General features: G+C 52.9%; 1 protein-coding gene across 6 annotated transcripts; it reads right to left on the reverse strand.

The window, feature by feature from the left end:
* Positions 1–7,288: 7,288 nt before the first annotated feature.
* On the reverse strand, positions 7,289–153,029 carry Tns1 (tensin 1). 6 transcript variants are annotated; one of them, XM_013037525.1, is made up of 31 exons: positions 152,974–153,029; positions 110,961–111,002; positions 99,937–100,065; positions 99,284–99,334; positions 93,500–93,549; positions 91,362–91,533; positions 88,407–88,457; positions 87,532–87,654; positions 87,357–87,421; positions 86,588–86,671; positions 83,460–83,572; positions 82,692–82,752; positions 82,406–82,481; positions 81,173–81,302; positions 80,166–80,231; positions 78,966–79,082; positions 51,292–52,812; positions 41,266–41,462; positions 40,013–40,088; positions 36,376–36,468; positions 27,544–27,742; positions 24,376–25,355; positions 21,524–21,610; positions 19,881–20,012; positions 19,541–19,633; positions 17,981–18,058; positions 15,577–15,648; positions 15,163–15,331; positions 14,552–14,620; positions 14,243–14,275; positions 7,289–11,712 (listed from the first exon to the last, which is right to left on the reverse strand). In XM_013037525.1, exons 3-31 carry the CDS (start codon positions 100,054–100,056, stop codon positions 11,568–11,570), a joined length of 5,223 nt encoding a protein of 1,740 aa, XP_012892979.1. In that variant the 5' UTR covers positions 100,057–100,065; positions 110,961–111,002; positions 152,974–153,029; the 3' UTR covers positions 7,289–11,567. The 6 variants fall into 6 exon arrangements, with proteins under 6 accessions (XP_012892979.1, XP_012893190.1, XP_012893145.1 ...); XM_013037736.1 differs by lacking the exon at positions 152,974–153,029 and adding an exon at positions 132,512–132,702 and having other exon boundaries at positions 100,024–100,065; XM_013037691.1 differs by lacking the exon at positions 152,974–153,029 and adding an exon at positions 132,512–132,702.
* Between the last annotated feature and the right edge of the window lie 66,088 nt (positions 153,030–219,117).

Consider the following 219,117-nt stretch of genomic DNA (forward strand, 5'->3'; position numbering starts at 1 on the left):
TTGGTAAGAAATGTACGCATTATCCTGCCCATGTAATTGTAACCCCTCTGTACAGTATGTTCACAAATAAAATAAAATAAATTAAAAAAAAAAGACTGCTTCCTCTGGAACCCGTGAAGGGTTCGATATCCTTCCCCCAAGCGCCCCAGAGACTCCCCAGCCTGTCAGCCTCTTGGAGGCCCTTCTCCAATCCAGCCAAGGCACCATCACGTCCTCTGAAGAGGTGAAGAAGCCAGTGGTCACCAGGATTACACAAGCCTCAGTCTCTTGTCTCAGGCCGGCCTGGCTGGCCGCCCCTGCCTCCTGCTCGTTCTGATCCCTGTTCCCAGCCCTCAGCATGCTCTGGCCTGCACCCTATGGGCAGCTTTCTGGATAAAGCCTGAAGTCTTTGAACGAAGGTAGATGTGAGCTCACATATGCCCGCACGTACCTACAGAATGGCTGCTCTCTCTCCCTGGGAATAGTCACTCTCACTCCAGGGCCTCATTTTTCTCATCTGTGCATTGGGTAGAATGGCCTCCTTCCGGAGTTGCTGTGAAATTCTGTGCTGAGGTGGAAGCGTGGCTCAAGTGCTAGAACACACGCCTAGCAAGCATGGAGGTCCTGAGCTCAAACTCCAGTACCAACAGCACAGCGAAAGAGCGAGAAAGAAGCAGGGAGTGACCCTGAGCCTCTCGCACAGGGCTGGCAGGGAGGTCAATGTTACTGCCTTCTCTGTATTCCATGCACGTGCTAGCATGCTAGCATGTGCATATGAATGAATCCTGTATGTGCACAGAATTTGGTCAGCTAGTTATGACTCTCCTACTTGGCAGTCAAGGAAACTGAGGCACAGAGTGGTCAAATAACTTGCCTGAGAAAGCACAGCACTGGTGAGGATATGGCAGCGTTGACCCACAGGCCCAGATCACACTACCTGAAAGGCCAATCCTCCTAGCCACACACTAAGCCTCCACATGCTGTATTCGGGCTGAGCTGAGTGTGGATGCTTGGGTTCTCCAATTGGCTCCACGTCTTTCCCTGCAGTCTTTTCCCTGCCTTATCAGAGAAAAGAGGCCTGTCCGTTTTTGTTGCTATTTTCTTTGTTTGGAGGCATTGGAGTTGGAATCCAGGTTCCTATACCTCACTAGGCAGGTGCAGTGATGCTTGAGCCATACCTCCTGCCCTTTTTGCTCTGATTATTTTTTACATTGGATGTCAATTCTTGCTTGGGCCGGCCTGGGCTGTGATTCACCTCTTTATGCGTCCGGCAAGAGACCGGCAAGAACTGCCGTGCCCGGCTTTTTATATTGTTTGAGATGGGATTTTGTGAACTTTTACTCCAGGCTGGCCTTGCAGCTCGATCCTCCTGATCTCTGCCTCCCAAGTCGGTGGGATTACAAACGTGTGCCACTGTGTTCAGCTCCACTTTTCATAAGTTATTCTTTCCCATGCAGAGAGGCAGGCAGGTTGGTGAGAACCGAGGCCTGAGAGTATGGAGCAAAGGAGTGGGAGAAGCTCATTGCCATTTCCAAAATACAAGATGATTGGCTAGAAGAGACATTCACCTTGTCCTGCCGGTTTGATGTAGAGGGCAAAGGGTGGGCCAGCTGCAGGGGGACACAGGGAGTGGTGCACACGGGGAGCAAGCTCACGAGGTCAAGCATGGCGGGGCTGGGTGGAGGCACCTTGGGAGTCCACCTTAGACCAGCAATGGTTGATCTGGGAGAGGAATGATCTTACCCATCCCCAGGGTATCCAGAATCGCTCATCCAGTGCTTCTTCCACACAGTCCTGCCCAGGGGTTCTTCCTCAGCTCCTGTCACCTCTGGCCAGCCCTGCCCTGTGCAGGTCTAGCTAGAACTGGACCAGTCTTCCAGATCCAGACACTAAAGATGGGATGAGAGGCCACCAGGTCTCCATCCTCTCCACTTATCAGGTGCTTTTAATAAACAGAACACCTCTCCAGGTGTCCAATTACTCCCAGCTTACAGCTCTCCATTAATCCACTCTCAGGCCTTTACAAAGTTCCATTCGGACCTCTTTCTTCTAAGTGGGGCAGGAAGGGACTGTAATTCCCAGATTGGCCACGGGAGGGCGTGCTAGGCCCGCAACAGTACCAGGAAGCTAGGAATGCCGTTGGTTTGTGGTTTGGAGGAGTAAACCAAAGGATTCTGGGTTCACCCAGCACTCACCCCCAAGAACTTCTGCCCCTGCTGTTGCTGGAGCTCCTGGGGATGGAGACTTGCTTGGTCTCAGCAGCTGTAGCCAAGCCTGATCTACGGTTGTCTCATCGGGAGAGGGTGACAGACAGATGATTAGAAACAAGGGACAGAAAACCCAGAGCACAAGGGGTGGGGGAGGGGGCAGGGAACATAGACAGGATGCAAAATGTGAAGGTGAAAAACAGGGGACCCAGAGAATGGTGAAAAAGGAACGGGAACCCCGTTCTGTGGCTCCTGGGGTCTCCCAGTGTGTGGGGTTAGGAGAGGCTGGGACAGGGCTGGGAGAGAGCAAACGCGGTCAGGTGGCCGTAAGGGAGCCCCTGGCTCACACTCAGCCTGTGACCCTTGAAATGCCACCTCCCTCCCTGCCACCCTCCCCCCCCCCACCTGATCTCCACCTCCCTCATGGGGCAGGGATAGAATTCAGATGTGCTGAGCCCAGCAGCTGGGGGGGGGGGGGGTACGGACACCACAGCCCAGGAGAGAGCCAGTCTAGGCACAAGTGCTTTCAGAACCCGGGACCTTCCTTCGGGACTGACCTCTGAGGCACGGTGCCCAGGCTGCTCACGGCGTGGCACACTGCCTGCTTCCTGGGTCCGCTGCAAACACCGCGGCTTGCACCTCTGCGCCCTGGGCCCTGCACTCCGCTCACCCTTGGCCCCAAGGAAGGACAACGCTGCATTTCTGAAGGTCAGGTTCTAGCACCTTCTCCCAGGGTCGGCTCGAGGCCATCCTGAGGTGGTATTGGACTGTGGACCAGTCCTGCACCTCCCTTCTACAAATGCTCACTCCACCACGCCCCTCACACAGCTTGCCCATCCTGATGACGTCAGAACAACAAAGCTGACTGATCGGGGCCCCTGAACAGGCTCATGAGGGAGAGCCTTGGTTTGAGAGAAATTAATGGCTACTTGAAGTGATTGGAGACCAATATTCTGACTCTACAGAGCTCAAGTTAAAGAAATCTTCAGCCAGGTGCTGGTGGCTCACGCCTGTAATCCTAGCTACTCAGGAGGCTGATCCGAGGATCTCGGTTCAAAGCCAGCCTGAGCAGGAAAATCCGTGAGACTCTTATTTCCAATAATCCACTTGAAAACCGGAAGTGGTGCTGTGGCTCAAGAGGTAGAGCACTCACCTTAAGCTGAAGAGCTGAGGAACAGAGCCCAAGCCCAGAGTTTGAGCCCCACAACTGACCCCCCCAAAAAAAAATCTTTAGCCATGTACTGGTGGCTCACGCCTGCCTGTAATCCTAGCTATCAGGAGGCTGACACCTGAGATCACGGCTGAAAGCCAGGCTGGGCAGGAAAGTCCGTGAGACTCTTATCTCCAATTAACCACCAGAAAACTGGAAGTGGTGCTGAGGCTCAAGTGGTAGAGCACTAGCATTGAGGTTAAGAGCTGAGGGATAGAGCCTAGGCCAAGTTCAAGCCCCACAACTGACAAGAAAGAAAAAGAAAGAAAGAAAGAAAGAAAGAAAGAAAGAAAGAAAGAAAAGAAAGAAAGAAAGAAAGAAAGAAAGAAAGAAAGAAAGGAAAAAAGAAAGAAGAAATTTTCAGTTTGTTCCAATATGACAGCACTTTCTAGTAATGGGATCTTTAAAAAAAAAGTATCTTTCATGTGTGTATATGTATGTATGTATGTATGTATGTGTACATTAATGCTAGGGCTTCAACTCAGAGCCTAGGCACTGTCCCTGAGCTTTTTTGCTCAATGTTGGTGCTCTACTATTTGAGCCACAGCTCCCCTTCCAGCTTTTTGGTGATTAATTATAGGTAAGAGTCTCATGGACTTCCCTGTCCTAGATGGCTTGGAACCTCAACCCTCAGATCTCAGCCTCCTGAGTAGCTAGGATTACAGGCATGTGTCACAGCACCCAGCCCCACGTAATCTTTCAAAGCTCTAGGTTCCTTAACAGGATACCCAGGCTTGTTTTATCAGATGAGTGAGATAACATTTAATAGAACTCCTAATACAATCCCTGAAGTGCTGTGCAGACTGGGCAGATGCTGAAATGGACAGCCTTATCCACTTTGTAAGATGCCACCCCCTTCCGCCTCCACCTCCCCACCCCACCCCCTACCCCGACACAGGACCTTCAGACAAGTCCTCTGTCTGCTCCTGTTGTCAGCTCCTACCCTCCACAAGGGACAGAGCCCTGCCGAGGGGACCACGCCCCCTGCCCAACCCTCATCCCCAGCTCCCACCGACCACACAGGCCTCACAGCTCAAGCCCACCCACCACGGCTGCGTACCCTGTCATTCCCCTTGGGGACTTGCAGTCCAGTGATGGAGAAAGGGAAAAATAAAGTCAAAGGAATAATAAGCCAACGTTTATTGAGCACATACTATCTGTCAGGTGCAAGTCTGAGCGTTTTGTTTTTGCACGTGTAAGCACTCAATTCCAGCAGCTGTTTTCAATTGGGTACCAACCATTGCTGCCCCCCATGTACAGAGCTGGAAACAGCCACTGCAAGGTCAAGCGATTTGCCTAAGGACCCACAGCTGGTAGGGAGTGGGCTCATTTAACCACTTCTTTGGCTTCATAGCTCTGGAAGATACACGGGGTCAGACATCCCAAGACCCTCTGCCCCTGGCCCTTGGCATCTGTGTTCTCTGGGACGGAAATGCCCTCCCTCTCATCTCTTCCCAGTTTACCCTTTGACCTTGAGCACTGAGGTCAAAGGGACTCCTCTACCCTCCCCAGTCCAGCCCCTCCCATCTTTAGCTTGCTCTTTCCCCTACCAGTCTCCCAGCATGCTTATCCCAATCAGATTTATTCCCTGACCCTGTGTCTCTCCTCTCTCCTTGGACTCAGAGTGTCACAATACAGACAAGTACGCTGATAAGATAGTGTCTGCATCTAGTAGATGTTCAATAAACATCATCCGCTGAATTAATTGGTTGAGTGACTTACCTGGAGGTAGCCCTGAGGTCCATGGCCCCAGGCTCCCCTCAGCTTTCTCTGGTGGTCTCCTGACTCTCCTGGTGTCCCCTGCCCCACCCTGCTTCTCAGGACCCCAGCAGCTCGTGTCCCCTGAGGGAAGCGATGGCGCTGCCAGATGAGGTTTGTACAGGATGTGGGGTGCGGAGTGCTCCTGGGGTTCCAGGGACTAAGCTGGGAGTCAGGAAGTGCTGCTGAGGCTGAGGGGAGGCCCGGATCCCAGAGATGATCTCCCTGGAGCCATAACACAGAACCTCCAGTACTGTGGTCTGGAGGCCAGAGCCACACAGATCAGTATCACACCGGAGGGCGTCTGCAGCTCCAGTCTATGGCCCAGTCTCCCAGGAGACAGAGGGAGCCGTGTGGAGGAGGCTGAGGCCCACAAGAGGAGAGGAGGCGCTGATCTCCCAGGACCATGGTCACAAAGTGGACCCAGTCCTGAGGTCAGCCCTCAGAGGTGGGAACTGCCCACTGTACAGATGAGGAGACTGAGGAACAGAGAGGCAAATATCCATGTGAGGGCCCAGCAAAGCCAGACCCAAGCAGCCTTGTCTGCTCTAGGGCTATGCCCTGCACAGAGGTCAGACTTCAAGAGCAATTCTAGGGTCCCCAGTCCTAGCTAGCCAGCTGCTTCCAGAGACGGGGTCCCTACGGAGCACCCCTTCCTTTCTGAGCTGCTCCTCACCTTGGACCTCCCAGCAACCCTCACGGACTCCCAGAGACACCGACTCCCTGGGCCTCCAGAGGCCACTGAACATGATAGCCAGTGTCCCTCCTCACCCCGGTCCCTCCATGCGCAGCTCTGGAGGTGTCGCTGGGGCTCTGCACCCCCAGCTTGCCTCCCCCATGTCCAGATGCACCCAGGACCCTGGTCAGGCCAGCCCTCAGAGTCCACAGTGCCCTGTACCCTTCTTTGATGGCGCTACTCTGTAACTCATGCATCTGAGACTCCCTTGCTTGCCCCCAAACCGTGCAGACCGGCTCATCAGCTAGCTGGATCCCAGGGTGCTGCTGAGAAGGGGCCAGAATGGAGACATCCACAGGGAGACACAGCCCCTCTCAGGGGGTTATGCTGTGTATGTGCATGGGGGAGGGCGGCTGTCACCCTGTGTCTGTGTGTGCATGAATGTGTCTGTGTCTTCGGGTATGCCTGTGTCTATGTATGCATTCATGTCTGTGTGTCCATACATCTGTGCATGCATCTGGGTTTCTGTGTGTATGTGTATCCCTGTGTCTTTATGTATACGTACTCATGCCTGTGTGTTGCATGTGCCTTGTGTACATGCATGTGTATGCATTTGCCTGTGTGTGTATCCTGTGTGTATGAAGGGGGGTATTGATGCCCACGTGTGAATCAGTGTATGGAGGTTTGAGCGTGTGCTTTTGTGTGTGTGCCACTGTATGCAAGTGTCTGTGTATGTGTGTGTATCAGTGTATGCTTGTGTTCACATGTGCATGTCTGTGTGTCAGGGTGAGTATGTGTGTGTGCACATGCACAGCACCTGCATGCTTGGTCCTGGTTAAGAATGGGCCACAACTTTTCCAAGTTCTGAATTTTTCAGAAACTGCTAAGTGGGGAGCAGCCTGGCTCCCCTTTCTTGGGTGTCCTCAGGTCCCAGGTCTTCAGATGTCTTCAGATTTCAGATTTACTGTGTGGCCCAGATCAGGACGGAGATCTGTACCACCCAGAATACCTCAGGGCCACCACACATCTGTCCCAGGTTCCTGCTGGGAACAGGGAAAGGGGCCTCCCTCTGCAGGAGCCGCAGGGGCAGAGGGTGACACCCCTCCCCCACTTGGACACAGCCTGCCTGAGACACGAGCCAGCCCAGAACCAAGGAATTCCTGCTCCTACCATGAGGGCTCCCAGACCCAGCTCTGCCCAGTTCGCAGCCACTGGGGCCAATGAACTTCTCTCCTCTCTCTCTCTCTTTCCTTAAATGACATTGGGTTTCCTTCCAGCTGAAAGTGTGCAGAAGAATAACCCTCAGTGCTCAGGACCGAGATGTAAGTGGTGGAGGACTGGGGTGCATTGACCTCCGGACCCATCACCCAAGGACCCCCAGATCCTGAGCCCAGGAGAGCCCCCTTTGCCTGCCGCCGACCTGGCAGAGCCGTCCAAACAGCAGGCGTGAGCACAGCATGGATTTGTCTTTAGCTTTATCTTTGTAAGGCCGTACAATAGGTGGCAGGAGACCAGGCGCTGTACAGGAGCGGGCAGAGCGTTAGTGTACATACATTCATGTCTGGGACGAGGCGCACACGGCAGGGTTTATACAAGGTGGCAGAGGTTATAGTCACCACGATACAAAATATAAAGTACATTTCCATCTATATAAATACACAGCCGGGAGGGGGGGGGAGACAGGGACTGCTTTTCCAAGGGTGGACTGTGACATTAGGAATCGCTTACATTTGTTTTGAATGAGTCAGAGAGGAGGGAAGGAAGTGGGGGAACACAGCATGCGCACCCCAACGTGCTGGTCACACACATGCACAAACCAAACGTGGACGCACAGAAGAGCATTGCCTGGGGTGAACGTGGACTGGAAGACAAACTGAAGACATCACTCTAAACAGCTTCACCGCTAGGAAGAGCCGGCTTGTACCAACAGCCCCAGACCCTCCTACCTGGATCCCTCTTGCTGCTGTGTCCTACTGAATGTGACATTCCACCATCTACCACGTCCGGCCCCCACCCCTAAGTTCTCGAAAGAGATAAGCAAAATACACGCACACACAGTCACACTTGCACACACATGCGCACGCACATCCCAGGTTACCACTGACCCAAGTCTCAGGATCCCCAAGCCTGGGGCTAGGTAAAGCACAGCTCTAGTACTCTGCCCTCCCCCATGTTTTTCAAGGACCCCCAACATAGGGGGAGGGGGAGGGGATGGTTGCTTCCCCTACCCAACTTCCCCTCAAGACCTAAAGCTGGGGGGAAAAAATTAGGGGGAAGGAGTCTCAGGAGGTAAGGATGGAGGGCCATGTATCACATTTGGGGGTCCCTCTGTACCCCACTGGCCAGTGCAGGGAGCTGGTTCTACCTCTGCTCAGGCCCACAGAACAAGGTGGAAGAATTGCTACTCTTCTCCTGTTAATGTTTACAGAGAGATCACAGCCCCCTCCCCCCGCCCCATCACTTCTGGCTAGTTTCCGCACACCCTCAAAACCCAGGGGAAGCGGGCGGGAATCCTGGCCATCGATGTCCACAGCCATCAGAAGTGCAGGGAAGGTTGGGTGAAGAGAGGGCAAAGGCCTTTCCCACACCCAGGGCTGAGCTAGCAGGTGAGGGTCTCGGCCACCCCTGGAGAAGGAGCCAAGAGCTCCTCTCCCGATTTTCCCTCTGAGGTTACCTCGCCATTACTCTCAGGCCCAGTTCTTCCCTCTGGATCCCCTGGAAAGAGCCACAAGGACCTCACAGGGCCCCAATCCTTACCAAATCAGAGCTGTCCCTCCCTGACCTCTTGTCTCCAGGTTGCAGCTAGGACAAAGCTCCCAGGCTTTCTTCGGAGACCTGACGGACAGACAGCCTGGCCTTGCTGCCACCTGCTCACGGCCTCTCCAGTTGGCTGTTTCTCCTGCTCTTTCTCACCATTTCTTCCAGACCCTGTTCAATCCCTGACCCACACTCATGCTCAGACAACACTCTTCCTGCTGACACACAGACTCCACAAGGAAGGACAGCAAAACACATCAAGGGAGGGGATGCTGAAACATCTACAAAATAATAACGACGAGTAAAAGTGCTTTCTTTTAAAGAAAATCTTTGGCAAGAATAGACTGCAGGTGTGGAGTGGTGTGTGTGCATGTGTGTGTGCACGTATGCATCTGTGCGTATGTGTGTGCACATGCGCAGGCCCACCTGTGAGACAGAGAGAGGAGAAGGGCCGCAGGCGATAGTGTAGTCCCCCAAGTGGAGCTTCCATGGGCCTGTGGTCCCTTCCCTCACCATTCTTCTGGAAAGGCTAAAGCTCTTAGGCTCCCATGGCCCCCAGAGGCATGCTGGGAATAAGTGATCAGCACTGTCCCTGGTTTATTCCCACAGCTCACCAGGGGTGAAGGCCTGAAGTACAGGGCTGATCACACCGGGGAGGGGGCTGCTGGTGGGCTCTGGTGTGGAAGCAAGTGTAAAATCTGACCCCAGACTCAGATCCAGAGGGCCTGACACCTCACCCAGCTTCAAGCACGTACAGGACACCCTGACTGGAAGAGCCCCTGGGCTGTGCAACATCGGATACAATATTTACAAAGAAAGGGGACAGGACCTATTTCCCATCTCAGAAGAAGGAATCTGGGGTACAGCGGGGAAATGAAGAGAGGGGCCATCAGGCATTGGTTTGAATTATCTCAGAAGGAAGGACACTTGAGGAGGAGGTTGGCCATTAAGCCCAAGGTTTTATCCTTTGAGGAGTCTTCCACTGCTCCCCATCTGAGATGCTCCCCAGCTCCCTGAAATAGTATACCCACACAGACATAGCTCCCTGGAGGAGAAACACACACACACACACACACACACAAGATAGACACGACCCCCCCAAGCCACACACATCTGGGTCTCATCCCACTCACTCACTCTGGTCTTCGATCACAGGGTGTGTGCCCTACTCATCCAGAGAGCTGGGCCCCTGGATTGCCAGAAAACAGAGAGGGGCAAAAGGGTTAGGCACGTGTACCTCTTCACCACTGAGCCCTACAGCCCTAGACACAGTCTAGGGAAATCAAGGAGAAGGTTCCTGGCTGTTCCAGGGAGTAAGGTGTCTATTAAAGGCTCTACTTCTACTGAAACTGGTTTATGGCCAGGGAGGCAAATAAAGTAATATGGGAAAACAATAAATACTTCTTGTCAATTTACCTATTTCCTTTTTTTTGTCACCTTTTCTTATAGTTTATTAGCTTACAGATTCTGTCAGTATGTCTCACATATATATTATATATATATATATTTATATATCAATACAATGCCTCTCTCTGGAGGACCCCTCCCCCATAGGCTTAAGAATGGACTCCTAGTGAATGTTCCCTCTGGCTAAGAGTCCTCAAGATGGTGGTCAGGGGGCTCCTAACTGCCTAGATGGATCCTAGGCCCTTTGGTCTAAGCATACCTTCTGCCCACACTCAGTGGACAACAGGGCTTTGCATGGGGAAACCAAGGCAAAAGGAGATTCAGCAAGGCTTTGGCATTGCGGGTAGGCCACATGGTGCTCTGGCGGCAGCCTCCAGGGCCCTCTGATGCCACCCCAGGTACCTGGGTGGGTGTCCCAGGGTGGAGACTGGGGACTTGGGGGATCTCCCTGCGTTCTCACTGAGTGGGGCTTTGAGAAACAGGATGAACCCCAACATGAGGACCCTGTAAGGGGAGGACAGAAAGGCTTGGTCCCCAAACTCCCAAAAGGCATCATGCAAATGAGTAAGTCTGAACTAAGGCTGGTGTTGGGGCTCCTAGCAGAGAAAGGAGGCTGAGAGGTGAGGGTAAGGCAAAGTCCTGGGCACTGAAGAGAGAGCTTAGCCCCCACTGGCTGCAAGCCACGTACCCAGAGAAGATGGAGGGGTTTAGCAGCCATCCTTCCTGACAGATCTCTTGCCCAAATCTCTGAGTATCCACTTCCTCAAACCCAACTCCAGCTCTCCCAGTAGAGACAGAGGTGATCCTGGAGGGGTAACTACCAGAGGGGAGGGGCAGGGACCAGCAGAGGGAGGGGGAGGAGGGAGGGAGCTCTGCTACCCACAATGCTGCACGTTCTGTCACCTGTCACTCCCTTTGGACAGAATGCACATGGGTGTGGACACATGGGACCCAGGCATGCAGAGCCGTTTGGAATATTCTAGCAGAGAGAGGCAGATATAAATCAGTGTCTGCGGCTGTGAGGGTAGATTATACACACCCCACAACGATACAGGGGAACACAGTGCAGACCTGGGTGGCTCTGGTCTAAGAGACTTGAAAAAGTTCCACCACGGATGGTCCGTGTTGGCCGACTGCTTTAGCAACCTGCCCTATAGGTGGCCAGAAAAAGGACTCTCAGTTTGATTTCTCCTTGCAAAGCAGGTGTGTTGAGGAGCCTGAGCTTTTTCATTACCCCTTAAAATATGGATTCCCAAGGAGGCCTGTGGGTCCTCTGTTGAGGGACTCTGTTCTCTTGCGGGGGCAGGGGGCTTGGGGGGAGCCAGCAGGGGCATAGGGTTTTTGCAGTTTCCAACTACCCAGGGGAATCTTGAGTTCTCCATCATATTCTTTCTCTGTCTCCCTCTCCCCTTCCCCTCTGCAATTCACTTCCCTCTCCCCAACCACACACTTTCTTCTCTCCTCAAAATTGGCCCCCAAGTCCTCCCTCTGGATCCAAGGTGGCTAGGATTCCTGAGTCCCCTCCCACGTGCCCCACCCCAACCGTCTGGCGCTAGGCAAGGACTCCAGAGGCTCATCTCTTCTGGCCAGCGTTCAGCATGACCTTGGAGACGAAGTTGACAATGGCGGAGGCAGGCTGGTTGGAGTCAAGCTCGGCGAAGAGGTGGCAGGCGTTGTCGGTGGTGCTGCCCTGCTTCCGGGCCACGAAGCCAAACAGCCTGCAGGGGCGGCACAGGGGCAACTGTGTGAGGGGGGAGCAGGAAGACCCCAGGCCCAGACAGCAGCCCCAGAGGCAAGTCTGACTCAGACCAGAATGTCCCCCACACCCCCCAATCCTCCTGAGCATCGGGAAATGGTGTTTCACCCTGGGAAGAATCCAGCAAAGTCAAGTCCTGGAGACAATGTCTGGCTGTGTTTCTAGGCGGGCCATGGCTTCCCCTTTCCGGGGATGAATGGGGAGCTGGGTGTGAAAGACAAGACTCGAGAGTAAGGGTGGGGAGGAGAGCAGAAGCAGGGACATTGGAAGAACATACACAACCATGTCTGTCTAGATGTTGTACGCATCTCTCTGTAGTTGGGGTCCACAGAAGCCTACTGCATTCTGGCAGGTTTTGTGAAGCATAGCCATCTACTTCCTGCTCCGCGTTTCTACTTGATTTTTTTTTTTTTTTTGGTCAATTATGGGGCTTGAACTCAGGGCCAGGGCACTGCAGTTCAAAACTAGCACTCTACCACTTTGAGCCACAATGTCACTTCTGGGTTTCTGGTGGTTAATTGGAGGGAAGAGTCTCATTTTTCATGCCTGGGCTGGCTGTGTACAACAATCATGGAATCTCCTGCCTAGGCTGGCAGCCCTCAGATCTCAGCCTCCTGAGTAGCGAGGATTACAGGCATGAGTCACCATCTCATTTGTACTTTCAATGAGATGACAGTATCACTATTTTACACAGTTTACATAATTGTGAAACTGTCCATCCTGGTGATATTTACATGTCAACAGTACTGACAGGATACAAGGAAACCTGGCATTATACATTAATTCACCTCTTATTTTCTGAGCAATGAGTTGTGATTACTTTATTTCATTTTGCTAGTGTTTGCTTCCTGTATCCCAAAACTGTATTACAGTGTTCAAGTGATACAAGGAATTTGTGTTCATGGTTAAAGCAGAGAATAAACATGTTAATTTTGAACACAGATTTTTAAAATAATGACTATATTACTTACTATACTGCTGTACTTACTATTTAAATATATGGAATTTTCTTTTATTATTTTTTTGTCGGTTGTGGGGCTTAAATTCTGGGCTTAAGCACTCAAGGCGAGCACTCTACGACCTGAACTACAATGCCACTACCAGTTTTCTGAGCGGTTTATTGGAGATAAAGAGTCTCACGGTTTTTTCGGGCTGGCTTTGAACCACAATCTTCAGATCTCAGTCTCCTCAGTAGCTAGGATTACAGGTGTGAGCCACCATGCCCAGTTGGAATTTTAATTTTTATAAGATAAATTTTCTCATAAAGAAAACGGAATGTAGATAAACATGAATATGGCAAATGAAAAAAAAAGTTTGGAGACATTCCCTGATGGGTACCCCTGGCCCTTCCCAGAGGCTCCCTAAGACCCCAAAAGGCAAGCGGACCCCACCCCAACCCCTGGGCTGGGAAGCCCAGCGAACAGGGCTGCCTCTCACTCCTTCCCACCTGTCCACTCACACCCTCCCTGCTCTGAGACTGCAGAGACCTCGCCGTTCTCTTTTTGCAAAACAGAGTTAAAAATATGAGGGCAGAGAACAGAATGTGAGTTCAGGGCCTCTCCCAGCCTGCATGTTGCTAATTAGAGCGGGATGGGGACATCAGGACAGCTGGAGATTCCAATGGAAACCCCTCTGCCTGGAATGGCACTGCGTGGCTAAAATTAGCCAAGTTGGGCTCTGCCTGTTGCAGGGTGTGTGTGTGTGTGTGTGTGTGTGATTGTGATGCATGTGGTATTTATAGATATATGTATGAAAACACACACACACATCACACACCCTGTGCTTGGAACTGCTAGGCTCTCTCAGGGAACCACAGGGCCAAAGTGTGGTGGGGTGGGGAGGGGGGGGCAATCTCTCAGCCTCCTGTGTGGAGCCCTAGCTGCCCTTTTCTGCCAGGATGAAGATCTGGCCAACTAACACCCACCCTAAATACCGCCACCTGCTGTGCCTACAAGCTCCAGCCTGCCCAGCTAGCCGGCAGGGACACCAGGGGGAGGCCCAGAGATGGAGGCTGAAGAGCCCTCCGCCCCACACAGCCCTCAAGGTTGATGGTTCCCAGACTGCTGACCAGTCTACTCCCATCCCGACCAAGATGGCCTCCCTGCAGCCCTCTTCAGCCTGTGCTCTCTCCTTTCTCCAATCAGTCAGGCACCAGCCAATCAGGCTGGCACCAGCAGTAGCCTGCAGCTGAAGGTCATGCCATGCCCTCCCCCAAATCAGTCTTTCTCCACACCCACTTTTATCTGTCCACATCGTACCTTTTTAAATCATACCCACTTTAAAACACTTGTTCTTTCCCCAAACCTCTCCTCCCTCCACCCCCCAGACTCGATGTGGCTGAACTGTCCTCTAAAACTATGAGTTTGGGGCACAGACAGCCAGGCTGCCCTTTCCCAACCAACCCCTGTCCTGGATTCTAAACCTGCCCCTGCTGCACTGGTAGAGGAACACAAGGCCAGCTGGACCTGTGAGGGCAAAGAAGTCAGACTTACTTAGCTGGGGCTCCTCCCTCTGTCTTCATCCACCTGTGGAGAGAAAAGAAACTCAAGGTGAATCACTATCCCTCTTCCTAGGAGCCCCAGGCCTGAAACAGACCTTCCTGGAGAAGACAGAGGAACCCCCATTTCTGAGAGACAGAGCTTCTCTAGGTCTATGATAGAAAAGACTCACAATGGCCCTGCCGTGGATGCAGGAAGATCTTCCACTTGAGCCAAGACTACACAAGGATGCACATGTGCACACTGCAGAGTTATACAGCAGGCAGGAAGGAAATGTGTTTGGTTTTTGTCCAAGAGACTTACTTTCTTTCTTGTGGATCCAGGTCACAGAAGGTGACAGTGTTGAGAGGATAGTGTCGTCGGAAGAAGAGCCTGTGGCACAGATAAAACAACAATGAGTGCTTCGGGGACTGCTTTTCCCATATTCCACCCACTGGGCAGGTAGCCTTCCCATCATCTGCCTGTCATGGGTCCTCTTGCTTGGGAGCAAGATGGCCTATGGCCTGAGAAATGCACAGCGGCAAACAGATGTGCCACAGAAACATGGAGGAATGGGAAGACCCTGGAGGAGGAAGGAAATGGGCTGGGGACATGTTTAAAAAAGAGCCTAAGGGCAAGGGCTCTCTGCTTCTAGGAAGCAAGGACTTTTGTAAAGGTTGTAGTTACAGCTGTACTCAAGGCAGGCATATCCTTGTAAGATGGGTAAATGGATAGATTTATGGATGAACAGATTGATGATGGATAGATAGAAGGATGGATGGATGAATGGATGGATGATAGATGGATGGATGAGGGATAGAAGGATGGATGGATGGATGATGGATGGATAATGGATAGAAGGATGGATGGATGGATCAGATGGTTGGGGTGCAGGAAGGAAAAGTCCAGCACAGAATCAGGTAGAAGATGCTTACTTTCTCTGGTTGTCAGTCAGTGTGATTCCCTGGGCAGAGACCTTGAAGTGAACGATGGTGGCAGTTGGCGTGGGGTCAGCAGCCAATGTCTCAGATGTGGCTTTGGAGATGGCCTGGGGCCCAGTGAGTGACTCCATGTCCACAGAGTTGATGAAGAGCACATTGCAGGCTACAAAAAAATCAAGCCAAGGAGAAGTCAGGGGATGGGGGAGTGGGATGACAATGGTCCAGGCCTGTGGCTCAAGGAGACATCAGTGTATTAATCTCAGGCCAGCCTCGGGCCAAAGCTTCTACATGTAGAAATGTGATCAGTGCAGGGACATCTGAGCTTAGTAGAGGCTTCCAACCCACACGTGAAGGACGGGGCAGAGAAGAAAGGCCTGGGCATGGGCCCAGTCTCAGGTGACCACTCACCTGCTCCTTGCTTCAGCAGGTCAGCGGTTGAGTTAGCAGGGCCGGAGCTATCTTTCGATTCATCTGTGGGGTCTGAGACAAAAATTCAGGTAGTAATTAAAACCTTAGAGCTGGGGACCGGGGTTGGGGGAAAACATGAATTTGGCTGGGCCTGAAGTGAACTCTGCAAACACACTGTGCAATGGATATCGCTTTCCATAGCAAGTCCTTGGAGTTAGGCTGGCATTGGACACAGCAACTCTTGAGTACTCAGCATGTTGCTTGAGAGCACTGGAATCTAGCAAAGCTGGACCACTAGCCACATCACTAGCCAAGTAGCTATAAGGCCACAACCAAGTGTGATGGTGGTGGTGGTGGTGGGATGGTGGTGGTGGTGGTGGGGTGGTGGTGGTGGTGGGATGGTGGTGGTGGTGGTGGTGGTGACCGTATCACTGAGTCTTTGAGATGTTCTATAAAGGGATTTTTTTGGGGTTGTTCGTTTTGTGTTTTTGTGTGCTAGTCCTGGGGCTTGAACTCAGAACCTGGGCACTGTCCCTGAGCTTTTTTGCTCAAGGCTGGTGCTCTACAACTTGATCCACAGCTCTACCTCCTGGGTTTGTGTGTGTGTGTGTGTGTGTGTGGTTAATTGGAGATAATTCTCATGGGCTTTTCCTGCATGGGCTGGCTTTGAAGCATGATCCTCAGATCTCAGCCTCCTGAGTAGTTAGGATTACAGGCATAAGCCACCAGTACCTAGCAGGTATTTTATTTATTTTTTTCCAGTGCTAGTCCTGAGGTTTGAACTCAGGGCCTGGGCCCTGTCCCTACGCTTTTTGTTGCTCAAGGCTAATGCTGTACTACTTGAGCCACAACTCCACTTCTGACTTTTCTGATACTTAACTGATAAAAATAAAGAGTCTCACAGACTTTCCTACCTGGATTGGCTTTGAACCACAATCCTCATATCTCAGCCTTCTAAGTAGCTACACAAAAAGCTTTTAGTCTAGTACTTAACAAAAGGCAAGGCTTCAGGCCCACCCACTGGCATTTGCTGTTGTAGTTTTGCATTGATGTTTCTTTGTGGAGAACAACAAATGACCTCATTCATTAAAACCAATGCAGCACAGTGTTGAGTGACAGTACACAGCAATTGTTGAGTGACAGTGATTACACCTGTAATCCCTGTACTCAAGAAGCTGAGCCTGGGTTAACCCAGGCTTTAATCGTCTGTTGTAAAGTAGCTTGGCTTTACATTTCAAAACATGTCAACATGTCTGTAAACCAAAACATCACAGTAGGGAACGGAGGTGTGGCTCAAGTGGTAGAGCACTGTCTCTGAGTGGAAAAGGCCAAATGAGAGAGCAAGTTCTTAAATTCAAGCACCAATACTAGTACCAAACAAATAATAAATAAATAATGAATCAGAAAATACTCTGTGCCTAGCACAATTTTTATTTTAATTATACCTTAACAAAATTTTAAAACAGAAAAAACAGAATTTAGTTTGTTTCTAGAAGTGTTTTTTCATGTTTTAGCGTGTTTAGTGTTTTAGACTTTATTTAGTGCCAGTGGTGGGGCTTGAACTCAGGGCCTAGACACTCCTTGAGCATCTTTTTCTCAATACTAGCGCTCTACCACTTGAACCACAGCTATACTTCTGACTGTTTGGTAATTCATTAAAGACTCTCATGGACTTTCCTGCCTAGGCTGGCTTCAAACCATGATCCTCAAATCTCAGCCTCTTCAGTAGCTAGGATTACAGGCATGAGCCTGTAATCCTAGCACCTGGTGGTGTGAAGATTTATTAAAACACAGGTTGCTGGGCCCAACCTAAAATATCTCTCTAATGCATTGGGTCTTGAGAACATTTTCATTTTAACCAGTTTCCAGATCACATGGTGCATCTGGTTGGGGGAACCACACTTCGAGAACCATTCCTCTATACAATTTAAACCTCAAATGGTTGTATAATTGCTGAACAACCACAGTCAAGTCTGTATAAAATGTAATGTAATCAGTGTCTCAATTGTGTGGTTACTAATGCTACTGAAGTTATATTTGAACTTTTAAGCTAATCATGTTGGTCAATTATTATTAATAAGTCAATGAGTTTAATTGGATAAATATCACTGGATAAATAGATTTCATCTTTTCCACCATGACATCGATCTCTGGTGACTTGTTTCAGGCTGCTTAGGGCTTCTCCCAGGAAGAAGCTCTGAATTCCCAGATTTCAGAACCATCTGGCATGTATGTATGTTCCGAGGGTAAGCCTCTTTAATGAAGAGAGACTGTGTGTGGTTTTGAGTTTGCCCCTATAGGCAAAATGATTGGGTCTGGTCCCCCTGGCCCTGCTCTGAAGTGGCTGGGGAGGTGGGACAGGCGGTGGCCGGCTGGGCTTGGTGAGCAAGGCGTCTTGTCTTACCTCGGTTTGGGATGACCAGCTTGCAGGGCAGAGCCAGTGGGATGATGGAGTGCTGGTAGACCAGGGCCGACAGGGATCCTGCAGCGGGAAGGTGACAGCGCATGTCAGGGGGGTATGCCTGGACACACCACTCCCACGTCAGGGGGGCTAGCCCTGGACATGCCCCCCATAGCCACCCTTTCACACAACAGCTGCAGCTTCCTCTTTTTTTCAGCACCTTGAGCAAACTAGGCCAGTCCTCTACCACGGAGCTACACTCCAGCTCTCAGCTACTTTACAACCTCTTCCTCATGCCATCAACAGAGCTGAACACTCTCCTCCCCCATCTCCCTCTCCTCCCCCCCCTCTACAAAATCCAAGAAAGATCTGATCACTCTAATGGTCAGAAGGGGAACCTAACAACTTTCACAACTTTCTTTGACAGAAAGTCCCCTCTTCCCCCACCCTCCCCGGAGAGAATGTGGCTTAGCATGCGTGAGGCCCTGTGTTCAATTCCTCAGTATCACATCAACAAAAAATAAATAAAATGGATAAACATTCTTTTTTTTTGCCAGTCCTGGGCTTGAACTCTGGGCCTGGGCACTGTCCCTCAGCTCTTCAGCTCAAGGCAAGCACTCTACCACTTGTGCCACAGCACCACTTCTGGCTTTTTCTGCTTATGTGGTGCTGAGGCATCGAACCCAGGGCCTCATGCATGCGAGGCAAGCACTCTACCACTGAGCCACCTTCCCAGCCCTAAACATTTTTAAAAGGTAAAAGATTTTTTTAAAGTTCCCCTGACATCTCTCCTAAGTCCCTCTAGTTATAGGGACCCTCTCAGATTGGGACAGGAGTATTAGAAAATTGTGGGGTCAAATCCCATATCGGTCGCTTAGAATCTGTGTGCTCTTGGATAAGTCTAACTTACAAGTTTTCTCATGGGGACAATAATATCTATCACACGGGACTGTCATACAATCAGAAATACAGCAGGAGCCAGGCACCAGTAGCGCCCACCTGTAATCCTAGCTACTCAAGGGACTGAGATCTGAGGATCTCAGCTCAAAGCCAACCAGTGGAAGAAGAGTCTGTGAGACTCTTATCTCTAAATAACCAGCAAAAAAAGTCAGAAGTGGAGCTGTGGTTCTAGTGGTAGAGTACCAACCTTGAGCAAAATAAACCAGGCAAGAGCCCAAAACTCTTGAGTTCAAGACTCAACCAGCACAAAAGAGAGAGAGAAAAGAAAAAGATAAAGAACAAGAGAGAAAGGAAAAAAGAAAGAAAATAGGAAACACCTAGACAGCAACACATGTACAGTAGGTAGGTGGCCAAGAACAGAAGATGTTGTTAGAATTCTAATGGCAATTGTCATGACAGAACAGTCTGAACTGGGCCCCAGGACAAATACAGGCAGGAATGTGGTATGTGAAGAAGCCTCAGGAAAAAGGAGGAAAACAAATCACTTTCTCCAGTTAAGTCAGTGATAAGCAGAGCCTGGGTGGAGAGGGTTTGGGTCAGACGCCAGGACCTGAGGCCAAGCCTCTGCGGCCATACCAGAGGAACAGAGGCTGGGACACTCACCAAAGTTGGGCTCATTGGGACAGCCCTTGAGCTTGACTCCTCTGGGGCCCGTCTCGATCAGGAAGTGCCGCACCAGCTCATGGGTCATGTCTCCTGGGAGGAAGAGGAAGAAAGAATTGGTCAACTGACTGTCCTGTGTTCAAGTATATACCCTCAACACCACTGCTTCCTGTCCCTCCAGGAAGCACCACGTGAGACCCGGATGCTGCTGTCTCCCTGGGCACTGACCCCGCCATCACAGGCCCAGGACGTAGTCTTCTTGTGTTTATGAGGGACCAGTTCTGCTAAGAATTAGGGTTCCCGCTCAGGACCCCGAGGCCCACCTGGGAGAGGACATTACCTTTTTTATTCTGCTGCATGATGGTAGGAGGGGGTGAGGACACCTTCATGGCCAGCCCATAGGCCCCTCGGAAGGAGTGGCTGTCGCGGATGATGAAGGCCCCTGGCTCCTGATCCTTAAGGAGTGCAATGGCTGAAGTGGAGGGACATAAGAGGTGAGCAAGATATTGGTGGCCCTGCTTGAGCCTCTGTGTGTGTGTGTGTGTGTGTGCACATGCACGCGTGCACGGACGTTCGCCAGGCCTAAGACTTGAATTCAGGACCTGGGTGCTGTCCCTGAGCGTTTTTGCTCAAGGCTAGTACTCAACCACTTGAGTCATAGCTCCATTTCTGGCTTAAGGAGAAAAGAATCTAATGGACTTTCCTGCCTGGGCTGGCTTTGAGCCAAGATCCTCAGATCTCAGACTTCTGTGTAGCTACGATTATAGGCATGAGTCACTAGTAACCAGCTGAGATTTATTCTTTAAAGTCATACTTGATCTATGCCAAGGTAGGCAAACTTTCCACAAGTAGCCAGAGAACAACTATTTTAAGCTTTACAGGACATACTGTCTGTTTCAATTGCTCACTTCTGATGCCACTGTGGGAAGGAGCCAGATAGGGTAGCCATGTTCTAATAAAACTTTATATATATATATATATATATATATATATATATATATATATATAAAAGCAAAGCCTGCTGGGTGTCAGCGGCTCACACCTGTAATCCTAGCTACTCAGAAGGCTCAGATCTGAGGATTATGGTTTAAAGCCAGACTGGGCAGGAAAGTCCATGAGACTCTTATCTCCAATTAACCACCAGAAAACTAGAAATGGCACCATGGCTCAAAATGGCAGAGTGCCAGCCTTGAGCAAAAGATTTGCTCAGGGAGGTGCCCAGGCCCTGAGCTCAAGTCCCATCTCTCTCTCTCTCTCTGTCTCTGTCTCTCTCTCTCTCTCTCACACACACACACACACACCATAGCCTTTCTGCCAGGCCCAGTGGTTCATGCCCATAATTCTAGCTACTCAGGAGGCTAAGATCTGAGGGTCATGGTTTGAAGCCAGCCTACACAGGAAAGTCCTTGAAGCTCTTTATCTCCGATTAAGCACCAAAAAAAAAAGCCAGAAGTAGAACTGTAGATCCAGTGGTAGAGTGCTAGCCCTGAGCCAAAAAACAAACAAACAACAACAACAAAACCCAAAAACCTCAGGGACGGTGCTCAGGTCCCGAGTTCAAGCCCCAGGCCCAGCAAAAACAAAAAACAAATAACAAAACCCACGGTGTTTCTCTGTGAGTCTGAGGTAGGCTTCACCTCCAGTACCACATTCCCAACTTAGGTTTCTTTCTTTTCTATAAAATGTAAAGACATCGGCTATCCTCCAGCTAAGGTTTCCTTTTACATCAGCTGGACTTTTGCTTTGCTCATGGAAAACAAGCCACTGGCTCTGCCATGCTCGCTTTCATTGGTGAGTACATCTGCGTGGCTTCTAGCTCAGCCCTGGCTCTGTGAGCAGAGGAAGAAGGCTGTTTGGATCCTTCCCAGGGCAGACATGATGGGCAACAGCATGCTGTGTCCTCTGCTGAGCCCCAGAGCCCCCACCCCACACTCACCCTGTCCCCAGCCCTCTGCTGAGCCCCAGAGCCCCCACCCCACTCACCCTGCTCCCTGGAGATCTCAGGCTTGTACCAATACTTGGAAGTGTCCTGGACAAACTTCACTTTAGCCCGAGTCTCAGGGCTGTTATCTAAAGGAGAAGAAAGGGATAAAAGAAAAAAGATATGTTGAAGTCCTAGCCCTGAAACTTATGCATGTGTGTCCTTATTTCTTTATTGGGAGATAGGATTTTTGCTGCTGGAATCAAATTAAGGCCTTCTGGATTTGGGTGAGCCCTAATCCAGTCTGACTATTGTCCTTAACAGAAAAGAGAGAAGAGACAGAGACAAAGAGATGATGGATAGCATCGGTAAAGGGGAGACAAACATCAGAGATACCAAGGATCCCAACCACTGAAAGAAGCTGGGAGACAGGCCTGGAAGATTCTCTCCAGAGCCTCCAGAAGAAATTGCCCTGTTGACAGCTTGGTTCTGGACTCCAGGCCTGTGAACCTATGACAGAATCCTTTCCGACTGTCTTAAGCCACCAAGTATGTGGTGCTTTGTTATACAGGCTCAGGATTCAAACACTGATAACTAGTGTCCCCAAACCTAACACAGCAGAGTAGAAGGGACCAGTGTGGTCCTCTCCCCGTCCCCAACTCCTGCCTCCATCTTGGGTTGCCATGCTGATCACCACTGATGAGCCTGGCACAGCATTCTCCCTTCACCTCTACCTCTTCCTCTAAGGAAATCTTCCCAGCATCTTCCCTCCATAGGCTGACGCCCCTCTGCCTCTTTCTCCACAGGCCCAGTTCGAGTCATTTCTTCCAGATGCCACTTTCCCACGTGGAAAATGGGATTCACTAACACATAAGGGAAAACCACTCTCTCTCAGGACAAGGAGGCAGTGGGCTGGCCTAGAATCTAAAGGCCATCTACGGCGTCACCCCCCCTTCTGTGGCAGAGGACCCCCCGCCCACACTCTACCCACCCTGGAATCTTTCAGAGACCATTACATTCTAGAGGGAGTTCGGGCAACACAGAGGACAACTGTGTCATGTTACAAAAATGTCTGTCCACTCTGCCGGCAGACAGACCAAATGGCGTTCCCAGGAGGCTCAATTTGGGTGCCGACACATCACATCCTGTCTTCCTGGAGCGGATCAAGATGGATAACCTCCATCCCCCAAGCCTTTATTTTTTCCTTTTTAATTAACCCATCATCGTTGCACATCTGTATTGCATAGTGTGTGATACTTCAACTTGCGTTGATCCAAGTAGGCTCATTAGCATTTCTCTCCCCTCCCCTGTTTGTATGGTTCGTTGATTTTGAGACAGCAATCACTGTGTGACCTAGGCCATCCTCAAACTCTCAGTCCCTCTGCCTCTGCTTCTTAAGTGCTGCCACTACACCCTCCTCCTTATCATTTCTGTGTCTGGAGTCTTGTTCTTCATAATCACCCCCACTGTTCTATAGGACTCCTGTCTACCTATGTTCTTTCATCTTTTGGCACCAAACTGGAAAAGAAAAGAGGATGGGGGAAGAAGAGGAGGAAGAGAGAAAAAGGAAAATTGCAACTCTTCAGGTGTCATCTTCAGGAAGAGAGGGAGTAGAGCCAGTCTGCACCCAGGATGCTGTGGAGTTGAGGGAGATGGGAGGGAGTGGCGGGCTTGCACGGCTCCATCCACCCACAGTAGTCTGCACTCCATGGGGCCCCTGGGCTCTGTCTCTGGAGGCCAGAGAGGGGCCCGCTCCTTCGCCAGCAGCTGGGTGCTGGGGAAGGCGTTGGGGCTGCGCAGCTGGGCCATGCGACTATTGCTGACACCTGTCCCTGCTCGGAAGCCCAGGCCCCGAGGTGGCCTGCGCCTGTTTTAAGGAGCTGTCAGAGGCGGCTGCGATCCCCTGTGCCTTCCTTCCTGTGTTGACTCCCAAGGCTATTTTAGGCAGGAACGGTGATGGGAAACAGGAAACATCCCAACTACTACAGGAGTTGCATCCTTCGAGGGCGAGGGGCTGGGAACCAGATGTCCCCAGAGGGCAGCAGGAAGTGGAGCGGAGCGGGGAGGGGAAGGGTGCTCTAGCGCCCCAGCTTGGCGGGTTCAGGGAGAATCTAAAACACTCCACACCTGCCTTGTCTACGCAGGGCCCGGAAGCCGCTGCACACAGTCAAGGCCACGCTTGCTGGAGAAGCCTTGGATACAAAGATGCCAACACCTGGGGATGGATGAGGCCTTCCCTGGGCAGACCCGTACAGGCTTCCTCGAAGCCGGCCCCATCGAAACTTGCCTCTGTAGGAAGGCCCAGTACTCAGCCTCCGCCCATGTCCTACCTGGCCACCACATCTACTATCAGTGACAGGTGTGCACTGGGGCTGGCCACAAGCTTAGAGGTCCAGGCTTGGAAGTCACGTTCTCCAATTTCTAATCAGTCACAAGATATAGATTTGTGATACAGAACACTCTGATGATACTTACAGAATGTGAGTTTGGGGAGCGTTTGGACCTGGGTTTGGAAGCCTAGCCCTGCCACTGTTAACTGTGTAAGCTTGGACAAATGACAGACCCTCATAAGGCTTGGTTTGCTCCTATGTAAAATAGGACTTACCAGGAGGCCACGGGGATTAAATGAGATAGTACTTAGTTCAGAGGCTGGCCTGGGGCATGCGTTCAGCCGGTGGCTATGAGGCCTGATCCTCACAGAGATCCAGGCAATAATGCCAGCCACTGGTAGCACTTTGTCACCCCACACCACAGCACTGACAGTCACAATTCCTGTGTAACAGGAGGAAATGGAGGCCCAGAAGCCAGTGACTCATCTAAGGTCATCTGCCCAGGGAGATGAGCTCCCTACGTAGGTCCTAGCTCCTGGACTCGGCTCACCGACAGGGAGGTGGAGACATGAGAGAAGACACACCTGGCATGGAGTATTTGGAGAAGTCAGGCAGGGTGTGGGAGAAGGAGACGGTGCTGCCCGCACTGGGACTGGACATGCCGCTGGTGACAGGCGAGGAGGACACCTTGCCGTTGACGGTGGCGTAGTTGGGCAGGCTGCCCGCCCGGTCTCCCATGGACATCCTCCGCTTCTCTGGTAAGGCCGGTGTTGGGCTCCCTTGCCGGAAGGCAGCGGAATCCGGTGAGGGTGACGTGGCTGGGCTGCTCAGGCCCGGGTAGTAGGCCGGGGAGACGGGGAAGGAGGGCGTCGAAGGAGCCTGGTAGCCTGAGGCACTGCTTTGCCGGGACAGCGTGGGTCTCCGGTCCTCTGGGGTGGAGTAGCCGCCATGGGCCGTGTGCCGGTCCAAGCTGGGGCTGCTGGAAACTGCAGATCCAGACCCTCCCAGGTGCCGGCCCAGGCTGGGGCTCCCAGGGCTAGCTAGTGTGTTGCTATGGAGACCCTGGTGTGTGCCAGGGTGCCGGCCCAGACTGGGGCTCCCGGGAGTGGTTGCTGTACTGCTTGGGTGACTGGAAACCACGTTACCATGGAAACCAGAGCCCACTGGCCCCATCACTTGGCGGTGGCTCAGGCCAGGGCTGCCAGGGGCAGCCATGCTAGGGTTGATGGCCCGCCTGCCGAAGCCAGGGCTTGGGGGAGTGTTGGTGCCCACCGTCCTGTGGCGGGTCTGAGGGCTCCCGGATCCTGGGTGCACACCGGCCACGCTGAACTGAGCCCGGGCCTGGCTTTCTGGAGAGGAGTTGAACTGCTGAAGGGAGTAGTCAGGGCTGCTGTAGCTGCTGCCCATGCCCGGAAGAGGAGAGGAGCTCTGGTAGCTTCTCTGTACCACAGGGCTGGGCTGCCCCAGGCTGCCAGAGCGGAAGCCGGAATCCAACAAGGGCTGGGTGGGAGTCCGGGGGCCCTGCTCGCTGCTCTCCCCAGATGGGAAACTTCCCACCGAAGTGCTGGAGAGAAAGAGATGGCGGGTTAAGGGGTCAGCAGGGGCCATTAGTAAAGGGCAGATGTTCAGTGATGCCCAACCTTCCCTCCTACCACTAATAGCAGCTGTACGAGCTGCACCGGCACTGGGAGGGACTGGCAGGACTTGTATACATCGCCTTATAGGACCATCAGAAGCTGAGGGTCAGGACCACACAGTTCCTAAAAGCCGTGTCCACACCGCTGTGTATGACGGAAAAGCCCACCTCTTCCCCATTGTACCTCATAACTCTTAAAATGTTTTATTATTGTTTTAAGGGGATGTGCAGAAGGTTACACTTACATAAGTCAGGTAATGAGTCCATTTCCTTTTGGACAATGTCACCCTTTCCCTTGCTCTCTCCCTGTTTTTTCCCCTCCTGGCCCTACCTCCAAGTTGTATAGTTCATTTCCATGCTAACTCTTGAGCCATAAATCAAGGCAAAGCCACCTCCACCATCAAAACTGAACGTGGATGACCTGGTGGGGGCCTCCAGCAGCACAGAGATTCATACCGGAAAGGAAGTCAAAACATCTGGAGTGCTTCCACAGAGGCCCACCTTGACTCAGTTTCCCCAAGTGTGCCATCATTCCCCTGAAGGGGCAGGGAAGAGGACTAGCCAAGCATGCTTGTTAAACTCCAGAGAAAGCAGCCTCTTGCTCACCTGCTTAACAAGGTCCCACCTTGATCTGGGTGGGACTCAGTATGCTGAGCCCAAAGTGGGTAACGTGGCTAAGGCAGCCTACAGGGTCTTCAAGGGACATGGGAAAGGCGGGTAATGGGGATTCTGTAGGACCCATGAGATCTGTCAGAAGGGGCAGGGCAGGCTTCCCTCCAGGCCTTATCCGAGCAGATCTCCACTTTCCTTTCCTGCCTCATTCCTAAAACCCAGCTAAGCAGCTTCTCACTACACCTCAAATCTGAGACCTCCTTCTGCTGAGCCTGTCTGCACAGGCTGTCCACTTCCCCTGCCCAACCCTGGCCTTTCCCCTCGGTCTCACTCACTCAGATGGATGCATGCTGTCTATCCATCAGGACGCCCCCCGCCCCCCTGCAAAGACTATATGCCCCGAGTGCTCTCTCTCTCTCTCTCTCTCTCACACACACACACACACACACACACACCACACCATACCTCAGTCCTCCGCTCCTCTGTACTAGCCTTCTAAATTGTCCCCCTTCTTCACTGAGTAGCATCCTGCTTTCCTGTGGGACTTCCCACCAAATACTTCCAGCCCTCAGAATCCCTTCTGCTTCCTCTCAGAGAAATAACAACCTTTTCTCAGAGTCACAAGCACCTTTCTTCTCTACTAGCTCTGGGCACATGTGGCTGTCATCCTGTGAAGAGAGGCACACCACACAGGTCTCGGGGACAGATAGAGATGTGGGCTGGAGAACCACAGAGCTGCCTGCTGAGGCCTGTTTCAGCTACTGCTCAGCCAAGGAATCTATCTTAAACAAGCGACTTCTCCTTCGTGCTTCAGATTCCCTTCTCAGATGTAGGGATAGAAATAGTAATTCGTTAGATGCTGGTGGCTCACACTTTTAATCCTAGCTACTCAGGAGGCTGAGATCTGAGGATGGAGGTTCAAAGCCTGTGAAAGTCTGTGAGACTCTTATCTCCAGTTAACCAGCAGAAAACCAGAAGTGGTGCTGTGACCCCAAGGGGTAGAGTGCAGCTGTGAGCAAAAAGAGCTCAGGGACAGTGCCCAGACCCTGAGTTCGAGCTCCATGAAAAACAAACACAAAAACTAAGTATCGCCCAGGATCGGGGTGAAGAGTAAATAATCATGCACCGCACTATACAGAGCCCCTGGCATCAGAACAGCAATCACTGCATATGGGCTCTTACTGGTGGGTTGGGTTGGGAGGGGTTTAACTCTGGGGCCAGGGCACACTGGTCATGGCTGCAGGTGGATCTTAACCTCAGGGGAAAGACTGCATCTTGCATGTGTACATAGATGGCGCCTTTCACTCCTTCTGACACCATGGCAGGTGAGGAATTGAGCACTGCCTGGGAATTACAGCCCAACCACCCTGGCTTTTCTAAGGTGCTTAAGTGGTTTTCCAGATGCAATTTCTGCCCCATCTCACCTGGGCAGATCCCAGAAACCCCCCTGGCCCGTCTCAGGCCAGGAACATCTTCCACGAAGCTCCTGGCACACCTGGCTTACCTATCAGCGCTGAGGATGGGGCTGCTGGTGGAGAGAGGGCTGGGGGAGACAAAAGAGCCACCCAGGGTCCCGTTCCTCAGGGGCATCTCATGGCTGTAGGCCTGGGCAGCTGGGGCGCTAAAGTTCTTGGGATCAGCATCCTGAGCTCGAGGCCCAGCCACTGCTGTCCGCGCCACTGACTCCACATAGCTCCGGGGCTCTGGAAGGGATAAGAGGACAAATATTGAGCACAGGATGTTGTGGGTGCAGAAAACACAGCATCCCCCAGAGTCCAGCCTGGGGGGAAAGGAGCATAGGGACAGCCCCTACAAGACACTACGGTACCGTGCCAGGATTCCCATCTTCCCACATCCATTGTGCCCCAAGTCTACCTTTAACCAGAGTCTGGTACTGACAAGCTTTCAAGAATCACGATTTCCAGAGCCAAGGCTCTGCCTCAGCACACGGCCATCAGAGCCTCTTCCCCAAGAGTGAGGACACCTGTCCACGCTGGCCCTTTTCTTCCATGGCCCTGCTGCCCAAACCCCACGCTCCCCTAGGTAGCACAGGAGCCTGGGCCTCTAGCGCACAGTGAGACCTCTTGCCTGACCTTGCCTGTACCTCGGGACCTCACCAAAGTCATCCACATGCTCACTTGCTCGCCTAGCAACAGGTCTGTGTTACTGAGTCATGGCCAGTGCTGGCTATTACACACTTTCCAGCTCCGTCTCTGCCAAGACACTTCCACCCACCTCCACCTGACACACTCAGCATTCCTCAGTAGACTGATGCCAGAGACACCGCCAGGCCCTACCCAAGCCAGGCATTCGGCACCACCTCTGGAATTCCCATTGCACGAGGCTCTGGACAGAGGACATGGACACACCTCAGCCCCACCGGGTATGGCACTCAGCGTAGGAGGGGGGAGCGGGAAGGCCACTGGAGAGAAGAGACGAAGGTCTGGAGAGTGAAATCCCTGGAGGTACAGCTAGGACCCGGGCCATCCGACTCACAGTCCAGCACTTGCCTATCACAGCCAGTGCCTCAAATCAAACAGAACAGAGGGAGCCGGGCATTGGGTTTCTCCACGAGCATGATCGAGGATGGACACTGTTCTACCTACCAACGTGGCACCATCCCTGCCAGCTTGGAGGGACAAGGCTGGAGCACAGAGCCTGCTCTGTCACACCTAGGACATTCACTGAAGCCAGCCCAGGATACCCCATGACCCTGAGGAGGCCGAGTCCTGTAGGCTTGTGGACCAGGGTTGTAATGGCCAGGTTAGAATAACCCAGGTCTTCCCTCCTAGCCTGGAAGAAACCTCTCAAGGGGGGGGGGTCCGAAGGAGGGTCACGAGACCTCCTGTGTAGCATCTCTGTCTCTTTCCGGAGCAGTTCCATTCCTGACATCCTACAGCCAGGCCCCTTGTGGAGGTCAATGGTGGGGTAGGCTGGGACAGGGTCTCTGTACCAGACACCCCATCCATGGTGCCACACACCTGTAAACTCAAAGCTGGACTCTCCTGTGCAGCCTAAGCCAGTTCAGAGCCAACAGTCACCTCATAGAAGCTTTGGGCCAACTTTGCATAGAAGGCCTGCTCTCTGTGTGTCCAGGCCAGCAGGCCCTACAACAGCTAAAGATGCTCAGAAAGTCTCTGCTCCAGGGCTGGGATGCTTGAGCATCTCCAGGGTAGGTCAGATCTCTCCATTGTATGGCACAGCCCTGCTTTGCAATGTGATAGCACTGTAGACCGTAGCTAAGTGAATCTCAGCCCACAGAGGGGGAGTGATTTACCCAGGACACACAGCCACTTGGTAGCCATGGGGACCAGCACCCTAAGTCTCCAAATTCACAGTGCAGGCTCTGGATGGCCTAGGCCAGGCCCACAGTCTCAGAGGGACACCCACTGCTACCCAGCACACCAGCCCGAAGAGCCGGAGATGTGCTATCAGCACAGGGGCAGTCCACAATAGCCAGTGGGAGGCAGGATTTGAACCTTGTCTCGGTCACAGCTACCAATGGACAGGACTGACCTAGGAACCCAGGAAGGCTGGTCAGAGCCTTCTCATACCCACAGCACATGGCCTCTTGCCCTAGGTAATAACCTGGCATGGCAGAAAAGACCCATCAGAGGAAGCCCGACTCACAGAAACCCACACAAGATATGAGCCTGAGTCACCATGCCTTCCTGACCCTCGCCATCCAAGCTACTCCCTCTAAGGCCTTTTCAGGTCCTCTGTATGGCTCTGCCCAGCTCCTCATGGCACACTACAGCCCATCCCTCCTAGCCAGAGAATGCAAGGGGCATCTGTGTGCCATGGGCTGCTCACAGGCTCCCTCAGGGCCCAACACCTGCCTAGCAAATGGGTGCCTGGCATGGAGCAGATCTCCAATCATTCAAGACACACGCTCCTCTGGTCTCTGCTGGCTCCTTCGAGATGGGGTGAGTCTCACTCCTTCCACTGCTGGGGTGCAGCATGAAGAGCTTTCCAGCCCTCAGGTTTTTCAGTAGTCCATTCAGCTCTTCTGGGTTATTCCGCTTGGCATCTGCCAAGACCCCTACATCATGACTCCTACCCACATATCTCTTTGCAAACATGTGAGTATCCCTCCTCTAACTGGAAGCTGAGAGGGGGTCCCTCAGTGAGGACACAGCCCTACTGGCCCCACGTGTCCTCCTGGTCTGCTGGCCACCGTGGGGGCTGAGCACCTTTGACCCGAGCCTGAGCTTTAGGGCAGGAGAAGGGGGTAAGCAGAATGGGCTGAAGGACAGACCCCTGGAAGTCCTGAGAGACCAGAAACTCTGAGCTGGCCACATGTTCAAGGCCTCAGTCTCCTGGGATCTGCCCCAGCCCCTTCAGCTTCCAAACCACTGAACACCAGTCCCCTACACAGGGCAAGAGACTGGATTCAGGGCACTGGATGATTTACCAGGAGAGCAGCAGGTATCTGGAGACAGTCCTGTGGGTAAAGCAGCCAATCAAGCCAAGGCCCCTCAGAGGCCAGCCCCACTCCTGCAGCCCCTACCTTGCTCTACACCTCCCTTCTCTTCCACCTCTGGTTTGTTTTGCCAGTTATGAGGCTTGAACTCAGGGCCTGGGCACCATCCCTGAGCCACTTGAGACAGCTCCACTCCCAGCTTTTTGGTGATTAATTGAAGATAAGAGTCTTACAGACTTTCCTGCCCAGACTGACTTCAAACCATGATCATTAGATCTCAGTCACCTGAGTAGCTAGAATTACAGGCATGAGCCAACACCACCAGGTTCTCTTGCACCTCTTATCCTTCTCAGCCTCCTCTTCCTGTCCCTCCACTCCCAAGAGACACAGTCTTCCCTCCCCCATTCCCATATCCTCTGCTCACTGTCCTCAGGACCTTCGCCATGTCACCTGCTTTCACGAGGTCACCTCTACAATGCTTAAAATCAACCTCAGTTACTAGCTCCTGCTTCTGCCTTGGAAAGGTTTTCATACATTCCTTCCTACCTCTCTCTCCTTCCCATCCACCCCCCTCTCTCCCTTCACTTACTAGAACTTTCTGGGACTCAGTGTTCCCCCACTGCGAAGTAGGAACGGGAGGACCCACCTGCACAGCTGGGATGGAATGATGGAGAAGGGACGGATCCTGCTGATTCAAGCTGGCTCAGAGTAGGTAGGGCTGACCTAGTCCCTCCTCAGCCTTGCTCCCTGCCTCTCCCACCCTACCTTCGGGGGTGCTCCCTCCTCCTCCTCCAGTCCCCAAGCAGCTGACCCACAGGCAACAGAGCTGGGAAGGGCAGGAGAGGTGGGGTCGGGGAGGGTGCTGCATGGAGAACATTCCAGAAGCCCGAAGCCATTCCAAGTGGCTGTTGGCGGCTGAGAACAGCTGGAGGCCCAGGGGACTTGGCTCCTCAGCCCAGGGACTGGCAGCTCTTCACCCACACCCTCAAATGCATTTCTGACTCCCTAAAAAAAAAAAAAACATTGGCTGGGGCTAAGGGAGCTACGCTGCCTACCCTGAGGAAAATAAAGATATGCAAGAGCTGACGGGGTAGCACCCTTGCCTAGCGGGTGCAAGGTCCTGGGTTCAAGCCCAGTCTGTAAACAAACACACAAAATCCCGTCTCTACTAGGTGCTAGCTCACACCTGTAAGACTAGCTACTCAGAAAAATCATGGTTCAAAGCCAGCCTGAGCAGATAATTCTGAGAGCCTTACCTCCAATTCACCAGCAAGAAGCCACAAGTAGAGGTATGGCTCAACTGATGGAGCAGCCGCTTTGAGCAAAACAAAGCCAAGCAAGAGGTAAAGGCCCTGAGTTCCAGTACCAACACAAACAACCACCCATCCGTGTCGTAGGGTTATTTTTTTTTTTTGTCAGTTGTGGTCCTTGAACTCTGGGCTTGGGCGCTGTCCCTCAGCTCTTCAGCTCAAGGCTGGCGCTCTACCACTTGAGTCACAGCACCACTTCCAATTTTCTGATGATTAACTGGAGATAAGAGACTTTCCTGCCCAGGCTGGTTTTGCACCTTGATCCTCAGATCTCAGCCTCCTGAGTAGCTGGGATTACAGGGGTGAGCCAGCAGTACCTGGCTGCTGCAGGGATTTATGGCACTCCTTCCCACCCCAGATCAGCACCAAGTTGGGGCGCCAAGTTCATGTTCCTGTTGGATTGCTCTCCTCCTCGTCCCTTTGCTGCCTCACTCAGGGCCTGTCCTAGAGTCGCTCTGAGCCTCCCCTGGGGCCACGGGGTTCCACAGAGCCCCCATCCACCAAGCCTCTCTGAGAAGGAAGAGGATATTTCTGGTCCATGATCTCTCCCTGTGCCAAATGCAGCCACACCCCATCTCTGGGGCAAACAGAATCGGGCCTGAATGTTCACGGCCAAGGAAGCCACTGCCCACGTCCTCCGTATGTCCTCCCAGTAGCAGGACTGCTTCCTCACCTTCCCATGGAGGAGGAAGAACTCCGGGTCCCCACACCCAACAGAGTCACTGTTGGGATGTTGAGGTGTCTCTTCCGTCCAGTGGAGGCACTGGAAAGGGAAAGCTTCTGTATGGTGATTTAGCTCAGGCTCCTAGCTGTGTCCCTGACCGAAGGAATCATCAAACTGCCCTAAAATGGGATTCCTAGCCCCCTTCCCCCCAGGCGGCCTGGCTCCTGCCTGCCTTAGCCTTACTTGATAACACACACACACACCTTACTAAATGCTCCAGCCTCACTGATTTCTCAGTTCCTAGAAAATCACGTACTACCCCTTCCCACCCCCCAGGGCCTTTGCACCTGGCATGTTCATCTGGGATTTTACCAAGTTGATCCCACTCAGCCTCACATTATTCCTTTAGCCTAGGGTTCAGTTCTTTGTCATCAGGGCTCATGAACGGTGTCCCTCCCCTCCAAAGCACTGCATGCATAATTCTGGTTCTTGTTCACACCAACTCTCTATGAAATTAGCAACCATAGCTCACACTTCACTTTATTATGTCTCCAGAGCCCGGCTTGTAAGAGGAACTCAAGATAATGATCGAATCCATGAAAAAAAAATGCACAGATGTAGTTAACACAGTGACTTGCATGGAGCTGAATAATTCTGCCCTGAATTGGGTATGCCTCACAGGCTCCTTCTTCTTTATTTCCCATCAAAGTATCAGCAGGGAAAATCAAATAACACTTCTGAGGGTCGGCAAAGAATGTGCTCCAGCCTGACCCAGGAGGTGGGGCCTGAGTCAGGAAAGCTGGCACTGGCTGCCCCAGCCCTGCTCTCTGCCCTCACCGCCCAACTCCCCAGGCAGCAATTCCAACGCCCACACTGGAATCCCAGGGCCTGGCGCCTGGAGGCAGGAGAAGGGCTCTGAAATGGCCTCTGATTAGGAGACAGGAGAGCCAGCACCACAGTCACTTCTGCTGTTGCCTACCTGTGTGTGACCTTGGACAGATTCCCCTCTGCTGCCTGGAACACAGGCCTGAGCTCCAGATCCCCGACAGCCCTGGTGTGGCTGAGTGGATCCCCAGGAACCTCTCCCTGCACTCGTGCGGCTCCGGGTCAGGTGTCTGGGTCAGGTGTTGGATGGTGGGGACTCATGGTCTTATAACAGAGTCCTCTGTGAGTTCTACTTGGCATGTCTCATTTCCTCCAAACAGAGAAAAGCCGCAGATCCAATGGCTTCTGTGTGTCTGTGTGTGTGTGAGTGTGTGTCTGTCTGTCTGTGGGTTGACCCAGCCCTGGGACCTCATCAGAGTGGACCTGAAGTCCAGGCAGGTGGACTTTAGCCTACCTCTTCCAGCCATGACCTCCCAGCCTCACCGCACTGTGGCTGTCTCGGTCTAGCCTGGGAAAAGGCCTTCCCTGGGCAGGAGGCTGGAGCAGCTCAGCCCTGGCCTCGCCTTCTAAGTTCCATGGTCAAGCTGCTGTGTTCTGCAGCCCCCAGGCAGCCTGTGCTCAGGCAGGCCAAACAACAGGCAAAGGCTTCTGGGAAGCTCCTGGAGGCAGCAGGGTCAGAGGCCATGCTGCTTTGGGGTTGGGAAGTCAAGGCAATGATTGCAAAGGGGAGTAGGGTTCAGAAACCCAGACAGAATCCAAGGCAGCCAGCCACTGGGAGACAGGGCCCAGGTGGGGTCAGCACCCACCTCATCCACCCATGCCTGGTGGAGATGGGAACACCAATGCCCAGAGCCACACAGGGGCCAAGGAGGCTGACACACTTCCTTTACCATCGCCCTGAGTCCGAGTGAGTGAGATAAGGCCTCACACCAGACTTGTCCCCCTCTGCTTGCCCAGAGCACAGCGTAGCGGTTCTACCCACCCCAGTCATGCTGGGGTACACAGCCATGCCATCTCCTTGAAATTCTGCTCAGACATCGTATGTACACGGCCCCAAGTCACTTTCCTGAAAGCTCCAATGGGATCTTCTGAGGTCCCAGGAAGACAGACTTCTGCTCTCTGTGTGGACAGAAGGGCAGGCAGGCGCTTCCAGAGGACAGATGCTGGCTATGTGACTGACTGGCTCTGAACTGGGGCAAATTATCCCCCAAAGGGACACCAGCCATAATGGAAGCATCTTTGATCATTACGACTGGCCGAGTGCTGGCATCTAGCAAGAAGCCAGAGACAATGCCAAAGACCCCACAGTCTACAGAGCAGCCTACCACCAGGGCTACGGGGGACAATCTCTGCTCTGTCTGCCATGATATGTGACCTGAGCCCCATCTGCCTGTGTATGTGCCACGTTCCGGGACGTGGCACTGCCCCTGGGACAGGAAGCAGTAGGAGAGGTATCTTAGTCAACAAGGTGACACCTTGCTGGCGCCTGGGCACTGGGTGTGCCTGAACTGGTGCCCATTGGCCACGATCTCCCCAGGCAGCATTCAGCTCAGGGTGACATGTCCTTGCCAAGGGGTGGGGACAAGAAGGCTGTGTGCCTGTCATTTGAGATCAGGTAAGAAGATAGATACCAGGCTCCAAGCTGGTCAAGCTCTGTGTGGAAAGCCATTCCCAGTCTCAGAGTGCAGGAAGCGGCCAACCAGCAAGCTGTGCTTACCTTCTGGAAGCTTAGGAGCCTCCTGGCCCTCATCTTCCTCTGAGGGAGGAGGCGTGGGGGGGAGGAGAGGCAGGAAAGAAGACCAGGTGATCAAGATGAGAGAAAGAGCCAGGAGGAAAAAGAGAGACACACACAGAGAGATATTGGTTAATGAGAATGCATTCTAGAGAACGAATTTGCTGAGAAAAGGGAAGCAGGAAGGCCGAGGAAGAGGAGCCCATGGGGAAGGCTGAAGTCCATCCTGCAGAGCATCCCAGAGTCCAGGATGCTTGGATTTAGGCTCTCCGTGGTCTCTGCCTTCCACAGCCAGGCCTGTGGCTGTGTCAGGAGCAGTAAGCGCTGGACTGGTGACAGGCAGCCCCACCCCCTTCTCTCTGGTGGCTCAGTGTCCCTGGCCATGCTCTCCCGTGTTGGAGGCTGTGCCCAGCCAGTGTCTGTGTGGCTCACCAATGCATGCCATTGCCCTCCTACCTGTCTGGATGAGTCTTCTGGCAACTAAGGAGAAAAGGCAGAGTTGACCCCCAGAGTCCCAGCTCAGCCCTAAAGCCAGATTCATTTTCTAGAAGCCATACTTCAGGCTTTCCAAATCACGGTTAAAACCCCAGACTACTGTCCCCAGTGTCTCTAGGTCTGGCTGGGAAATGGCCAGGGGAAGCGGGAGCCCAGAAGTGACCACCCTGCTGGGCAACATCTTCTGCACAGGCCCAGGACTCTGTCCTCTGCTCCGTAACCAGGACAGGCTACTTGACCTCAGGGAGGTCGGGGTCAGCCTAGCAGTCCCTGGGGTCCAGCTCCCATCCTCAGCAGTAGGCTCAAATGCTGCCAGCAACTGGGATATGGGCAAAGCGATGGAGGAGAGGCCACCTTCGGACGGCAGAGCCTAAGGCAGGGGGGACCCAGGGCTGGATAGGTGGCAGACGGTGGTAGCTGCTGCTGAGTGACAGGTTTTTCCCAGAGAGGCACATGAGGAAAGCAGTCCGAATGCCAGGGATCTGGCTCAGAGCAGAGGCTGCTGGGCCACAGACGGGGGCCCTGGTACAGGCTGGTAATGGCTGCACATTGGATGGGGGTGGGACAGACTTCCAGCAGAGAGCTGGATGATTGCAAGGAAGCCTTGAGTTCCCAAGGCCATCCAGGCAACACTAAGGCAAAAAGGCTATAAAAGGATGCCAGCCATCCCCGGACCTAGCATCCGGGTGTCACCTAGCCACTGCCACCTCACCCCCAGCAACCCTGAGAAGCTCCACTCTGGGGGGGGGGGATCCTCCCATCATACCCCCTGCCCAGGACACAAGGGCCTCCTCCCTTTCACCTCCCTCTACCAGCCAGCCACTCACCGCCTGTGGGGTGCAACAGGATGTCAGCTGGGTTGTGGGGCTTCAGGCCCAGAGCAGACAGGGGTGTCTTAGCCAGGCCAGGAGGGGAGCGTACTGTTTGGAAAGAAAAGGAGGAGACACAGGAATGAGGGTGTAGCTAGAGTGGGCTAGACAAGCTACAGGGAGGGGAGCATGCTGGTGGGGCTGGGAACAAGGGAGACAGCCCGAGTCCCAGCTGCTCCCACTCCTTCCCCAGTCTCCGTGTTTCTCCACATGTCAGCAGTTTCAAGGACAAGAAGAGAGTCAGAGGGCAAGGTCTCAGTCCCAGCCCAGGCCCCACCCAACCTTGAGGGAGTCATTTCTACCCCAGGCCCTTGGTCTCTTCTGACAGCCCCTTTATGTCTTAGGAGCTTACAGCACACATGTAGGCTCCTTCAAATATCTCTACCTTTCTCTAAAATACTCTATTTTCCCTCCTACCCCAACTCATGCCCCAGCACCTTTACTCCAAACACACACACACACACACACACACACACACACACACACACACACACACACACACACCCCACATGCACGCATGGATGTACACATCTGCACATACATGCACACACATAGTGTTTGTAAGCCATGTACATGAATAGACTCAGAAGAGGACAGGCAGAAATGGAGTCTTAAGAGGACACATGCTAAAAAAATGTAAGAAAGGAAAAAGAGATCACAGGCCGGAATTTTCCAGCCCTGAGATCAGAACAGCCATCAGTCCTACATGTCCCTTACAAATCCCAGCAGGCAAGATCTCAGTGCCGGGCTCTGTATCCCAAGCCTGGGGGCTCAGGGTGAAGGAGAAGCCCAGGCAGTGCTCCACCAGGAACACCAGCTCCCTGCACAAAGCCTGGACTTGTCCTGAGCTGCCCATCTGGGTTACAAGTGTCACCTAACACACAAGGTCAGAGCGGGCTGCTGGCCTTCCCAGCTGAGGACACAGCCTAGTGGCCTGGTCACGAGACGTCTCAGTGGCAGCTGCCTCCTCACTCGGGAGAAAGGAAAGAAAGGAACTCTGGATCTCTGAGAGCTCAAGACCTTGCAGAGGCCGTAGCCCGAGGACCCTGCTGCTGCCCAGCGTCCTGGATGGACTGGGTGGGGCCTCCCCCTGTGCTCTACCCAGATGCCCAGTGGACAAATGATGAACAAATATACCACTCCAAAATGCCAGGAAGTCTAGGCTTAACTCCTCTGCCCACACCACCTCCCCACCCCATTGCCTCCTGCTCACCCCTCATGTTTGCCAAGTGAACCCCTAGTGATGTCTGCCAAGTGAACCCCTCGCTGTGCAGCCTGATGATGAAACAAATGCCCACCCAGCCTGAGACCAGCGGGCTGCTCCAGTTCATTCTGTAAATGCCCACCGAGCAGGTCCGTAGAGGGCAGGGGACCCCATCAGGAAAGAAGAGTCAGGTAGCCCTTCCTGACAAAACAAGGAGGCGATGGCGCCGAAGCCAGGCAGCTTTCTGCTTCCTGAGAAAAATTCCTTGTGTTTCTCCACCTTTCAGTCTCTCTCCCCAGCCCCATGTGTTTATGAAACCTCTGACTTATTCTGATCCCCAGTGTACTGAGAGGAAAGGGCAGAACCGAATTCTTGTACAGCCCGAGTGGTTTACACCCTCCACATACTCTCAAGTATGCCAGGCCCCAGGGTTAGTCAGTCTGGATGTTTCAACTGGGGTGGCTTTATCCTGTAGATTGCTCAGGCCTGCAATCATGAGTCCAAGATGGCAGCTATCAGCCCAACACTTGAGGTGAGTTAATCTACTCCAAGATACACAGCCACATTCAAGAAGAGTAGAAAGTAGCTCTCTTTCGGGTTAATTTCTTTGTTTATGTGCCCTTACTAAGGCTTGAACTCAAGGCCTGGATATTGACCCTTACTTTTTTCACTCAAGGCCGGTGCTCTACTGCTTGAGCTCTACTTCCAGCTTTTTGGTGGTTACTTGGAGATAAGCATCTCATGGACTCTGCTTCTCAGGCTGGCCTCACACCACAATCTTCAGCTCTTAGCCTGCTATAGTTAGGAGTACCAGCATAAGACACTAATGCTGATGTTTTTGTTTTTGTTTTGGGGTTTGACAGACGTTCACTATGTAACTTGATCGGACCTCAAAGTCCCAATCCTACTGCCTCAGCCTCCCAAGTGCTGGGATTACCAATGCTTACTATCATGCATGGATCATTTTTATATCAATAAAATAGCTCAACATTTTCCACTGAAGTTAAAACATTCTTAAAATGTTTCTTTTTATACAATATTACTTTCATATTTTCCAAATGACTGTAAAAATATCCTAATATTTTATATTGATTTACTTATTGAAATGACAATATTTAGGTTATTTGGTTTGGGGTTTTTGTTTGTTTGTTTGTGTGTTTTGGTGATATTAGGTACTGAACTCATGGCCATGAGCTTAAAGTATTGGAAGTCATGTCCCCAGTGCTGGCTAAGTTAGTTTTCAGATGGGAGACTCCCTATTTTAACCAGACTGGCCTCGAGATGCTCCTGCTTTTGTACCTTGGCTGGGTAGCTGGAATTAGAGTCATCTACCATCTTTCCTAGCCTAATATACATTTCAAATTAATTTCACCAGTAAATTTCCTGTCACATTTTTGAATGTGACTATTGGAGAATGCTCCATTACTCTGTCTCCACTGGGCAGCAGGAGCCACAGCTCCCAGGGCCTGCTGATCAGTCACAATCTCAACCTCATGTGTCTTCAAGATGGCAGCCCACCCACATTCTGTTGGCATGCAGGCCATGGGTTGCTACCACCTCCCACCACGGGGCAGAAAAGCCAGTCCCCAGGAGATAGATGCAGCCAGCTCCAGTTCAACTGTCCTCACCCATTTCCCCTCTTACAGAAGCAAAGAACAGCTCAACCGAGGCCCAGCTCAGAAGCCCGAATCTCTACTATTCTGCCAGCCCTGGGCCTCTTGCAGGATGGACCCTGAATTCCTCACAGTCTGGCGTGGTTCTGCCACTGCATTTCCCACAACTACATCCCCCAGTTCAGGACACTTCCTGAATAAAAAGGAACACTGCGCACTCCTGAGCTCATCCAGGCCTTTCCTCTTGGCTGTCCTGTTGGGGCCTGCCTCCCCAATGAGTGTGTCAGCGATATACAGGACATGCCCCTGCCTGGAGGTCAAGGGTGGATGACACCCGGACTCTACCAGCCTATGAGCCCGTGTCCTGTATGTCCTTAAGAGAAGTCACAGAGGCTGTCTGCAATAGACACAGGCAGAAATGGGAGTCAGAAACAAGGGCAGGGCCAAGTCACAAAGAGTCACACTAAGATGGGGGATCTTTGGAGCCTAAAATGGCAAAAGACTCAAACAACAAACAAAAGTCCATGGAATGAGAACCCAGGCCCCATGGTCTATCTGTCTGGATGCTCAGACATTCAGTGAGTGGCTGCTTCACCCTTAGGTGTAGGTAGAAGCTACAGAGAACACAGAGCATTTGGAAGAAATGAAGAAGTAAGAAGCAGCAGATTCTAGCCCGGCCCGACATGCCTGGTACACACCCCCATCGCACCCCCACACAGGCCAAGACTGAGAGGAGGGGCTGAGGGGATGGGAAGACAGGCTTCGCCAGGGTCCTTACCCCCACTGGGTGGTGGGCTGGTTGGGGAGGCTCCCTCCATCTCCTCGAAGGCCTCCTTGTAGCTGTGTAGATGGGGCTGCAGGAGAACAAAGGGGAGGTCCCTGAGGAGAAGGTCATTCCCCTCCAGATGACCTTGGCCATTATGTCAAGTCACATAGCACAATTCCCCTCCCGGGCTGACTCTCCACCAGTGTTCAGGTAAGGTGTCCAGTGGAGACGCTGGCCATGCACAGCCCCACAGCTCTTTATAAAGCATGGGGGCATGGCCGTTTCCAAGGCCATTTCTGCCCATCTGAATTCAGGAGCACCTGCCATGGAAATACTTCAGAGCAGTGCCACTGAGGAGGGGCTGGAGGATGGACAGGGGACTCGGGTTCTACCAGAAAGCAAGAGAGAAACAAAAACGAGCAAAGCCCTTTGCTATCCAAAATGACTTCCAAGCAAAGAAGTTACAAGGAAGCTCAATATCATAAAAAGTGGCCCTAGGGCTGGGAATATGGCTTAGTGGTAGAGTGCTTGCCTAGCATGCATGAAGCCCTGGGTTCAATTCCTCAGCACCACATAAAACAGAAAAAGCCAGATGTGGCACTGTGGCTCAAGTGGTAGAGTGCTAGCCTTGAGCAAAAGCAGCTCAGTGACATGGCAAAAAAAAATGGGGAGGGCTCATGCTCCATCAACATCAGAATGTTTCAGGGTATACATGTAAAATACAGGTTCCTGGATCCCAACCCAGCCTTACCTCAGGTGGATTTGGGAATCTAGAGTTTGATCTGATGCCCAGTGGTTTTTACACACACTCAAGTTCAAGACCCGGTGCCTCTATATCTCGAAACATCTCAGAAATACAAATATTTGAGCATGAAAACTAAATCGTCCAACAGATCCTTGATTTCTGGGAAGGACTCCAAACACATTCCCGCTAGTCTATCGGACTAGGTTTGGAGACTACAGTCACCTATGTCATCTCCAGGATCCTGATCTCCCTCTCAAGAACTCTAAGATTCAAGATGGGAGAACCCATCTCAGCGTTAATATAAGGAGTGGGGACACAAAAAGCTATCGAAGGGAGGAAATGGCCTCCAGATACTACATGGCCAAGAAGAGACCTTAGGTAAGGATGTGGGGGGTGGAGGCAGGGAAGAGCAAATCGCTGACAAGATGACCACCAGGTGACACGCTGACCACTGACTCCTGGAGGTATTCAGTGGGCTCCACTGCTCTCTGGAGCCGCAGGGTGCTGTTTATAGACTCACCTCTTTGGGCCGCCCTCCGGGATTGAGGGCGATGGTGAGAGCCAGCTCGGGGGAGACGCACTGGACAGGAGAGCGGACCCCAGGGCTGCGGGGGGATGTCGCTTCGGGAGAGTGGTTCTCATACTGTCCATCGCTGGCTGCCCGCCTCCTGAGCGGGGCCGGGGGCTCTGCAGGCTGCCTCTCCCGAGCCTGCACCCCTGAAGGAATGGCAGGGCAGGGAGGGCAATGAGCACATTACTTGACAAATGAGTGATTCCCATCTAATTCCCCCACACACACCCTGACACAGTCCTGAGAAGACAGGGCTAGCACAGGGGCAAAGCCAGCCAGGATTTCCCTCCCCTTAGCATCTTCCCCAGCCTTCCTGGGCCCAACTCTTGCTCACATCCTAGAGTCTTCTCTGCAGGTTAGGGATCAGCTTTGCCCTGGGCTTAGCCTTCTGTAGGAATCTACTCTATGAAGAGTGGGGACCAGGAGCACAAAAGATTGATACAAGAAACAGATGTTCACTCCTTCCAGCCCCTGGAGGCAGGGGGCCAAAGCTTCTAGACGAGGAAGGGAAGGCAGAGGAAGAGACAGTCTCCAAGGCAACCACATCAACCAACAAGCAACATGGAGCCCGTGGGGAAGAGCTCTTGGAAAGGGCTCAATTGCATCATCTTGTAAATGGTGAAACGAAGAAGCAACCAAGTCTTACTTGTTCTGGCATCCTCTCCCAACTGGCTGTTGGGAATGTTTCTGGCCCTCTCTAAGGCCTTCTCCCCAACCATCTCAGGAGCCTCTTATCAACTTTCCCTTTTCTAAGCACTCTCTCCTCTCACCCCAAGGTAGCAGAGGCCCCCACCATGGCCCCCCTCACCAAAGGGCAGGCAAAGAGATGTTCCATCTGCTGGCTGGCTGCACTTCCTATCCTGCTTGCGCGGGCTGGGCATGCTGTCAGCCTCCTCCTCTCCCACCCCACCCCCCTTCCTACAGCTGCACTGAGGCATGGAACCCATTGCCTCATTGAGCTGGCTCCCAGAATCCTAGAAAACTCATATCCTGGAAACCATGACTGAGCCCAATGTCTTCATCACCAGGACTAACCAGAGGTCCTAAGCCACACAGGCTGGGGACCCCGAACATGCATCTGAGATATGCGGGATTGTGTGTATACATGTAGACACACAGATGCACACACACACATAGATTCACACACATGCACCCATACACTGCTGGGCCCTAGGAATGTGTCAGTGCAGCCAGGCAGGAATCAATCCACATCCTCAATCATCTTCCCATCCACAACGAGCTCTGTACATCCCGGCAGCCCCTGGGAGACCCAAGCTGGCCCTATGGCAGCCATGATGAGTGGCGCCAGCTAGGAAACAAACCTTCCTGCTGGTCACAAGCAGCAGGCTGCTGGCTGCCAAGTTCACAGCTGATACTCTAAGACTGCCTCACACAACCCCTGCAGCACACATCCATACGCTCCCAGGGCCTGTAAGCATGTCTATGTGCTGACACAACACACAGACATGAAATGCAGACGGCATGGAGGAGGGGGTTTGTACTCAAGTAGTACCTCTGCCTGCCAACTCAACTGAGACCAGGATCGACTTCTCCCTGCCTCCCGCAAGCTGTCGAAAGTAAACGGGCCCCTAATCGCAGACTGTCCTCATTTGCAGAACAGAGAAATATGTGCGTTCCAAGACGGAGCTGCTGGAAGCATCCACCAGGAATGGAGGAGGGTAGGGGTAGGGGAGCCATGCTGGCTGCCTCCACCAAGTCGGACTCCTAGGCTTTGGAGGACATCATACCGGGCCAGCACCTCAGCCAGACCTGTGGGAGGATGCCTTTAGCCTCAGCCATGCATCCTCCTTCCTCCCACAGCCCCTGACCCACACTCAGTCCTCTGGGGAATGTGGACCAGAGCTGTTGCTGGCTTCGTTCCTGGCACTCACATTAGAGAGAAACAGACACAGCCATTGATTTTCTAACAATGCCGTGACAGAGGAGGATGGCTGGAGAAGGGCGCTGGGGGTGAAGGAATCATCAGGGCTGGTTGCAGTTCTGGCCTCACCCACCTCAGTAGCCTCATTCCTGGTGGCTTCTCTGCCTTGTCAGGGAATGACCTGGTTCCCTATTTGGAGATCTGATGCTTTAATTTTGCCTAAAATGGACTGGTTCCCTCGGCAGCAGCCGTTGGGAGCCAAGGTGGCCCCTCACATGGGGCTCACCACAGGGCCCTGCCCAGGACAGTCAGCCAGCCACCAGACAGTGCACCCAGCCTTCTTGGTTTGTTTCTTCCCCTGGCTTCCATATGGGGACAAAGTCCTGACCAGCGCCAAGGAGGAAGGACCAAAAGACCACCAGAGTCATGGAGCCTCCCCATCCCCCACTGCAAAGGGAAGAAGACCCTCACCTTCCACTCCTACAGGCCAGCCCCTGGGGAGGGTTGCCAGGGTACCCCATGACAGCAGTGGCCTGTCACAGCCACTCACATTCTTTAAACACAGTGTCCCACTGTTGTCCCCCTTGGCAAGCCCAGTGCTACCCTAGAGAGTCTGGAGAGAGAGCCCCTACTCCCCCCACCCTCTCGCTTTCGTCTCTCTAAGAGAGGGGAGCGGGCATGGAGGAGAGAGAAGAGAGCGCCATTGTTCCTAAGCCAAGCAGAGTTGCCTGGACACAAGCTGACAGCCAGTGTCAGAGAGAGAAAACAACCCTCTCATGTCTCAGGGACTGACCGTGATAAAAATGACCTGCTCCCCAGCCCTGCCCTCCACCTGGACTTCCTCAGTCCCCAGCCCCATTATTCTCTCCCTCAGGGTCTCCGTCTCCTACATGCACACAGGCGCAGTGGGCACGCACGCATGTGTGCACATGTGTGTGTACGCACGCACAAACAGAGGGCAGCAGGCCACTATGGTAGTGGAGTCTTTGGGGATGCTGACCCTCTCTACAGTCAGCCCCTACAAACCCCTGCAAGAAATGAGGGGCCCTGAGGAAGAAAGGATGAACGAGGAACTCTGGAAGGTTCTCTCAGGTCATCTGGAGAACTCTGCCCTCTACCCAAGGAACCTGAGGAGCAGGAAGTCCTGACAGATGATCACACCTCCTGTCAGAGAGCCTGCCTCATCCTCTATGGCTGGCATTGAGTTCTGCTGTCCTGTGAATGCTGTCACCTCAGCCAGGGACTGCCACACAGCTCCAGATGTGAGGACCAGTGCAGGGGTCGGTGCCACTGCCAAGGAGCCACACTGCCATCAGGATGGGGTTGTTCCCAGAACAGCTCTCTGCCCTGGGCTCCCCTCACAAGAGCAGATAGGAGACAATTGACCCTGCCACCCAATCCACACACTTGCACACATGCAAATGCACACATACGCACACACACACACACACACACACACACTGCAATTCTGGAAGCTGAAGTCCTGACACCTATCACTAAACACCCTTTGGAAAAGCACTGATCCCTCACCCAGTCACATGGGCAAATACCCTGGTGTCATCACAGGCCCCCCAGAATGCCCCAGGCTGGTCACCCTCCACCCCCCCACACAGACCCAGCTCTTCTTTCCAGCCTTCCAATTTCCAAAAGACTGGATTGCTCAGCTCCAGACGGCAGGACTGGGTGTCCGACTGCATGCCCGGGCTCCAGAAGTGGGAGGATCCAGGAGGAAGGCCACCTGCTGGACCAGGGCACCAGAAAGCCACACGGCAACCACACTAGCAGCCCCAGGGCAAGTCATGCCAGCTCCCCTCGGGACAGGATCCCCCCCCCCAGATCCTGCCAATCATACTCTCTACCGCTGGGCTGAGAGGAGGGCTGAAGTGGGGGAGGAGGAAGGAGGAGGAGAAAGGAGGAGGAGGAGGAGGAGGAAAGGAGGGGGGATAGGCTGCCTGAGCCATCTCCCAGTTATCCATGAATCAGAACAACAAAGGACCAGGAGGCACTGCCATTGTGGTCCATGATTCTCACAGCCCCTCAGCCTCTTCCTGGAGCTCCTCAAGGCCATGGTACTGGGCTAGCTGAATATACTGTCTCTCTGACAGCAGCCTCCAGGTTCAGAGATGGAGGCAAAGACCTGGGGGTTCCTTCCTTGGGCCTAAGCCCCTAAGGTCCTGCTTTTTCTAAGAGGCTGGGAGTTATGTGAGTGGATATCATTGCCTCAAATCAAAAACCAGACCCTCAGCGGGGCATTGGTAGTTCCTACCTATAATCCTAACTACTCAGGAAGCTGGGATCTGAGGCTCCTAGTTGGAAGCCAGCTGAGCAGGAAAGTACAAGAGACTCATCTCCAATCAACTAGCAAAAAAGCAGGGAGTAGAGCTGTGGCTCAAGTGGCAGAGTGCTAGCCTTGAGTGAAAAAACTAAGGAACTCTGCCCAGGTCCAGAGTTCAAGACCCGGTAGTGGCACACACAATAATAATAATAATAATAATAATAGCAACAACAATTATCGGTTTCTTTTAAAAAAAGAAGCAGGACCCTGAGGCAGGCAGGACTACCATACCACTGAGCAAAATGTGTATGCCAGGCCTTGAACCTCTATTTCCAGATTGGGAAAATGAACTCCAAAGAGTTTAAAAAACAAAAACCTTCCCAAGGGCACAGGCAGGACCAGGGCCACAACTCAAGCTTCTGACTCTTGCCTAGAGTCTTAGCGTCAGAGTCAGCAGGGGGCCCCTGTCCGGGAGATGTGCCCTGCTCAAGAGTGGTCAGGGCAGCAGGAGCTGGGCCACCCACCACTCCCTGTCCTGTGTCTGCTAGCCCCACACAAAGCCCAGCCTGGCTCCTGGAGAGAGTCCTGGCCCTGCAGCCCAGCCTGTCTACCTGAGGCGGCTAGTGGGAACCGTCCAGAGACCTCACTGGGGAGGCCTGTGTCTCCCCCCGCCCCCCCCGGGGACCCTGAACGCTCAGACCCTGTTCCAGCAGGCAAGGCCATGCATCCATGCAGGAGGGGGCCTGGGCTCATGCACAGAGGAGGGAGAGGGAGCTGGACCCGGTGGAGAGGGAAAATGGGCAAAAGGAGAGGAAAGAACAAGGAGGGATGGAAAGAGGACAACTTCTAAAGAAGGACAGGAGGGAGGGAGGAAGGGAGGGAAACAAGAGCTACCAAGGGAAAAGGGAAGGGGGAGAGACCAACCAGAAAGCGAGGCAGCTCGGTGGAGAGGAGGGGGCTGGAAGCTGCCCCTCTGAGCCAGGCCCTGCAGTTTGGCATTGTATGCTACCCACCCGCACCCCAGGGGAGCCGGCAGGAGGGGAGACAGGCGGGAGGGAGGTACCAGGCAAAGCCAGTGACCCACCAAGGGCACAGAGAACAGGTGGACACAGGCATGGGAGGGAGGGGGAGGGAGGGAGGCAGAGGACAAGGCATTAAACAAGACGAAACAAAACAAAAACAAAGAGAAAAATCAAGATTAGTTGATGTTCTGTCTATGGATCTGGACACACACTGGCGGGAGGAGGGGAGTTGAACAAGAAGAGAGGGTAGCTCGGGGTCACGCTCCTCACAGAGCACTGGGACCCTAGTTTCTAACCCCACAGTGGGAGAAGAAGATGGCAGCCTGGGACCGGAGATTTCAGTCTTGTTACTCCTCCCCTCCCCTCCCCAGTGCTTCACTCCCCAGCCTGGCCCATCTTCCTTTCTGTCATGGGTCACCTGCCTGTTTGAACAGGGAATCCTTGCCAGTCTTCACTGACGGCTCTGCCTTTGTCCCTGCCTTTCCTTTTCTTCTCACATTCCTGTCCAGTCTGTCCCTAAATCTCATTGGCTTCACTGCTAAAATGTGTCTACAATCTTCCTCCCATCCCCACCACTTCCTCCCTGATCAATAGCACCAGCCTCCAACCTTGCCCATCCTTTTCTATCCTGGACACACTGGTCCTTTGAAGAACAAGCCAAATGATGTCACCCTGTGGACCAAATCCTCTCCAAGACTTCCCATCCCACAGAGAGCAAAAAGCCAAAGTCCTTAGGAGCAACTACAAGACCAACAGGAAGCTAGCCCCATTCCCGTTCTCTTTCATTCCTCACCTGCTCCAGCCACAGCAGGCACATTTCTGCCCCCAGGCCCTTTACACTTCCTAGTCTACGTAGTACGTTCACTCACTGCCCATGAAATCCCTGACTATCCCATATCAAATGCAACACACACACACACACACACACACACACACACACACACACCTTCAAACCCTCACTGGTATGCCACTGTTTTATCTCTATGGGGCTGATCAGCCATCTGAGATACACACACACACACACACACACACACACACACACACACACTTGCTTCTTTGGGCAGTGTCCAACTCAGCTGTAGGGAAAGATGTTATGTACTGCTTGTCACCATTTTTTCCAGAACCTAGCCTAGCAAGTCGCACAGATTAAAGGTGCAGCGGCCTTGTCATGTTGAATGGGCCTTGGACTCAGCCTGATATTTATTTTAAAAAATGCCAATGCCAACTCTGAAAGAGTGACCTCAGTATCTCTCTACATTTATCCATCCTTTATAACTTCATCAAGAGGTATCAGAGCTCCTGGGTGGGTTTCACTTAGCCCCCTAGGCTAGTAGACCCATCCTCCCACCTCCTTAGAGACTTCATCCTATCCATCTCCATCTTTTTCTTTCTTCTTATCCTTCCTTCTCCAGCTTCTCCCTCCCCTCTCATCATCTACCTAAAAACAAGTCTCGTGACTCTAGTAACAGTTCCCAAGATTGAGCTGCCCTCTTTAACGCTGCTCTCTCTCCTTTCATCAGAAAACCACAGGTGAAGGCAGGCTGCCTTCACTCTCTCTCCACTCCCTCCTCATCCTTCCAGGTCTGCTTCCTGTCACCAGCACTCTACTCACACTCGTGTTTGAACATCACTGGGCCACCTAATTCAACAGCCTCATGGCTATTTATTCTCCCCACCAGACTTGGCAGATGCCATTGAAATCTCCCCCCTCCTCCCCAAATCCTTTACTCTCTTGACTTTGGATGGCACAGTGTCCTTGTCTCTGTCACCGCTCTGAGCTTTCTTTCACACATCCTCTCAGCCTGGTCTCCCTCCTCCCTCCTCATGGCTACACTCTCTCAGCTATGTCAAAGAGACCTCACCACGCCCACAGTTCACTCTCCACTCCAAAATCCACACACAGCTCTTCCCACCCTGCTCTGCGCCAATTCCACAAACCCATATCCTTCGCCAGACTCAAGAGAGACCCACCTAGTAAGCGTCATCATGCACCACGCCTGCTCCAGCTCTTCTTCCCCCTCTGCAGGTTAAAGGACCCTCGTTCTATCATCTTCACTGTCTCCCTCCCTGTCACTCACCACAGCCAATAGGTTTGTGACTGCCTTGGCTCTGCCGTCATAGTACCCATGACATCACTAGGTATTTTCCATGCCCATGGTAAGCACCCTAATCCAGGGCTCCAGGACCAGGGATAGCTAATAAGCTGTTAGCATCTCCCCTTCAAATCACACCCATTTCCATCCTTCCTGCCTAGACCTACCAGATATATCTGCAAGAAGCACAGCTCTGCCCATGGTTCATCCTCCTGATGAAGACACCTAATGGCTGCACTGCTAGATAAACTGCAGTTTAGTAATTAAAAGACATCTTGATGCCAGGCACCAGCTGCTCATGCCTATGATCCAAGCTACTCAGGAGGCTGAGATCTGAGAATCAAGGTTTGGAGCTGCTGCCTCCCGGGAAGACAAATTAGAAAGACTTATCAACCATGAACCAGCAAAAAGTAGGACACGAAGTAAATCAAGTAGTAGAGCACCAGCTATGAGTGAAATGGCCAAGAAAGAGGTTAAGGTTGTGAGTTCAAGCCTGAGCCAGGCCCTTCCTGAGTCTTCCTGTCCATGGTCTACAGTACTATCCATCCACTGTTAGCCCTACAGATACCTCCTGTGCTTTCTTGTCCTCACCATGGGCCTGCTTTACCCAGGGACCTCACCCACTTTCAAAAACATTTCCATCTCCCATGGTTTGGTTCAACCATGCCCCCATGCTCCTCCTCATCCTCACTAGCTCTCCACTTCTCTTCCCCAGATCTTTCTCCATACCTCTTATAACAAAGGAATACAACTTCATCTTTTTTGTTTTCTTCTTGTGGTTAGTTTTGCTTTGCTTGATTTTGGTGCTGGCAACCAAAGCCAAAGCCTTGTGTGTACAAGGCAAGATTTCTACCATTTGAACTATATCCCTAGACCATAACTTAAAATTCCCATTCTTTTCTTCTCCTAAATGCCAGACTCCTTAAGAATAAGACCCATATCTGATTTCCAACCTGCACTGAAATTTCCATCATTCACCTAAGAAGTGTCCAAAGACATAGCCCATCCGTCTAATCACTGATCAGAACTTCAGACACCTCCACTGGATTCCCAACTCTAACTCTTATTATTTCTTTGTCTTGTCTTTTGCATTGGACGAGACTTCCAATACAGTATTACATGATAAGGATACTTATGTTGCCCATCCCTAAGTATGATGTGCACTATAAATGAGTCTACTCTTTCCCAAATTAGGAAAGATGTATCCTGGCTTTTGAGACAGTCTACAGTAAGAGCATTGGAAGGAGGATTACATTTCTAGAATGTAATCTCCCCTCAATAAAACCAAGAGGAAAAGGGTTTCTGCTGACCAAGCAGCCAGGGAGGGTCCCTCATACCAGGGACCCAGAAGTGGGGGTCAACAAAAGTCACAGTCCCATCTAGAACAGCCCAGGCCACACCTCACCCCTAGAGGCACAGAGATGTTTCTGGGTCCTGACTGCAGGAAGCAAGGCCCTGACTTCCAGCTTCCTTGGTGTAAATACATCTGCAGGCCACGCAGAGCGGAACTGGGGATTCTCTACTCCAAAGTGCAGGGGCAGAGCACCCATGCCCCCACACCCAGTCCTGAGCCCAACCCAGAGCCAGCTGGCCTCCTGAGCAGCTTCCCTTAAATCATGGCCCATCCCCAGGGAGGGTGTCTCCCTCCCTCCCTCCCTGCAGCTGGCATGGTGACTCAGAGACCCCTAAATTTAGGAAAAGGGTGGAGGGCAGAGCCAGCTGATCTTCTTCCCCTGGGAACTCCTACCACCCAGTCAGCTGAGGAGCAGGGCTCAAGGCCCACCTCTCCCAGCCCCACTCTCTGGGCCACCCCTGCCCTGGGCCCTACCTCACAACCAATCAGCCAAAAGGACTTCCTGCTCAGGCTCTCTGTCCTGGTGGACCAGTCAGAGAGTAGGGCCAGTGAGTTTTCTCTCCTGGGCTGGATATTCATTTCTCTCCCCTCCCCACCCCCCAATAGGTTCTTCCGTCTGTCCTCTACTCTCCTCTCTCTCCAGTTAGCTTTCTGGATCTCTCTGGTATGAAAAGGAGCTTTGTTTCACATACTGAGCTGGTTCTAGCAAGGGCAACAGAACAGCTGACCGAGAAGGGAGACCTTTCCCCAATGACAAAATTCCTTAAAGGTCCCCAGGAGGATGAGTCTCAGACTGAACTGAGCCTGGGGCGGGAGGGGGGCGGGTAGCTCACCCCTACAGGCCTCCTGAGGGCCTCCGGGAAGTCCTAAGAGAAAAACCAAGTCCATAGAGCCCCTCCACCCTCAGCCTTCTCCATGCCTGTCGTAAAGATGGGAAGTCTGAAGACAGTGAGCATGGCAGACAGTCCCTTAGAAAGTCTGTACTCTGCCTACCAGGAAGCTTGCCTTCATTGCCTTAGGCATTACGTTCCCAGGTTCTAGAGGCCTTGGTCTCACTTCTGCCACAGCACCATGCCCTCTGTGGGTGCAGCCTGTGTACCTTGACTAGACAGTAAATTTCCTGAAGCCAGGAACTGAGAGATATTGATTTTTTGAGTCTACATGTCTGCTTTGGTTCCTAATAGGCAGTAAATGTGGGAAAAGATGGCTGGGCACATGCTCCTTCAACCTTCAGGGCTGCAGAGGGTCCATCGCTATGTTTACCTCCCCACCCTCCCAAACCACAGAGGGAAGGGGTGAAGGGGAAGAAGGAGGGGACATCCACCTCATGGGGACCCCAAGGCTCTTACCTGCCACCCGGTGGGCCACCAGCCCTTCCAGGTTCAGTGGCTCTTCCTCAGGGGTTCGGGAGCGGTCTGAAGTTGCTTCCTTTGGTGGGAGCTGAGGCTGAGCTGTGAGGCCAGGGAGAGAGGCCGGGGGCTGCTGAGGCCCTGCAGGGCTGTGGGTGAAGGTGGGCGAGGAGGAGGCAGCTGGGCTCTTTGGACGGAAACTCTGGTTGGCCCCAGCTGGACAAGACTGATACTCATAAGGTGTATAAGACCTGCTAGGAGCCACAGGCTCGGGGGTTCCGGTAGCATGCCCACTGGGAATGTAGCCAGATCTGGACTGGGTGAGTGGATGGGACTGGCGGGAAGACCCTGAGAGGGGCTGAGAGGAGAGTGGGGAAGCCCCTGGCCAGGCCCCAGGGACGCTCTGTGACTTGTGCAGGGGGGCAGCAGCGGTGGTGGGCTCCAGGTCCAGCATCAGCAAATTGAGGGTCTCAATGGACTGCTCGATCTCCTGCTGGGAGGCCGCCCTGGGGAACTCGGGGAGAGCAGGGGTGGGGGTTTCTGCCAGTGGCTGGGGGCTGGGTCTGTTGCTTGGAAGACTCTCCAGCTGGCGAGGAGGTGGGCGAGGCTGCTGCTGCTGCTGCTGCCATGAATTCAAGCCCCTCTGTACAGCCTCCCGACTGCTGCCACCACGGGCTGGAGCGGGGGGCAGCTGGGGCTCCACATCCGGAAAGGACTGAGAACGGAACATGCCACTGGGGTCCTGGCCATAGTGGGAGGTGGTCACTGGCTGTGGCCAGGCTGGGTGGAGCCCCTCACGCTGGTAGCCAGCTAAACCCTCCTGCGTGGAGTAGGAGGGCTTCATGGGGGCCACATGGCTGGCATGGGCAGTTGCTGCCCGGCTGGCTGACTCATAGGGGTAGCCCCCGCCATTGACCAGAGGTTCCCTGGGGTATGGCTTGTCCAGACCATTGGTGAGTGGGGACAGAGACTCAGGGTAACCTCCCTCACTGATGTTGGTGACCCCGTCCAGGGAAGACAGAGTTCCCATACTGCCTCCGCTGTGCCCATCCTGGTTGGGCAGCTCATCATCCAGGATGTCTGTCTCTCGCTCGGATGCCAAGGTCCCACCGTTGACATGAACCTGGGCTGGCACAACATGGCGGCCAGAGGAAGGCACAGCCGAGCCCCCAAGTGGGCGGGACCTGAGGGGCTGTGAGTGGTACATGGCACCTTGTTTCTCTCGCTCTAAGCCAAAGCCACTGAGCAGGCGGTCCAGCTCCTGCTTCTCCTGGGGACTCAGGGAAGTGGGGGCCCCAGCAGCCCCCGGGCCAGGCTCATCGGTCTTGTCTGTCTTGGTGGAAGCTGTAGAGTTGCCTGAATCGCTGCTCACGGACAGGGTGTGCTCCACGTGATTGGGTGTGGCCGACAGGGCAGGGCAAGTAACAGCCACTACCCCGGTGCTGCCGTTGAGGGAATCCTTCTTCTTCACCTTGGCATACAGGCTCCCATCCAGTGGCCCCTGGGTGTGTCCCACCACTTCTGTAAAACAGGGCAGGGCAAGGGGAGACAGCAGGCAACGGACATTAGTGGAAGGAGAGGGACACCTGCCATGCTCCCAAGAAAGGAGCTAAGATCTCCCGTTCCCCGGATCCCCAAACCCTCATCTGAGAGGGCAAAAGAGAAGGACTAAGAGCTCAGGCTTTCCAGGAGAGCATTCACCAATACCCAGCTTCAAGCCAGACACCACCACTGAGGACAGAGCACATGGCCCAGCTTCCACACTCAGCTCTGGCCTCTCACCAGCGTCACAAACATGGAGGCGTCAACTACTCCCTGGGCCTCAGTGTCCTTGTCTATGCTATGGAGATGGTAAAAGAATCAGATTGAGCTCAATGAAATGGCCGATACTCAGTGCATCAAAATGAGCTGACATGTCATGTGCTGAGACCACTAACCCCTACCGTGAAATGTCGGCATCTGGGAATCATGACCATCAGTTCCTGAAGGTCCCTCCTCAAGTATAATCAGCTCCCTCCTCAACTCCATTCACAAAGCTGACCTCTGATTCCTAGAATTCCTACTCTGGGCTCATTGGAGGCAGAGGCCAGGAGACGCAGGTGTTACAGTAACCACACATGGAGGTGTAAGCATGGTGATCCAGGCCTCCTCTATGGGCAGCATTCACCCAAGGTTATGGGAGAGAGCCTGGAAGGGCAGTAGAGGGGCTGTGAAGGGCTGGGGGGGGGGAAGGGGAGGGAGGGGGCAGATGCAGGAAGAAGGCAGACTGAGGTTCTCTAGGACAAACTTTTTCTGGAGCCTCTAGTTTGGCCCAACCCAAAGAATTTTCTAAGGCTGTTCAGACAATACCATTCAGCCCATCCACGGACATTTCCAGAGGCGTTTCCCTGGTCTTCCCCGGCACTGTTCCCTCTTTAGCCCTCTTCACAGACCCATACCACTCAAGCCTCCACAAAAGCAGGCACTAGTCAAGAAATGGTTAGCTGGGTGGGATGCAGCAAGCCCACAAAAATGAGTGTCCCGATTACCATTGCTCAGGACCCTGGAAGAGCCAGGTGGAGGCGGAGCTCAGTAAGACACCAGTCCCCTGCCAAAGGGGACAAGCTCTGCCAGGGAGGGAGGGTTGGCATGGGGGATGATGGGGGTTCTGGATCCAGGTGGTAGGGGAGCATCTCAGGCATAGAGAGAAGAGCTGACAGCTCTAGGGACCCTTGGGGAACAACAAGCTCTGAAAGGAAAAAGTGAGTGCTGAGTGGCTAGAGGCCAGAGGGCTGACTCAGGAAGAGAACTTCCCCGCCCAGAGCGCCTCCCGGATTCCACACACCATACAGTCAGCAGCTCAGCCTCCAGCCCCAGCACGCACACATGCACACCAACGTACACACACGTACATGCACACATGTACACATACTTCCTCTCCTTTCTGTCCTATCCCAGCCCCTAGCCGGCAGAGGGGGGGGGGGGAAGCCCACTCCAAAGCACAGCCACAACTCCAGCCAGCATACCAGTAGTTACACACAGAACCAGACACAAAGATGGCTGGAGACACACGCCACCCAAAAACCAGCCAAGTCAGAAAGAGCCAGGCCTGCACTCACTGGGCACCCACACGACTCAACACTGAGAAGCACTGTTGGAAAACACGGGCAGACACCATAGTTGCCAGTGTGTGGTGTACGGCTCCATATGCCAAACACATGGCTGGGCACTTTGACACACACGTTTTTTTCTGCCTGTGAGTCTCATAGGGCTCTGCCTCACGGAAAGATGGATAAACAGGCTCAGTGGTGCAAAAATGCACAGTACCTAGTTAAAGACCAGCCTTAAATCAGAACTAATTTGCTTTAAAGACCATATAATTTGTATTATGCTACACAACACACACACACACATACACACACACACGAATAAAAGCAGGAATACCACAAAATAAGTATTTCAATTTAAAGCCACAAACATCTCAAAAAAAAATACAAATGTCCCTGCCATACCCAAGGTTCTGCCCTCAGGCCAGAAGTAACAGTCTCTAAAAATAAACCCTTAGACAGAAACTCAGGGCCAAAAACAAGTGATCAGACAAACCACACAACAGGAATGTCCCAATCAACACACACACACACACACACACACACACACACACACACACACACACACACCACAGGCCAACCAAGTTATCTCACTAGAGGACTTGTACATCAGGCCATGAGTCCCCCTAAACATACACACACACGCTCACACACACATACATACACATGCATGCTTGCACACTGAGGGCTCTGCCTATCCACAGCACTCGGCAGAGCCACACATCTTCCCTCAGTCTTCCTGAGGCTTCAGAGCCTCAGCCAGAGGTGGGTTACTTTTCATCTAATGATCCTAGGTGCTGGATTGAACAGTTAAGGGGCTTGGGCTGAGATGTGTACTGAGTTCCCCCCAACCTCCCCTGTGTCCAGCCTCCTCAAGGAGGCTAAGGTCAGGGCATGGTTGCCTCTCCAGCTAATCCAGTGATCATCTTCAAGGGGTCCAAGCAGCAGGGTGAGAGAGGCTGCCCGTCATGCCTATCTCTCCAAGAACTAGCTCCTGGCTGCACACGGAAACAGAAGTTCTCCAGCAGGCTGTTTCTACAGGTGGTCATTTAGTACCATGGGGGGGGTCCCTGGAGGACCTGGCTTTTGTTCCTTCTGAGTCAGGAAGGCAGCAGGACCTGTCTGCAGGTGCCATACTGCAATGCCAGCATGTACCTTCTGGGATAATGCTGCTTTTGCCTGCTTTTGCAGGGCTGGGTATGGGTTGTACAAGTCATACTCCCATGCTTGGCAGTCAGCAGAGCCCTCCTAGGGGCTGGACAGGACTGAAGACCCACAGCTTTCCACTCACTGTGAGACACAGATGGTGTCTCAGAGTCCGTTCTATTTGAGAGCATCAAGGCCACCCCACCCACTAGTACTTTCTCATAAAAGAAGACCTTGCAGCAAGGGCACTCAGAAAGCATCCCCAAGGTAAGACGAAACACTCACATTGCTCACACTCTCTGACACCCCGGCCCCTCCTCGGCCCCTCCAGCCAGGCCTCACTCTCCATCGATTTTGCAAATGTCAATATTCAACCTGTTCAGCCATGTAAGTTTATCCCCAAGTGACCTACTGTTTGCAGAAACATCAGGATCAGAATTTGCCAAGCCACTAAGACTTAGAAAATCGAAGAGGTGTAAATTATTTAATTAAACTCTGCTTGTTAAGTGCAAATGAACATGTTTCTTGCTGTCCTCAAAGAAGGAGCCAGTTGGTCCTGATTGCCCAGGGCTGGCTGAAGAAACCATACACTCACTGTAGGCCACTCTGCACCTTTGGTTGAACTATCTTCTTTACAGTGAGGGCAAAGTCAAGGATACTTGGGCCAGCCCAGCCACCAGGACAGCTCTACTGACCTGCCCGGCATGAGGGTGTGTCCCGCATAGCCCATACCCTTCCTCCTCCTCTAGAGATGGAGGCTCCCAGCTGCGCGTGCGCGCGCACACACACACACACACACACACGCACACACACACACACACTCACCTCACTCCCTCTCCCCACCCACCGTGGCCACATTAAGAGCTATTTACCCGGACCACAAGCAGCCGGAACACAATGTTGGTTTCAATCTATCAAGGCAGGAAGGGCAAAAGAGAGAGGCAGACAGAATGAGGGAGGAAAATAAAGTGGTGGAGGACAGGACAGGACACTTCAAAGGGGATGGGGGAGAGAGATTTAAGGCTATAAGCAGATCAGCAATCAGCAGCACCTCTAGCGCAAGTCCCAGTAGCCTCCATGGGACTGGCTAGTTTAGGTAAAGCCACCTGACAAGGGAGAGTCTGTTGTGGCTCAGAGGAAGGGTGGCAGGATAAAGAGGTCTGGCTGGTGGGGGTCATGGGTACTGATGGGTACAGAAATTGGTGGTGGTAGAAACACAGGTTGCAGAAGCACAGGAGTAAGAGGTGCCCAGCCCTAACCCAGCCAGCCTGAATGTCCTGTAACACGGGCCATCTCCCATCCATTCCTCTAGGGAAGCTGGGAAGTCCACAGCCTCTTCAAGGCCCCACTTGCTTTGTCTGGCTGTGTCTCCCTGCTCTTCTAGCAGCTGCTGGGAGCCCCAGACTCCACCCTGGCCGCTGAACTTGCTTCCATGCACACTCGGCCCTTAACTCCATTGCGGCTGAGATCCAAGGTGCGAGTCATGCTTTTGGAAAGATGAGAGGAAAATCCCCAGCTGACTTGGACGAGGCCCTACTCCCTAAGCCTCCCCTTGTCATACACGCATGGAGATGTGAGGTGCTAGGAGCGCGGGCGAGGCGTGTTCATCTGATACATTTGCAGAGAACAAAAGAAGCAAGGGGGAGCCCCGGGTTGCATGGTCTTAGGGCCCTGTTTTTTGATTCTGATGCTCCTAAGAATCCCTTTGGGGAATTATGTACAATATAGGTTCCAGGACCTGATCTTAAGAGATTGTGACTTGGTAGAAGGCTCAGAGTTGACATTTTCAAGAACTCTCCTGGGGTTTGGGTACTCCCTGCCCCCCATACACACGGAGAACATCTCAGGAAACCCAGGGTCCAGTGAGCACACTTCAGACATCAGGTGAAGGACCCCTCTTGCTTCCTGACATGAAGGAGGGGCTCTGCTTATTTAGATCTCAGGACTGATGATCCAACCATGAAGAATAAAAGATGTCATCCCAACTGATTATAAACGGTTCCTGGCCAGGTGCCGCTGGCTCATACCTGTAATTCTAACTACCCAGGTAGCCAAAACCTGAGGATCACGGTGCAAAGCCAGTCCAGGTAGACAAATCCGAAAGACTCTTATCTCCAAGTTACTATCAAAAAGCTAGAAGTGGAGCTATGAGTCAAGTGGTAGAGTGCTAGCTAGCCTTGAGGGAAAAAAAAAAACTAAGGGCACCGGTACAGAAAACAAAACAAAACAAAAACAAAAACAAAAAAAGGGAGTTTGGGATCCCCTTCATGGACTCCATGAGGCGAGTCCTGCCCTGTCCAACCAGTAGGTCTGTTTGAAATGGTGAATGATGTTAAGGTTTTCTTGGCTAGGGTCCTGCATGATTTAAAAAAAAAAAGTCCTTAGGGTCCATGTTCAGCAAATAACCATTCAATAAAGTACATTACTCAGAGTAGCAATGACGAACCAACATGGAAGGTAATCAATGAGATGCTAAGAGGAAAAGGCACTGTACCCACCTTAGACACAGGCTTTTTGAAGACAGGAAGAAAAATAAGAGTTGAGGAACCAAAGACCTTATATGTCCAGCAGGTAGAGAAATGAGACTGAGCCAGAGATCACCAAGAGAGAAAGCCTGGCTATGTTACACCATTAGCATGTAATTGACAGTCAAGGGTGAGGCTAGGAAAGTTCAGGAGCAACAGGTAGGAGTCATCAGGTGGGGCTGGGTACCAAAGATGGGGCTCTGAACGGGAAATAAAGTCTGCTCTCTCACCCAGGTCCCACTAGGCGATCACTCAGAAAGATGGACCCCATCTTAATGGCACAGTCAGCTCCTATCAACCACTTAGCCACTCAGAGCTTGGTCTGCTGGCCTCACAGGGAAGGGCTGGATGCTTACTTGCAGGTTTGCTGAGTGACAGGATTCAGGAGCTAAGCATCAGGAGTGAGGCCTGGCAGTGTATCCAAGCACTCTCCATTCTTCCTCACTCCATTCTCTGCTTTCCATTTCCCCAGAGCAAAACCCTAACCCTCTTGCTAGACTTGCCAGCCCTTTTATCAACTGGTCCTACCTGCCTTTTGAGACCTCTGCTTCATGGTCTTCAATATGCCAAACAACCTCTACTCTATTCTTACAAAGCTATTTATAGATGCTCTTCCCACAGTGTCCTGGCACATGCCATTCCCTCTTCCCAAATACCCTTCCTTGCTCTCCCTGAAGCCTCTAGCTTCCTCCCTCCTCCTTTCAAATTTAGCCTCGGCTCCCCTGGGAGCCTCCCATCATGGAAGCTCTTTTCTGTTGTCCTCTACACACACATCAAGCTCTGTCATGTTCCCCACTTCCCCTCATAGTTGACTCTCCTGTAACCCCCATAGTACCATCGTTCCTGTCTGTCCTCACCTCTAAGACAAGTGCTCCTTTTCCTCCCTCTCTCCCTAGGCCTGCTTCCCAGAAGGTGCCTGCATGAGCTGGTCTGTATAAATGGAGCCTCTTGAAGCTCAGGGTCACCTTACATGGCTATACAGGATGGCCCTATGGAGGACAGAGGTTGGCACAGACCAGGGGCTCCCATAATTGCTTCTTACATTCCATTAAGCATTATAAATTGGTAAAGCCAAAGCCTATCGCAATGGCATTCCCCATGGACTCCCCAGCCACACCACAGCCTGCACACATTAACTTTGCTAAGCCAAGGATCTCTTGTAGTCTCTGTTCACACCTTAGAATAATTCGTCCTTACACACACACACACACACACACAAACACTTTTCTTCACATAATTCAGGAGGTTCATGGATACCCTCAAAGTCCATCTGTGGATCCCAGATGAAGACATCTAAGAGTTGGGGGTATGCTTCTAGAACCCTTCTCTGTCACCCAGGACTTGTGTAAAATGGGAGAGCACATGGGGGAGGAAGCCTTCCACTGAGAGACTGGGTAAGCACCCAGCCAAGGATACTAACAGGCAGGAAGAGAACCAAGAGGGCAGGGAGACGTGCGCCAATGCCTTGGAGACGCAGGGTTCCTGGGTAGCAGGTTCCTGGGTGCACTCTGTGACTGTCCCAGCTTCCACTCAGACTGACTTCCCATCCCTTATCAGCCAGAAGCAAGGCACCTTTGCTTGACACAGCCTATGGAGAGCTCTAGAAATTTCTATAGAGAAATAAGCATCCCAACAGGCTCTGAAGATGAGCAGAATCAGGGCTTGAAGAGGGGGATCTGGAAAGACAGTCAGAGCCTCTGAAAAGGAAAGGAGGCAGGAGGCAGGTGCCACCCCAGATCACGCTGGGAGAGGTCCACGAAGGTGGCCCGGGGCCTCGATGGGCATGGGGCGATGAGCCCAGCTGTGGCAAAATGGCCCCTCTTTTCATCTGCTGAACACGAGTTGGCTTTGAAAGGGACCCCCTACATGTTCAGAGAGTGAGCAGAAGGGAAGGAGAGCTCTTCCAAGCTGTTAATGGTGACCTCACCAGTGTCACCCACAAATCCACCTCTGCAGATCCAGGGAGTGGTACTAAATGGGCTTTTCCTGGCCACAGGCCCCAACCTGCTGAGACCAAGAAAGAGAGAAGGAGGGGCAAAGCCCACTGCCCACATGCAGCTACTTCTGAAGGTCAGCCTAGGACCTTGAAGGTGAGAGAGATCACTCCCACTGAAAAGACAGCTAGAGCCCCTGGGCCTTCCCGGCTGCAGCTTCCCCTCCCTTCCCCATCCTGGGGCAGCAGAACCAGGACCTTGGGAGATCCCAGGTTGGCTGAGCAAAGAGAAGCCTTGGGACTTTTAAGAAAGAGTTTGTGAGGATCCCCAAGGATCCCCATTTTACAGGCTGGGGAATCCCTGAAGTCACCCCAGCAAGAATCCACATAGACTCCAAATGCAGTGCTCCTGTCCCCATAGAACTCGTAAGTACAGACAGGAAGGGAGAAAAGGAAGACAGACACCCCGGCTATGAAAATCCATCCAGACAATATGACATACAGGGGATTCCAGTCCAGGGACAGTGACAGATGAACCCCAGGCCCTCCTTAGGAAGGAAGACCATGTTGCTGTTTCCAGAGACCATCTTAGTTATACCATGCCTTCCAGAGGGAAGAAGTATACGCAGAACACCTGATCATGACCATGACCTTTATTTCAGACTCAAGGGACCCAGAGCCTGGAGGGTGAATGACTTGCCCTGGTGACATACCTACAGGACAAAAGCCAGCACCCTGGCTAGTCTCCTGATTCTGACTTGGCCAGCAGCTCCGGGGCCCAGCTATAACCCGAGCCTGGCGCACCCACTCCCCGCCCTTGCCTATCCGGGCACCAGACAGCACAGGACACTCAGGCTGGTAAAAATAGCTCCCAAGTCCACAACAACCCAAGCCCTTCTCTGCCAGGACAGATCGCTGCCTGGGCACTCAGAGAACTCTGGCCAGGGGCATCACAGAGCTGCCAAGAGCCCTGCCAGAGAGGTAGGGAGAAAGCCGTGAATGAGGAGCCTGTAGGAGGCAGCTGGGAGGGGTTTGCAATGGGGAGCCCCAAAGTTCAGGCTACAAAGTGGGGGAACATTCTGGAAAAACATCTCTCAGAGCTACCCCGGCTTCTGCCACATTCCCTCTGCCTCCTCGGTTTCCACCCCAGATGAACCACTGAGGACAACTCAGGCCCGCTGGCTACCCAACCACCCCACCATAGATAGATAGATCGTGGCTCTACAAGTCTAAACGGGGACATCTAGCCCTCACCAGCCTGGCAACTTCCCTGGGGTCATGTCCCAGCATCGCGGACTTCCACCCCAGGTCTAGAAGAAAGTCACAGGGACAAAAGAGCTGCCCAGTACTTACCCTCTAAACGGAGAGAAGAAAGACCGCCAGGACAAACGCTCTGATTTGTTCCTTGCACCTCAAGTTTCAAGTCATTCCTACAAGGCTGTAGCTCCCAGCGCTGTCCTGTGTCCTACTCGGGCTCTCTGGGACTGTCACAGGAGGAGGAGGAGCCAGCCGCTAGCTCAGCTCCTGTGAGCCGCACTGCTCACGGACACCACTCCCTCCTTCCCTCCTCCCTCCTCCCCTCTGCTGCTCCCTCTCCTCCATCCCCCCCTCCCCAGCTCACTTTCCCTCACTCGGGCTTGTAGGAAGCCAGTGGGATAACACTCTGTCTGTAATTTCAGCCAGCTGGGTCCCTAGGGCTTCACTTATCATCCTGCAGCTATGTAAGTTCTTGAATGACATCACGGTGGCTTTCTAAGCCCTCCAGCCTTGAGTGAGAAGTAGCCGGCCCAACCCTGCTACAGCCCCGACCTTAGCTCAACCCTCCATCCAGCCCAGCAACAAGACACAGGGACATCCCAGCCCAGGGCCAGCCCAGCCAAGTCCCAAACTCACAACTGCCAGTCCCTAGACCCCAGAGTGGGAGAGATGCGGAGGAGGGGACCGGGGAGCAATCCCATAACGAGCTCAGAGCACTCAGGCAGGCTGCAAAGACCAGTGAGAAAGGAGAGGTGACTGAGATTTATTTCTCCGAATTTTCCACATTTTTTTCCATTCTCAGTAAATGGAAGGCAGAACAGATGACAACAATTTTCCAGCTGCTGAACAATAAGGTGGAAATCGGGTTTTTGGTTTTTTTTCCCCCCTCCTTTCTCCCCACCCCTACCCCAGGCAGAGTTTAGAAGCCAGGACCTTTCATAAGCTTAGAAAAGGAAAGAAAGAAAGAAAGAAAGAAAGAAAGAGAAAGAAAGAAAAAAGAAAGGAAGGAAGGAAGGAAGGGAGGGAGGAAGAATGGAAAGAAGGAAAGAAAGAAAAAAAAGAAAGAAAAACAACTCATATGCTCCTGTAACTTCCTAGACAGGCTGGAGGAGGATAGGAGACTAACGGGATGGGTTGTTAATGCAAAGCTTTGGACTCTGGCCAAAAACCATGGCACTTCTCTGATGGCCTGGCTCTGGAATGCCAGAGGGTGTCTGGATGGGGACACTGATCTTCCTGGTCACCTGGAGCCTGCAGTTGACTGGCTATTGCTGTTCTGTTGAGCCCCATCTGGGGAAGTCATGAATGGCAGAGAATAACTTCCCAGAAGCTGGGGATGTCTGCTCTTGTTCCTCGTCATGTGGGTCTGAGGCTGATCACTGCAGCTGCCCTCAATTGCCTACCATGAGCATGGTGGGCCCAAAACTGTGCCAGGAATTCCCATCAGGAGATATAAAGACATCCACTGCAAACGTGTGTGTGTGTGTGTGAGAGAGAGAGAGAGAGAGAGAGAGAGGAAAGAGAGAGAGAAAAGAGAGAGAGAGGAGAGAGGAGAGAGAGAGAGAGAGAAGAGGAGAGAGAGAGGGGGAGGGAGAGAGAGAGAGAGGCCCTAGGGCTGTCCTTTAGTTTTTCCACTTAAGGATAGTGTTCTACCACTTAAGACACAACTCCACTTCCGGCTTTTTGATGGTTACTTGGCTAGAAGAGTCTCACAAATTTTCCTGCCTAGGCTGGCTTCATCTTGATCTTAAGATCTCAACCTCCAAAGTGGCTAGGATTACAGGCATGAACCACCAGCGCCCAGTTAAATCACAATTCTTTATTTCACCGTCTTCTGTGATTTATTTAGATGTCAGTGGAATCTCTAAACCCAATCCACAGAGTTGACAAGCAGTGGCTTGAGGTTTGCAGCCATGCCAATGGGGACATCAGCGAATGTTTCCCCTTGCAGGAATGCTCCAAGTTAGTCTAGGATCCCACCTCACAGTGCTGGCTAGACCTCACAGCCAGGCTTGGTACTGCAGCTTAGGAAGGAGAGCCCTGTCAATCATCTGTTTCTTCACCATCCCCTGCATCCTGGGAATCATACACCTCATCCAGCCTCCTCTTCATGTCAGTCTCTCTCTGGTAGAACAAAAATGTCACCCAGTGCAGAGGCAGGTGAGGAAGGAAGAGGTAGCCCAGTATTACAGACTTCATTGTTTTTACAGTGCTGGGGAATCAAAACCAGAGCTTCATATATGCTAAGCACATGCTGTATCGCTGAACTGCATCCCAAATCTCATGGACTTTAAATAAACCATTAAGAATAAGAAGGGGCCTGGATTACTTCACTTAATATAAATTTTTTCAAGTCTTTCCATTTCCTATGGGGAGGTGTTATTCTTTCTGATGGAGGCAGATTCATTCATCTTGATCCATTCATCTACTGAGGGGAATCTGGGTTGTTTCCATATCTTAGCTATGGTAAATAATGCTGCAATAAATATAGTTGTGCTGGTGGATTTAGTATAGCCTTGTTTGTGATCGTTTGGGAAAATGCCCCAAAGTGGGATTGCTGGGTCCTAGGGGAGTTCTATGTGTAGTCTTTTGAGGAACCTCCATACTGCTTTCCAAAGTGGTTGAACAAGTTTACACTTGGAAAAAATTATATTAAGTGAAGTAGGTCAGGCCCAAAGAAACATAGGTCTTATGTTTCCCTTATTTTTAATAACTAGTATATGTCTAGGACAAGCAGAAAGGGTCAAAAGCTACGTGCATATGACCATTTAAGATGATGCTAGGCAAAATGAACCCCGAGATAGGGACACAAGAGATTTCATCTTTCTTGCTGTTGTTTCTAATGTATTTATAATGTACTATGTGATTTTTTTGTTTCTTTTGTATGTTCTTCACCCATGGTACAACCTCTTTTCACTGTATTTGATTCCAGTGCCCTGCATCTTGTATATACATTTTTCTAATTTGGGAAAGGGAAGAGAAATAACAAAATGCTGAAATAAGGATACAGGTTGACACATTGTAACAATGAGCTGTACAAGACACTATGTTGAAAATGAACTTTACAACTTCAGGGAGGGGTGGGGGAGGGAGGAGTTGGGGAGGTGGGGAGAGAAGGGATGGTAGGGGAAAAACAAAGGAGGAGGTAACAATGCTAGATAGGAAATGTACTCATTACCTTACTCATGTAACTGTAACCCCTCTGTAGAGTATCTTTACAATAAAAAATATATACAAAAAAAAGAATGGGAAGGGGCTGGCTATGGTGTTCACACCTATAATCCCCACTGCTTCAGGGGCAGAGGTAGGAGAATCACAGTCCAAGGCAAAGCTGGAAAACAAACTAAACCAAAAGGACGAAGGGGGGGGGGAGTGTTATTCAAGTGGTAAAGTAGTGTAGAGCGTGTCTAGCAAGTGTGAGGCACTGAGTTCAATCCCCAGTACAAAAACAAACAAACAAAGAGGATAGAAAGGGGAGAAGAAGACGAAGAGTCCTAAGCCTCAGACTCCAAACCAGAGACGACTACAAGTTGTACAGACAACTACAATGATCCCTTTACCTCCACAGAGCCTTCTAGAACTAACCAACACAGCCCAGCTCCTGACAGGGTTCTGTACCCCTGACTACCTACTTATCCCTATCCAGCTCCACTCACACCAGCATTAGCCTAAATTGCATGGATCTATCTGAATACCATCTACATTATTTTGTAAATTTTACTATGTCAGTGTGGTTGTACAAAGAAATTGCTGGTTGACAAAGCGGTTTATGAACACAATATATCTTGATTAGTGTCACCCCTTTCAACATTTTCAACCGTCTCGCCCCTACCTGTCCCTCTCCTCATTCTTCATTTTGCAGAATATACACTGGATTCTTGTTTGCATTTCCTCCCTCTGCTCTTCATGTATTCACTCCTTTTCCCTTGGGCCCCACCTTTCCCAAGTACTAACTTCCTGGTGTTTTACTTTGCTGACAGGTCTTCTCTCCCCTAAAGTCTGCCTGTCCTTACCACCAGAGCAGAGGATCCACAGAGGCCCAAGAAGGGCTCTCCACCTAGGAGAAGACCATCAACCTTCCACTTTCTAAAAACCACATCTCTGATAATGCAGCCTAAGATGATACCTAGCTCCTGTCACTGTGTGACAATTCAGCACCGAAGCTGAGAACACAACACTTCTACACCATGCTCATTCATCCCACACCAACGCTTTCTTCAGGACACACAGTTTGGCCTGTCTTTTCTCTGTTCAAAAACCATGGCATGAGCCAGCCAGTGGCTCACACTTATAATCCTCTTCTTGGAGGCTGAGATCTGAGGATCAAAGTTTAAAGTCAACCTGGGAAGGAAAATCTATGAGACTCTTATCTCCAATTAACCATCAAAAAGCCAGAAATGGAGCTGTGATTCAAGCAGTAGAGTTCTAGCCTTGAGCACAAAAGTTTAGGGACAGCACAGTTTAGGGGGGGAGAAGGAAAGAGGGAACAGTTTACAATAAGCAACAGAAAAGAAATATACATATCACCAAATGTGGAAGAAATAGTTGTATTGACAAAGCTCATAGAATTTATAAACATTATAGATCATGATAATGATAATTTGCTTTGTGAAGGTTAAAATGTGTTTGTGACTTTAAGTATCACTATCTCATTATACTGCGAAATTTATGTAATCACTTAATCTCAATAAATAATTATTTTTAAAAGAGTTTAGGGACAGCACTCAGGTCCCTGAGTTTATGCTCCAGGACCAGCACAGATAGACAGACAGACAGACAGACAGACAGGATATAATGGCATGCTAAGCAGGGTCTCATGAAACAACCCAGAGTCCAAGGATGTAATGTTGTTCAATTAATATATACAAGACTATTACAGTACTTGCTCTGTTCTGACTTCTCCTGCATGTGCACATGCACACACATGCACATGCGTGCACACACACACACACAATATAGCAGAGATGTTTTATTAAACACAAGTTCTAGAGGTGGGTATGTGGACTTGAAGAGCCTGTGGAGCCTCCTTGGGAGCCCAAGATTGAGATCCTAGTTTTGCTACCACTATGGGCAGCCAGCCCAAGCCATTTCCTAGAATCTGGACAGTTGACCCAGGGGGCTGTCCTGAGCTCACCCACCAGCCCATCTCCCATTTCTGTCCACCCACCTCTGGGAGGGGAGGCCTTTCCCACAGTTCCAGATGGTCAGCACCACAGCCAAGGTCACAACCCAGGTCTGCTGGCTCCCAGAGGGTCATGACCCCAACTTTCAGATCTGGGTCAGGGGCCCTGAGGCTGGCGAGTTGAAGAGCTCTGGGATCTCCAGCATTAAGAACCACAAACACCTCCAGGTCCAGCCAAGCAAAGGTTGAATAGTAGTGGACAATTCCACAGAGAGGTCAAATGAACTCCCACTCCTTCATTTCTAGGACAGAGTCCACTGGCTGACCCACAGCTGGGAGCTGGTCTCTCCCAGGAGCAAGGGAGCCTGCTTCTCTTGGCCACCCTCTTGGGAGACTTGGCCCTTCCTGTCAAGTTCTTGCTTTCCACTGGCAAGTCTAGAAGCATCTTCCCAGGCCTAGCTCTTCATTTTTGCTCTTCAGAGACAGGATGGCTGAGTGTTTTGGTTGTTAGCCATGCATCCAGTGGCCCAAACAGAAGCTAGAGTCAGACACTGGGGGCTCACATCTCTGTAATCCTAGCTACTCAAGGGGCTAAGATCTGAGGATCACAGTTCTGAAACACTTATCTTTAATTAACCAGCAAATGCCTGCAGTAGAGGTTCAAGTGGTAGAGAACCAGCCTTGAGCAAAAACGCCCAGTGACAGCAAGAGGCCCAGAGTTCAAACCCCAATACCAGAAAATAATAATAACGTAAGAAAAAGCAAAACACAGAAGCAGGAAGCAGGGTTATGTCCCCAGTGATGCTTGACTCCATAGCAAGCGATGTGGAGATTGGAGCCAAAGAAGGGGAGGAACACCAGGTGGCTAGTTGATGTGCCCCTAGGAACATATAATCTTGTCAGAGCCATCTTGGTTAATCACATCTATTAGTCATGTTCCTGGCACCCAGCAGGTAGAAGCCAAGGGGACTGCCAACTGACCCACAATGCATGGAGCAGCTCCCAAGACCAACTCTCCAGTCCCACGTAGATCCAGGGACAGCTGGAAGTGACCCTCACTGGCCTCACCCAAGGAGCACAGTCATGGAGACAGAGCCTGGTCACCACATCCCATGAGGAGCACCCACCTGGCCTCAGAGCTTCTCAGCTGGGGGACAGGGGGAATCTGAGACACTCTGCACTTTCATATCACAATCTGACCTCATCGTCCCCAGAGGAAAAGAGCAAGCATCCAGGAACACTTTGATGCTTACCAATTTTCTTTTAAGAAATCCAAGTGATGCAGCAAGCAGCCAGGGCAGGCCTGGAAGCAGCTGGGCTGGAGAGTAGCCCACAAATGCTCACATCACTGGGGAACTGTCAATGGGTGCAAACAATGCTGAGAAAGAGAGGGGCAGGAAATAAAGGAAGTTTATGACAAGACAAATGAGTCCCCCAAAACATGGGGAACCTGACAAGCCAGGCCTTGTCAGAACCCTCTAGAACTTGCCTTGTTGTCCTACAGCCTCGAGCTATGCTCACTCAAGCCCTCTAGACAGATGGGTGGGTTTGAGGGAAAGATGGGCCATTGCTGGTTCTCATTTCTTGCCTCCCGGCAGGCAGACCCCCATGTATGCTGCCACAGCTGAAACTCACCCCTCCTTACTCCACCTACTTCTTAACAGCATCTGTGTCATAAACAGACTTAAAAGCCAGGAGCTGTAGTGCACACCCTTAATTGTGACACTCTGGAGACTATCAGAAGGATCACAAGTTCAAGGACATCCTAGGCAGCCAGGTACCAGTGGTTCACACCTGTAACCCTAGCTATTCAGAAGGCTGAGATCAAGGATCTCAGTTTGAAGCCAGCCTGGACAGGAAAGTCTGTGAGACTCTTACCTCCAATTTACCACCAAATAAGCTTGAAATAGAACAGTGGCTCAAGTGAGTGAAGAAGCCAAAAGACAGTGCTCAGGCCCTGAGTTCAAGCCCTAGTAATGGTACCAAAAAAAAAGAAAAAAGAAAAAGAAAAGATGTCCTGAGCTACACGGTAGGTTCCAGAATAGCCTGAGCTGTATAGTAGGCCATTTTCTCAACCTCCCCAGCCTCCCCCAAAGATGGACTTAGGAAAAGACTGCCAGGAAGCTACAACAGCAGACTAGACCCAAAGTATCAGGGGCGATTGATCATAGATGGGCCTCAGTTTACTCCTCTGAGCAGCTGGAGAACACAACCAGATCCAGATTGACCTCTGAACTCCTGCCCAGCATGGACTGCTCAACTGGGAGGAGACACTCAGCCAAGCTGTGTGCTGTGTCAGGACTCTGTGCCCCTCTTTCTCCTCCTGCCCACCCTGCTGGGGAGGTTCCAGGCTCCGTGGCTATTTCTGTAGCAACCAGGGAGCCCAGGACGAGGACAAGACCGGAATTACAGAAATACACACTGAGGTCCCAAGGGCTGCACAGGGCAATCAAGGCTGATTTATTTTCATCAGTGAAATTGCTGGAACTTAATCCCTAAGCAAGCCAACCCAGTAGACAGCTACGACTCCCCATCAAGGCAGAATTAGCTAGCCCCTAGCCTCCCAGGCCTCCCTGCTAGGGCTGGCAAGGGGCATGGGCATGGAGAACACCAAGGTTGGCCAGCTTAGCCACTAGGGCTCCAACTGGTGCCCCATACCCACTGACCTCTCTTAGTCTCTAAGATGCAGGCACAGAAGTGGGCAGAGATGGGCGAGTGGACTGTAGCTAAGCTTCATAGAGCAGGATGTGGGATTTGGAAAGAAATGGCTGAAGGTTTATTGATGAATCAAGGATATTAGAATCCGGCTCCACTCCCACCTGGCTGTGTAAACATCCATAAGGTAACAGCATCTCTGAGCTTGATTCTTTGAGCATGAAGAAGAAAACCTCTTGCTTCATAGGAAAGTCATGAGGATTAAAGGATGATTGGGGTGCTTTCAGGATCTCACATAGGAAGGGATGGAGGAAGATGGCCTTTCCAGTTTTGTCCAAATCACTGGCTACAATGTCTTCCCAGATAGACACTTGACTAACCCTCTCCTTGCTTCAAATCTTTGCTCAAATGTTCCCTTCTCAGTGAGGTCAAGGCTCGACACCCTTGTGTACCCTTCCAACTCACTTCCAGCCCCCACCCATTCCCCATCCCTCGTGCTCTGCTTCACTTTTTCACCCTCTAACATCCTCAGTCATTTTCTTAAAAGGCTGTGACCCACAGCCTGGCTATCACAGGGGACCAGTGCCAGGAAGGTGAACCCTCCAAGTCTGAGCAGAGGAGCAGGTCACCCGCAGTGGGCAACCTGTGTGTGAATGACGATGGGCCAACCTACAATAGTGTGGAGTCAAGAACACTGGCCATGAGCCGGGTGCCAGTGGCTCACACCTGTCATCCTAGCTATTCAGGAAGCTGAGATCTGAGGATCACAGTTCAAAGCTAGGAATAACAATTCATGAGGTTCTTATCTCTATTAAACTGCTCAGAAAAAGCCAAAAGTGGCTGTAGGGCTCAAGAGGTAGAGCACTAGTCTTGAGCAAAAACAAGCTCAGGGACAATACCTAGGCCCCAAGTTCAAGCCCTGTGACCAAAAAACAAATAATAATAACAACAACAAAACCCCCCAAAACACTGGGCTTGCAGCCAAAAGCCCTGGCTCAAAGCAGCTCAAGAGCAGGTGCCATCCTCCTCCCCATTTTTTCCAGGCCACAATACTGGGGCTCGGGAAGCCTCAATCGATTTTCCCAAGGCCACCAGAAGGCATGCGGCAGGGCTAGATGTGCCCTCAAGCTTCAGTCCCAAGCCCATGTGTGCCACCTCCCATCAGGGACCCATGGCCTCCAGAGGACCTGAGTTCTATCCCTCCTCGGTCCACTCCAAGACAGCAGCCTTCCCTTCCATGAAGGCAGCCTATCCCTGACGTCCCGCGAGCTCAGGGCCTTTGGCAGGCCTCTGGTAGGTCTTTTGCCAAGGAGAGGGGCGCAGAGAAGGAGGAGGAGATTTATAGGGGATGAGTCACCCCTGAGCAGCTGGGGATGTCGAGGGAGGGAAGGATCGCATAAACGGAAAAGGGACTGATCATCTGCCAGGCCCCAGATCCATTGAAACCATGGCCCATACATGGCCTCATAACTGTCCTTTAGACAGAAAGCAGGAACTAGAAGGGCAGATGGGAAGGGAGGGGCTTGGCTGGCGGAAGAGAGGGCTCCAGGTGGAGGGGCAGGGGCAGGCAGTGCCTCTCTGAGGCTGATGGAATAGAAGGCCTCCAAGCCAGACCAGGCCAGTTTGTGGTGGAGCTAATCTCTGCCAGAGAGCAGATCATTCTCAGCCAGCACGGTACCAGGCCCCAGAAGGAGAAAGGGGCCAGGCATTCCAGAAGCAGGGATGGGCCCACAGGACCTGGTTAGGCCTGGTGAGGTATGCTCTAGAATAATCCAGAAGAATCTTCCCCACCAAGGAGCTGGACGTGGGTGTGGCTGAACAAACAGGCCAGAGGCGTGTCAGCCTGAGGACATGGAGACACCTCCCCGGAGCTGTGCGCAGCCACCAGCGCTGTGTGGTGTCAATGACCCAAGCCCGGTTATCTGAGCTTGGAAGCACAAGTGGGCCATACATCTTTGCTACATCTGGCCACATCTACCAGGCCTGCAGGAATGCAGGCTTTCATGGCCCACCAGCCACAGAAACAGAGTGGATCCTGGGGAACTGGGTTGGGAGGGGTACTAAAAATGAAGAAATGGAACCCAGAGCTCAGCCAGGACTGATGGGGCCAGTACCATTCCCAGGGAGCACAGGGCACAGGCTCCATTACACCCAGCATATGTCCTTGCCCCTCCGCCTCTGCCACTCCTTCCCTCCTCACCCATCCAATGGCCACAGCCATACAAGAAAAGCATATAGCATACAAGAAAAGCTAGGCTTCCCTTCCCTGGACTTTCTAGACATGGAGCAAAGTCTTTGTGCTGCTGTTCTGTCTCCTTTGCCTAGGGCCTGGTTACACGTAGCACCCTTGCCAAAACCATCCTCGCCAGTCACCTTCCCGGAAGCTGGAGCGCCCGACCCTTCCCCATTCAACTGTAGGTCAGGGCGGCTGGCACACTTCTCTTGATGTTCCCTCTCCCACCTCAGGCAACCTCAAATTCATTTCTATTTCCCAGAAATAGCACAGTGCCCACCATTCCTAAGAGCCAGGCTCCAGGGGCTCATACCTATAACCCTGGATACTAAGGAGGCTGAAATCATAGGATCATAGTTCTGAGTCAGCCCAGACAGGAAAGCCCGTGAGATTCTTATCTCCAATGAGCAACCAAAGAGCCAGAAGTGGAGCTGTAGTTCAAGTGATGGTAGAATGCCAGCCTTGAGCAAAAAAAGCTAAAAGGGACAGGGTCCAAGCCTTGAGTCCAAACAGCAAATACATAAATTAAATAATAAAGATGATTAGCTAAGTAATGGAGAAAAGAAGGGGAAGAAAGAGGAAAAGGGACCCAGGGAACAGAGGGGTAGGATTATGGGAAAAAACAGCTTCAGGTGGATAAGAAAAACATTTGATTGATGGAAGCTTAAATTCCTCTTCTTGGATATAATTAAAGTCGCTATCTTGGGGACTCAGCAGGTCTAGCAGGAGAAGCAGGGGAGGGTAGAGGGGGAAAAGTACATACCCTGTCCCTTGCCATGAGCTCACAGTCACCCTGAGTATGGTTCCAGCCCCCCACTTTCCCGCAGATGGCAGAGATAAAGAGACCAAAGGAACATTCACACAACAGAGGAATGGCTTACTGAATGTTCTGAGCCAGACTGCTGCCTGAGACGGCCAGACACCTCTCAAGGCGGGTCCAGCCAGGGTCTAGGGAGAGCCCAGCCCAGCCCAGGGGGAGCAGCGCTAGGCAGGTGGCAAGCAGAAGCTCAGTCACTGGAGTCATGTCCTCCATCCTCAAGGTCAAACTGACCTTAAGTGTGAATTCTCAGGGTGCTAATTGGCCCAATAGGCCTGGGGAGGCCTCCTCTCCTATAGGAAAAGGAACTCAGAATCTGCATTTCATCCCTGTCTGTCACAGTCTCCCTGGAGATATCCCTCATTAGACCTGCCTAGCCTTTCTGTTTCAATGCCTCTGCCCAAGGGGCCAAAAGCCCAGACTTCCTGCCTCCCTTCTCACAGTCTGGAAGTCCTAGCCAAGCGGCTCACTCAAGCCCTTCCTACTGCAATCTAAGCCTGTCCCATAAGATCTGACAGATCAAGAACAGTCCTCTCCGGATCTCCCACCCAATCTTCCCCCAACCCACCTCAAAGTCACAGGCTAGCAAGACTTTCTAGTAGTTAGGAGAGATGGCCTGGGGAAAGTCCACTTGATTTCAAAGCCCAGGCCCTCAGCACACCTGCTCAGCCACTCACCACCTGACATTCTAACATACACACAGCAGATTTATCACTCAGGACCTTCACACCCTGTCCTGAGGCATCTGTGACCACTGTGGTCTCTCTCTCTCTCTCTCCCAAGCGGGCAAGGGGGGGGGGGGGGGGGGGGGCAGGGAGCAAGGGGGGGGGGAGCGAGGGAGGGGAGCGAGGGAGGGGAGCGAGGGGCAGATGCACCTTCTACAGCCTTCCATTTTCCTGCCTGAACTCTGGGATCCGGGGGTAGTCGGGCCAACTAGGAGGCAGAATCTCTACTTTTTTTTTTTTTTTGCCATTCTGCCCCAGGGCTCTGAAGCTCAGCCTCTGCCCAGGCTACTCTGGTACCAGCTCCAAGGTTGGAAGAGATCAGGCCCGGAGCCTGAAGCAGGCTGTGGGTGAATATCCCTTGAATGGAAGTCGTACAGATCCCCCAACGCCAGAATCCTGCCTTCCCCTGACTCAGAGTTTCCTGGTTCTTTGCCTTCCTGTTACCAGACTCCATTTTCCTCATCTATAAAATGGGAACACTGGATGTAAACATGGAAGTCTTGGGGTCTCTATTTTGAAAGGGGCCCCACATCAAGGAACACCACATTCGAAAAGTAAGGAAAGGGAGAGGCTTGCACAAGAGATGACTGAGGCCAGTAAGAGGGAGGAGGAAAGATATCCACCCATCAGATGTCAGATAAGAACTCTGTTCCTAGCATTAATAATAAAGAACACGTGCAATTCAATAATTAAAAGGCAACCAGCTTTTACAAGTGGACAAGGAATCTGGAGAGACATTTCTCTAAAGATCCATAATGGCTTATTAGCTCAAGAAAAGATGTCCAGCATCCCGGATTAGAGAAATGCAGACCACGTCTGCAGCAAACTGCCTCAACTGTACATCCACCACGATGGTGAATCTCAAAGGCCCAAAACAACAAGTGTTGGTGAGGTCACAAAGAAGCTGGAGCCCTCCTCTCTTCTTCCTCTCCCTCTTCCTCCTCCTCCTCCTCCTCCCCCTCTTCACCCCTTCCTATGTCTGGAATGCGGAGTAATGTGATCACATTGGAAAAGAGTCCAGCCACTCCTCCAATGACTAGAAAGAGTTCCCAAAGAACCCAGCAAATTCCAGCCCTAACTATATACCCAAGAACAATGAAATCATATATGCACATAAAACCTCGTCCACCAAGCCAAAGGATCACCAACTGCTACTGTCATATGGATACAGGACACGGCCCAATGGAACATTAGTCAGCAGTAAAAAATGAACCAAGTGCAGGGCTGGGAAGGTGGCTCAGTGGTAGAGTGCTTGCCTTGCATGCATGAGGCCCTGGGTTCGATTCCTCAGTACCACATAAGCAGAAAAAGCTAGAAGTGGCGCTGTGGCTCACGTGGTAGTGCACTAGCCTTGAGCTGAAGAGCTGAAGAGCTGAGGGACAGTGCCCAGGCCCAGAGTTCAGGCCCCACTACCGACAAAAAAAAAAAGAAAGAAATGAACCAAGTGCTGTTATAGGCTACAACATTAATAAATTCTGAAAAAAAAAAGCGTTATGCTAAATGTAAGAAAAAGACACAGAAGGCTGCATATTGCATAATTGTACTTAGAAGCAATGACCAACATAGATGAATGTATAGAAAGTAGACTAGGGGGCTGGGAAGTTGGCTCAGTGGTAGAGTGCTTGCCTTGCATGCATGAGGACCTGGGTTCAATTCCTCAGCACCACATAAGCAGGAAAAAAAAAGCCAGAAGTAGCGCTGTGGCTCAAGTGGTAGAGCACTAGCCTTGAGCTGAAGAGCTGAGGGACAGCGCCAAGGCCCAGAGTTCAGGCCCCACGACCAGACCAAAACAAAAGAAAGTAGACTAGGGTCAGGGGTAGGGGACAGAAACAGATGATGGCTACCAGGGCTGAGCTTTCTCTTGGGTATGATAAAGATACTCTAAAGTGACAGTGATAACTGCATGTGCCTAAATAAACTAAACCCACTGGATTATGTGGATCCCTTTAAACAGGTGACATTGGAATTTAAAACTGTAACAAGTCAGGAATGGCAGCTCACACCTGTGATCGATCCCAGCTACTTGGGAGGTAGAGATTGGACCACCTAATCAAAGGTCAGCTGGGCAAAAATGCTTGTGAGAGCCCACTCAACAGAAAGGGCTAGGTGTGGTGGCACTCATCCTGACTACCTTCGCCAGACCTGGGACTTGCCACCTCCCTTCCCCATCTTTTGGCCTCAGCATTGGCTTCTCTAGCCCTGGTCTCCTCTGCACCGGTTGCCTTCCTTTCCCTGAAGTTGTGACAAGCATTAAGCACTTGATGCCCACGGTGTTCAGGAAACAGGAGTGAAAGGGTGGGCAGAGTGGTTAGCCTCTGGCTCCTCAGAGTTAGAGAAATCCTCCATCCTACTCTTAAGAGCTTGCTTCTGAGAAGGCTGGCCCTGGAACACTCTGGAGGAATCTGGAAGCTGTTCCATGCAGCATAAGCAAAAAATCCTCAGTCCTACCCCCCCCACCCACCCCAAGGGGTGCTGGGACAAAACTCAGGCCAAGAAGCTAATGGGACTCCTGGAGTCTCGAACTGTGGTGTCAGCCAGGGCACTGAGCTGGCAAGGCTCAACCAGGGAGAGGCAGAAGCAGCCGCTCCATTCACCCTTCCAGACCATCTCCGTCAGGACCCCAGGCCAAGGGCTATACGGAGCCCTGGAAGCTCCTTCCCAGTTCCTTCACTGTTGCCCTCCAGTTCATATGCTGGAGTCCTGACCGAGAATACCACTGTACTAAAGAGGGCGCTACAGTAGGCCTTGCTCCAATATGGCGGCTATCCTTACAAGAAGAGAAGATCAAGACTTCGTCACCCAGAGGGTCGACATGTGGAAACACAGGGCAAAGGCAGCAGGAGGCAGAAACTTTACTGCCACCACCAACCCTCCATCCTGGAATGGCTGCCTGGCAGACTAGGCCAAAGTGTGGGCTCTCCTTGAGGGAGGGGCCTCCTCTCCCCCAGCCTCCTCCTGACCTGTGCCTGCTGCTCACTTTATCTCATTCCTCAACTTGCTCCATGTGTCCTCCTCCCCAGCACCCAGCACTCAGCACCCGGAACCCAGTACCATGACAACATCCACCAGCTACAAAGCACAGCTTCCTCTCCTCGGTGCTCTGTTCTAGTTCCTGGACTTGTCCTGAGATGACCCAGATGGGCCTGGACAGTCCTGTGCACTACTGAAACTCCCAGACTCAAGAGCCCCATGGCTGGACAGTGGCCTAAAGGAACCACCTATATCTGCTAATTCTGTGTGCACATGGGTGCAATGGAGTCAGTGGCCTGGCAAAGCTAATGCTAAGGTGGGTGCTTTATGTGGGGGTCCCCTGGCCCTGAGCAAAGCCCTCACAATGGCAGGAGGGTACTGGATGGGCCTGGTAACTGGCCTAGGCCAGGGTGGGTGGTCAGACTGCTGAGAATCAAGAGACCCAGCATGGGTTTTCACCATGGATTCTGGGCAGGGATGTGCTCAGGGAGGGGGAGGGGCTCAGGTTCACCAGTGTTCCTGGGGGCAGGGGAAGAGCAGGAGCATACACAGTCCATGAGACCTGAGCGGAGTCACAAAGGGGGCTTCGGAGGCCAGTGCTGCCAGGATGGTGGCACTTTAGAGGACGCAGGCCAGAGGTAACACCCTCACCCCACCACCAGCTCAGGGCCCCTCCTCCTGCCCCTTCCCACAGCACACCCAAAGAGCTATGAGCTGCTGCTCCCCACCTTGGGCGCCCCCTCATCCCCCACCCACCCTGGACACTATGAGCCAAGTAGTGGGATTCACAGAGGGACAGACACTGGCTCACACCTATAATCCTAGCTACTTAGAAAGTGAGATCTGAGGATCACTGCCAGCCTGGACAGGAAAGTCTGTAAGACTCTCATCTGCAGTTAACCACCAAACAGCCAGTCAAGTGGTAGAGTTCCTAGCCTTGAGCACAAAAGCTCAGGGATAGCATCCAGGCCATGAGTTCAAGCCCCAGGACACACACACACACACACACACACACACACACACACTTGCTGGCTGAATCCTGGCCCAGCAAACTGAGGCCCCAATGGGCAGCACTTTGCCCTGATGCCACACTCCTGACCTCTGCACCTGGCCGTGAGGATCTGTGTAGACACGCAAGCAAAGACCAGAGAGGCTCAGTCCTTTCAACAAGACAGGTGTGTCCAAGGGTCAACCTGGGGTCTGAACTCAGGTCTGGTTTTGTAGTACTCATCCTGCCCCCATCTAGAATCTCTGCAGAGACCAGGCAAAGCTGCCCAGAGCACTTCATCATCCCCCATGCTGGTCCCCCCCCCCACACACAGCACAGGGACCTCTCTGCACAGCCATACTCCCTGCCACGCCCCAAGGGGTGCCATCTCCAGTACCCTGGAATCCGAAAAGTCAGGTGCCTTCTCCCTGCTCACACATGAGAGGCAGACGCACTGCCCAACTAGGGAGCCACACGGGCCTCCCGCTTCCCTCTCCCCCTAAGCCCGCTCCAGGGGCACAACTGAGGTACTGTCCCTGCTCCCACACAGAGTTGAGTCTAGCTCCTCCCTTCCTTGCTGGGACACACCCACCAGCAGGGCACAGGGAGCCACAGTAGAGGCAGAGGGCAGGCTGTCCACTGGCGGCTGTCCCAGCTCAGCAGGCTAGGCCAGGGAAGAGAAGGGGCTGGCAGAGCATGAGCATCTCACCCCCAGGCAGAGAGCCAGCCTCTCGGCCTCCAGACAGGAGCCCCTCTGTCCTGAGCAATGAGCTGACCTTTAACTGGCCAAAGGTCACACTGGCTCCATTTCCCCTGCTGGAGAGGAAGAGCCAGGGGCAGGAGAGCCAGGCCAGGGTCCCTCCATGCCAGCCTCTCCTCTCCTCTCCTCCCCCCACCCTGCCTCCTCTTGCGCTGTCTGTCCTCCTTCCTTCCCTGGAGCCCCGTCCTTCCTCCTGGCCCTTCATTATTTTACTTTTGATTTGCCTGGCACTTTGTAGTTCACTCAGGGTTTTTACATTTATCATCACATTGAATCTGCACCAGGGAAGAGATGGGGAGGCATTAAAAATTCCTTCAAATTGCCAAGTGTTCTTGTTAAAAATGCAAACAACCCAGAACTAAGAATGAGGCTGCAGGCATGGGCTTCAGAGCAAATTTGTTTCAGCGTCTGCTTCCTCCTGGGTCCCCACTCCCACCCCAGGAGATGGATGGGATGCAAGGAAGAGGAGAGCTTGGGGGAGCAGGGTCTCCAACTGAAAAGAGAAGAAGGCAGTCCCAGAGGGGGGGCAGGAAGCTATGGGGACAGATAGGAGGACACAGCAGCCAATCCTGCAAAGTTGCCCAGAAAGAACGCAGCCTCACTGGGCCTTAAGTTCTCGTCCAACCATCCCCTCTCTTCCCACCTCTCTGAAATTTACTACTCATTCTGCTGCCTCTGCCAGAACGTTTTCAAAATGGAGCCATGAAGTCCAAACCTTGCGTGAGGAAGACTGGCCAGAGCTCCTCAGCCCTGATCCTCCCCCTTCCCCAGTGCTGCCACATGGCCCAGAGATCCAGCTCCGGAGCAAAAGCCCTGGGCAAAAGCAGGAGAGCTTATCTCCAAAAATAATAATAACTAAAGCAAAAATAAGAGCTTGGGATGCGACTCAAGTGATAGAACACTGGTTAGGCAAGTGCTAGGCCCTGAGTTCATATCACAATACCAAAAAATAAAAATAAATAAAAGACTCCAGGGATCTAGGCAAGCTCATTGTTGGTAGGCTTACTTTCTAGAGCTCCACTCCCATCCCATTACACAAATGAGCAGCCAAACAGAAATACAGAGAGCTCCCTGACTGTCTGACTTACAGCTGACCATCCACGATAATGTTAGGCTTTAGAGCTCAATTAAACATGCATGGATTGCAATTCCGCAGCCTTGATGGCTTTGATTCCAGCTCCCGAACACTTTCCTTGGCTGTTGATTAAAGTTCAGAGGGCCCAGACGCTGCACATAAGTCCCCAGTGCTGGACCTCAGAGAATGCAGGAGTGAGCCTGAAGAAACCCAATGATGGGTTTGAAAGAAATGTAGTAAAGGTGTGTGGGTATGGGGGGGCAGTATTAGGAGTTCTGCTTAAGGTTTGCTTAAGCCCCCCTCCTCCAGGAAGCCTCCTCTCCAAGAGAACCAGGGCCGTACAGTTCCAAGAGGGGCTGGGAAGCCCCTGGTCCCCACCTACCCTCCATGCCATCCTCACGGTGCCCACTGAAGTTGTCGTAGGAATCCCAGCGGATGAGGGGGTCGGAGGTATTGTAGTCCACAGACACGCTTGGCCCGTTCTCCAGGTGCTCCATGCCTGAGGGGGATGGGAAATGGGAGGGGGAGGGCCAGGAAGGGGAGATGGTGGGGAGAGGGGAGAAGGGAGAAGGGATCAACAGCAGGAAACACAGAAAGTCAACAAGTACCCCCAGGGATGTTCCAGAGGGACTTCCCTGTTCCTGAGCTTGGTGGGGATGGGGAGCTGGGGGCTGGGCCTGGGTGGAGAACCCAGGGGCCTGGCTGCCTGCATCCCTGAACTCACACTGGGTCAGGGGGTAAATCAGGACAGGACACTGATGAGTGAAGACCTTCTAAAGACAACAGGGCACCCCCTTCTTGCCCCCTTCCCCTCCCCCCTCCACTGGTTCTCTTCTTTTCTGGGACCTCTAAAGCCAAGGAGCGACACATGTGCCCTGGAGCCCAGAGAAAGGAATATGGGACAGGCTTGTCATGAGCTGCCAGCAGAGAAATCACAGCCTGGACAGTGAGAGGCCACAGAGCCCCTCAAAGGCCATCGCCAGCTTGCTTAAAATGCTTTCCATTCCAGACAGATATCTCTAGAGAGAGGCGGAGTCTCTTCCTCATCCTCAGATGGTTGACTAATCAGTGAGCCACTTTTCTGGCTTGGCAGTCCTTTCTTTTGGTCTATCCAGAGTGTCTCTGCCTATCACCTGTCTTCATCTCCTCTCATGATATTTTCAAATAAGCTTAAAGCTATTATTAAATTGGCCTTTGAGGTTGAATCACCTCCGTTCTCATAAATAACCCTCCTTCTCCAGCACCTCCGAGCGGCTCTCCTGGCTATTTCCTTCCACTCACCAAAGCCCTCGGGCTCTGACTATAACCAGGTGGTGACTTAATGGGACCAGAACAGTTTGTCCAAGCCAGCGCCTCTCTTGTCAGCTTTTTGTATCTTTTTATAATCCGGAGATTAAGCGACTGGTTCCTGCTTAGCTGGGGGCCCACTGTGATCCTGAGCTCCTGGTCGGCTGGCCCACCTCTCAAGCACAGGTAACCTGGTATGTATAGAGCTGGCTAGTGGCAGGATGGTAAGGAGCAAGAGGGACAGGTGAGGATGGAGGGAAGGGACACAAGAATGAATTAGAACTTCTGCGAATACCTTGAATTTTCTCTGGCCCATAAGAAAACACAAACTCCACTTTGCCATATTCTGGAAATCGATCATCTATAAAAAGACAAGGAAATACAAAAACAAGCAATGAATTCCCAAAAAAGGACTCCAGAAAGGATTCTAAAAAATGAAGTCATATCCAGGCACCGGTGGCTCGCATCTGCAATCCCAGCTACTCAGGAGGCTGAGACCTCAGCTTTGTGGTTCAAAGCCAGCCCAGGCAGCAAAGTCTGAGCCTGTTATCTCCAATGAAGCACTAGAAAACCAGAAGTAAAGTTGTGGCCCAAGTAGTAGAGAGCTAACTTTGAGCAAAAGAGCTGAGGGACAACACCCAGGCCCTGAGTTCAAGCCCCACAACCCAGACAAAACAAAACAGAAAAATGAAGTCATATGTATATGGCTAATGATATGATAATAATTAACATGTTTATATCTCTTTGTGTATATACATGCATAATGAAATCATAGCTCCTGCCTACCCTAACCCCTGTGCTATTTGCCTGAAGTAACTTGCCTACTAGTCAAGTGCTGCTATTTGGGCGACACCCCCAGCCCTTTCCACTTTAGTTTGTTTCTTAGGTAAGGGCTCCTCTTGTACTTTTTCCCAGGCCAACCTCAGATGGGATCCTCTGACCTCCACCTCCTGAGTATCAGGGATCTCAGGCTGGTGTGGCCCAGTGGAGGCTGAAAAAATAACTGTCCACAGGCCACACTGGAGAGAACAGGAAGACAGAAGGAAGAAGAGAGATGTGGGACAAAGAGGAGGCAGAGGTACACCGTCTGAAGTAAACCTAGTCCCAGAGGAAGTGACTGCAGCCTGAAGCCCCAGGCAACCCCAATTTTAACTCTGTTCTAATTTCCAGTCACTTCCCTCCCACATCACTAGGAACACCCAACACCTAGTGGACGGTGGAGCTTACCACCGCAGGAACCCACCGCATCTCCTCACCCTGGGCTCTGCTCAGAGCCACAGCAGCCCCGCTCAGGAAGCCCACCTTTGAAGGCATCATCAAGGTCCTCCTTCCCAAACACAACTCCCAAGTCATGAATGGCACAGGTGTGGAACTGCACACGGAAGATGACGTCCCGGGCTGGGCTGCGGAACTTCTTGTGGTAGCACTTCAGCTGGGGGAGGCAAGGGGGCAAGGGTTGGGGAGTCAGGCCCCCGGAGAGCTTCCTGATTGGCTTCACTGAGCCCCAAGCTTCACCCAAACCCATGATCAAGAGGTCACCGACATAAGAGCTCAGAGCTCTGAGGAAACTTCTGGAACAGCCAAGGGACTGGTCCTGAACTGTCCTAGGAAGGTCCTATACACTCGGGGGAATAGCAAAAGAGTGGGCTTGCCTGCAGCAGGCAAGATTAAAGTTAGAATCAAAGCATCACTGACACCAGTAGGGACCCAGGAGGTAAATACTAAGTGGTAAATCTCTAGAAATCCAAGTATTTGTCATGCAGTGCTGGCGGCTCACACCTGTAATCCTAGCTACTCAGGAGGCTGAGATCTGAGGATTGTGGCTCAAAGCCAGCCCAGGCAGGAAAGTCTGTGGACTCTTATTTCCAATAAACTACCTCCAAAAAAGCTCAGAAGTGGCGCTGTGGCTCAAGTGGTAGAGCACTAGCCTTGAACCAACGAAGCTCGGGGACAATACCCAAGCCCTGAGTTTAAGCCCCAGAACCTGCATCCCCAAAAAGGGGGGTGGGGAAGGGCTTTGGGTTAGTTACATTATCGTTTTCACTTTGGGTTTTTAGGATTCTGCTATATTCCTCTTTTGATTTAGTGAAGTATTGAGAAGTACAGTTGGCTTACTCACGTTAAATAAGTGTCACAATAATCTGTTTTATGAACGAATCAGCACAGTTCCCCAAATCTGACAACGTCAAGTGATGCTCATTTGCTAATAACTTGATTCAATGAATGTAATTAAACTGATAACATTTCAACGGTCTTTACAAGGTATAATTAAATGAGGTATTAGAGAATAATGTGACTGCTTTTTTTTTTTTTAAAGAAAAAGAAAAGAAATCTGAGTAGTTCCCAGGGAAAGGACACCAAGGCCAGGACAGGAGAGAGGACCAAGGCTATTAGAATCTGGGCAGCGCTGCAGGACCTAGGAGCCCAGAATTCTAAGCTCCACAGCCTACCTGAAAAGACCACCATGTCCCCAGGGGGAGGAAGTGACATAGGAAGAGAGAGAAGAGATACGCTGAAAGGGAAGTCGGCCCTCACCAAGATGTCTCCCTTCAGGAGCAGGCCTGGCTCGATAGTGATGCAGATGCTGGTCTGGCTGTCCCCTGGGATGTTGCTGGGGGGCAGAGGTGGGTGGAGAAAGAGGGTTACAGCGGGGAGGGACTGCATGCTTTCCCCACCGTCCCTCTACACAGAGCTGCTAGGAACCCACACTCTCTTCCTCCCTCCACTCCTCTTGGGAAGAACAGGTGTGGGCAGCCTTCGGTCTCCCACTCTTGGATCCTCAATCTGGGCCTTGGACATTCAGCTTCCATGGGCCACTTACTAGATGCCAGAGGTGTAAACAGGTTGCATGGCTTGGTAGATGCGGAGAAACGGCCGACACCCTGTCAGAGAGGGGTGGATGTTAGCTAAGAAGCACACATAATGGGAAGGAGGGGAGAGGACAGGGTGAAGGAAGAGAGAGAATGGAAGGGAGAGAGGAATTGGGGAAGAGAAAAGGAGGAAGTAGAAAGGGGGGAACATACTAACTTTCTATTTGTAAGTCATTTTAACTTGATAAAACTTTGCTACATCTAACACTATCTACCTAGACTCTGTATGGAGGCCATTTGCAGATGAATGGACTAACATCCTACCTACCTGGGAGGCCAAGGTCCGGAGGAATCACAGTTCCAGGGCACTCTATGCAAAATAAAGTTTGTGTGACTCCATCACAACCAATGGGCAGGCATGGCGGTACACGCCTGCCATCCCCAGTGACATGAGGAAACACAAGTAGGAAGACAGCAGTCCCCAGACTGGCCTGAGCATAAACTGAGACTCCACGATGAAAGTAAAAAAGGGACTAAGATGTGCTCACATGGTCGAGCACAAGCCTAACAAGCATGAGGCCCTGAGTTCAAATCTCAGTGCCATCAAAAATTTTAAATTAAAAAAAAAAAAAGTAGTCAAGAAGTGATGCGTTGGAAAGGCCAACACCAAGCCTTTGGCCTCCCCAGCTTAAGACATCCTGACCACCCCCTCCTGCCTCCTAAGCCAAGGAGAAGGACAGCAAGCTAGGCAGAAGGGAGGGGAGGGCTAGAGCACTTACCTCCTTTAGACTCAAAGTTAGGGATGCCGTGCATGATCACATGGTGCAGAAACAGGGGCTTGTTGTTCATTTTGATGGAGCCGGAGAGCAGGCCGCTGAAGTAATGCACATACCTGCCACAGGGAAAAGGCGGCTTCAGGGAGGGGCCTGGATTGGTACAGTTTTCCTGTTCTCATTTCTGCAGGAATATTCCCCAGAGCAGGACTCCCTCCCAGCCTGCTGCGAGGTCCAGGAAGAAAATCAAAACAGAACAGGGAATACAAACCTGCATCTAGACCAAGGTACCCACTTGGAGTTCTACAGCACCCCCTGGTGGTCTCTTCCTGACTCACTCCCAGCCCAGGGAACCCTCCATCGGCCAAAATTCCTTCTGAACAAGGCAAGTTTATCAACTAGCAAGCATCTCGGATAGCTTCACACTGAGCCAACCAAGCCTATGCTTATTCTTGTCCCAAGTTTGTACTTCTGTTTTGGTTCTGCCCTCACACCCTCCAGACACAGGGTCATCCAGAAAATAATTAGTGCTTCATTAATAATTACAGTGCTTTGTGCCATGCTAACAATTACAGAAGATCAGTCTCTTCATTTGGGATTTGGGATAACTAACTTCCAATAAGTCTCTAATCGCCAGGGGTAACAGCCCATATTCTTTTTCACAAAGATGTTACTGTTAAAAGGCCTGACATACTTCCCTTCCTTACAGATAAAAAGGAAAAATTAGATGTCCCAGGAAGGGACACTGGACTCCCAAAGACACACAAGGCTTGGGGTAGGAGGGAAAGAAAGAAGTCTGAGGTCCAGTGCATCCACCTCAATGATTGATTGGCACTTCCTCTCTTTCTGATTGGCCAAGGAACACCAGGCTGAGTCAGACAGACCAATCAAATTCAACCTGAGGTTCCTGGGAAGCTAACAGTCCTATAAGGAGGGTGGAACAGGAAATGCATGACCATGATAGTACTCCCCCCCTCTCCCCCTTGGCTCCTTGGCATACCTCCAGCCCCACAGGCCTCCGTCCCTGAGCCTGGGTGGAGCCACTTCAAACTACCAAGATAATCTGATGGGCAGCCCAGCTCCTATTCAGGACCCTGCCCAGCCCCCAGTCCCATTACTTAAATCGGAAACCTGGAATGGCAAGTTCCCATCAGATCTCCTATTGGCGCCAACAGGATATGTCTGTGTGCTGGGGACAATGAGTCATAGAGCGGGTGACAATGAATGGGGGAGCTGCAAGCAAAGCTGTCCCTCCACACCTCCCCCCCCATTCTCCTTTCCTCCAGCTGCCCCCATTCACTGTTAGCAACACTGACAGGAGGGAGGGAAAGTGACCACAAACATAGGAAACCCTCCGGCTGCACTTTCACACGTGGGTAGATAGGGCGGTCCACCCTCAGCAGGCACAGCACCCGATAGCCACTGCAGGAAGATGGTATGTGTGTGTGTGCGTGCACACACACACACTCACGCGCACACACACACACACTCCAGCTGAAATGAAAGCACAAGCAGAACACCAAAGGAACCACTCTCACACCAGACGATCCTGCTCTCCACCCTCAGCATGTGTCTCCATCCACATCCTCAACCTTTCAAGGTCAAGGGTCACACCATGCAGCAGCCATGCAGCCAGGAGCCCAGGAGCCGGTACTTGGCCAGTAGTGCCTCCCTGGGAACATTCTCACTAATCCTCAGCTGCTGTATCTGGGGCCTCAGCGGAATTTTCTGCACTGGTGGCTTATGGTTATAATCCTCACTACTCAGGAGGCTGAGATCTGAGGATCATGAAATAAAGCCAGCCGGGGCAGGCAGGCATGTAAGACTCTTATCTCCACTTAACCAGAAAAATGCCTGAATTGGAGCTGTGGCTCCAGTGGTAGAGCAACTGCCTTGAGTGAAAAAGCTAAGGGGCAGTGCCCAGGCCCTGAATTCAAGACCCACTATCAGCATACCACATGCATGCACACACACATACTTATCATTATCTGGAAGGATCTTTTACTTGTGAACTTGGTACCTCCCACAAGAAGCTCAGCCTGAGCCCTCTGAGCTTGACAGATTCTGCAGAACTGAGCCGACACACCACAGGCAGGCAGGCTTGAGTCTTACACTCCAGATCATCAGTTCGGTCTGGGTTCCCTAACATTCTACTGGTGGCTACACTGTCCCCCGTGACCACCTGACCTTGGCATTGCCTGCTGCGGGCCAGACATCACAGAACCACCCTGCTGCCCACAGAGCCATAGCCTTCTTGTCAGTGATAAGTATACCGCAAATTGGAGACCAGCCCTGGCCAGCTGGTACTCATCCTAATGTACCTGCTGGCTCTGCCACCAATTGTCCTAGCTTCCCCCTAGGTTCCTCATAAAATGAGGATGTCCCAGATCCTGAAGATTATCCTCACTAAGTCTCAAAATACCTCTGACAGCCCCACTAAAATAGCCCCACTCCTTGCCAGCAGGTCTCGTGTGTGAAGCAAGCCATTCGTCTCAGCAGGCTACCTGGCCCTGGCTAATACTAGCCAGGTGACCCCGGGGTGGGTCTCTGTGACTCCCAGCATGGACAGCAGGGGCATCAGCGTGCTGCAGGCTCATCCCCACATGGAAACCATCCTGTCCTTGACAACAGCACGTGCGGCCAGGCTCTGGTGGCTCATGCCTGTTACCCTAGCTACTCAGGAGGCTGAGATCTGAAACTCATGGGTCAAAGCCACACCCAGGCAAGAGACTCCTATCTCCAATTAGCCACCAAAAGCCAGAAGTACAACAGTGACTCAAGTGGTAGAGTACCAGCCTTGAGACAAAAAAAAAATCTAAGGGACAGCACCAGCACCCAAGCCTTGTGTTCAAGCCCTAATATAAGCACACACCAAAAAAAGACAGTATGTGCCTTCGTTCACTGCACCTGCCGCCAGACCCATGCTTTGCCCACGATGCTTTCAGGCAGAAGCCTCTGAAGCCGGCCTGAGGACACACACATGGGCTACAATGAAGGCTTTGTCCTGAGTCCTCACCGCTCTAGGCTGGTCCACCCCAACTAAGCAGCTGTTTCTTCTTCTGTAAGTACACAGCCCTCCCCCCACCACCCCTATACATCACGTATGCCCTGGGCTGTGAGTTCTGGAGGCCCACCTTCTCTGTGATGGCTGGCCGATGGGCACAATCTTATCTTCGTAGAACCGCTTCATGGCAAATCGATCGAGAGCCTGGTCCGCACTGTGGGGAGAGAGGGACAGTCAGAGGAGCCAATGCCCACAGCCAAGAGCTCCTCGTCCCCTTAACGCTGTTCCCCTAGACCTGAAGAGCCTCACGGCTGGTGCCTGGTGCCTGTTAAGGGGGCGGCAGACCTCCGGCCATGCTGTGTACTAAGCACCTTCAGCTCAGCTTGGGCCACCAATTCAAATCTCCACTTACTAACTGTGACTCTTGGTTCTTCTGAATTATCACCTGTCAGGTGACGGTGATCATCACACCTTCCTCTGAGGTTTGGTGGAGACTGAAGTGAACACCTTAGAAAGAAGGACCCTATGGGTCCTCACAGGGTGCTGAAGAGACCACATTCAAATAAAAGGACAGCTCACATGGTAGCTCCTCCACCCTCACTGCCTGTCTTCCCTCCCTGCTCACCCAGCCAAGGAGAAGGCAGCTGGGACAAGTGGCCCCCAGAAGCTGCTGGGGCAGCATCCCCCCACAGCTTCCATGGCCAGGTTGGAATAGACTCTACTTCCTGTGCCGTCTGTGCCCAGGCTCTGTCTGCCTCAGAACTGTGGACAGGTGCCTTCTCCAATTCTGGGGCCTCCTGTGCCCCTTAAGGCCTTATACCCCCTCCTACCCCAAGCAAGGCAGAGACCATGATGGCCGGAAGGGTTACACTGTGCAGAAGGCTGGTCAGGGCACTGACCTGGCAGAGATGTTGCTGTAATGCATGTAAGCCGCAATGACCACACCGATCCTGCCTCGGTTTCCCTGAAAGAGGAAGAGAAGCTTGTAATTCCGTTCTCAGGCAGTCCCTGCTGCCCCAGAACTATTCCAGACTCCAGGAGGAAGAGGAGGAGGAGGCAGGGCAGGGCTCTTACCTTGTTGTGTAGGACAACAACGTTATGGGGGTCAGCGTTGAGCCACGTGTCCATGGCCTTGCAGACGCTGCAGATCTTCTCCAGCGCCGGAGTGTGTAGGTCAGGCCAGCCGAATTCCAGGACCTATGTCCCCAGCCAAGAGTGAGGAGAGGACGGGCCAGCAGGCCAGCCGGGGCAGCACCACCAGCAGCTGGGCCTCATCCTGCTTGTCACCCCTTCTGGGAAGCAGGCAAAGGCCACCAGCCTGGCCTGGAGACCCCAGGCTTCAAGCTGAAGCACCACAGACTCCCTGGGGGCCTCATGAAGTCCCCACCCCTCTCCTAACCTTGACTTTCAGGCCTGACCTGCTGAGGGCCCCAGCCCAGCCCTCCAGCCCCTCCCTTACAGCTTGAGAGCAAGGGAAGAAGAGAAAAGAGCTTCCTAGTGCTCATAGCTCTTCATTTGGGGGGCCAGCCAGGAGAAGTCTAAGAGCACACAAGGTGACTCTTGACATCAACTGTGGATTCCTCCAGCCCTTTCTAAACTCACAGCATGTTGAATAAAAGAGCCTCTGTCTGGGACTACACAGGACGCCTTTGCCACCTGTCCACTTTGTATTATACTGAGAGACCAGAATCCAGGACAGACTGTGAATGGAAGATGTGAGGGACAGAGGCAAAGACTACAGCAATACCCCACAGAACCCACTGAACAAACAGTGTAAGCACAGACCGCAGCAACCACTTGAATCTAAGAACTGAAAATTCTGGTATAAGGTGGTATTTGAACTTGGAACGGGCTTTTCTAGCTTTTCCCTGTGATTTCAGAGGGTAAACCCCCCATTCTCCTGCTGTCCCCAACAAAATAAAGTCACCCCAAAACAGCCATAGGCTCACCTTGGTGTGAAGCTTCGTGATGTCAGGTCTCCGTTCAGAGAGGTTAAACAGCTAAAAGGACAGAAGGGACAGAGGAGGTGAGGATCAGGAGGCTGGGGGAGGGGAGGAGCAGCAAGGGCACCCCTGGTCACCCGATATGGGGGTGTCATTTCCAGCTCCTCTAACCCCAGTAATGGCCAGGCAGAGCTGCAAGGAGCCCTAGCAGACAGGGTCCTGGGCCATATGCCAGACAGAAGTACTTGGCTCTCCTGCGCTACCTGTCACTCCCTTCCTGATTGAAATTCTGTTCATAGCTGAATACAGGTTGCCCAACAAGGTCAAGATAGGAAACAAGAAGTTTTGTTTTTTGGTTTTGTTTTTTTACTTTTTATGGTACCTTTATTTTTCTGTTTTTCCCTTTGTCTCAGTTTTTTTTATTTCTGTACCTTTTTTAATTTTTTTGGATCCGGTCATGGGGCCTGAACTCTGGGCCTGGGCACTGTCCCTCAGCTCTTCAGCTCAAGGCTAGCGCTCTACCACTTGAGCCACAGCGCCACTTCTGGCTTTTTTTTGTTTTTTGCTTATGTGGTGCTGAGGAATCGAACCCAGGGCCTCAGGCATGCAAGGCAAGTGCTCTACCACTGAGCCACCTTCCCAGCCTTGTTTCTGTAACTTTTGCCTCGTATGTAGTATGTCTGAGTTGGGGAGGGGGAAGAGAAGCACAGCAATGGTGGGACAAATGGTTTCAGCAGCGAAACCCACTAGACACCATGTTGGGGAAAAACTGGGAGAAAAAAAAAGTTACCTGACTTATATAACCCCTCTGTACATCACCTTTACAGCAAAAATTTAAAAAAAAAAGAAACCAGAGGGGTGAGGCCACGCCCCTCATGAATGACCACACCCCTCATGGGAGGCCACGCCCCTCATGAATGACCACACCCCTCATGGAAGGCCACACCCCTCAGGACTGACCACAGCCCTCATGAGAGGCCACGCCCCTCATGAATGACTACAGCCCTCATGAGAGGCCATGCCCCTCATGAGAGGCCACACCCCTCAGGACTGACCACACCCCTCATGGGAGGCCACGCCCCTCAGGACTGACCACACCCCTCATGGGAGGGCACGCCCCTCAGGACTGACCACACCCCTCATGAGAGGCCACACCCCTCCTGCCCTACTGGTCACGGCCCCCATGAATGACCACACCACTCATGAGCAGAGATCCTGATGAATATGAGCAGGAACAGAACCCCGCTGGTGGTATAAATAGCCAGCATGTGCCCATCTCCCTTTTCCACTTTCCTCTCTGACTTTAGAGCCATCACATAATAATGCAACTTCCCTTTCCCAGACACCCTCCTTCAGAGGGTGCACAGCACCCTGGGGGGCCCTCACAGACCTGGACCTACCTCTCCCAGCACGTGCCCCCCACGCCTAGCCACACCCCGTGCGAAGCCCCTGCTCCCAGTGTTCTTCCCTCCCCTCCATGAGGGTGAGCACAACTGCTCATCTCCACCCACTGTCCGGAAATGCCAAGGCCACCATGTCACCGTCAACACCTGGGAGAAGAGAGGACAGCCTGGCCTGGGATGGACAGAGCTGTGACAACACAGCAACCCACTGAATCCTGTGTTCCTGGAATCAGGCAAGCATTTAGGGTGCTTCTCAGCGACTCCTGAATCCTACATTACATTAAGAATGTCTACCAATCAGTGAGTGCCCACCACCTGCTAGCCTGTGCCAAGGACTTTACATCTGATTGGCTTCCTCCTCTCAGAAGCCGGCTGAGGTGAGGAGTATTAACAGAGCTGCTCTGTGGATCCGTGAAGCAAAAGGGCCAAGATCACATGGTTAACAAGCAGAGTCAGGATTTGAACCCAGGACTTTCTGACATTTCCAGCCATGCTACTAGATGGGTTTCTGTAGTAAGCTGAAAATGTCCCCCAAAATTCATGCCCACTTGACCTTCACAGTATGATCATAGTTAAAATAAGGCCTTTGTAGGCAGTTAAGGATCTCCAATGTTTGATTCTCCTGGGTTTGCAGTGGTCCTAAATCTGACAACGGATGTCCCTGTCACAAGAGGAGGGGACACGCCTAGTGGCCCAGGGAGGACTGAGGAGGCAGAGAATGGTGACAGGTGACAAGCCAGGAGGGTCCAGTACTGGTTGCCACCTGAAGCCCGAAAGAGACAAGAGAGAAGTCCTCAGGGAACATGACCCTGGGGATGCCTTGATTCCAGACCTCTAGCTTCCAGCCCTGTGACACACGTGGCCACTTGCTTCTGCAGCCCTGGTACACACGCACTAGCCTCCCTGGCCAGCTCCACGCAAACACCCGAGCACAGTGCTTACAGCTGGCACCTGGGTCAGCCACATGCATCTTGCTGTCAACGGGACCTGAACCTCACCCTGGGCCAAAGGTGGGTGACCCTTCCTGCATCAAAGGCACATCCCCAGCCATCTTGCCCACACAAGTCACGTGGCCTCCAACCACTCCTGAGGGCCAGCCACAAGGTTCCCAAAGTCATCCCAGGAAAACCAATACCAGCTTTGCCCCCCAGACTCTGAGGCTTAGCCCAGAATCCCATGTTTCGGCTCTAGGAAGTGCCTGCTGTCCAGGGCTATTCTGCAGGAAAACAGGATTTGGCTCCAAGGAAATGCTCCAAAGCCTAACTTGTGTTGCTATTCTCTTCTCCAGGCGTGCGCGCACACACACACCCACACACACACACACACACCACACACACACACACACACACACACACACACACACACACACCGCTTAGTTCCAGCAGCTATGTCTGGCTGCAGGTGTTCTCCTTAGAACTGGCACCGTCTGGAGAGGGTTGAAGACTCAGGCCACAAGAGATACCCAGGAAACACCAAGGACAGCAGAGAGGCACCAGGCGGGTGGAGGGTGGGGTCCAGGGGACCCGGGGCAGCACAGGAGCCGCCACCACCATCTTACCAGGTAGCTGCCTCCATGCTTGGACTTGAGCATGTGGGCCACCTGGCGGAGGTTGCTGCGGAAGTTGTCCTCGTTGGCCGTGCTGGGGAAGGACACGGCAATGATCCTCTCCGTGACGTACACCAGGTCCAGCTCACAGCTGTCCTCCACCGTCCTGCTTCCGCTCATGTTTCTAGGGAGACAGTGAGCCAGCCAGGGTGGGGGAGGAGGTGTCAGATCAGAATCCAGCCCCAGGGCAAGCTTCAGAGGCCTGCACCCTGGCATTCGAGACATGAGCTCTCCATGTCCAGCTAAGGAGCTGGATGGATCGCTGGCCTCATGGGCAAAGCCAGAAGCTCCCCGTAAGAGGCCAGTGTGAGAGGCTGAGAGTGCCAGACTCAGCAAGCAGGTCCAGGGCCAGTGAGGGCCTGAGACCATGTCAGAGATAGGCTGGGAGGCCAGGACCTGCCCAACCAAGAGCCCAGGAGTTCAGGCCTGTCTCCAGAGGATCCAGAAGAGGAAGAAGGGCCTTGACAGGTGCTCCCAACACCCCCGCCAAGCCTTCTTCCTGCCTCCCCCTTGGTCCTGCTAGGATGGGTCAGGAGACCTCTCAGGAAAGGAGGCGGAGCTCAGGTGACTCGCCCATGTGGGCTCCAGCCAGACGGTGGTGAGTGCCCCAGCCCTCCCTCAGGCAGGCCGATGCTGCCCTTTGTCCTGGCTCTCCCCACCCCTGCCAGGGCCACTTCTTGGCTGCAGCCTCCCTGCTTTCTAAGGGCCCGGGAGTCCTGAGGGTGTTGGTGTGCTGCTGCCGGTAAGAGCAGGTCCTCAAGAGGTGGGCTCCCCGTGAGCTGAACGGCTAGATGAGGGGGCCAGGGCCTCACCTCTGTACACATCTCCTGGCTTTTCTCCCATGGGAGGGGAAGCTAGAGATGGAACCCTAGATGGACCCCAGGATCTTGGACGCGCTAGGCAAGTGTTGTCCCGCTGAGCCACACCCCAGCTCACCTCCTCTAACCAACTGGACAACCCTCCAATCCCATTCTGCCAACACTATAACTGTGTAGAACAGAGACTAGGGTAGGGGAGCTGAGAGAGAGGGGGTCCCTAGAACTGGTGAGCCCACGGCCTGTGGCAGAGGAGCCTACAAGAATCCAGACCTGCAGGTCCCGGGCCAAGGATGAGCTATGGTTTCTCTCGGGGGGGGGGGGGGGGCTGGAAGATAAAGAGATATTAAAGAGATAATTAGGAGCAGGACTCCGGGGAAGCCCGAGGGGGGGGGGGGGGGGTGGGAATGAGTGTTAGCAGGGACCACACCCATGCACAAACATCTTCAACATGGAGACACCCGGGCAGGGGTCCCGGAAACATACAGCACACTCCAGAGCCCCTCTGAGGAGAGCTCTGGGAAAGGCCAGCATTGGCAGAAAACTTATAAACCCAGTATCTGTCTTTCCTGGGGTGGGGACACAGGGGTGACAGACCGGAGTCAGCCCCCGCCTGTCCTGAGCTCAGACCTGTCCCACCCTCCGCCTGGATCCCATGGAAGATGGGAAGGCAGAGCAGCGCCACCATCTGGACAAGATCTGTATTGCATCCTGACTAGACCACCCCAGGGACCCTAAAGAGCCACCATGTCTTTGGGCAGCTGGCAGCTGAGCCAGAACCACCAGAGGCTTCTGCCACCCACCCAGGCTGGCATACTGACTCATCTCGGGAGTCTCTGGAGCTGATGATGAGGCAGAGAGGGAGGGAGACTAAGCCACAGAGCCTGGCTATAGTCCAAAAGGACTGGGCTGCAGGGCACAGGGCTGTGGAAACCCTGTTCCCATGTGGAGAACTTTCCTTTCACACATGAGGCCCCAAAGGCAGAAAGCCCATCTTCTAAGAACAGGATCTAGCACAGGCCTGGTGGCAGCTGGCCCTGGGCTCCTCCTCAGCCAGCACCATTACCTGTTTGCAAGCATGGGAGATCTCATGCAGGTAAATCAAGAACGCAGCTCATGGTCTGCCTCAGAGCTAAGACCATTCACCCCAGCCTCTCACAGAAGCTTCCTGTCCTCAGTCCTGGGGACCCCTCCCGACGAAGCATGACTAGAGACCACGCACGAGGTACCCCACTACCTGCCTCCTCTCCCCACACCCTGGTGGGCCAAGCATACCTGGTGGGCTGCGGCTGTGGCTGGAGACTTGGGGTGACTTTGGTGATGCCCTGGGTAGGAGAGAAGAGACACAGCATTATGGAGGGGAGGGGGCGTGGGAGGACAGCAGTTGGGGTGCCGAGGCGCCCCGTCCCCTGTGGGCATGCTCCCTTCGGTGCAAGCCCCTAGGCTACAGAAAGAAGAAGCTCCCAATTCCAAGAAACCCTCCCACCGGGGCTGAGGCACACCCTGTTAACTCACTGAACCCTCCTGACTCACTGGGCCATCACAATGGTCACCCACGTACAAACACGGATCACAGCCTCACAGCCTCAAACGCCACGGATGACAGCAGGGACAGCCCTCCATCCAGCTCGGAATCTGTCACCCCATGCTCCCCTCCCCTCCTCAAAAGCAGTAACATGGAGTCAGTCATTTGATCCAGTTTTGAGAGGGCAAGGTGAGGGCTGAATGTGGTCAAAGTACAGCCTAGACACATACATAAAGGTCATCCCTGAGAAGCAGAAATCTGGACAATCACAGTTCAAGACCAGCCCAGGCAAAAAGCTACAGACACACCCATCTCCACCAATAAACTAGGAATGGTGGTAACATCTATAATCCCAGCTCTGAGGAAGACACAGGAAGGGAGATGGAGAGCTGAGGCCAATTGGGGGAACAAAAGAAGCTATATCCAAAAAATAAAGGGCTAGAGGGATGGCTCAAGTGGAAGAATACCTGCTACCGCTAAAAATAATAACTACTCATAGTTTCAAGAAAGTTTTTTTTTGTTTTTTGGACATGGGGCTTGAACTCTGGACCTGGGCACTGTCCCTCAGCTCTTCAGCTCAAGGCAAGTGCTGTACCACTTAAGCCACAGCACCACTTTCAGTTTTCTGGTGGTTTATTGGCAATAAGAGTCTCACGGACTTTCTTGCCCAGCCTGGCTTTGAACTGCGATCCTCGGATCTCAGCCTCCTGAGTAGCTAGGATTACAGGCGTGAGTCACCGGCACCCAGCTCAAGAAAGTTTTGAGTCAGAAAATCTGAACACATCATAAAAACAGAATCAAGTGCTGTGGCAGTGGGTCGAGCTTCTAAAGCCCCCCATGTCTGTTAGACCAGCTCAGCAACTCCAATTTTCAAGGTTGTTGGTTGTACAAAATTCAAAAAACAATCCCCAAGCAGATGGCCCAAACACAAACTGCCCAGGGCAGTGGGGATGGGGGGGGGGGAGAGCAGGGGTCACATAGACACTTGCTCTGGGCCCCAGCATCATGCCGGGGACACAGCTCTCTGAGCCTGGAGCAGAGGAGATCACCTCTGATCTGAGGATCACAGTTCAAAGCCAGTCCTGGCCAGGAAAGTCCATGAGACTCTTATCTCCAATTAACCATCCCAAAACACCGGAAGCCAAGCTGTGGCTCAAGTGGGAGAATGCTAGCTTTGAGCTAACAAAGCTCCAAGGTCCTGAGTTCAAACCCCAGAACTGGCACCAAAAAAAGGAAGGGGGTGGAGTAAATTCCCTGGTAGTCTAGTTACAACCATGCAAGCCTCCAGACATGAAAACTGCACCGCTCACCCCAGCAGCCACCCATCCCAACATCCACCCCGTGACTCGGGTCGGACAAGCCATCCATCCCAACATCTACCTCCCCCCGCCCTTGTGACTCAGGGTCGGACACTATCACCTCCTGAAGGAGACAGAAACAAACAGTCTGCCAAGGAGAGATACTGAGGCACAGAGCGACTCACCCCCAAATCCCTAGGAAACTGAGGACCGTGCAGGATTCGCACTCAGACCTGCGCTGGACCAAGGTCCTCTGTTGGTGCTGCTGTGCGTACAAAGCAAGGGAAGGGGACTCTGAAGCCTGGCTCCTGGTGCAGCCCAAACTCAGGGCAGCTCGCTAAAGACAGTTTCTCCATTCAGCCTCCAAATGAGGCTGGAGGAAGATAAAAAAGAGTCTCCTGCCTGGGCTGCTGGGGACTCGGACAGCTGCGGTGCGCAGGAAGGAGGCTAGCAGGACTGTCGGGTGGAAAGTTCCTCAGTCTCCCAGCTCTGCTGGCCTCGAGGACTTGGGGTTGTGCATGAGTCAGGCACGGGAGGAGGGGGGGAAGGGTTGCGGTTGGTTTGCAAGCCCCAAACCAGAGCGTTCCAAAACTACCCACCCAGAGGAAAGCAGAAACCCAACACTTCATCCATCCCAAATCTGCTGGGCCCTGATGAGGCGGCCCTGACTCGCCCCAGGCCCTGGGCCTGGCTCCAGAGCCCCCAGGGTCACCCTGCTATAAATAGCCCCGTGGGCTCCATCTGCCGCTGGTCTGCAGCCACCCTTGGAGGAAGCCAGCCACAGCTGCTGAGAACAACTGGAGGCCACCACGCCGCCAACCCCTGAGGAGGGGCCAAGCGGCCTGGGGCCAGGAGAGGGAGCCAGAGGCACAGGATGGCCAGCCTGGGCCAGAGGCACCGGGAGAAAGGGAAAAGGAGGCCTGGCCTCTCCACACGCCGCCACACCCCACATTCTTCAGCCTCCCTGCCCCGCAGCCCCTCCTTCCTCCCCCCCCCCCAAAAAAAGCCAGGGAAGATAAATAAAAACTTGGCCCAAAGGGAGTCTGGCCACGGCGGCCTCCAGAGGTGATAAGAGAGGCGGCAGCTGGCTCTGAGCCATCAGGACAGAAAGGCAAAGGAAGAAGCTGCCTGGGACAGTGACCCCGCCCCAAAGGAGGGGGCTGGACGGATGGACGGACAGCTGGACAGACTGTCAACCTCTGCTGAATCACCGAGCTGCGCTCCACTGCCGGGGCTTCCTGTTTTCTGAGCATGGGGGACACGTGACTAGCAATGAGCAGACGTGTGCGGGGACACAGCTGAGCGTCCCCGGAGAGCTCGGGGACCCCCACATCCTGCTGGCTGTCTCCTGCAGAGGCTCTTTACCAAAGAGGGTAAGTCAAGGCCTCTGGACTGGGGCCCTGACCACCCATCATGGTACACACACCCCCCACACCCACCGAGGGGGACAGCGACCACTGTGTGGGCCAGGCCAGGCGGCCAGGGGGCCTCCAGCCCCCAACCTCACAGGGCTAGCACTCAATAGTCAGGACAGAGCCAGGTCATTTGCCCGTCTGTAAAATGGGTACAGCACAGGACTTGTCAGATCCCCTTACTCACCCATCCCACTCCAAGGGACAACTCTATTTTTAGAAGAAAAAAAAAATAAGCTCTCTACCTATCTACGGCCCTATTCTTTTCCTCTCAGAAATTTCAAAGCCCTTAACCTATTTTAGAACTTCCTCCTAGCTCCTCCCAAGACAGACCAATAAGAGAACTTTTGATTCAACTCCCTAGGCCCCAAAGAGAACTCTCTCTTATCCTCTTCTCCAGAACACATCTCTCCTTTGCAGAAAGGGCACCATGAAAGGAGATCCCACAGACTCTCTGCCAAGACACAGTGTCACTTTTCCGTCAGGAAGTTCCTCCTGGTATCTAACCATCATCCTTCCTGCTGCAGACTCAGTCGACTCTGCCTTGGTCCCAGCTGATCATCACTCTGACATGCCTGGGTGGCTCTAGCTCTCTACTCCAGGCTTCATTACTTACTGTGTCTTTCCCCACCCGTGGTCAGGAACCTCAGACCCTGGGGCAAGGCGGGGGGGTGGGGGCTGGATATAGCAACACTGGTGTGGGAAGAGAATCGGCTTCCTTTGAGATCCACAGAGAAGAAGAAGAAGGAAAAAAAATACCTCTGAACAACAACAACAAAAGCTGTTTCCTGAGCCCCAGTCCCTGTGGGTGGGTGGGGAGGAGGGTCTAGGAGTGGACAGCAGGGTCAGGTCAGGCCTACCCCTCCTCATTCCTGGGTCTCCTGGAGGGGGGCCTGTGGCTCCCCCACCCCCACCCCTGTACCCAGCCACACCCCTTCCTCTCCCTTTCCTGCCCACCAGCCTGGATTTTTCCAAAACAAAGTGCGACATAGCACAGGATCCAGAGTCCCGGCCACGCCGACCCTGTCAAGGAAAACAGCTCTTCCTGCGCTGTGAGTTCTGGGCCAGGGCCAGAGGCAGGGAAACAGCCCCTCAGAAGCACAGCAGGGCAGCCGACTGCTGGCTGGCACACAGGCTCCCCCTTCCCCCGGGCCTCACGGGAGGGTCCTCCCCCGCCCCGCCTCCCTCCCCCCTCCCCGACTGCCCCCGTGGACCCACAGACCTGGGGCAGGAATGTAGGGGCCTTCCTCACTGCTCTAGAACCTGCTCCCGGGTCAGACTAACGGGCCTTACTTTGTGCTTTCTCCTAGACCCAGACAGACCCCACTCCAGCCGCCCTGACAGACACTCACATCCATTCCTGATGAATTAATTCAACAAACAAACCAACAAGCAAGCAAGCAAAAACCTTCAACACAACTGAATGGCCACCTCTTTCTTCCAAAGTCCTATATGCCTTCTCAGTGTACAGTTCCTCCTGCTGTCTGACCTCAGTCTCCCTTGACGTAGCTCTAGTTTATTGGCCCAAGCTGGGGAGGTAGGGAGAAGCGAGGAGCTCTAGGATGAGGCTTTTCAAGGGTTTGAAGTGTCCCCGAAAAACATCTGATGCAGACAATGAGCCTAGGAGGGGATGGTGGCGCATTCCTACTGTCGCTGAAGCTTCTGTCTCCTCAACTGTCACACGGATCGCAGCCTGGGACACAGCCCACGTCCTGAGTATAGAGGGCACCCAGCCCCGAGCCTTGAATCAAAATAACGTGGAATACGAATGGAAGCACCCACGCAGGCTCCACACTTCAGGGACACAACAAATTCATCTTCCCTCACCCCAACTCAGAAACCACCGGAACCTGGACGCCTCCCGGTACACGAGCCCCCACCACGGGATCCTTCTCATACCTTGACCCCTGCCGCCTCTGGGGTCTGGGTCACCTCTGCTCCTCGGGGGCCAGGAGGGGTGGGGGTGGGGGCCCCGCGAAGCCCTCCCCACGGCGGGTAGCAGTGGGTGCCCTCAGGGCCGCTGCCGACTCCCCACCACCGCCCCGCCCCCCAGAGCCCTCCCCGCGGCGGGTCAGGCAGCTGTCAGATGATACGGCCGGCCTCATGCCACTAACAGCTCCCCTGTGCCAACCGCCAAAACCACTCCCTACCCCTCTGCCGAGTGGGCCGGCTGGGGGTGGGGGCGTCACCCCGGAGCAGAGGGTGCAGGGAAGGGAGGCCCTGCTAGAGAGACCGGTCACAAATGGGGCTCCTTCAGGGCTCTGGGAGAGAGTCGCCCCATCCTGAACTCCTTCCATTTCAGGAACTTGCCCTTAAGCCCCCCCACCCCATGTTCTAGGGGTAGACAGCTAGTTCCTCACCCAGCAGACTCCTCCAGGTGGCATCTGAACCCCATGATGCACCTCACCCTTTCCAAAGATCCCTGCTTCCCAGGAGACGGCGCTGGCCATGTCCCCAGGGCCCCCAGGTGACCCCCTCCCCCAAGAGCGCAGGGCCCTGCTCCTTGACCACTGTTGCTGGTACTGAGGTGTGCCTTCCTGAGCCTGCCCGGCCGATGCCCAGCGGTGCCCAGTGCCCCCTCCCCAGCTCCCCGCTCAGAGCTGCCAGGGACACCAACTCCAGACCCAGCCCAGACACGGGCCAAGGCCATGGCAGAGGTCCAGCCGTGAGCCCACAGCCTCGCCCTCCTCCCGGCCCTCTGGGCTGCTCCCCTTCCAGACAGGGGTGCACACAGGACCGCCAGGCCGTCCACTTCCCACCTAGCCCCTCCCTCTCTTTTCATTCCTCCATCATTCCTCCATTCCCCGCCTCTCCTCGCACTTACGTCTTCCTCCAGGCTCTTCCGAGAGCTTCCACTCCGGGGGGCTACTTCTCCCTGCAGACAGCAGAGGCCAGTCAGAGAGAGGACAAGGTCAAAAGACAAGGTCAGAGGTCACGGGTATCGTGTCTGCCGCCTGCTGGGTACCAGAGGTGGAAGGAAGGGGTGAGGGTAGGTTGGGCAGAGGGGTTTGGGAAGGAACTTGTGTTATCTGAGCATTTCTTCCTCCACTAAAGGCTCATCAGAGCCAGCCCGGCCCCTCACAGCACTGCTAATCCCATTAGGCAGATTAGGAAACTGAGGCACAGACAGGTTCAAGCTTCATGTATGGTTACCCTATTAGAATCCAGATTTGGTGTGTCAGTGGCTAGCCTCAGTTTCCCCATCCACATCCCTACCTTCTTCTGCCACCTAGCTCTAAGGAAGACTAGCTTAGGCAGAAAGGCCCATGTGGAAAAATCTGCCCAGCTTTCTCTCACTCTGTGTATTTAATAAAGAAGTTCAAGTCTCATGCCCCGCCCCCCCAGCACCTCTTCTCTCAGCCTGTCTGGCTCCCAGCATCCCAGGTCTGGACACACAGGGCCAGCCAGACCCAAATCACCAGCACCCTGCTACCCGCTGCTGCCCTCCCTAAACCCCGGAGCGATGGCCCCACGTACCTGGTTCACTCTTCCCCCAAGACGCCCTCGGCTCCCGGCCTCCTCGCACCTGTCCAGGCTGTCCCCAGCCCCGGGGACATCACTCACCGTGTCCCCCACATTCTTCGGGGCACTCTCCATGGTGATGGGCTGTGAACAGAGGCAGAAGGCATGGTAAGCCTTGGGGACCATGTCCCTGGCCTGGTAGCCAGGAGGGTGACACCAACGGAGACTGAGACATCCCTGCTGGCCCTGAGCAGAGTTTGTAGAGCGAAACATGATCCTTCCAGTACTTGAGCCACTCAGTTCCACAAACCATCTCCACTACCGCCCAGGACCACACTAGGGGCCCGGTGTAGCCTCTGACCCACAGGTACCAACCACTCCAAATGGAGCAAGGAATAAAGGCCGGGTGCTAGTGGCTCACGCCTGTAATCCTAGCTACTCAGGAGGCTGAGATCTGAGGATCACAGTTCGAAGCCAGCCTGGGCAGGAAAGCATGTGAGACTCCCATCTCCAATTAATCATCAAAAATCTGCAAGTAGCTGGTGCCAGTATCTGATGCCTGTAATCCTAACTACTTAGGAGGCTGAGGATCACAATTCAAAGCCAGCCTGGGCAGAAAAGTCCTTGAGACTCTTCTCTCCAATTAGCCACTCAAAAAAACAAAAGTGGCACTGTGGCTCAAGTGGTAGAGTGCTAGCCTTGAACACAAAGAGGCTCAGGGACAGCACCCAGGCCCTTAGTCCAAGCCCCACAACCAACAACAACAAGGAAGAGCTCAGGAGCAGTGCCCAGGCCCTGAGTTCAAGCTCCATGACCACCAAAAGAAAAAAAGCCACAAGTAGAGCTGTGACTCCAGTGGTAGAGCACTAGGCTTAAAAAACAAAACAAAACAAGGTCAGGCAAAGCACACAGGACCTAGGACTGGCACACACCAAAAAGGGTATACTGTCTCTGCTTCCCACAAGCCAGGCTACACCCCCCCCTCACCCCACCTACCTGAATGGAGCCCCACCCCACCCGTAGACCTCCCAGACCTCACCTCCTCGCACAGAGCTCTGCTCCCCAGACCCCAAACCCCTTGTCAGTCCCACACCCAGCATGCCTGGAAGACCAGCTTCCTTTTCTTCCCCCCATGTAGAGGGTCTCCTCCCTCAGGAAGTCCTCCCTGACCACTCTGCAAGTGAGATCTGAGCTCTCATCCACCTGGTTGCTATACTCTTTGTGTGCCAATAACCTAATTGTATGAATCCATGCCCGCTTCCCTCAAAAGCTGCTTTATTTAGGGTTCTTATTCTACCTTCCTCCAAAAAAGATCCCAAAGCAACATTTGTTTTTTTTTTTTTTTTTACTAACACACTTAACTTTCAAACTACCTCATGTCAAGGACCTTGATGGCTGGGCGGTGGGCCCAGAAGTAAGCACCTGTCTGCTAAAGCTGCCCTTCCTCAGCCCAGGCCTGCAAAAAAGGCTTCCTACTAAAAGCATCCTGAATTGCCTCCGCAGGTCCCTCAGGAGGAAGAGAAGCGTCCAGTTCCAGGCCATCTCCTAATGATAGTCTAGGGCTCCATCTCCAAGTCATTAAAGAGAGACCCTTGACTCAGGCAGACTGGCACATGGAAGACTACAAAGACCTAAGCAAAGCCCAGTGTGGTGGCTCACACCTGTAATACCAGCTCCCTGGGAAGCAGAGACCAGGAGCACTACAATTCAAGGCCAGCCTGGACAAAGTTAACCACATTCCATCTCAACCAATGAGCTGGTGTGGTGGTGCATGCCTGTCATCCTAGCTAAGGAGGAAGATGGAGGTCTGATGCTGACCTGGACAAAAAGCAAGGGACCCTCCCGGAAAAATAAAGCAAAGGGCTAGCTGACTCAAGTGACAAAACCTCGACCTAGAAAGCACGAGGCACCCCAGTACTGCCGGGCACCGGTGGCTCACACCTGTAATCCTAGCTACTTGAGAGGCTGAGATGTGAGGATCACACAGTTTGAAGCCAACAGAGTCAGGAACGCCCATGAGACTCTTATCTCCAATTAACTCCCAAAAAGCTAAAAGTGGAGGTATGCCATCATAGGACTTTCACATGCAGCCCCAACATGCCACTTCCTCTGGGAAACAGCAGAGCATGAGCTGGGGGTCACACATGAGACCCCCCCTCCCGGCAGAGCTGGGTCCCACACAGACAGCTTCTAACCCAGTGATACCCCTGCAGGTCCGGGGCCTGTGCGTCTCCTGTGACAGGTCCTGAGGGGCTGCCCAACACACTGCCCTGTCCTCCTGGGGGGCCCTCTGCCAGCAGGATGCTCAGGAGCACCGCAAGGGGGCTTGGGTGCGTGGGGGTGCAGACCCAAAGAAGGACAGAAGGGCTTTAGAACATCATGCCCAGCCCAGAAAGCTCTCTGTACACGTAGGTTCTCTGTTATTTACTATCTTACCCTCAGGGGTGCCCCACGGGCCCCAAGGCCCACCCTGCCCCACCTTGACCCTGGCCCACCCCTCCTAGGTCTGGTATAGGCAGACAAGGGAGCAGGCCCGCTCTCTTCCTGCCTGCAGTCATCTGAGCAACGCCACCCCCTCCCCCCACCACCACAGCTGGAGGGCAGCCATGGGTCCACCCTTGCCAACAGTCAGATGCCTTCAACGTACTGGTCCCCCCCCTCCTCTCTGAGCAGCTAAAAATGGCCAATCTCCCCCCCAATCCCCACCCCAGTGTTTGCAAACCCAGCCCAGCAGGCATCGCCCCACCCCCACCCACCCAAGTCTCCCGGGAATGAAGTTCCCATTGTGTTTCCCAACACAGCCCCCAGAGGCTGCTGGGAAGGAAAAGGGCAAGGGCCTGGTCCAGGAGGACCAAGTCTCAGCTAAGGCTGCCCAGGCCCAAGTCCCTGGCCACCCCGAGCTGTGGTCTCATGAGCAGTGGCCCCAGACCTCTGAGGGCTGGTAGAGACGCACGGACCTCCACTTCGGCTATCCCAACCTTCAGCCAAAAGTTCCTAGGGAGACACACACACACACACACATATACACACACACACACATGCACGAACGCACGTACGCACATACGCACACAGAACCCACTCGGCATCAGCTCTGAGAAGGACTTGGGATATCATCTTCGCCCTTTCCACGCTTCATTGATGGGAAACTGAGGTACAGAAAGAGAGGAGCTAGTCAGGCACTGGTGGCTCACGCCTGTAATCCTTGCTACACAGGAGGCTGAGCTCTCAGGATCACATTCCAAAGCCAGAACGGGCAGAAAAGATGGCAAATATCTTATCTCCAATTCACCAGCAAAAAAACAGAAGTGGAGCTGTGACTCAAGTGGTGCTGTGACTCAAGTGGTGGATCACCAGCCTTGAGCAGGAAAGCCAAACGAGAGCATGAGGTCCTGAGTTCAAGCCCCAGTGCGGGCACAAGCATGCACACGCACATAAAGGGAGGGACGTCTACCCAGTGTCCGTGGTAGGATGCATGGCAGGACCAGAGCTGGTCCCCGGCTTGCAACGCCCACTGCCAAGCAGGCTCCCCACCCTAGTCCCAGACTCCAGGAAGGATCAGCAGGCACCCCAAGGCCAGCTGCACATGACCGAAGCAGACTGAATCTACGCAGGGACAGTACAGCGCCGTCCCTCTGGCCCCACCCCTGCTACCCATTTCCAGAACCAAACCCGCAGCTGGGGGACCAAGTGAAAACCGCGGGCTGGAAGCCAACTGGAGCCTTCCAGAGCCCCCTGCCTCCCCACAGACCAACTCAGAGTCCCACGTGGGAGCCACGGCCAGGTTTGGACCTGGGGCTGCAAAGAAGCCAAGCCCTGCCCTTCTTGGATGGCTCTGCCCTAGGGTCTCAAACCCACCGTTGGCAGCAAGGTAGGCCTGGAGCAGGGACTTTTGCCCAAGGGCAAAACACAAGCAGCCACCTCTTGAGCCCCGCAAGCCACACCTCACACTGGGTCCCCCTAGCTGCCTCTCCTAGTTACGGCCCTGGTCTGGAGATGCTAGTTCCTAAAATTAAAACAAGAACAATGACTACTCGTCACGTGCAAAGGCTCTGCTGGCCGGCCACATCCTCATCAGTCGAGGAAGCCCGGGATCCCAGAGGCTGGATGACATGCCCAAGGTCTGAACCACCCACACGCCCTCTCTCCTCTCCCTGGTGACCACCAACCATCTTAACCGACGGCCTTCCTGATGGAAACCTGTTGTCTGAACCTTCAGGCACAGCCAACCCTAGGGCTCATGGCTCAGGAAGAGACTTGCCCACTCCATTTCCATAGGAAGACTAGGAAACGGGTTACAGCAGGAGAGACTGAGATCAGACATCAGAGAGAACTTCCTGAATTTGAAGGGTTGTGAGCCATCGGGTAGATAAGGGCAGCTGCACATCCCTTCTCCAACATCCCCCCCACCCCAAAAAGGCATGCAGGCCCTCTTCTCCACAGCCAGGTGAGCCCTCCACATGTACGGAGGAAGGCTGGGGGGGACAACAGTGCAAGGGTTCGCGCAGTAGGACTCTTGGTGGCCTGCAGGGAGGGGCGGACAGGCTGGGGGGAGACGTGTCTGTGGGCTGCTGTTGTAGAGGAAGGAAAAGGCTAGGGGTGGGGGTGGGGGTGAGGACTGAGCCCAGGACTTGGGGGGGGGTAGAGGGGGGGCAGAATGCAGACTCAGCCTCCAGAGGAACATTCCGTCCAGAATTCCTCTGCCCTGCAGACTCCCCCTTACTCCTCCCCCCACCTCACAGGCCTGCAATCCACGCAGGTTTGGAAGCCAAAAAGACCCCGTGGCCTCCTCTGGCCAGGGGAATGAGCTGGGAGGTCACTGGCAGCCCTGCGGGAGGGGAAGGCGCTGGGGCAGTCCGGCGGGGAGGGGGTGGTCAGGCCTCGAACCAAGCCCCAAAATAGAACCATCAGCAGATGGCCAAGGCAAGGGGGCTGAGAGCACATTTTGGGGTGCTTCAGCGGCGGTGGGGAGGGGTGGGCTCCCTCTTGGCGCCGGTGCCTCCTGAGAAGCAGCATCGTGACCCTCTTCTGGAACCTTCCCAAAGGGGGGTGGGTTCCACAGGAGCCCAGGCCTGCCCTCAAGACCTTGCCCTGGCCTCACTCCACCCTGAAGTATGGGGGACCCACCAGGGTGGGCACAGGAGACAGGAGGCCTGAGGGACGCACTGGATGGGCAGGGCAGGGCCCGGGCTGGGAGTGGGGTACAGGGGAAGGGAACCCCGAGGGTAGCTTGAGGCCGCCAGAGGAAAAGAACAGACTGGAGTGGAAAGTTATGTCTGACTTCCCACAGCCCCACAGGAGGGTCAGGTCAGCCCCGCCTGTCCTCAACCCTGTCCCAGTGCACCCTCAGAGGCCCAGGGCACCCCCCAGCCCTGCCCTAGGCCGGGGTGTCTGGCACCCCTCTTGCTGTAGACCCCGAGATGGTCCACCTACAGGGCTAGGCACCCGAAGGCTGGCTTCCCTCTGGCTACGCACCCCTGCAACCTGGCTGGAGCTCCATGCCAGCCACCTGGGGCGGGCACAGACTTCCAGCTCTAAAGCCCTGCTTCAGGTCACATGCCCACTCAGGGACCCAGCATGGCCTTTCCTGCCTAGCACATCAAGTTCAAGTCCACCAGCCTGACTTGTAGACTTCTCCTGGCTAGCCACTCCCTGTCCACCCCACCCTGTCCTCTCCAGCGGGAGCTCCGCCCACTGTGTGCCGGTCCCCGCCCACCCCTGCTCCCTTCCTCTCTTCCCCCCTCCCAACCTCCCCATAACTAGTCCTGATATCCAGCCCTGCCATCCCTTCCTCCTTTCCCTCTCCTCTCTCCACTGTGTTCAAATCCTACACCAGCCCTGTAACAGGAGGTCCACTGGTCCAAACAGCCCAACACAGGAGGACTGAGGTTCCACGTACCTGAGGCTGGGCACTAAGTGGTTGTGGCTGAAGGACAGGTATTTGGCCTTGGCCTCCAACCTCCAGAGACCAGGGCCCTTCCCAGCAGAGCCTACGAGCAGGATGTCCTCCTGGGTCATCATCTGGGGACAGGGCAGGGCCCCAGTTACAAACACCAGCCCCCAGCAAGTACATGTTAGAAAGTTCCCTTCTTTAACAACTTCAACTGCCAAGTTCTACTTTGGAGTGCAGCTTTTTCTTTTTTCCTCATTAAAAAAAATATATTCTTTGATCCAAAAAGTAATGTCCTCATTACCTGTCTTCTGTAATCTTAACCCCTCTGTATCTCACCTTTATGATAACAATTCTTAAAAAAAAATTAAAACTAAGGAAAAAAGTATTCTTCCAGAAGCTTACACCTGTAATCCCTGCTACTCAGGAGGCAGCGATCAAGGTTAGTCCTGGCAAAACAAAACAAGTTAGTAACAACCTCTATTTCATGAAACAAGCTGGGCCTGGCAGTACACACCTGAAATCCCAGCACCATGGGAGGTGGAGGTAAGAAGATCATAGTCCTAGACCAGCCTGGGCAAAAAAAAAGACCCTATCTGACAAAAATAAAGGAAATTTTCTAGGGCCACTAACTTAAAAGGGCAATCTTAGGAAGTGGTAGGAGGAAACACTTGAGGGTTAGGCTTGGAACAGAAGAGGGGCTGGCCCACTGCAGAGGCCAGGAAGCGTCTGCTGCTCAGAGGGCTAGCCAGCTAGAGGCACTGATAGAGAGGACTCAGGTATCAGATGACTGAGTTGAAATCCCAGTCTTCCTTTTGTAGTGCTGAGGCTTGAACCCAAGGCCTTGTGCTTGCTAGGCCTAAGCACTTTACCACTATGCGACAACCCTCTTTGGTAGCAGCTCTTGGCCTTTGGCCTCTGCTCTTCATAAGAACACAGCACAGCCCCTCTTTCTAGGACTATGTGGTATGGATAAAGAGCTCATTTTAGGCTGGGTGCCAGTAGCTCACACCTGTAATCCCACCTACTCAGGAGGCTGAGATCTGAGGATCGATGTTCAAAGCCAACCAGGGCCAGGAAAGTCTATGAGACTCTTGTTTCCAATTGAATCACAGAAAAAGCAGGAAGTGGCACTGTGGCTCAAGTGGTAGAGTGCTAGCCTTCAACAAAAGGAGCTCAGGGACAGTGCCCAGCCCCTGAGTTCAAGCCTCAGGACTGGCCAAATAAAAGGGGGAGAGGGGGGCTCATTTTTGTAAAGCTTTTCTCCATTGCTCACATGGTAGCCCCATCCACAAGCGAAAGTTCCAAGCCCTCCTCGGACTCCAGCCCCCCACAGACCAGACTGAATCCTGAATATACAGGGAGGACTTCTGCCCTTTCACTGGTCTGAGGCTCTCTGTGGCAAATCCACATTGCCAGGATCACAACTGGTGCACTTTGGACCACTGTGAAATAAAATCAAAGCTACCAGGCCCCACAGGCGCTGAGATTCCACCACAGTGGATTCAACCATGGTGACCAGCTGACCGGCGGGTGGGTGGCCCAGTGGGTTTGGATACCCTGGGGAGAAAGGGACCACACTCAGCCCTGGCAGGACAGAACCAAATGTAAGATTTCATCACTGCTACTCAGAAACACACACACACACACACACACACACACACACACTAAACTTCTGAATTGCTTATTTATTGCTGGAATTTTCCACTTAAGATTTTCAGACCTCCAGTAACTGAACACAGCAGAAGCAAAGTGAAACCTGGACAAGGCGGGGTGGGGGTGAGGGGGGATTAGGGTCTCTCCTCCCCCAACCTCCCTCCCATCTCCCCCGACACCCTCCCTCCCCCCAATCAGCTTCCTGCCTCAACTTCCATCTCAAGTCCACCTCAAGAGCCTGCCTGCTCTCCTGCCTGTCCTGGGTACCCCAGCCTCGGGGCTACCTTGGTATCTACTCCAGTTGGCTATGGTCATCTGGAAATTGCTGGGACTGGTTTTGTTTTTTATTTTAGCTGCTGAGAAAAGCTACTTCAGCTCGTCGCTAGCCCTCTCCCCTCCACCCTGACCCCTAGCCTCCCTTGGGGGAGGGAGGGAAGCCCCGGGACCCTTCTGCCCAATGCCAAGCTCTTAGGCAACATCTGTTGAGTCAGATGAACACCCTGGTTGAAGATTAAGCCCTGCTACCCTCCCTGGCCGGCTGGGCACTGGCTGGAAAATATGTTTGGGCAGCAGGGCCTGGCACTGGGCAGAGATTCTGGGTCCAAAATGAAGGATTCGAATGCAAGGGATTCATCAAGGTCAGTGAGGCCCACCTATGGGGAGCCTGGACCTCACTGTGAGAGGACACAGGAAATGGATGGACAGGGAGGGGGGAGGGAAAGAGGAAGGGAGGGGGAGGGGAGCAGAGGCCTGCCCAGTCAGGCTCAAGGGCAAGCAGAGATGGAAAAGGAAGGAAAAATACAAATCCGCCCTTCCTCCCTCTTGTGAACCTGCTATAAGCACTTGCCACAGAGTGGGTAGTGAGGAAACAGGTGCTGAGCGCACTAGGGGTGGGGGTGGGGGAGCCACACTTTCCCCTGAGTGCTGGGGGGAGGGGCACACTCTCCCCTGTGCTCACTGGGGACAGCAACAGAGCTTCCAGCCAAGGCACAGACCCTAGCCCGCTGTGAATCATTTGCCAAGCCAGACATCAGACCTGGGCACCTTCCTCCCAGACGCTCGGATAACATGTCTGAGCACCTACTGTGTACAAGACAGTGGACAGCAAGAAGCCAAATAATAATAATAATAAGATAAAAAAACAAAATCCCCTTATCCTAAAGGAGTTTGATGTGCTCCTGTGGACACAACCCCTTATAAGAGATAAAAATAAGCAAAGCACACAGGGCACTGGAGGTGGTAAGTGCTAAGGGGAAGGGGAAGGGCAAGGATAGGGAGATAGGCTGACTGGGGGAGGGAAATGTTGGCAGTGGAGAAAGTCTCCCTAGAATCCACAGGAAGTGTGGACTAGGGACCAGCAAGTGCAGAAGTCCGGAGGTAGTAGCCGTGTGCCTGCCACACTGTAAGATCAGCAAGAAGGCTAGGTAGCTAGAACAGAGACAGCCTTTAGAAAGAGACGGGGTAAGAAAGGAAACTTAGGGGTTTACTCCACGTGAGGTGAGAAGCTTTTGAACATAGATACAGTGAATTCATTTGCTTTCTTCTCTAGTCTTTCTTTTTTGTTTTCTTGATAAGTACTGGGGATTGGACTCTGGATTTTGACTTACCTAGTTGGGCAAGCACTCTACCACTCAGGCTACAAGCTCTCGGTCCTTTTGCAGATAGTTTGAGCTTGCTTTCGTTCTTTTAAATTCAAAATAAGAGTCTCACCGACTTTCCTACCCCAGCTGGCTTCGAACCACAATTCTCAGATCTGATTTCCTGAGTAGCTAGGATTACAGGTGTGAGCCACTCAGCTACAAGCTAAGTTTAGCCACAAGCTAAGCACCCTACTTAGTTTGTTTTCTTTTATTCACTTTTGCCCCAGGCCAAACTTTACTCCCCCTCACTTCTGCCTCCCAAGTAGCTGGGATTACAGGCATTTGCCACTATGCCTGGCACTCATTTCGTTCTTTTGACAACTTTACAAGGTAGGTACTATTACTAGCTCCCATTCTGAAGAAGGGAAACTGTGGATGATCGGAGACGCCAGGCAATGGGCTCAGCATCACACAGCTGAACATAGACGATAGAGTAGCAGGGACGCAGAAGGAGGGACTTCCCAGACGCTAACTAAAGTTGGGGAGGCAGGTTCTGCATCGGGGAAAGAAGCTTTAGGAACACAGTCAAATCGAGGTGTCCCCCGGCAGCTGCTTCCTCCCTTGTCCATCTCCCGGGCCAGGCAGAGCCCCCTGCACGGGTGGAACATGTCACGGACAGGCCAAGCCTCCTGACCCGACTTGGGCGGGCGAGAGTGTTTCTGGATGCTAACAAGCCGCAGGCCCTCCTGTGGAATGCCAGCCTCTGCCCTCTCGTCCCGACCTGTGACCTTGCCTCCATAAACAAGCCTCCCCAGACTCAGGCGCCAGAATCTGGCCTCTGCCCAGTGGTCACGAACCCCTGGACCCTTCCGCCTCCCAAACCAGCCAAGGACATTCCATTCCAGGGTCACAAGGTGGTAGGTAGCTCTGCAGAATCACAGAGCGACTCCCCCCTCTCAGCAGCCAGCTGTGACCCCACAGATATCTCTCTCCCTCCCTCCCTCCTTTCCCCCCTTCTCTCCCTCTCCCACCCCCACCCCCCTGCTAGTTCTCAGCCAGACCAGACCGTTCAGCCCCTACCCTGCTATTCTTTACCCCATGACCCTCAACAGGGCTCCATGTAGCTAAGACTCCACAGCTGGAATGCACCTCTGGGCAGCTGAGGCCCAAGAGGAGGACTGGGCTCTATGGAGAAGTCAACACAGGGCAGGGCCTGGCCAGGAAGCAGAGTGTGAGGACAGTGTCCTGGGCCCTCCTGGAGTCTGGGGCCTAAAAGCACTTGTGTCCTTGTTTCTACCCCGCCATCAGCACTACCTCCAAGGCCCCCCCCTACGCCTACCAGATTGCGCCTCCAAACACTCCTATGTGACACACCACCCAGCACAGGCACACGCATGTGCACACGCAGGTGTGCAGACCCCTCCCAGGCAGCCCCCCTCTCCCCCTGAGGCCTGCCCCCCAGCTGGGATGTGTCTGAGCAGAGGTCGCTCCGCAGCCCACATCTCCCAGGGGGTCCTGCCCCATCCAGGCCCTTCTGGAAGCCTGTGTGCGGTATGTGGCCAGAGACAGCAGGAAAGCAGAGCCCAGCTTGGACGCAGGAACGAACCAGGTGGACGGACTTCCCACCAAAGGACGCCTGACCTGGAGGAAGACAGGTGGAGGGAGACGCCCAGGGCACGGGCCTCTCAACCCTGTCTGCCGGCCAGGCCTCGAGACGCACGATGGCCTTTTATGGGGGTTTCCAAGGCCTCCGCGTCTTATAAAGAGCAGGCCCTATGTCTCATCCAAGAGAACCTCGTGACTCATTTCCTCCCATCCAGCTTCAGCCCAGGAATGGAGGACCCTCCTCCGCCCCGCCTCATCTAGTTGGGTCCAAAGCAAGGAGTCAGCAGGGGGAGACACGGCCCATCACTCACCACCAGTTCATGGCTGGACGGAGGAACACACGGGGCAGCCACCTGTGGGAGGAGCAGAGACAGGCAGTTAGCATCTCTCCTGGGCAGACGCCAGGCCCCTGAGGCCTGAGCCACTCCCACCCCCATGAAGGACAGTTCCCCCCCCCCGCACCCCCGCGGCCAGCCCTGAGCCCCTAGGGATCTTCAGAAGCCCACCGACACAGACAGTGTTACTAAGCCACGAAGGAGGCACAGACCACACACGAAACGCACATCAGAATTCAAATCCTGCAAAAGGGATCAGACGCTGATTTGAGGTCAACATTACTCGCAAGGTTTTGTTTTTGACACTGCCTCAAACCTCATTCTTCCAACCCTCCTACCTCCTTTCCCCACGCCTGGAATTACGACAGAAGATCCAGGTACCTGTGGCTCACGCCTGTAATACCAGCTATTCTGGAGGCTGATCTGAGGACCAACATTCAAAGCCAGCTGGGGCAGACAAACTGAGAGACTCACCTCCAATTAACCAGCAAAAAGCCAGAAGTAGAGACGTGGCTCAAGTGATTCAGCCCCAGCCTTGAGGAAAAAAAAAAAAAGCCAAGCAACCATAGGAGACCTTAGCTGGGCACCGGTGGCTCACGCCTGTAATCCTAGCTACTCAGGAGGCTGAGGTTTGAGGATCAGGGTTCAAAGCCAGCCCAGGCAGGAAAGTCTGTAAGATTCTCATCTCCAATAGACTCATGAAAGGCTGAAGTGGTGCTATTGCTCAAGTGGCAGAGTATTAGGCTTGAGCCAAAGAAGCTCAGAGACAGCGCCCAGGCCCTGAGTTCAAGCTCTGCTCAAAGGACACAAGGGAGGGAAGGAGAGGGGAAAGGAGGATGAGAAGGAGGGAAGGAAGCTCATGACATGACAGCTCAGGACACCCCAACAATCACTGGGGGCACTGGTCCGATTCTGTGTGCTCCTTTTCTAGCCAGGGCAAGTTTTTCTTAGAGCTCAATGGTCAACCCTGGTGTTAATTCTCCACCCAAACACCAGGCCAGCGACCCACAAGGGGACAGGGAGGAAGCATGGGGGTGAGGGAGAGAGCCTTCGAGGAGGCAACTATACATGCACACGTGTGTGCGTGCATGTGTGCACGTGCAAACACACACACACACCATACCTAACACTGATGAACGGGTACTAAGCAACCGGCACTTTCCTGAATGTTTCACATAGGTTAAGTTATGAATGCTTTCAACAACCCAACAAGGAAGACACAGTGTGGGGCACAGAGAAGTTAAACAATTTCCCCAAGGTCACACAGCTTCCAAGAGGCTGAGATCTGAACCTGAGCATTCTGATGCTCCAAACATGAAGGGACCTTGCCACTCTCAGCCTTGTGTTTAGGAGTGAAGAGACACAGGAGCTGCTTCTGAAGCCCACGGCTCCAGATCCACAAGTCTGGAGCCTCAGAGGGGCTGATTTACAAGGCACACTGCCTTGTAAATACCCTGAAGGGATCTCCCTGTCCGTGAGGGAACAGCAGGTTCCCAGATCTGCCTGTAGCCTGCAGGGCACACTGCCTGCCCGGCTCACCAAACAAGGTCAGAGCCACAGGGGACACTGCTGGGCACAGCATGGCTTCCCATCATGGCCCCTAGGACACCTCCCCCGCTCACTCCAGTACCTAGGCCCCCGGGTGTGTGACAGGTCACAGTCTGGCGGGGCTCCTGTCTCAGAACCCGAGCAGGACTGCCCACCCCACAGGGGACAGAGCCTCAGGAGCACACACTGCCACAGCCGCCCAGAGCCCACCCCGCACCTCCCCGTGGACACGAGACACGTGGACTGAGACAGTGGGGCGGGGGAGGAGCAAGTCGCATTAGGAGGCTTACTCCGTGGGAAGGAGGCCCCTAGGGGGCTCAGCCACTGAACCCCTTGCCTGACCCCCAGGAGCCTGGATCTGACCGGGGGACAGGGGGTACAGCAGTCATGCCCTGCGCCCTCAGCACGCATTTCAGGCCAGCCCAAAACTGGCCCACGGACTCGGTCATGTTTCAGCCTCCTGTCTTCCTCTCTATGTTTTGTTTTGTTTTTCTAAAGCAGAGAAATACTTCCTTAAAAGGCTCCTTCTTCTTCCCTCCAGAGCCCTGCCCCCCCCCACACACACACACCACCTCTCAGGAGCCTGGAACACGCCAGGCGGCACAGGGGCCCCCATCCCAGACACCTGGCACGGGCAGTCCCTGTCCTCCACTGACCCCTGGGGGCCCGGCGGGGCAGCCTGCTCTGCAGAAGCGCAGCCCCAGGGGTCGACAGGGGTCTCCGTGCCCACCCTGCCATTCATTTGCCTCCAGGACTGGAGCACAGGGTGGCAGACTCAGACCCACGCAATCAGCCTCGGGCAGGCAGCTTCCTCCAGCAGCGCGTACCGCCAACGGTCTCTAGATGAGGGACTCACGGGGCCCAAGCCACCACAAACCCACCCATGTCACCCCTGACACCACGAACGCCAGGATTACGCCCCCTCTGGGCAGAGGAGGAAACAGAGGCCACGAGGAGCAGGATGTGGACCCAGAGGGGGCTGAGAGACATTCCCAGGAGGCTCCAGAGGGCCCAGAGGTGGGAGGCAGCCCTGTGCTGAATTCTTCATGCCTCAGTACCCAGCCTGCACTGGGGCTCATTTGGTAGCTTTCATAGATGGAGAAACTGAGATCCTGGCGGTCTCAGTCTTCCCAGCACCACAGTGGAGCAGTGACCTCTGTCTGGGATGTGGCTGGGTTTGAGGGTGTTCCCAGACCCAAGGACCCACGCCTGGCATTCATCAGCCCACACCTCGAGTAGGCTCTCAACTTCAAGCGTCCCCGGGCACGATGCCAACATCACAGTCCACAGCGAGGTGCCAGGAGGAGAGGGTCTAAGAGCGCCAGACAGCAGCCAGACGGTGCCCAGTATGGCTGCAGAGCTTCCCGCATGACCTGGCTCTAGTGTCCTCTCAACCCAAAGCCCTGCACAAGCAGGGAGCTCCTCTCCGTCCTTGGAGAGCCTAGCTGTGTTTGACCTCAGGGCCTTTGCATATGCTGTTCCCTCTGCTTCAGCTATCTATATGGCTGTGTTCTCCTCCTTTAGGTTGCAGCTTTACGTTACCACTCTAAAGGGGACTCCCTGAGTCTCTAAGCTTTGTGAGAGCGCGCGCACACACACACACACACACACACACACACACACGCCCCTTTCTCTTCCTTCACAGACTTAATCACAATTTATAACGATACACACATGCCTCCTTGTCTAGAAACTGTTTCCTTCTCTCTAAACCAAAGGTCACAGGGCAGGAAGCCACTCTTATTCATCACGTGCACCCCAACACAGAACCAGAGCACAGTAGGTAGACACTAAAATCTGTTTGAAGACTGCACATTGGCATGAGTCCTGAGAAAGGGAAGCATCGTTGCCGTCTGTCACATACCTACTGTGTGCCGGGTACATGGCTACTCCTGTGCCCTAGCTGCCCATCTTTCTGAGGCACATCAACAACATTCTCCAGATGGAGAAACCGAGGCTCCAAGACAGCAGGACACAGCCCGCCCGTGGGGAAGAGGCGAAATCCGGCTCAGCAGCTCCATGCAGCATCTCGACCAAGCAAGGAAACCTCAGACTCCTGGCCAACACAGCCCTGGTCACCTCTCCATCTGTAAGTGACAGGACCTGGGCTCTAGCTGGATGGCTCTCTCTGTCCCAAGGCTCCAAGTAAGATCTAAGGTCCCAGCTTTGGTCACATAAAGTCCCCGGCACCTGGCCTGTCCGAGTAGAGGGACCTCACCCCAGGCCGCTGGACCCGCAGGGGTACACCGGACAGCCCACTCCCCAGACCCCAGCTGAACCTCATCAGTCCATGGGTCCAGAATTCTATCTGAGCCTCGGATGAAATAATCTTGGATTTTCTTCTTCTTTCCTATTAGTCTTGGGTGTTTTTGGTTCGTTTGTTTTGTTTCTGGTTGGTTGTGGGGCTTGAACTCAGGGCCTGGGCACTGTCCTTGGGCTCTTTTTGCTCAAGCTTGCTTCACTCTATCAGTTTGAGCTACAGCTCCACTTCCGGTTTTCTGGTGGTTTACTGGAGGTAAGAGCCTCACAGAATTTCCTATTGGGACTAGCTTTGAACTGCGATCCTCACATGTCTGTCTCTGAGTAGCTAGGATTGCAGGCATGAGCCACCACACCCAGCTCGGGGTGTTTTTGTTGTTGTTTTTTATCATGGCAAAATGTACAGAACATACATGTCCCACTATCATCATTTCTAAGTGCAGAAGCAGCTGTATTAAGTCTACTCACAGTGGCATACAACCACCGTCACCTTCCCTGAGTCCTGGGAACCACCAGAGCAAATGACTCAACCCTAAAGGGCAGCTGTGGAGAGCCTGATTCACACAATTCGTCAGAGTCGATTGGGCAGAGTTGCAGCTCCTGAGTGGTTACCGAGAGGATGGAGTCGCTCACCTGGAGGACCCAGGAGCTACGGACAGGCAGAGCAGCCCCCTGCCCCATGACATCACCCACATGGCCTTCGTGGCAGAGGTGTGAGAGCAGGGGGAGGTTGCTCCCTCACCAGACTGCTCTCACCCAGGCTTGATTTTTAGTGTTTGGTTGACTCCACCCTGTGTGTTATGAGCTAAATTGTGCAACACACACACACACACACACACACAAAAATTCCTATGTCAAAGTTCTAACCCCTGGGACTTCAGAATGTGGCTCTGTATGGAGACAGGGTCTCTACAGAAGTGATTAAGTAAGGTCACTAAGAGGGTGGGTACTCTAATAAACAGCACCATAGGAAAAGGACATTAAGATGCAGATTCACAGAGGAAAGACCATGCGAGGGCAAGGTACTGGTGGTAGCTGGGCACCAAGGAGCCAGGCCTCAGTGACACCAGCTCTGCCGGCACCCAGGTGGCAGACTTCCAGTGTGTGTGTGTGTGTGTGTGTGTGTGTGTGTGTGTGTGTGTGTGTGTGTGTGTGTGTGTCCCAACCTAAGCTGACTCAGACACAGGCACCCAGGTGGCAGACTTCCAGTGTGTGTGTGTGTGTGTGTGTGTGTGTGTGTGTGTAACCCCAACCCAAGCTGACTCAGACACAGGCACCCAGGTGGCAGACTTCCAGTGTGTGTGTGTGTGTGTGTGTGTGTGTGTGTGTGTGTGTGTGTAACCCCAACCCAAGCTGACTCAGACACCGAACAAAATGTTTTCAAGATCCATTCACGTTGTACTATGTGTCGGAATTCCCTTCCTTTTTTAGATGGAAAATGATTCCAGCTTGGCACGGGTGGCTCACGCCTGTCATCCCAGCTACTCAGAAGGCTGAGACCCAGAGATCTCAATTCAATGTCAGCCTGGACAGACAAGTCGAACGCACTAAGTCTTCTCTCCAAACTAATCAGCAAAAAAGCTGGAAGTGCAGGTGTGCCCCGCTGTTCTGCATCGTCAGTCCTCACACCCCAAAGAGGCAGCCATTAACATCTATTTCCAACCCACGGGAGGCAATGAGGACAGACAGAGCTGTCACCTGGCCAGCCCGGCTCACAGACCTGTCTCTCATGCACTAAGGCCACACAGCAGGACTGCAGGACACAGAGAAGGTGCGGGCAAGCCGGGCAGACTCCCTGCCCGGGAGCCGGGACAGAGGACTCATTTCTTCCATTCTTCTGTTGTGTATCACCCACTCCTCTCATAACACCCCTATAGGAAGGAAGCACGTGGGCCATTTCCTCAGAGAAGCCCCAGTGCCGGCCCCACAGCCTCACACCCCTTGAGAAAGAGATACGGCTTGAAAGGAAGAGGCGAGGAAAGGGCATTTGAGGTGAAAAATAACACACAAATGAAACATGGAAGTGGGAATATGTCCCCTTTGGCTGGGACACGGGACAGGAGAAAGGAAGGAAATAGGGACGCAGAGATGGGGACAGACGGGAAGAAGGTGGAAGATGGGTCACTGCTCCAACTATGGCTTCACCGTGAGCATCTATGCAGGGCTGGACAAGGAGCTAAGACTTGGTTGCTGGTACTGGGGTACATGGAAGGTACTGGAGTAGGAGAGGGACCCGGCTGAAGCTGTACTCTGGGTGCCATGGCTCATGTCTGTAAACCTAGTTACTCAGGAGGATGAGATCTGAAGATCTAGCCTTGGCAGAAAAGTCTGTGAGACTCTTCTCTCCAATTAGGTGCCAGAAGTTAGCCAGAAACAGAAGTGTGGCTCATATGGTAGAGCTCCTTGAGAGAAAAAGGTAAAAGATAGCACCTAAGCCCTGAGTTCAAGCCCCCAATCCTAACCAAAACAAAAGGATAAAGGGATAGAGAAAAGAAGTCCTCAATGCCAGAGACACCCTGAAACTCAGGGGCCCTGTGTACTCCAACAAAACAGATGAGCCCACTCAGAGCGAGGGAGGGCACACCCCGCCCTGCCCAGGGAACCTGCAGCAGGAGGCAGCCAGTTTCTAAGCCTCATCACTCCAGTTGACCTCTATGGGAGCAAGAACCAAGAAGGGTCCAGACTCCACACCTATGACTGAGCGATCACGAGAAGACCACCCCTCATCTGCAGGTATCCCAGACATCCTTGCTCCCAATACAAATCTTCTGGCCCTGTCGAGGAAGGCCTCCCTGGGATCTAGGCAAGAGCAGGCTTCAGGGCCCAGCCCCGGGCCTTCCAGGGGAGAGCAGGGGTCCTGGGAGGAGGTGGCCTCTGCTGGTTCCATATCCTCTAGGCCTGCACCCTCCCCTCCGGGCGCACGCCCTATCTAGACCTTGGTCCAGCCTCTCCCTGCTCCCTGCTCCTGCACTGGCCGTTTCCTGCCCTTATATAGAGTTCTGCTAGGACAGGGACAGGAAGTATGGCCAGTTCCAGGAGGCAAGAAGGGGCCTGTCCCAGGACACCTCAAGCCTGGGGCATGTCCTAACCTTGAGTCGCCTGAGAGCCCAGGCCCTGGCCACGGAGGACATGGAGGGGACCTGAATCCTGGGGGACAGAGTCCCAGAGCACTGACTAGGGTCATGATTTCCAGAGATCCCGGGCCTCTCTCCCCCAAATCCTCCTCAGACACATTCCTTGTGGCTCGTGGACCTAATCAACCTGCCTCTATGGCCCCAGCTCTCCTACCAGCTGTCCATCCAGCCGAGCAGGGCTCTGAGCAAGGCTCTCCCTGTAGGAGCACACCTCCCCAAGCCCCTTCCTGAACGCTCAACCCAAAGGCCGCTCCACAAACACTCAGACTAGGTAAGTGCAGAGACAGTTGGGTGTGCCTGAGCGGGCCCTTCTGCAGGTGGAATGTGGCATTTAGAGCAACCCTCTGTCAGAAGATTCCAGATTGACAAAGAAGAGGGTGGGACCAAAGCCGGTCCCCTTTAGGGCCAGCCTAGAAGGCGGTAGTCATAGGCATCCAGATCATTCCACCCTGGAGGCTCCAAAGGTGGCCTCCTAGGAGAGACACCCTGAGACCCAGGGACCCAGCCTGCAGCCACCCTCCCACACCCAGGGAAGAGAAGGTCAGACAATGGGCAAGTGGGAAAGGAGAGGGCACAGCCAGGGCACACAGTTTGGCTCAAAGCTTGGTGCTGGCCAGAACGCTGGACGCATGGTCTTGCCACCACTAGCCACCTCCTGGATCTACTAGATCCCTGCCCAGCACTGATGGGCCCCTCCCCTTGCCCACCACCAGGCCACCCCAAATTGTCAAGCTAGAAAAGCCTGCTGTCTCCCTTGAGCCCTCCTTGCCATTCCTCCCACCAAGTCTGGATAAATCTGCCCCCTACATAGCGAGTCACCACCGCACTGCCCCCCTCCCCAAGGCAGAGATGGTGGAGGCAGCCCTGTCTCATGTCCTCGCCCTCAGTCTTATGCCTCTGATCTGTTCTCCACTTGGCAGCCAGAGAGCAAATTCTGAAATGCACACCCAGCACTCCCTGCTCTGTGGGTAAGGCCCAAATGCCCTAATATGGCTGCCACAGCCCCTGGGGACCTGGTTGGATCTCTCTCCCAGTCCCATTCCTCCACTTTCGGGTCTGTACTGGGTCCAGACACTCCAGTCCAAGGCAGAGGCTATCAGTCCATTTTACAGATGAGGAAACGAGGCAGTGGGAAGTCACATCCTCAGTCTAAGGTCACCCAGACAGGAAGAAAATGCAACTGGACCCAGAATTCCTTTCTGGCACCATGCAAGGCCTCAGGTTTGTGGGGGCCGCAGGAAGCTTTTCACAGAAGGCACAGCTTCTGAGAGGAGGAGAAGGGGACACAAGAGAGCAGTTGGTAAGGCCCTGGACATAGATGGCCAAGCCGAACTGAGTTACTCATGACCTGCAGGGCTGGGCTGAGGTGAATGTCCACTGCCCCAGAGAGGAGGCCTGACCCCCCCCCATCCCCACCCCGAGCCAATAAGAGTGCATAGGTGTACTAAAGTGATCAGGGACAGAGGACAAAGGATAGAGGCAAGAAGATGGCGGGGTACTGGGCAGTTGGAGACTACCAAGCTGCTGGCCCAGGACAGGCCTGTGTGCTGAGTGGCAGTGCCGAGTGGGTAGCTTGGAATGTGGCCTTCGGAGCTGCCTTTGGAATTCAAGAAGCAGGAAAATCTCTCTCTCTCCCTCCTTAGCCCATTTGATCTAAAAGCAGAGGGTTGCATGACACGACCTGAGGCAGGGAGAAGAGCCTCTAGGAAGTTCCTGGAAGCTGCTAAAGGGCTGTGGTCTGTGGTCAGGGTTAGGTTGGAAGAACAGCCAGAGGAGGAGACAGGCCTAAGAACCAGGACCAGTCACTCACAGCTCCTGCAGGGAAGACAGGGACAAAGGAGACCGGTCCCTGCTGACAGGGCGAAGACTGGCACGTAAAACAGAAGCACAAACCAGACACTGCTGTCATAAAAGGATGAAGAAACTACTCTTTGAATAGAATCGCAGTCCAGCTGCTTTTCCCAAAATCACACCCACAGGGAGGCCCTGGGCCCCTCCCTTGGCTCCACCTCAGTTTGGTCCCTAGACAAGAGCTTTAAGGGGACAAAGTCTTTGACCTTAAGCTGTGCTACAACAGTAAGGCCGGAAGGATGTGTGGGGGGAAAAAATTCCAAGTGCAATGGGAAGACCTACAGAGTCAAAGGGGAGCTACCCAGGGAAGGAAGGTGACAGGGCAGGCTGAGCCAGTCACAGAACAGAATTCCATGACTAGAGCGTCACAGACCCAGCCGGCATCAGCCCATCATCACCCCTTTCCTTCTTAACCACCCGACAGCATGCAGGGCCCTCCTCTACACCTGCAGGGTCCTTACAGGTTTCTTACAAGTGTTCACTGCCCTGTTGCCTAACCCTGAGAGTGTCCTGAGCCCATGGCTGCCTCCAATAGAATGACAGCTTCCTCCCACCCCTTGCCACCCAGTCCTGGGACTTGAACTCAGGGCCTGGGCCCTGTCCTTGAGCTTTTTTTGCTCAAGACTAGCACTCTACCACTTGAGCCACAGCTGTACTTCTGACCATTTTTTTCCAACTTTTTAAATTGGAGTTAAGAGTCTCATAGACTTTCCTGCCCGGGCTGGCTTCAAACCGTGATCTTCAGATTTCACCCTGCTGAGTAGCTAGGATTACAGGCGTGAGCCACTGGCACCCAGCAGAAAGACGGTTTTTGAGAAGGAAAAATGCTGCCCAAATCAACTGCACACATTAATCATAAGGAATGCTCTAATTTCAGTACCATTAAAATACAAAAAAGAGAGAAAACCAAGAACAGGATGGAAAGCAAACCCTGCCACATATTAATCAGAGGAAACTTCCATATTCGCCAAGTCTCTCTCTGGCCTTATGTTGCTAGGTCCCACCAAAGGGCATTTCATCCACTCTCCTGACACAAGCACTAAACGGGAACTGCTATTGGATAGTAGGTTCTAGTCTGTAAGATTACCACACCTCTGTGTAACAGCTCCTTATTTCCAAATGCCTGAACATACCATGAGGTTCCACTGACAGCAAGAGAGAGCCAGGCATGGTTTCCCAAACCAGTTCTGCCACAGACCAACTACAGAGGCCTAGCTCGCCTCCATCAGCCTCAACTCGCTCATCTGTAAAGTGGGGGTAAAGAAATCTACACAGCCAGGAATACTTAATAACGTCTGACTGAGGTCAGGGTTGAGTAAGGGTATAGCTCAATGGCAGTGTTGGCTTGGCATGCATGAGGCCCTGGGTTTGATTCTCAGCACTGAAAAAAATAAAGTTGACTGAGATCCAAGTGATAAAAATGTCTGGAGCAGAGTCATGCTATGGTAGCTGCCGTGCAATCCCTGCTCCTCTCTGCACCCCAACGTCCACATCTGCAAAGCCATGAATTGGCCCGTGCAGGCTGGTATGTCGGAGCCAGTCCTAAGCAGTGCATGCCTCTCGAGTCACTCAACCCCACCTCCACCCCAGGTTCTACCCTCAGCCCAGTTTCACAGAAAAAAACCGAGAAGCAGTAACAGACTGCCAGGAGGAAAGGGATTTTTCCTAAGATCCTATTTACCTAAGTTGAAAGGACGCTGGGACACTATCCAATGCCAGCACTTCTCCACTTAACAACAGAACTCCCTTTCCTTCTCTGCTTTCAATGCTTACATGGCATAAGCTTCCGTTATCTGCAAATTCACTCATGTAGAAAACTCCTGGTCTACAGATGGCAGGGGCAGGAGGTAACATAATTGTTCTGCACGATTAGCACACAGCCAGGGTTGGTGTTCTGGAAGCCCATCTGCTATTAGGGACCAGGCAATCCTAGGAGCCCCCCCCCCCCACCGGAAGCAGGAGGTCCTGAGCCAGGGCAGCCCAGCTCTGTGGTGCTCCTTTAAGTCCATCTGCGACTATGGCAGGAAGCCCCTCTCCCTCCCCATTAGCCAGTAGCAGAGACTTGAAGCGAGGCCAGCCCTGCAGGAGAAGGCCGCTGGAAGCCTGGCTGTCACCAGCATTGTTCAGCGCCATTTGACGCATATCCACCCCGTGCAACATTTCCTTGTTCCGGGAAAGATCTGAGAGATGCAGGCATGGAAGGCAGGTTTGCGGGAAGGCTAGGGAAGGACGACTGTGGAAGAGCTGGCTCTCTCAGGCTCAGAACACACAGGAATGGACAGGAGAGAAAGCTCCTATCAGACAGAGACACAGTGACCCAGAGCACCACCATAGGCATGCTGACGTGTCTCCACATAGCTCCCAACACCCAAATTGGGCGTACACATAACCAGAACACCCTGACAGATGCAGTGACTCCCCAGTGTACTCCTGCTCCACCCCACCCCAATCAAAACTACCCAGATGGGAAGACACAGGCCAGTAAGCCATGTCCGTGCCTATAATCCTAGCCTGCAATTGCAGGAGGCTGAGATGTGAGGACTGCAGTTCAAAGCTAGCCCAGGCAGGAAAGTCCATGAGACTCATCTCCAATTAACCACCAAAAAGCTGGAAGTGAAGCTATGGCTCAAGTGGTTGAGCCTTGAGAGAAAAAGCTAAGGGGCAGTGCCTGGGCTCTGAGTTCAAGCCCCAGTGTTGGTACCAAAATAATACTAACAATAACTAATAATAATAAACAATAATAAAAACAGTAGCCTCACCAACATCCCCACGGCTGGAACAGCGCCTTTGAGTACAGTTAACTGCAAGATGCTTGGGGTGAAGGGGGGAGGGGCACAAGAGCAGCCTGAAATTGATGGGACAGAAGTGTGGAAAGCAGGAACTTTCTGTGCAGAGGAGGCAGAGGGGAGCCCAGGGCTCAGGGTGCACTTTAGACACATTATCCCACTTAATCCTTCCAACAACAGAACAGGTACAAGTAATGCCTCCTTTTCCACAAGGTCACTGCAGCTTACTTAGCCAGCAGAAATGAGTGGGTCTGGCCAGGCCCTAGGGGCTCCCGCCTGTAATCCTAGCTACTCAGGAGGCGGAGATCCAAGGACTGCAATTTGAAGCCAGCCTTGGCAAGAAAGTCCATGAGACTCTTATCTCTAATTAACCACCCAAAAAGCAGGAAGTGGAGCTGTGGCTCAAATGATAAAGCACACCAGCTTTGAGGGAAAAGCTAAAGGACAGAGCCTAGGCCCTAAATGAAAGCCCAGTACCAGCATGAGAAAGACAGAGAGATGGAGACAGAGACAAAGACCAAAAAAGAGAGAGAATTGAGAAAACAAGAGAAAGAAAAAGAGTCAAGGGGATGGGAAGTTGGCTCAGTGGTAGAGCGCTTGCCTTGCATGCCAGAGGCCCTGGGTTCGATTCCTCAGCATCACATAAGCAAAAAGAAAAAAGCCAGAACTGGTGCTGTGGCTCAAGTGGTAGAGCGCTAGCCTTGAGCTGAAGAGCTGAGGGACAGAGCCCGGGCCCAGAGTTCAGGCCCCACGACCAGACCCCCAAAAAAAGAGTCGAAGAGAAAGAAAGAGAATAAGAAAGAAAGACAAGAAGAAGGAAAGAAGGAAGGAAAGGAAGGAGGGGAGGGAGGGAGGGAGGGAGGAAAGGAAAGGGGAGGGGAGGAGGAGGAGAAGGCTAAAGTCTCACAGCTAGGGGTTGTTGAGCAGGACTCAAACACAAGGGAGCCAGACTGCAAATTGTGTGTGTGTGTATGTGTGAGAGAGAGAGAGAGAGAGAGAGAGAGAGAGAGATCTTAATTTGTTACTAGCTTTTAGTAGTTGTAAAAGGGGGTTTCAATTCAACATGACAGTTTGTGAATATAATGAATGCATCTTGACCAAGCAGACCGCAAATTTTGTGCAAGGCAAATCCTTGGATACGTAGAAGAAAAGTTAGGGGGAGGATGGTGGGAGGAGCCCATGCAGAAGAAGCCAGAAAGTGGATATTGGCTTGGCCCTTGCTGGCCAGGGCCCCTTGCTCTGAGGACCACGAGGATCAAGGCATTTAGGCTGCTGTGATTCAGTGTCTGGTCCTCTGGTAAGCATTTCCGGAGCCCCAGACAGCTCTACAGAGCCTAGGAGCCACCTGCCCTCCAGAGACTCTAGTCATTACTCACTGTTACTTTGCCTCAGCACCCACCCCCAGCGCATCCCTTCCTCCCTCCCTGTTTCCTGAGAATAGCCAGCAAGGAGCTCTGACATCTGCCTTGTTCCCTCCTTCAGTCACTTGGCTAGCCCTGGTCCTGCCAGTGCACCCCTGCCTGAGTCACTGGGACAGCCCAGCGCGGGCCCCCTCACCCCTGACAGCTGCTGTCCGCTGCTCCTGGCCAAGAAGCAGCTGCCTGGAGGAGTCATCGTTGGGCAAAGAACATCTCAATCCTGTGGCCAGAAGGGAGCTTCGGGGCATCTCAGCAGGCACCCAGCAAATACCTGAAACCCTTCTGGATCCCTATGTCCACCCTGGACAGCAAAGGCCTCTCAAGACCAGGAGCCTCTGACCAGAAAGGTCCAAGGGCTTGCAAAATCTCAGCAACTCTCCTAACTCCAGTTCTCCTAACTTCTTTCCTTCCACAAGTGAGCTAGCCGCAGTGCTTGGGGGGAGGGCTCCTCCCAATTCCACCCTCTCTCCCTCCCCCTATAGAGGGTTTGCTGCCCCCCCCCACTCCTCATGCTGGCGTTGGGAGCTCTAAGGAGGGCAAGAGAAAGGGGGAAGGAAGGGGCTGCAGCCAGACAGGAGTTAATTGAGGAAAATCACGTTCTGACCAAGACAGGGGAGAGGGACCTCAGGCTGATGCTGCAGAACTGCCCAGAATCCCGGAAGATAGAGCAGGGGAGCTGGGGAGGCTCTGGGAATGCAAGACCAGGCCCTCTGAACTTAATGAGGAGAGGAATTCCTGGGGTCCCAGCTGGGGACTTGTGAGGCCTGCCCTCCTCTGGCTCACCTCTCCTCCCTTACCCAGCATCCTCACCCCTTCTCACCCCAGTTCTCCCAGGGCTCCAGCCTGGAATCTAGGCCTGGCCGCGCCTCCGCTCCCACACTCGGCTCGGCCAGCACAACGCAGCCGGCCACACGTGTGCTGTGGTAAGGCCACTTCTGAGCTACCCAGAATTCCTCCCGAGGAACCTTCGTGTAACTCTCAGGCTCGCCCACCCTCCCCAGGGCAGCTGCACACAGCCCAGGCAACAAGCCCCTGCCAAGGCCCTGCCCAGGCCCCGTGAAGTAGCAGCAGTCATACAGCGTGTTCATGGGCAAACCCGCTTCTCCTGCTTTCCCACGTCTTTACAGATGACTAAAGGAGAGTACTCGCTGGCTGAGTAAGCGGTTGCAGACTGCCAGAAATGGGATGATGGGATGGATTTGGGAATGGGGGGGGAGGGGCACTATGGATTTATTTTTATTTCTTTATTTTTTTTGCAGTACTGGGGACACCCCAATCTTTCTGCTTTTAGTTTTTCTGATACAGTCTCTCACTTTTGTCTGGCTCAGCCTCTGATGAAGATCCTCCACCTTCCTCCTCCTGAATGGCTGGAATGACAGGCATCACCATTATAGTCACCCAACACCTGTGACATGCTGGTACCTGGCTTTAGAGATACACAAAGGCCACTTACAGTCAGCTGGGGCATGGCTGCCATGCAGCACCCAAGCTCCTCCACCCTCACTAGGGGGCCTGCTCCTGTCCATTCGCTCACTCACTCACTTATGGAGCAATGGGCCTACACGTGCCAGCCAGATGGTAAAAAATGACCCCCAAGGTGAGTCTCTTGGTATTTAGAAATGGGAGCTGCCTGCAGTCTACCCTTCCTTCTGCCTGCTGCAGCCCAGGCTCAAGTAGAAACTGAAGGATTTCCCACCCAGGAAAGAGTTCTCAGCCTGCTCAGAACTCCAGATCCAACACAGAAAGAGGCACACAGGAAGGAAGCCCCGGGCAGACACAGTGGCAGGAAGAGGTGTTTCCAGCCCCAAGCTGAGGAATCACCACACAGGCCTCCAGGGACCCAGATCCTGGATGCTACCTTTTCCCTGGGCATCTCTGCTGCACCTCTCATGTTTCTCCTATGCTGAAACCTTCTGCTGCTCCCCTTCTTTAATCTGGCCCACCCTCAGGCCCCAACACCGTCTCTGAGCTCTCACACATGACATCTTTAAACCATACAGACTGAACTGAACTCAGCATCCTACAAATGGTATCTCATACCAACACCCCTGGAGCACACTGACCCCATTTCACAGAAGCCAACACTAAGGCTCGGGCCAACGTGGCACAGGTAAAAATAGCAGAGCTGGGAGAGACACCAAGTTTGAGGTCACCAATCCAGGCTATTTACTTCATCCAGCCTTATTACATGCACACATCCCCCTGTACCTGAAGACGTCTTTGCTTTCCTCTTCCCCACTGGAAAACTTCTCAACCTTCAAAGTCCATCTCAGAGGTTCTTCTCCAAAGCCTTTCCACTCAGCCAGCCCTGCTGGACATTCCCACTGTATCTTGCAGAAATATCCTATCTACTCTTCTTTGTCTCCCACTAGACTGTGTCTCCCTGGCCTTTCCAGCCCTATACCTGGCACCTTGCCTGGCACAGGGTAGATGCCCTAAAAGGCTGTTAACATGAACAGTCAGGAGGTGGAAAGGGTCCAGCTGGATGTGTGTGGACACTAGCCTCGTGCTGGGTGAATGGGGACCACCAACACCTCCAGCCTCAATCTCAAGCGGGCATCCAGAGCCCCAGTCACAGCCGAGCACCCCAGCTCAACCCCCCCTTCCTGGCCTGGCCCCTCTCTGCTCCACCAGCTCTGCTGTTTCTGGGAGTCTCGGCCGGTGATTAGGGCCCTAATCACCAGGACTTCCTGCCAGTGACTGCCAGCGGTGGGGGTGGGGCCAGAGCAAAGCAAGGTCAATCCAAGGTGAAGTTCCACAGCCTGGGACCAGGGGAGGGCTCCACCACCACCACCACCCTTACAGACAGAGGGACTCAGATGGACTCCCAGACCTGCACTTCTCCAGTCCTTGGGCTGACAGATGAGGACACAGGGACATAGAGGGGAAGGGACTCAGCTAAGGGACAGAGCCAGGTAAGGCCTGTTAGTAAGGCGCAGGGGGTATGGGTACCCCAGGGTAGAGACCCACTCCTAGACTGAACCCACAGCTCGCTCCCTAAAGGCGAGTTGTGGGCCAGTTGATTGCCAGGGCTGGTGGAGATCAGAGATCAAGGTCAAAGGTGAGACCCACCTTTGAGCAGGGGCCTGGAAATGAGGCAGAGATGAGCAGAGACGGAGGGAAGTGAAATGGGCCCTTCCCGAAGGTGTCCTCATCAGCCTCCACCCATTCTTCCTCCAACGGAAAGCTTAAGGCCCTTTACAGCTGTGCCTGGGTAAGCCAGGGGTCCAGAAATGGAGTTCACCCCTGACCCAGAGCAATCCAGCCTCTCTGGGTGGAGAGCACCGTTTGGCAGGCCTTGAGGGTTGACCCTTGCTAATGAGAAATGCCAGGGCCACCGGAGAGTAAGCCCAGGAGCCCAGGGAGGGCAAGGGCCTGCGATGAAAAGGGACAGTGGCCAGGAGCCCCACCCAGCTGACTTCAGAGCCTACAGGAAGCACCAGCCGGCTCTCTCCAAGCCCCGCCACTGACAGATGGAAGGACACTGAGGTCAAAGGCAAGCAGGTTAGATGTCAAGGCGACCTGGAGGGCGTAAGACAGAGCACAGCCTGTAGTTGTTATCAGGGGATCCTACTTCCAAGCAGGTCCCCGACAGGCCTGGGAACCTCTGGAGGGTGGGAGGGGCGCCGGCAGCAGAGCTCAGGCAGGTTTACAATCATGTGTTTTGTTTACAGCCACAGCAACTTTCTCAGAGGCCTCCGTAAACACAGATGGGAGCTGGCTCCCTGGGGAGATGAGGCCTCCAGAGGTCCCCTCCACTCCAGCCTGCAGGGCGAGGAGGAAGGCTGCTCTGGGCTCTGATACAAAGACGCGCATCCTCTCTTCCCCTCGCTCATTGGGCGGTACCAGGGAAGAGTGATCCCATCACACTACCAAGGATAGGCAGCATCACCATGTCACAAGCCGTGACTGAGCACTTACTATGTGCAGAGCACGGTTCCACGTGGTTTAAGTGAATGGATTCATTCGGCCTTTGCCACTACTCCAAGAGGCAAGTGCTATGGTGCCCCATTTTATAACGAGGGAAGAGACTCAGAGAGGGTTGGGTCATTTGCTGAGACAACACAGCAAACAGGGTAGTCACAGTATTGGGCCCCAACAGGCTGGTTGCACACTCTCAACCTTGGCCATCCTCAGCCCTGTTTTCAGATAGCCATGTCCTCTGCGGGTGCCATGCCGGACCCTCCGACATCTAGCCTGGGGGACTATGGCAGCACCAGTACTGCCGACCTCCCAAAGTCAACAGGAGCCTGGGGAGCCCTTGGAAGAGGACCTGGGAAGGTCTCAGGAAGAGCCACAGCCAGGGCTGAGCCCCTCCCCAGGGCGGAGGGTACTGCGGGGACCCTGGTCCCATCAGCTTCCAGGCCAGTCCCCCCTGCCTCCCCGCCCAGGCCTGATTCCAGGCTTGCAGCCCTAAAAAGGCAGGGATCACAGACGCCTGACAGTCCTGGAGGAGACTGAGCCCAGGACTGGCTGGGGCCTACCTCCCACCTCAGCCCGGTGCCAACTCTCCAGAGACCAGCCACCCTCCCCAAGGGGAACCAAAGCAAAAACAAGCAGGAAGCCAGCCAAGGTCACGGAGCTGGGGAGAGGCAGACCCAAGCCTCAGCGCTGCCCCTGGTGGTCTCCTGTTCCCCCCAGCCTTCCCCTTGGGGATGGGAAAGGGCTCCTGGAAGGGAAGAATGTGACCTTGCATAACGGATGGTGGCACCCAGGGAGGTGGGCACGGCTGCAGGGCTGCTGGCCCAGCCACCTCGCGGCTCTTGTTCCAGCTGGTCTGTGCCCACACACCTCTCCGTGCCTAATGGCCGTAGAAGCTAAGAGCCAGTCAGCCAGGGGGCCACAGAGCCACAGGCCACAGGCCCAGGACGGTGTGGGAGCCACTCTCCCCCGCCCTCCCCGCCCCAGTCTCTCCTTCTTCTTCCCCACCTAGTCACACCCCTTTCTGATTTGCTTTCTTCAAGTCCAGTAACTGGAGAATGGGGGTTTTTCCTGCCTGTCTTCTCTGTCCTCCATCAGCCCCTCCTCCCCAGACATATGCCCCATTTGAGCCTCAGTTTACCTTTCTGGGGCCAGAAAGAAGGCTAGTAACAGCAATGGCCTATAGCAGGCCCCACCCAGCCCTTGTATTCCTCCCTATCTCTCCTCTTCAGAGCTTGGGCCTTGTAACCAGGGAAGAGGGTGCAAGTTAAGCAGCTTCATCTAGACACTGGCAGGTGAGGAGACTAAAGTTAAACTTCCTCTTCAAGACTATGTGAGGCACTCTCCTGATTAGAAACCCCATGCTCAGAAGAGACCATAAGCCAGGTGCTGGTGGTTCACACCTATAATCCTAACTACTCAGAAGGCTGAGATCTGAGGATGCTGGTTAGAAGCCAGCCCAGGCACAAAAGTCTGTGAGTCTTTTATCTCCAGTTAACCACCAGAAAACCCCAAGTGGAGCTGTGGGGCTCAGTGATAGAGCACTAGCCTTGAGCAACAGAGTTCAGGGACAGCGCCCAGGCCTTGAGTTCAAGCCCTACAATGAACAAAGAAGAAAAGAGGCCAAAAGTCAACTGCAGAGAAGTGGGTAGGAGCTCCCAGGAAGGGCAGGGCTCCAGAGAGGTTCCAAGGATGGGGCTCCCCACCTCCTTTCCCCCTCTCTACCCACTCCTACCTGGGAAACAGGTTTGGAGAGGCCAGTGGGAAGTAATCTGCTTCTCCCCACCCTGCCTGAGAGCCCTTGAGAGCAAAGCCCTTGGCCTGAACCCTCACCACCACTGCCACCACACCGCATGCACGCATACACGCGCGTGCACACACATACACACACAAGCCACTTCCAGCTAGATGCCCTTTCAACTACAGAAACTGAGGCTCAGAGAACATGCAGCCCTGGGTTCTCCTGCCTCTCAAGAGAGCCTCCGAGTTCCTCAAGGTATACCCACTCCTGTCCTCAAACACTGGTGGCAGGGGCTCCAATCCATACTGTGGCATGTAATCGTAGGTCCACTCCAGCCCTGGAGGAGTTAACCCCAGAGCAAGGCAGAGACAGAGCCCAGGGAGGAAGCATCTCTGAGCAGTGCAGGAAGCAGCTGGGGCAGCCCTGGGGCAGTTAGCAAAAGCCGGGCATGGGGTAAGGACAGAGAGAAGCTGGTTCCCGTTCCCTGAGCACTGGGAGGGGAAGGCAAGCCTGTGAGACCCATCCGAGCCCACGCCCAGGCCAGAGGGCACAGCTTCTGATTCCCCCGCTCCAGTGTCAGAGAATCCCAGACGCCAAGAATCCCAGGACCTCAGCATCCCCAGAGACCTAGAGAGGTCATCCCTTGACCACATCCCAGCTCAGGAATCCTTCCACACTGCCTGCAGCCTGTCTGTGCTACGCCCAGACCCAGGATGGGTCCCTCACTACCCCCAGGGCAACCCGCTGTCCTGCAGAGCTCCTCATTAAACTGAGCCCCAATGCTAACTCTGGGCCTTCTTCCTCCAACCAGATAAAAATCCACTGTGCCTCCCCCCTCACCTTGCCCTGAGGAGCTCCCAAGCTCCAAGACCTGGACACCTTCCATCAGTGCCCATCTGGCCACTGGAATCTTATGCACCCCAGCAGATACCCAACCTCCACCACACACACACAGCCACCAGCTTCTGTGGTTTAAAACTTCTAGATACAAGTCAGACAACACTGGTTCACATCAGTAATCCTGGCTACTCAGGAGACTGAGATCTGAGGGCTGCAGTTTGAAGACAGCTAGGACAGAAAAATCTGTGAGCTTCCTATCTCCAATTAAGCCGGAAGTTGGACTGTGGCTCAAGTGGTAGAGCACCAGTCTTGAGTGAAAAATAAAAAGCTAGGGGACAGCACCCAGGCCCAGAGTTCAAACCCTAGTACTACCATAGACAGACAGACAGACAGACAGACAGATATATATTCCTAGACACAACCACCCCTAGGGGAAGCTCTGCCCTAGGGCTTTGGGGAAAATGAAGCATGAGGTATGAGGGAAGAGATAGGGGAGAAGCCATGGGGTTCAAGGCCAGGAGCTGAGAAGGAGATGTTTTTAGTTGCCTCTTCTATCACCCAAGAGCATTGAACTCCAGATCAGAGTCCAGGCTCCCAGCTCCTGCCCTTCTGGAAACTGGCTGAGATAATCTCGCTCTGCCCCCAGCTCCAGCCCTAACAGACTCTTCTGTGCTCTGTAGGTAGGAGAATTGAAGACAGTCCCACACTGGGATCCCCAATACAGACCCCTCGCTCCCCGCGCCACCAACAGTGTCCAGGCAGAGAGGCCCTTGGCTATGGCAAACTTGAGGTCCTGGAGAAGAGCTGGGAGAGACAAGAAGGAACCACCAGCTGGCAAGGCCAGGGGCCACAATGGTCCCCACCCCACCTCCAGGCACCTTTCCCTTTCCCCAGCTCTGGGAGGACAGCGGGCTGCCTGATCCCCAGGACAAAAACCCTCATTTCCATTCTCTCTCCTCTCCTATCCTCACCCCAGTCCAATCGGGATCCTCCCGGCTAGCACCCATCCTGTCCCCCTCACCCTGTCCAACCACTACCACCCTGTGGGAGCCGAGTCTGTGAGCCCAGCAGGCTTCTCTGAGTTTACACACACACACACACACACACACACACACACACACAGAGCCACCCACTCCCAGTTTCTTCTTCTAGAACAGAGTCCAATCTAAAAACATCTGGGCAGGCAGTCCCGGCACTGGTCCTCAAATGGGGGCACTGAAGTTAAGCTCTACATGGCTTGTCCAGCTCAAAAGGGGTGGCTGGCAGGGGGTCAGAGGCAGAGAAGAAGAGGAGGGGTCAAGGAAGAGGAATGGGGGAGGTAGTGGCCTGTATGTCTGTTCATTAACCACCTGGATTAGCCATTTCTGCCCAGAGGGGTGAGGAAGGAGCAAGCCCATTGGCTGGCGGAGGGCAGCAGAGCACTCATGCCAAGCTGTGCCCATGGGTCAGGGGCTCCAGACCCACACAGATAGGAGGGGAGGAAGGCAAAGAGCTTTGAACCCTAACCTTCCTGGCTACAGCCCCCTAGAAGCAGAGAGATCCCCAGAGAGGAGAAAAGTGTCCAGAACAACTTCTAGGGATGGCTAAGAAAGAAAGGAAGAGGATTACACAACCCCACACCCCTCTAGCAGGTCCCCCCAGCTGCCCAGCACTGAGTTGAGAATGGAGACAGGCAGACAGACAGACAGACAGACAGACAGCAGAAGAGATGGACCCCTCCACACCTCTGCTTGCTGTCCTCTACTCTACTGGCTGGCAATGATGACACCGGGAACTTCCCTGGCAAATACAACTCCTCTGACAGCACAAGCAGGGACAGCCGCACCCCACACATCCCTGCTAGAAGCTGGGAAGCTGGAATCAGAGTGACAACAGGGGACAGGTTGGCCTCCCAAGGACCTAGCCCAGAGACATGTGACAGGGTGGGGCTGATCTCACCTTCTCCTAGTTCATGCCACAAAGTGGTGGTCTTGACAGCAACCAGGCAGACCTGGCCACCTCTATTCCCTGCATACACACACACACTCACCTTTCCGGCGGAGGAATCACTGGGCAGGGTGAGGGTCTGGGCCAAGGGGCTTGCAGGACTGGGGCGGTAGGCAGTGGCCGGGCAGCAGCGATGGCTGGCAGGAAGCTGGTTGCCAAGAGGAAGGCAGTGAGTGAGCAGAGTGTCCAAGCAGCCAAGCAGGAGCTGGCGGGAGGAGCTGAGCTGGTCCCAAGGCCAAGATTGGGAACAACTGAGCAGGAGGAGGGCGCTGCTGCCCGGCTCCCTCTCTGCCGGCTGGCGGGCAGCAGAGCGCACCGCCTCTTTCCCGGAGTCAGCCTGGCTGCCCTGCCTTCTTTAACCCCTGCAGCACTTGCACCCTGTGGGGCTGCACACTTGCGTAGGCACACCGGGACAGGGAGCAGGCCTCCTCTAGCCACTGGCCCAGCAGCTCCAGAGGGAGACACAGCTATGGAGAAATGGCCCAAGGGCTGCTGGGAGGGAAAATAATAGAGCAGTCTTCAACTTCAGGAGAGTGCTCTGCCAGTGGTATTTTCAATGCACTTTATGACCAGATGCCACAAATCTCCCTTTCCCAGTGAGCCTGTTTTCTTTAGCTGTCAAATGTGCAATAACAATCTCTGGTGTTGGTTTTTTTTTTTTTCCTCCTGGACTGAGGACATTTGTGACTGTATACTTAAGTCATTTCAACTGAGCTCGCATAATGAAATGCATGCGTCAAAGCTCCTTGAAATACAGAACAGAGGGGGGAAAAAGTGCAGTCAGGCACCGGAGGTTCACATCTATGATTCTAACCACTCAGGAGGCTGAGATCTGAAGATAACTGTTCAGAGTCAACCCAGGAAAAGTCCTTGAGAGTCTATTCTCCAATTAACCAACAAAACAAAAACAAAAGTGCTACAAACGAAGCTGTGGCTGAAGTGGTAGAGTACCAAACATGAGCAAAAAAGCTAAAAGAAAACTCCCTGGCCAATGCTGTTCCAGAGCTGGTACAAAAGAAAAACTAAGGTGAGTTGAGGGACATTTCAGCAAACAAATGCCACTGTTCCTGGGATTCCTGGAGGGCTGGCTCCAAAGCTCCTGTGACACATCTAGTGTAAATGCAGGAAAACAGTCCTAGTACTGTATTTCTCTAAGGGATAATGACAAGGAAATGACATCTGTACTGTACTCTTAGAGTCACAAGGGTTCTTTTCCTCCAAATATTTTCAATCAGCAGTTGGCTGACTCCTGAGATATACAACCCCAGGTAAGGAGGGTGTTAGTATAATCTAGGGGCCAGTCTAGATTTAAATATATGGCCAGTTTCCCATATATTCATTTTTACTTTCTAAGCCAGACCTTGGTGGATTATGCCTGTAATCATATGGCTACTCAGGAGGCTGAGATCTGAGGATAGCAATTCAATCCCAGTCTGGGCAAGAAAGTCCATGAGGTTCTTATCTCCAATTAACCACCAAAATAACAGAAATGGAGCAGTGGCTCCAAGAGGTAGAGCACTAGCCTTGAGCAGAAAAGCTCAAGGACAGCTCCCAGGCCCTCAGTTCAGGCATCATGACCAAAAAAAGAAACAAAAAAAAAAAAAACCTCTGTGTGTGTGTGTGTATGTGTGTGTGTGTGTGTGTGCACGAGCAAAACAATTCTAAGGCTTAAACTCAGGGCTTGGGCACTGCCCCTGAGCTTTTATGCCACCGCTCCTCTTCTGGCTTTTTGACAGTTTATTGAAGATAAGAGTCTCACAAACTTTCCTGCCCAGGCTGGCTTCAAACTGGGATCCTCAGAGCTCAGCCTCCTGAGGGGCTAGGATTATAGGCATGAACCACCAGCACCCAGGTTCATTTTAACTTTCTCTGTGTATGGAAACCCTTTTACAGTTAAATCTAACAGAACAAGAGCTATTTTAAAAGTTCAGAATATCTATAAATGATAAAAAAAAAATGAAGAACATGTGGCATCACATGCCTAGATTCCCAGTTACTTGGCTAGGAAAGACTGAAGGATCACCATTCAAGGCCAGTTTAGATGCAACTTCACAAGACCCTATCTCAAAATACAAGCCAGTGTAGGGGTGAGGTGGCTTACTCAAGGATCACAGGGTCTGGATGGAGGAGACCTGATACAAGCTCAAAGCCTTGAGTTCTCCAGTATGGAGATCATGGGAGGAGGCAATAAAGAAGCAGGCCTCTCTTGAAAGAAAAAGAAGTCATTTATTTTCTGCACACCTACTACACACCAGGCACCTACTGAATACTCTCTTGATTCATCTTCCAGCCACCCTGGTGACTCCTGCAGGAAGTGACATGTTGAAGGCCAGCGTGCCAATGTACCAAGAAGCTTGGACCCCAACAAGGCTTGCTCCAGGGTAGAGAGCTCCCACCCAGCCTTGTGAGGGTTCTGAGGTCTCAAAGGCTCTGGTCTTCCCTACTGGGGCCAGTAACCTTCCTCTCTGAACCTCAGTTTCCCCTGCTGTGTATCAAGTTTAAATCCAAAGATCCTTGAGATCTTCTCCAGTTCTAACGCCAGCTGGTTTTATTAATTCTGCATGGTCCCTCCACCCCCCAGCTTCCCTGGGCTTCCATTCTCTCCAAGAATGAAATGACCGAGGATCACAGAGGAGGTACAAGGCCAGAGCCACAAACAGATGGCCAGCACTTTGGAGGGCTGCCATGCTCCCAATCTAGCCCAACAAACCCCTTGTAGATGGACATGGAGAAATACCTCTTCAGAGACTTTTGGGGACAGAGCAGAGAGCAGCATTCTCAGTGACTCTCCATATACATCCTCCTCCCACCACTCCCTCCACAGCAAGGAGGCCCTACCCCCTCCCACGTAGAAAGAGATAAGTTTCTAAACCCCCAAATCCAGTATTTCAGAGCCCACAGCCTAGACAACAGCCAAATTCCACAGGTTGCATTCTGCCCAGAGATGGCAATGACAAGAAAACTAATGGAGTGGCCAGGGGCTGCTGAGTAACCCTAGTTATTCAGGAGGCTGAGATCTGAAGATCACAGTTCAATGCTAGCCCAAGCAGGGAAGTGTGTGAGACTCTTATTGCCAATTAACCCAGCAAAAAAAAAAGGCAGAAGTGGAGCTGTGGTTCAAGAGGCAGAGTGCTAGCCTTGATTGAAAAGGCCAAGCAAGAGTGTAAGAAGGTGTTCAAGGGAGAGGAGAGGAGAGGAGAGAGGAGGGGAGAAGTCGGGGGCAGGGAGGAGGAGGGGAGAAAGAGGGGAGATGAAGAGGAAAAGGAGGGGAAGGGGAGGAAAGGAAGAAGAGAGGAAGAGGAGGAAAGGAAAAGGAGAGGAAAAAGAGAGGAAGAGGAGAGAGAGAGGAGAGGAAAAAGAGAGGAAGAGGAGAGAGAGAGGAGAGGAAAGGAGGGGAGGGGAGAGGAGGAGAGGGGAGGGGAGGGGAGGGGAGAGGAGAAAAGCCAGCCCAAACTGAGTTGCCATGTACCATCCTCTAATAGCTCCTATAGTCCCTAATAGCTCCCTAATAGCCTGCCTAACCCTATCCTTACCAACCCCTATCCTTACCGCCACCCAGTGCGTTAGAGGATTTTGTGTCAATGTCAGCTCTCTCTTCTGCTCTAGAAATGGATGTGGAGTAAGCTCTGAAACTGGAACCCCCATCCCACTCTCAGGTTTCCAGAAGAGCAGAACAAACCGTCTTCCTCATCCCTCCCTTCAGACCCTCACCCTCACCCAGCTTGTTATCACAGAATTCCCTGCTCCTCTCTGCCAGGCTCCTGCAACCCCAGCTCTCCAAGAAGGGCCTTCTAGGCGCTCAATGTTGAAGCCTCGCCTTTTATCCCTTCACTCCCTCTCTCCTTCCCCCCCCCCCGCCTCCACTTTGATTTCCACAAACCTTCTCATCCAGCCATTGCTATGGCCTGTAGCCTCCATCCATCCTACATCTCTTGGCTGGCACCCACTGCACCAGTCCTACATTCTCAGCATTTGCTCTGTGACCAGTGCCATGGTCCATGGTCCGTACCTCCTATTCCTTCAGCTATGGAAGACCAATTCATGCTTTCCTTCCCCTAACCTACTTTACCTAACACAATGTGAAGTGAGTGAGTATTTTCAGCTAACAAACATGAACACCATGGCTCATGCTTGTAACCCTAGCTACTCAGGAGGCTGAGATCTTAGGATCACAGTTCAAAGCCAGCCCAGGCAGGAAAATCCATGAGATTTTTCTGGCTCAAGTGGCAGAGTGTCAGCCTTGAGCGAAAAAGCTAAGGGACAGAACCCAGGCCCTGAATTCAAGCCCCCAGTATCCATACCAAAAACAAAAACAGAAAGAAACAAATAAAGCAGTGTCACTAGATGCGAGGCACTGTCCCGTCCTTTCTTGGTTTTGTGTTTCCTTATCTCTTGCTGCTGAGAGGTGGCCAGATGGTCGGTTAATATTTGAATAAAAGAACATTTCTAAATGCTAAATGCTGCACGAGGCTGGACCAAGATAACTGCAGGCAGACTTGCATCTCTGAAGCCACACGATCACAGGCAGAGACACTGACTGCACGCTTCCCCCAGTGGCTACAGCAGGGCCAGAGGACTCTGGGGGACGCTGTCTTCCTCTGGAGTTTTGGGGGTGTCATGCTCTCCCCACCACTCATTATCACCCCCTCTTTCCAGACTGTCTGTTCCTGGCTCCTGAGCCAAACCTTGACCTCTAAAAGTCTCTACAAACCACAGCAAAGCCAAGTCAAGGAGTTAAAGCAGTTCAGAAAGAAAAGAATGGCTTTTCTCCCGACTTCTAAGAATTACCCCACAGCTCATCCACTGTGCACGCCATGTGTGTGTGTGTGTGAGAGAGAGAGAGAGAGAGAGAGAGAGAGAGAGACAGAGAGGGGGGGAAAAGAGAGAGAGAGACGTGTACACATATGCACACATACACACATACTTTCTGAAGAAGCCTGCTGTCCCCTTTTCTCTCCACTCCCCACTGCTCCTCTAAACTGGCTGGCCCTCTTCCTCCCCGCCCCCAGCCCCCACCCAGCCCCTGAAGCCAAGCCCATGCCCTTTCCCTCCCATCCCAAGTGCAGGACTGCACATCTGTTTCCAGTTGTGGTCGGTCCATTCAGGGGTAGGCCTGGGGGGGGGTTCTCATAAAAGTGAATAATACCAGTGTTGGGAGTCTGGCGGAGCTGGGGGAAGGGCAGCTGAGGGGTATGGGAGAGAGAGGGGGGCCACAGAGAGAGGTAAGGAGACAGAAGCAAGAAAGGAGACAGCAGTGGCTGGCATCTAGCAGGGAGGGCTCAGTGGGCACTTGTTAGCTGAAGACAGAGGCTAGAGAAACAGATGGCAGGAAAGAAAGAAGTGGAGAGAGAAGGACAAAGGGGGTCAGAAACAGAGGCAGAGGAGGAAAGGGATGGGAGTGGGGGTGGCAGGAAAGCCTCAAGGAGCAACAGAGAACCATTGAGAGGACAGGGAGGAATGCACTGTGTGTGTCCCGTTGGGTTGAGATAGACACTTCCATTGGAAGAAGAGGGGGTGCCATGGTAGAAAGGAGGACAACAAATACGGAGAAGCAAAGAAGGGTGAGGGTCCAGTCAAGAGAGCGGGATCAAGCCCCAGGGATGTTGGGGACAGAGTCCCGGCCTCTCAGTCTCAGCTCCCCCCAACTAGTGCCTAGCCCACCTGACACAGAACCTTTCCTGGTGCATTTCTCTAACAGCCCTCACTGAAACCTGGTTAGTGATTGCTCCTGTCTCAGAGATGGGATCAGGACTCTTGTGTGAAATCCCAGAGCAGCTGGGACAGGGACATATGGATCTGGGTATCCCAACTCAAGCCAGGAATTCTGGTCCCACACTTCTCTGGAGGACATCATGTCCACGACCCCTACCTTCAGGGCTCAGGCTTAACCCCCTGCAGAGGGACCTACCTCCCAGATCCTCTTACAAAGTGGGCAGTTGCTAATGCCTCCCTTTCTAGCCCTCAGGGGCTCCACACTCTCCTTGGCTCTCCACCATAGAAAAGGCAGGACACATGCCCAGGTTTCAAAGAGAGGGGCCACTTGCTCTATTTCTTCTTGAAGCCCTGGGAGGAAGAATATTCTGGACTCTGATTGGTTCACACACACACAACTAGCTAGGGGCCAGGCTGAGGGCCACTCTAGGCCTTGGTACTGTCCACTTGAGCTTACCTTCCCTTCAACCTATACATCTCCTCCTGCAAGTAGGAAACTGTTCAGGCTGTCCTCTAAGATGCTTTTTTTTTTTTAACACTTTTTAAGTTTTATTATAAAGGTGATGTACAGAAGTCAGGTAATGAATACATTTCTTTTTGGACAACATCACCCCTTCCTTTGCGCTCTTTTAGTTTTTCTCTCCCATCCCTACCCCACAAGTTGTATAGTTCATTTTCAACATAGTGTCCAGTGCTAGTACCACAGCTGCATTTGTTCACCCCTCCATTTCTGTGCCCCCCTTACCTTCCCAAAGACAAATAAACAAACAAGACAAAAATGAAAAAGAAAACAAAAACAGTAGCTAAGAAAAAAACTTCTGTATGCATTTCCTGGTGTTCATTTCAATAAATATTATTTTATATGATCAGATGCACATAGGCATTGAGCATGCCTCTCCTAAGTCTAGGATGCCCTCACCTCAGGGTGGCCTGCTCCAGTGGCCTCCTCTAGAGCTGTCCTCAGAAGTCATACCCACACCACTCCCTAGAGCCCCTTCCTCATACTGGCTTCTCAGCTCTTTATCAAGCTGACATTCCCTGCTCCTCATCCATCTCATTTGCATTCGTTTGCATACTTCTAAATAGGCAGAAATGGGCACACTTTGGAAGAGGGGGCCTTCCACTTTCTAGCTTCCCATTCAAATGTATACCCTAGTCTCAGTAGCAAGATGGGGGGAGCCCTCTCCTGTAATAACTTGTCCCCAGGGCCTGCACAGCAGCCTTCTCTCCTCTATGCCTGCCTCAGTTTACAGCCAGAAAGGCACCAGGATGCAGCCCTTTTGTGACCTGAGATAAGTCACAGTCCCTCTTAGCTGCAGCCTCTTCTGACAGCTGTGATGGCTTTCGAGGCCCCCAGAGATTCCTGGGAGCACAATTTTAGACAGGGGTTGGTGCAGGGCAGAAGTCTCTGCTCAAGCCCACCTGTCAGGACTCACAAATTCACTGTCTCCCCGAGAAGCTGGTTTAAAGCTGGAAGGACAGCATGGGACTTGGCTGCCTCTGGGGCAGGATACCTCCCAGGAACCTTCTCCCTCTCCTCAGCCTGAGCCTTCCACGTAGCGCCAAGCCCTCTGCCTCACATAGCTGCACAAAGCCTCCAAACCCCATTATTCTCAGATTCCTAGGCTAGACAATCAGGGATCCCCCAGGCCTTGACTATCTGACTTTCAGGAAGGCGTTGGCAGGCCTCATGATGACACTGTTGGAGACAAGATAGAAAGCTGAGTAGATTCCTAACTGGCGGGCCATGGGGTGTTGATTAATAGATCAATGTCAACTTCCTGGCTTGCCAAAGGCCTCTGTCCTCTGCCCTGGCTTGTTCAACATAGTTATCAGCAACATAGTTGGAGATGTGGGAGGGAAGTTTACCCACCCTATGAAGACAGCAGAGGAAAGAGTTAAGAGGCCGACCTGAATCAAAATGCAAAACTGATTTTATAAATGGGCCAGAATTAGCAAGGGAACATTTCTCTTGGGGTAATGTCCTGAACTACAGTCATAAGAAGCATGAATTAATAATTCACTCAGGGACAGTTCTAAGATTCAGTAAAACAGACACTGGGTTCAGTTAACAAAGGTATGGCTATCCCCAAAAGACAAAGGTACTTTGGGTTACATTAATAGAAGTACAGAGTCTAAGCCAAAGGCGATGGAAGTTCCACTACACTCCAGACACCATCAGAAATATCAGTAAGACATCAGCAGATATGCAATAATTGTCACTGAATAAAAACACGAGAAATTATTTTTTAAAAAAACCACTAGACCCAATATTTATTTCAGATAACAAAGACATGTCAGCCATCATCAAACACAACAATTTGTCTGGGGCCAACCAATAGTAGTGCCTCATACCTGTAATCTTGACTACTCAGGAGGCTGAGATCTGAGGATCATAGTTCAAATCTAACCCCAAGTAGGAAAGTCCATCAGATGCTTATCTCCAATTAACCACCAAAAAGCTGGAAGTAGAGCTGTGGCTCAAAGAGTACAGCCCCAACCTTGAGCAAAAAAACTAAGGGATAGTGCCCTTAGCTTGAACCCAGGCCCTGAATTCAAGCCCCAGTATCACCACACACTCGCACACAGGCACCCACCTGCATGCATGCAGACGTCTAGGGAAAATGCACAGGGCAGACTCTGTTGCCCACATAATTCTGCCTTCCTCTGTTGGCCACTGTGTCTGTGAACTCCTAGGAGCCTGGGGCCCCTCTGACTGCCCACAGGGAGAAAATAGCCAAGACAGTACTGACCGGCACAGGCTGTGCACACTGGCTGGTGGGGAATACACTGGCCACCTAGGAGCTGACCTTTAGCCCAGCCACTGGGCTGCAGGAGGAGGGGTAGTGACAAGGCTATGCTAAGTGCCAGATGTTTGGATCACAGATGTTGCCCCCAGCAGTCCCTGGTGCTGGTTGAGTGACCTCCTACCTCCAGGCTCCCCCCAGGCCTTTTCTCAGTAGCCCTGTGAAGACTGGCCCTAGCTGGACACACTGGCCCAAAGTCCAAAGCTGTCCAGTGGCCCAGGCCCAAGCCTTTATTCTCTCCTCCTCTTCTCTTCCCTCTGCTGGCCTCACAGCCTCCTGTCTGGCCGCCCGCATAGCCTTCTTCCTCCACACTCTGTGCATCACCTTCCTTACTCCTCACATCCTATTTCTTCTTCTTGACATTGACTCTCATTCCTCCAGGGTTCTTCTTAGGACCACTGCTTTGCCCTGCTTTCTATGGTCAGGGCCCCAGACTCCTAGGCCTAGGAGCAGAGGACACAGCCGGGCTAGGCCCCAAGCTCTTAGGCCTGGGAGTGGAAGAGCACACCGGGGCTGGGGGTGTTGCAGGCACCACGTCTGAAGCCTATACACTGGCTGTTCCACCTCAGGACGTCACTGCTGTGAGCACTGACTGCAGTCTGTTCTGGAACAGCCCCCCATGAAGTTAGCTCTGCCTACATCCTTCAAAGATGCCACTAGCTACCCACCCATAATTCATCACCCCACTCTGAGCCTCTCTGGCCTGTTTAGGAAGTGCTCAAACACACCAGACTTCCTGGGTGCTCATTCTTTCTAATCCTCTCAACATCCAATAGGGATTGAACATGCTGAAGCCTATGCTGAACAGGGCAGCAGCAGCAGCAAGGTGCCAGAGACCTCTAGGCCTGGCTAGGACGTGTTCTGTCACTTCCTGGGGTCCCTGCCTCACTGCAGAGTATGGGCCTCTTCAAAGCTTTACCAAAAATACCCCCCCCCACACACAGAATCACTCAGTCTCCCAGACTCATGGCTCCCCAGGATGGACATCTTCAACCCTCTCACTCTGGATTCTTACACATTCCAGTACTAGTTGTCTCTTGCTTGATCCTTTCCCATGGCCCTCACTCACTCATCTATTGAGTGCTGGAACAGGGCAGGCTTCAGGGACATACCCTCAAGGAGCACATGGTCTATAGGAATGAGTCACTGAACAACACACACACACACACACACACAGAGCTACAAACATAGCATGGAGTGATGTGAAGGGCAAGAGCTGGAAGCCTGCAGAGGCGCATTGGCTAATGTGTGCTCAGCATCATACTCCAGCCCCTCTTAGGAACTGGTCCGTGCATGAGTCCACTTACAGCTCACCACAGCCCTGGGCGTGGGTGCCATCATGACACTACTCTCTACAGCTGAGTGACTCAGACGCAAGAGAAGTCGCTTGGCCAAAGTCAAGGGAAGATGGTGGTGGGCTTTGGTATCTGAATCTGTATTCTTGACCACTATATACCATACCATCTTCAACAGGGTAACAGGGTACTTTAAAACCAAGGTCCTAGACTAATGTCCCCTTTGTGTGCATATGCAAATGTACATGTACCACACATGCCAGCATCAGCCAGATCCATGCGAGAAGCAGGGCTGGTCCCGGTGACACCCAGACTCCAGATCCTTAGCTTGTTCTTCTTCCACTCATGACTTGATGTTATTCTTCAGACACTCAGAGGGCTTCATGGTGGCTGGGGGGGGGGGGAAGGGGACTATCCACAAGAAGGTGGCCATGCCCACCTGAAGGGTTTATTTGGGAGACAACGCCTGGTCTCACCAAGGGAGCAAGGGATTGGTCAAGGGAAGAACTGTTGTGGGCCCTGCCCTACAACCACCCAACCAGGACTCACAAGCCATGCATGAGACTTTCCAGTTGGCCAGCCCACCCCCTCCTGGTAGGAGGTGGAAAGTGAGACGTAGGGAGGGCAATTCAGGAGTCCTGGTGTCCCTCAGAAAAGGGAGATCCAGGGAAGGCGACTGAGAAGTTCTAGTGTCCCTCGGGTCAGAATGAAGCTGGTAAGCAGTTCTGGGGCCCAGCGTTCAGGCCCTTGCACCACTCTGGTCCCCAGGAGAGGAGGGGCTGGTGGGACCTACAGGGATGGCAGCAGAGCACCCTGTCCATAAGGAAGGATAGTAAGGCTCACACCCCTGGGGGGGGCAAAGGATCTGCAGAGCCCGGATAAAGGATGCCAGCACACCCAGACTGCACAGACCTTCTGCGAGGAGAACAGAGCAGAGGCTGGTGGGAGGGGAGCAGAATGCTAGGCCGTGGCTGGAGCCCCTCCCTCGGGGTGCGACTCCCCAGGGACCCCGTGGGTGACTGTTTCTTGGAACATTGTGTTCAGGCTGTGAGTCTTGGCTCAAGCCATCCACTCTGGCAAATCTCCAACAGCCTGTTTAATAATGTACAGCCAACCAGCCATTAACTGCAGATTTCAGAAAAGAAAAAAAAAGTTTGGTGCCTGGTTTTGTTGTTGTTGGGTTCGTTCTTTCTTTAATTCTAGGTAGTTGCTGATGCTTGGGGAAGAGGAGGAGGAGAAGAAGAGGGGGAGGAGGAGGAGGAGGAGAGGAAGAGGGGGAGGAGGAGGAGGAGAGGAAGAGGGGGAGGAGGAGGAGGAGGAGCAGGAGCAGGAGAAGAGGAGGAGGGGGAAGGGGGGAGGAGGAGGGGAGGAGGAGGGGAGGAGGAGGGGAGGAGGAGGGGGAGGGAAGGGGAGGGGGAGGAAGTCAGCCTCTGGGGCAATTACAGCCTGCCTAGCTGGGGCATCCTGGCAGACCCCACCTGCCTTTGCCCCCCCCGCCCCACACTCTACTGTGTTCAGGTGCCAATGTGCCTGCTCCCACCTCCATATTCCTGGAGACACCCCAACCTCCTCTTAAAGGCTCAGGATGTGGGGTATGCTGGCAGCCCAGCTCTAAGTAGCGAATTCCACCACCATCTGGCCACATTCATCCACGGAAGGTGGCACTGCCAGAGCCTAGCCAGGTGGCAGAAGTAAGAAGCCAGGCATCCTGCTTTCCTGGCCTAGACTCAGTGAAGGAGGGAGGGGGACATGGGGTCTTCCCCTTGGATCCCTCTGCTCTGTTAGCCATGTGAGCTGAGATGGAGGGAGAGTCAGAGACAGAAGGCTCATGGGAGAGCAGTTAGAGCAAGGCACAAACACCAGGCAAGTGCGGGCTGAAGGGACCAGGTGGTCCACAGCAGCTATCCTGGGAGAAAGCCTGCCAGGCTCTCCTCACCCCTCCAGCCTGCCCAGGGGCCGCCACCCTCCAGAAACCTGAACCGGACAGTGCATGGTGCAGGAGCCGCCACACCACAGCCAGGACAAGCTCTTCGCTGGTGACTTGAGCCAGCGGCACACCCTCTCTGGACCTCCATCTCATTGCTGTGAGCTGGTGATCTTCCTCAAGGATCCTAGCCAGAAAGGGGAGCCAAGGTGATAGCAGTAATGACGATGACGATGATGATGATGATGATGATGATGATGATGATGATGATGATGATGTTGGAGATGCTGTTATCATTTATGAAGCTCTTAGAACATTCCAGGCACTGTATTTTCTTTATTTCTCCCAATAATTCCAACAAACAGGAAATGCTATTTATCACCATGAATATCAATGAGGAAACTGAGCCTTGGAGGGCTTCATTTACTCACCCAAGGTCACAGGCTAGTGATCTTCCACTCAGGCTGTCTGATCTCAGGATTCCTCCTGTCTCAGAGACTCTGGCCTAGCAAGTGGCCACCACTAAGAGTCCCAGGGGCCCTCCCTGTGCCCTTTACTTTGTTCCCATTCCCTTCACCCCCTGAGGGCTTTGTGCTTCTTTTTTTGGGGGGGGGGTCCGGTCGTGGGGTCTGAACTCTGGGCCTGGGCACTGTCCCTCAGCTCTTCAGCTCAAGGCTAGCACTCTATCACTTGAGCCACAGCGCCACTTCTGGCTTTTTTCTTTTTTCTTATGTGGTATGAGGAATCGAACCCAGGGCCTCAGGCATGCAAGGCAAGCGCTCTACCACTGAGCCACCTTCCCAGCCCCGGCTTTGTGTTTCTTACCCTCACCCCCAACCCACACCCCCCGCCCATACATACACACACACACACACACACACACACACACACACACACAGTGGCATGCATGCAAGCCGTCACATTGTATGCACTTGTTTTAACCCACACTTTTTATACTTGTACACACAGACAAATGTACATTCTGTACATGCATTCCTATACATAAAGGCCTCAGGCTGGCAGACACTCCCCACCCCACCCCCCACAGACCCAGGTACACACTCCCATGCTTGCACACACACACACACACACACACACACACACACACACAGCCCAGCACACAGGTATGCTCGGGAGCATCATCCACAGGTGGCTGGTCAGGTGCAGGCAGCCATGAGCTGTCTGGACAGGCAGAGCTGGACAGGTGTCCAACACACACCCCGGGGGGTTCTTCCAAGGCGAGAAGGCTGCCGGCTAATAATACCACGGCACATTCCTGGCTGAGATAAGCAGCCCCAAGCATCCAAGCACGTTCCAGCCCCTGTGTCTCACCCCTGTGGATTTCACCCACCCGCAGTGCCGCCCTGGAGGAGCCCCAGCAGCGGCGCCAGGGCAGACGCCTTGGCAGGGGCCTGCCACTCTGCCTTCCTTCTGCTCCACCCCCTGTGGGCCTTGGCTTTCCCTCAGAGACAGCCTCGCAGGGAGGGAGAGAGGTCTGTGCACCACGTCCAGTCTGTCCCCAGACCTCTGAGCTGGGCCCACACAGGGCACTGCCTCGGTACCAAGTGCTCATTGTCTGGGAAGAGGCTGGGGCACAGGGAGGAGGCAGGTGTACACCCCACTAGGACGGTTACAGCATCTGGCATGCTGGCTGTTCCCTGCTGATGTCACTGTCACTCAGGCCAGTCCATAGGCGAGGGTCCTGAGGCCAGCTGGGCCAGCCCAAACCTAGAATTTGAACCCAGGCCTTCCAACTCCTAAGCTAGGACTCTTTCCATGGCTTCAAAATATCCTCCTTCTTGGCCAATTCTTGGGGTTACATAGTTTCAGCGGCCTGGGTAGATCAGGGTACAGTGCCTCCCAATGGGGAGAAAAAAAAAACATTTGTTACATGCTCAAAAACAAGGACTGGTGGCTCATGCCTATAATCCCAACTATTCAGGAGACTGAGATCTGAGGATCATTGTTCAAAGCCAGATAGAGCAGGAAAATCGGTGATACTTTTTTTTTTTCTTTTGTCAGTCATGGGGCTTGAACCCTGAGCCTGGGCGCTGTCCCTCAGCTCTTCAGCTCAAGGTAAGCGCTCTACCACTTATCCACCAGAAAACTGAAGTGGTGCTGTGGTTCCAAGTAGTAGAGCACTAGCCTTGAACAGAAGAGCTCAGGGATAGCACCTAGGTCCTAAGTTCAAGCCCCATGAACAACAACAAAAAAAAAACACAACAAAACAAAAACAGGGATTCAGTCATGTGGGCATTGGACAGTGGCCCCCATGCAGGGGTCAGGCTTTTTCTAGAGGGAGGCAGTGTCTGCAGCCGTGTTAAGGTAAAGAGCTGAACCAGGAGTCTGAGACCCTGAGTCACAGAGGGGGCTAGAGGAAACACAGGAGTTGCAAAGACAAAAGGTATCCTCCACCCATGGGACTGAGAGAGAGAGAGATCTTCAAGTGTCAGGGGTGGGTACAGATGAAGGGCTGGAACACTGGGACCTGGGAACGAGGTTGGCCCCAGAGGGTGACACAAATGTATAGCATCCTAAAGGGCACAGAGGAGGAAAGTAACAAGGACACAGAGAGAGTTCAGATACAAAGAGAAGAAACAAAGATCTAAGGACAAGAGAGGCTGGTGGGGAGGGGCGGGGGACCTACAAGACTTCAGGGAAAGAGAGGCAGGGAAAGAAAGGAGACAGAGTTGTTAGAGGCAGGAGCTGGAAAGTTCTGTAGATCTTGGTGATCTCAGCCACAGCCCTCATTTCAGTCTCTTTCTTCCCCCCACCCCCCCCAACTTCCCAGAACCTAATACTTACGGCTGTGATTCTAAAAATCTGTGTGCACATTCAGGGTGCACATGCATGCACATGTGAGTACACAATGACCAAAGAGCCAGTAGGGCTGAGAGTTATTCTGGGTGCTTCTCGGGTGAGACCCTTGTGACCAGAGGTTAGTGATCTAGAGGATGGGAAGAAGATCCTCATGCTCTTGCAGCCTTGGCCTTGGCTTCCCAACAAAGCAACTCTATTGGCCAGCAAAACCAAAAGATGAGGTGTCGCAGCAAGACTAGGGTCCCAGCATGACTTTCCCAGCCCCAAGGGGATGAGACGGGAATGGGGGAAGCAGGAGCAGTCTCTCAAGCCTGAAAGCAGCCAGCTAGGCAAGAGGGGTCCCAAGACTCAGAGCAGCAGGGAGCAAGATCCACACAGCCACCTCACACTGGAAGACCTCTGTGCTTCCCAGAGCGGAGTGACCCACATGGCTAGCCCCTTCCATGCTGCCTGCCGGCCCAGCTCTGAGCAAGCCAGAAAGCCTTACATGGACATCTTAGGAGACATTCAGGAGTCAGCTTCAGGAGCTTCCCCCTCCCCTGCCAACTGCACCCCAAGGTGCTGCTCTCCTCCCTCTATCTCTGAACAATCACAGCACCAGAGGCTGAGAACAGAGGAAGACAGGACACAGGCTCACAGTGGGGAGCCTGGAGTAAAAGGAGAGAGAGAGGAGAGCCAGAGAAATTAGGAAATGGAAACCACTGGAGAGAGTGCTCGGGGCTGACCAGTCACGGGTGAAAAGAGAACTCGCTGATACTTGTCAGTACACAGTCATCATCCTGACAGACAGAGGGTCCAAGAAGCAGCCTTCTGTCTGCCTGACTGCAGCGAACTGACCGAAACAAGACGCTTTTGAGATAAATCAGAGAAAACTGAACCCAGACGGGGAGTAGCTGATCTCAAGAAAGTATTATTAATTATGTTAACTGGGATAATGGTATTATAGTCATGTGAAAATAAAAGGGACCTTATCTGTTCATGATATAATACTGAAGTATTTAAAGTCAAATGATATAATGTCTAGGACTCGCTTTAAAACACACACACATACACATTTCGGCCAAAAATAAATAAATAAACAGGGAGAGGAGTGAGTTGGGGGCGGAGGGAGGTGAAATAAAAATAGCAAAGAGTCAATGGTTGTTGAAGGGGGGAGGGCACAAAGGAGTTCATTATGCTATTCTAGCTACTCTGTATATATTTAAGTCTCCCAGAAAAAAAGAATTCATTCTCTTTCTCTTCCCCTTCTGTCCCTTCCTTCCCTCATCTCCCACCCCCCCCACACACCAAAAACAAAACATAAGGAGGAAAAATTGACTTGATCCCTCGTTTCTTTCTTGGTTTTGTTTGTTGGGGTTAGGAAGGAAATGCACCAGTACTGGGGCTTGAACTCAGGGCCTCATGTTCTTGCTTGTCTTTTTCACTCATGGCTAGCCCTCTACCACTTGAACCAGAGCACCACTTCCACCTTTTTGGTGGTTTATTGGAGGTAAGAGTCTCATGGGCTTTGCTACCCATTCTGGCTTTGAACCACAATCCTCAGATCTCAGCCTCCTGAGCAGCTAGGATTACAGGTGTGAGCCACCAGTGCCTGGCCCCATGTTTCTTAAAGTACAGTAAACAAGAGGATTTTAAAGGGAAACATGGCTCCATCATTTTAATAGAATATTTATGTCTTCAGAAAGAAAATATAATTCTGAAGGGGATTAATCCTGTGATTCCAGCACTGGGGAGGTTGAGGCAGGAAGACTGAGATTTCAAGGCTTTCCTGGGCTACAAACCAAGACGCTGACTCCAAACAAAAGAAACAAATATACCACTGCAGATGCGGTCTCTGCACCCCATCACTCGGTATGAACGGGGCTTAGAACACTGCTTAGTCTGCACTGTGAATGCTAATGGCGTCAGATGGCCAAAAGATGCCACAGAGATAAATGAGACAGAAAGAGGGTAAGTGACTTCCTCGTAGCTCCAGGGCCAGGGGGCAGCAGAGACAGGGTTTGAACCTGTGTGCCTGCCATATCCACACTCCTAAACCCTCACAGGCAAATAGACTGAAAAGGAGACCTGAGGCTGGCCTGAGATACAGCACAGGGCTGAGGCCATGGCAGGCTCAGAAAGAAGTCAGGAAAAGATGTCTGATGGAGAGGAAGGTGCGGAAGACAGACCTGCCTGGATTTGAGGAAACCTGGGTACTACACAGAACATAGCCCACAGGGAAAGATGGCAGCAAGTTAAATGGAAGTTCGATCAGGAGGGGAAGTGGAAGTTGGAAAGTGGAGAGCCTTGATCAAAATCACAAGATCACATTGCATTCTGGGTTCAAATCATGCTAAACGGATATGGGCACTTAGGTGATCCCATACCCCCCTCCCCACCCCCACCCCCGTCCCGGCTGGTGGTCAAAGTGCACTTGATTCTTCAGAGGGGAAACCAGTGCAATTCCTCAGGATGTGAGGACCACTGGGGAGGCTTTAATAAAAGGGGGCCATTTGTTGCACTCAAAGAGGTTCAGGTAGCACCCCAGAAAAGGGCTGCCTGACCACTTGCCCAGGTTCCTAACTTTCTACCTCTAGGAAAGAGTGGGGATGCAATGAGGATCAGGAACTTTCCACAAAGCTCTCAAGCCTAAAGGATCCCATCCCTTTTCCTCACAGCTGAGATGCCCTCAAAGACACCCAGACTCCTAAGCAAGTCTTGCTTCCCATTCTGGAAACTTCTTTCAGGAATGTGGCTGAAGGGAAGCTAGAGCTTGCTGGGCTGTAGGGGTCTGGTAGGACATGGGGACCTAGAATCCTCCCATTTCTTAGCTGTGTGGTGCTCAGCATACAGTTAGACCCCTCTGAGCCCCAGCTTATCCTCTCTAATCTTGCTAAAACTGGGTACATAATGATCGTTGTAACTTCCTTAAGGGGTTGCCTTGAGAATTTATGGACACAATCACTCTAAACTACTTAGCATGAAACCTGGTGCCTAATTGCTTAATGGACTATAAGTGCTCTTATTACTACTATGATGATGATTATTACAAGTTAAACCATCCAAGACCCACAGTTGGGCCCTGCAGCATGCAAGGCTCTGAGAAACTGGCTGGAAGGGCAGTGGACAGCAGCCTCAGGAGCAGAGTGGCAGCTGAACGTTCTGAGGACGGAGGGTTTCTCAAGGGGCCAGTGGGTAGACTGAGCTGCATCCTCTCCAGGAATGTGGGGGGGGCGGTGAGCACTAGGAGGGTGCAGGGGGGGAGGGGGAGATGCCTCGCCAATGAGGTCAGGCCCTATTCGGAGCTGGCAGCGTGTTTATCATCATCCTTACACGTGACCAAGGAAGGGGGAGGGGGGAGAGGAGAGGCTGCAGAAAGCCCACTATAGTTCTCCTGTCCAGACCCTCCTACCCCTGCACAGGGATCAGGGAGACCCCACCAGTCATCCAGGACCTCCCATGGGAGGTAGGGGAGTGCCAGCAGCACTCACCACCCACCTGGACATTGCTTGCCCAGTTTTTCCCGGCAACCGGCTACCCCTCTCTTACAGATGAGGAAACTGAGGCTGAAGGTGGTCAAGCTGGATGCCCAAGGGTGATCCCACCCCCGTCACTGCCCCCCAGCCTGGGTCACTAGGGAGGACAAGAGGAGAAGGCAGGAGGAGACGCAGCTGACGGGGCAGAAGCCGCCAGCACTGCGTTACTGCAGATCAGGCCCAGGCATGGAGGCGGGATGGGGGGCCTGCAGGATTCTCCCTCCATCCTCCATGTCCCCACAGCTCAGCTCCTCCCCTGACCCTACAGACAGCACCAGTTCAGGCGTGGCTGTGCACACACACACACACAGCAGCCTAGGCTGCTCCTCTCCACCCAGGGCCCTCCTCCTGTTCCTATCCTACCCAGAAGGCACGTCCTTGGACCCCACTCCCTCCTGTCATCCCAGCTCACCCATCCTCTGAGAAGGCCAGGAAGGCCTCCTGCTTGCCCGCAGTGCTGGTGTCCACTCACCGCACTGGGCCTCAGTTTCCCCTTATAGGAAGAAGGAAGACTACTGACAGGGAGGAGGAAGGATGTCAAGGCCCTGTCAGTGGGTAGGTTGGGGTCTTCAGGCTGTAGTTAGGGTTTTGCCTTTCACCTGAGGCCCCTTTCTCTTGAGCTTTCATAATACCTTCGCAAATCCCAGGAAAACCAGGGCTCCCCTCCCTTCACACCCCTCAGAGAACTACAGGGGGTTTACCTTGTTAAGGCGCCCTGCTTGGGGTTGGGGAATTGGGGCAGGGAGGCACTGCTTGGACCTCTCACTGGTTTACAGCCCAGAACACCTCCCTGGATTACCAGTTATTAGCCTTCACTGCCTCAAGACATCACACCTGTACACACACACACACACGTACACACACCTGTATATGCACACACCTGCCCGGAAGCCTCAGTTCTCACCTGGGCTCTGCGGTTAACCACTTGGGCTTCTCGGATTCCCTCCTCCAAGCTGATGATACCAGAATAAGGCATGGCTGTTGCCTGGATCACCTGAGCCCCTCCCAGAGGGAAGAGATCCAGCCTTGTCCCCAGAAGAAATGAAACTCCAGCCTGGAGGCACCCAAGTTCTGGAAGTAGCTGGAGCCATGTCTCACGGAAGGACAACCCCAGTCTGGCTCCACACACAAGCATCAGAAAGCCATCTGACCCCAGCCTTGCCAAAAAAAAACAAGAATGGTTACCCCACTCCACAGATAAGAGGCAGGATTTGCCCAATCTCAAGGAGCAAGGATCAAAGGCAAGGATCTCGAAAGGAGAGCTGAGCCAGAATTGCATACTTTCTCCTGAGTAAGTCCCATGGGCCCGACCCCACCCCACATGGACATAAACGGGTTGCACATTTCCTCTAGGAGCCTCCTATGGGTGGGATGGCGGGCTGTGTCGGCATGGCAGGCTACAGGAACCTCATCAAAGGCTAGCCTAGCGGAGGCTGTGAAGGTGTTTGTAGATGTGGTTGACATGGACAATCAGTAGGTCACAATCAGTGACCCCAAGTCAAGGAGATTACACTTGAGAATGCGGTAGGACCTCCTTAAAGCTATTGAGATCCTTAAGAGCACAAACCTACATTTCATGGGGAAAGAGAAACTGTGCTTGAGGCTGGGCGTCCGTGGCTCATACCTATAATCCTAGTTACTCAGGAGGCTCAGATCTGAGGATCATGGTTTAAAGCCATCCCAGGCAGGAAAATCCACGAGACTCTTAATCTCTACATAACCACCAGAAAACCAGAAGTAGTGCTATGGCTCAAAGTGGCAGAGCACTAGCCATGAGCAAAAAGAGCTCAGGGACAGTGCCCAGGCCCTGAGTTGAAGCCCCACGACTGACAATAGTATTAATAACAACAACAACAACAATAATAACCAGCGCAAAAAAAGAGCTACTACAATCATGGCTCAACAACAAAGCACCTACCTAGCAAGTACAAGGCCTTGAGTTCAAACTCCAGTACTGAAAAATAAATATTTAAGTTCTTTGAAAGGAAGTGGTGCTAAATAAACAAAGTTCCCCAGAAGCCCCAAGGAATCTGAAAAGGTTTCACAGGCTAAGAGGTCAGAGGAGAAGAACAGAGATGGTCCAGGAAGCATCGTGACACAGTATTCCTCATCTGGGAGCAGCCGTCAGACTCAGCATCCTGGGATCACAGCCTCCGCTGACACAAATCACTGGGCACTGTGTGCCAGGCACTACCCTCACCTAATCTTCACTATAGTCCTGCACACAGGACTACAGTCCCCATCTACAGAAGAGGAACCTGAGAAAGAAGGCATGGCAGAAAATGGACCAAAGGCCGCTCCCCTGGGAGCAGAGGAGGTAGGAAACATCAACTTTGCCTCGGGTGCCCCCAGATCCGAAAAACAAGAGATGCCTCCGATCCAAGTTCAGCCTTCTTCCTCAGGACACAAAATGGCTGCTGAGAGCTCCCCACCTCTGTTCAGCTTAGTGAAGCCCATTCTGTCTTCCTAGGAGTTCAAGAGTTCCGTGGAGCTCACTTCTTCCACCCAAGCCAACTGCAGCCTCTGCCCTGAAACTCCATCCACCAGGGAGCCATGATCATAATTGCTGGTACTTAACATTCTGAGCATTTTTCTATGTTAACTCTTGATCTTTACAATAACCTGTGGGACAGGGACTTCCACAGATCAGGAACTCAACCTTGCCCCATGTCAGAGGCGAGGGAAGGCTTGGGACAGCTCACACTGTCTTCGACGCCCCCCTCCCCCAAGCCTAGGGTCTAATCTGAGGTCACGATTCCTCCTCTCACTGACTGGAGTAGCACACTGCTCGATTGTGGGAGCCCCTTCCCTCCTGTTGGCCCAGCGACCGCATTCCTGTCCATCACCTTGCCATTATGAGGATGACACTCAATGGCTGTTGGAAGGCACAGGATCTTTGCCTGACCTGAACCAACGGCGGATTCCATGTGCAGCAGGATGCATGCCCTTTCTCGCTGCCCCTCGCTACACGTGACCCACGAGTAATCCACCCCCCTCAAGCCTCCCAGAGAACCTGCTTGGCACTCAAGACACCTCTGGACACCCTCCCTTGGGTGCCCTAAGCCAGTGCCAGTAGAAACAGGCCAGAGGTTAATCTGTGACTGGCTCTGCCCAGGGCGCATCCCCCTCCCCCAGTCTCCTAATGGCCCCCTGCTAACAGCTCACTTGCCTGCCCACTGCAGGGGGTAGGCCAACCAAGTCATTCATCAGCCAGGAGCCCATACCCCCTGAAAGAAGAGGGACCTCCCACGAACACTGCAGAGCAGAGCAGTGAGGAGAAGCCCAGGAAGGAGGGCTCAGCACCCACAGGTGGCTGCTGGTGGAGGAGTCAGTGGGAGGGAGGGGGGTTACGGCTGGCGTGAGGGAGCGGAGCCAGCTGCTGCCTGAAGATCTGGGGCCCTGGCACTTCCCTTCTGTGGCCTTAGCAGCGCTTCACTATCCTGGGATCTCAGAATGCGACACTAAAAGTGAAAGCCCAAGCCAGGATTTTATCTACCTTTTCCCTAATCCACACATCACCCTAGGAAGGCCAGCATGCTATGGGCAAGATATCAATGTCACTATTGTTTTCTTTTTTTGGTCATTTGTGAGGCTTGAACTCAGGGCTGGGGCGCTGTCCCTGCACTCTTACTCAAGGCTAGCGCTATACTACTTGGAGCCACAGTTCCACTTCTGGTTTTCTGGTGGTTGGTTGGAGATAAGAATCTCATTGATTTTCCTGTCCTAGTTGCTCTGAACCACACGATCTTTAGATCTTAGCCTCCTGAGTAGCCAGGATAACAGGCATGAACCACCAGCAGCCAGCCATGTCATCATTTTTTAATCTATATTTTATTGTAAAGATACTGTACAGAGGAGTTACAGTTACATGAGTAATGAGTACATTTCCTTTTGAGCATTGTTACCCGTAACCTCGTTCATGTCATCATTTTTTTTAGGGGGGGTCCAGTCGTGGGGCCTGAACTCTGGGCCTGGGTGCTGTCCCTCAGCTCTTCAGCTGAGGCTAGCACTCTACCACTTGAGCCACAGTGCCACTTCCGGCTTTTTTCTTTTTGTTTATGTGGTACTGAGGAATCGAACCCAGGGCCTCAGGCATGCAAGGCAAGCGCTCTACCACTGAGCCACCTTCCCAGCCTGATGTCATCATTTTTATACCAAGAAGGAAACTGTTTTTCCAAGGGTGAATGTTGCCTGATATAATGTACCTTCATATATAAACATCAGAGTTAAGACCCATCCAAGCCCAAAGCCTGAGGCTCCAACTTACCTCCCACCTCTCCTGCCATCCAGACTGGGAAGGGAGCCAGGCCAGTGACTAGAAGGCTCATGAGCCTGGGCCTTGAGGCAGAGCCCAGCTGGAGAAATTCTGGGCCTAAGTAGCATCTCAGAAGCCATCCTCAGGATTGTCCCCAAGAGTAGTAGTCTCTCTGAGCCCCAATGTGCACCCCAACAGGCTGAGATTGCCTGGCTCACCAGATCCAAGAGGGCAAAATCCACCAGCAAATGCCTACCTCTCAGACTCAGCTGCTCCACTGGGCACAGGAAGGCCCCAGGCTTCGCATTTGAAGCAGCCAGGGAGGTTAGCATGGAGCAGGGATGGGGGGTGGGGGAGCTTGCACCCCACTGACCAGGGCTCTTGAACTGCACAGGCCCTCTATCTGCAGCCTCACACCACACACTTCCAACCTTCAAGGGGCCCCTCCTGCTGCTGGGGTTCTTTCACTGTCCTCTCCTTTCTCCACTGGCCGCCAGTTCTCCATCTCCCACTTGCCCTTTCTGTGGCCTGACCCTCCTCCCCACTGTTGAACTCCCAGGGCTCTGTGGGAGCCGGAGACCCCTGTGTGGTGTTTACATAGCCCAGACTCAGAAACACCAACAAATGTGAGACCTTTTAGAAGCTGCATTCCAGGAAAATGAGAAGCCAGTCATAGCTCAGTCACTTTCTCCCCCAGCCTTGTCCCTCCCTGCGTGGATGGAGAGCAGGATGTGTGTGTGTGTGTGTGTGTGTGTGTGTGTGTGTGTGTGTGTGCATCCAACTCTACAACTCCTTGTAATATTTTTATAAAGCAACAAGGAAATGACTTCCCAAGACCCCACCTCATCCTGGGCCTGCACCCCAGGCAAAGCAGAAACCAGAAACACAATGCCCCGCAGACAGCCACTTTGTGCCTGGCTGCATCCTTGGACTGGGAAGAAGAGTTTCCAGGGGCCACATAAGGACCTGCAGCAGTCTCTAGGGATGTTAGAAAGACATCCCTGGGCTCAAACCCCTCCCCTTGAACAGGGTGGAGGGATGGGAACATGCCAGATGATTCTGAAGCTCACTGGGAGAGAACTACAAGCTATCCCTGAGTGATACAGTGAGCCACAGAGAGCAGAAGCCTAGCACGGAGCAGGAGCAACCCACCAGGCTTTGGAGCCAGATACTCAGATTGCTGGAAGCAGCCTCCTAGCCTGCCAGCCAGCCTACCAGCCATACTTCTAGGGAAGCTATGTCACCTCAATGTACTCCTCTGAGAGGAGCAACGAAATGTGCACAGCTTGCCCCACCTACTGCATGTGTGCCACTTCAAAGGACTCAGTAAAATGAACGGCAAGAAGCCACCTTGCTCAGGATGCTCAGTAAGTAGTGGCTTCAAATGCAGCTGCTCAGTGAAACACTTGGTAAAAGCAAAGAAAAGGTACCTGCATAGAACTGGTCAGCAAAATGAACAAACCTTCAGCTAGACTGACAAAGTCAGAAAGGGAAGACAACTAAACTCCCGGGCACCAGGGCTCACTCCTGTAATCCTAGCTGCTGAGGAGAATTAGATCTGAGGATTGTGATGAAAAGCCAATCTGGACAGCCAAATTGGTGACACTCTTATCTCCAATTAACCAGCAAAAAGCCAGAAATGGAGGTGCAGCTACAGTGGTAGAGTGCCAGCTTTGAGCAAAAAAGCCAAGCAAAAGAGAGACACCTTGAGTTCAAGACCCAATACCAGCATGAACAAACAAAAGAGAGAAGGAAGGAAAGAAGGAAGGAAGGAAGGAAGACAGGCAGGCAGGCAGGCAGGCAGGCAGGCAGATTCAAACTATCAAACAGAAATCACAGACATGACATTACCACTGACCTTACAGAAATTAAAAGAAATATGAGGAATGTCATAAAAAATGCACACCAAAACAATTTAAGAAACAAAATGAACAGATTTCCTAGAAAGATTTACCCAAGAAGCAGGAGAAATGCTAAATAAACCTCTCACAAATAAAAAGCAATCTTCCTCTGTGCAATCCAAAGTCTAACCAAAAGAAAAGCCCAGGCCCAGATGGCTTCACAGGTAGATTCACAGGAAGACTCAGTTTCAACTGCTCAGAAATTCTTTCTAAAAGTAAAAGAGGAGGCAGGTGATAGGCTGAAGCGGGAAGATCACTTGAGCAAAAAAGTTCCAGGCAAGTCTGGGACCATAGTGAGACCTTGCCTAAAAACCACACCAAGTCCTCAGGAACTAACACAGTCAAGGAGTCAGATACCATCAAATGTTGATGAAGGTATGGAGAAACAGAAACCTCCATAGCGTGCTGGTGAGAATGTAAAATGTTGCCCCCAATGTTTGTGACTTCAATTGTGCCCTCCAAAAAAAAAGAGAGACCCTGAGAATCCAAATTCCATCCGCTCTGAATGTGACTTGATTTGGAAATAGTGTCTCACAGAAGCGATCGAGTCAAAATGACATCAGTAGAGAAGACTTAATCCACTGTGATGAAGCTTTTATAAAATGAGAGACAAAAAAAAAAAGGGAGACAGCCAGTGGTTCACACCTATAATCCTAGCTACTCCAGGAGGCTGAGATCTAAGGATCCTACCTAATTAAACCTACCTATTGGGCTAGGAAGTTGGCTCAGTGGTAGAGCGCTTGCCTTGCATGCCTGAGGCCCTGGGTTCGATTCCTCAGCACCACATAAGCAAAAAGAAAAAAGCCAGAAGTGGCGCTGTGGCTCAAGTGGTAGAGTGCTAGCTTTGAGCTGAGGAGCTGAGGGACAGCGCCCAGGCCCAGAGTTCAGGCCCCATGACTGGACCCAAAAAAAAAAAAAAAAAACCTACCTATTTACCTTACACCTATGAACTCAATTTCCAACAAACAAAATGCCAGATGGAGGGTGTAGCTAAAAAAAGAGTAAAAGACCCTGAGTTCAAGCCCTGTTAATGAAAAACATACAAAGAAAATCTGAGGAAGCAAGCCAGATAGACATGAAGGAAGACAGTGTGGAGAACCAAGAAGAATGTCATGGGGGGAGACGGCAGGATGCTGTCATACCAACCAGGGGGGCTGAGAGGAGGGATCCCCCAAAGTCTGCAGAGAGACCTCACTCTTCCAACACTCTGACTGTGTACTTATAGCTTCCAAAACCTCAAGACAAGAAATGCCCTCTGTTTTAAGCCACCCAACTTTGGATATTTTTTTATATCCATCCAACGCAAGTTACTTTGGATAAGCGGTCTAATGATCCTTAAAGAGCTTGTGGGAGTTGCCAGGGATCGTCAAGACCACTGTCAAGACAACTGACAAGTGCCCCCAACACAAACGTGTATGTGAATACTCATGGCAACATCCTTTCCAACAGCCAAAGGCCAAACAACCCACAACCAAAAAGAGAGTAAAATAGAGTGCGCTCATATGACACAATGGTTTTCAGCCATCCAAAGAAATGTAACTACTATACAGATGTGCTCCGAAAGCCAGATGCTATGAGAGAAGCCAGGCCTGGGGATGGTCCCCGGATGCAAAATCTCCAGAACAGACAAATGGGGGATGGGCAGGGATGAGGGACAAGGTGGGATGAGGGACTCACAACTAAAATGTATGGGGTTGCTTTCTGGAGTACTGAGAATGGCTCCAAGTTACTCCGGTGATGGTTATCCAACTCAGTGTATGATTTTAAAAAACCCACCAATCTGAAAATATACACTGAAAATGGATGAACTGTACAGAATGTGGATTATATAAAGAAAACTGTCACTCAAAAAAACCAAGGTGCCAGGCACCAGTGGCTCCTGCTTGTAATCCTAGCTACATAGGAGGCTGAGGCTCTGAGGTTTGCCGTTCAAAGCCAGCCCACACAGGAAAGTCCAAGAGACTCTTACCTCCAATTAGCCACCAGAAAACCAAAAGTGGCGCAGTGGCTCAAGTGGTAGAGTGCTCTCCTTGAGCTGAAGAGCTCAGAAACAGTGCCCAGGCACAGAGTTCAACCCCCACAACCAAAAAAAAAAAAAGGCCAGGGAAGCCCTCAAGTCCATAAAGGGCTGTGAAAGACAGCCTGATGTCTAGTGCATCTACCAGAATAGATCTTCAGGCCCCAGAGTAGTGTTCAACTTTGGCTGTAGAAGATACTCAGGTGGGCAACTTTCTTATAATAAATGTAAGATCAACTTAATACAAAATGCACTTTAGAGTTGGAAGAGTTAGGGCAGGTATATGCACACAATTAGATAACTAGCACAATCAAGATAGGGAGCATTTTGGGCTTAGGGTTGTAGCTCAGTGGTGGAGGCGTGGCCTACAGGTGGGCATGGCTTAAGTCCAAGGGGTGTGGCTTTGGTGGAGACACTGAGTTCAAACCACCATATGTTAGAGACAGACAGACAACAGAGAAAGAGAGCACATTTCCAGTCCCCTAAAAGGTTCGCGCCCCCCTAGCAACTCCTGTTCTCCTCAGTCAGTTCCTAGTAAGTAGTCATTAATCTCTTTATCACTGGATTTTTGTCTTTTCACAAAAATGGATCACGTGGCCTGGCTTCTCTCACTGCCCAATGTTTCTGAGACTCCTCCACATAGCTCTGTGTTAGAACAGTCCTTTCCTTTTTATGGTCAGGAGTATCATACTGTACTGCTAGGTCACAATTTGTTTGCCCAATAACCTGGCATGAAATAGGTAGGTTCTATCCAGTTTGAGTATCTTGTGAATTTAACTGCCATGAGTATTTGCGTACAAATCATTCTGAAACGTGTTTTCTTAATCTCTTTGGTAAATATCTTGGAGTGGAATTGCTGGGGTATATCTCCAGTGTCCACTGAACTTCATAAGAAAATGGCCCTAGCTGGGCATGGTGGTACATGCTTATAATCCTAGCACTTGGGAAATGGGGGGAGCAAGAGTTCAAGGCCAGGACTTGGAATGTGGCTTAATGGTAGAGTGCTTGCTTAGAATACATGAAGCCCTGGGTTCGATTCCTCAGAACCACATAAACAGAAAAAGCTAGAAGCAGCACTGTGGCTCAAGTGGTAGAGTGCTAGCCTTGAGCAAAAGGGACAGTGCCCAGGTTCTGAGCTCAAGCCCCAGAACTGGGGAGGGGGAGAGAGAGAAAGAGGGAGAGAGGGGGAGAGAGAGAGAGAGAGAGAGAGAGAATTATGTAAGGCCTGGGAACATAGTGAGATCCTGTCACAAAAAAAAATGAAAAGGAGGGGAGAGGGAATTCTTTCTCCTGATAAAGACAGGAGAAGATTAAAATAAAACAGTACTAGTAACATTGGGTGAAGTACCCCAGGATGACCCCCAAACTCTTGATCCTTTTGTCTCAACCTCCCAAGTACTGAGATTAGAGGCATGCTCCACCATGCCTGGTTTATTATTAGCAACTCTTTGAGCATTGAGCTTTGAGCTTGGCACTGTAGTTGGGTTACTGTTTTCACTGCTCACTAAAATCCCTACACAACAGTTGTGATCACCATATTAGACACATGAGGCAAGACCAGGGCTCAGAGAGGTTCAGAAATTTGCCCAAGGTCACAAAGCAAGCTGAGATTCAATTCAACTGTCGTGTCTCCAAGGCTAAAGAACTTAAACACTCAACAGGTTTGTGAAACTGCAGTATCACACTGGAGTAGGGATACCGGAACCAAGATTCCTCTTCCACCCAGTGAACCCTAGTAGCTGGAGAATCCAAGCCTCCAACCCAACTAAGAAGGAAGCTGCAGATGTGCTTATGACAGCCGAGCAGGAAAGGTGGCGTGCAGTGCACTGTGGCTCAAAGGTGGGGGTTCATTATGGGATTTCCTTTCCTTTCAAGCTTGAAGGATAAGCTGTAAGCCCTTCTGATATAGGGGAGGAAGCCCAGTCAATCACAGAAGCCTCTTCCTTCCAGATACAAAAAGGTATCAGAGGGGCTGGGAAGGTGGCTCAGTGGTAGAGCACTTGCCTTGCATGCGTGAGGCCCTGGGTTTGATTCCTCAGCACCACATAAGCAAAAAGCCTGAAGTGGCTCTGTGGCTCAAGTGGTAGAGCACTAGCCTTGAGCTGAAGAGCTGAGGGACAGCACCTAGGCCCAGAGTTCAGGCCCCACAACCGGACCAAAAAAAAAAAAAAAAAAAAGGTATCAGGTCAGGCCTGGCAGGAGGAGAGGATGGAGCGAGGGAAGCCAGGGGAACACACACACACACACACACACACACACACACACACTGCCCACTGGTCACATCTTAACTTTGTGCATCATCTTTGCTACTTTCTCATAACATCTACAAACCTCCCAAAGTGAAGTGAAAAATACCAAGCACCTAGTACCACCTGACTGGAGGCTGCTGGGCTACCAGGCAGGAGATGGAGGGAGACCCAGGAGACCATCTCTGGGGAAAAGTCACAGAAAGGAAAACTAACGCAAGTGACCCTCACACCAGCACCTGCTTCAGTGGAAATGGGGAACGGATAAGGCCCCCATACCGGCAGGGGTAGCGACTACAGGTGATTCTGAAGCGGCTTCCTTCAGGGGACAGGATAAGAGCTGCAGGCTCATCCTGGTGGCCAGGCCCTATCCTGACTACATTCCTAGCGTGCTCTCATGGTCTCTCCTTCTTACCTGCTTCTACCCATTCATCTGAGGACATGGAGATGTCCTCAGTGCCCAGGTGCCATTACTGCAACCAACTGCCTCACTTGACTTTAACGTCAGACCTATAAACTGCGGCCACTGTGAGCCCCACTGTCTCCCTCTCCAACCCAGAGGATGGACAGGAGCATCTGTGTGCTGTGTGGGTGTGCGTACATACAGCTGAGGAAATGTCCACAGCCCATTCTCAGCACAGCCCCAGCCCAAAATGAACCCCAAAGCTGTTGGCAGCACCGCGGATAAACTGTGGTTTATTCACATCAAGGAATACGACAGAGCAATAGAAACAACAGAACACAATGCAACCCGCAAACATTTACATGAGTCTTCCAGACATAAATGCTGAGTGAAAGAAGGCGCAAAAGCAAACAATTGAAATGATTTGGGTTTTTATGAAGTTCCAGAGCAAGACCAACGCATCACTGGCCAGGTGCTGGTGGCTCACTTCTGCAATCCTAGCTATGCAGGAGGATGAGATCTAAGGAATCGGGGTTCAAAGCCAGCCTGGGAGTTCAAGTCCATGAGACTCTTAAGTCCTGCTAAGCACCAAAAAGCTAGAAGTGGAGCTGTGGTACAAGTGGTAGAATACCAACCTTGAGCAAAAAAGAAAAAAAAACAGCCAAGGGCCAGGTGCCAGTGGCTCACACCTGTAATCTTAGCTACTCAGAAGGCTGAGATCTGAGAATCCCAGTTTGATGCCAGCTGGCATCGTAAGAGTCTGTGAGACTCTTCTCTCCAATTAACCACCAGAAAACCAGAAGTGGAGCTGTGGCTCAAAGTAGCAAAGTGCTAGCCTGAGTGAAAAAGCTTAGGGACAGGCCCTGAGTTCAAGATCCACAACCACAAAAGAAAAACAAAAAGCCAAGGGATAGCAGTTAGACCCTGAGTTCAAGCCTCAATACTGGCACGAAAAAAGAAACATCTTTAGGAGGTGCTCACTTGGAGGGGGGTAAAAGGCTGCCTTTGCTTCTGGAAATTTCTAGAATGATCCCATTCCTATCTATGTGAAAACATATCGAGCCTTATATTGGCATTTTGTGGGGCTAATGATATGCAAGTTGAACTACAACCAGGAAAATGGGAATGACTGGAATTACTTGGAGGCACTCGGTGCCGGAAGCATCAGGGGAATTCACAAGGGCCTGGGCGCTGTCCCTCCGCTCTTCAGCTCAAGGCTAGCGCTCTACCATTTGAGCCACAGTGCCACTTCCAGCTTTTTCTGCTTATGTGAAATCAAACCCAGGTCCTCATGCATGCAAGGCAAGCACGCCACCACTGAGCCACCTTCCCAGACCCAAGAAACTATTTCTTCACATTCTTAGTGGGCTTTTGTTTTGATTTTTTATTTGCTTTGTGTTTGGCGGTAGAGTGGATTGAACTCTGGGCCTCTAGCATGCAAGGCAGGCATTCTACCACATGACCCACACCCATAATCCTTTTGCTTTTAGTCTTTTCTTTTTTTCTCTCAGATAAGGTCTCCAAGCTTTTACCAGGACTTGTCCTAGCCTTGATCTTCCTACCACCCGCTCCTGAGCAGCTGGGATTACATGAGGAGGCCATCTGGAATCTTAACTTTTTTTTTTTTGGTGGTACTATCTTTTGAACTCTGCCTTGTGATTGCTACATAGGCACTCTACCACTTGAGTCATGCCCTCAGCCCTTTTTGTGTTAGCTATTTTTTTTTATTTTTAGATAGGGCCTTACGTTTTTGTACAAGGCTAGCCTAGACTATGATCCTCCTATCTAAGGCCTCTGAGTAGCTGGGGTGGCAGGAATTACTATTCAACTCAGCTATTGGTTGAAACAGAGATCTCACTACCTTTTCTTTTTCTTTCTTTCTTTTTTTTTTTGCAAGGATTGGCCTCCAATCACGATCCTTCTGGATCTCTGCCTCCCAAGTAGCAGAGATTACTGTGAGCAGTGCAGGCCCACGGAGCAAAGAGCCGGGCACAGAATACCAGGCTCCTTTTCAGTCATCATCTATCATTCCAAGAAAGGAAAAAGGTGTCTACTGTGTGCTGGCAGACATTCGCCCTCTCCATCTCAGCTGTCAGAGCTCGGAGCTGGGGGGACAGAGCACAAACCCAGCCTCTGATTCCTCCCTCTCTCTGCCCGGCCTCCACGAAGTCAGCTCAGCCAGGCCCCTCTCTGTAGTTTCCATCATGGCCCCGTGGGCTCCTGTCCCCTGGTCCCCTGCCCTAGCTCAGATCCTCCCATGTGGCGCAGGACTGACCCAGGCACCAGGAGGCGGGGTACAAATCACGAATCACACCAGTGTGTCTTCCAGAACTGGGACTCAAGGACAACTCTGCCTGGCTCACTCTTGAATCACTGACTGCCAGGGCCCAATGACACGTGGCAAGGACACGAAAGCCACCCTGGAAAGAGACCGTCTACCAACAGCCAGCTCCAATGTGCTGCCACAGGAAAGAATCAGAGGGTTGTGGCCCTAACCACGCCCCACCCCCCACCCCAGAGCCCAAGTAAGCGCAGCCCGAAGCCCAGACTCAAAGATAGTGTGGGATCATAAACGATGCCGCTGCTGTAAATGACTACGTTTGGGGGTGATTTTGTTTTTTTTTATATCTTAAGTAGTTGTGCAAAGGGGTTTCAATTCAACAAGGCCGATTACGAGTACAGTGCAGCTGGGCCTGTGTCTCCTCAGGGGTGATTTCTTTGTACCATGTTGCTGTGCGCTCACACCTCTGATTCAAGATGCAGTGCGTGCTGCAGGAACATTCCAGAAGGTGGCAAATTCGGGCATTCAGAACCAGGCATTCGCTAGCAGGTGGCCAGAGTGCAAGGCATTAATTAGAGATGATCAATGTGAGCTAGAAGCCCTGGGTGAAGGAGGAAAGCTGTGGAAAGACCAAACAAAGCAGGGTTCTGGAACCTTCTTCCCACGAGGAGCCTCACACACCTCATCCATCTCAGTAAGTGCAACCACGTGCCATGCACGCTGCCACAGCCTGAAAGTCATCCCTGAGCTGGTTTTCTCTCTCTCGCCCAACATCCTACCTACCAGCTTCCGGCTCTACTTCAGAATGCACTCCAGACCCAGCCCTTCTTCCCGTGAGCACTGCAGGCTAAGCCACCAGCTGGCCTCATGTGGCCACTGTCAGCAGCAACCAGGCCCCTGACCCTCCTCCTTCCTGGCCTAGTTTCTGCTCAAGGCCAGAATGACCTTCACACAGTAAAGGTCAGATCAAGTCTCTCACCTAAGCTGCAAACCTTTCAGGCATCACAGGCTCAGCTCACCTCAGGACTTTTGCATATTCCTCACATCTTCAAGCTCCATCTCACACAACTCTACCTCCAAGAAGTTCTGCTGGGTTACCCTAGCCAAATCTTCTCGTCTGTCTTCTTTCTTTAGCACAGTATCCTCCATGTGGAAACAGTGTAACGGTAGTGTAAGAAGCTGAGAATAGACGTGGTGATTGTGAAGTTGGTCTGGTTATGAGATCCAGAGCACAGAGCCCTGCTGTGTGCTCTGGGGTTCCCATTGCCCTTCCCAGAAAGAGGGAAAAAGCAGGGCAGCGGTAAGAGCTGTGGTTTCTCAGGAAGGTTTGCCAACTGGGTGGAGCCCACACTACCAGTGGGTCCTGTTTTCCTATGAAAAGCCCCATCTATATGGCCACTGCCCTGCCAGGCCCCCTCTGGTCCTAGCTGGCCTCCTCATCTGGGCAGTGGCAGCCAGGGGTCCTCGAACCCCAGCATGCAAGAAAGTCACCAAGGAAGGTGCACACACACACACTCACACACACACACACACACACACACACACTCAGCCCAAGTTCACCTGTGACCTGTCCTTACACACAAGATAATGCATAAGAGTGTGCTCTCTCTCTCTCTCTCTCTCTCTCTCTCTCTCTCTCCATTACTAGAGCTAGAACTCAGGGCCTGGGTGCTGTCACTTAGCTTTTATTATTGCTCAAGGCTAGTGCTTAAACCATACCTCCACTTCCAGCTTTTTTTTTCCTGATGATCCAGGGATTTGAACTCAGGGTCTGGGCTCTGTCCCTAAGCCTCTCTGTGCTCAAGGCTCGCACTCTACCACAGCACCACTTCCAGCTTTTTCTGAGTAGTTTATTGGAGATGAGAGTCTCACAGACTTTCCTGTGCAGGTTGGCCTCTTGAGTAGCTGGAATTATAGGCATGAGCCATCTGTGCTGATCCTGAAGAAGCCACTTCCTGCCACATCTTTGTGGGCCTCTCTGGCCTCTGTCTTCCCTACTCAGACCCTCTGTGACCAGTGGTCAGTGGCCAGCATGGTCATCCATTATCCTCTTGGCATGTTTCCTGCTTCTACTGAGAGATGGCAGAATGGAGATACATCTGCTAGTGGGCAGTGAGCACAGACCCAGTGAGGACTAGACCTCCACCTTTTGGTGCCTCTATTTCCCCATCTGGCTTGCTTCTTTGGCTATGCTTTAAGCTCTACTGGGACTCCAAGCATAAAATCTGCTAACTCTGGTATGACCTAAACCACAGCACAAGCTGTCCGCAGCTATTATGCGACATGGATCCAAGAAGTAGGAGGGAGAGACAGAAGAGATGAACTAGAACTCTGGAAGGTTCTGGAGTCAAGGCTGGACAATGCTGCTCCAGATGAACAGGACAAGAACAGCAATGGAGCAAGAAGCCCAACCATAAAGCTGAGGGAATTTGAAGAGTGGGCATCATCAACAGGCAAAAAAGTCATCGCACAGAGGCATCTACTGCAGGCCGCAGGCGCTTTGCACCATAGCTACATGAAGCCAAAGCCTGGCGCTCACAGTGGGGAGACACCAAGGCCCCAGATCTACTGCTCTGGGTAACTAACCATCCTCACCACACACAGTGCTGAGCAGCATGATAGAGGGGAAACACATCATGGTATTTAATCCTCAGGCCGGCTTCAGTCACACTTCTCATTCACGTCCCTGAGGATGAAGCAGCCTCAGACAAGCACCTGGCTGCCCAAGGCCATAAGAAGCGGAGCAGAGATGCACCCAACTCACTCCTCCCTTGCTCAGTGCTCCTTTCTGATGCACAGGTGCTCCCCTCTCCATTCCTACAGTTGTAGCCTGAGCTGTAACGCATGGGCAGCAAAAGCAGGTGAAAGGGCAGGGGTGGAGGAAATGTGGACGCTGGCAGGGGAGGAGGGGAAAGGGAAGGAGCTAGGGGAGGGAGAAGGAGAAGAGGGGAAAGGGGGGACAAGAAAGAGCGAAGGGAAGCCCACCCACCCCCTGTGGGGCTGAACTGCTTGACAGGGCAGCTTTCTTTGCACACTACTCCTCAGCACCCCTCTACCCTGCCCAGATGCCGGGCAGCCAGGGCCCGGAAACCCTGGGGTAAGCCATCCTTCTCTGGCCTCCACGTCCCACTCCCGCCAAGATCAACCAGGAGCCACGGTTGAGGAAACTGAGGACCAAGATGGGGCCTGGCTAGTAAAGACGGGAGGGGCAGTGGCTTAGCCGATTCCAAGACCCTCCGTGCTCCCCACCTACCCCACACACCCCTTCTCCCGCCCGCGGGGTCCTGCAGCCGGAGCCGCTCCCCACCCCGCTGCGCCCCCCTGGGCCCGCGCCTTCACCTTGACCCACGCGCACCGCTGAGCCCCCCGGGGCCTGCGTCGCCACCTAGATCCGCGCGCGCCCCTGCGCCCCCCGGGGCTTGTGCCTTCACCTGGACTCGTGCGCGCTCCTGCGCCCCCCGGGGCTTGTGCCTTCACCTGGACCCGTGCGCGCCCCTGCGCCCCCCTGGGCCTGCGCCTTCGCCTTGACCCGCCCGCGCCCCTGCGCACCCACCCCCCAGGGCCTGCGCCTTCGCCTTGACCGTGCGCCCCTGCGCACCACCCCCCGGGGCCTGCGTCGCCACCTAGATCCGCGCGCGCCCCTGCGCCCCCCGGGGCTTGTGCCTTCACCTGGACTCGTGCGCGCTCCTGCGCCCCCCTGGGCCTGCGCCTTCGCCTTGACCCGCCCGCGCCCCTGAGCCCCCCGGGGCCTGCGTCGCCACCTAGATCCGCGCGCGCCCCTGCGCCCCCCAAGCGTGCGCCCCTGCGCCCCCCGGGGCCTGCGCCTTCACCTTGACCCGCAGGCGCCCCGCGTTTTGCATAAACAAAGAGAGGAGGCGGGACGGCCCGGCCCTGCCCCGCCCCACCGGTGCCCCCCCTCCCTCGCCCACCCCCTCACCCCAACCCCGGACCCCTCGCGCCCTACCAGGCGCCTCCCGAGCCCGCGCCGTCCCTTACCTTGGCCTGGCATTTCCGATGACAGGAGAAGCTGCAGACTGCCGGCGGGAGAGACACAGAAAGAAAGTTTTAGCCGCGAGGTATGAAATGGAAACTCCACGGCTCTCCTCCCGCCCCGCCCCGGGTCGGAGCTGCGGGAGGGGGCGGGGCTGGGGGCTGAGACCCTCCCCGCAGGAGGGAGGGGCGGGGCGGAGGCCGGTCAGGCTGGGTTCTTCCCCCCAGCCCCCCAGCCCCCAGCCCCACCAGGGCAGAGGTGGCGGGGACCCAGGCCCCGTGCCAACCTCGCCAAGGAGCAAGGGGCCTCTCCCCTTACAGCAGGCTCAAGGCCCGTGCGCACGCTGGTATGCACACACACACACACACACACACACACACACAACCAGACGCCAGCATCAAATTTCCTATCAGGTTCCCAAAGCCTGGAATGTCCCCAGCCCAGCCGCACTGCCCCAGGGCCCTGGGACTTGCAAGGATTTGACGTCCCTGGGGTGGGGCAGAGGATTCTCTAGAGCAGGTTCTGGGCCCCAAGGTCCGTAGGGCCCCGGGGACCTGTGGAGGCCAGAGTGGGGTTGGCACTGGTTAGACCACAGTGGGGAGGATAGGAAAGACCCAGACCCAGCAGCTCCTGAGTGGCCTCTGCCAGCCGACCTTTCCATCTGACGTTGGCCACCGGCCCTCGCTTGAGACCTTCTCGAAGGTAGTCCTGGCCCAGCACAGCCCTGGGACTCACATGACACACCTCTCTCCCCACCCCCACCCCTTCTTCTTTAAGGCTGGAGAACTCAGGAAGCCTCAGGCTCTGGCCTGAGTCTGGACCACCCTCACTGGCTCACATCTCTGGGTTAAGAAACTTCTCCCTTTCCATCTTAATTTCCACCTCAAGGGCTCCTTCCAGGGTGTGTGTGTGTGTGTGTGTGTGTGTGTGTGTGTGTGTGCTGAATTGAGTGTGTGTGTGTGTGTGTGTGCTGAATTGAGTGTGTGTGTGTGTGTGTGTGTGTGCTGAATTGAATGTGACTAAGGATCTCCCGTAGAGTTTATGTACATGTATCATCCTACTCCACTCTCAGCCTTCTCCTGAGCTCTAACACCTTCCAACATCTCCTGTTGAAACAAGAAAGCATCTCCTAGGGTCCCCCCTGGGCCTCCCCACCTCCGTCTAGACACGAGGAGGCTAGGACTCCATCTGCCTCCAGCCCACTTCATGTTTCTGACAGTTCCCAGAATGCAACATGCTCGCCCTTACCACAGGGCCCTTGTGCCTTTTGCTTCAACTATCGAGCCCTCCCCCTCCCCCCTCACACTCCAGTGGGATGAACCCTTCTTCCCGGCAATCCATGCAAAGTCATCCCCTCAACGAAGGCCTTTCCTAGCCACCCAAAGCAGAGCAGGTCCAGCGCCCTGAGGAGTGCCACTGTGCCTCCACCACAGTCTGAAGTCATGGTGGGGGGGAGGGGGAGGGTAACCTCCATGGAGCTAACCTAGCTAACTTAGCTCCCCACACCAGACAGAAACACGAAGTCCACATCTGCCCACGTGTCTCATCCATACCCTGCAGCCAGGACCGTGAGAGCTTCAGGCCCTGGGGGCGCAGCATCTTTGTAGGAACTGGACCAGGGCGTCCTCTGGGCAGATCAGTCCCATGACATGGGCCCAGATAGCCTACCATCTCTGGGGAAACTGTGGAGAAGATGCCTGTTCCTCAGGCAGATCCAGCCTGGTACCACATGCATGGCTGGTCAGCAAACCGCAGGCTGGTGCCAGCATTCTCTGTGGTGGGCGACTTGGGCAGTGCACAGCACACAGTGCCCCATCCAGAGCAGCCTGGCCTCTTGCACAGCAGGCACACACTCAGTGAAAGCCTCCGGGGGAGGGTAGAGGGGGAAATCACTAGGCAATCACAATCAGGACCCTGAGGGCCCCCTGCACACTCCCCCAAACTCACTCTAGAAGACAAAGCTCAGCAAACTGGGGGGAGGGGGGAAGGGGTCTCCATCGGGTCAGGCCTGAGAGGCACCTGCCCCCAACCCTAAGGAGACTTCCTGCAGTGTCCTCTCCAGAAAGCCTCCTTTACATTCTTCATCTTCTCTTGTCTTGGCCATGGGGCCATTAGAGTTCCTGTGCTCTGACTTGGGTCACTCCTGCTGTTGTCTGAAGCTCCAGAAGGCCAGGCCTGCTCTCAGGCCAAGGAAACAAGCAGTGTGGTCTAGAAAGGAGATCTGTGGAGCCAGCCTTGGAGGTGGCTCCTGGCCTTCATGTCCTGTCTGTCCCCTCCCTCACTGGCAGGGCCGAGTCTAGCCTGGATCATTAATGGCCCCCAAAGCCCCTGTGTGAAAGGCTTGGTCACCAGCGCACAGAGCTACTGAAGGTGAGAGTAGCTGTAGTGGGTGGGGCTGGTGATGGTTAATCTTGACTGACTATCAACTTGATTGGATGGAGAAGCACCGAGGAGATGAACAATTTGAGAGCATTTCTAGAGAGGATTAACCAAGGGGGAATACCTCCCCCAAAGTGGGCAAAGCACCCGTAGGCTGGGGTGTCCAGATAGAATAAAAGAGGGGGGATAAAGAAAATCTCCCCTCTCCCTCGCTCACTCTCTCTCACTCCCCCTCCCTCCCTAGTCCTGGCCACTTTGAAGTGAGTATATGCCCAAATCCTCTCTACCATGATGGACTGTAACCTTTGAAACCAGGAACCAAATAAATCCTTCTTTGCTGAAGTGATTCTGTTCATGAATTTTGTCCCACAGACAAAAGTCTGAGGAGGAAGTGGGGCTGTGGCTCAAATGGTAGAGCACTAGCTTTGAGTGAAAGGAGCTCAGGGGCAGTGCCCAGGCCCAGAACTCAAGCCCCAGGACCAACAAACAAACAAAAGGGGGGAAAAGGGGGAAGAAGACTAATGAAAGAAAGTTACGTCATTGGAAGGTGCCCGTGAAGGGAATATTGGGGTCTTGGCTCCTTCCTGTTTCTCTCTTTGCTTCCTGGCCACCATGAGGGGAGCAGGTCATATACACCCACCACATGGAACCATGTGCCACAGGCAAAAAAAACTGTCCAGGGCAATCACAACTAAAAATGAGGCAAGGCCAAGCAATGGCGGCTCACGCCTGTAATCCTAGCTACTCAGAAGGCTGAAATCTGAACATCGTAGTTCAAAGCCAGCCTGGTCAGCAAAGTCTGTGAGACTCTTATCTCCAGTTAGCCACCAGAAAGCCAGACATGGAGCTGTGGCTCAAGTGGTAGAGTGCTAGCCTTTAGCAAACAGTGCTCAGGGACAGTGCCCAGGCCCTGAGTTCAAGCCCTACAACTGACAAAACTCACCCAGCACTTGGGAGACTAAGGCAGAGGGTCTTAAGTTCAAGGCCAGCCTAGACTGCATAGCAGTATCTTGTCTCAAAGGTAAAGAGGGGAGACTATACAAAAATAAGCTTGTCTTTAAATTGGTTCATTTCAGGTATTTTTGTCACAGTGATGGAAATCTGACTAACACATGACCCAAATTCAGAGAGGCTCTGAGCCAGAAGCAGCTAGCCAACCCACTGTATAATCCTGATCCTCAGAAATTATATGCAATAGCAATTCTACATTTAACTTAAATTGCTAATGCCAGGTGTGATGGCTCACACCTGCAACCCCAACTACTGGGAGACAGGCATTTGGGAGGACCAAGGTTCAAAGCCAGCCCAGTTAAAGAGTTAGTGAGGGCTGGGAAGGTGGCTCAGTGGTAGAGTGCTTGCCTTGCATGCCTGAGGCCCTGGGTTCGATTCCTCAGCACCACATAAGCAAAAAGAAAAAAGCCAGAAGTGGCACTGAGGCTCAAGTGGTAGAGCACTAGCCTTGAGCTGAAGAGCTGAGGGACAGCGCCCAGGTCCAGAGCTCAGGCCCCACAACTGGACCCCCCCATAAAAAAAGAGTTAGTGAAACCCCATCTCAACACACAAACCAGATGCAATGGTATGTCTACAGAATCCCAGCTATACAGGAGACCCTATCTGAAAAAAAAAAAAAAAGTGAAGTAAAATTGGCCTGGGAGGAGGACATCTCAAATGGTAGAGCCTCTGCCTAGCAAGCACAAGTTCTGACTTCAAAGCACAGTATTGCCAAATAAATAAATAAAAATAAACTGCTAGCCAAGTGCTGATGTCTCACACTTATAATCCTAGCTACTCAGGAGCCTGAGATCTGAGAACTGCAATTCAAAGCTAGCTTGAGCAGAAAAGCCTGTGAGCCTCTTATCTCTGGTTAACCAGCAAAAAGCTGGAAGTGTAGTTGTGACTCAAGTGGTAGAGCATCAGCCTTGAGAGATAAAGCTTAAGCGATAGTGCCCCAGAACTGAGTTGAAACTCCAGTACCAGCACACACACACACATACACACACACACACATACACACACACATACACACACACATACACACACACACACACATTTTTCAATAAAAAATAAATGTCTAATTCCACAGTGTTATTTGTTACACAGCAGCAGATAACCAATACAGAAACCAGAGCACAGGTTCCTACAGAAGCAAAGGGCCCATTGCTGGCTTGGCTTGGGAGGCGAGACCAGAGGCCATACCAGAGTCCTCTTGCTCTACCTACTGCACACTCATCTCTGTAGCTTCTTCTCCTTCACCCTGACCTTAGACCTACAGCCTCTGAAACCCAGTGGAAAAGATATCTATTTATAACTTACCCAGCCTCAGGGATTTTTGTTACACACTGCACATCAAAAAGAAGAGGGAAAGGGAGGGGCTGGCAGTGTGACTCAAGTAGTAAAACACCTGACTAGCAAACACAAGATCATGAGTTCAAATGCGTATGGAAAACAAAAAGACTCTAGCAAACATGCAATAAAAAGAGGGAAAGTCCAGTTCCAGCCCTGTAAACATCCTGGAGGCTGCTGGGAACCAGCTGGCCTGAGGGTGGTGGGAATGTGGCCCCATGGCCATGGGTACCATCTCTTGCCGGTCCTGGCACTGGGATTACAGGGCGGGGATGAGTTCTGTCTCCTGGCATCCTCCAGAAGCCTGGAGACTCCTGGCACACAGGGCTCAGGGCCAGCCACAAAGGCCTTGCAGTCAAAATCATGTCCACATCACCCTTCTGAGCAAGTGCCCTGCAAGACGCAGCCCCCATCCCAGGGGTGTCGCTATCTAACCTACGTTCTTGGGGACCAGGACCCCCGGTTTGCTGTGGGTACCAGTGCCATCGCACACAGCTAGTCACCACGGCCTCCCAGGGATCGAAGCCCCCAGCTCCAGCCCGTGACCCCTGTGCCTGTCTCAGCTGGACCGCTGGGACTCTGTCCCAGGGTGACTTCCTGCCTCTCGGAACACAGGAAGCCAACATTGTTGGGATTTAAATGGCCTTTTCCTCCTGGCTCGGGTTGGAAAATGAGCGCAAAGGCTCTCTGTGGGGTTGACCCCTGCCCCAGCCACCAGCACCAGGGAGATGCCGGCCCCACCGCCCACCTGGTCACCAGGCCTGGCCTGGGCTCCAGGTCTGTGGTCCTTCATTTTGTATGTCAACTTGGCTAGACCACAGTACCCAGAGAGTTGGCCATACATTTTTCTAGATGTTTCTGCAGAGAGTTGGGGGGGGGCTGTTGATGGGATTAACATCAGAAGCAGTAAACTCTGAGTAAAGCACGCTATTTCCATCCTGTGGGAGGGCCTCACCTGGTCAGTTGCAGGCCTGAAGAGATAAAGACTAAACAAGAAGGAATTCTGCGGGCACACTGCTTTTGAACTGGAGCTGCAGCTCCTCCCTGGGTCTCCAGCCTGCTGGTCTACCTGCAGATTGGGACTTGCCATGCCTTCATAACCATCTGAGCTATTCCTTAAAGCTCCAGCTATCTCTCCATCCATCCCTCCATCTCTAGATACCCACATCCTGGTCTGTTTCTATAAAGAACTTTTTTTGTTTGTTTTTAGCACCAGTACTGGGGCTTAGTTGCTGTCCCTCAGCTTTTTCATTCAAGTCTGGTGCTCCATTACTTAAGCCACAGAGTTCCACTTCTGGCATTTTGGTGGTTAATGAAGAGTCTCATGGAACTTTCCTGACAGAGGCAGACTCTGAACTGTGACTCTCAGATCTCAGCCTCCTGAATAGCTAGGATTACAGGCATGAGCCACCAGTGCCTGCTGAACAAACTGCCTTTTAGAAAAGCAGTTACACCCTCCTTCAAATGCAGCCTATGGACCTATGGAGAGCAGAAAGAAAGATAGGCCTGGCAAGCAAAAACACATGAAGCCACTTATCATAAGAACAGTCACAGAATTAACTCTTAGAATAATACACGTAATACCTTGAGTAACACAAGACCTCAGATGAGGGGAGACACCGTATAAATATACTGTAGTAAGAAGAAGAATCCTAAATTATATTGTGCTGCCTTTTTGTTTTGTTTTGTTGCTGAATTGTTTGGGATTTTTTTCCTCTCTGTTTTTGTTTTTTGTGCTTTGAGTCGAAAGCTGGCTATGGAACCAATCCTGGCTGAAAACTTGCTATTCTCCAGCCTCAGCATCTTGAATGCTAGGATTCTAGGCATGTACCACTAAGTTGCCCCCAGTGTTTTCCAAACTTTTATTTTACAGACAAACTGTGCAAGTGGCCACGTGTGTGGAATCCAAGTGATCTTGGCTGGCATTTGTTGGATTTGTTGATCTAAATGCTTTGTGAATATTTTCTTCTCTAATCCCCACAGCAACCTGAGACGATAACGGAGCTGGTGCTCTTTGTCCCTTTTTTTGGGGGTGGGGGGGCTGTTATTGTTGTCATTGGTCATGGGCCTTGACCTCAGGGCCTGGGTGTTATCCTTCAGCTTTTGTGCTTAAGGCTAGTGTTCTACCACTTGGAGCCACCACTCCACTCCCAGTTTTTAGGCGATTAATTGGAGATAAAGAGTTTCACGGACTTTCCTGCCCGGACTGGCTTTGAACCATGATCCTCAGATCTCAGCCTCCTGAGTAGCTAGAGTTACAGGTGGGAGCCACCAACACCCAGCCACCATTTTAAAGGTGAGGAAACTAAGGCTCAGAGAAATGAAGCAGTGTGGCCAAATGCTCACTAGCAAGATCAAAGCTGAGATTCAAACCCAGATCTTGAGCCAAATGCAAGATTATGTCATTATCCAGCCTGCACAGACACGTAACACCTACAGCAAGAGGTGCTTGGATTGAAATGGACAGAGAAGAAGAGCAGAAAAGCACCCAGTCCAAGAGTCCGATGGGATGGGATGGGATGGGATGGGATGGGATGAAAGGAAAGGAGGGAAAGAGGGGAGGGATACAGGGAATGGTGTGGATGGATGGATGGATAGGGTGGATGAAGAGAGGAAAGAGGGGATGAGGGAAGGAAGGGATGGGATAGACAGAGTGAGTGGGTTGATGGATGGATGGAGGGAGAGGTAGGTAGATAAGCAGATGGATGGATGGGTGGATGGATGGATAGAGAGAAGGAGGTAGATGAGTGGATAGAAAGATCCACAGATGGATGTATGGTTGGAGAGAGATGGGTATGTGGATGGATGGACACATGGACAGCTGGATGGATACATGGGTGAATAGATAGATGGAGAGAAATGTGGGTAGCTGAGTGGATGGGTGAATGAATAATGGGTGAATGGATGGACACAGGGAATAGGTGGGTGGATGGATGGATGGACAGAGGGGTGGGTAGGTAGATGGATGGGTAGACAAACGGGTGGATGGATGGGGGTTAGAGGGTGGATGGATGGACAGGCGGGCAGATGGATGGAGAGAGAGATGGGGAGATGGGGAGGTGGTGAATGGATAGAAGGAGTAAGGAAGGGATGAATGGGTCATCTATCTACGTCATGACACCAAACATCCTAGTTCCAAAGCACAAAGACTGGTCCACCCCATATCTCCCAACAGTGACCCCAGTCCCCCAGCCCTGCCCTAAACCTGGTAACTGCAGAGTCTTCCAGCTGAGGGTGGCTTGGGGCTGTGGACCGCAAGCCAGAAGTCATCTTCCCTGTTGGCTCGCCAAGCACCTTCTGTAGCCCAGTGCTGACACCTAGTGGCGGCTATGCACTATGGCCCTGGCTTTCTTGCTTCTCCCTGCCAGTGCCCACCCACAGCTGCCAAACCAGCCTGGCCACCCATGCTCCCTTCTAGTTCACACCAGCAGGGCCAGGCTGGGGGTCAGGTGACACCAGAACCCACTCTCCCCAGAAGGCATCTGTGGTACGTGGAGGTCCATCCCCTGTCACCTCAAGCCCTAGGACCAGGTCAACTGTCAAAGTATAGACATGGATCCCAGGACCTCTGCTGCCTCTGTTACTACGCTGACTCCCACCACAGCACTATTGGGGTCTCTTTTCCCACTCACCGCGGGGGAGGGGGGAGACTGGAGAGGAAGGGAAGAGCTGGAGAGTAATTTGTGCAGCCTCAAGGGGCACAGCAGCACTGGAGCTGATACATAGACAAAAAGCTGGAGTCTTTTCGCAGCCATTCTAAATCTCCAGGGAGCCTCCGCGCGCTCCCCCACCCCACACTCTTGGGAAGCAGGCGCCACCGTGTGGCTGATGTGAATATTGCAAAAGATCCCACTGGTCCAGTGTGAATGGTAAACCCTGGCCCTTTGCCCCTGGCAAGCCTTGCCTGGAATACCCTCCATACATCCGTCCACATCCGTCCACAAGTGCTCACTCATACACACAATTCAAGACAAATGCTCTGATCTCCAGCTTCCAGGTGATATGCTTTCACCCCCACCCACCCCTAGCACAGACCCTAAAAACTCCATTCCCACCCAGCCAGTGGTGTGCAAGAGACAGGACCACCTGTGGCATCAGTTTCCTCATCTGTAAAACACGGATGAGACGCTCCCCCTCCGGGTGCTGTGATACTGGGTGAGATCGTGCCTGAGAGGTCCTGGAATATTGTTGCTTGCACTCAGGACCTGGGCATAAGGAAGGGGCAGGGGGGGAGGCTAGTGGGGACAGAAGCACATGAACCAGGGTTCCAGAGAAAGGGAAGCGCTGTGCTCATTTGGCGTAGTTGGCATACCCGGCCTTTCCCACGACTGAGCAGGGCACAGCTGGTTTGTGGGTGGAGTTCGGGGGTGGGGACACAGGGCAGAAAGCAGGGCAAGAGCTGAGCCCTAAACCAGGGACACGATGTAAGTAGACTCACATTGATGAGCTCCGTGGGAGCTGGTGAAGAGGGTGGACGGGAAACCGGAAGGAGCCAGGGGGCGGGGAGACAGAGGCAGAACTGAACTGGAAGCTCAGTGGCTCAGCTGCACTGGAGCCCCAGTGATTGCTGGGAGTGGGGAGGAAGGCATCAGGCAGGACAACTGGGTGGGTGATGGGGTCACAGGGTGAGGGAAGGGCCCTCCGCGGGTTTTCCTGGTGATTAGGGACGACACAACCAGTAACAGCCACAGCTCAAGCCCATCAAGGAGCACACAAACACAGGCTCCTTCATCAGCTCTTTTATTGTGTGTCAGTCATGGGGCTTGAACTGAGGGCCTAAGCATGCTCCCTGCGCTCTTTTGGTTAAGGCCCGGGCTGGCTTTGAACCATGATCCTCAGATCCCAGTCTCCCGAGTAGCTAGGAGCCACCAGCTCCTAGCTCCATCAATTCTTTTTTTTTTTTTTTTTTTTGTCAGTTGTGGGGCTTGAACTCTGGGCCTAGACGCTGTCCCTCAGCTCTTCAGCTCAAGGCTAGCACTCTACCACTTGAGCCACAGCACCACTTCCCATTTTCTGGCAGTTAATTGGAGATAAGAGTCTCGCAGACCTTCCTTGCCTAGGCTGGTTTTGAACCGCAATCCTCAGATCTCAGCCTCCGGAGTAGCTAGGATTACAGGCATGAGCCACCAGCGCCTGGCTCCATCAGTTCTTAAAGTCTCCCCAGCCTGTTCCCAGGGGTGAAGTGTGCGTGGCTTCTCTCCTTTATAATACTTCCTGTGCCACCCACACATCCACACGGCCTCCACGCAGCCTCCACACCCCAACCCCGCGCCACTCACGCATCTGCCCGCTCTCCACATATCACTCCACCACCCTCCCACAGTCTCTACGTGACATGCCTTCCACACTCTCACAGGGGACCACACATCCAGTTCAAATGGCATGGATGTGTTCAGCAGAGCCCCAGCCTGCCCCAGGCCTGGCCAGCTCCCCAGCTCCACCCTCCCCCCCCACACACACACACGTGGCCAGCCAGATGCTCACCTTTGCAGGTACAGCCCTCGCGGGTGATGGCCTGCCGGCAGATTCCACACGGCTTCACCTTCTTAAATGTCTTCACCTTGAAGTGGTGGGCCTTGGGGGCCTCCAGATCCTCGGGCTGAGGGAGAAGAGACATGGGTCAGAACCCCAGGGGCCCCAGGAAGGCGTGGCGGTATGTGGAGAAGTAGACAGCTGAGGAGAGGAGAGAGGAGGCCAGAGAAAGAAGGAGGCGTCCAAGGACCAAGAATGGAGCAGAAGTGACAGGCTGCACATCGCAGGCTGTCAGCCTAGCAGGGGTGAGTGAGCAGGTCCAGACAATAGCCGAAGACCCAGCACCAGAAGTCCAGCCCCTCCACGACGGCCACTCATCACTTTTTGGTGTTTTTGTTGTTGTTGTTTTGTCAGTCATGGAGCTTGAACTTGGGGCCTAGGTGTTATACGTGAGCTCTTTTGCTCAAGCCTAGCACTCTACCACTTTGAGCCACAGCACCACTTCCAGTTTTTCTGATGGTTAAATGGAGGCTAAGAGTCTTCTGGAGTTTCCTGCCCAGGCTGGCTTTGAACCTCCATCCTCAGATCTCAGCCTCTTGAGTACCTAGGATTAGAGGCGTCAGACACCAGTGCCCAGCTTCCCTTTTCATTTTTTGGGGGGTCCGGTCATGGGGCCTGAACTCTGGGCTTGGGTGCTGTCCCTCAGCTCTTCAGCTCAAGGCTAGCGCTCTACCACTTGAGCCACAACGCCACTTCCGGCTTTTTTCTTTTTGCTTATGTGGTGCTGAGGAATCGAACCCAGGGCCTCATGCATGCAAGGCAAGCGCTCTACCACTGAGCCACCTTCCCAGCCCCCTCTTTTCTTTTTAATGTTATGATTCAGGCATGGCTCACATGCAGTAAGGATGCTGAGTTGAAATGCACTGCTTAATTGGACTGGGAACAGGATTCAGGAGGTAGAGTGCTTGCCTAGCAAAGCTCTGGGCTCAAATCCTCAATACAGAAAAAACAACAAGGTTTTGCTTCATACAAGTTACACATGTGCACCCCATGTTTCCCACGCCCCACAAGGCTTCCCCTCGACCCCTCCCAGTCAATGACAGTATAGATACTAATAAGACTTCTTTGTCACCAAGGAGTCATTTTGCTAAGCTTTTAAACGTCATAGAAATGGAATTATGCAGTCTGTGCACCCCCGTGCTCCTTCTTCCGACAATGTTAATCTGAGAGATGCACCCCCCCCACTGGCGTAGGAAGCAGCGGTTCCTTCCTTTTGTTGTTACTGTGTAGTATTCCGTTGTATGAATGTCACAAGTGTATCTATCTAGTCCATGGTTGATACTCCTTAACGTCTAGTCCAGGTCCCCAGCATGCAATTGCCTTCCACTCTCTCCTGCCCTCTACTCCTCCCATCCTCAAGGGCAGGTAGCCTCTCCTATCTTCATTTTTATTTTTTATGCTTTGCATTATGAAAATACACAAACACAATTGTTTTGGACAGTGTTGAGACTGAAGCCCAAAGCCCTTGCATGTGCTACTGAGCTATTCTCCCAGCCTGATGAAAATGTGATTTGCTAAATGTCCATTCTGTTGTTTTAATTTTCAATCCTGTATTATTATTATTTTATTATTATTAAGACAGGATCTCATAGGTAACCAGCCATGAAGACACACTTTTCCCATGGTCCCCCTGTCATCCCATCCAAATGTTGGAAGTATAGATGTGTGCCACCATACCCTATAGTAAGTTTCCTAAGTTATTTCATTGGCTTGTTTGTTTGTATAGTCTAAGTTGGCCTGAGACTCATGATGCTCCTTGCCTCTTCTTCCTGAGTGCTGGAATTACAGATGTGCATCACCTGCCCAACTAAATTTCCTATTTTAAACCCTGTCACACTCAGCTTGATTTCCAACTTTAAAGTATACCAACTCACACATGAAAAGAAAAGCAGGATGGCAGGATGTTGTACCAGGACCCTCTGGGCCAGTCCCTCCCCCACCTTACACAGGCCTCAGTATCCCTTCCAAATAACACTGCAGCCTTCGAGCTCTTTCCTTTGTATCCACACATGTGAACCCACTGTAAAACTTGCAGACACTGTCCAGCCTGCAGCCCAGCCTGGTCAGAGCACTCAGGGAGGCATCTTCTGCCCCGGACATTCCCCTAACCTCAGCCCTCATTCTTTGCCCTGTGAAGAGCCAGTGGGCACAGAATAGCAGTTCTGCTCCTCCTCCTCCTCCCAGGCACAGACACAGGAGCATGCGCCCTGCTGTGCCCCAGAGGGGGCTCTGGTCTTCCCGGTTCCCTCCCCTTGCCTGGCCCCAAAGCCCCCTACCCTGAGACAGGCACTGGAGGAGGGATGGCCCACACGTTCAGTATGTCCAAGACTCAGAAAATCTGAAGACAAGGCAGAGGGGCATCCTGGAAGAGACGACACCATTCAACCAGGGAGAAAAAACAGATGGAGAGCCAGAGAGAGAGAAAAGGCAGACAGAGACAAGAGACAGAAAGAGACAGGGGAGAGGGAGCAGACAGCAAAAGAGCAAAACCACAGACAGCAGAAAAGAAGACCGAGATAAAGACACAAAGAAACAGACACCAACAGGTCCCCGCTGAGAATAAGAGAGATTAGATAGAGTGTGCAGAACCTAAGAGAGGACCTAGGATCAAAGACAGACAGACAGACAAAGGACATGGGAGCTCCCCAAAGCCAAACCGGGAAGATCTGGACATCAACATCCATCATGTCTGCAGTGGCTGCCATGAGTCCCTTTGTGCTATGAAGAAATCAATGTATAAACTGAAAGTGGGATTTAAAAAAACTAAATAAGAGCATTTCCAGAATCTTAAAGCATCACAGACAGGGGTGGGATGGGGAAGGAGGTGTAATAAGATTTCCTGGCGGACCCTACTTCAAACAAAGCTGATGATTAAAATTCAATTGCCCAAAAGGGACTGAGGAGAAGTCAGGTGTATTTAAGAGGAGGTGACTGAGAGCCAAACATCACTGCGCTGTTCCTGCCAGAATGCTACAACTGAATGTAATCAAGAGGACACATCAAACCAACCAACCCAAATTGAGGCACAGTCTACAAATTAAATGGCCTGGAATCTTCTAAAGTGACAACAAGGTCATGAAAGTCAAGGAAAGGCAGAAATTTCCAGAATGATTCCAAATATATAAATATATTTATATATACTATAAGCACACATACACGTATACGTATATGTGTATATATACATACATACCACATACACATATATATGTGTGTGTGCATATATATGTATATATATATATATATGTGTGTGTGTGTATATATATATATATATATATATATATATATGGACAACTGGTGAAATTTTGATGAGATCATGTTATCAATGTCACCTTCCTGATTTTGACAGCTGTGGATTTGACTTTGCAGCAAATTGGGCAAGTATTTACATGAGGGAGGGCACTTGGTGCCAACAACACATTCTCAAGAAGTTCAAGAGTAAAAGTCTTTATGACACTCAAAATGGTTTCTGAATTCCAAGAGACAGACAGTGAAAGTCAAGGCAAAGGAAGCCAACAGGTCAAATAGGGAAGCAAGAATCCCCCTGGGCCTGGGGCTCAGCAGCACCCCCTAGTGGTCATGATGGGAAGCAGCGCTTGCTGGGCAAATCCACTAGGAGCCCCCAGATTCTGATGGAGTATTTCAGAAAGCTGAACTCAGCCAGCTGCAGCCCACAGCAGGGTGAGGGTGGGCTCAAGGCACTTCCCAGCTCCAGGGGTCCCACAGTGTCCTCCACCCACCAAGAGGGGCAGTAAATCCCCTCTGTCCCCTGTTTTCCCACCTCAAGCACTGGCTGGAAGATTCAGGGATCCCAGCCCATTGAAGAACAGGGAGAGAACTTGGGGTCCAGTAAAAAGGCAGGAACCTCAAACACCCCTAAACATTCCTCTCCTACCCCACTCATTCTAAAGTATCCTGAAAGTACCTCCCCATACCCCAAATCCAACCATTCCCCCAAAGCCTAGAACGAGAGGCCTTCTCCGGAAAAGCACAACGGACTGGAACGTTCACTCAAAAGAGAATCCTTGCAGCCCACTGAGCAGATGGGCAGCACATGGAACCTTCCAGACTAAGTGAATGCCAGAGTCTCAGTGTGCCTGTCCTGCCTGCCCAGCCTTATAAAATCTGAGTTGTATAAATCTGTAGGCAGGCAGGGTTCAGTTACCCTCTAACCTTCCTCAAACCTTGAAATTTACTGCCTGCATGCCATTCCCACCCTGTCTGCTGCACTGACTCCTACAAGCCAGGCTCTCACGGCTGTGTGGTCTCGAGAGCATCAGCAGCCTGTTCTGTGGACACTAAAGGCCCCCAAGACAGGAGGCAGACTCGAGGCAAAGACAAGAACTCAGCACACCTCAATTGAGTTTGAGCCAAGACAATGAACTGGGTGCCTGGCTACTACCCTGCTCCCCACCTCTCCTCCCAGGGTTGCTCTGCAGGTACAGGCAGAGGATAGAAGTGAACCCCATAAAGAAAACGAGCCTATAAACTGCAAAGTGCTATGCAAGTGCAATGGCTTGTTTTGACAACGCTCATGGTTTTCCAGACAAGTAGCGGACAGCCTTGGGGAAGCCCAGCTTGGCCCAGCCCTGTCCCTTGCTGGATTAGCTGGCAACACTTAGGGACAGGAAGAGGGGGCGTGGCCCCAGCAGGGAGTGTCCAATCTGATCAGCCTCTGCTTTCCTCAAGAGCCAGTGCCCAGACAAAGGGAAGGGGTCCAGCCTGGAAGTCATTCTGTCCAGCCCTATGACAAGCCCACCCAGCAGCAGAGGACTTTCCAGCCCTGGGGGACACCCTTCCCTCCCTCTCTCCAGTCAGCCTGCTGGCCAGAGCGCCCCAAACCACAGGGGTGTGGCACAGCTGGCCGGACAGCCTTGGCCAGAGGCCTTAGACAGGGGTGGGACACACAGCTTTCTGGGCCCGCCCTGCCCCATGGGGCAGAGTGATGGCAGGGGTGGGGGGATTGTGAAAGAGATGAGTGACAGCCCCCAGGCTCCTAGAGCTCACAAATCCCCCTTTGCACACAGGCATACATACATACACACATGCATGCATGAGCAAACACACACACACACAAAGCTTTTCCAACTTTGCCCAATATGCCAGATGGCAAGGGAAGGTCAGTCTGGGGAAGGGCACAAGCCTGGAAGGTCAGCTCTTCCCTCACTCTGTGCCTCAGTGTCTCTTCACCCCTAGGCTAAAAGGCCTAGTGGGTATCCAGGGCACCTCAAGTTCAAACATTACACCACCAACCTCCCCCCCACCGACCCCATTACTCTGTCTCACCTTTACTTACACACAACGTCCCCCCTCCCCCAGCTCCTAGCCAGCTAATGGTCTGTCCATGTCCTTCAGTCTCAGCCTGGGTGGAAAACTCTGACTCACTCTCAACTCCTCCCTGCCCTCCTCCCCCCTCCCCGCCAACCCCTTGCCAGGTCCTGGGAATGATGCCTTTTGAACTCCCTCCATGAACTGTCCCTCGCTCTCTGTCCCTTGGGACCTCCCCACCTCTGCAAAGGGCACTGCAACCGCCCCACCCCCAACACAGAAGCCCCCCAGAACTGTCAGTAGCATAGCTACCACTCAGGGGGACCCATGACACCCCATTCACCCCCGAACTGCACCACTCTTCTTCTCTTTGAAAAGTTGAGAAGCTTTGGAAAAGATGAATGCACATACACCCTTCTGGATCCACGTGATGTTCTGTTTGCTCCCCATCGTCCTCTCTGAGACACAACGTCAACAGCAACACAGCCCACGAAGGCCCATTATCTCAGGGTCTGTTTTCAGATTCAGAATCTAATCACGATTATGCACCACATTTTGTGGCCTTTTATCCTTCAATCTAAATGCCTTGTCCATCTGTGTTTGGTTTGCTTTGCTTTGCTTTGGTTTTGGCAGGCTGGCCTCCACCACTCAATCCTCCTACTTCAGCCTCTCAGGTGCAGGGATCACAGGCAGGCAATACCAAACTAGGCTTTTATTTGTCTTTGATGCCGCGGAGGGCTTCAAAGATGTATCTGAGAAGGTTGTTTTGCAGGATGCCCTCCCCCCCCTCCAGTTTGGGTTATCTACTTCCTCAGGATTCACCTGGGCTCATGTCTGGGCAGGGAAAACTCCTCAGCCTTCCCTGCTTTCTTCAGTGGCTCTGAAGAAAGATGCGGTAGCCATATTGGAAGTACAAGTTGAACTTTCTTGTGTCAGAGGCCTCGTTTGCCCTGGACTCAGGCCCCAGCTCAACCTTCACCCCTGTTCCTCAGGGTGGAAAATTCAGAACTCTGCTTTCTACAGCTTCTTGTTAGAGACCACAGCCATAATCAGCCAACTGGATTGGCTATTCTGACCCTGGCACCCAACACGGACAGTCACCATCTGGGTCATTCATTGGGAGACCTTCTGGACCTCATACCCGCTTGCTTTGAACTCACCTGTTAGAATTCCCCTTGGGAAACCTGTTTGGACAATGCCCCACTCCCCAATAAGAGTTCTGGCCCAACGGTCCTCTCCCTCTCTCCCTGCCCAAGCTCCCTGATCTGATCTGTGTGTGTGTGTGTGTGTGTGTGTGTGTGTGTGTGTGTGTGTGTGTGGCCTCTGAGTATACGAGTAGTTATAAAATCTCTGTGGCTCTCCTATGTGTCTCCCCATCACTGAAGGGCATTCTCTGTATAGAAAGATCCTCAATGAAAATACCCCACAGCCAGGTGCAGTGGATCACACCTGTAATCCTAGATACTCAAGAGGCTGAGATCTGAGGAATGTGGTTCAAAGCCAGCCCAGGCAGGAAAGTCCATGAGACTCTTATCTCCAATTAACCACCTGAAAACTGGAAGTGGAGCTGTGGCTCAAAGTAGTAGAGCACTAGCCTTGAGCAGAAAAGTTCAGAGATAGTTCGCAAGTTCTGAGTTCAAGCTCCATGACTGACCAAAAACAAAGAAAAAGAAAGAAAATACCCCTTCCTCCCCAGCAAGCACTTGGGGCAGCCTGACTTCTCCTCCACCTGCTAGCCGGGCGCTTCCAGGCAAGTTCACTTGACCCTGTTCAGTCTCACTTGGCTACGTCTGTTAAAGAACTAATAATTATAACCACCCACGGGTGCACCTGTCATCTAGTAGAAACGAGCTGTGCCTTTCATCGTGTGTATACAGGACTGATCCACCAGGTGACACATGTCTGCCGGACCTCTTGCTCCCTGTCCTCTGTATCCTGTGAGACTCAAACAAGTCTGAGGACCAAACTGAGTGCAGTTATTCAGAATATAGTCACCCCATAATGATCTAGCAATAGAGGAACAGTACACGGTGGGGAGAGGAGGGTATTATGTTTTATTTATCACATGGGCTTTCCCCCCAAATTCCTGACCTCTGAGGTCACTGGGAAGTTCACCCGAAATTGTCCAAGGATATAGGCCAGTCACAAAGAAGTAAAGGAACTTGCAGGGACCATACAGCTAGTCAGTGGCAGGGCCAGGATTTGAACCTGGGAAATCTGGCATGCAGGTCCTCACTCAGATACTGCAGGAGATGACAACTCGTGCATTTGGGTGCTTTTGAATCTTATTCCTGTGAGCCAATTCATTGATCCGAATGAAGTGCCCTGACCTGAACAAATCCCAGAATAGAAAGAGCACGGGAGGGGAAAGCAGCAAGTCACATTCGGTCCCGACTCCCCCTGGCCAGTAGCCATGAACCTGAGCGGGCCTAGGACAGTGACTGAGTTCTTAGCATATGCAGGACATTTTGCTAGCTACATATGGACCAGCCATTTATAACCTAGCAGCCCAGACTGGGAGACACTCCGTAGTCTAGCACTTTGCCTAGCATGCATGAGCCCCTTGAGTTCCAATCCCCAGTAGGGCAAAACCATACACAAACAAACGGGTCAGGCACTGGTTTCTGGCTCACACCTGGAATCTTGGCTACTCAGGAGGCTGACATTGGAGGACTGTGGTTAGAACTTAGCCCAAGCAGGAAGGTTCATGGGACTCTTTTCTCCAATTAACCACCAAAAAGCCCGAAGGAGAGCTGTGGCTCGAGTGTTATCAGCCTGGAGCAAAAAAGCTAGGGGACAGTGCCCAGGCCCTCAGTTCAAGCCCTAGTACCAACACACACACACACACACACACACACACACACACACACACACAAGGGAAGGGGGAAAGGAATGCAGGGGCTCCAGTGGACCCTTCTACCAAAATGTGTACTCAGCACTGGGCAGGATACCAACTCCAAAAAACAGAACACATCATTGTCTGCAGCTGGAGGTGGCCTTAGAGAATTGTGTCAACATTTCTGTGAGGTCCACAAAGTTGAGTGACCAGCTCTCAGCTGCACGGCTTGCTCAGGGTAGGACTAGGGTTGCACTTGCCCCCCTTAGCCCCCCCTCCTGCCTTGGGCCTTTCCTCCCCATTCTAAGAGCCGATCAGCCCCCTCCCCCGGAAGGAAGGGCTCACAGCTCCAACTCTACCCATACCACATCAACACGCTCAATTAATAGGCGTGTAATTATTTTCTAAATAAACTCTACTTGACTGTGTAATAGCAAATGGAAGCATTTGATGGGAAAATCAAGTTATGCATAATATATAGCTAGGCTCCCCAGCTAATAAAGTGGTTTTTATTCCTAGAGGTTGTTAGAGCTCTGTGCTACAGATGTGCTATTTTGTGGACAAAACATCTGTAGCTTCCCCAAATAGAGACATAGGAACATGCATGCACGCATGCTATCTCCTCCAGACCATGCCTTGAGTTACCTCCCTGAGCTGCAGATCCAGGCAGTTCTTAGCTGTCCCTGGACAGTCAAAAACGACACAGACTGAGTGGAGCCCTGACCCATCACCTTCGTTCCAGGCAGGAGGTTGTGCCTGGGTGCTGGATCCATGCAAGTGCATCATCTCCATCTCACCCCAGCCTGGAATGGGTATATTAGCCCCTCCCACTTTACAGGCCAGGAAACTGAGTTTCAAGATGGGAACTGTCTTACTTAATACCACCCAGTGGTAAGTGGTGGAGCTAGGAATTGAACTGAGCCCTGTCTGGTGGCAAAATCCACATACTTCTACCCATCACTGGTCACCTCTCAAAACAATCTGAAATCCAGGCCCAGGTGGCTCATGTCTGTAATCCTGGCTACTCAGAAAGCTGAGATCTTAGGATCGTGGTTCAAAGCCAGCCTGGGTAGAAAAGTCCATGAGACTCTTAGCTCCAATTAACCAGCAAAAAGCTGGAAGTGGAGGTATGGCTCAAGTGGTAGAGTGCCAGCCTTGAGCAAAAGGCCATGCAAAAGAGTGAGGCCCCACCTGGCGCCAAGGATCATGCCTGTTATCCTACTACTCAGGAGGATGAGATCTGAGGATCATGGTTCAAAGCCACACAGGGCAGGAAACTCTGAGACTCTTATCTCTAATAAACTACTCAAAAAAAAAAAAAAAAAACCAAAACTGGAGGTGGTGCTGTGGTTCATGTGGTAGAGTGCTTGCCTTGAGCAAAAAAGTCTCAGGGACAGTGCCCAGGCACTGAGTTCAAGACTGGCAAAAAAAAAAGTGAGGTCCTGAGTTCAAGTCCATTACTGGTACATGCACATATGCACACAACACACACACACACACACACAATCTGACTCTCTGGCAATGTCTCCAGGGCCCCCAGAATCCCTCTGCATGATGAGTGCCACTGGTCCATCCATCTTCTGCTACAAATGCACCCCCCCCACCCCGCCAAGCCGGCTGAGGTCTGATCAGAGGGAGGAAGAAACTGCCTTAGACAGCTGGAGGTTAAATAAGAACCATGACATAGGCTGGGAAGGTGGCTCAGTGGTAGAGTACTTGCCTTGCAAGCATGAGGCCCTGGGTTCGATTCCTCAGCACCACATAAGCAAAAAGAAAAAAGCCGTAAGTGGTGCTGTGGCTCAAGTGGTAGAGTGCTAGCCTTGAGCTGAAGAGCTGAGGGACAGTGCCCAGGCCCAGAGTTCAGGCCCCACTACTGGAGCCAAAATAAATAAATAAATAATATAAAAAAAGGGTGGGGAAGTTGGCTCAGTGGTAGAGCGCTTGCCTTGCTTGCATGAGGCCCTGGGTTCAATTCCTCAGCACCACATAAGCAGGAAAAAAAGCCGGAAGTGGCGCTGTGGCTCAAGTGGTAGAGTGCTAGCCTTGAGCTGAAGAGCTGAGGGACAGTGCCCAGGCCCAGAGTTCAGGCCCCACGACCAGACCAAAAAAAAAAAAGAACCATGACATGTCAAGACTGCCTGTCTGTCCAGCGCACCTCCCCTAGCAAAGGACCATGGGCCAGTAGCAGCAACTGGCTCCTCTGGTCTTACAGGCACTGGCTGCTTTCTCTGCACACCCACCACTACCACAACAGGAAAACCGATGGGGAAAGCCACTTTCCCCCAAACCCCACAGCAGATGAGGCCTCCAGAGCCCCTACAGTAGCCCCTCAGCCCTGAGCGTCCCACCTGCCTGTGCTACAGGGCTGCCTCAGTACCCGCCTCCGCACAGATGTGAACTTGGATACAATTCCCATTTTACAGATGGCACCAACAGCCCAGCCAGGCCCCTGATGCCTCTTCTATATGGGTAGCCCCAGGCTCCTTCCATCCGTTATCAGCCCCAATCACCCATCACCCAATGCCCTTACTCCAGGCTTTGTCCCCCCTTTGCCCTCTCTACCCAAAGTACCCCTGACTGCATGTCTGCCTTCTCATAACTGTCCTCAGCTTGCTGACACCCCCCACCCCCACCCCAGGACTGCAAGGGTAGACAAGGGAAAGGGGCAGAAACAACCACATCTGGATCCTGGGCCTGCAGCCCCTCCCCCAAGGCAGCTACAGCTCTCTTAGACCAACATAAACCTCAGCCAGGGATGACTTCCTCGCCCTCCTGACCCCACTGCATGCCTTCACCCAGCCCAGACAGCCCCCCTCAGAGCGCCTCGGAGGGAAGGGTCCCTTCCTGGCCCTGCCCCCACCCCTCCCTCAGCACTGGGCCCTCTCCCATCCCCCCTTCCCCAGGAACCTCTGCCCATGACTAGCCTCTAGCCTTTAACCCTTCCCACATGTGCCCCCCCCCGCAGACCTGTCTGTGTATCCTGGGGTACCCTCACCCCCACACATGCCTTCCTGAATCTAGGGTCCTCAGGGCTGAGGGAGGTCTTAGTGAAGACAGTGGGAGGGGGTGCGAGGAGAGGAAGGGACGGAGGTGGGTAGAAGCTGAAATTGAGTATGAAAGTGATGGAATCTGGGCTATTCCAGATCTCAGGTTCTAAGTGAGTATCCGGGTCCTCCAGACCCCCAACGCTGACCCATCCTCAAGCCCCTACACTGAGTCACGGAGGGAAGCTGAGATGTTTACCCCACTGGGGAGGAGAAAGCAGGAGAGACTCTTAAAAGAAACAAACTTCTCCATGACGTCCTCCTCCTCCCAGAGCCTAGACTCGGTCGGCACGGCTGGGGGAGAAAGGGGTCCGTACTGACCTCTAGAACCAGAACCAGAGCCAGAATACTGGTAAGAGAAGATATTCAGACTGAGGGCTGCTCAAGTGGACCCTACTTCCATACCTTCTGTAGGAACCCCTTTACCCCAACCCTCCCCCTGCTCCAGGCTCTCAGCTAAAGGATGGAACTGGAGGGTACAAGCTCGGAGCTAAAACAGCCAGACCTACCCACAGCATGCAGGAGAGACAGATCCACGTCATCTTCAGTGAGTCCTCTCCCTCAGTCCACCCAGGGCCCTGCAAAGGGCTCCCCCTGAGCTCGGAGCACCCACAGAGCAGGCCGAGAGCGCGTGGAGTCCTCTGGTGCTGCGAGCAGCCAGCATCTGGGCCTCCAGCTCTCTTCCCTCCTCCTCCTTCTCCTCCCCGCACTCCACCCCCCTGTCCCAGCCTCCTCTCTCCTCCCGCCTCCCAGGCTGCACTGGTGGCTTGGGGGTCAGAAGCTTAGCTTGGCATGAGGCAGAAAGAGGACGGGACCCCGATGCGGGGCCTCCTGGCCACGGCCACCCCCTGATACAGAGCCACTGGGAGTCCTGAAGTCCCTTCGGTCCTCCTGATCTGGGGCCAGGACTGTAGCCCTAGGGGTCTGCTCCAGAATGTACCAGATCATGGAGCCACCGACAGACCCAGGGCAGCACAGTCTGCATCCTTGGGGGTCTCATGGGCTCTACCCCCATTTCCCCTGGCCTTGGAACACATAGTCATTTGAGCACATGCAGCTAGGACGACCCTGGCGCCCAGAGGCAAGCTCCTGGCCCAGGACAGGGCAGGCCTGGACACTGGAGACGCTGGGGAGAGGCAGAGGCCTGGCCCTGCCCCCAGGCCATGGCCTGCATCCCAGTTTTGTTTTTTTCCTATTTCTTTTTTTTCCCTCCCTCCCTTCTTTCTTTCTTTCTTTTCTCCAAACATCTGTCCCAGCCCTTCCTGCCCTTCTAAAAGCGAGCCTCGCTCCAGGCTCCTGCCAGAGTCTGTTTTTCTTGACTGTACCCTGGGCCAACATTTGGTTTGCATTTCTCCACTTCCTCCTCCTCACCCTCCTCCTCCTCCTCCTCCTCCTTTTTCTCCTCCTCTTTTTCTCCTGCCCCCTCCCTTCTCACCTCCCACCATTCCCCAAGCTGCCTGTTCCCACAGTATCCCCCTGCCCCTAACCCCTGCCTCCTAGCCCCCACCCACCCACCCAGGGGCAATAAGTTTGGGAAGAAGGTGGAGTACAGAATCCAAGTCTATGCTCAGGAAGCCAGGCAAGAGTATTGGGCAAAATCTGCTCCAGGCCCCCATTGTCTGAACTCACTGTCCCCACCCCTCAAAAAAATAATAATAAAACATTTTTTTCCCATGGCCCTGGCTGTGGTTGGATCAAGTGAGGGTGGGTGCGGGCTGTGAATGGTGGCGGGGCTCTGGAGCTGTCCAGGGAAGGGAGAGGGGCTCAGCCCCCACGCCCTTGTGTGTGTGTATCACGCAGCGGGACCCAGTCCAGCTGCAGGACCCAGTCCAGCACAGCACAGAGGAGAGGACCAGCCCATTTCCCTGGACTGAGTCACTTAGCAAGAAAGGCCTCTTTTCTCTTTTCTCTGCCCACCCATAATGGTGGACATAACCCAGGCCATGCAAACAAGCAGTTCAGAATTCCCTACCTCTCTCACCCCTAGACCCAGCCTAGATACTCTTATCAGCACCCCCATACAGTATAACCTTGGCCTCTCCCATCACAAGAACCTGGCCAGCCAGGTGTGCACAGTCCCAACTCACAATCCAGCCAAGGTATCTCCCTGGAAAACCAGAGGCTGCAAGAGCACCACTCATGCTCGCTTCTTCTGAGAAAAGCTGTCATGTCCAGAAACTCAGGTTGTACACTGCCCAAGAGACTAGCCACCACCGTCGCTGCGTGATTCTGAGGAGGCAAGAGACACTGAAGTGAGGTATCTGATTCCTAGAGCAGGCGCTTCGATGACTGCTCTCTGCATCCTTCTCTAGGTCTTTCTGCAGAGCTGCAGGACTGGAAATAATATGTTACTTCTGGCTTATACCCCCATTGGGCTCAATGATAGCCAACTCTGTAAGGGGCCAGCGTTGCACATTATAGCAGCTGGTTTGCAGCCACCATGAGTCCCTGGGCTAGAGCCCCAAATGGTGTTCCTGGAGACCCCTGAACCCATCGGTACCATCACCAGCCCTGATACCACCCCTACACACACACACACACACACACACACACACCTCTCAAGAAGCTCCCCCTGTGGCTGCCACTACCATTGCTTTCCTCCAGCCTCTCAGCTGCTATCTCTGGAGTTCTGAGAAATCACCTTGGAGCTTCTCAGAAATGCTGGAAAACCAGGCCGAAGAGCAAGTCACAGCGACACCGACTTGTCTGGCCTCCCACGCATTAAGGGAGGGGGGCCTCCAGCCCCCAGATCTGCTTCCCTTCAGGCCACTTCACTGAGATGAAAAATGTGAAACACAAACTGTAGTACTGGAGCTCCTCTTGGAGAAACTAAAATCTCCCCGTCCCTCTTTCTAAGTCTGTGCGGGGGGGGGGGGACAGAGGGAGGGGGTTTCTTCTGCATCCTAATCTCTCCTTCCTGGAAGTCCTTCCCGTTACTCAGCTTCCATTCCCTGTGGGATATTAAGCTTGGTTACCATAGGACATGTATGGTAGACCCTGGTCCAGGCTGATTTCCCATCATTCCTCTCTCACAGCCAGTATCTCCCCCACCCCCCAACCTACCCACACATGGAAGTGTTCTTTGTGCAAGACATGTGCTATATATTGTATCTCTGGGGTCTGGTACCCAGAAGATACCAGACACAAGAACGGATGAATGAACAAATCAACCAATGGGTCTTGTCATATTTTTCTACTGTTAGCATCTACTGTCTGCATCCCAAGCCTTCCTGCTCTCCCCTCCCATGGGCCTGAGGAACCCCTGCCCATAATACCCAGGCATCCTCAGGAACTAACTCCGTTGGCTGGAAAACTCTTGCTTCTGACCTCTACAAGGCTGCAGACTCTTGCAAAAGTCTGATTCATCTTCGGGAGCCCCACCCTTGTGCCTGGACCTGTGTTGCCGCAGACACCAGGTACACACACTACTAGTGGGCTGGTTTAATTGTCTGCCAAGGTACCCCACAAGCTTTGGAGTTCAACTATGACCCACCTTTCCACTCCCAACCCCAACCCCACCCCACCCCCTAGACAGTTTGACAGACAGCAAGTTGGTGTTGAATTCCCGCCCTCCTCTCTGGCTCCTCCCTCTGGCTCCACCCCTCTGGCCTCCTGCACAGCAGCCAGCTGAAGAAACAGGCAGAACTGTGGGGTCTGGCACTGGTGCTGGACCAGAGAGGCTGCCAGAGGCAGAGGCAGGGTAAGCATGTGCACGAATGAGCTAATACTTGGCAGCCCCAACCTGACTCTCTCCTTCTTGGCTCCTCAGTTTCCTCCCCTACAAAACAGGCAGAGGGTCCCCCAGCTCCCTTCTGTGATGCTGCGGATTTTTCAGGCCCAGGCTGGAGTTTCACCCTATCTATCTTTCTTAGCATTTGAAACTTGTCCATCAAAGTCTTTCCTGTATCTTCTCATGTTTATTATTGTTTTGCCCATCTATTATGGCACGGAACCTTCTCTCTGCCAACATGGGTCACAGAATCTGAACATCATAGATCCTAGGGCAGGAAAAGTCATCACACTCTGCCTTGCAGGGCCAGAGAGAATAAATGAGGAGAGCAGGAAAGGGGGGGTGAGCAGAATCGGGACAGGGCAGCCCCCCCACGGCTCCAGTCATGGTGGTATGCAGCCAGATGGGCTCCCACGGTCATCTCTTTCGATCTGATGAGAGAAGCCCTAAATCTATATTTTATACTAAAATTTTTTGCAAAATTTTAGCAAAAATTTAAATGCTCTGGGTTTTTTTGGGGGGGTGTTTTTGTTTCTGTTTTTTTTTTAACTCTGAAGGACAAATTAAATGTCTTCCAGGAGGATTTGGCCTTTAGGCTCTCTCCTGTCCTTTAGGGTACCTTTAATCTTACCCCCTTGTTTAACAGATGACTGCCCTATACATGATCCTGGACCACAAAGTGCCCCAGCCTGAGGGTACAACTGAGGTCACAGCCCACCAAGGACACAGCTCTCGGTGTGTGACACTGACACCCCAGATTTCCCCTAAACACAGTACAGGACAGTCCATAAGGCCAAAGGTGGGCTCTCTCTGCTTTCTCCTGAAACCCTGCGGCCCACTGGCTGCGGCCCACTGCCTTTCACTCTGAGGCTGCGCACACAGCACCCCAACCCAGCCAGAGGCTCCCCCTCAAGAGCCAACTAAGATTCCCAACACCACCCCAAGCACTCAGCTGCTGTTCTGCCCCTCACGCAGCCCTTGCCCCAGGAGAGATCACCACCAAAACTAACCAGCACCCAATGCCTGTGAATGCCACCTTGTGGTTGTAGAAACAGAAGTGAGAGAGGTTTAACAACATGCCTCAGTCACACAGCTCCAGGTAAAAGGAGACTGGAGCATAGCATATAGCACATTACCTTTGGGATGAAGAACTTCATGGCTATATCAGTAGCAAACCAGTCACCCAGAGACTGTTCACTGTCCTCCCCCTCCTTAACCTAGGATTACCACTGACACCCCAGGAAGAAGTCAGCTGCCCAGGCTCTGATCTAGCTGGAGGGTAGGGGGGGCACTTCATCATGGGTCAGGATGAGACTGACAGTCTCCCCAGTGGCTCCAGGACAGCAAACAAGAAGAGACACAGGGAGCAGACAGGCTATGACCCCTGCTGTCCCTGAGCCTCCCTCTCAGAAAGCCATGTGCTACCTTTTACCCAGCCATGCTCCCCATTGGAGCTCTGGGGAGCCCCAAGCCCTGGTACAGCCATGTACCATTGCTCTGGATGTTCAATGCCCAAAGGTGTAAGCAAACCATGAATGGGGACTTAACTCCCGCTCACACCCCACTCAGCAGATCCTGGTGTGGCATACCCAAGCCCAGAGCGCGGAGAGTTTCCGCTTAGTGCCCACCAAGGTGCCACATGAGTTGAGTGTCATTACCCTGATACTTCCCTCATACACAACATCCCCTGAGCCTGACGTGGCCCCCTGATGCTCCCCAAAATCTGGATGCTCCCTGAGAGGGAAGGAAGAGCTCCAGTCAGGCCCTGTCCAAGCCTCAGTTTCCCCAGATGACGAAGGAAAAAACATACATCACTCACTCCCCTCCTTTCCCACCCCTCTACAAGCGCCCAGGGTGGGGACAGTGTCTGGATCCAATCCCAATCATTTTTAATAAGATCCTTTCCAGAGCTCAGCTCTGTAATCTTGATCTCTTCCCCAGCTCTAATTTCCTGCCTGACTCAGGCCCCTGCAAGGAGAGAGGAGGCAGCTGCAGCTGCTCATCCAGCCCCTAGCTCTAGCCCCTCGCTCCAGCCCCGGCCCTAGAGGAGGGAGAAAGTGGAGCCAAAATGGTTGAAGCTTCCCTTGCCTCTGCACATGAGGACAAGACATTGCTAGGCAGCCTGGGGTCCACTGACCTGGTCCTGAGTGGCCATTTCCCATTGGAGAGGGCTTTTTCCCAAATCTGAAAATGCAGTCTCCACAGCATCTGAACTCAGAGCCCACTGGACTGTGGATGGGACGCCAACCCTGCGTTCCACAGCTGCAGTGCCGGCCTCCCAGCCAATCCCTGGGGATGATGCATCTTGCTGGAAGATTTTAATGCAAACCCGGGGTGACTGGAGCTAAAGCCTGCTGGCACCTTTCCCCACTGCGGACTTGCAGAGAGGGAAACTGAGGCTCAAGGGCAACAACACCTGCAAGGAGGAACTGGAAGTTCAAACTCCCAGTGGGGTATGAGGATCCTTTCTCCCTATTTGAATAGATACCAGGAGAAATCTATCTTGAGCCAACCTGAAGGTCTGCAAAAGAGAGATCTCAGCTGAAATGGGACAGCTAATATTAAGGGAAATATCCCCGATTTTTACCGAATCCCTACTGTAGAAGAGGCCCACCGTTCATTACCTTTAACGCACTAACTCATTTAAGGCAACAATCCAATGGGATCCATGTTTTTATTAGCCCCATTTTACAGATGAGAAAATTAACAGAGACCAGACTATGTAACTCACCCAGATCTACAACTAGTAAGTGGGAGAACTCTAGTCCAAAGTCAGGCTAGAGAACATCATAGCTGACACTTTTAATCAATATAGTATAGTTGTGCACTCCCCCCCCCCAAAAAAAATATCTGGGTCCTATCTGGCTCTCCAAGGGAGTAGAGAATGGACCAGAAAGCTAGGAATCCCAGTAATTCCTCCTCTCACCAGAGGCTCCTGGGGGTTCTAGGTCATGTTCTTGGGGCCCCCTTACCTCCCCCCGTCTTACCAGTTCTGTGCTCAGTGGCAATGCCTTCCCCCTACCCATCCTGAAGGCCCTGAGCAGGGGGGGGTGCCTGAGAGAAAGCCGCTCACCTGGACACCCCTCTTATAACCAAGTCTCCACCAGATCTCTCCTGCCCCCACCACCCCTGCTGCTGCTTCCTGGGGTTGGGGCAGACCCCCATCCTCTCCTTGTCCACTTCCCTGTCCTGCATTCTCCACAACAAATGGAAAGACAGTTCTGAAGCCCATGGACTTCACTCTGGTGTCTCTGGGGATAGGGAAGGGTGTGTTTCCAAGAATACACATTCTCTTCACACACACACACACACACACACACACCAGAAATTTGAGATGAATGTTTAAAACCCCCCAAAACATTCCTCTATACTCAAATCTCCCCAAGACTTCAGATGCTAGTCTGCAGACTTTGAACTCAAATCTAAGATGCTGAGAGCCAGCGTTGGAAGTTGGGGGGTGGGGGGGTGGGAGGGAAGGTTGGCAGTTACCCCTCCTCGCCCTTCTCCACCCACCCCTCCCCTCCCCACCCCACCCCTCCAAGGTCCGTGCAGCCCAGGCAGGGCTCCTCAGGAATTCCCTGATGCTAGTGCAAGCCAGACTGACAACCGGCCAAGATGCTGTGTCCCGGGAAGGGGGAGGAATGGGTGGATGATCCATGGAATGCCAGGGAGATCCGAGAGACCCGGGACGTGGGGAAGCAGGTTGGAAGGGTGGAGGCGGCCGCAGGTGTGGCAGATGGGGTTTACCTGGCTGCGGAGGCAGAAGCGCAGGGGCAGGAGGCAGGAGAGAAAGTACTTGCCCCATCGGATCACACAGGAGAAGCACCAGCTCAGCCGAGTCATATTGCCCCGCCTCATCCCCCCGAGAGGGTGGCCGATGCCCAAGGGTCCGGGGAGAAGGATCAGCGCGAAGTTGGGGACGGAGTGGGGTGCGATAGGAGAGCGTCCGGCCCCCCGGGTCTCCCCAAGGCTTCAGTCCAGAGACCAGCAGCCTGGTCGCCCAGGTTCCCTAGCGGGAAGAGCCGCCGGGCAGCGGACCCTGGGCTCGGCTCAGACCGGGTTCCGTGCGCCCAGAGTCCCTGGGACGCGCGCGGGGCGGCAGGGCACCTGGCTCTCTCCTCCCTCCCCTCGGCGCGGGTGTGCCAGCCTCCAGCCTCCCTGGCCTGCTTCCCCGGCAACTTGTGAAGCAGAGGAGCTGCGTGGCGAGGCGGCGGCCGGCGTGGGCGTGGGGAGCCCGGGCGGCGGCATGGTGCTCCACGCTGCGGGTGAGTGTGCGCCTGTGCGCGTGTGTGCGTGCGTGGATCCTCTCCAGACCCATATTGCTCCCCAGCGCATAATGTGATTCAACAGGGACCTCCGGGCTTCCACCACCAAAGCAGAAACCTCCTTGCTGCAGGATTTATTCCTGGGGACCCTGGACACAGCTTGGCGAAGCGGCCTCCCCACCCCCCTCTCCAAGGCCTTGGCCACACCCCAACTCCTCCGCAGGGATCCCCCTCCAGCTAAAGCTCGGAGAATTCAAAGCACCCAACAGGTTGGAAAGGACTGTGTGGAGAATCAAGCACCGAGCCGAGCACAGCAGCAGGTGCAGCCCAGAAAGGGCTACTTCTGGGGTGCAGGATCATCTTCCCGTAGCACCCCCTCCCTGCCCATCATGGCCCCCCACCCCCACAGCCCTTCGCTGCCCACACCCTGATCAGGTGAACAGCACGGAGGGTCCTCTCAGAAATGCTTTGGGGGACTGGAGCTAGCAAGGGGGAAGAAAAAGGGGAAGGGAACGCGCTGAACTTTAAAGGGTGGAGAAACAGAGGCAAACAAAGGCAGAGCAAGCCAGGCTAGGACCCTGGAACGGACCCCAGGAAGGCTGGCTGCAGCACTGCGCTTCACCCCTGGTCGGAGGCTGCCGAGAAACCGGGAGGGCAGACAGCCAAGCCGGGAGAGAAAAGGGGCGGGAGCAGGCATGGGGCCTCAGCCACAGCAACAGGCCGCTTGGGGCGCCGCCAGACCCCGGTCCCCGCCCCCACTGCCTGGGGTTTCCCTCAGCTCTCTCTGGGCCATTTTTCCTGGTGATATATCTCTGGGAGGCTAAGGCCCTTCAAGGGTCTAGCTAGCTCAGCCCTGCCCCCATTCTCTGCCCAGGCCCAGCATGGAGGACACTGCACAGGAACAGAAGGAGGTAGAGCAATGAGGGAAAAGGGAGAGGTCCCTGACAGTGTTCAGATACAGAGGAGAAAAGATAGGTGTCAGGGTCACCAGCCCTTAACAGACCCCACGATCTTACCCCACCAATGACAACACCACAGAACACTCTGGATGAAAGCTGGTGGGGTATGGGGAAGTAGCTGGTGGAGCTTGGGGAAGTAGCTGGAGAGATCATGCAACCCCCAATAAATCAAGCCTGTCCTTAACAGGAAGACCTTTGTCTGGACCCATCACACCTAGGGATGTGCCCCATACTGTCAAATCTTCCAGGCTTGAGATGGGAAAGGGGGGAGTCACACACACACATATATATAGACACACACACACACACACACACACACACATACACACGCACCTTGGGACCAGAAGAAAGAGACTGAAGTGAACAGCATGTGAAATAAAGTTGAGTTGAAAGGGATTACTTGTTAAAAAAAATTTTTTTTGCCGGTTGTGATACTTGAACTCTGGGCCTGGGCGCTGTCCCTCAGCTCTTCAGCTAAAGGTGAGTGCTCTACCACTTGAGCCACAGCGCCACTTCTGGTTTTCTGGTGGTTAATTGGAGATAAGAGTCTCACAGACTTGGCTACCCTGGCTGGCTTTGAACCGTGATCCTCTGATCTCAGCCTCCTTAGTATCTAGGATTACAGGTGTGAGCCCAGCACCCAGCTCACTTGTTGAATGTAAAAGCTGGAGGATATTCCCTAGATAAGATTGCTGGACATGTGGTTTTTGTCTAGCCTGAAGAAGGAAGACAAGATGGATTCATCTTTGGAAGATTTACAAAGTCTTCTCTATACTTAAAGCATTAAAACACACACACACACACACAAACCACACAAATCTGGAAGGGAGGAGGGAAGGTGGAAGGGCAAGAATCAATCTTCCCTAGCCTCACGGAGAGACCTTCAAAGACAGAGCCTTGCATTTTCAGTCAATTCCCAGCAGGAGGTGCCCTAGGCCAAAGGTCAGATGACTGCCTAGGGTGTGACCCCAGCTTGCCCCTCATACTCTGGTCCTGTTATACCCCAGGTAACTTCATGCCAGGTCAATATCATACTCTTTAGCTCTCCATTCTTTTTCCATTTCTAGAGGTCAGGATCCTAAGAACAACAGCTATACTCTCCAGCAGCCATTCTAGAACCTCCTGGAAGGTTCTAGATTGAACCTAATTTCACCAAAACTCATGAGGAAGGGGACAGATAGTGAGAGACTCACAATTAATTCCAACATGTCTCCTGCCCTTCTTGAGTTAGGCTTTTCCCCGTAGAACACCTACAGCACCAGAAAAGTGCATCTAGTCTGTGGTAGAGGCTTGCTATGGTATCCCTTTTCCTTCCCGGCCACTAAGCCTTAGAGACAGAGATGTGCAATCTCATGGAGGACCGGAGTTTGATGGGGAACCATGGGTTGGAGGGAGGATTGGGTGAACCTGGTAGATTCTTTCAGAGACATCATGGCCACCCACAGCGCTCACAGCTTCCTCCCTAGTGTTAGGCACCATCTAGGGAGTAACAATCTTGGTAACCTGGTCCTCTGAGGACTCTCTGTCCCCCTGTGCACTCATCATGGCCTTTTCCAGACCCCTGCTGACCCAGGGGCGTGTCTACCACCAGCCCCTACCACCCCCAGCAAGAGTCTAGATAGACATGCATGGCTATGTTACAGGTCTGGCCAGAACTGCGAGGAGTAGGAACTTCTTTCCCCACACATCCCACCACTCATGTTCACATGGTCAAGGTTTGGATTCCAGACACAAGTCAGAGAGCACAACCTAGTCTACAGCCAGGCAAGATGGAGCTGTGTGCAGAGAGGGAGTCCTCTCTCCCTCCAGGGTCACAGCCATGAAGGTTCCCTTTTCACACACACACACACACACACACACACACACACACACACACACAAAGATGCTGGAGAACAGGTAAACTTCCCAGAGGGGCAAGCACAGGTGTTGGCAAACAAGACAGCAGGTCATGGCTCACTGGTCCCATGGGACATCCGACAGCAGGAAAGTTCCCCCCTGGCCCAGGGTAGGCACAGAGCCTCCTCTGTCCCAGCCCCTGAGGGCTGTAGTGGCCCTGCCTGGTTTTGTCTGCAGGGGACAAAGGCAGCTCCTGTTAGGGGAGAATCCCTTGGGTATCTGATCGAGGCTCCAGGTCTGGTTTTCACACCCAGAGAGAGATGCCCAGAGACGGCTCCCCTGGCACCTCCCAGCCCTTCCCCAGTGCAGGACACCCCATCCCCCTGTGGCTCCAGGGGGGAGCTCTGTCTTAAGGGAAGTCTTCCAAGCCCTGACGTCCCCCACACCAAGGATAGGTCTCACCAGCTGGACTCACAAGTAAACTGCACAACAAACACAAGAATAGGAAGGTGGCTCAGTGGTAGAGCGCTTGCCTTGCATGCATGAGGCCCTGGGTTCGATTCCTCAGCACCACATAAGCAAAAAGACAAAAGCCGGAAGTGGCACTGTGGCTCAAGTGGTAGAGCACTAGCCTTGAACTGAAGAGCTGAGGGACAGCGCCCAGGCCCAGAGTTCAGGCTCCGCGACCGGACCCCCCCCCAAAAAAAAAGAAGAACAGGAACCATAGCTGTCCACAGTCCCCAGGCCTCTCTCCAACACCACAGAGCAGATTCCTACATGGCTGGGCCACACCTCCTATGCCTCCAGTGGTACCAGGCTAGGCCCCCTCTGCCCACCTCACTAAAGTACTTTGATTTCCTGTGGCTAGTCTCTCTGTGGGACAATGACAATATGTCCATTTCTGCACAAGGGGCCCCATAACAATTCTGAAATAGCTCCCCAATACCCAGTCGTGATTCTAGTTATCAGATGGTTCCCTCTACCCCCGAGGTACAGAGGACACTGGGAGGTAAAGCCAGAGTCATTCAGATACTCAGTACCCCCCCTCCCCCCCTTCCTGGTTCATCTCTTGTCTGCAGCACAACATGGCAGCCAGAAAAGTGGTAGAGATGCCCCTGGGGGTGACTCCATGAGTCTTCTTTCTGCCTTCACCACTATGAACCCAGACCTCTGATCTCTGACAGGCAGGAAGTTCCTCTTGATACCTAACCTCTTATCCTGGTCTCAAATTCCAGACCGTTTCCTCAGTCTGCCTTCCTGAGGGAAGGAGAATAGCTCAGCCCGCAGTTGCTCCCTTCTGCACACACACAATAAATGCCTTCAGACACTGGAGGCTCATTATTCAAGCCCCTCACCCTCCCCACCCCCACGGCCCTCTATTCTCCCTGGCAGCTGAGAATCCCCATTCCTCTGGGCCCCTTTCCAAATGACTTCCATCACCACCATGATAAACGGAGGGTTGGGGGAGGGCTGAGGACAAGCCTGGTGTAGATGGTGGGTATTGATCCACCAGGGAGCCCCGTGGTCAGGGGGTGGAGAGGGATGGATAGGAGCTCCTCCAAGGTCATCCTGGTCATCCTTCGGTCCCTAGGGTATTGGTAACATAGCCCAGCATGGAGACTGCAGGCAGGCCTGGATGCGGGGCTGCTGGGTTGAAGCCCAGGCTCCAGCAATGAGATTACAGCAGGGACTGTCTAATTGATTCTGATGGAACCAGGAGCGAGAAGGAGATGAATGGAGGAGAGGAGGAAGGGAGGGGAAGGGAGAGAGAGACGGGGAGAGAGAAAGAGGATGGGGGAGGGCACAGGGAAGGCAGGTCTGGGAAGCCCAGCTACGTCAGCAGTCAGCACTGGATTGCCACCCTTCTACTCAGCCTCTTCCCTTCCTGTGCAACCAGCCTATTGGCTGCTCTGCCCCTAAACTGGGCAGAGAAGGCAGCTGACTGTAGGTGTAGAACACACAGCAGATGGAGTACAGGTCTACAGCCATGGGCCCAGGAACCAGGATGACACAGAAAGGCAAAGATGGACACAGTGACTGGCAGACAGCTAGAAACACTAGAGGGAGGGACGGGAACAAGCAGGCAGCAAAGACCACCAGATTCCACCCCTCCTACTTATCCACATCCCCATCCTTCCAATCCTGTCTTAGCCAGCAGCCACCCCACCCCTCTCCAGCCCTACTGTCTCATTGGGCTCCTCTCCTGAGCTGCTTCCAGACTATTGTTTCTACCATATGAGGAGGGAGTCACAGACATAGGAGTCCAGGGCTTTCCCACTGCCCTCACAGCCCTCAGCCTGTGCTGTGCACATGCCCCAAGACCCATGGACAAGAGGAACAACTGCAAGACAGAGGAAGATGGGAGGAAGGAAAGGGAACCTCCCAGAGAGATGATCTAAGGTAAGAGGGGGTAGGGGGGCCTGAGATACTGTGTCAGAGACAGAAGTGAGGACCAAGAGTGACGGCACACAGCTGGAATCGCGGGTACTCAGGAGGCCAAGGTAAGAGGCTCAGGTCTGAAGTCCGCCTAGGCCAAAAAGCATATCTGATAAAAAAAAAAAAAACTAAAAGAAAAAGGACTAAGATATGGCTCCAGTGATGTGCCAGTCTGAATGCAGAGAAAGGGACAGGCAAGGAAGAAGAGCTGAGGCAAACAGAGCAAAAGGAATCAGGAAGAAGGAGGCTGTCACCAGGCACTGGTGGCTCATGCCTGTAATCCTAGCAGGTGCACAACAAGGTCCTCAGGAAACCCACACCACTCCTTCCACAGAAGCAGGATCGATGGCATCTTAGTGTCCTGGCCCCCGTGCTAACGTCCCAAACTTGGACCCAGCTTCTGGCACATTCTATTCTCATTCACTGGTAGCTTAGGGCACCAGAGGAGAAGATTTCTCCAGCCTTTTCACAGCGGGGCTCTATATAGAAACACTTGGGGCACAGCCCCTGTGGGAGCCTCGTGGTTCTTATCTATGAAATGGGCACTGGTGTATTTGCCAGGAGGAAATCAGAAAACCTCTCTAGCAGAATCTTCAGCCTGTGTGTCCAGGCTCTGCCTCCCAAACATCACCTCCATCATCCCTCCTTCCCCTCCCAGAGAGAAGAACAAAGTATCAAATCCACAAAGAAACCATGGTCCAATCCTAGCCCTGATACAGACTGTATGACGTTGGGGTCCCTGTTCTGAGCCTGCAATCCTAACCTCATGGGGTATGTGCAGTAAATTAAATGTGGAAATGCCTGCCACCACCCTGCCTACCGCCTGCCACCCTAGCCCTTGGGACTGACAAGCAGCCCCAGTCCGCAGGACTAGAGGGGTTCCTTGGGTCTGCTCCTGCCAGCTGCACACCGCTCATCCCAGCAGACTGCTTTCAGCCGGAGCACTGTGTCTGGAACAGGCAGTTCACACCGGAGCCAGGCACAGACACCACAGTGGGATGCCAAAACAGCACCGGTAGGAGAAGGTAAAGTGGGTCAGGGGAGACGTAGAACAGGCAGGGACTGGAAGAGGAATCAGAGGGCGCCTCTCAATCAGAAGAGGGAGGAAGAATGATGAAGAGATGAAAAGAAATGTCCTAAGACTGTGGTGATGAGGAGTGGGAGTCTGAGACAAGGAAGAGCAGAAGCGGGGAGAGCTGGGTACACCCAGGAGGAGAAAGGCAGGTGCTAAAGGAACTTCCTGGTCATTTGGCACCCCCAAAGGATGGATGGTGTTGGCATGCAACCCAGAGGCAGAAAAGCAGGCAAATGAGCTGCTTGCCAGGGGACCCTTTGCCTCTATGACCTTGGCTAGAGAAGTTAACAATCTGAGGGCTACCCTAATCCTCCTGTACTGAGCCCCAGTCCCTGGAGGAAGCCTCCTCTCCCTGCAGGGAACAGGCCTCCCCCACAGTGGGGTCTCTTCCTGTCCCCAGAATGCTTTGCACCTTCCCCTCTCCCACTCCAGATACTCTCTTCCTGCAGAGGACATACCGTTAGCCTTCTAGAAGGAAAGCCCGACCTCCTAGGAAAGGTTTCTGTGGATGAAGAGAACAAGAAGTCCCAAAGACATGAGGAGCATGCATGCTCAAGTATACTGTTCACCTGAGTGGAGCAGGTGGCCTTGGGGCTCTTCCAAGACAGGAAGTCCCTCCTCTGGCTTCACAGCCCTGGTGGTGGGGAAAGTACCTCTTAATGTCTGACCCGCCCTTTGGCTGTTCTCATGGTGGCTTTGATGGCCATACTAGAGCTAGGAAGAAGAGAGTAGGGAACTCTGCACCCAAGGCCCAGACCCTCCATCTGGCTGCCCTCTGCCACACCCACTCTCTCACAGGTGAAGGACACCACAGTCAGGGTCCACCAAGCAGATTCTTCTGAATGGTACAGGCTGATTGAACACACATGTGCTTTGCTCCCTCTCAAAATCCCACCAAAGCAGCCATCAAGGCCTCTCCTCCCCCCCCTTTCTTCCTCTCCCCCCTTCTCTTACCCACCCTCCATCCCTCCCTTCCTCTTTTCATATTTATACTAAAATATAGTCAGGTGCCAGTGACTCATGTGTAACCCTAGCTATTTAAGAGGCTGAGAGCTGAGGATCATGATTTGAAGCCAGCCAGCCCAGTCAGAAAAGTGTGTGAGATTCTTGCCTCCAATTAACCAGCAAAAAAGCAAAAAATGTAGCTGTGGCTCAAGTGGTAGAGCCCCATCCTTGAGTGAATAAGCCAAGCAAAAGCAGAGAAGCCTAGAGTTCAAGCACCAATACTGGCACCAAAATAAATCAATACATAATTTAATTTAATTAATTATAAAACCCTAGAGGAGGGTAAAAGGAGAGAGGAAATGAGCCAGAGAGGTGCAGGTCTGGCAGGGAGGACCAGCAATCTCATTGCCACTGCAGAACTACTGAAATGCTTGCATTCCAGAGGGAAGTGGCTGACATCTGCCACCCCCAGGCTCCAGGCTTCCCCACTAGACAAGGCAAAAGTTCACACCGGGCCCAGCATAGGGCCTCAGGCTCCACATGGCCTTCTAGGCTGAGATCACTTGTTCAACATTATTGTCTCTGGCAAGGGTCAAGATTCTAGGAGCTGGACAGTGATGGGACATTGGAATGCAGGCCTCTGAGCAACTGGGGGACAGCCAGGGAACAGCTGGGCTCACAGCCTTGTGCCCCCAAGCCTCAGGACCTGCACTATACATGCACCCACAATGGGGGCTGGACATGGACCTGAAACAGGCACATTGGAAGGACATCTACAGTGACATCTAAGGGCTCCAGGTCCCTCCAGATTCCTAGGAAGACAATATATCCCCACAGTAAAGGAAGGGCTATGGACCCCAGACACAGCTGACGGTCTGGACACTGAAAGGCCAGTATGTATTTGTTGAATGTAAGTGGCCATGCCCCAGCAGAGAAGTGAGGACTTCGGGGGGGAGGGGTAAGTGGGAGGGTCCTAGCAAGCCCAAGAGGAGAGCCCCAAAGATACTGACCAGAGATTAGAGCAGCCCAGCCCAACAAGGGAGAACAAGTTATCTGTTCTGTTCTATCTCTGCTTAAAATGCCGAGCCAAAAACTAGGCTCCAAGTGAAAAGAACCTCCAGTTAGACCCCAGTGCCTCACACCTGTAATCCTAGCTACTCAGGAGTCTGAGACCTGAGGATCACAGTTCAAAGCCAGCCCGGGCTGGCTAAGAGCCACTTATCTCTAAGAGCCTCTTATCTCTAACTAATCACCAAAAAAAACAAGATTGAAGTAGAGCTGTAGCTCAAGTGGTAGAGCACTAGTCTTGAGAGAAAAAGCTAAGGGACAGCATCAAGGTCTCAAGTTCAAGCCCCAGGACCAGCACAAAATAAAGGGACTCCAGAAAACCCAAAGGTTTGGGGGAATATTAAGGCTTCAGAGTCCTAGCAGAGCCCTGAGTGAGCTTGGGCCTGGAACCCGCTCTGCCTTCCTGGCCACCCTGGTGTCTTCCCCAGGGGCTCGGCAGGGCCCTCAGGTCCTAGAACAAAGTCTCAAAGGAACTGGGAGACCAGCAAGGGAATGGAGGTTGGGACAGGATAGCATGCCAGGGCCCCGATGAAAGAAACTATGAGAAACGAGACCTGAGGCTAAAAAGAGTGGGGGCCACTGGCCAGGTGAGCCTACCAAAGGTCCACTGGGACCCGTCACCCACTGTCCCAGGAGAGTTTGCTCAGTGGCAGAAGCCTCATTCTCTTGTGAAAACGCCGCCTCAGGCCAGCGGAGTTCTCAGGCCACGCCTGGACAATTGCAGGAGGGCTCCTCCAGGGCTCTTGGGTTCAGGCCCCCAACACTTACCAGCTAGAAGTCCTGGGCTGGCTTCTCTCCACCCATCTGTCACCCACTAGCACCAGGGGTTGCCTCCCAGGAGTCACTAGGGCCCGTGACCCTCCAGACTTGAGCAGGGTGAAGGCCCTGCAGCAGAGTGGAAGCCCCAGGACTGGAAGAGAGCATGTGCCCTGAGGAGGCTGTGAGGGGCTTTGTGAGCTGGACCCTGCCTGGGCCACAGAATGCCCCCAAAGCACACCAGGCGACTCAGTGCCCAGCCAGCCACCCAGGGCTACTCTAGACTGCAGTCATCTGACCAGTCAGGGTAAAGGCAGCCATGGCTTCCCCATGGGCTTCCCACCCCCAGGAAGTGTCCTGCAAGCTGTAGGAAAGGCAAAGAGAATGAGGGCCCGCCCCCTGGGCAGGGAGGCTGGTAGAGTTGGGAGAGAAATCTGCACCAGAGGAATTCTGGGAAGGCTGAGGATAAAAGAACTGGCATCAGGGGCAGCGACAGGACCAGCCTGACCTCTCCTCAGTGCCAAGGAAGGCAGATGACTCCATGAGAAAGAGCTGGGGACAGAGAAGGGAGATGAGAGGCACAGATAGAGACGGAGACAGAATGGCAGAGTGACAGAGAGAAAGGTGGTGCGGGTGACAGCACCCACTCGTGGAATGCCATCAGGGGCCTGGACCCCTTGTCTCACCTCACTCTCAGGCCTTGAGGAGGCTCAAGGGAACCCAGCCTCCTTTCTCCCACTACAGCCACTCAGACTCAGTTCATGAACCCCAAGTCCTCTCTGCACCCCTGAATCTTTTCATGAACTCTCCTGCCCCTCCCCCAAGTTACATGTAAAAGAAACTAAGCTAGAACATGCACACACACACACACACACACACACACACACACACACACACACAGCATGCACAGGCCTCCTGGGAAGACAGGGGACAATGGAGAAGGGAGAGGGGTATCTCTTTGTCCTCCCGCCTGGCCTTGGCAGCTCGCATCCACACAAAGACATTCACAAAGGGCCTCTGGCTCCCAGAGGAGGAGATAAATGGGGAGGGGGTGGAAGGGGCGAGGAGAGACCCCAGGGCTGGAAATGCCTGATCCGTGGGCCTGGGAAGCAAGATGGAGGCTGTTCTCACAGCTCCAAAGGCAGCGAAAGAGCTGGGGGGGTGGGGGGAGGGCAGGGCTGGTAAGTGGGTGGTGTGGGAGCCTGGGACTTACACTCTCAGGGGATGGCAGAGGGAGCTGTGGCCAGGAGTCCCTTCCTGGGGGAGGCAGGTACTCAGGGAGAAGTAAGGGTGGCAGATACAGATCTCTGCCAGTCTCCTACAGCCTCAGCTCTGCCTGGGAGCAGAGGCCATGGCTTCAAGAGTGCAGGAGAGGCTTGCGGGAGAAGGGGGGGGGCAGCATTATGTCTCAGGAGAAAGACTGCTGATTAGTTGGGTAAAACTATAACCTCTTGCTGCCAATGGACCATTGAGAACAAGAAGAGGAGCCAATTCCCACCTAAGAACCAGGCTGAGCTGTCTGGCTCAGCAGGAAGGGGAGTAAGATGAACTAAGGCAGACTCCAGTCCTGAGACCCAGGTCTCCAGCAACTCCACACTGTACGTGGGTCTGTGCAGGCCCCTCTGATCTCCATGCATGGCTGTTCAGAGCCATACTACAGGCTAGTGCTAAAGGTATTTCTTTGTTATTGTTTATTGCTGACTGACTTCTGACCCATTTGCCAAAGTCAGAGACACCACCACCACTACCACCCCTCCGGCACCACCCCCCCTACCCGGCCAAAACACAAATTTTTTTCCATGCCCAGTTTTACTTATTGGGACTGCTAGACAAGTGGAGGGGTCAGCTGGATAACCTAGAAGCCCCCTTAAACCTAGCTTCTACCTTCCAGGAACTCAACTTCCTCAGCCACCCTCCACCTCTTGCTACCTTGGTTGTCATTCACACTGTCTAGATGAGGTAACCAGGACTTATAAATCAGCCATCTGGAGAGCTCACGCTTGCTGCCAGACCAGCCTGGCCCCTGGTGCATGCACTCTATAGTCAGGATGCTATGAGCTTCCCCAGGAGCTCCCAGGACTGCTTCCTGCTCCAACCCTCCCCAGCTGACCTCAGCACTCAGGACTCCAGACTGCAAAGGGGGACAAAGAGGGGAAGGAGGTGCCAAGCAGGACCGAGTGTGGGGGAGCATGGGGGAGCAGTGCCTCCTCCCACTGTGTCCCAGAGCTTGGCATGAACTATGAAGCCAGCTCTCGACAGCAGCTTGCTGTGGTGGGGTTTGTTCTCCCCACTTCCAAGTCTTTGTGTGTGTGTGTATGTGTGTGTGTGTGTGTGTGTGTTTGTGTGTGTGCGCGCACGCGTGCATGTGCATGCATACATGCCCCAGTCCTGGGGATTGCACTCAGGGCCTGGGTGTAGTCTTTTAGCTTTTTTTTGCTTAAGGATGGTTCTCTACCATTTGAGTCACAGCTCCACTTCTGGCTTTTTGGTGGTTATTTGGAGATAAAAAACCTCATAGACTTTTCTGCCTGGGCTAGCTTTGAACCCTGAACCTCAGATCTCAGTAGCTGGGATTACAAGCTGGGATTGCTATTGCCCAACTCTAAATGGGTTTCGTGTCCAGGATACTCACTAAGGAAGTAATAAGAAAGGATTCATCCTGCCTGCCTTGTCCCCAGATCCCTTATCCCTTGGCCTCACAGCATCCTCACAGATCTGAGGCCAAGGAAGGATAGCATGGCGTCACACAGAGAGCCACAGGGTACAGCAGAAGGATGCTAAAGAAGCAGCCTCCTCCTCCCCTTCCCCCTCCCCTGCACAGTGCCTCCACCAGGCCACCCCTGCTCGCCTAGCAGATCCATTAAGAGGCAAAGGAATAAATTAGGCCTGCTTAGCATATTGAGTGGCTGGGGGTGGGGGGGGAGGAGTCAAGAGGCCAGCAGTGTGCCTCACACATCTCTCAATGCAGTCAGCAGCGGCCACTGCAGCCTGGGAGCTGAGGGGCAGACGAGGAGGGGACAGTCTGGCTGGGCGGGGCCCTGTTCAACCTCCCACTGCTGGCCTCAGCTCAGTGCCCAGAAACTCTGCTCCAACTTCATTCCCCTAATGGCATTGCAGCTTGGCAGCTGCCCTGGGCACCCCTGCCCCACACACTGGCCAGCCCAGGCCAGTTCCTCAGGCAGAGCCAAGGTGAACCACAGGGGTAGTATCAGGTTACCTGTTCTTCTCCCAGGGGGAATTTCAGGGTGGGAGCCTGGGGGGGGGGGACGGGGAGGGAACTAATACAATGCCAATTCCTGAATGCCCCTTCTGGGTACCCTCCCTGGCCCAGCGCACTAGTGGCTCAGTTTCTCTATCAGCACTGAGCCTCCCCCTGGCTCCAAGCAGAAAGGAAAATCAGGAAGAACAGGAAGAGGTGTCAAAAGCCAAGTGGAATCGGCCCTCTGCTCCAGGCAGAATAGCATTAACTAACATAACTGGGATAAAGGATATTTATGCAACAGCCGGGATCAGGCAGCCATGGAGGGAAGTGAGGAGGCCTGGCAGCCAGGCTTAGCAGGATGAGGGTATGGCAACTCCAGGGTCCAATCTGCTTCCTCCTTCCAGATGTTTAGATCATCCCCACCCTTCCCATTTACCTCGGCCCTCAGACCCAAGGTCCTTTCCACATCCCACAGGCCTACAGCATCCACAAAGATGCACTTAGAGCCCTGCTCCGGTGGCTCATGCCTGTAATCCTAGTTACTCAGGAGACTGAGATCTGAGGATCATGGTTCAAATCCAGCCTGGGCAGGGAAGTACGGTAACACTTTTATCTCCAGCTAACCACCAGAAAGCCAGAAGTGGTGCTGTGGCTCAAGTGGTAGAGTGCTCACCTTGAGCTGAAGAGCTCAGGGACAGCGCTCAGGCCTAGTTCAAGCCCCATGAGCAACAACAACAACAAAAGATGTACTTGGAGAACTCCCATTGCACCAAGGCTGAAATCCACCTCCCCTGGGCCATTGAGGCACCGGTGAAGAGCAGGGCCATATACGGCAGGCCGCTCCTGGGAGACGAAGGGCTTCTTTGTTGACCAACTTGACTGCACGGACTCTATCGACTTCTCTGAGCTCCGCTCAAAGTACAGGAGGTCTTGTCCTCCTTCGAACCCTTTCTCTCCCCATCCCTCAGGGTTAAGACGTGCATGGCAGCCCGAGGCTCTCTAGCTACCCAGCTTCTTTCCTCTCCAACAAATATCATCCTTGACACACTGACCACACAGCCAACCCATCTCATTTCCCAGAGGGCCTGGACTAATGAAGTCACTCTCAATAGCAACAATGACAACGGTGAGGAGCACAGCTGTGAAGGCAGCTGTCCTTCATTATGGGTTATCAATGCCCTGGCCCCTCGCCCCCCTCACGTACCACTGTACTAAATGCTGTTAGGGTGGTAGGTAGGCATAGGTAGAGGAAACCACAGAGAGGATATATCATGTGCTCACTGATGCACAGGCCTGAAGTGGTTTTCAAGGCCAAGTTGAACTAAGGGTAACCCAGAAGCCCACTGGCCAGCCACCACCCCACACAGCCGCCATGCCAACACAGAGAAGCTATCCAGTTCTGCCTCCTGGCTTCAGAGGCAAGAAAGAGGCCATAAAGGAATTCAAGGGTTCTACGAAATGATGAAATACAGCATCAGAGAGATCAACGGAGAGAAAGGAGGCAGAATAAAGACGAGACTAAGAGGAGAGCCTGTTCTGGCCCCAGAGAACTCTGATCCTGGAGGCTGGAGGTCCTCCCTTCCCAGACATGGCCAGCCCCAGTGTTGGACCAAAGTGGCCCTACAGCACTTTTTTTTTTTGTTGGTCATGGGGCTTGAACTCTAGACTGGGCACTGTCCCTCAGCTCTTCAGCTCAAGGTGAGTACTCTATCACTAGAGCCACAGCATCACTTCCGGTTTTCTGAATGGTTTATTGGAGATATGAGTCTCATGGAGTTTCTAGCCTGGGCTGGCTTTGAACTGCGATCCTCGGATCTCAGCCTCCTGAGTAGCTAGGATTACAGGCGTGAGCCACTGGCACCCAGCCCCTACAGCACTTTCTTGCTCACACTCCTCAGCCAAACCTGCTCAGTTTCCCTATTCCAACGCTGGCTGGGGCATGATATAGAATTCCAGCAACTCCAGGAACTCTGTACCCAGACCCTTGTCACTCCATCCCTACTTGCTCCTCCACCTGTATCCAGTGCCCCCTGCAAGCACAGAACCTACAGGCCTGGCCCAGGGCTCAGAGTCCCAACAAAGCTAGACCTGTCCCATGCCCAGCCTCCCGGGGGGGGGGTGATGCCTGGGCTGGGCAGCAGGTGAACAGAGCCAAAAGGACAAGACAGAGAGCCAACTACACTAGGTGAGTTCTTGCCTGCCAGGCCCAAGTTCTTACAGCTGAGGGTTGGCTGAAGGGAAGGGGGGAGGAAGATGGGAGCAGAGGTGAAGTCAAGGACAAGAGAAGGAGGAGAGAGACTCATGGCAGGCACAATAACCCTACACACAAGCACGCGTGTACACGCACTATGTAGTCCAGCCACATAGAAAAGATCCAGAAACAGGCTCCAGTCATTGGGTCTCTATCCTTCACGCACCCTCTACCCTGAGCCAGGAAGCTTTCTTAGCTTAGCCCACTCATGTCTAAGGCCAAACTCTTTTGCTTGGCCTTCAAGGCCTTGTCTCTGCACTCCACCCATACTTCACCCTTTTGCTTCTGGAGCTGCCCCCAAATGGCCTTGCCTCTCCTCAGTGAGGACCCCAGTTCAAAATGTCACCTCTTCGAGAGCTTCCTGGACTCCTCCGGGCAGAACAAGTCATCCCTGGCTTTGAAACCAGGTGACAGCTCATGCTTACACCTTCCAGGCGCACCAGGCACATTGTCTCAGGATGAGGTGATGACAGCTGACTCCCCGGCCCGCCGCTGAGCCTCTGGGGAGAGGAGGAGGACTTGCTGTGGTTGCACACACGTGGTACCCAGCATTTAAGCACTGAAACCTTGATCCTCACCGTGGTGGTGTTAGGAGGTGTTTGGTCTGGGAACACCATCCTCATGAAAGGAAGGGTCAATGCCATTGTCACCAGACTCCAACAAGTTCCTTATAAAAGGACAACTCCAACTTCTTTTCATCTCTACCCCCTTCCCAGATCTTTCCCCATGCCACAGGAAATCCCTCACCACACAGGGGCCATTCAGTCTTGTACTGCCAGCTTCCAGAACCACAAAAAATATATTTTTGTCCCATTAAAACTCAGCCAGTCTTGGGTGTTGCGTTACAGCGACACAGAATGGACCAGGGCTCTCAAAAAGACAATGTGTGCACCCAGTGCAGACACTGTGTGAATCCAGCGGTTCAAGGATACAGGGTAGATAGATATGCAAGAAAGAAGGTAGAGGAAGCACTGGGTGGGGGAAAAGGATGGGTTGAAAAGTAAGCAGACCAAAGAAAATGAGAGGGCCCTCTGGGTGCAGAACCAACATGGTACACCAAACATCGGACTAAAGAATGGATCAGAAGACTATAAGGATCATTTCTAGAGACCCTCTAAGCCATTTATGATTTTGTTTCAGCTATGGCAGGAATAGGGTAAAATGGGAGTTGATAAGGAGACCCAGAAGTTCCTAAGAGGGATAGCTAACAGGAAAAGTCAGAGGAGCTGAGTGAGTAAAAGTTTACCCTAAGACTGGAAGACACCTTTCCAGACTCCCTATGATGGTCACCACTGCCAGTCCCAGCCGGGACATCTCAATCACAAAGTTCAACTCTCCATACTTTCCTATTTTCTTCTGCCATGCCTGAGTTTGACTCCTATTTGTCCCATTCTAGTTCTCATCCCCACATCTCCACCCTCCACTGGATGCCCAAAGGAGCTCAGGTAGGTGGAGCCCTAAGATAAAAGGGAAGCCATGGATAGCTCCACTCTGAGCAACAGAACACACTCCACACACACACACACACACACACACACACACATACACACACACACACACAACCCTTGGCACATCTCATCACGCATCCATGCATGCATGCATGCATCCATCCATCCATCTATCCATCCACCCATCTACCCATTCACTGAACAACCCTCACTGAGCATCTATGTGCTGCATATACTTTACTAAGTTCCTGGGACAGCAAATTCACTAAACCCTGCCTGAACACACTGGCTTATAGACTTACAGGAAGTCAGACACCAGAAGCACTCCAACATACTTCTATCCCTGGCCAGAAAGCAGCACTTAAGCTGGGGCTCCTCCATTCCCCCTCTCCTGGCCTAGCTTTAGAGACCTAGCTTCTTGTTCAAGATGACCAGAAGCACCGGGCTGTGGATTCCTGGAAGTGGAGATCAATGTAGGTATTTGAACTGGGATAGTCAGAAAGGGAACATGGACTCCAAGCATTGTGTGGGTTCCCTTTCTTCTCCATCAGTCAGCTTCACAATACAAATGGCAGCCTCTGCTTCCTATTCAAGGGAGACAGCCCCTCTGGGGCTGCCTTAGCTTGCCTGCCCTTGGCACTAGGTTCTGTCCTGATCCCAGAGGCTCTTGGCAAGTTCATACATCAAACAAGGAGACAGTGGCTGGCTTCTTGCCCATCCAGAAGGAGAAGGAATAGAGGCCCTCTCCCTACTCTTACCCTCCTGTCTCTACCAGGGATCAGGCCTGGTGGCTGACAGTGGATAAGGCTGAGAAAGGTGATCAGATGAGGCTCTACTCTCTTCAGTACAGCTCTCTTACCTTCATTCTCCTTTCTCTCCTAAGTTCCACCCTCAGGGCACAGAGGGGCAGGCAGGATGAGCAGAGCTACAACAAGGAAATGTATTAGGGGACCAGGAAACTATCTGTCTCCAGGACTTATCTCATGCTTTCCTTCTGTGTGTGTGTGTGTGTGAGAGAGAGAGAGAGAGAGAGAGAGAGAGAGAGAAACAGAGACAGAGACAGAGAGACAGAGACAGAGAGTCCTAGAGCTTGTACTGAACTCAGGGCCTGGATGCTATCCCTGAGCTTTTTGACTCAAGATTAGTGCTCTACCACTTGAGCCACAACTTCACTTCCAGGTTTTGGTGGTTAATTGGAGGCAAGTCTCTCTTGGATTCATCTGCCCAGGCTGGCTTCCAACCTTAATCCTCATATCTCAGCCTCTTGAGTAGCTAGGATTATAAGCATGAGCCACTGGCACCAGCCTTCTTGTGCTGTCTTTATACAGCAATTCCCCAGATTCTTAAGACACTTGAGTCTTCCCAATGCCTATCAACATGGAGCCGTGACTGTACCCAGCAGATGTCAATTAGAATCTGTGATCACCAAAAGACACATATGTAAATGCTCACAGCAGCGTGATTCGCAATGGCCCCAAACTGGAAATAACCTTAATGCCTACCACAAGCAGAATGGGTAAGTCAGGACTGGATTCTCACACAATGGCACACCACCCAGGAAGGGGAAGGGATGATCTACAGCCTCACAATATGAATGTGGATGAATTCCACAGCCATAGCATGGAGCAGAAGAAGTTAGACACCAAGAGAACACACATTAGGCACTCTGTTTACCAGCACTCCCGTAACCCACAAATCTACCCTGTGAGAAGCTGGGGTGGTGAACACACTTTGAGAAGAATTAATGATGGACAGGGATGAGAACGGAAACTTCTGGGTGCTCACAAAAGTCTCTTTCTTGACTGAGTGCTGAAGCCACATACGTACATATGTACATATGTTTGAGTTTGTGAAGAACTTGTGAACTTGTTATATTCGTGAAATATTTCAATAAGCAGAAATGAGGAGCTGCTTTACAATGCCTCATCAGCTGCCATCTCTGTAAGACAAAGGAGCCGTTTTGCCCCTCCTTCCCACTGTCTTACCCCTCTCCACAGCCATCCCCGCTGAACCTCTCCGCCTTCATCTCCCATCCCAGGGACCTCCTCACTTTCCCAAGCTCTAGGCCTTGCTTCTCACCCTTTCCAAGCTTTGCGATACAGCATGGATGGGGGCTCATGAGAAGATAAAGAACTCGGGGAAAATCTTTTTGAAACTTCTACCTGGCCAGGCAGTGGTGGCTCACGCCTATAATCCCAGCGACTCAGGAGGCTGAGATCTGGAAGTTTGAAGCCAGCCAAGACAGACAAATCCAAAAGACCCATATCTACCATAAACTAGCAAAAAAGCCAAAAGTAGAGATGTGGCTCAAATGCTAGAGCACTAGCTTTAAGTAAAAAAGCCAAGAAAGATCACAAGGCCCTGAGTTCAAGCCCCAGTACCAGTGCACACACACTCACACACACACACACGCACGCACACACACTTCTATATAAGCTCCCCATACTCCTCCATCTCAAGACCCACTAGCATACTGCCCCTGCCATTTCTTCTTACTGTCTGCAGTTGACTGGATTCTTGCTTAACAGCTACCTCCTCCACCTTCCTCATCCAGTCCCATGATATCATGGCATACTATCTCCCTTGCCTTTATTCCAGGGATACATTTGTTTGGACACTTTCTGCAGTTTGTCTCATCTCTCTCATTGGATTAACAACCCTCATTAGGTAAGAATAGGTGCCTGCGCTTCTGAGCTGTCCCCTACTCTCAATGCCTGGCTGACAAAAGGTGCTCATTCAAGCATCGTCATGCCTGAATCAACACTGAACAAATGAGTGGTCAAGTCTGCCGTCTTGCAGGCTGTCTGTGGGGAAGACAAAAGTTGTATCTGGAAACAAGCCTCCCACTCGTGTGAGGCTCGGGCAGCTGGGATGTGATCACTTCTCTGTCACTCACTGGAGTGTGACCTTGGGCATGTCCGTGCCTTCCTTTCGGTCTCAGTGTGCTTATTCAGGAAGTACAAGGGTAGAAGGAATAGGGTCACAGCCAGGAGGCAGGGTGGATGATATGTGTGTGTGTGTGTGTGTATATACCAGCTGTGTGTGCCCATGTCTATGTGCATTGCCTCCAGCAAGAGCACCCATTGTATTCTCCAAGGGAGCTGTGACTTCAAAAGGTTCAGAACCACAAACCAAGATCCTTTTTGGCTCTGAGGGTCTATGATTCTAAAAAGAGGAAGTTATCCAATCCACAGGGGTGAGAGTTGGTTTCAATCCCAGAACACCTATCAGATCTGTAGGACACCAAGGTGGTGGGGGGGGGGAATGTCCTCCTGTAGGGAAGACTGCAGACTCTGCCCCCTCCTGGGGGGGCCTGCTAAACTCAAGGGGGCACTAAGCTGGGAGACGGAGAAGCCAGATAAGCCGCCCCTAGGGCTGGCTTTGGGGAGGAAGGAGGCAGAATCCGCCTGCAGTATCTTTCCCTGTGCTCCCGCCACCATCAGACAAGCACTCACTTGTCTTGGGACGTGGCACAGAGAGAGGAGGCGAGGTTGGCACCTGGAGATGCCCGCCAGGCCCTTTGGCACCCAGGTCAGAGAAGATTTGGCGGGAATGCTCAGGAGGGATGCCAAGCCCTGCCCTCCTCCCTCCTCAGGATGGCATGTGGGGCTCCAAGTTGTGGGAGTTGTGGGAGCCAGAGAAAGCCACCTGAGAGGGACAGAGCTTCCGACTCCTGGCTCCAGGTTAATTCAAAAGTGGGGCTGAGAGGCCTGGGAGGAAGACAGGAAGCCCTCCTCAAAGCGAAGAGGAGAAGACCAGAGAGGAGAGTAGGGGGTGAGCAACAGGGTCTGGGGGACAGAGGAACCTGGCAGGGAGAGAAAGACAGATAAGCCAAGCAGCAAGGCGGGTCAAGAGGACAACATGGCCCCAGGGCAAAATACAGAACAGCAAGGAAGAGGAATGGAGTCAGCCATAGGAACCCAGCCCCGAGGCTCAAGGTAAGAAGGCTGGCCTGTGGGATGGCGGAAGCAGGAATGGCGGGCGCGTGTCTGTGGCAGGAGCATCGGTGGGAGGGCCCTGGCTGCCAGCCCAGATGCCTGGTAGCTTGTGAGCCCGGCTCTCAGGGTGAGAGCTCAAGAGATGTTTATCCACCACAAGAACGTGGGCAGCGTGCCTCCTCCAGAGAGGGCCCCGTGATGGGCTGTTCTGTCGGGGCTGTGCATCCTGGAGAGTCACCTGTGAATGGAGGCCTGGGCAGAGGGGAGAAAGCTACCAACCCCCCCCGCCCCCCCCCTGTGGCCTCCCCCTGGAGCCAGAGTCAGGACACATGGCAGGGACCGGGCCTTATCCACGCAGATAAAACAGGGAGTGAGTCACCGCAGGCTTTCCCCAGAGGCCATTGGGAAAGCAGCTCATCCAAATGCAGACAGACACGCGTCCCCATCCCTGTCCCTGGCGCTGCCACACAGTGTCATCCACGCCCCTCCCCCTCCTCATCCTTTCTCCTTGATTACCTAGCTCCAGCAGCACCCTCCCCTCCCCTCCCCTCGGCTTCAACCTCCCTCACAAAGCTCACATCTAGGGTGTATGTGTGGGTTTGGGAGGGGGGGAGAATGGAGAATAAGAGAAATTAAGGAAATCCACCAACAGAGTCCTGACCCCACAGCGCGAGGTGTTAAAATAAAACTACTGAGCTAAGAAGTCAGAGGGATGAGTCTGGGAAACAAGAAAGAAATGAGGATCCAGGAGTTCTACCAAACTGGGGGAGGGGCAAAGGGGGGCCGTAACAGGAGATGGGAAAACTCTGGGTGCCCAGGGCTCTGTGCACCAGCCTCAAAATACCAGATGAGCTCAAAATCTCGAACAACACAAATCTGAAATAGAAAGATAAATAAGGAGGGAGACTATGACCTATGACCTCACACACCGGGTACCTCGGAGGACAGGGAGTAGTTCATGTGAAGTACGAAGATGTGTAATGACTCTGGAGAGGATCTATAGGCTGAAAGTTCTGCCATGTCACCCCCATTTTCTACCAGGATCAAGAAGCAGTGGTCTGGGATGCCCATCCATATCCTCAGGCCTTCCTCCTCAGGCCTCTAGGACCCAAGCTATCTCAGGCCTCCATCTAGATCGTAGGAGGGAGGACATTGGCCACTTTGAGGGTATAGACAACCACCTTAAATCCCCCCTTCAAACCTGTCCCCAGGTACTAGTCCCTAGTAACTGGCTATAGCCTTGTAGGATGCAGAATTTGGGTTACAAGAGTGAAGCACTGTGCCTGGCACAAATACGCCACCATCTGTACTCTGGATAGACGTCAAGTGGCACACACAACAGACGCATGTGTATACAGAAGACACACACTGACAAAATGTCTTCCCATGCTGTTCCTGAGGACAGGCAAGAGTTGGCTGCAGGGGACATTTGAGGTCCCCTCTCTCTGTGTGCTTCAAGTGAGAGACCCCAACTGAACCAAAACTCCAACTCAGCCAATGAGTCTTTCTGCCTGGTCCTGGAGTAAAGCTAACCAGTCCCTGCTGACCCCAAATATGTCCTCCTCTTCCTAGGAACTTCACCTACACTCAGTCTCGGGGTTCCAGACAGGTTAATCCACAGAGGCTCCTGCCTCCTGGATTCCTGCCTCTGGATGAATTTTCCCATTTCAAGACTTGTCCAGAACAGAGAATGCTGGGGAGGGGGGAGGGGGGCGGGTTCCCATCCCACCATGCTCAGACTGGTTCTGTGGGCCTCTGCTAGCTCAGAAGCCTCCCTGCCTCCTGCCATAGAACCCCAGGTCTAAGACCCTGGGCTGTCTGCTCAGGAAAAACCTCACCTAAGTTAGTTTTTCCTTCCCTCCCTCCTTCCCTTCCTTCCTTCTTCCCTCCCTTCCTCCTTCTTTCCTCTCGATCTCTCAGTCTGGCCTGTATGTAGCCCAGGTTGGCCTTGAACTTGTGATCTTCCTACTTCAGCCTCCCCTGGCACTGGAATTACAGGCATGTGCCCAGGCCACGCAGCCATCTGACTTTCCAGGATCAAGTCCTACCTCCTCCCCGGCCACTTCCCTCCCCAAGGGCAGCAGGGACCCAGCTGAGGGCTCCGCAGAGGCAACTGCCTCTCCACCCGGGCTCCGGCCCGGGCCTCCTCCCCCGCCGGCCTCCTCACCGGTCTC

This window comes from Dipodomys ordii, unplaced genomic scaffold, assembly GCF_000151885.1.
Source record: "Dipodomys ordii isolate 6190 unplaced genomic scaffold, Dord_2.0 Scaffold1, whole genome shotgun sequence".
In the NCBI taxonomy this organism is placed as follows: domain Eukaryota; kingdom Metazoa; phylum Chordata; class Mammalia; order Rodentia; family Heteromyidae; genus Dipodomys; species Dipodomys ordii.

Coding starts and splice junctions, on each gene's coding strand:
- Tns1 (XM_013037525.1), bottom strand. CDS start 100,056: ATGGAGAGTGCCCCGAAGAATGTGGGGGACACGGTGAGTGATGTCCCC. Junction 99,335..99,936: donor TTGGGGGAAGAGTGAACCAG/GTACGTGGGGCC, acceptor TGCTGTCTGCAG/GGAGAAGTAGCCCCCCGGAG. Junction 40,089..41,265: donor CCGGAGGGCGGCCCAAAGAG/GTGAGTCTATAA, acceptor GTTCTCCTGCAG/CCCCATCTACACAGCTACAA.